Genomic DNA, 288,358 nt, shown 5'->3' with positions numbered 1-288,358 from the left:
GTAAACTGTGGTGCTGTCACTGATCTAGTTGTGCTTGCGTGCAGTAAACTGTGGTGCTGTCACTGATCTAGTTGTGCTTGCATGCAGTAAACTGGTGCTATCACTGATCTAGTTGTGCTTACATGCAGTAAACTGTGGTGCTGTCACTGCCCTCATTGTGCTTGCATGCAGTATACTGTGGCGCTGTCACTGATCTAGTTGTGCTTGCATGCAGTATACTGTGGTTCTGTCACTGATCTAGTTGTGCTTGCATGCAGTATACTGTGGAGCTGTTACTGCTCTAGTTGTGCTTGCATGCAGTAAACTGTGGTGCTGTCACTGATGTAGTTGTGCTTGCATGCAGTAAACTGTGGTGCTGTCACTGATCTAGTTGTTCTTGCATGCAGTAAACTGTAGTGCTGTCACTGCTCTAGTTGTGCTTGCATGCAGTAAACTGTGGTGCTGTCACTGATCTAGTTGTGCTTGCATGCAGTAAACTGTGGTGCTGTCACTGATCTAGTTGTGCTTGCATGCAGTAAACTGTGGTGCTGTCACTGATCTAGTTGTGCTTGCATGCAGTATACTGTGGTGCTGTCACTGATCTAGTTGTGCTTGCATGCAGTAAACTGTGGTGCTGTCACTGATCTAGTTGTGCTTGCATGCAGTAAACTGTGGTGCTGTCACTGCTCTAGTTGTGCTTGCATGCAGTAAACTGTGGTGCTGTCACTGATCTAGTTGTGCTTGCATGCAGTAAACTGTGGTGCTATCACTGCTCTAGTTGTGCTTGCATGCAGTATACTGTGGTGCTGTCACTGCTCTAGTTGTGCTTACATGCAGTAAACTGTGGGGTTGTCACTTATCTAGTTGTGCTTGCATGCAGTAACCTGTGGTGCTGTCACTGATCTAGTTGTGCTTGCATGCAGTAAACGGTGGTGCTGTCACTGCTGTAGTTTTGCTGGCATGCAGTAAACTGTAGTGCTGTCACTGATCTAGTTATGCTTGCATGCAGTAACCTGTGGTGCTGTCACTGCTCTAGTTGTGCTTGCATGCAGTAAACTGTGGTGCTGTCACTGATATAGTTGTGCTTGCATGCAGTAAACTGTGGTGCTGTTACTGTTCTAGTTGTGCTTGCATGCAGTAAACTGTGGTGCTGTTACTGTTCTAGTTGTGCTTGCATGCAGTAAACTGTGGTGCTGTCACTGATCTAGTTGTGCTTGCATGCAGTAAACTGTGGTGCTGTCACTGATCTAGTTGTACTTGCGTGCAGTAAACTGTGATGCTCTCACTGCTCTCGTGCTTGCATGCAGTAAACTGTGGTGCTGTCATTGTTCTAGTTGTGCTTGCGTGCAGTAAACTGTGGTGCTGTCACTGCCCTCGTGCTTGCATGCAGTAAACTGTGGTGCTGTCATTGTTCTAGTTGTGCTTGCATGCAGTAACCTGTAGTTCTGTCACTGCTCTAGTTGTGCTTGCATGCAGTAAACTGTGGTGCTGTCACTGTTCTAGTTGTGCTTGCATGCAGTAAACTGTGGTGCTGTCACTGCTCTAGTTGTGCTTGCATGCAGTAAACTGTGGTGCTGTCACTGCTCTAGTTGTGCTTGCATGCAGTAAACTGTGGTGCTGTCACTGCTCTAGTTGTGCTTGCATGCAGTAAACTTTGGTGCTTTCACTGATCTAGTTGTGCTGGCATGCAGTAAACTGTGGTTCTGTCACTGTTCTAGTTGTGCTTGCATGCAGTATACTCTGGTGCTGTCACTGCTCTAGTTGTGCTTGCATGCAGTAAACTGTGGTGCTGTCACTGCTCTAGTTGTGCTTGCATGCAGTAAACTGTGGTGCTGTCACTGCTCTAGTTGTGCTTGCATGCAGTAAACTGTGGTGCTGTCACTGATCTAGTTGTGCTTGCATGCAGTGTACTGTGGTGCTGTCACTGATCTAGTTGTGCTGGCATGCAGTAAACTGTGGTTCTGTCACTGTTCTAGTTGTGCTTGCATGCAGTATACTGTGGTGCTGTCACTGCTCTAGTTGTGCTTGCATGTAGTAAACTGTGGTTCTGTCACTGTTCTGGTTGTGCTTACATGCAGTAAACTGTGGTGCTGTCACTGCTCTAGTTGTGCTTGCATGCAGTAAACTGTGGTGCTGTTACTGATCTAGTTGTGCTTGCATGCAGTAAACTGTGGTGCTGTTACTGATCTAGTTGTGCTTGCATGCAGTGTACTGTGGTGCTGTCACTGATCTAGTTGTGCTTGCATGCAGTATACTGTGGAGCTGTTACTGATCTAGTTGTGCTTGCATGCAGTATACTGTGGAGCTGTCACTGATCTAGTTGTGCTTGCATGCAGTAAACTGTGGGTGGAGACAGCATAAAACAGGAGATTCCCTGATATTTATCTTCACCTGATATCTCAAGGGAACATTAAATACAGTAGTATTGTATCAACTACAAATGCACAATAAAAATAGCACTTACTCTGTGTGACGGACCGCCTGGTACCACGACTTAGTACCTCCGTCAGAACACTTCCCTTGTCCTGGACATCCCGTTACCCAGACCAATAGCTCCTGGTATCCCCGTTTGACCGCAGTCTAAAGTTAGGGAGGTGAACAGAATTGAGGCAACATTGAACACAAAAATTAATACTTTATTGAACAGCACAAACATATTTATCCACCCTGGCATTCCAGAGTCATAGGGGTCGATTTATCAAAGGCTTCACCAGCCTTTCGCCCCAAACAACTGCAGGTTCTCACGAGAGAACATGCAGTCCATATTTATATTTAAGCAGCGGTCATCAGACTGATGCTTCCTTAATCTCTTTGCCACCTCTAAGGTGGCGAATTTCAATCTTCCCCGTCTCGTCTGACTAGGGAGATTGACAGCTCCTGCCCGCGCGTGATTGGCTGTGCGCAGGTAGGGAGTGGCTTGCACAAGAGAGCAAAATTGCATTCTTGTGCAATGCTGAATTCCGGCAGCGAAATTCAGCACGCCAGAGGCAAGCCGCGGCGGACAGGGGCGCATATGTACGCCACTGTCTGTCGCAGCTTGATAAATCGACCCCATAGAGCTTCAGCATACAGATGGAATTGGTTAAACAGTAAAACAAATCAACGTAATTAACTGGGGGGCAGTTTCCTCAGACAATCTGATTTTGTTAACGTCTCTTGAACATAATCACACAGGAACTCACTTAACAGTAATCAGGTTAACCAAACAAACTCTAGCAATAGAGGAAGTGAGGGCGCTAAACAGCTTAAGATAGCTGAATGTTATTAATGAATAAAATATAATAAGCAATTTATCTGAATGTTATTAAAAATATAATAAACTTTTTAAATAGGGACGTCTCCCTTAAAAACAATGTTACAAATCATGAATTAAAACATTTTTAAAATACTCATTGGCTACAAGTGTCTCATTAGTTCACACAATACTGGAATTATAGATTATTTTCCTCCGTTAAAAGTACCACCTTTGAATATTGGTTATAGATTTCAAATAGTTCATCAAGTTAGGATATACGCACTGTTGCATACAAGTATCATAAGTTAGTGAAGATACCTTAGGGACTCGGCATCCGAGTATTGTATGAGGGAAGCCGCAGACTTGCTGCTGCTTCGATGTTTGGCTCCGACTGCGACCCTACCCCATGTGACCAATGGCGTCTGATGGATTTTGCCTACAGGATTTTACTTACTATACGGATTGCACTTTAAACAAGGATACAAGTGTGGATTTAATTAAACTGCTATTTACAACCGCTATTCCTAACAGAGACGAGAGGCATCCAGGAACGAGGTCTACCCGTGACGTCAGACGCCACCGGTCACATGGGGTAGGATCGCAGTCAGAGCCAAACATTGAAGCAGCAGCAAGTCTGCGGCGTCACTCATACAATACTCGGATGCCGAGTCCCTAAGGTATCTTCACTAACTTATGATACTTGTATGCAACAGTGCGTATATCCTAACTTGATGAATTATTTGAAATTTATAACCAATATTTAAATGTGGTACTTTTAATGGAGGAAAACAATCTATAATTCCAGTTTTGTGTGGACTTATGAGACATTTGTGGCCAATGTGTATTTTAAATGTTTTAGTTCACGATTTGTAACATTGTTTTTAAGGGAGACGTCCCTATTTAAAATGTTTATTATATTTTATATTTTTAATAGCATTCAGATAAATTGCTTATTATATTTTATTCATTAATAACATTCAGATATCTTAAAGGGCCATAATACCCAAATGTTTAAACACTTGAAAGTGATGCAGCATAGCTGTAAAAAGCTGACTAGAAAATATCACCTGAACATCTCTATGTAAAAAAGAAAGATATTTTACCTCAAAAGTTTCTCAGGAGCCACATCCCATTGTAAAGGACTTCTAAGCAGCAAATCATTATGTCTGTCCCGGGACAGCGAAAGGAGCAAGCTTACGTGCACACTCATCTTATTTCCCTATTCAGTTTAAGGAAGTTTACTTTGAAATCTCATGAGAGTTAAGTGAAATCTCATGAGATCACAGTAAAAGAGTTCATGACCTCAGCACTGCTGATGCTGATTGGCTGCTGTTCATTTCTTCATATATTTTTTTTTACCTGCAGCTGAGCAGCAGCGGAGTATAACTTTTTACACAGAACTTACTCTGCTGAGCTGAGGATATTGTGAGGTAAAATATCTTCCTTTTTTACATAGAGCTGCTCAGGTGATATTTTCCTGTCAGCTTTTTACAGCTATGCTGCATCAGTTTCAAGTGATTTAGCATCTGAGTATTATGTCCCTTTAAGCTGTTTAGCACCTCACTTCTTCTTTTGCTAGTGTTTACCTGTTGAAACACTTGAAGGATTGTTTTCTCTTGCAAGGTGTATCCAGTCCACGGATTCATCCTTACTTGTGGGATATTCTCATTCCCTACAGGAAGTGGCAAAGAGAGCACACAGCAGAGCTGTCCATATAGCTCCCCCTCTAGCTCCACCCCCCAGTCATTCTCTTTGCCGGCTCTGGCAGCAGGGCCTCTCTACGGGAGGGTAAAGTGAATGTGGTGTTAGATTTGTAGTTTTATATCTTCAATCAAAAGTTTGTTATTTTTAAATGGTACCGGTTTGTACTATTTACTCTCTGGCAGAAATGTGATGAAGAATTCTGCTGAGAGGAAAATGATTTTAGCATGTTGTAACTAAAATCCATTGCTGTTCCCACACAGGACTGAGGAGTACCAGAAAACTTCAGTTGGGGGGAACAGTTTGCAGGCTTAACTGCATTAAGGTATGTTTCAGTCATCTTTTTTCTAGTCAAGACAAGGTAATGCTAGAAGACTGACAAGAATCCCCATGTGGGAAGGGTAAGCCATGTTCTGAGACTCAGTATAGAACTAAAGGCTTATTTAAGAGGGCTCAATAGGCTGGTTGACACTGTTGCAGGGCAATCGATTATTTTATTTAACAAAATACTCATTATAGACACTTTTAAACACTTTTGGTGTGTTTATTACGATTTTTTTTTCCACATGGCATTATTTTAGTCACCTATTTTGGGATTCTGAAGGCCTCACAACTCCGGAGTGGAGTAGGAGGGGCCTAATTTCGCGCCTCAGTTGCGCAGTTAATTCTGACAGATTGTTCATGCTGCTTCACATGGAGGGTCCAGAGACTGTTTGAGGACTTCAAGAGGCTTGCTTTCCCCAAAACTAATCCCTAAGGGCAGGTAGTGCCACAGCAGGCTGCTGTGGCAAGGTGCTGTAGTTTATTAACCGGTTGTAGGCTTTAGACTGCTCCGGTTTGGGCATTAAAGGGTTAATCAGGCTGAAACTTGTTGTGCAATCATATCGAAGCATTAGGCACATACTGTGAAAATTTCAAGAGATTTGGTTCATTTTTCACCGTTTTGTAAAATTGTGCGCGCTTTTTATTTCTTAAAGGCACAGTACCATTTATTTCAATTTGTGTTTTTTATTTGATTAAAGTGTTTTCCAAGCCTGCTTGTGCATAATACTAATCTGTTAAACATGTCTGACACTAAGGAAAGGCCTTGTTCTATGTGTTCAGAAGCCATGGTGGAACCCCCACTCAAAATGTGTCCCAAGTGCACTAATGTGTCTATACACTTTAAAGATCATATTGTGTCACTTAAAAATATAGCCCTAGATGATTCTTTGACTGAAGGTAATGAGGATAGTCCGCCTTCCTCTCCCCATGTGTCATCACCAGTTACGCCCGCTCAAGCAATACCTAGTACCTCTAGTGCATTGGCACCTATTACATTGCAACAACTAGCGACAGTCATGGATAATTCCCTTGCGGCCTTTCTATCGAAACTGCCAGTTTTCCCTAAAAAGCGCGATAGCTCTGTTTTAAGAACAGATGAGGAGCAGTCGGAAGCTTTGGGAGGTTTATCTGATGTACCCTCACAACACTCTGAAGTAGGGGCGAGGGATGTGATGTCTGAGGGAGAAATTTCTGACTCAGGAAAGGTTTCTCAGCGGGCAGAATCAGAGTCACTAGCGTTTAAATTTTAATTGGAACACCTCCGCGTACTGCTTAGGGAGGTTTTATCAACTCTGGATGATTGTGTCCCTATGGTGGTCCCAGAGAAATTGTGTAAAATGGACAAATATCTAGAAGTCCCTGTATACACTGATGCGTTTCCGATCCCTAAGAGGGTGGCGGATATTGTTGCTAGGGAGTGGGAGAGACCAGGTGTACCTTTTGTTCCCCCCCCAATCTTTAAGAAAATGTTCCCCATAACTGATCCCAGGCGGGACGCGTGGCAGACGGTCCCTAAGGTAGAGGGGGCAGTTTCGACACTAGCCAAGCACACAACCATCCCAATTGAAGACAGTTGTGCTTTTAAAGATCCTATGGATAAGAAGTTAGAAGGTTTACTAAAGAAAATATTTGTTTCCTTCTCCAACCTATTGCCTGCATTATTCCTGTAACTACTGCAGCGGCTTTTTGGTTTGAGGCTCTGGAGGAGTCGCTCCAGAGGGAGACTTCATATGACGAAGTCATGGATAGAATTCATGCTCTAAAACTGGCTAATTATTTTATCACAGATGCCGCTTTGCAATTAGCTAAGTTAGCGGTGAAAAATTCTGGTTTCGCCATTATGGCGCGCAGAGCGCTTTGGCTCAAGTCATGGTCGGCCGACGTTGAAAGAGATTATTTCGGATATCACCGGGTTAAAGGGCCATGCTCTCCCGCAAGATAGTCCTTTTAAGGCTAAAAACAAGGCTAATTTTTCGTTCCTTTCGCAACTTCAGGAGCGGTCCTGCTTCAACCTCTGCAACCGCAAAGCAAGAGGGTAACGCTTCACAGCCCAAGGCAACCTGGAAGCCTTTGCAGGGCTGGAACAAGGGTAAACAGGCCAAGAAGCCTGCAGCTGCTACTAAGACAGCATGAAGGGGTAGCCCCCGATCCGGGACCGGATCTGGTAGGGGGCAGACTCTCTCTCTTCGCTCAGGCTTGGGCGAGAGATGTTCCCGATCCCTGGGCATTAGAGATCGTTACTCAGGGATATCTTCTAGAATTCAAGGACTCCCCTCCAAGGGGAAGGTTCCACATTTCTCGTCTGTCTACAGACCAGACAAAGAAAGAGGCGTTCTTACGCTGTGTAGAAGATCTACTCAAAATGGGAGTGATATATCCAGTCCCAATTACAGAACAAGGACTGGGTTTTTACTCAAACCTGTTTGTGGTTCCCAAAAAGGAAGGAACTTTCAGGCCAATCCTGGATCTAAAATTTCTAAACAAATTCCTCAGAGTTCCATCATTCAAGATGGAGACCATTCGAACAATCTTACCTATGATCCAGGAAGGTCAATATATGACTACCGTGGATCTAAAGGATGCGTACCTACATATTCCTATCCACAAAGATCATCATCAGTTCCTAAGGTTCGCCTTTCTGGACAAGCATTACCAGTTTGTGGCCCTTCCCTTCAGGTTAGCCACTGCTCCCAGAATTTTCACAAAAGTGCTAGGTTCCCTTCTGGCGGTACTAAGACCGCGGGGCATTGCAGTAGCACCTTATCTGGACGACATCTTAATACAGGCGTCGTCTTTTCCCAGAGCCAAGGCTCATACGGAGATTGTTCTGGCCTTTCTAAGGTCTCACGGGTGGAAGGTGAACATCGAAAAAAGTTCTCTGTCCCCGCTCACAAGGGTTCCCTTTCTGGGAACATTAATAGACTCGGTAGAAATGAAAATATTTCTGACGGAGGTCAGAAAGTTAAAGCTTTTAACTACTTGCCGAGTTCTTCATTCCATTCCTCGGCCATCTGTAGCTCAGTGCATGGAAGTAATCGGATTGATGGTAGCGGCAATGGACGTAGTCCCTTTTGCTCGAATACATCTCAGACCACTGCAACTGTGCATGCTCAAACAGTGGAATGGAGATTATGCAGATTTGTCTCCTCAAATACAACTGGACCAGAAGACCAGAGATTCTCTTCTCTGGTGGTTGTCTCAGGATCACCTGTCTCAGGGAATGTGCTTCCGCAGACCGGAGTGGATCATTGTAACGACCGACGCCAGTCTGTTAGGCTGGGGTGCGGTCTGGGACTCCCTGAAAGCTCAGGGCCTATGGTCTCGGGAAGAGTCTCTTCATCCGATAAACATTTTGGAACTGAGAGCAATATTCAACACGCTTCAGGCATGGCCTCAACTAGCGGCGGCCAAATTCATCAGATTTCAGTCGGACATCACGACTGTAGCGTACATCAATCATCAGGGGGGAACAAAGAGTTCCCTAGCGATGAAGGAAGTAACCAAAATAATCAGGTGGGCGGAGGATCACTCCTGCCATCTATCTGCAATTCACATCCCAGGAGCAGACAACTGGGAGGCGGATTTTCTAAGTTGTCAGACTTTTCACCCGGGGGAGTGGGAACTCCACCCGGAGGTTTTTGCTCAGCTGACCCAGCTATGGGGCATTCCAGAATTGGATCTGATGGCGTCCCGTCAGAACACCAAACTTCCTCTCTACGGATCCAGGTCCAGAGACCCCGAGGCGGCATTGATAGATGCTCTAGTAGCGCCTTGGTCCTTCAATCTGGCTTATGTCTTTCCACCGTTTCCCCTTCTCCCTCGTCTGGTAGCCAGAATCAAACAGGAGAAGGCTTCGGTAATTCTGATAGCGCCTGCGTGGGCACGCAGGACTTGGTATGCAGACCTAGTGGACATGTCATCTGTCCCACCATGGACACTGCCAACGAGGCAGGATCTTCTAATACAGGGTCCATTCAAGCATCCAAATCTAGTTTCTCTGCGGCTGACTGCTTGGAGATTGAACGCTTAATTCTATCTAAGCGTGATTTCTCTGAATCAGTTATAGATACTCTGATCCAGGCCAGAAAGCCTGTCACCAGGAAAATTTACCATAAGATATGGCGGAAATATCTTTGTTGGTGTGAATCCAAGGGTTACTCGTGGAGTAAGATTAGGATTCCAAGGATATTGTCTTTTCTCCAAGAAGGATTGGAGAAAGGTTTGTCAGCTAGTTCCTTAAAGGGACAGATATCTGCTCTGTCTATCCTTTTACACAAGCGTCTGGCAGAGGTACCAGACGTTCAAGCGTTTGCTCAGGCTTTAGTCAGAATCAAGCCTGTCTATAAACCTGTGGCTCCGCCATGGAGTCTAAATTTAGTTCTTTCAGTTCTTCAAGGGGTTCCGTTTGAACCTTTACATTCCATAGATATTAAGTTATTATCTTGGAAAGTTTTGTTTTTGGTAGCTATATCTTCTGCTCGAAGAGTTTCAGAATTGTCTGCTTTGCAGTGTAATTCTCCCTATCTGGTGTTCCATGCAGATAAGGTAGTTTTGCGTACCAAACCTGGTTTTCTTCCTAAAGTTGTTTCTAATAGGAATATTAACCAGGAAATCATTGTTCCTTCCTTGTGTCCTAATCCATCTTCAAAGGAACGGCTTTTACACAATCTTGATGTGGTTCGTGCCTTAAAATTCAATTTACAAGCAACTAAAGATTTCAGACAAACATCATCCTTCTTTGTTGTCTATTCTGGTAAGAGGAGAGGTCAGAAAGTGACTGCTACCTCTCTTTCCTTCTGGCTGAAAAGCATCACCCGATTGGCTTATGAGACTGCTGGGCAGCAGCCTCCTGAACGAATTACAGCTCATTCCACCAGAGCTGTGGCTTCCACATGGGCTTTCAAGAAATGAGGCTTCTGTTGAACAGATTTGTAAGGCAGCGACTTGGTCTTCACTGCATACTTTTGCCAAATTTTACAAATTCGATACTTTTGCTTCTTCGGAGGCTATTTTTGGGAAAAAGGTTTTGCAAGCAGTGGTGCCTTCCGTTTAGGTTACCTGTCTTGTTCCCTCCCTTCATCCGTGTCCTAAAGCTTTGGTATTGGTATCCCACAAGTAAGGATGAATCCGTGGACTGGATACACCTTGCAAGAGAAAACAGAATTTATGCTTACCTGATAAATTACTTTCTCTTGCGGTGTATCCAGTCCACGGCCCGCCCTGGCAATTAAGTCAGGTTAAATTTTTTTGTTTAAACTACAGTCACCACTGCACCCTATGGTTTCTCCTTTTTCTTCCTAACCTTTGGTCGAATGACTGGGGGGTGGAGCTAGAGGGGGAGCTATATGGACAGCTCTGCTGTGTGCTCTCTTTGCCACTTCCTGTAGGGAAGGAGAATATCCCACAAGTAAGGATGAATCCGTGGACTGGATACACCGTAAGAGAAAGTAATTTATCAGGTAAGCATAAATTCTGTTTTTTAATGAGGAGTGTGATATCCCTAACCTGAGCGCACTACTATACACTCTAGCTACTATCTATAACCAAACAGACTCCTGAGACACAATCAGATCTGAAGCGTAAATAAAACAGCTCTTATTAAATATTAAAGTGACACTGAACCCAAATGTTTTCTTCTGTGATTCAGATAGAGCAGAAATTTTAAGCAACTTTCTAATTACTCTTTATCTTTATTTGAAAAAGAAAGCTCAGAACCCTGGACAGCACTTGTTTATTGGTGGATGAATTTATCCACCAATCAGCAAGAACAACCCAGGTTGTTCACCAAAAATGGGCCGGCATCTAAACTTACATTCTTGCTTTTCAAATAAAGATACCAAGAGAATGAAGAACATTTGCTATGCTCTATCTGAATCACAAAAGACAAAATTTGGGTTCAGTGTCCCTTTAAGTAATTTATGCCCACTTGGTTTATGGAGTCAGCCTTGCTCCAACAATGTGCACTCACACCCTGTACCCACCCTGTATCTTTGGATACAGGGTGATGTGGGCATAAGACGAGTTATGAAAGTACATGGAGTGTCCGGAATATAAAATTCCACATTTGCATGCAGTCTCTGGGTATCCTTAAAGAGCAAATCAACCCAAAAAATCTTATCTATACGTATAAAGTTTCTACTGATTAAAATTATAAACTGTAGCCCAATTTTGATAAATATATATTGTGCAAGAAAAACACAAGTTGTCCCTCGGTCGTTTGGCAATGTCCACCTGCCCCCTCCTATCGATTTCGTCATGCCCATCTTTAACAACTGCCACTGACTGCATTAACGTTGCGATCCTACGCATTCCTGTGTTTGACGCATGTACAATTCGCCGATTTAGAGGGACATGAAACCCAAAATTTCTTTCATGATTTAGACAGAGCATACAATTTTAAACAACTTTCTAATTTACTGATATTATTTAATCTGCTTCCTTCTCTTATTATCCTTTGCTGAAAGGTTTATCTAGGTAAGCCTAGGTTCTAGCTGCTGATATATAACGATTGCTATTGGCTCACCTATGTGTTCAGTTAGAAAGCAGTAGTGCATTGCTGCTCCTTCAACAAATGATACCAAGATAATGAAACAAATTAGATAATAGAAGTAAATTAGAATGTTGTTTCAAATTGTATTCTCTATCTGAATCCTGAAAGACATTTTTTGGGTTTCATGTCTCTTTAAGTGAAGAGGGACTCAAAATAACCGGTTAGTATCAAAGCAATTTCATATACTGTATGAGGTGTACCAGTGTGCTTGTCTTCATCGCTCGGTCTTCAACCAGCGGTCCCAGAGCAGTTCCCACTTGTAGATTGGATAGTAATCGATATTATAAGGTATCTTTGTAGCTTATACTTCCACAATTTAGTTTGTGGGCAGCATTATACTTGTTTTATACTTAATGAATAGGTGTATGCTGCTGCAAAACAAGTATAATGCTGCCCACAAACTAAATTGTTGAAGTATAAGCTACAAAGATACCTTATAATATCGATTACTATCCAATCCAGAAGTGCACACAATGTTCTTCTGAAGAAGGAAGCTGTTCTATGTGGGTCCCAGAAGAGTGACTGAAAGATAATGCCAAAGCTGACAAGGTTTGGCTTCGGAGATTGTGTGTATGGTAGCTCAGTGTCAGACCTCAGTCCGCTGCTGGCAAACTGACCCATAAAGCACCTGCAGGAGTTACACCAGCAAGTGTTTCACTAAAATGGACAATGCTGACGCAGCATATTTGCTTTGTGCTTTGCATAGAATATTTCTGGATCGCAGCCCCTTGGCATTCTTCAGAGTTTTTGTTTTTTTTTTTTTTTTTTTTTTTTTTTTTTTTTTTTTTTATATTTAAAGTTTTTATTGAGGTTGTGCGAAAACAGTACAACATATATGAAACATCATATCCTTGCAGCATACATAAATGGTACATCTCCGTTTAACAACTTTTGCGCAGTTACAAAGACATAATTCTCCAAGTAAATAATCTTATAGAGAAAAAAACAAACAAACATTGGAACCTCTTTTCTTTTTCATAAGCTAAAATGAGCAATTTAAGTGGTCACATTAGGACCTATAGACTTAGAATAGCTTAGTAGTTGGTTTTTAAATGGTAGCAATAGTGAAAATATCATTTTGCGATATAACTAGCACTGTAAAATACTATATGTTAGTGTATTGAGCTAGATACCCGAGCAGTCTTGTTACGCTAGGCATAGAGGACAAGGTCAACTTTATATTATACTGCAAGGGTTATTAGTAAAAAGCAAAACAACAAACAAACAAAAAAGACTAAAGTTGGGGTGCGGCACAGGGCAGATAGGCCGCGTAGTTAGACCTCCTACAGAAGGAGGTTTATTATGGAGAGTGGGGGGGGGGAGGTGATAGAGTGAGTATAATAAATAAAATATATAGCTTAGGGACTAAGAAGCTCATTGAAGTTTAGGAGAGGGGGCGATTAAAGAAATGCGAGAGATAGGAAATGATAAGTAGACAGACTTTAGTGTTACAGGGCAACCTAGTCATACATAAAGTCTCATGAACATATTGGTTAACAGGGGAAAAATAAGAGCGGACTGGTGACATATTAGATCAGTGGTGTATCTGGCATAACAAAGCTTAGTTCTAAACTTTACAGAGCCGGCATGAAACAGAAACAGAGAGCATATAAAGATACATGACTAAACATCTATAAAAATTAGAAAAGTGAATTATTCCAGGAGTCATAGGTTAAGGGGGTCAAAAACATTAGGATGACTCCCTGTTAAAAGGAACATACAAGCTGACAACTTTAAGGCATGAATAAAATGTCATCAACATGTCCTAGAGCACCGCAATTTCTAACATTCACATGTGGCTCATTAAAACAGTCAAACAAGAAATGAAAAATAAGCATGCTTTTAGCATATTGAACTTCAGGGCAGTAAGACAACCAGTACTCTAGAGATTGAACCATATAACATTACAAGTGTAACTAGTCCAACATAAGCACAAAGGTCAGGAATACATCATTTTCGCATGCTCATGTATCAAGATCTATATCTGTATTGATCTATATAGGCACATCTAGGTATATGAGAGTTCTGACTTGACTATCGTGCTCATAGTAATCTTAAATGCTAGGTACCTGCCATCTTTAAAAAAATAAAGCTATATGGGTCACATGCTGGCAGTACCTCAGTAAGTAGATTGTTGTTCCAATCCCATAACCTGCTGGAATGAATAAAGTTACACTTATATTGCGCACACACATATTGAAACAAATGGGCTTTAAACTATAGCAAACGCTCCATAAAGGGCAATCACATAGAAGTGCATTGTAGTCCATATAGTGAGGAATATAGTTCCCAAACCTGCCGACACACTAAACGTTCAGTATTGTCACATTTGCTGATGTCCACTATGTTTACAGCATCATGGCATGCCCTATTAATTGCAGCTTTATCCGTCAGAAATTGTGTCAAGATGTCAGACCAAAGTATAGAAATTTCTGTTGCAGTGGGAAGACCATGTTAGCAAGACTACTTAACCAATTCCGGCCCTCTCAGTGTAGGAATGAGGGCTCTCCTCAACCGCTTCAAAAGACTTATTCCAGAACAGACGGAGCAAGCACCGCTGTTCCCATGTGCGAAAGAGCTGGATAGGGAGGCAGTTAGTGCTAATGGCGTCAAGGCCTTTTACTTGCCCGGGAGATTCCTGACTCACAGCAGCCATCAAACCGGCTAAGCGGATGGAATCCTCCTCCATGTAGTGCTGCCGGACCGTGCTGGTAAGCAAGAGCTTAACGCTGATCTCCACAGCCTCCCGATATGTCCCGGATCCAGTAAATGTAGGGCTAGAGATATGAGAGGGAAGCTGGGGCCCCGAAGCATCCCCCCACTCAGTGTCTACCTCATTTTGATCCGGAGACTTTATTAGCAAGCTCTCGCGCTGCTCCTCCGATTCCCCAGCTCCATCTAGGGCGGCAGTAAGCTTGTTGTGGTGGTGAGTCAGTAGTTTGTTGATTTCAACAAATATCCCGTGAACAGCAGCCATAGTAACTGCGTGTCTATCGGTGTGAGAAAATGTCTGCCGCCTCTGTAGATACAGAGCAGGATTCCCAGGCGTAGTCCACAAGATTTAGCAGAAAATCAAAATTTTGTAGCTTCCAAGCAGTTATAGGAGTAGACCCACTATGGTATTAGTTCACGCTGTGCCAACAATTCATTTTTAAGTCATATTTAGGTAAAATTATGCAGGAGCTCTAAAGATCTGCGTCCTCTCCTGTGCTCTGTTGGCTCCGCCCCCAGAGTTTTTGTTTAACTAAGCTGGAGGAAGCAGAAGTGCTGGTGTCTGATCAGTACAGGAATGATGTGAAGTTAAATTGATGTATGAAATTAATGACCTGTTTCATTATACATGTGTCAAATCCTGTTAAAGGCTATGTTGTATTTTCTGGCTAAATGCTTACATAGATTTTGGGACAATAACATTGTTTGGGAACGAGCATCGGCACCTACTATTATTCCATAGTGGTCTAATTCAGTGCTATTATTATTGTTTTAGAATTAAAGGGACACACAATTTAATTTGGATGTTGGGGTTGTACTTAAGCAACCCGTGTGCAATGTCTCTGCTTACTATAGTGATGACTGATAAGTTTGCTCTATGGACTATACAGTGCACAAAGTAGCAGCACATATATTTATCACATGGTAGCTTGAAAGAGAAGACATTTGAAGGAGTCACTTCTGTGCCTGATTCTATGGTATTCTGTTTAATTAAAGTGATGTTGGCTGATAGTATCATCAATGCTAAAATTAAATGTGTTTAAAGTGAAATAAAAAGGTCTGTAATATACATGGGATAATGCTGATATATGACTGCCCCATACCTATTTGCTAAAGAATATTTAGAAAATAAAGACAGAGTAAGTTAAACTGCAGGGTTGGAAAGGGTATGATCACAACTAAAGGTTTAAGTACAACCGATCTGGAGGACAGAATACAATGAGATTGCAGGTTTTTGCTACCATAATAGGGTGAAAGGACCAAGGACATTTTTAATGGAAATACCACATGGCTGATTTTATTCACCATCCGTCTAAAATTGAAGTCCCTATTAAGCTAAAATGAACTAATATTAACATTTTCTGTGGAGAACACCGGTAATTTTACGTATGACTAAAATATCGCATGCTGTGGAATAATGCACATTTCTCCTTCAGTTCCGTGTTTCGTGGTGCTGCTGTCTGACAAACAATGGTCAAAGTTTGCTGCAGAAACAAAGGGTTTAATTTAGTGAAGCAACACACACATTAGAGGATGATGGTGTGAAGGGAATTCAGAGAAATGAATCTGTTATCTAGGCAGAATCATTTAATTGACACAGATTGCCTTACACACTAATATTCAAAGAAGGAACTGCTCTCTGTCCCACAGATATTACCTAGAAAAACCATAAGAAAAAGACAAAATATATTATTTTCACTATCCTCTCCCTCCGTTTTCGAGTAAAACTTATGGTAACTTGGATTCCACCAAAACCTTCCCAGATGATGTTCTACAGTTTGCCCAGGGTCTGGTCGGCCTGTTTTCCTTTGCAGTCTGAGAAATTTCAAAGATTGATTAATTTCCCTGTCCACTGTATCATGTGACACCATCAGCCAATGACAGATTCCTATACATATACACTCTGTAGGAGCTAGTGCGTCAGAGAGTGTGCATAGAAAAAAAAAATTGATATTGGAAGTAAATTTGAAAGCTCTATATAAATTATGAGACTTCAATTTTGAGTTTAATTTCCCTTTAAACACTGGCATAAACATATATATAATATATACGTACACATGGCTCAGTACTTTATGTCCTTGTTTAAAATTGTGATTTCATGATTCTAGTTTGCTTCATTCTCGTTATCCTCTGTTGAAAAGCATACCTAAACTCTATAGTAAAAGAAGGGGTTATCATCGTATAAATAAGGGCCTTTGTGTATAGTTATGTAACTTTGATCTGCACATAGGGGCTCCCATGAGCCTCTGCTCAAATAAATGGACATTTAGAACCGATTCTATAAAATTTGCTGGTCTATACGTGGTTTTCCCTGCCAACACTAGCAGGGGCAGCCCTCGTGGAATTCTATAAAAACGGGTCTGTCCCTGAGAGCGGCGAGATGTCCCCCATACAAATAATGAGAGCTCTCTGCAATTTGCAATGTTGGGCGCAGTAGAGAGAGAGAAACCAGCGTGTTTTAAAACTTGAATATTACACCCAATATAAAATTCATTGCGCTGTTTTCAGTGCACTGTACCTTAAATTCACTGTAATTTTCGAATGCATGGGTTTTCCTTTCAGAGTAATTAGTGTTTAGAGTATTTTGGCCAAAACTCTTCACCTTTGGAAAGAAAAATCAGTGAGATCTGTAGTGCAAAAATGTATAGAGAATTATGCTGGGATTTAACACGCCCATGTTCCACCCATTTTACAATAAAACAATTACGCTTTGTATTTTGTACTGATAAATACAAATTTCTTTGTGTTTTTTTGCACATCTAGTATACTTAAATTATGATTTCTTCCTGTGTAATTTAAATACATATTTTACGATAAGATAAAATACAATTTTTGGTGAAAAATTTTGTTATGATTTTTTATTCACTTTTAAAATACAATTTTTTCCTGTATATTTTTGTGTGAATGGTTCAATTAATTGTTTTGTATGATTTTAAAATTAATAATTTTATTGTTCGCTTTTGTAATGTCTGCATCTCCCCCTATACAAAAATGCAGTATACACCCCATACCCGCTTTTTATAATTCCACAACGGAAATAGAAGGGCTGGCGAACAATTCTTATAGAATCTCACCATCCCATAGAAATTTGTAGAATCACATTAGGTGATCTTTATTACCACAGTGATGACCTGGCTATTAAAACTTACAAAGGGGCTTTCTTTTAAAGAAGGGATTCTGGGCTTTAAAATAAGGGGTCTTGAGCAATATGACATGGGCACACTCCTAAGCCTATGTAGGTATGCTTTAAAACAAATTATATGCAGTAAATAAAAAAAAGGTTGAATTTCATGACCTTTTAAATCATAGTAGCTGGTAAAAGATAAAAAAAAAAACTTGTAAAATAGATAAATAACAGAGTGCAAGATGTCAGTCACAAGCTAACAGTAATATTTAGTTACTTTTTGGGTTGGTAGACAGAGTAAAACAAATACATCACCAGCTTAACGGGGCTAACTATATGACTTTTCTGACAGCGCCCAGAGTCCTACTTGTTAGTTGTAGAGAATAGACCTAGGCACATTTGGCTGGGGTGTTTGTCTATGAGGTTTACACAAATAACAGAACCATGTGGGGTCTTACAAGCGGCTGCCTTCTTCTCGTCAGCTCCCACTACTGCTGTTTATACAAAGAGATTTCTGGTAAACTGATATACTTCTGTGTTACAGTCAGAAACACATCTGCAGACTATGGGATAATATAACAAAACCATCTCCACTCCCGGTTAGACTTAACGGGTTTCCTATTCTTTGTTTGCAGGTTTTCCATTGTGTGCGCTGGGAACGTTAGAGGTTAAGACTGAAAAAGAAGATCTAGACATTGATGATCGCGTGACAGCGATAAAGATTGAAAATGTTACAACCACTGTTGATGGTGAGACTCTTATCAGTGCCGTTAAAATGTGTTTTTTATATTAGAAACTAACAAAAATGTGATGCATAATACTTACAAGATCTTTTATTAGACTGCAAAAGCTACATAAAGGTTGCTGGTCTGAAAGTTAATGACAAAGTAAAATGACAAGCTCTGAATACAACAGTAGTGCACTGGTACTCCTCAATTACAAACGTTTTAGGTGAAGCAAGACAACATTCCCCATTCCTTTTCATTTTCTTCATAAATGGAAAGAGTCCACAGCTGCATTCATTTCTTTTGAGAATTCAGAACTTGACCACCAGGAGGAGGCAAAGACACCCCAGCCAAAGGCTCAAATACTCCTCCCACTTCCCTCATCCCCCAGTCATTCTTTGCCTTTCGTCCTAGGAGGTTGGCAGAGAAGTGTCAGAAGTTTTCGATAGTCTGTTATGGAGTGAGGGCACTTTATTTATAAAGAGGGACACTGACTCTCCTATACATGGAGAGGACTTATGAGACAGCCGTTTATGCAGGCACGGGGGCTGAGAAATTTTGGCTCAGGTGGTTTCACTACTCCCGGCAGTTAAACTTTAGGAAAATGCCGACCGGGAGATTTTTGTTTTGGGGACGCCCACGATGGGCGGAGCTAAGAGAGGCAGCAATCTGAGTTGCGCGCCACTTTTACTTCACTTCAGAGTACCGGAGGGAGAGAGACTACAGGGTCTGTCTAGAAACGCATGATTATCTAAAAGCGTGCGTTTCTAGGACCGGATAACGTCTCTCTTTATCTTACACCGAGTTCCGGATCGTTTGCTAGTGGGATTGACAAAGTTCCGGTGCAGCAGGGCAGGTAGGCACCTCAAAAAAGAAGCTGAGGTGTAGAGGCGTTCTGTTATTGTTATTTAGCAAATTTGCTCATTCTGCAGACATAAGTAAAAAAGTTACGATTTAAAATTTAAAAAGACAATAAAAATTTTTCTGTTTTAATTTTTTAGTAAAAAATTAAGGTTTTTATTTGATCCATTGTGAGTCAGAATGGACCAAGAGGCTTTGCAAAATGTCACTTGTTCTTTGTGTTTTGATGCCAATGTGGAACCAACAATCCCTTTCTGTTCCTCATGTATTGAGAGAACTTTAAATTATAGGGATAGACTTTTTTCTGAGCCAACATTTTCCAAGGCGGATGCTGTTCAGGAGTCTAATGACAATGTTCAATATATGCCGCAGCTTTCCCCTCAAGCGTCCCAACTTGTATCGCCCACACATGCAGTGCCCTGCACTTCCTCTCTAACTCCTCATGGAGTTACGTTGCAAGACATCGCTTCTCTCATGTCCTCTGCGGTTTCTGATATGTTGTCTGCTTTTCCCATGCTACAGGAAAAGCGCAAGAGGAAAAGTAAACATTCAGTAAGCAAGGTTACTGACGCAGTTGTTGCTATTTCGAATACCCCCTCCCAGAAGCCGGAGGAGGAGGATACTTCGGTAGCATCTGAGGGTGAAATCTCAGATTCTGACAGTGTAATTCCTCCTGCTGATACTGAAGTTGTATCCTTCAGGTTTAAGCTAGAACACCGCCATCTGTTACTCAAGGAGGTTTTAGCTACATTGGACGACTGCGACACCATGGTCGTAGTTAATCCTAAGAAATCCAGTAAGCTAAACAAATATTTTGATGTACCTTCCTTGGTGGAGGTTTTTCCTGTACCAGACCGAGATTCTGAGATTATTGCTAAGGAATGGAAGAGACCGGGTATCCCTTTTTCCCCATCCCCCTATATTTAAAAAGATGTTTCCCATAGCGGACTCTATCAAGGAGTCTTGGCAAACAGTACCCAAGGTGGAAGGGGCAATTTCCACTCTGGCCAAGAGGACTACCATCCCCATAGAGGATAGTTGTGCCTTTAAGGATCCTATGGACAAAAAATTAGAGGGGTTACTCAAGAAGATGTATGTACACCATGACAACCTGCTGTGTGCATTGCTACCGTCACTAGTGCGGCGGCATATTGGTTTGATGCGTTGTCAGGAAATCAAAGATTTTCGATTTTTGTCTAGTGCTTCAGTCCTCTCCTCGACCATCAGTGGCTCAGTGCATGGAGGTAATTGGTCTTATGGTAGCAGCTATGGACATCATACCGTTCGCCCGGTTCCACCTCGGACCTCTGAAGTTAAACATGCTCAGTCAGTGGAATGGTGATTGCGGACCTGTCTCCGCAAATACAGCTGGAGCAGGAGACAAGGGATTCTCTTCTTTGGTGGTTGTCTCAGGATCATCTCTCCCAGGGAACCTGCTTTCGCAGACCCTCTTGGGTGATTGTGACAACAGACGCCAGCCTTCTGGGATGGGGAGCAGTCTGGGGCTCTCTAAAGGCTCAGGGAACTTGGACTCGGTCGGAGTCTGTTCTGCCCATAAACATTCTGAAGCTGAGAGCAATCCTCAATGCTCTTCTGGCCTGGCCCCATTTGGCCTCGGCCCGGTTCATCAGGTTCCAGTTGGACAACATAACTTCAGTGGCTTACATCAACCATCAGGGAGGATCGTGGAGTTCCTGAGCCATGACAGAGGTAGCCAAGATAATTCGGTGGGCGGAGACCCACAATTGCTGTCTATCAGCTGGGAGGCGGACTTCCTGAGCAGGCAGACCTTTCACCCGGGGGAGTAGGAACTCCATCCGGAAGTGTTTTCCAGCCTGATTTTCAAATGGGGTCAGCCGCAATTGGATCTCATGGTATCTCGGCAGAATGCCAAGCTTCCGAGATACGGGTCAAGGTCATGGGACCCTCAGGCTGTACTGACAGAAACCCTGGCGGTACCTTGGACCTTTAGTCTTGCATACATATTTCCTCCGTTCACACTTCTACCTTGGGTCATTGCTCGAATGAAGCAGGAGAGGGCATCAGTGATCCTCATTGCACCCGCATGGCCTCGCAGGATTTGGTATGCAGACCTGGTGGACATGTCATCTCTTCCACCTTGGAGACTTCCGTTGAGAAAGGACCTTCTACTTCAAGGGCCCTTCCTTCATCCAAATCTAGTTTCTCTGAAGCTAACTGCTTGGAGATTGAACTTTTAATTTTATCCAAGCGGGGATTTTCAGAATCGGTCATAGAGACCATGATTCAGGCTCGTAAACCTATGACTAGAAAGATTTAACACAAGATATGGCGTAAATATCTATATTGGTGTGAATCCAAGGGCTACTCTTGAAATAGAGTTAGGATTCCTAGAATTCTGTCCTTCCTCCAAGAAGGTTTGGAGAAGGGATTATTGGCAAGTTCCCTAAAGGGTCAAATATCTGCCTTGTCTATTTTGTTACACAAACGTCTGGCGGACGTACCAGACGTGCAATCGTTTTGTCAGGCCTTGGTCAGGATCAGGCCTGTGTTCAAACCAGTTACTCCTCCCTGGAGTCTTAATTTAGTTCTTAAGGTTCTTCAAGGGGCTTTGTTTGAGCCAATGCATTCCTTAGATATTAAGTTGTTATCTTGGAAAGTTTTGTTTCTTGTTGCTATTTCATCTGCTCGTAGAGTGTCAGAGCTCTCGGCATTACAGTATGAGTCTCCTTACCTTATTTTTCATTCAGATAAGGTAGTTTTATGTACAAAGTTAGGGTTTCTCCCTAAAGTAGTTTCTGACCGGAACATTAATCAGGAGATTGTTGTTCCTTCCTTGTGTCCTAATCCTTCTTCTCAGAAGGAACGGCTTCTGCACAATTTGGATATGGTACGTGCTCTAAAATTCTATTTGCAGGCGAGTAGGCGACTAAGGATTTTCGACAGTCTTCTGCCTTATTTGTGGTTTTCTCTGGAAAACGTAAGGGACAGAAAGCTACGGCTACTTCTCTTTCTTTGTGGTTGAAGAGTATCATACGTTTTGCCTATGAAACTGCTGGACAGCAACCTCCAGAGAGGGTTACGGCTCATTCCACGAGGGCTGTTTCTTCCTCATGGGAATTCAAAAATGAAGCTTCGGTAGAACAGATTTGCAAGACTGCAACTTGGTCCTCTCTTCACACTTTTTTTCAAAATTCTATACATTTGATACTTTTGCCTCTGCTGAGGCCGCTTTTGGAGAAAGGTTCTTCAAGCAGTGGTGCCTTCTGTTTAGGTTACCTGTCTTGTCTCTCACTTATCATCTGTGTACTCTAGCTTGGGTATTGAATCCCATTAGTAATTAGATGATCCATGGACTCATTGTGTCATTAGAAAGAAAACAAAATTTATGCTTACCTGATAAATTTATTTATTTCTTGACACGATGAGTCAACGGCCCGCCCTGTGTTTTAGACAGGTTGTTAGTATGTTATAAACTTCAGACACCTCTGCACCTTGTTACTTCCTTTCTCTCCTTTACTTCGGTCGAATGACTGGGGTGGGAGGGAAGGGAGGTGATATTTAACAGCTTTGCTGTGGTGCTCTTTGCCGCCTCCTACTGGGCAGGAGTGATATATCCCATTATTAATTAGATTATCCGTGGACTCATCGTGTCAAGAAAGAAATACATTTATCAGGTAAGCATACATTTTGTTTTTCTTCAGATGGAAAAAGTCCACAGCTCCCCACCACTATTTTTCCTGGGGCATGTCTTATTTTTTATTCTTCTGGCACCTTTTCACCTTGGTATTTCTTCTACTGTTCCTTGTTCCTCGGCAGAATGACTGGGGGATGAGGGAAGTGTGAGGAGTATTTAAGCCTTTGGCTGGGGTGTCTTTGCCTCCTCCTGGTGGCCAGGTTCTGAATTCCCAAAAGAAATTAATGCAGCTGTGGATTCTTCCCATATGAAGAAAAGAAAATGATCAGGTAAGCATAATTTAAGTTTTTGTAAATATTGGGCAACAAAAACCACACACAAATAGTGATAATAATACAGAGCAATATGCAGGAATATATCCAAAGTGAAAAGAGTCTTTAATGGAGACAGTACCACAAATACAAATAGTCCATACGATGTTCCTCAGAAGGAAGAGAAAGAAACACATCATAGCATAATACTGTGTAATCTTCACTCCCCAGATGGAAGGCAGACCCAGAATACTCACATTAGTTAGAGCTTCAACAGCTCAAGATAATCAGCTCTATTGTGCAGACCTCAGGCAGACTGGATACAGACAAATGCTTAAAGCCAATGTACAATTTATTAAAAACAAAAGCCAAAGTTCTTGTAGATCCCTAAGGGTAACGCGTACAAACATACACAGATACTATGCGTGTGATAGTCCGTTGTTACAGACAGCATGAAGCTTTACACTGTATCTGTAGTCTTTCTGTACCGGATAGGTGCCCCTCCTTGTGACCAATTTGTACAATGCTTGATGAAAGAGTCATTTAAGCATTGTTCAACTTGGTTACAAGGAGAGGTACCTATCCGTTTGACACAGTAGTGTAGCTCTTCAAGATCTGCAAAATCCAAAAGAAATGGGTTAACTTGTAAGACAACATCTTTTCCCACATTTCAGTATGGGGCATGATGGTCCTGGGGTTTCTGTCTATTACACTATAAAGGGGAGTAGTATTTGACCTAGTTTCTATTGTAGTTGTAAACTGTGTAAACTGGTGGTAATAAGTATCTCCATTACAGTGTGATGAGATTTTTTTGTTACCACCAGTTTACAACGGAAATGAAAACTAGACCTTTGTTGATGAACGCTGCTTGGAGAACCGAGGCAATATGTAGGTATTATGATGATGTGTATAGGTATCGCATACAATGTAACTCCTAGGTGGTGGGGGAGCATGTTTGGAATCTTTTTAATGTCTCCATGAGAAGTTAAACTCTGGCATTAACATACTCTGACTAGTTAGTCTAAAACATTTAGGTACGGTGGTAATAGAATTGCCTTTTCTTACCATTTCAGAAATTGTGCAACGGGAAAAGAAGAAATAAGTTTCATAGCTAATGCTATTAACACAATGATTACTGGAGACGTTAGAGTTGTTCCACATCATTTATGTTTCTTAGTATTACTGTAGTGACATAAACCTGAAGAGTCCTCACTGCCTTCTATGTGTTGTGTATTTGCTTCTCCTTGTTACAGGTTTTCGTGTGGTCATAGTGGAGAATTTACAGGTGAAGGCGGAGCAAGAAGATCCGTATACGGAGGGGGAAACAAATACTTTTCCTGTTGATGGTGAGAATCTCGTGGTTTTTTTTTTACTTTTTGCAAAAACTTTTATATTATATTAAATATATTATTTACTTTTTATTAAATTAAATCAGATACTGAGCATTGTTACTGCTGAATAGTCACAGGACCAAAACGTGGTCATACTTCACCAGTAATCCAGAAGACCATGAAATTAAACTAACATCAGTACGATACTGGGTTGCCAAGTCCAGGGAGGGTCTAATATAATATTAATAATATTAGGTGTAGGGGCAGCTGGTCACTGTAATAAAATGACTGGATTTGATGCATTTTGGATATCTATTAAATAGATATGAAAGTCAAAACTACATTTTCATTATTTAGAATCAAATTTACTTTGTTCTCTTGCTATTCCTTGTTTAAGAGCATTCCTGGATTGGCTCATTAGCTTGCACATTTGTTTTGAACAATGCCAATTCATATACACAAATAATTTTGCAATCACTGCTACCAAACAATGCTTTTGACACATAAAAACTATTGAGCCTACCCAGATGTGCTCATTAAATAAAGGATATCAAGAGAATAGAAGCAAATTGGAAAGTTGTTTATAATTACAATGTACGTGCTATCATATTTTATAAAAGTTTGACTTTCATCTCAATTTAACCCCTTAAAGACCGGGCATTTCATACTAAAACTTCCCCAAAAGACCAGAGCATTTTTAGCTTTTTTACCATCACTTCTATGATACAAAAAGCCAGACAGCTTATTCCATTTAAACAGAAATAGAGCCTTGTTTTTTAATATTTACCTATCTAAACTATACATTTTTTTTAGTAGACAACCCAAAGTATTGATCTAGGCCCATTTTGGTATATTTCTTGCAACCATTTCACCACCAAATGCGATCATATTAATAAAATTGTTAACTTTATCACAAACTTTAGGGTTCCCACTGAAATAATTTACATACCGCTTGTGCAATCATGGCACAAATGGTTGTAAAAGCTTCTCTGGGATCCCCTTTGCTCAGAAATAGCAGACATACATGGCTTTGCCGTTGCTTTTTGGTAATTAGAAGGCCGCTAAATGCAGCTGCGCGCCACACTTGTATTATTTCCGGCTGTGATGGGGTTAATCAGGTAGCTTGGAAGGTTAATTTTATCTTCCGTATAGAGATTACCGTTTTACCTGACACTTACTACCCCCTAATCCCAATCTGATCCCTCTCACATAGCTCTCTTCCCTCCGTCACCCCCCACTGGTTGCCCCCGCCATCTAAGGTACTGACAGACAGTCTGCCAGTATGCAGTTTTAGTCCTTTTTTTTTTTTTTTAGTTATTATTATTTTATACAGGGTAGGATTACCCCCTTACCTTCCCACCTCTCTGATCCCTCCCAAAAAGCTCTCTAACCCTTCCCCCTCTAACAAGTATCCGCCATCTTAGGTACTGGCAGCTGTCTGTCTAATAAAAAAAAAAAATGTTTTTCTGTAGTGTAGGTTCCCCCTCATTTACCCCACCTCCCCCTCCAAGATCTTTTGCCCTACCCTCTATCCCCCCTCTACACTCTAGGAACCCCCTCCCGCTCTCAGGTATATGCAGCATTAAGTAAATGCCGCATACACCTGATGTTTAAGTGCTCTCTCTGCTCCTCACCATCCGGACTGAATAGCCTTAACCTATTGTTACAACTTATTATTATTATTAACAGGTATTTGTAGAGCGCCAACAGATTCCGCAGCGCTAAAAAACAACTAAATGACAATTGACTTCTGTAATCAAATTAGCTTTGTTCCCCATGGTATTCTGTGTTGAAGAGATACCTAGGTAGACATCTGCAGCATTAAATGGCAGGAAATAGTGCTGCCATATAGTGCTCTTGCAAATGGATAACATTCTTGAAAACTGCTGCCATATAGGGCTCCAGACAAGCGCACACCCCTTAGCTTTACCTCCCTGCTTTTCAACAAAAGATTGCGAGAGAACAAAGACCATTGTCAAATAGAAGTAAATGAGTAAGTTGCATAAAATTGCATGATCTATCTGAATCATAAAAGAAAGATATTGAGTTTCATGTCCCTTTAACCCCTTAATGACCACAATGTACCCTGTATGTCACTGGTCGTTAAGGGATTTTTCAGGACATAATAGCACAAGTCTAGCAAGAACACGCTATTAATGCCCTTCCTCCAGCAGGCTTTGTGGAATAGAGCAGTCTCAACGCTGGTGGCAAGACCGCGCTATAAAACAATCAAGTCCCAAAAAAAGGCCAGCGACATACAGGGTACGTCGCTGGTCCTTAAGGGGTTAAAGTGCTGGTAAGTTCACAAAGATGACGTTTCCGAATATAAAAGCGTTACCTAAAATGAATTCATATATATTCAGCCCACAATTTTGATCAAATGTTGTTTCTTTCCAATAATAAATTGTAATTTGATGTTGCTCTGTTACCTGCACTCCAGTCGCCTCCATGTCAGAATTTTACTTTTATAATTAGGGGATGCGCCACACGCCCTATGTAAGATGGCATCCGCACGCTCTCGCACTGGTTATTTAAAGCCACATCGGCAAGTAGTACAACTGTGCAAGTGCAGTTCTACCTCTGATCTGTACACTGAGCGCAATTATGTAACATAAGGATACATTTTATTTCAATTATTTTCTACTAATTTAATTTGCGCCATCCAACTACATGTAACTCACTGCCGCACTAGGTAACGCTGTTGTGTGTTGCACCTAGCGCATGAACACACTACATGTAACACTCTCCTGCACTAGCTAAAGCTGTTGTGTGTTGTACCTAGCGCATGAGCACACTACATGTAACACTCTCCTGCACTAGGTAAAGCTGTTGTGTGTTGTACCTAGCGCATGAGCACACTACATGTAACACTCTCCTGCACTAGGTAACGCTGTTGTGTGTTGTACCTAGCGCATGAGCACACTACATGTAACTCACTGCCGCACTAGGTAACGCTGTTGTGTGTTGTACCTAGCGCATGAGCACACTACATGTAACACTCTCCTGCACTAGGTAACGCTGTTGTGTGTTGTACCTAGCGCATGAGCACACTACATGTAACACTCTCCTGCACTAGGTAAAGCTGTTGTGTGTTGTACCTAGCGCATGAGCACACTACATGTAACACTCTCCTGCACTAGGTAACGCTGTTGTGTGTTGTACCTAGCGCATGAGCACACTACATGTAACGCTCTCCTGCACTAGGTAAAGCTGTTGTGTGTTGTACCTAGTGCATGAGCACACTACATGTAACACTCTCCTGCACTAGGTAAAGCTATTGTGTGTTGTACCTAGCGCATGAGCACACTACATGTAACACTCTCCTGCACTAGGTAAAGCTATTGTGTGTTGTACCTAGCGCATGAGCACACTACATGTAACACTCTCCTGCACTAGGTAACGCTGTTGTGTGTTGTACCTAGCGCATGAGCACACTACATGTAACACTCTCCTGCACTATGTAAAGCTGTTGTGTGTTGTACCTAGCGCATGAGCACACTACATGTAACTCTCTCCTGCACTAGGTAAAAGCTGTTGTGTGCTGTATCTAGCGCATGAGCACACTACATGTAACTCTCTCCTGCACTAGGTAAAGCTGTTGTGTGTTGTACCTAGCGCATGAGCACACTAAATGTAACTCTCCTGCACTAGGTAAAGCTATTGTGTGTTGTACCTAGCGCAGGAGCACACTACATGTAACACTCTCCTGCACTAGGTAAAGCTGTTGTGTGTTGTACCTAGCGCATGAGCACACTACATGTAACACTCTCCTGCACTAGGTAAAGCTGTTGTGTGTTGTACCTAGCGCATGAGCACACTACATGTAACTCTCTCCTGCACTAGGTAAAGCTATTGTGTGTTGTACCTAGCGCATGAGCACACTACATGTAACACTCTCCTGCACTAGGTAAAGCTGTTGTGTGTTGTACCTAGCGCATGAGCACACTACATGTAACACTCTCCTGCACTATGTAAAGCTGTTGTGTGTTGTACCTAGCGCATGAGCACACTACATGTAACTCTCTCCTGCACTAGGTAAAAGCTGTTGTGTGCTGTATCTAGCGCATGAGCACACTACATGTAACTCTCTCCTGCACTAGGTAAAGCTGTTGTGTGTTGTACCTAGCGCATGAGCACACTAAATGTAACTCTCCTGCACTAGGTAAAGCTATTGTGTGTTGTACCTAGCGCATGAGCACACTACATGTAACTCTCTCCTGCACTAGGTAAAGCTGTTGTGTGTTGTACCTAGCGCATGAGCACACTACATGTAACTCTCTCCTGCACTAGGTAAAGCTGTTGTGTGTTGTACCTAGCGCATAAGCACACTACATGTAACACTCTCCTGCACTAGGTAAAGCTGTTGTGTGTTGTACCTAGCACATAAGCACACTACATGTAACACTCTCCTGCACTAGGTAAAGCTGTTGTGTGTTGTACCTAGCGCAGGAGCACACTACATGTAACACTCTCCTACACTAGGTAAAGCTGTTGTGTGTTGTACCTAGCGCATGAGCACACTACATGTAACACTCTCCTGCACTAGGTAAAGCTGTTGTGTGTTGTACCTAGCGCATGAGCACACTACATGTAACACTCTCCTGCACTAGGTAACGCTGTTGTGTGTTGTACCTAGCGCAGGAGCACACTACATGTAACACTCTCCTACACTAGGTAAAGCTGTTGTGTGTTGTACCTAGCGCATGAGCACACTACATGTAACACTCTCCTGCACTAGGTAAAGCTGTTGTGTGTTGTACCTAGCGCATGAGCACACTACATGTAACACTCTCCTGCACTAGGTAAAGCTGTTATGTGTTGTACCTAGAGCATGAGCACACTACATGTAACTCACTGCTGCACTAGGTAAAGCTGTTGTGTGTTGTACCTAGCGCATGAGCACACTACATGTAACACTCTCCTGCACTAGGTAAAGCTGTTGTGTGTTTTACCTAGCGCATGAGCACACTACATGTAACACTCTCCTGCACTAGGTAAAGCTGTTGTGTGTTGTACCTAGCGCATGAGCACACTACATGTAACTCTCTCCTGCACTAGGTAACGCTGTTGTGTGTTGTACCTAGCGCATGAGCACACTACATGTAACACTCTCCTGCACTAGGTAAAGCTGTTGTGTGTTGTACCTAGCGCATGAGCACACTACATGTAACTCTCTCCTGCACTAGGTAACGCTGTTGTGTGTTGTACCTAGCGCATGAGCACACTACATGTAACACTCTCCTGCACTAGGTAAAGCTGTTGTGTGTTGTACCTAGCGCATGAGCACACTACATGTAACACTCTCCTGCACTAGGTAACGCTGTTGTGTGTTGTACCTAGCGCATGAGCACACTACATGTAACACTCTCCTGCACTAGGTAACGCTGTTGTGTGTTGTACCTAGCGCATGAGCACACTACATGTAACACTCTCCTGCACTAGGTAAAGCTGTTGTGTGTTGTACCTAGCGCATGAGCACACTACATGTAACACTCTCCTGCACTAGGTAAAGCTGTTGTGTGTTGTACCTAGCGCATGAGCACACTACATGTAACACTCTCCTGCACTAGGTAACGCTGTTGTGTGTTGTACCTAGCGCATGAGCACACTACATGTAGCACTCTCCTGCACTAGGTAAAGCTGTTGTGTGTTGTACCTAGCGCATGAGCACACTACATGTAACTCTCTCCTGCACTAGGTAAAGCTGTTGTGTGTTGTACCTAGCGCATGAGCACACTACATGTAACACTCTCCTGCACTAGGTAAAGCTGTTGTGTGTTGTACCTAGCGCATGAGCACACTACATGTAACACTCTCCTGCACTAGGTAACGCTGTTGTGTGTTGTACCTAGCGCATGAGCACACTACATGTAACACTCTCCTGCACTAGGTAAAGCTGTTGTGTGTTGTACCTAGCGCATGAGCACACTACATGTAACTCTCTCCTGCACTAGGTAAAGCTGTTGTGTGTTGTACCTAGCGCATAAGCACACTACATGTAACACTCTCCTGCACTAGGTAAAGCTGTTGTGTGTTGTACCTAGCGCATGAGCACACTACATGTAACTCTCTCCTGCACTAGGTAAAGCTGTTGTGTGTTGTACCTAGCGCATGAGCACACTAAATGTAACACTCTCCTGCACTAGGTAAAGCTGTTGTGTGTTGTACCTAGCGCATGAGCACACTACATGTAACACTCTCCTGCACTAGGTAAAGCTGTTGTGTGTTGTACATAGCGCATGAGCACACTATATGTAACACTCTCCTGCACTAGGTAACGCTGTTGTGTGTTGTACCTAGCGCATGAGCACACTATATGTAACACTCTCCTGCACTAGGTAAAGCTGTTGTGTGTTGTACCTAGCGCATGAGCACACTACATGTAACACTCTCCTGTACTATGAGTTTGCTTTGATTAGACAGTATTGTAAGTATAGTTTTAGCTACCAAATTAGTTATTATTCATTTGTTTATAAAACTAAAGGCTATCCTTATATTACATAGCTCTGCACATAGTGAATTATGTAACATGGCGCAAGTTAAATGTCCCTTTAATTGTAATTTATGTGTCACTCATTTGACCAACATTTGTTTTTCATCAATTTACATGGTGATTGAAGAGAGGCGATCACAGCCCATGCTATTTGATTGTACACAAACGCATCATTGGGATTCTATTGCAGATCGAGAAGAAAGCAGCGGTACTAATGCTTCTGTCTTCAGAACGGAAGAAGGTGCCTCTGTAGATGTGGAAGAGAGAGTGGGCAACACAGATTGGTGTGTTTGCGGCAATTGCCAAGCTATGCCAACCACCCGTGAATCAATCTGCTGCCGTGACGTGGAGAATATTTATTCTAAAATCCCTGACGGTTCATCCTGTATTTGTGAGGATCCATATGTGTCTATATCATTAACCAGCAGACAGTATTTAGTGCAAGTTTACCGTCTTTTGGCAAGCTACAAGAAAATACCCAACAATCCAAATGAGAAGTATTTTTTCTTTTTATTAAAATTGACTAATGTGGATTAATAAAATTAAAAGGTCTTAGTATTTTTTATTATAAAATGTTTTATTCATAACTATGTTAGGTAATTTTTAATAAATTCTTTTATTTTTTGTTTTATATTGTGGCTCATGACAATGTACAATTAATTTGTGAATAATATGCTAATATAAAATACAATCTTGTCAAAGGTAAACCAGGAAATTATCTGTTTATCATTTTTGTCATTCTACAGTTAAACAACTAGAGTTCGTATAAAACACAAGATGATTAATGTCTCTTTTTTTAAGGTTCTTGTTCGCTCAATATATTGTACTTTGTTATATGATGCTCACATTTTGTTTTCTATTTTCTTTTAAATAAAATTATAAAAGGGATTTACGGAAGATATCATACAGATCTTTCATGGTTTTTGCTCATGGATACCTTGGACCAAGGCATGGAAAGACGATACCATCATGTGTGGTTTCAACTATAAGGAATGCATTTCCAGCACCAGATCGCATGTATGTTGGATCTTATGCAGCAGAAGAAGAAGGACCTGCCATTAATATGTTACTTAAATAAATTTATAAAGCAGTTATATTCCCTTTCAGTTTTAATAAATAAAAAAGAGAAATAGTACCGGTAATTAAAGTTTTATTGTTCTTAGTTTGGGTTAAAGTCAAATTGTTGTTATATTGATTAATAAAATAAACCATTCTGGATTTATAAAAACATTTGTATTTATTTTTTTAATTTTATTTCAAAAATTACATTTTTATAATATAAGGTAACAATGAAATCAACTTCTGTAATTTCCATTCTCATTGAATATATATAATTATTATTATCATTTCTTTCCTAAGATATGGAGAGTCCATATCCGTATTTCTTGAAAAAAGTTAGTTTAACCTCCTGTTTGCTAGTACAACTGAATTACTGTGTCGCGAAATGATGTAGGTCTAAAAAGTGTGTCACTAACATGAAAAGTTTTAAAAGCTCTGGTCTAGTGAATATCATGGTGAGTTTCACACATGTCTCCTTAACCCCTTAATGACCACAGCACTTTTCCATTTTCTGTCCGTTTGGGACCAAGGCTATTTTTACATTTTTGCGGTGTTTGTGTTTAGCTGTAATTTTCCTCTTACTCATTTACTGTACCCACACATATTATATACCGTTTTTCTCGCCATTAAATGGACTTTCTAAAGATACCATTATTTTCATCATATCTTATAATTTACTATAAAAAAAATTATAAAATATGAGGAAAAATTGAAAAAAAAATACACTTTTTCTAACTTTGACCCCCAAAATCTGTTACATATCTACAACCACCAAAAAACACCTATGCTAAATAGTTTCTACATTTTGTCCTGAATTTAGAAATACCCAATGTTTACATGTTCTTTGCTTTTTTTGCAAGTTATAGGGCAATAAATACAAGTAGCACTTTGCTATTTCCAAACCACTTTTTTTTCAAAATTAGCGCTAGTTACATTAGAACACTAATATCTTTCAGGAATCTCTGAATATCCATTGACATGTATATATTTTTTTTTAGTAGACAACCCAAAGTATTGATCTAGGCCCATTTTGGTATATTTCATGCCACCATTTCACCGCCAAATGCGATCAAATAAAAAAAATTGTTCATTTTTTCACAAACTTTAGGTTTCTCACTGAAATTATTTACAAACAACTTGTGCAATTATGGCATAAATGGTTGTAAATTCTTCTCTGGGATCCCCTTTGTTCAGAAATAGCAGACTTATATGGCTTTGGTGTTGCTTTTTGGTAATTAGAATGCCACTAAATGCCACTGCGCACCACACGTGTATTATGCCCAGCAGTGAAGGGGTTAATTAGGGAGCATGTAGGGAGCTTTTTGGGGTAATTTTAGCTTTAGTGTAGTGTAGTAGACAATCCCAAGTATTGATCTAGGCCCATTTTGGTATATTTCATGCCACCATTTCACCGCCAAATGCGATCAAATTAAAAAAAATGTTAAATTTTTCACAATTTTAGGTTTCTCACTGAAATCATTTACAAACAGCTTGTGCAGTTATGGCACAAATGGTTGTAAATGCTTCTCTGGGATCCCCTTTGTTCAGAAATAGCAGACATATATGGCTTTGGCGTTGCTTTTTGGTATTTAGAAGGCCGCTAAATGCCGCTGCGCATCACACGTGTATTATGGCTAGAAGTGAAGGGGTTAATTAGGTAGCTTGTAGGGAGCTTGCAGGGTTAATATCACATTTAGTGTAGAGCTCAGCCTCCCACCTGAAACATCAGACCCCCTGATCCCTCCCAAACAGCTCTCTTCCCTCCCCCACCCCACAATTGTCCCCGCCATCTTAAGTACTGGCAGAAAGTCTGCCAGTACTAAAATAAAAGCTATATGTTTTTTTTGTTTTTTAAAAAAAAGCATATTTACATATGCTGCTGTGTACTATCCCCCCCTTAGCCCCCAACCTCACTGATCCCCCCCAAACAGCTCTATAACCCTCCCACTCTAACTTAATCTGCGCCATCTTGGGTACTGGCAGCTGTATGCCAGTACCCAGTTTAGAAGAAAAATTGTTTTTTTTTAGTTTTTATTAAACTTTTCTGTAGTGTAGCTTCCCCCCACACAAAACCAACCCCCCACCCCTCCACAGTCTCTTTTTGTGCTTTTGCACAAACAAGATTTGGCAATTTTTTACTTAAAATATTTTCCATAGTGTAGCGGTTCCCACCCGCTCCCGCCCCGTGCACGCGCCCGCCCGCCACTCCCGTGCACGCGCGCGCCCGTGCGCGCCCCCTAACGGCCCGCACCCGATCCCGCCCCCCTTGACGTCACAGGGCACACCGATGGCCGCCCACCCGCCTCCCAAGTCGGCTCCCACCCACCAACGATACCGGCCATCGATGTCCGGTGCAGAGAGGGCCACAGAGTGGCTCTCTCTGCATCGGATGGCCGTGTAAGGTTATTGCAGGATGCCTCCATATCGAGGCATCACTGCAATAACCGGAAAGCAGCTGGAAGCGAGCAAGATCGCTTCCAGCTGCTTTCCACACCGAGGACGTGCAGGGTACGTCCTCAGGCGTTAAATGCCTTTTTTTTGAGGACGTACCCTGCACGTCCTCGGTCATTAAGGGGTTAAAGGGACACTGTACTCAAAAAAAATTTTGTAATTCAGATAGAGCATGCATTTTTAAGCACTTTTCTAATTTACTCCTATTATCAAATTTTCTTCATTCTCTTGGTATGTTTATTTGAAAAGCAAGAATGTAAGTTTAGATGCCGGCCCATTTTTGATGAACAACCTGGGTTGTCCTTGCTGATTGGTCAGCACCAATAAACAAGTGCTGTCCATGGTCCTGAAGCAAACATTTGCTGGCTCCTTAGCTGAGATGCCTTCTTTTTCAAATAAAGATAGCAAGAGAACAAATTAAAATTGATAATAGAAGTAAATTAGAAAGTTGCTTAAAATTACATGCTCTATCTGAATCATGAAAGAAAAAATTTGGGTTCAGTGTCCCTTTAACCTGATCTCTTCCAAAGTTATAAAGATAAACTTTATCATTTATTTCATATTCCTTTTTGGACGTTTTGAGATCATAATAGGTTTTAGCGGCAGTTGCTGACTTTTCTATGTTCCTTTGAGCAAATGCAAAGGCATATTGCAGGTGTTTCCTTAAAGGGATGGCAAACTCCGTATATATTGATTATAATATTTCTATTGTTACATTACATTCAATTTACACACTCAATGTCATGTAATGGTATGTATGTAAAAACACTTACAAATCTTTGTCTAATTGCTCCGTCTAATGCCGTCTTTCTCCTGCCCCCTGTGACATCACGTTGATTGTTTATCTTATATTACCAATCAGTAAGCCTGTCGCCAGACAGGCATACTTCTATGCAACCTGATTTACACAAGCGCAGTATTGCATTCTTCGCAGCATACGGGCAACCATTTAGGAGCGATAAAAAGCGACAATGATTTTGCACGTTCATGTATTTTCAACGCATGCGCTTTGCCTCTTATTTTACACACGGCACGCCAAAATAAAGAGTGAATCGTGTATTATTGTCAAACAATTCATTGTTTATTTGGAACAGTGCCAGTAAGTATGTAGCTGCATTTTATTTCCCCCTTGTTTGTGATATACACAATTTGGCCAATAATGTTTCTTATTGAAATTATATATATTATAATTATATATTTTTGTTTCTGGCAAGTATCGTCGTTTTAGAAGAAACTGATCGCTCGCACTATCTGTCCAGTCAAACTTTTACTTCAGACTGAACCAAGTAAACATTGAATCTCGTGACTCAATGTTTACTTGGTATACGTCATTTGCTCCAATGCGCATGCTTTTGAAATGTCAGAGTCAGGAGCGTGCAAATTGTCTAACGTGTAGAGAAGGTGGAGAATAGGTAAGCCTCAAGTTTATTCAGGACAGTAAGTGAGAGGGGCGGAGCGAGACGGTGCAACAACGGCTTGTGAATAAAGATAATTTTTACTAAAATTACATATAAACATTGGAAATTGATAATGCGGTTTTATATATTTAGTAATAAGTAATAGAATTCTTGAACTTAGCAATAGCGGAGTTTACTATCACTTTAAGTTCTCCACATATTGATGTGTATTGGCGGCATTTATCAAGTTCTGGTCTGATGTATGGTACAATAGACGTTGAGGTGGAACCATTCTTCTACCCGTCATCAATTCAAAAGGTGACATCTTAGTAGCACTATTTGCAGTTGCTCTTAATGCCATTAGGACTAGAGGTAATTTTACATCCCAGTCTTTACCAGTTTCACTCACAAACTTTATGAGGATTTTCACAATGGACTGGTTGTAACGCTCTACGCCACCACTTGAGGCAGCTCTATATGCAAAATGGAGCTTTCTTTTAACCCCTAGCATTTTCCACATCTTAGTCATTACTTCACTGGTGAAGTGGATCCCACGATCGGATTCCATTCGCTGGGGTAAACCAAATCTGGAAAACACGTGGTTGATGAGCAATGCTGCGCATGTTTCAGCACTATTATTAGGTGCACTGATGCACTCTACCCATTTAGTGAATAGGCATGTTACTGTCAACATGTATTTGTTACCTTTTGATGACCTAATTACTGGACCAATAAAATCAATTTGTATATCTGACCATGGCATTACCATCCCCCTTTTCTGCAATGGCGCTCAATGCGTTGGCGCAGTGGGTTGGAACTGTGGACAGATTAGACAACCTTGACAGTAGGTTTGAACATCTTTCAACATATGTGGCACTGATGCACTCTACCCATTTAGTGAATAGGCATGTTACTGTCAACATGTATTTGTTACCTTTTGATGACCTAATTACTGGACCAATAAAATCAATTTGTATATCTGACCATGGCATTACCATCCCCCTTTTCTGCAATGGCGCTCTATGCGTTGGCGCAGTGGGTTGGAAATGTGGACAGATTAGACAACCTTGACAGTAGGTTTGAACATCTTTCAACATATGTGGCCAAATGGCGTAGTCACGCAATATTTCATACGTTAATTTGGCACCGCGATGGCTAGATGTGGGAGCATCATGGGCATGTTGAAGCATGAGACCTCTGAACTGGGTAGGTACCACCCATTGCTGGATGCCAGTTTTGGAGGTTCGAATTAACAAACCATCCTGTAATTTGAATTGTGATCTGGATTTCATTAAGATTCTAAGATCTTCCTTGCCAATACCGTCCTCTTTTGAGATGGGGTTGCTTTCAGGATGTGGATGTGTTTATAGACGATACCTATAATGGGGTCTTCCTTTTGACTAGTGATCAGGTCCTCACTAGGAGAATCCTGGCTCCATTGTACCAGGTTAGGCTTATTTTGTTGTTTAGCCTGGTTTCTGGTAATGGCTTCTACCTGAATTGCACCAATTAAGTGGTTGATATTAAGGAGTTTGCCATGTTTGACTGGTTTGTTGTTAGTTTTCTGCATGCCATTTCTTTTCCAAGTTGGCAGATATTCAACAAAACTGCCACTCACATAATTTGAGTCAGTAATGATCACAAATTCATGAATACCTTGTTCAATAGCCATTTCAATTGTTTTTAGAACAACAGTGAGTTCTGCAACTTGACTGGATCTTGGTCCAATGTTGAAACCTACAGAAATATTTGGGAATCCATTTGCCCAAGTTATACCAATGCCAGCGACTAGTCTGCGCTCATTTTCAATAGTGGCATGGTAAGAAGAACCATCAACATATACCCAAGGTAAGGTTTGACAATGGTCATCGTGTATTTTATACATGGAAAGCAATTGTTCCTCCAGGAAATCATCTTCTAATAACTCTTCTCCATGATCCTTAGCAGTATAGTCGTGGAGCTCAGCAAGCCCCTGTGCGACTGGATTCTTTTTTTTTTGCTTGTAGCGAATTTCTAAAGGCCAGCCTTGTAAGGAAAGAGTACAAGCTGTTATGCGGCTCTTAGACAAGTTCCCATAACTTATTCTCTCACTTTGCAGATATAGCAAAGGCTGGTGGGCCGTTTCTACAATAATTTTCTCGCCATGTATATAGCTGAGGAAATTTTGTAGAGCCCATACAGTAGATAAGAGGGCTTTTTCGCAATCACTAAATTTTATTTCTACTGGGGATAAAGTTTTACTCACATAAACAATGACTTTACTTAAATTATCATTCTTTTGGTAAAAAACAGCACTCATGCTTATATCTGTGTAACCTGTCTCTAAGTAGAAAGGTTTACCCCCTTCAGGGTACGCTAAGCAAGGTGCTTGAGTGAGTTTTCTCTTCAGCTCTCTGATGGCTGTCTCTTGAGTCTCACTCCAGTGCCATTTCACATCTTTCTTTAGAAGTAGCAGTGGTTTAGCTAATTCTGCATAATTATCAATAAATTTGCGAGAATAATTTGTCATACACAGGAATGATCTTAATTCCTTTAAGTTAGTTGGGTTCTTAGAATTTATTATAGCTTCCACCTTTTTCTTCTGAGGATTTAACCCTTCAGAAGTAACTTTTGTAATCATGATCCGGTCTCCGGGCATTGCAGTAGTGCCTTATCTAGACGGCATTCTGGTTCAGGCGCCGTCTTTTCAACAAGCAAACTCTCATACGGAGATCTTGTTGTCTTTTCTTCGCTCCCACTGTTGGAAGGTGAATCTGGGAAAGAGTTCTGTGATTACAGCCACAAGTGTAGTGTTTTTAGGGACCATAATAGACTCCCTACCAATGAAGATATTTCTGACACAGTTCAGGAAAACAAAGATCTTCGGCTGTTGTCTTGTCCTTCAGTCCTCTCCTCGGCCGTCAGTGACTCTATGCATGGAAGTAATTGGTCTGATGGTAGCTTCCATGGACATCATTCCGTTTGCTCGTTTCCATCTCAGACCTCTGCAGTTATGCATGTTAAGGCAATGGAACGGGGACTATGCAGATTTGTCTCCGCAATTAGTTCTGGATTACACGACAAGGGACTCTCTTCTGCGTGGTTGTCTCAGGAACACCTCTCCCAGGGAACTTGCTTTCGCAGACCTTCCTGGGTGATCGTGACCACGGATGCCAGGCTTCTAGGTTGGGGAGCAATTTGGGGGTCATTAAAGACTCAGGGTCTTTGGACTCGGAGGAGTTAGTTCTCCCTATAAACATTCTTGAACTGAGAGCAATTTTCAATGCTCTACTGGCCTGGCCTCAGTTAGCCTTTGTCCAGTTTATCAGGTTCCAGTCGGACAACATAACATCGCTGGTGTACATCAACCACCAGGGGGGAACTCTGAGTTCCTTGGGCATGACAGGTGGCCCAGGTAATCCAGTGGGCGGAGCCTTACAACTGTTGTCTTTCTGCAATCCACATCCCAGAAGTGGACAATTGGGAAGCGGATTTTCTGAGCCGACAGACCTTTCATCCGGGGGAGTGGGAACTCCATCCGGAAGTATTTTCCAGTTTAATCCTCAATTGGGGCAGCCAGAACTGGATCTCATGGCTTCTCGGCAGAATGCCAAGCTTCTGAGGTACGGCTCAAGGTCAAGGGATCCATAGGCTTTCTTGATAGATGTTCTGGCGGTCCCTTAAAATTTCAGTCTAGTATACATTTTTCCTCCGTTCGCTCTCCTGCCAAGAGTCATTGCTCGGATCAAGCAGGAGAGGGCATTGGTGATTCTCATAGCGCCGGCATGACCTCGCAGGACTAGGTATGCAGATCTAGTGGAAATGTAGTCTCTACCTTCGTGGAGGCTCCATCTGAGGAAGGACCTTCTACTTCAGGGTCCTTTTCTTCATCCAAATCTCGTTTCTCTGAAGCTGACTGCTTGTAGATTGAACGCTTGATTTTATCTAAGCATGGGTTTTTTAGAGTCGGTAATTGAGACCGTGATTCAGGCTCGTAAGCCTGTGACAAGAAAGATTTACTATAAGATATGGCGTAAATATCTGTATTGGTGTGAATCCCGAGGCTACTCTTGGAGTAGAGTCAGGATTCCTAGAATTTTGTCTTTTCTCCAGGAGGGTCTGGAGAAAGGTTTGTCAGCTAGTACTCTGAAAGGTCAGATTTCTGCATTGTCTATTTTGTTGCATAAGCGTTTGGCGGATGCGCCAGACTTGCAATCTTTTTGTAAGGCCTTGGTTAGGATCAGGCCTGTGTTTAAGCCCGTTACTCCTCCCTGGAGTCTTAACCTTGTTCTTAAGAGGTTTACAGCAGGCTCTGTTTGAACCTATGCATTCCTTAGATATTAAGATGTTATCTTGGAAGGTTTTGTTTCTTGTTGCCATTTCTTCTGCTCTGAGAGTTTCTGAACTCTCGGCTCTGCAGTTTGATTCTCCTTATCTTATTTTTCATTCTGATAAGGTGGTTTTACGTACTAAATTAGGTTTGCTACCTAAGATTGTTTCAAACAAGATTATTAATCAGGAGATTGTGGTTCCTTCTTTGTGTCCTAATCCTTCTTCTCCTAAGGAGCATTTGTTGCACAACCTATATGTTGTGCATGCATTAAAGTTATATCTTCAGGCGACTAAGGACTTTCGTCAGTCTTCTGCTTTGTTTGTTTTTCAGGAAGCTACGGCTACTTCTCTTTCTCTTTGGCTAAGGAGAATTATTCGTTTGGCCTATGAGACTGCTGGACAGCAACCTCCTGAGAGAACTACTGCTTATTCCACGAGGGCTGTTTCTTCTTCCTGGGCATTTAAAGATGAAGCTTCTGTGGAACAGATTTGCAAGGCTGCAACTTGGTCCTCTTTGCATACTTTTTTAAAGTTTTATAAATTTGATAGTTTTGCCTCGGCTGAGGCTTCTTTTGGTAGAAGGGTTCTTCAGGCAGTGGTGCCTTCTGTTTAGGTCTATCAGTCTTGTCCCTCCCTTATCATCTGTGTCCTCTATCTTGGGTATTGATTCCCACTAGTAATTGATGATTCCGTAGAAAGAAAATATAATTAATGCTTACCTGATAAATTTCTTTCTTTCCGGATATGGTGAGTCCACGGCCCACCCTTTATTTAAGACAGTTATTTTTTCTAAAACCTCAGGCACCTCTACACTTTTGTGTTATCTTCTTTTTCCATTTTTCCTTTGGCCGAATGACTGGGGATTATGGGTAAGGGAAGTGACATATATAGCAGCTTTGCTGTAGTGCTCTTTGCCTCCTCCTGCTGGCCAGGAGTGATATTCCCACTAGTAATTGATTATTCCGTGGACTCACCATATCCGGAAATAAATAAATTTACCAGGTAGGCAAAAATTATGTTTTTATTTTGATAGGGCTATTAGATTAGGTGTAATTCTTTTTATTTTTGATAATTTCGTTTGTTATTTTTCGTAATTTAGTGTTTGTTATTTTTTTTAATTTAGTATTTGTTATTTTTTGTAATTAGATAGTTTGAAATTTTTATAGTAGTGTTAGGATTTTTTTAATGTGTATTTTAGTTTAATTTAATTGGTAGTTAGTTTAATTTTAGTTTAATAGTTATATTAGTTTAATTGTTAGTTTAAACTTAGTTTTTTTAATTTGACAGGAAAGTTTTAATTTAATTTAAGATAGGGAAATTGTAATTTTAATATAAAGTTAGAGGGCGTTAGGTTTAGGGGTTACTAGTTTAAATTAGTTTATTGCGATGTGGGGGGTTTCGGTTTAGAGTTTAATAGTTTAATTTAGTATATTTCATTGTGGGCAGCTTGCGTTTTAGGGGTTAATAGGTTTATTATAGTGGCGGCGTTGTAGGGCTTAATAACTTTAGTATAGTGGGGACGATGTGGGCGGACGGCATATTAGGGATAAATTATATTTAAATAGTGTTTCAGATGCGGGAGGGCGGCGGTTTAGGGGTTAATAACTTTATTATAGTGGTGACGATGTCGGGGAGCGGCGGAATTATTATTATTATTCTTTATAAAGTGCCAACAGATTCCGCAGCGCTGCCCATGGGTAATGGAGAAACAAAACGATAAAAGACAAAATTTTACAGACAAATACAGGGGGGATTGAGGGCCCTATTCCCGTGGGAACTTACAATCTAGATGGGTAGAAGGATGGGAAACAGGAGGTGGGGACTGCAAAGGTGAGAATGATATTAGTGAGGAGATAGAGGGCAACTGTTAGTTAAGTGAAGCTAGTTTGTTAATAAGTCGGGTGATAAGCTTCCCTGAACAGAAAGGTCTTTAGGGAATGTTTAAAGGAGGAGAGGTTAGGGGCAAGTGTGACAGTGACAGCTCGAGGAAGTGCGTTCCAGAGGGTTGGTGCCGCACGAGAGAAGTCCTGTAGTCTAGCATGAGAGGAGGTGATGGTAGAGGACGCAAGAAGCAGGTCATTGTTGGATCTTAGGGGGCGGGCAGGAGTATATTTGTTGATGAGTGAGGACAGGTAGGATGAGGCAGCGTTGGTGAGGGCTTTGTAGGTCAGGGTAAGAATTTTGAATTTAACTCTGCTGTGAATGGGGAGCCAGTGAAGGGATTCACAGAGAGGTGCAGCAGAAACAGAGCGTCGAGAGAGGTGGATTAGCCTGGCAGATGCATTTAGGATTGATTGGAGGGGAGAGAGGCAGGAGAGAAGGAGGCCAGTTAGTAAGTTGTTACAGTAGTCAAGTCGGGAAATTACCAGGGAGTGAATTAGCTGTTTAGTAGTTTCAGCACTCAGAAACGGACGAATTTTGGAGATATTGCGTAGGTGGTTGCGGCAGGATGAAGAGAGCAGTTGTATGTGGGAATGAAGGACAGATTTGAGTCAAGCATGACTCCGAGGCAGCAGACTTGGGGTGATGGGAAGATAGTGGTGCCGCCAACAGTGTTGGAAAAATTAGAAACTGGAGTTAGAGGGGGGAATTAGAAGTAGTTCGGTCTTGGACATGTTTATTTTTAGGTGGTGAGAGGCCATCCAGGAGGAAATGCCAGATAAGCAGTCGCTGATGTGAGAATTGACAGAAGGAGAGAGTGCAGGGGTGGAAAGGTAGATCTGGGTATCATCAGCATAGAGGTGATAGCTGAAGCCATAGCTGTTGATAAGTTTACCCAGTGAAGAAGTGTAAATAGAGAAGAGTAGAGGACCCAGGGCAGAGCCTTGAGGTACTCCAACAGACAGAGGCAATAGAGAGGAGAAGTCACCAGCAAAAGAGACAGAGATTAGAGTGAATCCAGGAGAGGACAGTGTCACAGAGCCCAAGAGAGCTGAGAATCCGTTGGAGAAAGGGATGGTCAACAGTGTCAAAGGCAGCAGAGAGGTCAAGTAAGATGAGTATAGAGTAGTAACCTTTGTTTTAGCAGAAAGGAGATAGTTAGTAACCTTGGAGAGGGCAGTCTCAGTTGAGTGTTGGGTACGGAAGTCAGATTGCAGAAGGTCGAGCAATGAGTTGGAGGACAGGAAGTGGGTTAGGCCTAAGTGGGTTAGGCGATTGAAAACTAGTTTTTCAAGGAATTTTGAAGATAGCGGGAGCAGTGATATGGGGTGGTAGTTTGCAGGGGAGTTAGGGTCAAGGGAGGGTTTTTTGAGGATGGGGGTGACCTTTGCGGAATAGGAATAGGGGTTAATAAATTGTGTTAGTGGCGGCGATGTCAGGAGTGGCAGATTAGTGGTTAATAAATTTAATATAGTATTTCCGATGTGGGAGGGCCTCCGTTTAGGGGTTAATATGTAGTTTATGGGTGTTTAGTGTACTTTGTAACACTTTAGGTATGAGTTTTATGTAACAGTTTTGTTGCGTAAAACTCATAAGTACTGCTTTTAGATTGCGAAGCGGATCTTGTCTGTATAGGCTGGAACGCAAGCTTTTTAGCCTCACCGCAAAACTTGTAATGGCAGCGCTATGGAACTCCCATGAAAAAACGTAATTTTTACGTGTACGGGACTAACGTTGCGTTACAGGCTAAAAGGCTTGCGGTACAGCTATACCGACAAGACTTGTAATGGCTGCGGTGCTGTTTTAACGCTGAAATTACCATTTTTTCAGAGTTAAAACAGGAACGCACAACTCATAATCTAGGTGTGTGTGCTTATACATATATAAGTGCATTGGAGCCCTTTGCAGTTAAGTATACAACGAAAGTATTAAAAAGCATATATATGCAATATTTATTTTTATTAAAGGTTATAACTATGTATTTACTGTAAATATCTGTCATTCCAATGTTCTGCACTAAGCAGAATATGTTTTATGTATTTATAAATAGATATCCCTATATATATCGGATTATATCTATACCTATACATAATCATGTGTATGTATAAATATATATATGTCTGAATAAATAGAACATATTCTGTTATGTGAAGAACATTGGTATGTGGCATATTCATATTTCTTCTACTAGATACGACGAGTCCACGGATTCATCCTTACTTGTGGGATATTATCCTCCTGCTAACAGGAAGTGGGAAAGAGCACCACAGCAGAGCTGTATATATATAGCTCCTCCCTTCTCTCCACCCCCAGTCATTCTCTTTGCCTATACTAAGTAATAGGAAGAGGTAAAGTGAAAGAGGTGTTAAAATGATAGTTTTTATTTCTTCAAGCAAGACTTTTTCATTTTAAATGGTACCGGTGAGTGCTATTTTTTCTCAGGCAGCAGATGGATGAAGATTTCTGCCTGGAGACTGATGATCTTAGCAGTTGTCACTAAGATCCAGAGTAGTTCCCACAGAATGGCTGAGGAGTACTTGAGAAGCTTCAGTGTGAGGAACGTTTTTCATGCTACAAGCATTGAGGTATGTTCAGTCATTTTTTTCTGGAGAGACTGTGTTATTTCAGAATTGGCTGACATTGTTCCCAGAAGGGAAGGGGTAAGCAGTAATCCTACATGTAAAGAGAGTATTACTGGGAGTCTGGGACCTGTATATTTTGGGCTAAAGATTTGGTGGACACTGGTAACATAATGTTTTGTTGGCAAAACGGTTTCATGTTTAGGGGCTACTTAATGTTTTACATGCAAACGTTTTTATGGCTGATGGCACTGTAAGGGTTCACATGGCTTACATTATTAGATGGGTAATATGAAAACCCACATGGCTAGTTTTCTAAACCGCTTTACAGCGGTTTCCATTAGGCAGAGAGACATCGATATGGATGGGCGGGGCCTATTTTCGCGCCTCAGAAGCGCAGTTGAAATGCTTATGAAGACAGCAAGCTCCAGCTCCGGTAGGCCTAGGCTGCAGATTTAGCCTAAACTAAGGAGATAGTGTGAATTACAGACCCCTGAGGGCAGGTAGGCGCCACAGCAGAGCTGTGGCAAGGTGCAGGGGGTTGCTATTTGATTTTTCATAAACGTTTTTGAGTAACGTTTTTTTCCATAAAGGGTTAAGCATTCCTTACTTGTGGTGCAATCTTAGCTAGCAAGATTAAACACATATATGCTAAAATTGTGATATTTACTACATTTTAAGACAGTTTTGGAAAAATTGTATTCTTTTTTACTCTTAAAGGCGCAGTACCGTTTTTTCAGATTGTTGTTTTTTGCACTAAATAAAGTGTTTTAAAGACCTTTTGTGGTTATTACTAGCCTGTTCAACATGTCTGACATTGAGGAAAGTCAATGTTCTATGTGTTTAGAAGCCATTGTGGAACCCCCACTTAAGATGTGTCCCTCATGTACTGAAAGGGCCTTACATTGCAAAGAACATATTTTAGGTGATAAAAAGTATGTCTCAGGATGATTCTCAGTCTGAAGAGAATCAGGTTATGCCATCCAATTCTCCCCAAGTGTCACAACCTTTAACGCCCGCTCAAGCGATGCCTAGTACTTCTAGTGCGTCTAATTCTTTCACCCTGCAAGATATGGCTGCAGTTATGTCTACTACCCTTACAGAGGTATTATCTAAACTGCCAGGTTTACAGGGTAAGCGCAGTAGGTCAGGTATTAGAGTAAATGCTGAGCCTTCTGATGCTTTATTGGCCATCTCCGATGTACCCTCACAGTGTTCTGATTTGGGGGTGGGGGAATTGCTGTCTGAGGGAGAGCTTTCAGACTCAGGAAAGATGTTCCTTCAAACAGACTCAGATGTGACGGCCTTTAAGTTTAAGCTTGAATACCTCCGCTTGTTACTCCGGGAGGTTTTAGCGACTCTGGATGATTGTGACCCTATAGTAATTCCACCAGAGAAATTGTGTAAAATGGATAAATATCTAGAGGTCCCTACTTACACTAATGTTTTTCCAGTCCCTAGAAGAATTTCGGACATTGTTACTAAGGAATGGGATAGACCAGGCATTCCGTTCTCTCCCCCTCTTACTTTTAAGAAACTGTTTCCCATATCTGACACCATTCGGGATTCCTGGCAGACGGTCCCTAAGGTGGAGGGAGCTATTTCTACCCTGGCTAAGCGTACAACTATACCTATTGAGGACAGTTGTGCTTTCAAAGATCCTATGGATAAAAAAATTAGAGGGTCTTTTAAAGAAATTGTTTATTCATCAGGGTTTTCTTCTACAACCTATAGCGTGCATTGTTCCAGTAACTACTGCAGCAGCTTTCTGGTTTGAGGCTCTAGAGGAGTCTCTTAAGGTTGAGGCCCCATTAGATGATATTTTGGATAGAATTAAGGCTCTCAAGCTAGCTAATTCTTTTATTACTGATGCCGCTTTTCAGATGGCTAAATTAGCGGCGAAAAATGCAGGCTTTGCCATTTTAGCGCGTAGAGTGTTATGGCTTAAGTCTTGGTCTGCTGATGTGTCATAAAAATCTAAACTTCTAGCTATTCCTTTTAAAGGTAAGACCCTATTCGGGCCTGAACTAAAGGAAATAATTTCCGACATTACTGGAGGTAAAGGTCATGCCCTTCCTCAGGACAAGACTGCTAAAATGAGGGCTAAACAAAATAATTTTCATTCCTTTCGAAATTTTAAAGGCGGACCCACTACTTCCTCCTCCGCCACAAAGCAGGAGGGGAATTTTGCTCAATCCAAGTCAGTCTGGAGACCTAACCAGACCTGGAATAAAGGTTAACGAGCCAAGAAGCCCGCTACTGCTACCAAGACAGCATGAAGGGGCAGTCCCCGATCCGGGACCGGATCTAGTAGGGGGCAGACTTTCTCTCTTCGCTCAGGCAAGGAACGTTCAGGATCCCTGGGCATTAGAAATTGTGACCCAGGGGTATCGACTAGAATTCAAGGATTTTCTCCCAAGAGGGAGATTTCATCTTTCACGTTTGTCTGTAGACCAGACAAAAAGAGAGGCGTTCTTATGCTGTGTAGAAGACCTCTATACCATGGGGGTAATCTGTCCAGTTCCAAAACTATAACAGGGACAGGGGTTTTATTTAAATCTGTTCGTGGTTCCCAAAAAAGAGGGAACCTTCAGACCGATTTTAGATCTCAAATGTCTAAACAAATTTCTCAGAGTCCCATCGTTCAAGATGGAGACCATACGAACAATTTTACCAATGATCCAGGAGGGTCAATATATGACTACCGTGGACTTGAAGGATGCGTAATCTTCACATTCCTATCCACAAAGATCATCACCAGTTTCTCAGGTTCGCCTTCCTGGACAAACACTACCAGTTTGTGGCCCTCCCTTTCGGGTTGGCCACAGCTCCCAGAATTTTCACAAAAGTGCTAGGGTCTCTTCTGGCAGTTCTAAGGCCGCGGGGCATAGCAGTGGTGCCTTATCTGGATGATATTTTTATTCAGGCGTCAACTTACCATCTAGCCAAATCTCACACGGACATCGTGTTGGCTTTTCTAAGAACTCACGGGTGGAAGGTGAATATAGGAAAGAGTTCACTAGTTTCACTGAAAAGAGTTCCATTCCTGGGAACTCTGATAGACTCTGTGGACATGAAGATTTTTCTGACGGAGGTCAGAAAATTGAAGAACCTAACTACTTTCCGAGTACTTCAGTCCATTCCATGGCGCAGTGTATGGAGGTCATTGGATTAATGGTAGCGGCAATGGACATCATTCCGTTTCCTCGCTTTCATCTCAGACCACTGCAGCTGTGCATGCTCAAACAGTGGAATGGGATTATGCAGATTTATCTCCTTAGATAAATCTGGACCTAGAGACCAGAGACTCTCTTCTTTGGTGGTTGTCACAGGATCATCTGTCACAGGGAATGTGCTTCCGCAGGCCAGCATTGGTCATAGTGACGACGGATGCCAGCCTCTTGGGCTGGGGTGCAGTCTGGAATTCCCTGAAGGCTCAGGGTGTTTGGGACTCAGGAGGAGTCCCTATTACCAATCAATATTCTGGAACTGAGAGCAATATTCAACGTGCTTCAAGCGTGGCCTCAGTTGGATTTGGCCAAATTCATAAGATTCCAGTCGGACAATATCACGAATGTAACATATATCAATCATCAAGGAGGAACAAAGAGTTCTCTAGCGATGATAGAGGTTTCCAAGATAATTCGATGGGCAGAGTCTCACTCTTGCCATCTATCAGCAATCTATATCCCAGGAGTAGAGAACTGGGAAGCGGATTTTCTAAGTCGTCAGACTTTTCATCTGGGGGAGTGGGAGCTCCATCCGGAGGTGTTTGCGGCATTGATCCGTCAATGTGGCACACCGGAATTGGATCTGATGGCATCTCGTCAGAATGCCAAACTTCCTTGTTACAGGTCCAGATCAAGGGATCCCCAAGCAGTACTGATAGATGCTCTAGCAGTACCTTGGTCATTCAACCTGGCTTATGTGTTTCCTCCTTTTCCTCTCCTACCTCGTCTGATTGCCAGAATCAAAGAGGAGAGGGCTTCGGTAATCTTGATAGCGCCTGCGTGGCCACGCAGGACCTGGTATGCAGATCTCGTGGAAATGTCATCTCTGCCAGCGTGGAAACTGCCACTGAGACAAGACCTTCTCATTCAAGGTCCGTTCCAACATCCAAATCTAACTTCTCTGCAGCTGACTGCCTGCAGATTGAACGCTTGATTCTATCTAAGCGGGGATTCTCTGAATCGGTCATTGATACTTTGATTCAGGCTCGAAAGCCTGTCACTAGGAAAATTTACCATAAGATATGGCGTAAATATCTTTATTGGTGCGAATCCAAGGGCTACTCATGGAGTAGGGTTAGGATTCCTAGGATTTTGTCCTTTCTCCAAGAAGGATTGGAGAAGGGATTATCAGCTAGTTCCTTAAAGGGACAAATTTCTGCTTTGTCAATTTTACTACACAAGCGTCTGGCGGATGTCCCAGACGTTCAGTCTTTTTGTCAGGCTTTAGTCAGAATCAAGCCTGTGTTTAAACCTGTTGCTCCGCTATTGAGTTTGAATTTAGTTCTCAAGGGGTTCCGTTTGAACCCATGCATTCCATAGATATTAAGCTTTTATCTTGGAAAGTTTTTTGTTTTTAGTTGCTATCTCTTCTGCTCGAAGAGTTTCTGAGCTTTCTGCGTTACAATGTGACTCGCCTTATCTTATATTCCATTCTGATAAGGTGGTTTTGCGTATTACTAAACCTGGATTCCTTCCTAAGGTTGTTTCAAATAAGAATATTAATCAGGAAATTGTTGTTCCTTCTCTTTGTCCTAATCCTTCTTCTAAGAAGGAGCGTCTGTTACATAACTTGGACGTGGTTCGTGCCTTGAAGTTTTACTTACAATCGATCGATCAAGGTTTTCCGTCAACTATCTTCCCCTATTTGTTGTTTATTCTGGAAAGCGTAGGGGTCAAAAAGCTACGGCTATCTCTTTCTTTTTGGCTGAAAAGCATCATCCGTTTGGCATACGAGACTGCTGGACAGCAGCCTCCTGAAAAAAATTACAGCTCATTCTACTAGAGCGGTGGCTTCCACATGGGCTTTTAAAAACTATGCTTCTGTTGAACAGATTTGTAAGGCTGCGACTTGGTCCTCCCTTCATACTTTTTCCAAATTGTACAAATTTGATACTTTTGCTTCTTCTGAGGCTATTTTTGGGAGAAAAGTTCTTCAAGCAGTGGTGCCTGTTTAGGTATCTGTCTTGTCCCTCCCGTTCATCCGTGTCCTGTGGCTTTGGTATTGTATCCCACAAGTAAGGATGAATCCGTGGACTCGTCGTATCTAGTAAAAGAAAAGAAAATTTATGCTTACCTGATAAATTGATTTCTTCTACGATACGACGAGTCCAAGGCCCTCCCTGTCATATTAGACAGATTATATTTTTGTTTTCAAAACTTCAGTCACCTCTGCAGCTTTTAGCTTTTCTTTTCTCTTCCTATACCTTCAGTCGAATGACTGGGGGTGGAGAGAAGGGAGGAACTATATATACAGCTCTGCTGTGGTGCTCTTTGCCACTTCCTGTTAGCAGGAGGATAATATCCCACAAGTAAGGATGAATCCGTGGACTCGTCGTATCGTAGAAGAAATCAATTTATCAGGTAAGCATAAATTTCCTTTTTCATGTCGGTTTAGCGCAAATAAGAATATGCGATTAGGTTCGCGCAAGAGTGGGATATTAGGTTTTTTCCACTTTTTTTCTCCATTGACTTCTATAAGGGAATACGTGAAAGTGCACACAATATTCTAATTTCAGTTTTTTACACTCATCGGGTTAGCACGCAAGTGAAAACAGTTTGATTAATTGGTTTAAAAGTGTGTTTTGTAATGTAAATCTGGTCACCTTGAGGAAGGGGAGACGGTCGCCAAAACGTTACCATATTAAAAACTTTTAAATTGTTGAATCCAGCGAGTGCGGTCTATTCTGGGATTATGGGTTTCACTTTACCTGCACCCTGGTTGATGTCCTGTCTATGTATATGTGTGTGTATGTGTAAATATTCTGTAGTGTTAAATAAAATTTTTAATGAAAAATGAAGGTGTTAAAGTAGTTTATAAGAAAATTGCGATTTTTAAAAAAAAAATAATTTGATTTTCCCCTCCCCATATCGGCCAGCCCTACTATGCATATATAAAAATGTGTGCAATGTCCTTCTCCGAGGTAATGAAAAGTCTTTTCAATACGTTGTAAAAGTAAAGATGATTTCAAAACATTCTGTAGTATGAGCAAAACAACGGATATCAAATCACTGTAGGTGCCTACTCACCTTGATTAGCCTCAATCATATGAGTGCTGTGCATTATAAGGAGAACCAACCAGCGCCTCTGTGTTAGAACCTCGCTGCTTTCTGCAGCACGGATCTTCCTGTGGAGTAAAGGTTCCTTCTGTACTCTGTATACTATAGCCCGGCAGTAAGAGATAGATGTGCCAGGCTACAGTATACAGTAAGAGCTAGATGTGCCAGGCTACAGTATACACAGCAGCAAGGGAGAGCTATGCCAAACCACAATATACAGCAAGGGAGAGCTATGCCAAACCACAATATACAGTAAGGGAGAGCGGTGCCAGGCTACAGTATACAGTAAGGGAGAGCTGTGCCAGGCTACAGTATACAGTAAGGGAGAGCTGTGCCAGGCTACAGTATACAGTCAGGGAGAGCTATGCCAAACCACAATATACAGTAAGGGAGAGCGGTGCCAGGCTACAGTATACAGTAAGGGAGAGCTGTACCAGGCTACAGTATACAGTAAGGGAGAGCTGTGCCAGGCTACAGTATACAGTAAGGGAGAGCTGTGCCAGGTTACAGTATACAGTAAGGGAGAGCTGTGCCAGGCTACAGTATACAGTAAGGGAGAGCTGTGCCAGGCTACAGTATACAGTAAGGGAGAGCTGTGCCAGGCTACAGTATACAGTAAGGGAGAGCTATGCCAAACCACAATATACAGTAAGGGAGAGCGGTGCCAGGCTACAGTATACAGTAAGGGAGAGCGGTGCCAGGCTACAGTATACAGTAAGGGAGAGCTGTACCAGGCTACAGTATACAGTAAGGGAGAGCTGTGCCAGGCTACAGTATACAGTAAGGGAGAGCTGTGCCAGGCTACAGTATACAGTAAGGGAGAGCTGTGCCAGGCTACCGTATACAGTAAGGGAGGGCTGTGCCAGGCTACAGTATACAGTAAGGGAGAGCTGTGCCAGGCTACAGTATACAGTAAGGCAGAGCGGTGCCAGGCTACAGTATACAGTAAGGCAGAGCGGTGCCAGGCTACAGTATATAGTAAGGGAGAGCTGTACCAGGCTACAGTATACAGTAAGGTAGAGCTGTACCAGGCTACAGTATACAGTAAGGGAGAGCTGTGCCAGGCTACAGTATACAGTAAGGGAGAGCTGTGCCAGGCTACAGTATACAGTCAGGGAGAGCTATGCCAAACCACAATATACAGTAAGGGAGAGCGGTGCCAGGCTACAGTATACAGTAAGGGAGAGCTGTACCAGGCTACAGTATACAGTAAGGGAGAGCTGTGCCAGGCTACAGTATACAGTAAGGGAGAGCTGTGCCAGGCTACAGTATACAGTAAGGGAGAGCTGTGCCAGGCTACAGTATACAGTAAGGGAGAGCTGTGCCAGGCTACAGTATACAGTAAGGGAGAGCTGTGCCAGGCTACAGTCAGTAAGGGAGAGCTGTGCCAGGCTACAGTATACAGTAAGGGAGAGCTGTGCCAGGCTACAGTCAGTAAGGGAGAGCTGTGCCAGGCTACAGTATACAGTAAGGGAGAGCTGTGCCAGGCTACAGTATACAGTCAGGGAGAGCTGTGCCAGGCTACAGTATACAGTCAGGGAGAGCTGTGCCAGGCTACAGTATACAGTCAGGGAGAGCTGTGCCAGGCTACAGTATACAGTCAGGGAGAGCTGTGCCAGGCTACAGTATACAGTCAGGGAGAGCTGTGCCAGGCTACCGTATACAGTCAGGGAGAGCTGTGCCAGGCTACAGTATACAGTAAGGGAGAGCTGTGCCAGGCTACAGTATACAGTAAGGGAGAGCTGTGCCAGGCTACAGTATACAGTAAGGGAGAGCTGTGCCAGGCTACAGTATACAGTAAGGGAGAGCTATGCCAAACCACAATATACAGTAAGGGAGAGCGGTGCCAGGCTACAGTATACAGTAAGGGAGAGCGGTGCCAGGCTACAGTATACAGTAAGGGAGAGCTGTACCAGGCTACAGTATACAGTAAGGTAGAGCTGTGCCAGGCTACAGTATACAGTCAGGGAGAGCTGTGCCAGGCTACAGTATACAGTCAGGGAGAGCTGTGCCAGGCTACCGTTTACAGTAAGGGAGGGCTGTGCCAGGCTACAGTATACAGTAAGGGAGAGCTGTGCCAGGCTACAGTATACAGTAAGGCAGAGCGGTGCCAGGCTACAGTATACAGTAAGGCAGAGCGGTTCCAGGCTACAGTATACAGTAAGGGAGAGCTGTACCAGGCTACAGTATACAGTAAGGGAGAGCTGTACCAGGCTACAGTATACAGTAAGGGAGAGCTGTGCCAGGCTACAGTATACAGTAAGGGAGAGCTGTGCCAGGCTACAGTATACAGTCAGGGAGAGCTATGCCAAACCACAATATACAGTAAGGGAGAGCTGTGCCAGGCTACAGTATACAGTAAGGGAGAGCTGTGCCAGGCTACAGTATACAGTAAGGGAGAGCTGTGCCAGGCTACAGTATACAGTAAGGGAGAGCTGTGCCAGGCTACAGTATACAGTAAGGGAGAGCTGTGCCAGGCTACAGTATACAGTAAGGGAGAGCTGTGCCAGGCTACAGTATACAGTAAGGGAGAGCTGTGCCAGGCTACAGTATACAGTAAGGGAGAGCTGTGCCAGGCTACAGTATACAGTAAGGGAGAGCTGTGCCAGGCTACAGTATACAGTAAGGGAGAGCTGTGCCAGGCTACAGTATACAGTCAGGGAGAGCTGTGCCAGGCTACAGTATACAGTCAGGGAGAGCTGTGCCAGGCTACAGTATACAGTAAGGGAGAGCTGTGCCAGGCTACCGTATACAGTAAGGGAGGGCTGTGCCAGGCTACAGTATACAGTAAGGGAGAGCTGTGCCAGGCTACAGTATACAGTAAGGGAGAGCTGTGCCAGGCTACAGTATACAGTAAGGGAGAGCTGTGCCAGGCAACAGTATACAGTAAGGGAGAGCTGTGCCAGGCTACAGTATGCAGTAAGGGAGAGTTGTGCCAGGCTACAGTATACAGTAAGGGAGAGCTGTGCCAGGCTACAGTATACAGTAAGGGAGAGCTGTGCCAGGCTAAAGTATACAGTAAGGGAGAGCTGTGCCAGGCTACAGTATACAGTAAGGGAGAGCTGTGCCAGGCTACAGTATGCAGTAAGGGAGAGTTGTGCCAGGCTACAGTATACAGTAAGGGAGAGCTGTGCCAGGCTACAGTATACAGTAAGGGAGAGCTGTGCCAGGCTACAGTATACAGTAAGGGAGAGCTGTGCCAGGCTACAGTATACAGTCAGTGAGGGGAGCTGTGCCAGGCTACAATATACAGTAAGGGAGAGCTGTGCCAGGCTACAGTATACAGTAAGGGAGAGCTGTGCCAGGCTACAGTCAGTAAGGGAGAGCTGTGCCAGGCTACAGTATACAGTAAGGGAGAGCGGTGCCAGGCTACAGTAAGGGAGAGCGGTGCCAGGCTGCAGTATACAGTCAGGGAGAGCTGTGCCAGGCTACAGTATACAGTAAGGGAGAGCTGTGCCGGGCTACAATATACAGTAAGGGAGAGCTGTGCCAGGCTATAGTATACAGTAAGGGAGAGCTGTGCCGGGCTACAATATACAGTAAGGGAGAGCTGTGCCAGGCTATAGTATACAGTAAGGGAGAGCTGTGCCAGGCTATAGTATACAGTAAGGGAGAGCTGTGCCAGGCTATAGTATACAGTAAGGGAGAGCTGTGCCAGGCTACAGTCAGTAAGGGAGAGTTGTGCCAGGCTCATATACTGCATATACATCAGTGATTACATTACACATTATTGCTGCTGCTGGTCAGTGCACCTACCTCCTGCTCCTGTACTGTACTCACAGCTCAGCTGTACACGCTGTATCCTGCACATCCCCCTTCTGACTGCACAACATACTCACATGCTGCAGTCCTAAAGGAAGTGACGTCACGTACTAACGATACAACAGTTAGGAAACAAAACCGAAAAACTACATATTCCAGAACTGATGAAAAGAAGTCACGTGTCATACAACAGCCAATAGAAGAGAGAGATGGTGTTTGCATTTGGTTAGCTTTATTTAATCTTGCACAGTGAGCAAATAGAGCTATAACGTTCTATAATAAGCACAGTGCTGCACTTAATGTATTAACCTTTTCAATAGCAAATAGAGCTGCACAGTGTTTATTAACCCCTTCACTTGCACACAAAGCTACACAGTGAATATTTATTTACATTGCATTAGCATTACTTCTGAGCAAAGCTGTAAATAATCCTAAAAAAAGCTGAACATCACATTCCCCTTTCTAATTGGCTGCTACATGACATGTGACTCTTTTCATGGTTTCTGGGAATTGAAGTTCTATAGTTGTCCCCCCTCCTCTGAAAACTTCAGATGTCACTTCCTGATCTGCAGCATCTTGGTGAGTGTATCAGCATCAGTTATTGTCTCTGATTGTCTGTCTATAGGGGAGAGGATAGAGGGACTCAGCTCTCATATAAGTCACAATTACATTTTCATGTGATTGTAAACAGGTTCCTAATCTACTTATATTATTACTAGGCAATAAGCCTGCCCAGCGGGCTATCTATTTAAAAAAAAAAAAAAACTACAAACCCCAAAGCTAAAATTACACAAAATAAAAAATCTAAAATTACAGAAAAAAATAAACATAGCTATCCAAAATATAAAAAATTAAACCTAAACTAATACCCCTATAAAAAATCCCCCCAAAAATAAAAACACCCCTAATCTAATACTAAACTACCAATTGCCCCTAAAAAGGCTTTTGTAGGGCATTGCCCTAAATTAAACAGCTCTTTTACCTAAACAGATTACCAATTGTCCCCTAACAGTAAAACCCCCCATCCACCCCAAAATAAAAAAACCTTACACTAAAAAAAAACTAAACTACCCATTGTCCCTAAAGGGGCATTTGTATGTGCATTGCCCCTAAAAGGGCATTCAGCTCTTTTAATGCCCTTAAAAGGGCAATCAGCTCTTATCCAGCCCAAAAAACCCTAATCTAAATATAAAAAGCCACACCAAAAAATAAAAAAAAGCCTAACACTTAAGCCCCAAATAGGTACTCACCGTTCCTGAAATCTGGCTGAGAAGGTCTTCTTCCAGGCGGCTCCATCATCTTCTATTTTTATCTGGAACGAAGGTGGTGCGGAGCAGAGGTGCAGGGCTGTCTTCCTCGATGCGTGTATCCTCAGAATAGGTCCTCGGCGGTGGCATTCCACGGCAGCGGCGTTCCTCTGCAGCATGGTGGCTCCTCTTCATCTGATGTCCGTACACTGAAGATGGAATGCAAGGTACCGCAATCAATTTGGGGTACCTTGCATTCTTATTGGCTGAAATTTTTAAGTCAGCCAATAGGATTAGAGCTACTGAAATCCTATTGGCTGTTCAAACCAGCCAATAAGATTTCAGTAGCTCTCATCCTATTGACTGATTTAAAAATTTCAATAAATATGGGGTACCTTGCATTCAATCTTCAGTGTACAACGGACGATCACATGAAGAAGACCGCCGCCACTGAGGATCCACGCATCGGGGAAGCCACCTCCGCTCCGTGCCACCTTTGTTCCGGATGAAGATAGAAGTTGATGGAGCCGCCTGGAAGAAGACCTTCTCAGCCGGACTTGAGGAACGGTGAGTACCTATATGGGGCTTAGTGTTAGGATTTTTTTATTTTTTTTTAGGTTAGGGATTTAATGGGCTGGAAAATAGCTGATTGCTCTTTTAAAGGCAGTAAAAGAGCTGAATGCCTTTTTAAGGGCAATGCCCATACAAATGCCCCTTTAAGGGCAATGAGTAGGTTAGTTTTTTCAGTGTTAGTTTTTATTTTATTTTGGGGGGTTTGGTGTGTGGGGGTTTTACTGTTAGGGGGTAATTTAGTAATTTTTAAATATAAAAGAGCTGTTTAACTTAGGGCAATGCCCTAGAAAATGCCCTTTAAAGGGCTATTGGTAGTTTAGTTTAGGGGGTGTTTTTATTTTGGGGGGGCTTTTTATTTTCATAAGGATTAGGTTTAATTTTTGTATTTTTCATAATTTTATTTTTTTCTGTAATTTTAAACTTATTAATTTTTTTTAATTTTAGATTAGTTTTTTATAATTGAATGATAACTTTTTTTATTTAAGTGTAATTTAGTATAGGGGTTAATTTAGGGGGTGTTAGGTTAGGGGGCTTAGTAATAAAATTAGTTATTTGAGTTGTGGGGGGTTGGCGGTTTAGGAGTTAATAGGTTAATTGCGATGTGGGGGTTTGGCGGGATTAGGGGTTAATAGGTTAATTATGTTTTTTGTGATGTGGGGCATTGGCGGTTTAGGGGTTAAAGGTTAATTAGGTTTATTGCGATGGTGGTTTGGCAGTTAAGGGGTTAATATTTTAATTATGTTATTTGCTGATTAGGGGTTAATTACTTATTATTTTGTTATGTGGGGTTTGCGGTTTCAGTGTTTGTTAATACTTTGTGCGGTAGGTTAAGTTGTTTTGTTATACTTGGTGCTGGTGGTTATGTGTTTTTTATTTATTTCTTGTGGGCGGTTACGTGTTATTTTTGTTATTTCGTGCGGTTGCGTGTTTTTTTTAAGGCTTCGGGTTTGCCTACGCTGTATCCAGGTGGTTTCAGAAAATGGCAGGGTGGTGAAAGAATCTACCGCAGCCAACATTCTTTTGGCTGCCTCACGCAGCCAACATTCTTTTGAGGATGCATGTGCAACTGGCGACACCGACAGACGCGTTACAAACGTGATTATAGTAAGAAAGGGACACTCAAGTCAAAATTAAACTTTCATGATTCAGACAGAACACACAATTTTAAACAACTTTGTAATTTACATCCATTATGTATATGTGCATAATCTTTATATTTACACTTTGTGAGCAGATCTAGTAACTCTCAGGGTCAGGCTGTGTGACACAGGATTTGCTGTGTTTTCTCACCTGGGGATCTATATAAATCACACAATGTGTTGGGGTCTGGGGAACAGTGACAAAAGCCAGGTGTCTGCAGGACCAGTCAACACATTAGATTTGCATAATCAACAAATGCAAGATAACAAGACAATGCAATAGCACTTAGTCTGAACTTCAAATGAGTAGCAGATTTTTTTATAACAAATTTGAAAGTTATGTATATTTCCACTCCCCTTGTACCATGTGATGGCAATCAGCCAATAACAAATGCATATACGTATAGTCTGTGAATTCTTGCACATGCTCAGTAGGATCTGGTGACTCAAAAAGTGTAAATATAAAAGACTGTGCACATTTTTTTTAATGGAAGTAAATTGGAAAGTTGTTTAAAAGTACATGCTGTATCTGAATCATGAAAATTTAATTTAACCTGAGTGTCCCTTTCATTGCTGCATATAACTTACAGATCTCTATGCTTCACAGGCAGACCTTATAGTCAGTGAGCTTTTGTTTGCATAGGAAAGGGGGCGGTTACATAGGAAAAGGGGCAGGGCTCCCACCCACCGACTGCTGACATTGCTGCATAGACTTAGTACAGAGACCTGTGAGTCAGTGTTGTCATTAGCTGTTTAATTCAGTCTTTGTCCTTCTCTCTGATGGACCTCAGTGCTACACGGTAAGTAAACTGGCTCTACTTGCCTTGTGGCATACAGTCTATCACTGGATTGATTTAAAGGGACAGTCTACTCCAAAAATATTATTGTTTAAAAAAATAGATAATCCCTTTATTTACCATTCCCCAGTTTTGGTAGCACACATGAACTAGCGCTGTCTAGCTATGAAAAGCTATAAAATGCACTGAGTGGTTAACTCCCCCAGCTTCTGAAATTTAAAAGTGACCTTTATTGTAAAAACATGGGTCCAAAAACCACAGCAACCTTTCAGAAGCTGTAGGACATTTTTTGTTTATACTGAATTTGGGGCTTGGTAAGTCGGCGATATTTGTGTTGTGGCCACACCTGCATTTGAGGCTTAGAGACAGGCAGAAATGTATTGGTTTAAATTTTATAAAGTATATTAATATAACAATGCTGGTTCAGATATTTTATTGACTGTTGTCAAATTAAAAAAGCGACATTTCCTCTTGCTCTTTAGAAAGAAAAAAAAAACCTCTTTATAAGCTCAGAAATACTCGGTTCTCTTTTACTTTTCCAATATTTAAGAATTAGGTGTCTGCTGCATAGAATCGTTGTATTAAAGTGATGGTTAACTTTCACAATCTGCTACGAATGATTAAATATGTAATAAAATAACGTTAACTTTTATTCATCAGTTTTTTAAAAAGCGCTTACTAATCTAGATATATCAGCTGTTCCCTGCTATTCTGTGTCTCCGTTCCTCCCCCCCGTATCAGAAACTCAATTTGTTTTCTTTGTGACGTTTCGTGAGGTAAAGAAAAAAAGAGAGAATCAGCGGCACCTACAGAGTTACAGTAAATCAATCAATAGGAAGAGGAAAGGTTAATACCTCTCAGGTATCAATAAAACGTAACATTTAATAATATAAAAATAAGAATAATGTAAATGTATATGCAATAAGATCTAGATTAAAATACCCTAAGGTAATAAATCACAACAGCCTGGAGAATCAATGAGAAAAGTGAAATTCACAATCAAATCTATTTAAGTGACCACAAAAGCAAGTAGCCCTGATAGCCAAGTCACAAGTAACAGCAAAAATATTTAACTAAAGCTAGACGAGAATCCTCACACATATGACACTAGCTGAGGTGTAATCATGTGAGATCCGGTATTACCAGGGTGGTCACAGAGGCAAATAGCCGATTAAACAATCAAATAAATCTCATATTAACAAGAGGCTTAAGGGAATCAGAGGTGAACACGCTTGATGCGCATTTCTCCTATACGACTTTGTCAAAACCTGAGCCGTAGTACACTACCTCTAGAAATACTGGTAAGTGGCCAATCAAAGGGACGTAATGTAACACGCCTTCTTAAAGGGACACTGGACTCAAAAATTTTCGGATTCGGATAGAGCATGCAATTTTAAGCAACTTTCTAATTTACTCCTATTATCAATTTTTCTTTGTTCTCTTGCTATCTTTATTTGAAAAATAAGGCATCTAAGCCTTTTTATTAGTTCAGAACTCTGGACAGCTTTTTTTATTGGTGGATGAATTTAATCACCAATCAGCAAGAACAACCCAGGTTGTTCACCAAAAATGGGCCGGCATCTAAACTTACATTCTTGCATTTCAAATAAAGATACCAAGAGAATGAAGAAAATTTGATAATAGGAGTAAATTAGAAAGTTGCTTAAAATGTTATGCTCTGGATCACAAAAGAAAAAATTTGGGTTCAGTGTGCCTTTAACAACCTATCATAGAACACAAGAAGGTTATTGGATAATTGCTGGTTGCGTGATGTTGTGACATCACGGAAACCCTGGGAACGGATAAACATTCCATCTTACTTGATACTACCGTTTGCAATGTAAACGTTAATTAATTAAAGTGTCCCTGTTTTTAATAGTATTTTTAAAAACCGGCACTAATTCATGAAAGTTTTCATTCACTTTAAATCAGCATCTAAAAATTGACATCTTGAACACGATACTCTAGAAATTCTATACCATTTATTAATTTTAGCTGGTGTTATATAGATACGATTAATTACCTTAAATGGCATCTCTCTCCAAGTCGCAGACAAAGTAGCTTTTCCTACTTTTTGAATACTTTGGATAATTACGTTGGAATAAATATTACCAAAATCTTGTTGCCATTTTGCAGCAACCCTGTGTAAAAAACATTGTCCCTGCTGCATAAGTAACAACTTATACCAATAACTGACAGAGAACTTGTCAGCTTTACACAACCAAAAGCCCTCTTTAAATCCTATATGTTCCCAAATGAAATACAATTCTTTATTCACCTCATAAAACCAGTGGTAGTGAAGATCGGCATAGAAATCCCTATTTGATCAATTAAAGTCATGTTTTAAACTTTCTAAAGGTACGACCCTTCTAGAATTTTCTTATTTAATTAAGAACCAGATTACAAATGGCACGTTAACAGTTACGCGCAAGTGAAAAGGGGTTTATTGCGGGTGTTTGCACACGCTGGTTTACCGCTCATATTACAAGTTGAAAGTAAACGCGATCGATCGAATGCAATTGTGATTTACGTTAGAAAGATTACTGCATCCTCAGAGCTCTGGTTAACTGTTTTGCAAAACAAAAAAGAGCCACAAAACACATTAAAAATAAAAATATCGCAAAGGGCTTTAACATATATGGTTGTAAAGACCGTTGCTCCTTAACTCATATGCCACCTCTGAGGTGGCGTAAAGCAATCCGCCCGATCCTATACGATCGGGCTGATTGACACCCCCTGCTAGCGGACGATTGGCCGCGATTCTGCAGGGGCGGTATTACACAAGCAGTTCACTAGAACTGCTTGTGCAATGCTGAATACGAACAGTGTATGCTGTCCGCATTCAGCGACTTTAATAAATTGACCCCAAAGATATATATATATATATATATATATATATATATGTGTGTGTGTGTGTGCACATATGTATTTATATGTGTATTTATGTATTTATAAACAAATAAATACATATTTACACACATAGACATATATAACGATTAATCCCACAACTATCTGAAAAAGCAAGATGTTCCAACTTTAACCTCATTGAGGTCGGGAGTTACAACTATAGTGACCCTGCAGAAGTATAGATATTTACAGGGTAACAAAATGGATGACTAATTTTCCATCAAGTTTATCTGTGAAGAATATATGACAAACACTTAACCTCACCAACACCAGTAGCCCCACACCATCCCAACTCCCTTACAAAACATATAACTCCAACATATGTATCCTATCCATGATATGGTTTTTTTCTTCCAATTAGACAGATCCCCAAGAATTTCATCACCAATTTTTTTGTAGTTCAGTTCAACTATTTCTTGGGGGCTAGATGTAACCATGATACCCAGATATTTTATGCTATGCTTAGCTATTTTTACTGGGCAGTTTGCAGATGAGATAGCAAACCGATCCGGGGGTTCAGTGATATTTAAAATTTCGGATTTCAGGGGATTAAGAAGGAAATTTGATACCACTCCGTAATTTTTAAATTCCGTTATTGCCTCCTTTAGTGATGTGGCAGAGTCCGACAATGTAAGAAGGACATCGTCGGCATACATGGAAAGTTTGTGTTCGGCTCCGCCAATTAGGAATCCTCTCACCTCCGGGTTAGATCTGATCTTATTGGCAAGTACCTCAATTGTGAGGGCAAACAGGAGGGGCGACAGAGGGCACCCCTGTCTTGTTCCGTTCCTGATTAAAAATGTGTCTGAGAGAGTACCGTTCACTCTCACTTGCGCATTCGGCGCCGAGTATAAGGACATAACAATATATAAAGCCAGGTCCAAAGCCAAACTTTGCAAGCGTCAATCGAATAAACGTCCAGCTGACCCGATTAAACGCTTTTTCCGCGTCCGTTGTTACTAAAGGGGTAATTTATGTATATGAGCGTAGGTGATCATTTGTTGTACTTTAAGGGTATTATCCCTGGCCTCTCGTGCGGGAATAAAGAATAAATCTTCACATCTGAGTTCAGGAGGGATATCGGCCTAAAGTTTTCTGGCCTATCAGGGGATTTCCCTGGCTTAGGGATAACTGCAATATGAGCCGCCAACATGGAGTTAGGGAGTCTAGGGGTCTCCGATAGGGAGGCAAACAGACTTGTTAGCTCGGGAACGAGGACGTCCGCATATGTCTTGTAATATTTCAGACCGAAGCCATCAGGCCCTGGACTTTTACCCGAAGGTAGATCTTTGATGGCTTTCTTAACTTCGTCTGCCGTGATCGGAAGATCAAAAGTTTTCCTGTCCTCTTCAGATATTTCTGGGAGGTCAGTGGTCCGTAAATATCTGAGAACGTCATCTTCATCCTGTTGGGATGCAGGAGAAGCCCCTCCGTCTCTTTCTGGACTTTTCAGATTGTAAAGGGATTCATAATATCTCCTAAAAATCCCAGCAATGGAGTTGGCGTCTGCCACTACTCTCTCATCTGTATCTATCATGTGACGCACGTAGGCCTTTAGCTTTTTCCTAGCTATTGCTCTTGCAAGGAGCTTACCTGGTTTTTCACCTTGTTCAAGAAACGGCTGCCTAAGTATGAGAGCCTGTTTTTGATAGTCCTCCTGCAGGAACTGCAAGAGGTCTTTCCTAGCCTTATTCAGGCGCTCCAGTCCCGGATCGTCTTGCGGGTGTTTTTTGTGACATTGTTCTGCTTCTTCAACTTGCAGAAGCAGAGTTTTATACCATTCCCTCCACATTTTCCTAAGCCTTGCCTTGCGCTCCATCAAAAGACCTCTTATCGTGCATTTATGTGCTTCCCATATGGTAGGGCCTTCTAACCCGTCATTCGCGTTTAAGCAAAAGAACTCAGTTAGTGACTTTCTGATGTCTGTCCTAAACACTGGATCGTCTAGAAGCGTATCATCAAGTCTCCACACAAAGGGAGTGATCGGCGCATTCGGCCATTGTATGGTACACCCGACCGGGGCGTGATCAGACCAGGTAATCGCAAAGATTCTACTATTCTTAGTGATTATTAACCCTGTGGTGTCGGTAAATATATAATCTATTCTAGAATATTTGCGATGTGGATGTGAGTAGAAAGTATAGTTTTTGTCTGTTGGATGATGCGTGCGCCAGACATCGTGTATCACCAATTCAGCTAGTGAAGTAGACATTATTTTAAGTGTTTTGTGTGGGATGCTGGAGAGGCCATTGGAGGTGTCAAGAGTGGGGCTGAGAGGTGCATTGAAATCCCCTCCAAGAAACAAGATTCCTGTTTGCATCTCAAGGATCTTACGGGTGATCTTCTGGAGAAAGAAGTGCTGGGATGTATTCGGGCAGTATATATTAACAAGTGTGATGGGCCTGTGAGTATTATACATCTACCCTCTGGGTCCCTATAGCTGTCTGAGAGCTGGAAGGGCACTCCTGCGCTAAAGATGATCCCAACTCCGTTTTTCTTTTTTGGGCCAGACGCAAAATAAGCCTCTGGATATTGGCGGTTATACCATTTGGGTTCATGGTCTATAGCAAAATGAGTTTCCTGTAGGAAAACTATGTTCCCACCCATTCGTTGCAAGTCTTTTAATACTATGGAGCGCTTGGAGGGACTGTTAAAACCCTTTGTGTTGATAGTAATAAGCTCTAATGGGTAGGGCCTGTGTCTGGTGCGCTGACCTGCCATGGTCCCCCAGGATACTCAGCAGTGGGAGTAAGGGAGGGAAGCGGAAGGGAAGTATGAGGGAGAAGGAGAGAGAAGAGGAAAAAAAAAAAAAGGGAGGGGGGTAAAAGAGAGAGGCGAGGGAAAGAAGAAGAGTAAGTAGACGAGAGGGTTGAGTAGAATGAGAGGAGAGGAGTCTCCTTTGCAAAGACTAAGATAACAGTATATTAATATCACTTATTGAAAACTAGTCAATATAACCTTAAACAATAATGACAATTAATTATAATTCTGCAACAACAAAAGAAAATAAAAAGAAAGGAAAACTGTTACAACTACTTCAAAAATTCAGTGGTAGTTGTCCCTGTGCGTTTCGCATTAAGCATAAACAGGTAATGTATTCTTTTGGAGAACTGATTGACCCTAAGACTCTGATGAATTGTTCCAGATATCTTATGTGTTTGCCCTGTACCCAAATGGTTAAACATTTATTATAGGAGCTACATCATGCAGCCACACTGCTCTCACGTCCCCCTTCCCCTCTAGATATGCCTGCATCACCTCTGTTTTGGATAGTTGCAACTAATACATTCTGATGCTAGTGAAGTCCAGTCTTATAATACCCTGCGTATACCTCTTATATCCTTTCCCTGTTCTCTGATGAGGTGTCTGGATGAGTTAAAGGTCAATTGTATAGGGGTAAGGTGCTAAAGTAATGTTTAAAATTTTACTGGATAGGTTATCTTCTAGTGCCATTAATCAGTAGGTGTAGTTACATAACTTATGGGGTGAAGGGTGTTGGAGGAGAACTAAGTGTGTTCTGTTGTATACCTATGACCCTTCCTTTCAGTACCGCCTATCTAAGAAAGGAGGTGTTTCATTATATCTCCACCAGAGAACCAGAGTTTGCACGTGTAAAGCCTGACAAATGTAATCTAATATCATGTCCTCTATATGTCTATTGACCCTCCCTTCTCCGCTAGTAAAGCAGTAATACAAGCATTACAATGAGAAAAGACAATAAATATCAACTACCTTGTTCTGGATTCTCACTTGAGCTAAGCGTTCCAGTCTAGGACAGAGTTTACGTTATGGCAAATGCAGGAAAAGACATCAACTTTTAAAGTGAGAGTGGGCATTTTTTTTTTTTTTAATAACTGCATAGAACTATAAACTGTAAATAAAATAGACAACAATAAAGAGGCTCTACAATACATACGACCTGAATGATCTCTGACAGGGCATAGGAGTCAGTTCCAAGCATGAGTCCATTAGGTACAAGGGTCCATACAGATCAGTCACTGGGAACCCAAGAGAGAGAACTAAGGGTTACCGTTCCCACTGTCTCAGTCATGGGGCTGTGGTGCTTCTCCGTGGTCATTGTTAGTGGGGGGACGGCGTATAGCGTCTTCATGGCGCGGGGGCTCAATCTCCAGACCCAGCGCTTGATTGAAATTGTGGAGGTCCTCCGGGCCTCTGAGGGTGTGTGTGGTGTTGTTTCTTGAGGCAATTAAACAGGTAGGGAAGCCCCACCTGTACGGGATCCTTTTTTCCTTTAAAACTGCGGTGATATATCTTAGGTCCCTTCTTTTTTGTAGCGTTGTAGGGCACAGGTCTGAATATACCTGAACCTCTGTGCCCCTAAAAGTGATGGGGTGTTTTGTTCTGGCCATCTTCAAAATTTCTTCTTTGTCCCGGAAAGAAAAAAATTTGATAATTATATCCCTAGGGGGGCCCTGCTTGGTGGTTTAGAGCGTAGCGCCCTGTGGGCCCGTTCTATCTGGATTTCCTGGGCCGATTCGTTATTTTTGAGATGTATAAAGAGATCTTGGATATAGGGTAGCAGGGCTGGGGGGTCAACAGACTCAGGTATACCACGCAGCCGCAGGTTGCTTCTTCTGCTCCTATTCTCCAAGTCTTCTATACGGTCCATAAGGGATTGGACCGTGCCCTCCTGCGCCTGTTGAAGACTGGATTGCTGCTGCATATCGGAGCTGAGTGTCTCTTGCTTTTCTTCAACCTGGGTGACTCTGTGTTTAATGGCTACTATATCTCTTTTGATCTCCCCAAACATATTTTTTAAATCCAACATCGCGTTTTTAATATCCTCTTTGGAGGAAAGATGAGTGATGTAATTTTTAGTGAGATATGTAGAGGTGTGTGAACTACACCTTTGTTCATGAATCTGAGCTACAGTATTTGGGCCCTGCGGGTCCTGTGCTAGCCTATTAGATAATGCAGGGTCTGTGGGGACCAGGTAACTCTCCATACTAGAAGGCTGCGTAGCTCTGGGGGGCTTATGGTTTCTCTTGCTGGACATGTCAACCCAGTGCTTCTAGGATGCTGAGCCTCCCTGCTAGATATTGTGAAAGGCTCTGTTAGTTAACTACCGTGCAACCTGTTGGTGTGGGTTATCTCTTTATGCCTCCCATAAACAGAGTGTCCAAAAGCTTTTCAATCAGTATGGCCTTCTCTTTGGTATAATTAGAGATTTAGGACCAGATGAATTGCCCCTCTATGCTTCCTTATTCAGACGAATATGCCTGGGGACAGGGGTCCCAGTAAGCTATCAGCCTCTAATGTCAGTGTGCTAAGTCCCCCAGATCAAAGCTGCCGCCCAAAATGGTGATGTAGGTGCTCTAAGAGTTTGAACTGTTGCTACCGGACTTCAAACCGGTCATGTGCAGAACTCACCCAAGCACCACAATGCTGTTCTTCGGTAGGGCTCCTCAAGAAAGCAGTCTAAGCAGCAGTCCCATTGAAGAAAGGACTCTCTAAGCCCGTTTGTGTGTTCCGGTCTCCCTAGGAGCCACGTGGTCCCGGCCCGGGTGTCGCAGTAGTAAATGAGGGTATGCGATCACGCCACAAACCCAGCAACTCCGCTTTCCGTGTCTAAGGTGCTGGTGGCTTTTCTCACTAGGGCGGTAACGTGTTAGTGGGGCATTGGTTCGGGGCTCAGGAGCTCTGCAGCAAAGTCTGGTACTCGCTTAGAGCGGCAGACCTCCTCCGTGTAGCGCTCAGCTGGGTTGCGCTGCTTCGCTATAAAAACTTGTATCTCCGGTCCCCAAAAGTTGCCTCAACAGTGGCTAGTCTGGTATTAGCTGAAAATGATGTTGGGTCAATCAGTTTATTTGCGAAATTGCACAAGGGACTACAGAGCTCTTTTAGAATGTAGCCATGTCGGATTGTGGCTAGGCTCCGCCCCGAAAAATATTTTTATTGAGACAAACAAGGGACAATAAGGTGATACAATTCCACATGGGTATGCGCATAGAGATTACAGACATAAAAAGGTGAACAGTAAGTCTTAGACAGTGGTGTAATAAATATTATCTTGAACTTTACACATACATCGTTCTTCATTTGCTGATGAGCATAGAGGTGGAATCGCTCAGGAGTGAATATGGGGTCTCTTTTTAGTGTTATGAGGGGTATTATGAATATAAGTTGGCGAAGTTATATCCCTGTTTCGTGAAGGGATAGGTCAAGAAGACCACTCCCTATAAACTGAAGTGAATACAGAGTAATAACATAGTGAGAGATCAGCTAGTCTACTTGTGGTAGGAGAACGTTTTTAAAATAGATGGCTGGGATTTTTGGGTTATTCAAGAGATCTATGTCGAGGAAGGGATATAACTAACAAGTATATTGTGAGTGAGGGAAAAGATTACAGCGGGCAAGAGCCGCTTGGGTTAAAGAGAAATGGGTATAGGACCCAGTATAGGGGGGGGAGAGGGCGGGGCGGCGGAGCTATAGTGGATTTCTCTACATGAAATGTAGCGGATATAAAGAGGGAGGAGATGAACCTGGAAAGTACTCTGGATATTTGTTTGGCGTATAAGGGTCAGGAGAGGGAAACCTGTTGGTGTATAACTAAATATTTTTTGATCTCAGCTATGGTGGAATTGCAAAGACTGGTAAACAAGTAGTGGCATACATATTCAGCAATAACCGAATCTCTAGGAAGGTACCTATTAAGCATACAAACATTAGTTAAACACAGATAAGACTAACTACTCATAATCTATAATTATCAAGCATGTGCTAGCATTCTTTGAGAAACATGGTTATCAGTCATTCACATGCATAATTCACAAGAGGCCCAAATGCATCAAGATAACCGTAGAAATGATCAAACTGAACGACCTAGGGTTCCCAGAACACAGAGTAGAATTATATAGAGCAGTATTTAGAAGAGTCAAAACAAGCCATAACATATGAATATAAAGTAATATAATGTCTCAGACTAGGGTTCAACTGATAGTAGTAGTAATCCTGGTATAAATATAAGGACACCATGTACTCATTGGCAATACAGATTTTCATATTGTGGTGTCAGTTCAAAGGGACCTCCTGCACTGTAGCAGGAACTAATAGTAGGTACAATATAAATCTTTTAACACAGTCACATAGGTACGGTAGCACAGAGAAATATATGAAGCATGCAAAGATAACGGGTTGTGAGGGAATAATACTAAATATAGTAAATAATGTATGCGAGTATTAGTGAGGTTTAATAGCTAACGAAATGTTCCCCATCTCTCAGAGTCATGACTCGTCATTTAAGGGCTAATCTGCTATAAAATGAAGATCTTGCATTGTCCGATAGTGGGGTAATGTGGCCAGATGATAGCAATAAACATGACACCCACATGGACGAATCGCTGTCGTGCAAACCTTGAAACAAACTTTTCTTTGGGATATTGCATAAGTCCATTGCTGAACGGTAATTCTCAAACTTAAAAGATGTCATCTTGTCAAAGTAGCTGATCTCTTCGCCTACATCACTGCTAGATAACACAGATTTCCTATGTGTGTCGTGTTGGCTTAATATAAGTGTGAAGAGGAGCAAAGTTGTTAAGGCTAGTACATTCACATCATTGCTATCGATCTGGCTGAGATGTATAAAACAGTCTAGCTCCATCAAAGTCCCTCAGCCGTACCGTACAGGGCAAGTAGCAAACATCTTTAGCAACCTCCCGGATCGAAAGTGCCCCACAACATGTTGATGCGACTTATGGAATCCTGCCTGTAGGACCTGAATGACAGCCCTCCCAGGGCAGGCACAGCTGGCATGGAATAACACATCTCATGGCTGCTACTACTTAAAGACAGGTATCCAGGCATACTCCGGTTGCGCGGGGCAGAAATTTCAGAGCCGATGTAGTGATTATAGCTCAGCAGGATCTTAGTGCTATGTAGGAACTCCCTGGAGAGCACTCCAATCGACCCTCTATCAAAGGTACCAAATGCGACACTGTAAACCAGCGGAACATTCTCCTCCCGATTTCCCAGCACAGGAAGAGTGCTCAGCTGTCGGGTCTCAACAAGGGGCTCCCGCAGTGTAGGTGACAGCGTAGCCTTCAGCTCTCCGGTACCGGCTATATCCTCTAGTTTAGATTCGTTGCAGTTTAAGGTGGAGGTCGCAAGATCCCTGGGTAAGTCAGCAGTTAGATCTGCCTGAATTTCTATGGACCGTCCCACACATACTGAAGGTTGTTCTGCACAGGTCGGGAGATTTATGTCGCCCAATCTGTCTTGTATAGAAAACAAGGGTTGCGCCATAGCAGACCATAAACAAACTGAGATGTCATCATAACTAGCTGACAATTTCAGACCTAGCTCCCGCAGGGCCTCACAAATGGTAGATGATACTTCCTCCATATCGGATGTCGTACTTGCAGTAGGCCTCAGAAGCCTGGGTATTTCCTAATCTGCGATGGTAGATAGGGGTATGAGCTGGAAAGCAACTAAAGTGGGGAGATCCACAAACATTGTAGATGTAATCCTGCCTTCTCAGGGCTATTCTCAGGGCCGGATTGGGCAGCCGGGATACCGGGAAAAATCCCGGTGGGCCACCAGCCTGCAGCTCAGATGGGCTGGGCTCAGCTTAGCTGGCTGCTGCAGTACTGCTGCTTTCTGAATCTGCATTGCGATTATAATTTTTGCTTGCGTTGTGATATTGGTTGCCAGTAATACTTACTATAGTCCCACTCCCTGTTACACTGTCTGACATCATGTCATGATCCTGATCTTACACTTAGTAAATAGTAATTTAACCAACCTTACCTAACCGCTAACTAATTTATTACCGCAACTAGTAAGTTAACTTACTAGCTATTCATAATTGCCAAATATAGGAGCTGCTCCTCAGCTGCAGGAGCATGGAGCAAAAACTCATTCATCATCATTCAGTGATTCACTCAGAGACAGTGACGGACTGAGTCTGTGTCTGTTTGTCACTCACAGTCACAGGCTCAGTCTGTCACAGTGTCAATGAGGCGACGGGCCGGATGGGCCACCACTGGGCCAGGGAGAGGGAGGTCAATCAGATCTTAGTTATGCGGCGCAGCGGTAGGCCTGGTCAGGTGGGGCGGGCCGGCGGCTTACGTGACGTCACTGAGTGAGTGAGTAGACTGAATCTGTCTTCTGTTCAACTTCTCACATGTGATATCACATGATAGTGGAGGGAGGGAGCGAGCCTCAGCCTGGCCCTGGGAGCGCTTGCGCATGCGTCAGCGAGCCTTTGACTTGAGGAGTATAAGTTACAGTAGGCCACATGGGGTCACGTGTGGGAGCAGAGACTACTAGATTGACGGCGGGACAGTGCTAGTGGACGGAGAGTGGACACACAAAAAAAACGGCGGTAAGTTTGCAACTTGGCAGCAAGCAGCAGTGACATTCTAGCAGAGGCATCTGAGGCAAGCCAGTCAGACAGATCAGTTCAACTTCAAGTACAGTCTCTGGAATCGATCATCATGGTATGTACTACTAGTATATTTTTTTAATAATTAAATGTGAATGAATGATGTGTGAACATGAACAACAACAAGTCCCTACTAGTATATTTTTAGTAATTATTATTGTGAATGAATGATGTGAACATGATGATGAACAACAACAAGTTGAAGTCCATCTAGTACTGTACTGACCTCACCTGTACCACCAGCCAGCTCAAGTCGCCACTGACTCAACCTCAATTATTACTCAACTTTTGTGTACTGACTTGATTCAGATTTGCTTTGCTGTTATGTTAAAAAAAAGATGTGCCTGTATCATCCATTTTTTTAAAAAAAAATCTTGCAATCTCAGATATTTTGTGTAGCTTGAAAAAGCTAGGTTTGTGTAGGGTCAAAATATGAGGGGGGGGGGGTTGACCACTGGCTTAGTAGGGGGCCAAAAATTTCTAGTGGCGGCCCTGGTTGCGAGAGCATAGTTGGCTGGGCTGGAGGGGCATGGCTAGGCTGGAGGGGGCGTGGCTGGGCCAGTCTATACAAATTTCCAGGGCTGGTCTGATTTCCCAGTCCGGCCCTGGCTATTCTTAGAGAAAGTTACCGAAGTTGAGCTCTAGTTAGTCGTTATATCAAGTAAATTTCTTCAGGAGCTCTTTGAAACACGTCCTCCATGCTTGGTTGATGGCTCCGCCCCTGTATTTATTTTCAATTCAACAAAAATGTCATTTGTTTTCTTCTAATCCTTTGATGAAAAGTAGGAAGGCAAGTTCAGGAGTGTGCACGTGTCTGCAGCACTATATGGCAGCAGTTTTGTAACAATGTTATACATTAGCAGGAGCACTAGATGGCAGCACTGCTTTTTGTCATGTAGTACTTTAGACATGTGCACGCTACCTGTCTAGATATCTTTTCAATATAGAATAACATGAGAACAAAGCAAAATAGATAATAAAAGTAAATTGGAAACTTTTTAAAAATTGTATTCTGAATCATGAAAGAACAATGTTGGGTTTCATGTCCCTTTAAATCATTGTTTCTAAGAGCATTTATAAAGGTGTGACAATATATTTGGTGTAAATCGCTTTTAAAGTTCACTTTCAGTATTTCAAAATGCGAGGTTTCCAATGGAGTGGCCAGTCTGTGTATAATGTTGTCCAAATGGGTTACAGTATTTATTGTATTTTTTAATATAGTGTCTATGCATCTAACCCTTCTGCGTTATTAACCAGTATAGTGATCTTCTGTTATTTACAACACTCTCCTTGATCTCATATTATGTCACCTCTGGTCTCCATAGACCTCCTTATTGTCAGGACATCACAATTTTATCATATTGTTACTATTTCTTCTGACTAGAGGAAGACCGTAAATTCTCGAAAGTATGTCTTTTAACGCGTAATATTAGTCCTATAAAAAAGGTTATTACTGCAATACTGGTTTTATTTTTATGCTGTGATATATATTGTCCTGTATAGGCTGTTGTTAGTTGTACATGATACACTTTGGGCTCGATGATATATTGTTCGCCAGCTCAAACCTTATTTTCTCGCTGACACTCGCCGGGCTGCCCCGGTGCAATGATCGTAAAAAAGGGGCAGTCCCTGCGAGTTGCGAGATGGCTCCTATTAAAAGTAATGGAGCTCGCTGGATAGGGAAACTTCGCTCCTTAGTGCGAAGTTAGCAGAGAGCAGGGGGAGCACTTTAAAATTAAAATCCTGCAGCCAATATAACTCATATTACGCTGCTTTCTGCTTATAGCATCTTACATTCGCCTATATGTTCGTATGCATTTGTTTTTCTATTGGGGTTAAAAGTGTTCGTATTGTTTTGACAAAAGCTCGCCACCTTTTAGTTGGCGAGAAAAAACTGTGATATCTGCAGTGCGAAAATCTTTATAGAATTACGCTGGGATTAGTGAGACATTTTCATATACGCCCATGGAACGCCCATGTTCAGCCCATTTTACAAAAACACAACAATTACGCTTTACATTTTGTATTTATAAATTCAAATTTCTGTTTGATTTTTGCACATTCAGTGTACTACAATTACAATTTACGCTGTGAATATTTAATTTGATTTATTCCTGTGTAAATTAGATACTAATTTTACGTTTTTGTTAACATACGATTTTTGGTGAAGAATTTTGTTACGATTTTTGATGCACCTTAACAATACAATTTTTCCCTGCTTATTTTTGTGTGAATGATTCAAATATTTGTTTTGTATAATGTTTAAAATACGAATTTTGTTGTGCACATTTCATATGAAAATGCAGTATACGCCCCTTAGCGAGACACCCTGTTTTCAGGGTAAAAAATGGCTTTAGATCATTTCACAAGGGAAATAGAAGGACTGGCGAGCATTCTTTAATAATCACGCCAGCCTAGAGAGCTTTCAATCATCGAGCCCTTTGTGTTAGTTCCCCGCTTCCTGCTGCTTCCTGTTAGTTCCCCACTTCCTGTTAAATCCACACTTCCTGCTACTTCCTGTTAGTTCCACACTTCCTGCTACTTCCTGTTAGTTCCACACTTCCTGCTACTTCCTGTTTGTTCCCTGCTTCCTGTTGCTGGGATGTTCCTGAAGTAAAAGACTCTGCTGAAGCAATCGATGTACAATAAGGCAGCAATATGAAAAAACTGTTCAATCTTTATTAACACACACCTAGATGATAATTTCAGCGTTAAAACAGCACCACAGCCATTATAAGTCTTGTCTTTATAGCTGTACCGCAAGCCTATTAGCCTGTAACGCAACGCCAGTCCCGCACACATAAAAATTATGTTTTGTGGTGAGGCTAAAAAACTTGCGTTACACCCTATACCGACAAGATCCGTTTCACAATCTGAGACCAGTAGTTATGAGTTTTTTACGCTACAAAACTGTTACATAAAACTCATAACTAAACTGTCACAAAGTACACTAACACCCATAAACTACCTATTAACCCCTAAACTGAGGCCCTCCTGCATTGGAAACACTATTTTTAAATTATTAACCCCTAATCTGCCGCTCCCGTCATCGCCGCCACTAATAACATTTATTAACCCCTATTCCGCTGCTCTCCGATATTGTCAGCACTATAATAAAGTTATTAACCCCTAAACCACCGCCCTCCCGCATCGCAAACACTATTTAAATATTATTAACCCCTAACCTGCCGTCCGCCCACATCGCCCCCACTATTCTAAAGTTATTAAGCTCTACACTGCCACCACTATAATAAACCTATTAACCCCTAAACCGCAAGCCCCCCACAATGAAATATACTAAATTAAACTATTAACCCCTAAACCGAAAGCCCCCTACATTGCAATAAAGTAATTTAAACTAGTAACCCCTAAACCTAACACCCCCCTAACTTTATATTAAAATTACAATTTCCCTATCTTAAATTAAATTAAAACTTACCTGTCAAATTAAAAAAACTAAGTTTAAACTAACAATTAAACTAATATAACTATTAAACTAAAATTAAACTAACTTCCAATTAAATAAACTATATTACACATTAAAAAAATCCTAACACTAAATTACAAACTATCTAATTACAAAAACTAAAAACTACTAAATTATAAAAACTAACAAACTCTAAATTACGAAAAATAACAAACGATATTATCAAAAATAAAAAAGAATTACACCTAATCTAATAGCACTATAAAAATAAAAAAGCCCCCCAAAATAAAAAAACCCTAGCCTACAATAAACTACCAATAGCCCTTAAAATGACCTTTTGTAGGTGTCAGGAATATAGCCACTTCCTTATTTCAGTTACTGTATCTTTAATTATTGGGATATCCTTCAGCTCCTCTCCAATAAAAGAAGGACTAACCTAGCACACATTGCTTGTTATTGAGTTGTTACCTCCTACTGGTAGCTAACGTACTTGCCATTCTAGGATTTCTATTCCCAGTGTAACTGATCTTTTTGCAACTGCAGTCTGCTGAAACTTACAGCCGGATCTACACCGGATCACTACGCGGTGACGTCACACGCCAACCACGGACCGCAACTGAGCTGCCGCTCTCTCCTGAATCACTCCGGTATCTACCTGCTCTCTGGCTAAAACCATTACCGATTCCTACTCCTATCCAACATTGGGTATTCACCCCATCCAGGTACTTCCAACTTAATTACTCCATATTCCGGACAATTGTATACGTGAGCTATATGATCTGGGACTTTAACATTTCCTAACATGTTTGCTTAAAAGATCGAAACACTGATTTTCTGTTTACCTATAGTTAAAAGTTATGAACCCAGCACTTAGTCTGTTATATTATACTCTACTGTTAATGGTTAATGTGTGAGAACACTGCTACAATTATTTGGTGTATATTTTGCACATGTGGTAGCTATAGTGTTTCCTCACTAACTAACCTAAAATCAACTTAGCTACCTGAGTTATCTATTGCTTGACACTATCCTATTGGATATTCATGTTAAGTAATAATAAGTCACTTGCTACATACCAAATATTTAATTATAAAAACATAGATAAATCTCAGCAGCTGAGGCTCCACTCTCACACTATGATTTCTTCTTTGAATATTTAGTGAACCAAAACAGTTCCTGACAGTAGGGCATTGCCCTAAGTTAAACAGCTCTTTTACCTGTAAAAAAAAATACAAAGACACCCCCAACAGTAAAACCCACCTCCCAAACAACCCCCCAATAAATAAAACGCGCCGCTGGGATAAAGATAGAAGATGCCGCCTGGATGAAGATGGAGCCAAGTTAAAATAAATACAAACTTACCGGTGAAATAAAAATAAAACCTAAGCTAGCTACAATATAACTGTTAGTTATTTTGTAGCTATCTTAGGCCTAGATTTAGAGTTTGGCGTTAGCCGTGAAAACCAGCGTTAGAGGCTCCTAACGCTGGTTTTAGGCTACCGCCGGTATTTGGAGTCAGTGATTAAAGGGTCTAACGCTCACTTTTCAGCCGCGACTTTTCCATACCGCAGATCCCCTTACGTCAATTGCGTATCCTATCTTTTCAATGGGATCTTCCTAACGCCGGTATTTAGAGTCGTTTCTGAAGTGAGCGTTAGAGCTCTAACGACAAAACTCCAGCCGCCGAAAAAAAGCAGGAGTTAAGAGCTTTCTGGGCTAACGCCGGTTCATAAAGCTCTTAACTACTGTACCCTAAAGTACACTAACACCCATAAACTACCTATGTACCCCTAAACTGAGGTCCCCCCACATCGCCGCAACTCAATTAAATTTTTTTAACCCCTAATCTGCCGACCGCCACCTACGTTATACTTATGTACCCCTAATCTGCTGCCCCTAACACCGCCGACCCCTGTATTATATTTATTAACCCCTAACCTGCCCCCCTCAACGTCGCCGCCAGCTACTTACAATAATTAACCCCTAATCTGCCGACCGCAAAGCGCCGCCACCTACGTTATCCTTATGTACCCCTAATCTGCTGCCCCTAACACCGCCGACCCCTATATTATATTTATTAACCCCTAACCTGCCCCCCACAACGTCGCCGACACCTGCCTACACTTATTAACCCCTAATCTGCCGAGCGGACCTGAGCGCTACTATAATAAAGTTATTAACCCCTAATCCGCCTCACTAACCCTATCATAAATAGTATTAACCCCTAATCTGCCCTCCCTAACATCGCCGACACCTAACTTCAATTATTAACCCCTAATCTGACGACCGGAGCTCACCGCTATTCTAATAAATGTATTAACCCCTAAAGCTAAGTCTAACCCTAACACTAACACCCCCCTAAGTTAAATATAATTTAAATCTAACGAAATTAATTAACTCTTATTAAATAAATTATTCCTATTTAAAGCTAAATACTTACCTGTAAAAAAATCCTAATATAGCTACAATATAAATTATAATTACATTATAGCTATTTTAGGATTAATATTTATTTTACAGGCAACTTTGTAATTATTTTAACCAGGTACAATAGCTATTAAATAGTTAAGAACTATTTAATAGTTACCTAGTTAAAATAATAACAAAATTACCTGTAAAATAAGTCCTAACCTAAGTTATAATTAAACCTAACACTACCCTATTAATAAATTAATTAAATAAAATACCTACAATTACCTACAATAAAACCTAACACTACACTATCAATAAATAAATTAAATACAATTTCTACAAATAACTACAATTACATAAACTAACTAAAGTACAAAAAATAAAAAAGAACTGTTACAAAAAATAAAAAAATATTTACAAACATAAGAAAAATATTACAACAATTTTAAACTAATTACACCTACTCTAAGCCCCCTAATAAAATAACAAAGACCCCCAAAATAAAAAATTCCCTACCCTATTCTAAATTAATAAATTTAAAAGCTCTTTTACCTTACCAGCCCTGAACAGGGCCCTTTGCGGGGCATGCCCCAAGAAAATCAGCTCTTTTGCCTGTAAAAAAAAACATACAATACCCCCCCCCCCAACATTACAACCCACCACCCACATACCCCTAATCTAACCCAAACCCCCCCTTAAATAAACCTAACACTAAGCCCATGAAGATCTTCCTACCTTGTCTTCACCTCACCGGGTATCACCGATCGGTCCTGGCTCCGATATCTTCATCCAACCCAAGCGGGGGCTAGACATCCACTGAAGAAGTCCAGAAGAGGGTCCAAAGTCTTCCTCCTATCCCGCAAGAAGAGGACATCCGGACCGGCAAACATCTTCATCCAAGCGGCATCTTTGATCTTATTCCATCCGGTGCGGAGCGGGTCCATGTTGAAGCAGCCGACGCGGATCCATCCTCTTCTTCCGGCGTCTCCCGACGAATGACAGTTCCTTTAAGGGACGTCATCCAAGATGGCGTCCCTCGAATTCCGATTGGCTGATAGGATTCTATCAGCCAATCGGAATTAAGGTAGGAATATTCTGATTGGCTGATGGAATCAGCCAATCAGAATCAAGTTCAATCCGATTGGCTGATCCAATCAGCCAATCAGATTGAGCTCGCATTCTATTGGCTGATCGGAACAGATCAGAACAGATCGGAATTCGAGGGACGCCATCTTGGATGACGTCCCTTAAAGGAACCGTCATTCGTCGGGAGACGCCGGAAGAAGAGGATGGATCCGCGTAGGGCATTTTTTTATTTTGGGGGTCTTTGTTATTTTATTAGGGGGCTTAGAGTAGGTGTAATTAGTTTAAAATTGTTGTAATATTTTTCTTATGTTTGTAAATATTTTTTTATTTTTTGTAACTTAGTTCTTTTTTATTTTTTGTACTTTAGTTAGTTTATGTAATTGTAGTTATTTGTAGAAATTGTATTTAATTTATTTATTGATAGTGTAGTGTTAGGTTTTATTGTAGGTAATTGTAGGTATTTTATTTAATTAATTTATTGATAGGGTAGTGTTAGGTTTAATTATAACTTAGGTTAGGACTTATTTTACAGATAATTTTGTTATTATTTTAACTAGGTAACTATTAAATAGTTCTTAACTATTTAATAGCTATTGTACCTGGTTAAAATAATTACAAAGTTGCCTGTAAAATAAATATTAATCCTAAAATAGCTATAATGTAATTATAATTTATATTGTAGCTATATTAGGATTTTTTTTACAGGTAAGTATTTAGCTTTAAATAGGAATAATTTATTTAATAAGAGTTAATTAATTTCGTTAGATTTAAATTATATTTAACTTAGGGGGGTGTTAGTGTTAGGGTTAGACTTAGCTTTAGGGGTTAATACATTTATTAGAATAGCGGTGAGCTCCGGTCGTCAGATTAGGGGTTAATAATTGAAGTTAGGTGTCGGCGATGTTAGGGAGGGCAGATTAGGGGTTAATACTATTTATGATAGGGTTAGTGAGGCGGATTAGGGGTTAATAACTTTATTATAGTAGCGCTCAGGTCCGCTCAGCAGATTAGGGGTTAATAAGTGTAGGCAGGTGGAGGCGACGTTGAGGGGGGGCAGATTAGGGGTTAATAAATATAATATAGGGGTCGGCGGTGTTAGGGGCAGCAGATTAGGGGTACATAAGGATAACGTAGGTGGCGGCGCTTTGCGGTCGGCAGATTAGGGGTTAATTATTGTAGGTAGCTGGCGGCGACGTTGTGGGGGGCAGGTTAGGGGTTAATAAATATAATACATGGGTCGGCGGTGTTAGGGGCAGCAGATTAGGGGTACATAGGGATAATGTAAGTTGCGGCGGTTTACGGAGCGGAAGATTAGGGGTTAATAATATAATGCAGGGGTCAGCGACAGCGGGGGCGGCAGATTAGGGGTTAATAAGTGTAAGGGTAGGGGTGTTTAGACTCGGGGTACATGTTAGAGTGTTAGGTGCAGACGTAGGAAGTGTTTCCCCATAGGAAACAATGGGGCTGCGTTAGGAGCTGAACGCTGCTTTTTTGCAGGTGTTAGGTTTTTTTTCAGCTCAAACAGCCCCATTGTTTCCTATGGGGGAATCGTGCACGAGCACGTTTTTGAGGCTGGCCGCGTCCGTAAGCAACTCTGGTATCGAGAGTTGCATTTGCGGTAAAAATGCTCTACGCTCCTTTTTTGGAGCCTAACGCAGCATTTTTTGGGACTCTCGATACCAGAGTTAATTTTATGGTGCGGCCAGAAAAAAGCCCGCGTAGCGTTAACAGCCCATCTACCGCCAAACTCCAAATCTAGGCCTTAGGTTTTATTTCACAGGTAAGTTACTTTTGGCTAGATTTAGAGTTTTGTCGGTAAAGATCCGCGTAGCTAACGCTGCTTTTTTTCCAGCGCACCCTTAAGACAACGCTGGTATTTAGAGTTGTCTGAGTGGCTGCGTTAGGCTCAGAAAAGGGAGCGTTGAGCAAAATTTAGCTCCATTTCAACCCTCAATACCAGTGTTGCTTACGGTAGCGGTAAGCTGGAAAAATGTGCTCGTGCACGATATCCCCATAGGAAACAATGGGGCTGAGCTGGCTGCAAAAAAACCTAACACCTGCAAAAAAGCAGCGTTCAGCTCCTAACGCAGCCCCATTGTTTCCTATGGTGAAACACTCTCTAAGTCTGCACCTAACACCCTAACATGAACCCCAAGTCTAAACACCCCTAACCTTACACTTATTAACCCCTAATCTGCCGTCCCCGCTATCGCTGACACCTGCATTATACTATTAACCCCTAATCTGCCGCTCCGGACACCGCCGCAACCTACATTATAGCTATGAACCCCTAATCTGCTGCCCCTAACACCGCCGACACCTATATTATATTTATTAACCCCTAATCTGCCCCCCCCAACATTGCCGCTACCTAACTACAATTATTAACCCCTAATCTGCCGACTGGACCTCGCCGCCACTATAATAAATTTATTAACCCCTAAACCACCGATAAGTGAGTACTTGTTAACACAGAATTAAAGGACCATGATTCCCAAATGTTGAAGCACATGGAAGTGATGCAGTATAGATGTAAAAACTGAATAGAAAATATCACTTGAACATCTCTATGTAAAAAAGGATATTTCACCTCAAAGTATTCACACCCCACTGTAAAGAGACTTTAAATAGCCAATCAGTGTGCTAGGGAGTGTGCATCTGGCATGTGCAGGTACAGTCATGTTATTTTCCTATTCAGTATATGTAAGTTCTATGAAATCTCATGGATCACAGCAAAGACAAAGCATTACCTCAGCACTGCTGATGCTGATTGGCTTTTGTTTGTTTTTTTCAACTTGCAGCTGAAGTATAACTGTTTGCAAAGCACTTACTCTGGTGAGCTGAAGAAAGAGGTAAAATATCCTCCTTTTTACAAAGAGATGCTCAAATACAAATGTTTAGGCATTCTCATGTTTATTTATTTTGTTTGTATTGGTATGACACAAAAAAGGGGGGGAAAAGGCCAAATCTGACACATTCCTTGCAAAACTACAAAAATGGACTAGTCAAAATTATTGGCACCTTCTCAAAATTGTAAGAAATAATTGCATTCCAAGTGTGAGATGCTCATGTAAATTATAATTAAACTCACCTGTATCAATTAACAGGTGCTGACAATATAGAAATCATACCGGCAACCAGTTAAAATGGTAAAAAATTGACTCAACCTTTCTGTTGCGTGTATCTGTGTGCCACACTGAGCACTGAGAAGAGAAAGAGCAGCAAAGAATTGTCTGAGGATTTGAGAACAAAAATGGAGGAAAAGCATGGACAATCTCAAGGTTACAAGTCCATCTCCAGAGATCTTAATGTTCCTGTGTCCACTGTGCGCAACATTGTCAAGAAGTTTACAGCCCATGGCAATGTAGCTAATCTCCCTGGACATGGACGAAAAAAGAGAAAAATGTATCAAAGATTGCAACGAAGGAGTGTTCGAAAGGTGGATAAAGAACCTCAATCAACTTCCAGACAAATTCAAGCTGACCTTCAGGCATGTGTCAGCTCGCACTATACGTCACCATCTGAATGAAAAGGGACGATATGGTAGGAGACCCAGGAGGACCCCGCTGCTGACACAGAAACATAAAAAAGACAGATGCCAAAATTTACCTGAGAAAGCTGAAATCCTTTTGGGATAATGTGTTGTGGACAGCCGAAACAAAATTACAGCTTTTTTTTTTTTCTACTGTTTTCAGAAATTTTTTTTAGACTTTTAATGAAAAGAATACAGTTCCTACAGTCAAACATGGTGGAGGTTCATTGATGTTTTGGGGTTGCTTTGCTGCTTCAGGCATTGGATGTCTTGACTGTGTGAATGGCATTATGAAATCTGAAGACTACCAAATAATTCTGTGGTGGAATGTACGGCCCAGTGTCAGAAAGTTGGGTCTCCATCAGAGGTCATGAGTCTTACAGCAGGACAATGTCCCAAAGCATATGTCAAAAGGCACCCAGAAATGTTTTAAGACAAAGCGCTGGATCTAACACTGATCTAAAAGAGGCTGCTCCTGGGTGGTAAATCGCCATAGAACTAGCTGATGAGCTGTTGTTCGTTCCTGGTAGAGCGCTTCTCTCTTCGTATGCATATATATTTATATATATATATTTATATATATATATATATATATATATATACAAAACAGAAAGAGAAGCAGTCTGCCAGGAACGAACAGCAGCATCAATAGCTTGTTCCATGGCCCGGTTACCAGCTGGAAGTAGCTTTTTTCTGCCCAATAGTGCTTTTCATAGAGGAAAACTTCACTGTAGTTTATCAGTCTGATCCCACCGACATGGTCAGTCCAGCCCCGAAATACCAGGCAATTCTCCTCTGAACAAGTAAAAGGCAAACCCAGATGATCATTTCGGCCTTCTGTGGGCCTCGTCAGTGAGGTGCAGCCATATTCCTCTAAGCACATTGGGCAAGGAGTCCATGTCTGGTTTCCCCCATCACCCTAAGAGAAAAAAGGGGTAACCAGACGTGGCCTCCTTGCACACTTGCCTTAGAGGGATCCAACTGCACCTCACTCACGAGGCCCATAGAGGCCGAAACGTACGTCTGGGGTTTGTTTGTTTTCCCTTGTTCAAAAGAGATTTGCCTGGTATTTCGGTGCTGGACTATCATTTGGCAGGGTCAGACTGATATGCTATAGGAGATTTTACCTTTGTGAAAGGCATAGTGTGCAGAAAGAGTTTGCACCCTTGGAGTAAGGAGGGACTAAGCAAGGAAATATTTAGCTAAATTTTACTTACAAATGACCAGTGAGTGCTGCCTTTTTTGCATAGTATATATATATATATATATATATATATTTAATAATATATATTATATATATAGGGGTGGAAAAATGGTTTACTAGTCAGGGGTTAAAAGCTACTTGCCTAGAGGTAAAAAGTTACACGTCCACTCAATGTTAAACATAGGAAAAAGTCAATATATATATAATAATGTATCCAAAGTAGATATTTATATTTCTTTATTGTAAAAGTTGATTTATTTATCTTTACTTACAGTCAAATATTACTACCACGATGCCGGACTGCTTTGTGAATGGGTGCCCAAGTACTACTAGAAGAGGAAAATCAAATCCTGCCGTTTCTCTTCACGTTTTTCCTAGAAGTGTTGACCGGATTAGACAATGGCTGAAACAAACTAAACAATATGAAGACAAATTAGAAGAGGTGGTTAAATTGGTATTTGAAACCAAAAGATATCGTATGTGTTCTTTGCATTTTACAGAGGATTCTTACTACACCCATGGTGTACGGAAGTATTTGAAAGATGATGCGCTTCCCACAAGATTTATTCACGTTGCAGTATCAACTCCATTTCCTTCTACATTTTCAACCACCAAGAGATCAACTCTATCTCAATTTCATAAACCGTCAACATCAATGAAAGCTCCTGATGTACCGGCTAAAGCTCCTGATGTACCGGCTACATCTGCGACAATTCAGGAAGATGTTCCTATAAAGAAAATTAAACTATCTCCAATACTACCAATTATAAGACCAAAAGTGATGACACCTGCAGAAACAACTAATTTACAAGTACTACAAATGTCTCATATACGCAGTATTCCTATACTAAAAGGCATTGAAAAATGCTATGTGTGCGGACGTTGTTCAAGCAAACAGATGATTGATACAAGTACAATGACAGAGTTGAAGATTACAGAGGACAAGTCTACAGATTTTGACCGATTTTATTCAACACTCACAGCCAAAATACAAACTGGTAAAATGTTAGGTTTAAAAAATAAATCCACAAGTACATCCGACTTTCTAAGAAAATCAGATAAGTATACATGGACTATGGGTGATGTAAGTTTAGATCCTCATCTGAGTATTTCTACAATTGATATAAAATCACTCCATAAACAGAGCACCAACAGTACAGATAGACGCACAACTTCCACATCATCTGTGATAGCAATAGATAAAGAATCTTCAATAGATAAAGGAATCAAGATAGCCGAAGAAAGTGATATTTCATTAATCAAAAATATTGAAAAGGATCCACATGATCCCAGTTTCATTAGAGACACAACAGCAGAATCTGAGGAAGATTTTTCTCAGGTGGAAGAAGCTACCCCGGAAGGTATTTTAATATATTGTCTCTGAATCTTGCCTTGATGAACTGCTAAAATGAATATCTTGCAGGTCACAAACATCTTGTTCAGTACCATTGATGACTTTACAGAAACATTCTATTGGTACAGTGATTATTATATCTGGGGAATGTGAGGACGGCCATTCTAGCTCATTATGGCAAAGTCCGCTAACAATAGGATAGATGCCCACAGGGAACATTCTTTATTGTGCATCTATTATTTTCAGTAGTAACCTATATAATCAAGTAAATGAGCTAACAAAATACCTGGGTTTACAGTCATTAGTAAACATTCTATTTACAACTATCAATTACCTTTATCCAACTATAGATAATCACTGGAAAATAGAAAAAAATTCTACAATTTCCATCACAGTTACGGGTAACGGTCATTGCACAATATAACAAATCTTTCCCCACTGCTGGCTATATGTGATTGGTTACGATTTCTTGTTCTCAGGTTTTCCAGTGGTTGTACCGGAACGATTAGAGATTAAGAAAGAAAAGCCTGACATGGAGTATAATGCGACCACAATAAAGCGTGAAACTGGCACATTTACTGCTGATGGTGAGAAACTTCTAATCTCATTTTTAGATTCAGATGTGACTGGGTTATAGTTTTTTTTTCTTTCTGATAATGTCTTCCAGTTTCTCTACTGGAAACATTAAAAACCATAACAATTGGGGAAAAGGGTGATATTTTGTATGGTATATTGTGCCAGCTTTTTTTATAATGCCTTTGATTTATTAAAATAATAATGTAAATGCAAAAGAGTACTACTTAGCATGTGATATAAAACCATACTGGAAGCTCTGACAAGTTGAGGATAAAAGTGTAAAAGGTTTAGTTTGTATTAAGTATTTTAGGTTCTGTAAAGTAATGGGCACTGCCATGTTTAAATGTAAAGTTTCCCCTTATATTTATCTTCTGCGGAGGATAATTAAGAAAAGATATAAAACAGACAATAACAGATACTGTGCAAGCAAGGCTATAAGCAAGGCTTGTGAGACGAAACGCGTACGACAGGACAAGTGCTTGCAGCAATAGATTAACCCCTTAATGACCGGACCATTTTTCAATTTTCTTACCCTTAATGACAATGGCTATTTTTACATTTCTGCAGTGTTTGCGTTTAGCTGTAATTTTCCTCTTACTCGTTTACTGTACCCACACATATTATATACCGTTTTTCTCGTCATTAAATGGACTTTCTAAAGATACCATTATTTTCATCATATCTTATAATTTACTATAAAAAAATACAAAATATGAGGAAAAAATGGAAAAAAACACACTTTTTCTAACTTTGACCCCCAAAATCTGTTACACATCTACAACCACCAAAAAACACACATGCTAAATAGTTTCTAAATTTTGTCCTGAGTTTAGAAATACCCAATGTTTACATGTTCTTTGCTTTTTTTGCAATTTATGGGGCAATAAATACAAGTAGCACTTTGCTATTTCCAAACCACTTTTTTTCAAAATGAGCGCTAGTTACTTTGGAACCCTGATATCTGTCAGGAATACCTGAATATCCCTTGACATGTATATATTTTGTTTTAGAAGACATCCCAAAGTATTGATCTAGGCCCATTTTAGTATATTTCATGCCACCATTTCACCGCCAAATGCGATAAAAAAAAAAAAAAAAGTTCACTTTTTCACAAATTTTGTCACAAACTTTAGGTTTCCCACTGAAATTATTTACAAACAGCTTGTGCTATTATGGCAGAAATTGTTGTAAAAGCTTCTCTGGGATCCCCTTTGTTCAGAAATAGCAGACTTATATGGCCTTGGCGTTGCTTTTTGGTAATTAGAAGGCCGCTAAATGCTGCTGCGCACCACACGTGAATTATGCCCAGCAGTGAAGGGGTTAAATTAGGTAGCTTGTAGGGAGCTTGCAGGGTTAATTTTAGAGATCAGCCTCCCACCTGACACATCCCACCCCCTGATCCCTCCCAAACAGCTCTCTTCCCTCCCCCACCCCACAATTGTTACCGCCATCTTAAGTACTGGCAGAAAGTCTGCCAGTACTAAATAAAAGAGTTTTTTTGTTTTTTTTTTAAATAAAAATTATAAAATATTTTAGTTGTGATGGACCCCTGCCTTAGCACCAACCTCCCTGATCCCCCCCTCCAGCTCTCTAACCCTCTCCCCTACCTAATTACCGCCATCTTGGGTACTGGCAGCTGTCTGCCAGTACCCAGTTTGGCCCCACTGGCCAAACTATTTAAATTTTATTTATAACTTTTATTTGTATTTTTTATACAAATTTATTTCTGTAGTGTAGCAGCCCCCCCACAATACCCCCACCCCCTCCCCCTCCCAGATCCTTTTATATGTAAAAAAAAATAAAAAATTTAACTTTTTTTTTTTAACTTTTTTTTTTCCCCTTCCTTCATTGGTGTCAGTGTGGTAATGCGTGCACGTGCACGCGCATCCACGTGCACGCGCGCACCCGTGCACGCGCGCGCACACGCTCCCTCCTCCCACTGGGCAAAGGCACCATCGGCACCATCACTACCGGTGCAGAGAGGGCCACAGAGTGGCTCTCTCTGCATCGGAGGCTTGTAAAGGGGTATTGCAGGATGCCTCCATATCGAGGCATCACTGCAATACCCTCAGAGCTGCTGGAAGTGATTGTGATCACTTCCAGCACTCTGTTAGACAACTGACGTTCCAGGTACGTCCATTGTCATTAACTGCTTGTTAATGCATGACGTACCTGGTACGTCAGTTGTCATTAAGGGGTTAAAAAAAAATATTGCCTTTTAGCCACAATAAATTTATATCTTAAATGTCTTTGTTCCTTCTAGGCTGTGTTGAAATCCTGTTAGATTGCTTGATCTATCCTACGTTCCACCCAGCCTTATTTATAAAGTCTCTTTTATATCTGTACATAATTGCCCTCAATAGCAGACATAGATGAGGGGAAAACAAGATCAAGCACAGAGTCACACATTACTTTATAGAACCAACAAGTACAAAGTTATAGTACAGGAGAAAGGGTCACAAAATAAATAATGAAAGTATATTGCAAAGATTTTTATAAGTACACATAATTACATTTTATGTTACAATCTCATACTGTTTGATAACCATTTAATGTACTTTAGATAACACATAGGGGTTATCAAAGCGTCAATCTCAGTGCATTCGACGGCGTCAATATGCTCGCCAGACATCGCTGATGCGGATCTGAATACGATACACTTATTTATAAAAAAAGCTGTCAAAAACACGCGCGTCAAGTACGGTGTGAAGAGCATCGGATGTCGCGGTTATTCGGGTTTTTCCAAACTTTATTTATACCATTTCATTACTGTCCATGAACAAGCACATTTCTCTAAAGCTAATCTTTTATTTTTCAACTGTTAATGTCTAAGAAATAGCTACATTTATGCCTCAACAAACAATAGCTCATAGAAAGTTATTTTTATATTTGTTTGTTATAGCAAAAAATCTGTTACATGATACGTTCACATAAATTAATGTGTATTTGTATTTCCAGAAGTCATGATATGCTTTTATCTCATATTTTTTTATAAATGATTATTAATGCTAGAATTTTTACATATATCTTTGCACATACTTGTGTTTATATATATATATATATATGTGTGTGTGTGCGTGTGTGTGTTTTATGTCAGAGATCTTTTTCAATCATATTTACATGTCCCAAATTCCTTTTTTTGTTCATAACAATGTTGTCTTTCATATCTCTGTGTTTATTTATACCACTATATGTATATAGTGTAAATGTATTATTATTCTGAGCATGAATAATTGCAAATATAACATGTAATCAGGGTATCATATGTATTTATTTGCAGTCAACGGATATTTTAAGAGCTGGGCCAGTTTTCTCTCTGTACCTGTGTGTCATGGATTTGCTTATTGGTGTTCCTCCAACTCTCACTGTGCCTTTAATTATTTGAACTTGTTGTTCCTTCTAGTCTATTTAAGTCTGGACACATCCCCTTCCACCCTGGTTCAGTATTTTTCACCTAATCTAGGAAGAAGGTTGCTCTTCTGACTTCTTAGGAATTCTAGCCTAATTAAGCCTTTTCAAGGTTTCTCAATCTAAACTTCTCTAACTGCTGTTCTGGATTATAAATTCCTCCAATTCCTCCAACCTCCTTGAATTTCGGATTGCAAGAGGTTCAACACACAGCTAACTTTTTCCTTTAGAATCAACTGTTTCCGTAACAAGATGCTGTGTGAGCCGTTACACGATACGGACCGCTGCTCTCAGCCTGTCTGGTTCTCACTAACACACCCATCTCCTCCGCAGCTTGTTGTAATTCTTCTCAGCGTTACCAGCCTGTCAGTTTCCTGCTCCTTCTGGCAAACAATTTCACAGCCTGAAACGGCTAGCGGTTGCTCTCTGCTTGTCAGTCTCCAACTTCACACTGACACTCAACATCGCAGCGTGTATCTGCTTAACCCTTGCATGTTTGCCTGTCAGCTCTGAGTTGTGCTCATCCCGAGAGATCTGCCAAGTAATACATATTAACCAGTCACTTCAGTACTCTTAACCTTTGCACAGCTATCCAGCATAGCCTGCTGATTTAAGAGCCACTAACAAGGTTGAATGCTTAAGTTATGCTGATGAAACAGCAAGGACTCTCTATGCCGTTAACTCCTGTCAGTATATTCTGATTAGGAGATTCATTCTCAATAAGAGATAAGTAAATAAAACATATCCTGCCTAGTACTTGTTACATTGTGTACGACAACATTGTAACTTAATACAGAGGCATACATATACAATTTAACTCATTAAGTGCAGTTGTGATCCAAAAGATACCAAACTACTTCGAGTTCTTACATAATACTGAAGCCTCAAAAATGGATCCAGCACAGTTGCCTCAAGTTGTTTATGCACTTTCACAAAGAGTTGATCAATTGAGCCAAGGGCTCAGAGAACTACAGGTACATAATGAAAGCTTAAGTGGAATAATAAAGGACGCAATGGCTACTAAACCATCAGCTATGGATAACACCCCTGAACCCCAAGTGTCCATGCCTGACAAATTTTCAGGAGACAGGGCTTTATTCACACAATTTAAGAATTCTTGTAACCTATTATTCAGCCTCAAACCCAAGACATACTCCACCGAACGTGTCAAGGTGCTGGGCGTAATCTCCTTCCTCAGAGGAGAACCTAGACTTTGGGCTGACTCCTTCTTTGAAAAAGACCATCCTATTCTCGCATCTTTAGAAGACTTCTTCAATGAGATGGGAGTTCTATATCAAGATGCAAATAAACAGCTTACCGAAGAAACCAAAATAAGGTCACTAAACAGGGTAAAAAACCTTTTGAAGACGATCTCACAGATTTTAAGCAATATTCTAAGGATACAGAGTGGAGTGATATTGCACTGAAAAACCAGTATCGCTTAGGGTTATCAGAGTCAGTCAAAGATGAACTGGCCCGTACTGACCTCCCCAAAACCCTAGAGGGCCTGATTTCTTTAAGCATACAAATTGACAGAAGGTTAAGGGAGAGAAAGAACGAGAGACAAGGCTCAGAACCTATCAGTAGATCATCATCCTCTTACCAGAAACCTTCTACCTCTCAATCTCCTGATCCTATGGATCTAGGATTCACCAAAGGACCCCTACAGCCTGAGGAAAGGAACTGCAGATGCATAAAAAATTTCTGCATGTACTGTGCATCCAGCTTACATGCAGTTAAAGACTGTCCCATCTTGCAAAGACAGAAAAGGTGTAAGTGTACATCAAATACAACCTGCTTAACTACTAAAATTAAACATGTCGCTTACTGTTCCGTATCTCTTTTGTTACAGTGGGATCATCATCAAATCCACAGTGAAGCAATCATAGACTCTGGAGCTCACACCTGTTTCATTGATTCTGTCCTTGTGAAAGAAAATAAAATTCCCACTGTTTTGATAGCAAAACCAGTCTCCATTAGAGTTATTGATGGGTCCTTAATCAATACAGGGCCTATAACCCATCAAACCATACCCCTTAAGGTTACCACTTTATCAGATCATGTAGAATACATTTCCTTTGATGTAATTTCTTCACCTTTATTCCCTTTAGTGCTTGGGTTGCAGTGGTTGCAAACACATCAACCCACCATTCTCTCACCTGGAGGTACAGTTCTCTTCTGACTACTGTAAGAACACCTGCTTCCCACATCCTAGTATATGCCAAACGACGGAAGAACCGTTACCACCTGAATATCAGGATTTTCAAGACGTGTTCAGTAAAAAGGAGGCTGAAAGTCTTCCACCTCATCAACATTATGACTGTCCAATTGAGCTTACGCAAGGGGTTTATACACCCGTCTACTTCTCCAGCAGGAGCAGGTATGTTTTTTGTTAGGAATAAGGATCACTCCCTTAGACCTATAATAGATTTCAGGGAACTCAATAAAAGGACAGTTAAAAATCGTTACCCTCTGCCCATAATTCCGGAACTTATAGAACGACTCAGTCATGCTAAAATCTTCACCAAGTTGGACCTTAGAGGCGCGTACAATCTAATACGAATCCGAAAAAGGGACGAATGGCTCAAGGCGTTCAGAACACGTTATGGCTTGTATGAGTACAACGTGATGCCATTCGGACTCTGTAACGCTCAGGCTACTTTCCAATACCTCATCAACGACATTTTCTGGGATCTATTGGACGTCTGCGTTGTGGTATACTTGGATGATATCCTTGTTTACTCTGACAACCTGGAGGATCACAAAAAACATGTTCGATGGGTACTTACTCGTCTTCGACACCATCACCTCTACGCCAAGCTTGAAAAATGTCTCTTCCATTTGACAGAAATAACCTTCCTAGATTACACAATCAGTCCAAGAGGAATAGAGATGGATAATATGAAGGTAGACACGATAAGGTACTGGCCAGTACCCACCTCGAAAAAGGATCTACAGAGATTCCTAGGTTTCTCAAACTACTACAGGAAATTCATAAAAAACTTCTCTTCCATCACTAAACCTCTAACTTCTCTAACAAGTGTTAATACTCCGTTCGTTTGGACCCCTGAAAAACAAAACATTTTCATATCATTAAAAGAAAAGTTTACTCAAGCCCCTATCTTACATTTTCCAGATCCTGAAAGCCAATACATCCTCGAAGTTGATGCATCTGACTATGCCATTAGCTCTATTCTTTCCCAACGTAAAACACCAAATACTCCAATTCATCCTGTGGCGTACTACTCCAGAGTAATGACCCCCCCCGAATTCAACTATCCCATCGGAGAAAAGGAGTTATTAGTGATTAAGACTTCCCTTGAACACTGGAGACATCATCTAGAAGGGACTAAATATCCCATATTGATCTACACAGATCACAAAAATCTCGAATACTTACAGACCAACAGAACTCTTTTAGCCCGACAATTAAGGTGGAGCCTCTTCCTCTCCAGATTCCAGTTTCATATAACGTACAGACCTGGAAGTAAGAACGGTAAGGCTGATGCCCTCTCAAGGAAGGATAAAAGGCCTTTTACGTATAACCAACCAAGAACAGTCATTCCTTTGAAACAGATTATTGCCCTATCGCCAAGTTATCCAGTACACTTGAAACAAGCTCAAGAAGAAGACTCAGAAATTCCTTCACTAGATCTCGAACTAGGAGATGATGGACTCTACTATCACAAGAAAAGGCTTTATGTACCTCCTTCTTTACATTCTACCATTCTACGAGAACATCACGACTCACCAATGACAAGGCATCATAGAGTTAACAAAACTATTGACTTAATTACTCAGACTTACTGGTAGCCATCCATAAGAAATTCAGTCAAGCAGTATGTTCTTTCATGCTATACCTGTTCGGTCTCCAAGACTGAAAGACAACCTACTTTTGGCCTCCTGTTACCACTTCAGATTCCAGACAGACCTTGGCAAATGAGTGGAATGGACTTTATAGTCGACCTACCGAATTCCAACGACCACAACTAAGATGGCTCACTTCTTGCCCTATCATAAGCTTCCTACCTCCTCAGAAACAGCCATGTTATTCCTTAACAACATCATCAAGCTGCATGGAATGCCACAGATAATAATAACTGACAGAGGGACACAATTCACCTTTCGTATCTGGAGACAGTTATGCAAAACTACGCATGTTACTCCAAATCATTCCATCCACAGACCAACGGTCAAACTGAAAGAGTTAACCAATGGCTGGAACAATACATCAGATGCTACTGCTCACACCAACATCCCTTTGGTATCATAACTTACCCATGGCAGAGTACGCCTACAATAACTCGGTCAGTTCTACAACACATAAGACACCATTCTATTCAAATTATGGATTTTACCCTAATTTCCAACTTCATCCACAAACCGACACCACCTGTCCACAGGTGGATGACGTCACTAATACCTTCCTAGAACTTTTCCATCACTTTAAAGTGAATATTGCCATTGCTCAGGAACGACAAAGAAACTATTACAATACCAGAAGACAGCCACCACCCATTTATTGTAGGAGACAAAGTTTGGTTGTCTACAAAAAATATTAAACTCAAAACTCCTAGTAAAAAGCTCAGCACAGCCTACATCGGACCATTCCAGATATCAAAGGTTGTGAACGATAACGCTATAACCCTCACATTACCTCCAAGCTATCGTTTACATCCCACCTTTCACGTCTCCCTTTTTAAGCCATTCCGTGAAACTAGATAAGCTGGGACTTTTCTACCCCCTGAAAGTCTATCCGACTCTGATCAGGAATATGAGGTTGACTATATCCTAGATTCACTCATCTGTAAAGGGGTACTCCAATACTTGATACATTGGAAGGGCTATGATATTGACGAGGACTCCTAGGAACCCTCCTCGAATATTCAAGCACCTCGACTGATATCTTTATTCCATAGACGTCATCCGGAACGACCAAGGTTTGTAGCTACTGGGCAGCTATCCTGAGGATGGGGGTGTCACAAATATCTCAGGATTCAACTGCTAAGGAGTTAACTTTGTGTAGCTTGCACTCAAAACAGTTATTTGTTTTCAAGAAGAATTGTGTTTGTATTTTCTTTGAAGTGCCAGAACCCCCTAAATAGCCACCAAATGTTAGTGTGTATGCATTGAGTCATAAAGTCACAGAGATACACAGGATAAAGTTTATGGCTTAAGCTGTCAATAGAATGCCTGATGCAAAACAGGCCCTTCATTACAAAAACTGACCAGGTCACTGACAGGACATTGGTATATTATGTACATATGTGGTTAAAACTGTTATAACCTAAAGTAAGGTAAATATGACAACCTATGGCATATTTGATATCAAAAGGATTCTCCCAATAAAACTAAAAGGTTCTAAATATGTAAATATAGAAATTTCTTACCTAGCAGGAATGATAATGGATTGTATAAATTCAGGCAAGAAATTAGTCTATTGAAGGTTGTAAAGACAGGGGGGTTTCTTAGCCCGCCCAGGAGGGTGTGGTTAAGCAGCCTGATCTCTGAAAAGTAGGGTTTAAGAATCTTATTTTTTAACAATAAGATTGTCATTCTTACAAGGGGAGCTGCTGTACAGAAGTAAGGAGCCATCATTTTCATGCCAGCCCCTGGCGCATATCTTGAAGACTAGGAAAGTATTCAATTCTGTTTTTCTCCTTTTTATTTTAAAATACTGTTTGCGTGTGTAATTTTATTTGTAACAACTTTTTATTAATAATGCATTGTGCATAATATTTTTGGCATAATAAATAATTCCTTTATTAAGTTTGGCCTTTGTCTAATAATTGAACCACGTTACTGAAAGAGACTGGAATATTAGAACTGTATAATTTTAGGTTATTTTCTGCTAAATTGTATTTCTAGAGTTAATGTGTAAAGTCTGGGGTTTTCCTTAAGATTTTCCCTTTAATAAATTTTAAGTGGTGGCAGCATTTGAGCTATAGGATTTATAGTTTATTGTGGGTGGCATTGGAAAGGGAGTGTTGGGCATTTCTCTTACGTCTAGTACAGATTAAGGGAGTGCGAATTAACTCTTGCACCCACTAAACTGAATCACAAGCTTGCCTGGTGTGGCTAGATTGTGACCTAAAGGTGACAGAAAAGGGGGCTGAAAACCCTTTCTGTGCCAAATAAGTGACTGGCGCAGGGTTGGATAACCTTGGTTCGTCACAGGGGGTATGTCATGGATTTGCTTATTGGTGTTCCTCCAACTCTCACTGTGCCTTTAATTATTTGAACTTGTTGTTCCTTCTAGTCTATTTAAGTATGGACATGCCCCTTCCACCCTGCTTCAGTATTTTTCACCTAATCTAGGAAGAAGGTTGCTCTTCTGACTTCTTAGGAATTCTAGCCTAATTAAGCCTTTTCAAGGATTCTCAATCTAAACTGCTCTAACTGCCGTTCTGGATTATAAATTCCTCCAATTCCTCCAACCTCCCTAAATTTCGGATTGCAAGAGGTTCAACACACAGCTAACCTTTTCCTTTAGAATCAGCTGTTTCCTTAACAAGGCGCTTTGTGAGCCGTTACACGATACGGACCGCTGCTCTCAGCCTGTCTGGTTCTCACTAACACACCCATCTCCTCCGCAGCTTGTTGTAATTCTTCTGAGTGTTACCAGCCTGTCAGTTTCCTGCTCCCTCTGGCAAACAATCTCACAGCCTGAAACGGCTAGCGGTTGCGCTCTGCTTGTCAGTCTCCAACTTCACACTGACACTCAACATTGCAGCGTGTATCTGCTTAACCCTTGCATGTTTGCCTGTCAGCTCTGAGTTGTGCTCATCCCGAGAGATCTGCCAAGTAATACATATTAACCAGTCACTTCAGTACTCTTAACCTATGCACAGCTATCCAGCATAGCCAGCATAGCCTGCTGATTTAAGAGCCAAGGTTGAATGCTTAAGTTATGCTGATGAAACAGCAAGGACTCTCTATGCCGTTAACTCCTCTCAGTATATTCTGATTAGGAGATTCATTTTCAATAAGAGATTAGTAAATAAAACATATCCTGCCTAGTACTTGTTACATTGTGTACGACAACATTGTAACTTAATACAGAGGCATACCTATACAATTTAACACAATAACTGCAGTTGTGATCCACAAGATACCGAACTACTTCGAGTTCTTACACTGTGTAACCCCTCCGGATTGCAATCTAATTTTAAAAACCACCCCTTCACAGGTGTTATAAAATGGGCTGGCATATAAGATGACATTTCTTACTGAAAAATAAATTCAAGAGAAGGAAGAAATACACTGAAAATAGCATGACAGTAAAGAGGTGATTTTAATTTCTGCTGTATTTGAATCATGACAGTTTAATGTTAGGTGGGCTATTCTTTTGAGCTATCAGTTTAAGATTATATTGAATCAAACATCAATTCGAATGTTAAAATCCTTGTCTAAAATATTACAGTGTGTGCCCTAATGTCAGCATCAATGTTTATCTTTAATACTAATTTCACATATACATACTTTAAAGTATAATACACAATGTAACAAATGGCACTTACAAGTTCTGATTAGTGATCAATGACACGAGTATCGAGCAATTTGATTCGTTAGTGATAGTTTAAAATGTATATTTGAATCAGATTGGCTGATTTCATAAATCATGTGATTATGCAAATTCCAATCAAAGGTGGTTGAAAAATTCACTAGTGTGTGGGTTGTTTAGGAATTTGCGTCATAATTGGTGCGAAAAGTGTTGCGTCAAAATTGGTGCGAAGCGGAGAGTATGACTTGTATTACATGGCTTAAACATGGTGCACATAGATTTCCCCCCCCCCCCAAAAAAAGAAGATAGCTATATTATGTTGTGTATTTATTTCATTTTTATCTCTATATCTATTAGTGCGACACGTTTGGCGCAAAACTTTTCAGCAAATTTGTAGAAATAATATTGTCCCCTTGCTTTGTAATGAGAGACAAATTTGTAGCATAATCTATAAGTAGTAATTTATTTTTCATTTTTATTCCTATATCTACTAGTGCACCAAATGTGGAGCAATACTATTGTTTGATTTAGAAAGGGTATATAATTTTAATAGAGTTTCTAATTTACTTTTATTATGTAATATACTTCATTATCTTGCAGCTTTGAACATAAGCTTTCTGTGTTTTCAGACTCCCATTGACTTCTATGGCATCCTCGACCTCAAGGGTGGCAGATTGAAAACTAGGTACGCTGCGTCAGAATACACGCGAGCATACCTGTTAAATGGTTGATACAATTGGAAAAGGTTCAAATAGAGTCGAATCTGAATTAGAAACATCTGTAATGATTCAACCATCGATCTGAGTCGGATTGAGATCGCGAGATCGTATATTACGTCACAAATTTCAACATTTGCCAATCTTGACGCTTTGATAACTATGGCTGATCAATCTCGCCACAAATACGACGCGGAATTCAAGCGTATTTTCAGTTGACGCTTTGATAAATAGACCCCCATATACTTTTAGTTTTAGTTCGGGTGTCTAACTAAAGACGTTCTTATTTTCCAATGAGAAATCTGCTCCTATTTTAGTTTTTTTTCATACTCATAATGCCCCTTGGTATCTGCATAATATATTTTCTAATCCTTTAAGCCCATATGTAGTATAACAAGTCTTAAAATTACTATTTATGTCACGGATACCGGGCTGCAAGGGTTAAACCCCTACAACCTCACCCTTGTTGTTTCTCAGTGGTTTTGGGCTCCTCAGAGCAACCACCATCTCTGGAAGCTGTTTGTTTGCTTTGTGTTTGCTTGTTTTTGTGTTCAGAGAAGAGTTGGTTTATGACCAGGAAAACCCTCCTAAGCTGGCCGGGCTCCTGGAAATTCCGGTTGGCCGCCTCACAACGGATACCTGCCTAACCCCTCTCAGGTTGGCCATGCTCCTGTAACTCCTTTGGGAACCGGGGGTTTTGGACACCCCTAACCCTATAACTTCAACGGACTGTAACTCCGGTCCCCAGTAACGAATCATGCTGATTTTTGGACTGATTTTTGCATCTGGGGACCGAGAGATTTAAAATGACACCATGGAAGTGCCGCCGCTCCACCGGGATCACCCAGAAACCGCTAACCCTAGGTACTGGGATAATATGGGACTGTGGCTCCTATGGAGGTGCCGGGCTGTCTGGAGGGACGGGAATGGCGGGAAAATTGTGGGATTGTCCTGTGTGTTATCAAGATGAGCTGTGTGTATAAAAGGAGTGTATGTTTGCCAATAAAATCAGTTCTTATTTCACCTGAATGCTAGTCTGTCTAGTCATTTAGGTGGGCTCCTGCTAGAATCACTTTCCTGGGCTACATAGAAATCACTTTCCTGGGCTACATAGCAGCCTGTTCCAGGCAGAGGAAGGACACTCTGGCAGAGCTAGCTAGTCTGGGTAGCTGGAGTCTGCCACAGGGTGGGACCCTGAGTACTGGTGCTGTCGGGCATCAGGGGTGGCTACAGGCTGTGGTCACTTGCCAGCTACATAGCTGCAGTCAGCAGGGAGGAAGCAGGACCCGTTTGGCCGAGCTACCCAGTCGGGGTAGCCGGGGTATCTGTCACATTGGCTGGCAGCAGTGGGATCTGCTTCTTCCACACGATTCCTGCTGACAGAGAAGGGTCACAGTAGCTGGTAACTATGGAAGCCGAGTACCTAAGGAGAGTACAGGAGGCACTGACCCAGCTGGACGATGCTGGTTCTGAACTGGACCAGCTGAGCTGCAGGAGCATTGTCCGCTGGCAACTATGGAGGGAGAGGCTTAAACAAGAAAAGGATTGTGATGGAAAGGTCCTCCCCACAGCTGATGAGAGGTACTGGGTCCGGTGGGACTTGCAAGTGCTTTTCCTGGGAGAGCAGCCCATGGAGGACTGGCTATCGGATCTCGATCAACTGGTCCCGGCAGAGAGGTGGGTGGAGGATGGCTACCGGTACCTCCGATGGCTCGCTATGCAAGCACGGCCATGGCTGGAGGATTGCTCCCCCACAGAGGGCTTTGGCTTTGGCGGCCCTGGGTTACTATTGGAAAAGTTGACACAAGATCCAGAATTTGGGAGCAGGGCGAAACTGAGAGTAACGAACATTTACCTCTCCCGAGAGCAGCTGTTGGATATCTCGGGGGTACCCTGGCTGGTGTCTGATATGGTATCGCTTATTGTCCAAGAATGGGAACTGGAAGAGGCATACAAGAGGCTGCTAGACCGAGTTCTGCAGTATGCCACGGAGTCTGCACAGAGCTGTGGTGCAGCACTCTGGGAATCATGGAGGTCGCCCTCAGATGAGTGGCAACAGAGCATAAGAGACGACAAGCTGCTGGATACAGATCAGCAGCCTGGCCCCGAGCTTATAGACTTGGACAAGGGAGCCACCCCAGCAGAAGCGCTGGCAACAGGGCAGAGAGCCGCTGGCCTCTGCCCAGCACCTGTAACAGCTCCAGGAAACCAGGGAGAGGAGGAAGTCGTCCTCCCTCCCCTTACAGAGAACCCCTTGCAGGGAGAGATGGATGTCAATAACTCTCCCCAGCAGCAGAGCCAAGAGCAGGGTGGGAGTGGAGGTAGTCGTCCTCCCTCCCCGTAAACAGAACCCCTTTCTGGGAGAGGAGACAGTCGGTCTCTCTCCCCAACGGCAGAGCCACCCCCTGGGAGTGGAGGTAGTTGTCCTCCCTCCCCTTACAGAGAACCCCTTGCAGGGAGAGATGGATGTCAATAACTCTCCCCAGGAGCAGAACACCTTCCTGGGAGAGGAGACAGTCGGTCTCTCTCCCCAGCGGCAGAGCCAGGAGCTGGGAGAGGAGACAGTCGGTCTCTCTCCCCAGTGGCAGAGCCATCCCTTGGGAGTGGAGGTAGTCGTCCTCCCTCCCCGTAAACAGAACCCCTTCCTGGGAGAGGAGACAGTCGGTCTCTCTCCCAAGCGGCAGAGCCAGGAGCTGGGAGAGCAGACAGACAGTTTCTCTCCCCAGCGGCAGAGCCATCCCCTGGGAGTGGAGGTAGTCGTCCTCCCTCACCTTACAGAGAACCCCTTGCAGGGAGTGATGGATGTTAATAACTCTCCCCAGCAGCAGAACCCCTTCCTGGGAAAGGAGACAGTCGGTCTCTCTCTCCAGCGGCAAAGCCAGGAGCCGGGAGAGGAGACAGTCGGTCTCTCTCCCCAGCGGCAGAGCCATCCCCTGGGAGCGGAGGTAGTCGTCCTCCCTCCACGTAAGCAGAACCCCTTTCTGGGAGAGTAGATAGTCGGTTTCTCTCCCCAGCGGCAGATCCATCCTTCGGGAGCAGAGGTAGTCATTCTCCCTCCCCTTACAGAGAAGCCCTTGCAGGGAGAGACGGGTATGGATATCTCTCTCCAGCGGCTGAATCCCTTTCTGGGAGAGGAGACAGTTGGTCTCTCTCCCCAGTGACAGCACAGTTTCCCATGGAGTGGAGGGTGCAGTCCTCCCTCCCCAGCGGTAGATATCCTCCTCGGGAGAAGAGACAGACAGTCTCTCCCCTCAGTAGCTTGACAGGGTCTCTACCATTTTCTTGTCCCGGAGTATTTCTCACCGGGGGCAGGCGTTGCATTGGGCAAGGAGGATTTAAGCTTATGCAGTTGGTGCCACATGTTTGGGCACCCGAGCTTTGCCTGCCCACCAAGAAGCAACCTCCCCCTCCAGTTTGGGGTGCGAATACAGCTGGGAAACTGGCACTAGCTTTGTTTGTGGGTGGGTCAGCCGGTACTAAACAGAGTGTCACAGAGAGAGGCAGTGTGACCATGGAACTTAAGGACACTGAAACTTGTGGGACAGCAATTGTTTGGGAGCCGGCCTTAGAAAACTTGTTTTGGACTTTGCCTTATGTGACTATCCCTGCGCCCAGGGTGCAGTGTATAAACTACAGGATGCGCCAAGCTCAGGAGAGATGGAATAACCTCTCCCAGCAACCGAGAAGTGGAGGGCCACCGTCGGACAGCCCCAGGCCTACCCATTAAGGGTCTAGCCGGGTCTGCTGCAAGGGTTAAACCCCTACCCCCTACAACCTCACCCCTGTTGTTTCTCAGTGGTTTTGGGCTCCTCAGAGCAACCACCATCTCTGAAAGCTGTTTGTTTGCTTTGTGTTGGCTTGTTTTTGTGTTCAGAGAAGAGTTGGTTTATGACCAGGAAAACCCTCCTTGGCTGGCCGGGCTCCTGGAACTCCCGGTCGGCCGCCTCACAACGGAAACCTGCCTAACCCTTCTCAGGCTGGCCAGGCTCCTGGAACTCCCGGTCGGCCACAGGATAGCAGAACATCCGCTAAATTTACCCCTGGTCGCTCCAGCAACCCTTTGCCCCAGAGCTCCGCTCTTTTGGGGATTGGTAGCCCCTAGGGGGGACAAGAGCTGGGGGAATTATCAGAGGGGAGATCCTTTGGGAACCGGGGGTTTTGGACAACCCTAACCCTATAATTTCAACGGACTGTAACTCTGGTCCCCAGTAACGAATCATGGACTGTGGCATCTGTGGACCGAGAGCTTTAAAATGACACCATGGAAGTGCCGCTGCTCCACCGGCATCACCCAGAAACCGCCAACCCTAGGTACTGGGATAATGTGGGACTGTGGCTCCTATGGAGGTGCTGGGCTGTCTGGAGGGACGTGAATGGCGGGAAAATTGTGGGATTGTCCTGTGTGTTATCAAGATGAGCTGTGTGTATAAAAGGAGTGTATGTTTGACAATAAAATCAGTTCTTATTTCACCTGAATGCTAGTCTGTCTAGTCATTTAGGTGGGCTCCTGCTAGAATCACTTTCCTGGGCTACATATAAATCACTTTCCTAGTCTACATAGCAGCCTGTTCCAGGCAGAGGAAGGACCCTCTGGCAGAGCTAGCTAGTCTGGGTAGCTGGAGTCTGCCACAGGGTGGGACCCTGAGTACTGGTGCTGTCGGGCATCAGGGGTGACTACAGGCTGTGGTCACTTGCCAGCTACATAGCTGCAGTCAGCAGGGAGGAAGTAGGACCCGTTTGGCGGAGCCACCCAGTCGGGGTAGCCGGGGTATCCGTCACAATTTATATTAAGTGTTTATTCATCTTTCACACCTATAGAAACTATGTGCCCTTGTAATGCTTTGTGGTTTTCTATAGGTGCCAAGCAAGAATACATGTGTTGTATATTTTTATTATACAGTGTGTTTATCCAGTTTGAGTGTAAGACCTATTACCCTCATCTTTGACTGATATAAGCCATCGCTTTTGGGCAGAAAATCTGAACAAGTTGATAAAAAAATATGCACGCTTTTTGAGGCACCAGCTACTACAGAGTATGTGCAAGAGTTCACATTGTATATGTATGTGTCTGTAATTGGATGTTTGCTGTCACATGATGTGCGTGCATGCAGTAAACTGTGGTGCTGTCACTGATCTAGTTGTGCTTGGCTTGAATATAGTAAACTGTGGTGCTTTCACTGATCTAGTTGTGCTTGCATCTAGTAAACTGTGGTGCTGTCACTGATCTAGTTGTGCTTGCATGTAGTAACCTGTGGTGCTTTCACTGATCTAGTTGTGCTTGCATGCAGTAAACTATGGTGCTGTCACTGATCTAGTTGTGCTTGCATGCAGTAAACTGTGGTGCTGTCACTGCTCTAGTTGTGCTTGCATGCAGTAAACTGTGGTGCTGTCACTGATCTAGTTGTGCTTGCATGCAGTATACTGTGGTGCTGTCACTGATCTAGTTGTGCTTGCATGCAGTATACTGTGGTGCTGTCACTGTTCTAAATGTGCTTGCATGCAGTAAACTGTGGTGCTGTCACTGATCTAGTTGTGCTTGCATGCAGTAAACTTTGGCGCTGTCACTGATCTAGTTATGCTTGCATGCAGTAAACTGTGGTGCTGTCACTGATCTAGTTGTGCTTACATGCAGTATACTGTGATGCTGTCACTGATCTAGTTGTGCTTGCATGCAGTAAACTGTGGCACTGTCACTGATCTAGTTGTGCTTGCATGCAGTAAACTGTGGTGCTGTCACTGATCTAGTTGTGCTTGCATGCAGTATACTGTGGTGCTGTCACTGATCTAGTTGTGCTTGCATGCAGTAACATGTAGTGCTGTCATTGATCTAGTTGTGCTTGCATGCAGTATACTGTGGTGCTGTCACTGATCTAGTTGTGCTTGCATGCAGTAAACTGTGGTGCTATCACTGATCTAGTTGTGCTTGCATGCAGTATACTGTGGTGCTGTCACTGATCTAGTTGTGCTTGCATGTAGTAACCTGTGGTGCTGTCACTGATCTAGTTGTGCTTGCATGCAGTATACTGTGGTGCTGTCACTGATCTAGTTGTGCTTGCATGCAGTAAACTGTGGTGCTGTCACTGATCTAGTTGTGCTTGCATGCAGTATACTGTGGTGCTGTCACTGATCTAGTTGTGCTTGCATGCAGTATACTGTGGTGCTGTCACTGTTCTAGTTGTGCTTGCATGCAGTGAACTATGGTGCTGTCACTGCTCTAGTTGTGCTTGCATGCATCCACAACCCCCGACAATCCACTTACAGTTTTAGAAGTCTTGCTTGAACGATCTTCATCCAGGATGCCGCCTGTATGAAGATTGAAGAGGCCGCCTGGATGAAGACTTTTCGCAGCGTGGATGAAGATCGTTCAAGCAGGACTTCAAAAACTGTAAGTGGATTGCCGGTTGTTAGTGATAGGGTTTTTAACCCCTTAATGACCACAGCACTTTTCCATTTTCTGTCCGTTTGGGACCAAGGCTATTTTTACATTTCTGCGGTGTTTGTGTTTAGCTGTAATTTTACTCTTACTCATTTACTGTACCCACACATATTATATACCGTTTTTCTCGCCATTAAATGGACTTTCTAAAGATACCATTATTTTCATCATATCTTATAATTTACTATAAAAAAATTATAAAATATGAGGAAAAAATTGAAAAAACACACTTTTTCTAACTTTGACCCCCAAAATCTGTTACACATCTACAACCACCAAAAAACACCCATGCTAAATAGTTTCTACATTTTGTCCTGAGTTTAGAAATACCCAATGTTTACATGTTCTTTGCTTTTTTTGTAAGTTATAGGGCCATAAATACAAGTAGCACTTTGCTATTTCCAAACCATTATTTTTCAAAATTAGCGCTAGTTACATTAGAACACTAATATCTTTCAGGAATCTCTGAATATCCATTGACATGTATATATTTTTTTTTTAGTAGACATCCCAAAGTATTAATCTAGGCCCATTTTGGTATATTTCATGCCACCATTTCACCGCCAAATGCGATTAAATACAAAAAATCGTTCACTTTTTTACTAATTTTTTCACAAACTTTTGGTTTCTCACTGAAATTATTTACAAACAGCTTGTGCAATTATGGCTTAAATGGTTGTAAATGCTTCTCTGGGATCCCCTTTGTTCAGAAATAGCAGACATATATGGCTTAGGCGTTGCTTTTTAGTAATTAGAAGGCTGCTAATTGCCACTGCGCACTACACGTGTATCATGCCCAGCAGTGAAGGGGTTAATTATGGAGCATGTAGGGAGCTTTTAGGGATACTTTTAGCTTTAGTGTAGTGTAGTAGACAACCCCAAGTATTGATCTAGGCCAATTTTGGTATATTTCATGCCACCATTTCACCGCCAAATGCGATCAAATTAAAAAAAACGTTAAATTTTTCACAATTTTAGGTTTCTCACTGAAATCATTTACAAACAGCTTGTGCAATTATGGCACAAATGGTTGTAAATGCTTCTCTGGGATCCCCTTTGTTCAGAAATAGCAGCCATATATGGCTTTGGCGTTGCTTTTTGGTAATTAGAAGGCCGCCAAATGCCGCTGCATTTCACACGTGTATTATGGCTAGCAGTGAAGGGGTTAATTATGTAGCTTGCAGGGTTAATTTTAGCTTTAGTGTAGAGCTCAGCCTCCCACCTGAAACATGAGACCACCTGATCCCTCCCAAACAGCTCTCTTCCCTCCCCCACCCCACAATTGTCCCCGCCATCTTAAGTACTGGCAGAAACTCTGCCAGTACTAAAATAAAAGCTATACTTGGGCTTTTTTTTTTGTTTTGTTTTTTGGCATATTTACATATGCTGCTGTGTAGGATCCCCCCTTAGTCCCCAACCTCACTGATCCCCCACCAAACAGCTCCCTAACCCTCCCCCTCTGCCTTAATGGGCGCCATCTTGGGTACTGGCAGCTGTCTGCCAGTACCCAGTTTAGTAACAAATGTGCCTTTTTTTTTTAAAAAAAATCCCTTTTCTGTAGTGTAGCTTTCCCCCCCCCCCCCCAAGACCATCCCCCCACCCCTTCCAGATCCCTTAGCTGTTTATTTGTAACATTTTAAGATTTTTTATTTTAACTTTTCACACACAACTTTTCCGTAGTGTAGCGGTTCCCTCCCGCTCCCGCCCCGTGCACGCGCCCCCCCCGCCGCCCCCCGTGCACGCGCGCGCTCCTGTGCGCGCTCCCGATGCTTCCGCCTCCGATCCCGCCCCCCTTCTCTTCATCGATCACATCGATGGCCGCCCACCCGCCTCCCAGACTTGCTCCCACCCACCAACGATACCGGCCACCGATGTCCGGTGCAGAGAGGGCCACAGAGTGGCTCTCTCTGCATCGGATAGCCAAGGGGGGTTATTGCAGGATGCCTCCATATCGAGGCATCACTGCAATAACCGGAAAGCAGCTGGAAGCGAGCAGGATCGCTTCCAGCTGCTTTCCAGACCAAGGACGTACGCCACACGTCCTCGGTCATTAACTGTATTTTTTTTGAGGACGTGTGGCGTACGTCCTTGGTCATTAAGGGGTTAAAGGGTTTTTTGGGTTTTTTTTTTTTTTTTTTAGATTAGGGTTTAGGCAGCAAAAGAGCTAAATGCCCTTTTAAGGGCAATGCCCATACTAATGCCCTTTTCAGGGCATTGGGTAGCTTAGGTTTTTTAGATAGTTTTTTTTTATTTTGTGAGTTTGGGGGGTGGGGGTTTGTAATTTTCTTTTCAGGTTAAAGAGCTTAGGGAAATGCCCTACAAAAGGCCCTTTTAAGGGCTATTGGTAGTTTATTTTAGATTAGGTTTTTTATTTTGGGGTGGATTTTTTTAAATGGGTATTAGAATAGGAATAATTTTTATTATTTTTGATAATTTGTTATTTTGTGTAATGTATTTTTTTCTTTTTGGGTTGGGTTTTTATTTTTAGATTAGGGCTTGGGCAGTTCATAAAATAGCTGAATGCCCTTTTAAGGGCAGGAAAAATAACTAAATGCACTTTTAAGGGCAATGCCCATTCAAATGCCCTTTTCAGGGCAATGGGTAGATTAGGTTTTAGTTTATTTTTTGTTTGTGGGTTTGGGGGGTGGGGGTTTGTATACTGTTAGGGGGTGTTTGTTTTGTTTTGTAGCAAAAGAGCTGTTAACTTTAGGGCAATGCCCTACAAAAGGCCCTTTTATGGGCCCCGAAAAGGCCCTTTTAAGGACCCTTGGTAGTTTATTCTAGATTAGGCTAGAATAGGAATAATTTTTTTGGATAATTTTGTTTGTTATTTTTTGTAATGGTAGTTTTTTTATTTTTTTAATGTTAGGTTTTAGTGTAAGGCAGGTTAGGTTTTATTTCACAGGTAAGTTTGTATTTATTTTAACTAGTAAATAACTATTTACTAACTAGTCTACATAGTTAAAATAAATACAAACTTACCTGTGAAATAAAAATAAAACCTAAGCTAGCTACAATATAACTATTAGTTATATTGTAGCTATCTTAGGTTTTATTTCACAGGTAAGTATTTAGTTTTAAATAGGTATTATTTAGTTAATAATTTTAATTTTAATAAATTTTAATAAATTTAATTTAGCTCTATTTTAACCCTTGAGTGCTAAGCACTTTCCCACCTGGAAAATTTTGTGGAAAAAGAAGTTTTAACTTTTTTTTTATTTTTTCCAGATCCCCGAGACTTATGCCATTGGAAAGGTCTGTAGCTGCTTAGATGCTTGAGATACAGGCTTCTAAGCAGCATGCCCCATTTCCCTATACTTTGTATTGACAAATTGTTAATAAAGTTGCGTGGTGACGTCATCACGTCATTGCGCGTGACGTCACCACGCAAAAAGTGATGCCCTGGCAATTCCTGTCACTCTACAGGCCCGATCGCCGGGGTAGGAGTGGGTGGGAGCCCCCAGATCTCCCTCAAGGTGGGAGAGTGCTAGTGACGGCTCTGACCCGTCATTAGCACCAGAGTGGGAAACTCTGTGACGGCTCAGAGCCGTCATTAGCACTCAAAGGGCTAAGTATGTTAAAATTACGGGTGTTAGGGTTACATTAGGGTTAGGTTTAGGGGCTAATATAGTTTAATTTAGGTTTTTGCGATGTGGGGGCTGGCGGTTTAAGGGTTAATAGGTTTATTTAGTGGTTGTGATGTGGCAGACCAGAGGTTTAGGGGTTAATAACTTTATTTAGTGGCAGCGATGTGGGGGAGAGGCGGAATAGGGGTTAATAACTTTAATATAGTGACTGCGATGTTGGGGTGCGGCGGTATAGGGGTTAATAACTTGAATATAGTGGCGGCAATATCGGGAGCGGCAGATTAGGGATTAATAACATTATGTAGGTGTCGGGGGCAGCAAATTAGGGGTGTTTAGACTCTGGGTTTATGTTAGTGTGTTAGGTTTAAAAATAACTTTTTTTTCCCCATAAACATCAATGGGGTTGCGTTACGGAGCTTTTCATTCCGCGATCGCAGGTGTTTTTTTTTTTTTTATAGCCCGCTCTCCCCAGTGATGTCTATGGGGAAAGCGTGCACGAGCACGTCAAAACAGCGCTTGTGTGCTGTATGGAGCTCAACGCAGCCATATCGCACGCACAAGCCAGCTGTTTGAAAACTTGAAATGGCTGCGCTCCAGAGGGTTAAATAACGCAACTTTTGTTGCTTTCGTTGATTTATCTATAGTGCGCATAACTAGTAATCTATCTGATAAGAAATACATTCCTATTCCCATTACATGTGCAAGGATATGAAAACCAATTGATCAAAATAGAAAAGAATAGAGGCGCCAATGGTGCAGATCAATGATGGTTTCAGTAGAAATATTAACCAAGGTTGCACAGGGTACTCACATGTTTTGGAGGCAATTACTTATGCCCATAGAGACAGGCTGGATTTTACAGCAATCCAGCTAGCTGATCCAAAATGAGATGGTAGGTTCGTGGGTGTTAGAGTATTAACACTCTAAAGTAGCATAGCAGAAAAAGTACCATACATATCACTAGGAGTGGATTTATATAAAAGTAGGTTTATTAAAACATATAAAAAAGTATACCACTCATCTCAGTGTTAAAAATATATGTAATACATAAGGAATACATGCAACGCGTTTCTCAGATATACTGTTTCCTCAGGCATGTTTCTAAACAAATCTTTACCTCCTTATATAGGGCTATGCTACTGATAATACACCCACATCCCACCCCCAACACTTATCAGGTGTCAGACCAATCAAAATCCATCATTTGCGATGGCACCACCCCTGCTGCAATATAATAAATAAATTCTCTGTAGGGGATATAGTTACCTATAATATAAATATATAAACTCAATTATTCTTAAATTGTGTATTTATACATTGGTATTTTACAAAAAATGGCACTTATACAATGAGCATTTGACAGTCTGAAGTGTTCGTAATTTCTATGATCTAATTGGATATCCTAGCCATCAGTCATGATGTATTGGGGCAGTTCATAGTGAGGGCTCGGTGGTACGTCTATTTAGCCATCAATCAAAAGTGTTGGCGCGCTAAATCACCTACAGCCATTCTACCTAGTCCTACGCTGTCACTCAGAATGATAACTTCCAATCAGAGCGCTGACACAGGGCGCGCCTCTATTTCTGCTGTTATAGGCTGTATGCCGTAATTAACGCTCACTAGTGTCTTGGGAATTGTATTGATAGGTCCTGGATAATAGTAAACAAAGCCTCCCATTGGTCTTACCTACGGAAGTCATGTAGAAGAGGATACTACTATTGGTCCATGGTAATAATAATAACAATGGAACTAGCAACCCCATTGGTCCACCCTTGGGTGGTAATCATAACATTGCTGCGCAAATAAAGTGTTTTATGTAAATACGATCGCTATCAAAGTTGACATATTACATAACCAATACTATTGGTGGCATAATAGGAATAAACAGTTATTATTGTATAATGGGAATCGTGATCATTTAGGTAGTTCATGTGAATAAAAATTGCATTAATCAGAACGTGATTTTCTAGGGGATATATGTGTGATAGCCATAATAAAAAAATGGCGAGAATGAAATAAGTATGCTCAAAAGAGGTGCAAACACAACAATATTCTTACTATATAAGAGATATGTTATAAATATACAGTGTATATACACGGAAGGTATATATATAAGAATGGAATATATATACAAATTAAGGACTGGTGAAAAAATGAGGAATGCTATATGTGATGTATATAAAGAATTTTTGGATATGACAATGTGCTAATTTTAAGTGTAATCATTTTAAAAACCTATTACCTTATCCTTCTGTGGATTTAAGTGTGGAATACTAAGGTAATCATTTTAAAAACCTATTACCTTATCCTTCTGTGGATTTAAATTACATAGGCCTAGATTTGGAGTTTGGCGTTAGCCGTGAAAACCAGCGTTAGAGGCTCCTAACGCTGGTTTTAGGCTACCTCCGGTATTTGGAGTCACTCAAAATAGGGTCTAACGCTCACTTTTCAGCCGCGACTTTTCCATACCGCAGATCCCCTTACGTCAATTGCGTATCCTATCTTTTCAATGGGATCTTTCTAACTCCGGTATTTAGAGTCGTGTCTGAAGTGAGCGTTAGACATCTAACGACAAAACTCCAGCCGCAGGAAAAAAGTCAGTAGTTAAGAGCTTTCTGGGCTAACGCCGGTTTATAAAGCTCTTAACTACTGTACTCTAAAGTACACTAACACCCATAAACTACCTATGTACCCCTAAACCGAGGTCCCCCCACATCGCCGACACTCTATTAAATTTTTTTAACCCCTAATCTGCCGACCGCCACCTACGTTATACTTATGTACTCCTAATCTGCTGCCCCTAACACCGCCAACCCCTATATTATATTTATTAACCCCTAACCTGCCCCCCACAACGTCGCCGCCAGCTACCTACACTTATTAACCCCTAATATGCCGACCGCAAAGCGCCGCCACCTACGTTATCCTTATGTACCCCTAATCTGCTGCCCCTAACACCGCCGACCCCTATATTATATTTATTAACCCCTAATCTGCCCCCCACAACGTCGCCTCCACCTGCCTACACTTATTAACCCCTAATCTGCCGACCGGACCTGAGCGCTACTATAATAAAGTTATTAACCCCTAATCCGCCTCACTAACCCTATAATAAATAGTATTAACCCCTAATCTGCCCTCCCTAACATCGCCGACACCTAACTTCAAACATTAACCCCTAATCTGCCGACTGGAGCTCACCGCTATTCTAATAAATGTATTAACCCCTAAAGCTAAGTCTAACCCTAACACTAACACCCCCCTAAGTTAAATATAATTTACATCTAACGAAATTAATTATCTCTTATTAAATAAATTATTCCTATTTAAAGCTAAATACTTACCTGTAAAATAAATCCTAATATAGCTACAATATAAATTATAATTATATTATAGCTATTTTAGGATTAATATTTATTTTACAGGCAACTTTGTAATTATTTTAACCATGTACAATAGCTATTAAATAGTTAAGAACTATTTAATAGTTACCTAGTTAAAATAATTACAAAATTACCTGTAAAATAAATCCTAACCTAAGTTACAATTAAACCTAACACTACACTATCAATAAATTAATTAAATAAGCTACCTACAATTACCTACAATTAACCTAACACTACACTATCAATAAATTAATTAAATACAATTTCTACAAATAAATACAATTAAATAAACTAGCTAAAGTACAAAAAATAAAAAAGAACTAAGTTACAAAAAATAAAAAAATATTTACAAACATAAGAAAAATATTACAACAATTTTAAACTAATTACACCTACTCTAAGCCCCCTAATAAAATAACAAAGCCCCCCAAAATAAAAAAATGCCCTACCCTATTCTAAATAACTAAAGTTCAAAGCTCTTTTACCTTACCAGCCCTGAACAGGGCCCTTTGCGGGGCATGCCCCAAGAAGTTCAGCTCTTTTGCCTGTAAAAAAAAACATACAATACCCAAGCCCCCCAACATTACAACCCACCACCCACATACCCCTAATCTAACCCAAACCCCCCTTAAATAAACCTAACACTAAGCCCCTGAAGATCTTCCTACCTTGTCTTCACCTCACCGGGTTCAACGATCTGTCCAGAAGAGCTCCTCCGATGTCCTGATCCAAGCCCAAGCGGGGGGCTGAAGAGGTCCATGATCCGGCTGAAGTCTTCATCCAAGCGGGGCAGAAGAGGTCTTCCATCCGATTGAAGTCTTCATCCAAGCGGGATCTTCTATGGTCATCCATCCGGAGCGGAGAGGCAGGATCCTGAAGACCTCCGACGCGGAACATCCATACTGGCCGACGACTGAACGACGAATGACGGTTCCTTTAAATGACGTCATCCAAGATGGCGTCCCTCGAATTCCGATTGGCTGATAGGATTCTATCAGCCAATCGGAATTTAGGTAGGAATATTCTGATTGGCTGATGGAGTCAGCCAATCAGAATCAAGTTCAATCCGATTGGCTGATCCAATCAGCCAATCAGATTGAGCTCGCAATCTATTGGCTGTTCCGATCAGCCAATAGAATGCGAGCTCAATCTGATTGGCTGATCGGATCAGCCAATCGGATTGAACTTGATTCTGATTGGCTGACTCCATCAGCCAATCAGAATATTCCTACCTTAATTCCGATTGGCTGATAGAATCCTATCAGCCAATCGGAATTCGAGGGACGCCATCTTGGATGACGTCATTTAAAGGAACCGTCATTCGTCGTTCAGTCGTCGGCCAGGATGGATGTTCCGCGTCGGAGGTCTTCAGGATCCTGCCGCTCCGCTCCGGATGGATGACCATAGAAGATCCCGCTTGGATGAAGACTTCAATCGGATGGAAGACCTCTTCTGCCCCGCTTGGATGAAGACTTCAGCCGGATCATGGACCTCTTCAGCCCCCCGCTTGGGCTTGGATCAGGACATCGGAGGAGCTCTTCTGGACAGATCGTTGAACCCGGTGAGGTGAAGACAAGGTAGGAAGATCTTCAGGGGCTTAGTGTTAGGTTTATTTAAGGGGGGTTTGGGTTAGATTAGGGGTATGTGGGTGGTGGGTTGTAATGTTGGGGGACTTGGGTATTGTATGTTTTTTTTTACAGGCAAAAGAGCTGAACTTCTTGGGGCATGCCCCGCAAAGGGCCCTGTTCAGGGCTGGTAAGGTAAAAGAGCTTTGAACTTTAGTTATTTAGAATAGGGTAGGGCATTTTTTTATTTTGGGGGGCTTTGTTATTTTATTAGGGGGCTTAGAGTAGGTGTAATTAGTTTAAAATTGTTGTAATATTTTTCTTATGTTTGTAAATATTTTTTTATTTTTTGTAACTTAGTTCTTTTTTATTTTTTGTACTTTAGCTAGTTTATTTAATTGTATTTATTTGTAGGAATTGTATTTAATTCATTTATTGATAGTGTAGTGTTAGGTTTAATTGTAACTTAGGTTAGGATTTATTTTACAGGTAATTTTGTAATTATTTTAACTAGGTAACTATTAAATAGTTCTTAACTATTTAATAGCTATTGTACATGGTTAAAATAAATACAAAGTTGCCTGTAAAATAAATATTAATCCTAAAATAGCTATAATATAATTATAATTTATATTGTAGCTATATTAGGATTTATTTTACAGGTAAGTATTTAGCTTTAAATAGGAATAATTTATTTAATAAGAGATAATTAATTTCGTTAGATGTAAATTATATTTTACTTAGGGGGGTGTTAGTGTTAGGGTTAGACTTAGCTTTAGGGGTTAATACATTTATTAGAATAGCGGTGAGCTCCAGTCGGCAGATTAGGGGTTAATGTTTGAAGTTAGGTGTCGGCGATGTTAGGGAGGGCAGATTAGGGGTTAATACTATTTATTATAGGGTTAGTGAGGCGGATTAGGGGTTAATAACTTTATTATAGTAGCGCTCAGGTCCGGTCGGCAGATTAGGGGTTAATAAGTGTAGGCAGGTGGAGGCGACGTTGTGGGGGGCAGATTAGGGGTTAATAAATATAATATATGGGTCGGCGGTGTTAGGGGCAGCAGATTAGGGGTACATAGGGATAATGTAAGTAGCGGCGGTTTACGGAGCGGCAGATTAGGGGTTAATAATAATATGCAGGGGTCAGCGGTTAATAAGTGTAAGGTTAGGTTTGTTTAGACTCGGGGTACATGTTAGGGTGTTAGGTGCAGACGTAGGAAGTGTTTCCGCATAGCAAACAATGGGGCTGCGTTAGGAGCTGAACGCGGCTTTTTTGCAGGTGTTAGGTTTTTTTTCAGCTCAAACAGCTCCATTGTTTCCTATGGGGGAATCGTGCACGAGCACGTTTTTGAGGCTGGCCGCTTGCGTAAGCAACTCTGGTATCGAGAGTTGAAGCTGCGTTAAAAATGCTCTACGCTCCTTTTTTGGAGCCTAACGCAGCCTTTATGTGGACTCTCAATACCAGAGTTATTTTTATGGTGCGGCCAGAAAAAAGCCGGCGTTAGTTTTTCGGGTCGTTACCGACAAAACTCCAAATCTAGCCGATAGTGTGGGACACAAGTAGAATAGTAATTTTATAATAAGTGAACAAATGCCAGTGGATATTTTCTCCTGTTAGGAGATAAATAATCTAACTAAATAGGTGATAGGTAAATACGTTGCAGTGCTGATAAAAGACTCCCTTATCTAAAATATAGGACATAAAGTGATACATATAATAAGAAATATCTAACAAATTTCAATGCAGCTAGTTTGCGAATTTCTAATATCTTAAAGTGTATTGTAATCAAAACTAAATATAGTGTAAGCAGCCGGGGAGGTGTGCCAAAAAAACAGTCTTTAGGTCATTTGACCCATAAGTGTATATTCAGACCCCTAGTAGTTGAGATCCAATATACACCTAAGAGGACCAAACTACTTTAGTCCCTAGTCTGACTAATGCAAGGGGAATAAGCTAGACAGACCACAAAAAGTAAAGCTAAACAAATGCTATGGAGTCTAAGACTTCATTGAGCCCCGTAGGAAAAAGCGTTTGGAATTTGAAGATCCAATACATTTCCCTTTGTCTCAGGCGGGTAAATCTATTGTAATGGTGACTACTGGGAACACTTTCTAAAGGTGTAATACTAAATTGACATCTGCCTTGCATACTTTTGGTACAATTGTGCCTAGAGACACTGTGTTTAGATGAATTTTTGATTACATTCCTTTTATGTTCCCCCCATCTCAGTCGCACCTTCCTAGAGGTGCGTCCAATGTACTGGACCCCACATGCACATGTAAGTGCATAAATGACGTAACTAGAATTACATGTGAGGTGTTCAACAATCTGATGTTCTTCTCCTGTTGCATGGGATATTATAGATTTTTTTCTATATGTAATAAAGTGTTCCCACTCTAACATTTTCAAAAAAACTGGTTCAAATTTTGGAAGATGGTGGTAAGATGGGCATTTTATCCCACTCTAACATTTTCAAAAAAACTGGTTCAAATTTTGGAAGATGGTGGTAAGATGGGCATTTTACCAATTGCCCTTGGACTTTTAACGGTGGACTTTTGTTCAGGTGTTTGGTGTGGTAATATTCCACTGTCTATTAACATCATTGATTTTATATGTCTCTATTGTTATTGATCTATTATATTGTGAACCTGAGCAGCTTATGGAGGAACTTTTTGATTCTGTCATTCACACCTCACTCTCACCAACATCGACATTTAATCCACCTAAAGAGGACGTTTCATATATAGATTTATTCCAGCAGCTAGTATTGGATGATTGGGAGAAAATTCCCAACCATATTATTGGTAATAAGAAAATTTGGCCAAATGAAGAGAGAGCCCTCAGACGCCTGACGGGTGACAAAAATATTGTCATCCCCCAGGCCGATAAAGGTGGGGCCATAGTAATTCAGAATTATTCTGATTACACTGGAGAAGCTGAACGTATCATTTATGATACTAATTATTATAGGAAACTAACTCAAGATCCCACTCTAACATTTTCAAAAAAACTGGTTCAAATTTTGGAAGATGGTGGTAAGATGGGCATTTTAAGCAAGAAAGAAAAAAGATATTTACTTCCGGATCATCCGAATGTACCCTATTACTACCATCTCCCAAAATTGCATAAAGATGCTCTCAAACCGCCAGGGCGACCCATTATAGCGGGTATTAACAGCATAACCGATAGGTTAAGTGAATATGTGGACACTTATTTGCAAAAATATGTTCATTATCTCCCCTCTTTCATTAAAGATAGTACAGACTTGTTGCAAAAATTGACACATATACAGTATAAAAATAATAATATATGGCTGTCCTGCGACGTAGGAGCACTATACTCCAATATCTCACACGAGTCGGGGTTGAAAACCACTTCGATTTTTTTGGATAGGGATATATACATGCCGGACAAACAGAAAGAATACCTAATCACTCTTATAGATTTCATCCTCAAACACAACTATTTTCAATTTTTAGATCAGTTCTATCTACAGATCAAGGGAACGGCCATGGGCACCAGATTTGCCCCCAGCTTTGCCAACCTCTTTATGGGGATTTTCAAAGAAACCTTTATCTATAATACAAAGTGGAGGGGCAATCTGGTGTTCTATGGCCGTTACATAGATGATCTACTGTTCATTTTTGAGGGGTCCACTGAAGAAGCACAAGACTTTGTTGACTTTTTAAATAATAATAATATGGGTATTGATTTTACATCTAACATACAGATACAAACAATCGAATTTTTGGATCTACTGTTGACTTGGGGGACAAATGGAACCATTTGTACCTCCACCTATTTTAAGTCAGTAGACTGTAATAATTTTTTACATTATTCCAGTAATCACTATAACAACTGGAAAACCAATATTCCTTATAGCCAATTCTGCCGCATTAGGCACAACTGCAGTTCTATCAATATGTATGATGAACAGTCCTTCATATTAAAGGATAGGTTTAGGGAAAAAGGCTACCCAGAGAGTCTAATAGAACATGGTTATAATCGAGCAAGACTATTAGACAGAAATGCCTTGTTATCTTGTGGGACTAGATCCAAAAAGGAGACAGAAAATACAGGTTTTCAGGGCCAACCTTTATTTGTCACTCAATATAATTCCAACTTTAGGGCAGTCAATAGAATTATAAAAAAGCATTGGTCTATCTTAAAAAAAAAAGTGTTGACCCCCCAACCTAGGGTAGTGTACAGGAGGGCTCCAACTTTGAAACAAAAGTTGGCACCTAGTAAGGTAGTTATGACAAAAAAATACATCAAATACAATAAAAATGGGTCCAGGAATCAGGATTTTATGATTAGGAGGAATGATAATAACATTGGCACCTATAGATGTGGACACAGACGGTGCCATATGTGCAAATTTATTACACATAGAAAAAAATCTATAATATCCCATGCAACAGGAGAAGAACATCAGATTGTTGAACACCTCACATGTAATTCTAGTTACGTCATTTATGCACTTACATGTGCATGTGGGGTCCAGTACATTGGACGCACCTCTAGGAATGTGCGACTGAGATGGGGGGAACATAAAAGGAATGTAATCAAAAATTCATCTAAACACAGTGTCTCTAGGCACAATTGTACCAAAAGTATGCAAGGCAGATGTCAATTTAGTATTACACCTTTAGAAAGTGTTCCCAGTAGTCACCATTACAATAGATTTACCCGCCTGAGACAAAGGGAAACGTATTGGATCTTCAAATTCCAAACGTTTTTTCCTACGGGGCTCAATGAAGTCTTAGACTCCATAGCATTTGTTTAGCTTTACTTTTTGTGGTCTGTCTAGCTTATTCCCCTTGCATTAGTCAGACTAGGGACTAAAGTAGTTTGGTCCTCTTAGGTGTATATTGGATCTCAACTACTAGGGGTCTGAATATACACTTATGGGTCAAATGACCTAAAGACTGTTTTTTTGGCACACCTCCCCGGCTGCTTACACTATATTTAGTTTTGATTACAATACACTTTAAGATATTAGAAATTCGCAAACTAGCTACATTGAAATTTGTTAGATATTTCTTATTATATGTATCACTTTATGTCCTATATTTTAGATAAGGGAGTCTTTTATCAGCACTGCAACGTATTTACCTATCACCTATTTAGTTAGATTATTTATCTCCTAACAGGAGAAAATATCCACTGGCATTTGTTCACTTATTATAAAATTACTATTCTACTTGTGTCCCACACTATGTAATTTAAATCCACAGAAGGATAAGGTAATAGGTTTTTAAAATGATTACCTTAGTATTCCACACTTAAATCCACAGAAGGATAAGGTAATAGGTTTTTAAAATGATTACACTTAAAATTAGCACATTGTCATATCCAAAAATTCTTTATATACATCACATATAGCATTCCTCATTTTTTCACCAGTCCTTAATTTGTATATATATTCCATTCTTATATATATACCTTCCGTGTATATACACTGTATATTTATAACATATCTCTTACATAGTAAGAATATTGTTGTGTTTGCACCTCTTTTGAGCATACTTATTTCATTCTCGCCATTTTTTTATTATGGCTATCACACATATATCCCCTAGAAAATCACGTTCTGATTAATGCAATTTTTATTCACATGAACTACCTAAATGATCACGATTCCCATTATACAATAATAACTGTTTATTCCTATTATGCCACCAATAGTATTGGTTATGTAATATGTCAACTTTGATAGCGATCGTATTTACATAAAACACTTTATTTGCGCAGCAATGTTATGACTACCACCCGAGGGTGGACCAATGGGGTTGCTAGTTCCATTGTTATTATTATTACCATGGACCAATAGTAGTATCCTCTTCTACATGACTTCCGTAGGTAAGACCAATGGGAGGCTTTGTTTACTATTATCCAGGACCTATCAATACAATTCCCAAGACACTAGTGAGCGTTAATTACGGTGTTCTAAAGTTATGCCTCTACCCGTAGGAATGTGTATACCTCGTCACTTTGTCAGCTGGTGGAGGCTTGTGGCGCTCACCGCGCATGCGCTAGAGGCCCAAACTCCTTACAACAGCTGATGAGGAATTATGTGGCACGCGCACGTTACTGGTTACAAAATCCCAATGAACAAGCGGTGTGTCATTGGATTTTGTAACCAGAAACGGTACTGACATTGTATTGACTAACATTGTGAGATGCGGTAGGAAATATATTGAATACGTCTGCTACGTACTATATCTCACACTATATCTCTGGTGCTTTTCTATTCTCTGATCCTTGTTCATAAACTGTCATAATTTGAAAAAAAGTGCACAGCACGATGTAAAAAAAAAAAAAATCTCACAGGATGTGCAAATAAATAACGCAGTTTCTGAATTCCTCTAACCTAAGGAGCTGCGCTGGGCTCTTGATCCCTTGCTATATTTCTTCTGCTCCTCGTCGCTGTCGGTGTACATATTCTGCGACCCTTTCTGGTTACAAAATCCAATGAACAAACACGTTCATTGGGATTTTGTAACCAGTAACGTGCGCGTGCCACATCATTCTTTGTATCTTCGCATCAGCTGTTGTAAGGAGTTTGGGCCTCTAGCGCATGCGCAGTGAGCGCCACAAACCTCCACCAGCTGATTAAACGTCACCGGAAGTGACGTGGTATAGAAATGCCTATGGTAGAGGGATTACTTTAAGACACCGGCATACAGCCTATAACAGCAGAAATAGAGGCGCGCCCTGTGTCAGCGCTCTGATTGGAAGTTATCATTCTGAGTGACAGCGTAGGACTAGGTAGAATGGCTGTAGGTGATTTAGCGTGCCAACACTTTTGATTGATGGCTAAATAGACGTACCACCGAGCCCTCACTATGAACTGCCCCAATACATCATGACTGATGGCTAGGATATCCAATTAGATCATAGAAATTACAAACACTTCAGACTGTCAAATGCTCATTGTATAAGTGCCATTTTTTGTAAAATACCAATGTATAAATACACAATTTAAGAATAATTGAGTTTATATATTTATATTATAGGTAACTATATCCCCTACAGAGAATTTATTTATTATATTGCAGCAGGGGTGGTGCCATCGCAAATGATGGATTTTGATTGGTCTGACACCTGATAAGTGTTGGGGGTGGGATGTGGGTGTATTATCAGTAGCATAGCCCTATATAAGGAGGTAAAGATTTGTTTAGAAACATGCCTGAGGAAACAGTATATCTGAGAAACGCATCGCATGTATTCCTTATGTATTACATAAATTTTTAACACTGAGATGAGTGGTATACTTTTTTATATGTTTTAATAAACCTACTTTTATATAAATCCACTCCTAGTGATATGTATGGTACTTTTTCTGCTATGCTACTTTAGAGTGTTAATACTCTAACACCCACAAACCTACCATCTCATTTTGGATCAGCTAGCTGGATTGCTGTAAAATCCAGCCTGTCTCTATGGGCATAAGTGATTGCCTCCAAAACATGTGAGTACCCTGTGCAACCTTGGTTAATATTTCTACTGAAACCATCATTGATCTGCACCATTGGCGCCTCTATTCTTTGCTTGCACTTTTAGATTTTCTCCAGTTGGATACCGGTAGAGAGCTGCCTCCATGCTCAGCCAGCTGGATTGCTGTTGAAATCCAGCCTGTCTCTATTGGCATAATTGAATGCCTTTACCGATTGTGAGTACCCTGTGTTTATATACTATTGGTACACCATAAGAATCCCCATTGATCTGCACCATTGGCGCCTCTTCCTTGTTGTTTTTTCTGATCAAAATAGAAGTGTATTCTATGGATAAAGAAAATAGTCAGTAAATCTGGACATCAATTTTTTTTGTTTAAATGAGAAGCAGCGCTAATACCAAGAACCAAAAATTTATGATGTCACGCTCAGAGTTATACCCTGACTGTATCTGTGTCTTGAGCTTAAAAATACAGTAAGTCTCTTGTCTTTTTAGTTGATTTACCCTGTCACCTCCTCTCTGATGTCTTTTTATTACCTCTATAGCATTTCACCTGAACAATCGCACATCCTGGTTTTGCTCATCAATGAAGTGCTTGGCTACAACGGAACAGGGAACATCATTTTAAATATATGAAAGGTGATCTCATACGTGTTCTCACGTCTCGAGTTGTCAGCCCAATATATTGTTTTTTGTGTTCAGAGCATTCTATCAAATTTACCACATATTCTGTGGCACAGTTGATACAGCCCCTAACATCAAACTCTTCACCAGTGACATGTGACTTGAACTTTTTTGTCACTTTAATGAAGCCACACGCACGGCACCTTCTACTGTCGCACCTGAACGTTCCATTTGTCACTAGGCATGCACTTCCTTGATTAGTAGTCTTATTTCTTAGTAAGCTGGAAGATAGCAAATTCCCCAACGTTTTACCCCTTTTGTGCACAAACCTACAGCCTCCTTCTATTGTCTCTATCAAAGCTGTATCCCCATACATCATAGGCAAATATTTTTTTTTTTTATTATGTTACATATATCTGAGTATTGGTTCGAATACTGGGTAACAACAGGTTTCTGGTCTTTGGACACACTCTTTTTTGGACCTAGAAGCTGTCCCCTGTCCATTGTGTCTACATGCTTGCTGATTTCTATGATTACGGTCAATACGACCGAAACCGTTCAGAAGTCTTTTTGTCCTCACTAAACCCCATGTTGTTGTATGCTGTTTCATACAATTTTAAGGAATACAATTTACTACCTTTTTTCAACAAACTCGTTCTGGAATACTTTCGTTTTTGCATGCTTGCTGATAGTCTCAATCTGTATTTTAGGGTATCCCCTATCTACCATTCTGTCTATTAGTTCTTCCTTAGCCTTTTTATATACCCCAGCATGGGAACAGTTTCTTTTCACTCTCATCAACTGTCCTTTGATGATGCCTCTCACTACATGCCTTGGGTGTTCACATAATGGAAACACAGTCACAAAAATACTTTTACTCACTCCATACCACAGATGACTGGAATATTGACAGCTTGGATTTAGAGGAACTGTTTAAAATGGGCACTGGCAACATAAAACTTACGAATTTGTCTCAACCAACCAAGACCGAGAACTAAGGAGCAGCGACTGCGTCTAGATAAATAGTTATTCAATAAATATATTGAGAGAGGAATGATACCAAGAGTCCTAAGACTGCAAAAATATCCAAATGTGTTCATAGCAGAGTGGAATGAAGTACTGACGGAGTGCTCTATACGTTTAATGGACTGTTGGTCAAATATAAGATTGAGCAACTGGTTAAACTAAAGGAGGAGATTGTAAAAATCCAATATGAAATTAATAAGTTTAAGGAAGTACCTGAGTATGCCACTTATGATACCCTACTCAAAGAAGCAGTTGAAGAAGCTAGGCAGACAACAATAAACCCTAAACATTCTAAGTTCTTAAGAGACAGTCAAGATTATGCCAATGAGAAGGTCTATTTATGGACCAAGGGTTCTAGAAGACCCCATAAGAAGGGTCAGATGGGTGTATCTAATGAATTATCTGAGGCTGATAAATCAGATAATACCAAGCACGTACTGGACCTCTTTAAAAATTTCAAGTAAATAAAAATAATAAAAAATGGCACAGACTTAGAAAAAACAAAAAGGGTATTTTCAGTGATGTAGAGCAGACGGATGAGGATGATTCCGCATCAGGGATAGAAATACTAACTTTAGATGAATTTTCCCAGTCAGAAGTAGATGAAGCAGTTGGTCAACCTGTCACATGTCCCCCTGTAGAAAACCCCAGGCAAGTTGGACAAAAATGGTTATATATACAGAACAGGGAAAAGAGGCCAAAAGAACTGGCAAATAAAAATAATGAAGTTCAAAAGAAGACCTGTCAACCTAAACAACAGTTTTTTCAGAAGGTTCAGGATGCTACCAAAGGCGGAGGACAGAGAACAGGTATAGAGAGCCAGAAACCACAACAGAACAGATACCAACTGAGACAACAGAATCTGAGAGATAAATAACCCAAGATGGTGCAGTTTTAAATCTGTCTTCCCATCCCCTAACTAAAAGGGAAACTAAAGTGTTAAATTATGGTTTGGGGTTTTGCCCTAGTGCGGATTTCAATCTTTTCCAAACCATATTAGATGTAAATAAATGTATTACATCGTTAACGCTCAGGAAATATTTTTCCAATTCAGGTGTTGCATCTGATGGTTTGGATACAGATAGTCAAAGTGCAATCAGTACCACACAAAACTTTTAGTTTCCCTAATGTAACCAAACAAGGGTCTAGATTTTATCCCACACAGGCTAGAGGTAAGCAACTGGAATTATTCCAGAAGAGGGTTATGGATGAGCTAATCCTCTTGAATCGACACAAAAATACTGAATAACCAAAAAAGAAAAGGAATCTGTTGTAGCGCTGGAAGAAAATGATAACATTTTAATTAAGAAATCAGACAAAGGGAATAGCATAGTTGTATGTGATAGATCCTGGTATGTCTCAGAGTCCTTAAGACAATTAAGTGATGAAACTGTTTATTTGAAGTTATCCGTGAATCCCACAAAATCGATACAAAGAAAGCTCTGCTCTATTCTTGACAAGGGACTTGAAAATGGCCATATAGACAGGATTATATTTGACAGCCTGTTTGTAGAATATCCTAGAGTACCCATTTTCTATCATCTGCCTAAGACGCACAAGGGGTTGAATGATTTGAAAGGGAGATCGATTGTCTCTGGGTTGGGGTCAGTTCTCGAACCTCTTTCTAACTAGGTAGATGAGATTTTACAACCTTTGGTCCAGAATCTAGATAGCCATCTGAGAGATACCAAGCACGTACTGGACCTCTTTAAAAATGGGAAGACACATTTAGCTGGCTAACGGTTGATGTGGTCTCTTTATATTCCAGCATCCCACATGACCTAGGTTTAAGAGCCATAGATTATTTTTTAGATCTGGAAGGCAATTTTTTTTTTTTTTAAATTTTTTTATTGAAGTTGTGAAGATATGAAACATAAACATTTCGTCCATAAACAATATATGCATTAAAGCAAGTAAAACATTGAGATAAACAAGCGGTGAGGAAGACACGTGTTATGCCTTAATATGGTGTGAAAAGAGGGTTTGGACTAACTAAAATGGAACTTCTGTTTTTATTATATCATGTGACTAATGTTCCCCACATTGACACAAGGGGTGCACTTTAATCTAGTGATGGTAAAATGTGGGGAGTTGGCATTTTCCTTGGTCACTCTTAGGCCAAAGTATGTAGAGGGGGGAGGGGAAGTTCAGCGGGCAAAAGCCGCTCAGTGTAGAGGAGGAGAATGGAGGGGCAGAGCCTTTTAAGGTAACTATAAAAAAATATAGAAGTGTCATGAGACTTTAGGTTTTAAATTAGTGACCTAAATTGTTTAGGAAATTATCTAGGTGGATAATATCTGATATAAAGTGATATAAAATGATATATAATGTGGGGGGTGGGGTTATTATCTGAGACAAGGGAGTTTAGAACAGGCTGCAGAGTTTAATAGTGTACTGTGTTGAATTACATAGCTTTAACTGTAACAAGAATTTCCTCAGTAAAATGTACCGACTATCCAATAGCTTTCACAACTAATATACATAGTAGGAACCAGATACTGTAAACATATGACTCAACAGTAGGGATATATATATATATATATATATATATATATATATATATATATATATATATATATATATATGCTCCATGCAAACGGCAATAAAACATATCTGCTGAGATACATAAAGCATAAAATATTGTTCAGGCTATGAGTTTAAAATGTTACTCTATATATTAACTAATAACAAACATGAGTAAGGCATGTACCAACAGCAATAAACCAAACCTTTAAGTAGAGCAGAGTAAATGCTGGACAACGTGTTAAAGGGAATAATATTATATGGATTATAAAGAAAGAAAGGGCTGGCTTGAATCTGTGAGGTGCTATGCCATCCTAAAATATGTGCCGTACCCAGGTGACACATTGTATAAAATATGAATTATGGGGGGGGGGGGAAGAGTGGAAGGCAATTTTGATGGTGTATTTAAAGAGTTCACACTGGATGTGATTAAATTCCTCCTTGAACATAACTACCTTATGCTTGAGGGGGGAATACTTCCTACAGAAACAAGGCACTGCCATGGGTGCACGTTTTGTGCCCTCATACGCCAACTTATTTATAGGGTGGCTAGAGCACTGACTTGTTCTGGGAGGTGGTAACCCATTCAGGGACTCTACGATCCATTACAGAAGGTTTATAGACGACCTGATTGTGGTATGGGACGGTGACAAAGAAGGATCTGAACTATTTGTCTCCTTTTTGAACAGAAACACGATGGGTATAAGGGTTAAACTACAAATGGAATAAGGAAAAGATTAGCTATCTTGATTTAGTGCTCATTGCTGATTATGCCAGAAATAGAGTTAAAACTGATCTTTATCATGCTACCAGTAATCACCCAAGGCATGTAGTGAGAGGCATCATCAAGGGACAGTTGATGAGGGTTAAAAGAAACTGTTCCCATCCCAGGGGATATAAAAAAGCTAAGGAAGACCTAATAGACAGAATGGTAGATAGGGGATACCCTAAGATACAGATTTAGACTATCAGCAAGCATGTAGACACGATGGACAGGGGACAGCTTCTTGGTCCAAAAAAGAGTGTATCAAAAGACCAGAAACCTATATTTGTTACCCAGTATTCAAACCAATACTCAGATATATATAACATCATTAAAAAAAATTTGCCTATGATGTATGGGGATACAGCTTTGAAAGAGACAATAGAAGGAGGCTGTAGGTTTGTGTGCAAAAGGGGTAAAACGTTGGGGAATTTGCTATCTCCCAGCTTACTAAGAAATAAGACTACTAATCAAGGAAGTGCATGGCTAGTGACAAATGGAACTTTCAGGTGCGGAAGTAGAAGGTGCCGTGCGTGTGGCTTCATTAAAGTGACAAAAAAGTTCAAGTCACATGTCACTGGTGAAGAGTTTGATGTTAGGGGCTGTATCAACTGTGCCACAGAATATGTGGTAAATTTGATAGAATTCTCTGAACACAAAAACAATATATTGGGATGCCAACTCGTGACGTGAGAACACGTATAAGAGATCACCTTTCATATATTTAAAATGATGTTCCCTGTTCCGCCCTAGCCAAGCACTTCATTGATGAGCAAAACCAGGATGTGCGATTGTTCAGGTGGAATGCTATAGAGGTAATAAAAAGACATCAGAGAGGAGGTGACAGGTTAAATCAACTAAAAAGACAAATTGTTGGTTCTAGGTATTAGCGCTGCTTGTCATTTAAACAAAAAAAAATTGATGTCCAGATTTACTGACTATTTGTCAGGGTTTTTTCCCTGCTTTGTTTGCCATGTGCTGCTGGCAGCCATTTTACTCACCTCTCTTGCTGCATAGTGTGTGATGTTGCTCATTTCCTGCACGCCCTTTTATGGTCAGACAACTGTACATCATCCGTGTGAGACAGGTTGCAGTCTCAGAATTGTGATGTCATCACTTATTATTTAAAGGGCCTCTGTTCAGTATGCTTTGCCCTTGCGTTTTCTCAGACCTGTTTGTGAGTGCCTATGTTCCAGTTCCTGTGTATTGGCTGTCTGACGTCCCTCCTGGTTCCTGATCCCTGGCTTGTTGCTGACTCTGCTGTTCTCCTTGTTCCTGATTCCGACTCGTCTGACTACTCGCTTTGGCTCCTGACTCGGCTCGTCTGACTATCAGCTCTGGTTTTGACTCCTGGCTTGTTATTTGACTTGTGGACTATTTATTATCTTTTGTTATTAATAAAGGTGTGATTATTTTTGCACTTTTCGTCTCAGTCTGATTCCTGGCATCCTGACACTATTTTCTTTATCCATAGCATACACTTCTATTTTGATCAATTGGTTTTCATATCCTTGCACATGTAATGGGAATAGGAATGTATTGTCTATGTTTTTTGAATAGGAGTGTACTGAAAGTTCTGTGACTGTCCATATCTATTCAGAAAGAGAGCACATTCATATATTAGAATTGCATATGCTGTGTATAATTGGTTTTGGTATTGAATGTCCTGTTTCCCGTAAGTAAGTGGTTAGATACCCCATCAGACTGTCAGGTTCAACCTTATATTCTGTATGTTTATTTTCATAGAAGGATGTGTGCTCCATAGGAGGATATACGTAGAGATTTTAGCACAAAGGTTTTAGAGAATACTATAAATGTTTATGGGTTTATGATCAGATAGGCATTAATCTGTCAAATGGGTTTGGTGTGGAAAGAGTTAAGTGGGAGTGATGTTGTTACTTACCTGGGTTTTTAAGCCCCAGGTGTTAGACTGTCAAGCAGGGTCTATGATTACTGCACAGTTGTAAGCCGAAACGTGTAAAACCGACCTGGTTTTTCATCACTTTATATTTTTTAAGCCTAATAAATAAAGTGTATTTTTAATCAAGACGCCTGGATCCATCACTTACATTTTTTACTTTCATGTCCTTTTAAATATTGGCATAAACATACAGTATATATAATACATAACGATGGCTCAGTACTTTATGTCCTTGTTTAAAATTGTGATTTTATTATTCTCACAGAGCATGTCATTTTAAACAACTTTTCAGTTTACTTCTGTTATCTAGTTTGCTTCATTCTCTAGTTATCCGTCTTTGAAAAGCATACTTAGGTAGAATTATGTAGTAAAAACATTCAATTTGCAGAATATAAATTCACTTTAAAAGATACAAAAGCCAGGGATTCCTGAGATGCCTCTTCACTTGATGTTCATAATGAGAACAGTAAACAAACATTACATGTAGTGTAGTAACAATACACACCTTAGGGAGGGAACAAACATTACATGTAGTGTAGTAACAATACACACCTTAGGGAGGGAACAAACATTACATGTAGTATAGTAACAATACACACCTTAGGGAGGGAACAAACATTAAATGTAGTATAGTAACAATACACACCTTAGGGAGAGAACAAACATTACATGTAGTATAGTAACAATACACACCTTAGGGAGGGAACAAACATTACATGTAGTGTAGTAACAATACACACCTGAGGGAGGGAACAAACATTACATGTAGTATAGTAACAATACACACCTTAGGGAGAGAACAAACATTACATGTAGTATAGTAACAATACGCACCTTAGGGAGGGAACAAACATTACATGTAGTATAGTAACAATACACACCTTAGGGAGGGAACAAACATTACATGTAGTATAGTAACAATACACACCTGAGGGAGGGAACAAACATTACATGTAGTATAGTAACAATACACACCTTAGGGAGAGAACAAACAATACATGTAGTGTAGTAACAATACGCATCTTAGGGAGAGAGCAAACATTACATGTAGTGTAGTAACAATACGCACCTTAAGGAGGGAACAAACATTACATGTAGTGTAGTAACAATACACACCTTAGGGAGGGAACAAACATTATATTTAGTGTAATAACAATACGCACCTGAGGGAGGGAACAAACATTATATGTAGTGTAGTAACAATACACACCTTAGTGAGGGAACAAATATTACATGTAGTGTAGTAACAATACACACCTTAGGGAGGGAACAAACATTACATATAGTGTAGTAACAATACGCACCTTAGGGAGGGAACAAACATTACATGTAGTATAGTAACAATACGCACCTTAGTGAGGGAACAAACATTACATGTAGCATAGTAACAATACACACCTTAGGAAGGGAACAAACATTACATGTAGTGTAGTAAAAATACACACCTTAGGGAGGGAACAAACATTAGATGTAGTGTAATAACAATACACACCTTAGGGAGGGAACAAACATTACATGTAGTGTAGTAACAATACACACCTTAGGGAGTGAAAACACATTACATGTAGTGTAGTAACAATACACACCTTAGGGAGGGAACAAACATTACATGGAGTGTAGTAACAATACACACCTTAGGGAGGTAACAAACATTACATGTAGTATAGTAACAATACGCACCTTAGGGAGGGAACAAACATTACATGTAGTGTAGTAAAAATACACACCTTAGGGAGGGAACAAACATTAGATGTAGTGTAATAACAATACACACCTTAGGGAGGGAACAAACATTACATGTAGTGTAGTAACAATACACACCTTAGGGAGTGAAAACACATTACATGTAGTGTAGTAACAATACACACCTTAGGGAGGGAACAAACATTACATGGAGTGTAGTAACAATACACACCTTAGGGAGGTAACAAACATTACATGTAGTATAGTAACAATACGCACCTTAGGGAGGGAACAAACATTACATGTAGTGTAGTAACAATACGCACCTTAGGGAGCGAACAAACATTACATGTAGTATAGTAACAATACGCACCTTAGGGAGGGAACAAACATTACATGTAGTGTAGTAACAATACACACCTTAGGAAGGGAACAAACATTACATGTAGTGTAGTAACAATACACACCTTAGGGAGGGAACAAACATTACATGTAGTGTAGTAACAATACACACCTTAGGGAGGGAACAAACATTACATGTAGTGTAGTAACAATACACACCTTAGGGAGGGAGGGAACATTGCATGTAGTGTAGTAACAATACACACCTGAGGGAAGGAACTAACATTACATGTAGTGTAGTAACAAAACACACCTGAGGGAGGGAACAAACATTACATGTAGTGTAGTAACAATGCACACCTTAGGGAGGGAACAAACATTACATATAGTGTAGTAACAATGCATACCTTAGGGAGGGAACAAACATTACATGTAGTGTAGTAACAATACACACCTGAGGGAGGGAACAAACATTACATGTAGTGTAGTAACAATACACACCTTAGGGAGGGAACAAACATTACATGTAGTGTAGTAACAATACACACCTTAGGGAGGGAACAAACATTACATGTAGTGTAGTAACAATACACACCCGAGGGAGGGAACAAACATTACATGTAGTATAGTAACAATACACACCTTAGGGAGGGAACAAACATTACATGTAGTGTAGTAACAATACATACCTTAGGGAGGGAACAAACATTACATGTAGTGTAGTAACAATACACACCTTAGGGAGGGAACACATATTACATGTAGTGTAGTAACAATACACACCTTAGGGAGGGAACAAACATTACATGTAGTGTAGTAACAATACACACCTTAGTGAAGGAACAAACATTACATGTAGTGTAGTAACAATACACACCTGAGGGAGGGAACAAACATTACATGTAGTGTAGTAACAATACACACCTGAGGGAAGGAACAAACATTACATGTAGTGTAAGTAACAATACACACCTTAGGGAGGGAGCTCTTCACTTCGTCTCAGATAGTGCTGGGTGGCCATTGAATTATACAACTTTACGAAGTTGAGATAATACAAACTTCTCTTATTGACATAATGAGGTTTAATCCCTTGTTTACAGGTTTTGTAGTGTTTGCAATATATAAAAAAAAAATAATAAAAAAAGTAAGCTCAACTATGTAACAATAATAATAATAATAAAGATAATGTCCTTACCCAATCAAAATATATGGTCAAGGAGGTGCAATCTGATAAGCAAATTTACACACAAAATAGATAGAGAGAAAAGGAGATTACCGGTATAAGGTAAATCCTAAAAAGACCAGGGTTACTGCATACTCCTTAAATAAATACTAATAACAATAAACAGATTATACCAAAATGTGATTTAATTGTGCAAATAAATAGACATAAATTCATCACCAAAATATACACAATGACACACATAAAAGACAACACATGGGCCCCACATACACCTTATATGGTAACTAAGCCGGCTAGCAATGAAAAAGCACAAACTCAGTACTAATAGCTAAATTTAAAGGTATATTGCAAATGTAACAGCTGAGTGATATAAGCGATAGCTGTAGTATGTTCAAAATGCCATATCATATTCCATAACGTGTGATGGTAATAGCAGCCTCAAAGCGGACAGCATATGAAATGACAGTCAATTTTGCAAAAATGGTTAGTCAGCAAGCAACGTTGATGTAAATGTTATGAAAGTTCATTAGTAAAGTGACCTGTACATGCAAGGTTAACAAGCGGACATATAAGTCATCCCTCCTGATTATAAGGACCCTGTGTGGGGTATCCACATGAGTAATAGTGCGTGTAATCGAGGTACGTGTTATGCATCCATCCGTAGACAGGTAGTTACTTTAAGACCCATATGAGGGAGGGAACAAACATTACATGTAGTGTAGTAACAATACACACCTTAGGGAGGGAACAAACATAACATGTAGTGTAGTAACAATACACACCTTAGTAAAGGAACAAACGTTACATGTAGTGTAGTAACAATACACACCTGAGGGAGGGAACAAACATTACATGTAGTGTAGTTACAATAGACACCTGAGGGAGGAAACAAACATTACATGTAGTATAGTAACAATACACACCTGAGGGAGGAAACAAACATTACATGTAGTATAGTAACAATACACACCTGAGGGAGGGAACAAACATTACATGTAGTGTAGTAACAATACACACCTTAGTGAAGGAACAAACATTACATGTAGTGTAGTAACAATACACACCTGAGGGAGGGAACAAACATTACATGTAGTCTAGTAACAATGCACACCTGAGGGAGGGAACAAACATTACATGTAGTGTAGTAACAATACACACCTTAGGAAGGGAGCTCTTCACTTCGTCTCAGATAGTGCTGGGAGGCCATTGAATTATACAACTTTACGAAGTCATGATAATAGGAACTTCTCTTATTGACATAATGATGTGTAATCCCTTGTTTACAGGTTTTGCAGTGTTTGCAATATAAAAAAAAAAAAAAAAAGTAAGTAAAAAAAAAAGTAAGCTCAACTATGTAACAATAATAATAATAATAAAGATAGTGTCCTTACCCAATCAAAATATATGGTCAAGGAGGTGCAATCTGGTAAGCAAATTTACACACAAAATAGATAGAGAGAAAAGGAGATTACCGGTATAAGGTAAATCCTAAAAAGACTAGGGTTACTGCATACTCCTTAAATACATTCTAATAACAATAAACAGATTATACCAAAATGTGATTTAATTGTGCAAATAAATAGACATAAATTCATCACCAAAATATACACAACACACATAAAAGATAACACATGGGCCCCACATACACCTTATATGGTAACTAAGCCGGCTAGCAATGAAAAAGCACAAACACAGTACTAATAGCTAAGTTCAAAGGTATATTGCAAATGTAACAGCTGAGTGATATAAGCGATAGCTGTAGTATGTTCAAAATGCCATATGATATTCCATAACGTGTGATGGTAATAGCAGCCTCAAAGCGGACAGCATATGAAATGACAGTCAATTTTGCAAAAATGGTTAGTCAGCAAGCAACGTTGATGTAAATGTTATGAAAGTTCATTAGTAAAGTGACCTGTACATGCAAGGTTAACAAGCGGACATATAAGTCATCCCTCCTGATTATAAGGACCCTGTGTGGGGTATCCACATGAGTAATAGTGCGTGTAATCGAGGTACGTGTTATGCATCCATCCGTAGACAGGTAGTTACTTTAAGACCCATATGAGGGAGGGAACAAACATTACATGTAGTGTAGTAACAATACACACCTTAGGGAGGGAATAAACATTACATGTAGTGTAGTAACAATACACACCTTAGTGAAGGAAAAAACGTTACATGTAGTGTAGTAACAATACACACCTTAGGGAGGGAACAAACATTACATGTAGTGTAGTAACAATACACACCTTAGTGAGAGAACAAACATTACATGTAGTATAGTAACAATACACACCTGAGGGAGGTAACAAACATTACATGTAGTGTAGTAACAATACACACCTGAGGGAGGAAACAAACATTACATGTAGTGTAGTAACAATACACACCTGAGGGAGGGAACAAACATTACATGTAGTGTAGTAACAATACACACCTGAGGGAGGGAACAAACGTTACATGTAGTGTAGTAACAATACACACCTGAGGGAGGGAACAAACATCACATGTAGTGTAGTAACAATACACACCTTAGGGAGGGAACAAACATTACATGTAGTGTAGTAACAATACACACATGAGGAAGGGAACAAACATTACATGTAGTGTAGTAACAATACACACCTTAGGGAGGGAACTCTTCACTTTGTCTCAGATAGTGCTGGGAGGCCATTGAATTATACAACTTTACTAAATGGAGATACTATGAGTCTCTTCTATTAACATAATGAGTTTTTATCCCTTGTTTACAGGTTTTGCAGTGTTTGCACCAGAGATCATAAAGGTGAAGTCAGAGACAGAGGAGCCAGATACCAGGGATCATTTACCCACAATAAAAACTGAAAATGTTACACCCACAGGTATTGGTGAGAATCATTTTAATCTTTTGTTTGACTTAAATGTTGCTGAGAGTTAGACACAACCCATTAATCCACTCTCAAGTGTCCTGGGGTATTTGTTATGACCACTTGCAGTCTCACATGTGCAGATACTGCTAGTGGTTGGGGTGGGTGGTACCTTGAAGTATTAGACATGCCGTCTGAGAGGAGTCTATATTACCTTTATCATATAGACAAAATAATAAACATTTGATCTTGGACAGAGCATCAGCTTAGCATGCCTGACTCTATATAGGGAGATGCTGAACTGCCTGACGCAAGAAGGGTAGAGGTTCCCAACCCTGTCAGAAGTCTAGAGGTTAGAGTCCATTTAGCCATCAGTACTGATGTGGTTCTACAATAGTGGCAAATAATTTTATCTTATAAATAAACAAAACACATGTGTAGCCCTAGAAGCCTGGCAGATGCAGGACCTCACTTATTTCTGTAAGGTTCTTGGTTTAATTCCTGCTAGTCTCTTATACATGGTATTCGCCTTCTTGAAACATGGAAACATCTTTTGTTAATTCCAGTTAACTTCAGTTATCTTTCAGATGTACAAAGCAGGATATTTTTGGAGTATGTCATTATTTTAATAAATTGTATAAAAACCGCGCTTGACAGGTGACATGATTACTTTATATAAATATATTCAAGGACCATATACAGAAATGGCAGAAGCTCTGTTTATTCCAAGAAAATTGTTTGTGACAAGAGGTGACAATTTAAGACTGGAGGAAAGGAGATTTAATCTCCAGTAATGTAAATGTTTTTTCACTGTAAGAGCAATCACATTGTGAAACTCATTACCTAAGGAGGCAGTAAATGCCAATACATTAGATACATTTAAAAATGGTTTAGGGGGGAACTTCCGGGGCGGCGGCCATGACAGGTCGCATAATTGCTAGCTGCTGACGGCTTCTTCATTAATCTAACCACAATCAGATTTTATATCCACCATCGCTTGGTTATACACAGCACATGAAATTCAGCTGAAGGAGCCCTTTATTTTGAGCTAATAATATCTCTGAACAACGCCAGCTACAGTTAACAGAGACTTTCTGAGGTTGAGGCCTCCTAACTAACCCCCCGGGGGAGCGCCGTTGGGCCTCTGCCATTAAGGAGTACCTTGAGAGTACTGATCCTGTCCACCTTTCAGAGTAAAGCTGTAAAATCTTTCTCTAACTTGCCTGCATATATCCTAAATCAAATTGGCTATTGAGACTGCAACCTTTTATCTTAGAAGAGCTGTGCCGTTTACTGGATGGTTATTTTATTTCCTTTGAGGAGACGCTTAGTAAGGAGCCGGTTTGTGTGCACGGCTATACCCCAAAGAAACCCACTTTGCCGGAACCTACTCCTGTACAGCAGGAGAGTGGTGGTGCTTTGGGGCCCCAGCGCTTGCAGCTTACCTATGCTGGATACTTAAATGATCAAGAGTCCGGTTCAGTGCGGCCCGCAGTAAGGAAGGAGGGAGCAGAGGCTGGGAGTCCACTGGAAGCTATGGGATCCGTCATGCCTTCGGCGGCTCTTGAAGGCCCTAGTGCCATGTGTCATGCCGCCTTTGAGCTGATGCAGAAAGGTATGAAGCTCAGACCTACAGAGATTCCCGGAGGAGTGCTAATCAAGAAACGGGGAAGTGTGTCGCATCGGATACTAACCTTAATGGGATTCATCACAGCGCAACATAGGCATCGCCTAATAATATTATCAGCCCGGTTACATGCTAACATCACTTTCTACCCTAGCGTGCTACATCGCGTGAAGGGGATCCTAACAGGAGACTATGTCCAGATTAATGGATCCCTACAGCTAAGAGCGGCGCAAATCCCGCGATCATCTTACTTACCAGTTACCCACTTCCATGTGGTCTAGCTACACTCGGGCTGGGATCCTGGCGGACCGCATCAGACTCCTGGCGGACCGTATCAGACATACAGATCAGTGAGCTTAATATAGAATGCCATTTAAGTGACACTTTCTCTTCCTAAAGTCCGCAAAGACTCTGATTATACCCGTTTAGGAATATTTTGACAAGTTAGGGGACCTCACAGATTATTATTGAGATTTTCACAGAACTCTCATGTTTATTGTGTGATATTTTGCTTGGAGTGCCCCTTCATTTTATGTTAGTAGGTTGCATTATTCCCTGTTTACCCTCGCAGCTGAAATTATCAAATATCATAGGTTTATCCTAAGACAAGTTTAGAGGAACCAGGACACTATGGGCTGCTATTATGAGTTATAACTGTTTTTTACTGTTCATTTAAGGTTGTTAAGCTAAAGATCATAGTTAGATCTCATTACATTAGAGTTATATCCTAGAGCCTTATTGTTCTGTATTTTGTGAATGTTGTTGATATAATTTCAGGGTTGAAAAGTGCTTATATGTAAACTATGAACATATGCTCAAAGATCTATGGTATATCATTTAAGGCCCAATCAGTGAGGATATCCTATCTGTTTTCCATCTACAGGTCCCTTGACCTATTTTTTCTCTCTTCACGTAAATATGTCAAACTAAAGATCATAGTTAGGTATCACTAGGTACAAGTTATACCCTGTAACCATTTTGCTATATATTTTGTGAATGCCATTTACATAGCTGCAGGTTAGAAAAAGTGTCTATGTAATTTATGAATAACAAATTAAGTAATCCATACCTCACTCCCTATTACCTAATCTATGAGAACACTCTATTCGATATATATTTGCATGTCTCTTTCCCTACTCTTGAATGTTTAATGGTTTATTAACATCAAATGCGGTATGCTCATACATTTAACAGTGCCCAACTTCTATATTTCCTCAAAACTTGTAACAAACATATGCAGCCACCTCCGCATTTATATCCCAAACATAAATGATAGCCTTTGAGCTTTATTTTTCAGCATACTCATAAAGGCTATCCATTTCTTTCTCTAAATGTTTTTGGAGTAATATTATTGTCTTATCTATGGCTGATATTGTGCTGCAACATAATCATAGAAGAAGCATAATTAGTGATCTCCCCCTGGGTTGATAATAGTTGAGTCTCCCTCTTACCTTAAATCAGTGGCCTACACCCCACCTAATCAGTGGCCTACACCCCGCCTAATCAGTGGCCTACACCCCGCCTAATCAGTGGCCTACACCCATACTGCCTATAACTTTTCCTTACTTGCAAGCCCCTACATCCTATATAGATATGTTTATTCATTTTAAGCACAACTCCACCTTAAATTATACATTATAAAGCTTTATTATAAAGAGTGGCCTTGTGAGTCTACTAGGAGGTATACCGTTTGTCAGGCAAATATTGTGTACATCAAGAGTGTATAATGTTAGATGAGCATGTAATGTATATTTTTCTTGTCTTATACTGGTTATATGCTGTGTAAATGTTTATTTCTGTTCCATGTACCAGTAGTTGACTTCCAAAGTCTGTATGCCTTGAATTGAACCACAATAAAAATTATTTAAAAAAAAACATTTCTGGCTGGAAACAGAATTCAGGGATATGATTGCTTGTGTTAACTGGGTCACCTTTTTATTTCATTAATTCAAGGTCAACTGGAGCTTTTTTGTAAGTATATTAGATGTCTTTTCTCAACCTCAGCTACTATGTTTGGTGTGGTTACACAGATTATAAATTCATTATTTCCTGTGCGTGAAAATATAATCTAAGAAATTTTGCTAATTTACCTTGGCATAAACAACATTTTGCCTTTTGAGTTATAACAATGGGTATATAATATAATGACTTTCAGATGGCACCAAAAGAAAACATACAAAAGCGCAAGCTGGTACTCTCAGTCTTTAGCTGACTGATCACCCAGTTGTTGCTTAGAGCAGTGTTTTTCAACCAGTGTGCCGTGGCACACCAGTGTGCCATGAGAGATCCTCAGATGTGCCACGGCAGACTGACAACAGTGTGACATATTTTTTAAACTTTGCTTGTTTTTTACTCCCAGTGCAGGGGTAGTTTGTAGGAGGCATGGCATAACAGCACAATACATACAGTATGTGTGTGTTTGTGTGTATGTGTATATATATATATGCTGTATTAGGCTACAATGTATGATTTTTTTTTTAATTTTGGGATGGTGGTGTGCCACAGGATTTTTTAATGTAAAAAAGTGTGCCACGGCAAAAAAAAGGTTAAAAATCACTGGCTTAGAGTATCTAGTCCGGATCTCGCCACGATGATAGCAGAGCGGGGGAGATTATTAAAGGTGGGTAATACAAAACCCCACATCACCCATAAAGAGTACAAAGTCGCCAACTCTGTGACAATCTCCTTATTAGGTGACACGTTTCTCGGTCAGCTCACCGTTTCCTCAGGCGGTCTTTCATGTCTTTTAGGACAGTGATGGTTAACCTTGGCACCCCAGTTGTTTCGGGAACTACATTTCCCATAATGTCGTTCCAAAACATCTGAGGTTCCAAGGGTTAGCCATCACTGTTCTAGGAGCTATAGTTACCTAATACGATGAGAAGTAGAACGACTTGAGCGGATCATCTTTATAGAGTCTTTACTGGATTCTTTAACAATTGTTTATTAACTTACGGTATTGTGAACTTGTCATTTTATTTTCATTTGCATTGTTTTTATTTTGTGGCGCCCCCTTTTAGATCTCCCTCTGTGGGATATTGCATTTTATATCATATAATGAGCCTCTTTCCCTGTTTATGCCAGTGACCTCACCAGAGAGTATAACGATGAAGTCGGAAACAGAGGAGCCGGAGTCTGAGGATCATGTGACCACAATGCAGACTGAAAACGCTACACCCGCAGCTGGCGGTGAGAATAATCTGATCTTATTATGTTCCTCTAATGCTGAGATTCTCAGGGCTGTTTGTAAAATCATTGTGTGTCTATAGTCTCTATTAGAGAAGTAAAATATTATTTTCTGTACTATAAAACATAATGCTCTTTTTTTCTACCTTCAGTCAATTTCTTTCAATTTACCTCTATTATCATATTTACTTTGTTCTCTTGTTATTCTTTGTTGGAAAGCACACTAGACTCAAGAGTAGCAATGCACTACCAGGAGCTAGCTGGTGATAGGTGACTGCACACATATATGTCTCCTGTCATTGGCTCACCAGATGTGTTCAACCAGCTCCCAGTAGTGCAATGCTGGTCTGTAGTTGATTTCAACTATGGGTTTAACCCATCTGCATGGATTAAATTCAACAACTTTCACTTTGTGTTTTGTTTTTGTTTTTTTCTTCAGGCAAAAAAATTAAAATCTTTAAATGTTGCTGAATCATACGAATGACAGAAGATGTTTGAGTAGCACATCCCTTTAACCCTTTAACTGCTGGGTCATTTACTCCCCTGTGCTGAGCTGTTTTGCAGTGTTTAGATGCTGCTCATATTTAGGCCCTACTATAGGTCATTTGTCAGTGAGAAACCCACACATATTATATATATTTTGTTCTCAGGATACACAGCAGATTCTATCTATACCATTATTTTCTGTATATATCATTGTTATTATCATTATATCATGATGTGTAAGAAACTTGCAACAAAAAGTGTGAAAAATGATTTTTTTTAGATTAGTTATAATTTTTTTACAAGTTATATACAATAGTGTGTATGTGCTTCCCCTAATCTGTATAGTATATACAATAGTGTGTATGTGCTTCCCCTAATCTGTATAGTATATACAATAGTGTGTATGTGCTTCCCCTAATCTGTATAGTATATACAATAGTGTGTATGTGCTTCCCCTAATCTGTATAGTATATACAATAGTGTGTATGTGCTTCCCCTAATCTGTATAGTATATACAATAGTGTGTATGTGCTTCCCCTAATCTGTATAGTATATACAATAGTGTGTATGTGCTTCCCCTAATCTGTATAGTATATACAATAGTGTGTATGTGCTTCCCCTAATCTGTATAGTATATACAATAGTGTGTATGTGCTTCCCCTAATCTGTATAGTATATACAATAGTGTGTATGTGCTTCCCCTAATCTGTATAGTATATACAATAGTGTGTATGTGTTTCCCCTAATCTGTATAGTATATACAATAGTGTGTATGTGCTTCCCCTAATCTGTATAGTATATACAATAGTGTGTATGTGCTTCCCCTAATCTGTATAGTATATACAATAGTGTGTATGTGCTTCCCCTAATCTGTATAGTATATACAATAGTGTGTATGTGTTTCCCCTAATCTGTATAGTATATACAATAGTGTGTATGTGCTTCCCCTAATCTGTATAGTATATACAATAGTGTGTATGTGTTTCCCCTAATCTGTATAGTATATACAATAGTGTGTATGTGCTTCCCCTAATCTGTATAGTATATACAATAGTGTGTATGTGTTTCCCCTAATCTGTATAGTATATACAATAGTGTGTATGTGCTTCCCCTAATCTGTATAGTATATACAATACTGTGTATGTGCTTCCCCTAATCTGTATAGTATATACAATAGTGTGTATGTGCTTCCCCTAATCTGTATAGTATATACAATAGTGTGTATGTGCTTCCCCTAATCTGTATAATATATACAATAGTGTGTATGTGCTTCCCCTAATCTGTATAGTATATACAATAGTGTGTATGTGCTTCCCCTAATCTGTATAATATATACAATAGTGTGTATGTGCTTCCCCTAATCTGTATAGTATATACAATAGTGTGTATGTGCTTCCCCTAATCTGTATAGTATATACAATAGTGTGTATGTGCTTCCCCTAATCTGTATAGTATATACAATAGTGTGTATGTGCTTCCCCTAATCTGTATAATATATACAATAGTGTGTATGTGTTTCCCCTAATCTGTATAGTATATACAATAGTGTGTATGTGTTTCCCCTAATCTGTATAGTATATACAATAGTGTGTATGTGTTTCCCTTAATCTGTATAGTATATACAATAGTGTGTATGTGCTTCCCCTAATCTGTATAGTATATACAATAGTGTGTATGTGCTTCCCCTAATCTGTATAGTATATACAATAGTGTGTATGTGCTTCCCCTAATCTGTATAGTATATACAATAGTGTTTATGTGTTTCCCCTAATCTGTATAGTATATACAATAGTGTGTATGTGTTTCCCCTAATCTGTATAGTATATACAATAGTGTGTATGTGTTTCCCCTAATCTGTATAGTATATACAATAGTGTGTATGTGCTTCCCCTAATCTGTATAGTATATACAATAGTGTGTATGTGCTTCCCCTAATCTGTATAGTATATACAATAGTGTGTATGTGCTTCCCCTAATCTGTATAGTATATACAATAGTGTGTATGTGTTTCCCCTAATCTGTATAGTATATACAATAGTGTGTATGTGCTTCCCCTAATCTGTATAGTAAAAAGAAGGGGATATCCTCATATAAATAAGGGCCTCTGGGTATAGTTATGTAACTTTGATCTGCACATAGGGGCTCCCATGAGCCTCTGCTCAGATAAATGGACATTTAGGGGCCGATTTATCAACCCTCTGTTGGACATGATCCGATCAGCAGATCGTGTCCGACAGACATCGCTGAATGCGCAGAGCAATACGCTCTCCGCATTCAGCATTGCACCAGCAGCTCTTGTTAACTGCTGGTGCAACGCCGCTCCCCTGCAGATTCGCATGCCAATCGGCTACTTGCAGGGGGTGTCAATCAACCCGATCGTATTTGATCTGGTTGATTTCCTGCAATGTCTGTCCGCCTCCTCAGAGCAGGCGGACAGGTTATGGAGCAGTGGTCTTTAGACCAGTGCTTCATAACTGGTGTTACTGACGAGCCTGGAGGCTCGCCAGAAACACGGCCCTTTAAGCTCCATACGGAGCTTGATAAATAGGCCCCTTAGGACTTGATTCTATAAAATGTCTTCGTCTTTGCTTAGTTTTCCTCGGCAACACTAGCAGAGGCAGCCCTCATGGAATTCTATAAAAAAAAAGGGGCTGCGAGTGGTGAGGTGTCCCCTAAACAAATAATAAGAGGTCTTTGCTAAGTAGAAGTTTGCAATGGAGGATGAAGTACAGAGGGAGAAACCGGCATGTTTATAAACTTGAATATTACGCCTAATACAAATCAAATTATGCTAGGTTTTCCTTTCAGAATAATTGGTGTTTTGAGTCTATGGCCTCTATTTACCAAGGTCTGGCGGACCTGATCCGACAGTGCGGATCAGGTCCGCCAGACCTTGCTGAATACGGCGAGCAATACGCTCGCCGTATTCAGCATTGCACCAGCAGCTCGCATGAACTGCTGGTGCAACGCCACCCCCTGCAGACTCGTGGCCAATAGGCCGCCAGCAGGGGGTTTCAATCAACCCGATCGTACTTGATCAGGTTGATTCCTGGCGATGTCTGTCCGCCTGCTCAGAGCAGGCGGACAGGTTATGGAGCAGTGGTCTATGTGACCGCTGCTTCATAACTGCTGTTTCTGGTGAGCCTGCAGGCTCGCCAGAAACACGAGGCATCAAGCTCCATTCGGAGCTTGATAGATAGGCCCCTATTGGCCAAAACGTCCCACCATTCAATTTGCAAAAAAAAAAAAAACAGTGACATGTGTAGTGCGAAAATGTTTATAGCATTACACTGGGATTTGACAGAAAATTTCATACACGCCCACGGAACGCCAATGTTCAGTCCTTTTTACAGTAATCACACTTTTTTGTACTTATAACTATGAATTTCTTTGCATATTTTTACACATCCAATGTACTTAAATTCAGATTATTCTAACCTTGGTGCCTAAATAATGAAGATTTTGTTAAAGACAGGAGGCGAATATTTTGCATTAATCTTTATTGACTTCCAAACAGCAGCAAAGAAAACAGTAACATAGTAGCAAAAAACATCCAATCAGTAGAGAGCGGATCATATAACCACATAAGCACAGCAATTCACTTCCTCTTTTCGCTGCCGTAACAGAAGAAGGAAAGTCCATCAACTCGAAAACTTCACACAGGACGACCATAGAGATTCCATTGAAGAAAGAATATAGACATCCCAGGTCCAAGCCAGCAAAGCTCCCTTAAGATGAAAGCAAACAAATAGAAAAAGGGGGAGAAGTAATACTGCAACATAACAGTAGACACACCTACGGAGAACAAAAGTTAACAAGGTTAAGATAACAGATCACAAAAAAACATAATAATATATATATGAATTATTATTTATAAAATTTTAGTTATTTATTTATACTTCCAGGGAGGGAAGAGGTGAGAAAATATTCGTCTCCGGTCTTTAACAAAATCTAGATTATTTAGGCACCAAGGTTAGAATAATCTGAATTTCATGGCAAGACAGGAGGCTTCATATTTTGCATATTTTAAAGCCCAAAAGGACAGAGAGGAGTGCATGTACAGAGTGGAACGTATGATGAGTAGGTTAAGAAAAATACCACGCTGAAAGACCCAATGGTCATAGCCAAGAAACCTGAAGGCAACAGCCCACCAAAGAAGGATGATAGTCCTCAGACCCTGAACAGAAAGAGCTCCAAAAGGAGAAGTATAATTGTGCCAGGCATGAACCCTCTGATGCATGAAAGGGGATCTGACGAAGAGTCACTAAGGTCTTCAGTCTAGAGAGAAAAACAGGAAGAGGGCGAAGATAATCGGAGAAAAGGAGAAGACGTCTGCTGAGAAAGAATGGAGAATAAATATCAGGGCCCCCGGGACCAAAATTTGTGAAACCAGGCATAGGGCATGGCCAGGGACACTGAAAGGCTAGATCCTGAAGAAAGAAAGAAAGAAAGAAAGAAAGAAAGAAAGAAAGAAAGAAAGAAAGAAAGAAAGAAAGAAAGAAAGAAAGAATGGCATAGCCAGAGACTTGAATAACAAGGTAAGAGGGTTCTGAAACTTAAAAGGTCCGCAAGGATGGAAAACTAAACAATGTCTAGAGAGGGGTGGGGAAAACACACCATCATGGAAAGGGGAGGCAGAAAAGGGCATCCATATACTTTCCCAAATACCAATGAACCCAGACAGATCAGAGAAGGATAGCAGAACCCTTCTAGAACCTGGAGCTCAGGGTCCACACAGTGGGAGTGACACCCCACTCGAAGGTCTTCGGGGCGACCAGGGACCCATAAAATCTGTTAGACTAGGTGATTTAGGTGCCCTAGGCCTAGGGAACAAATGTCTGAGTCCTGGGACTACAAGACAATGCTGCCTCAGGATGTTGGAAACTCTCCACTGACGAGAAACCATCCACTGAGTGGATGGACATTCTCTGGATGAAATTATTCAGAACAATCTGATAGCACGTGAAAGAGGCCAATAAAGGTGGAGAAGGCCAGAAAATGGCTTTGGACGAAGAGGACAAGAGGCCAAAGATTCAATCAAGATAGGGAGGAGTCCCCGACCAAAGGAGAGCCTGCCTCTTCAGTTGCTTAAACTGTAGTAAGGGATAAGTGTGTAATATCGCAGTTCTACGCCTTACCCTGGAGATAGTAATATTAGCGTTGCCTAGCAGATAAAAGGCTCAGGGAGCCCAGATTTCAACCATGGAATGATCTAAGGAGGAGTCTGAAAGAGGAGCCTTGTCTGAAATAGAAAATTAGTCAAATTTAGCCCAAAAGTATCCAGGCATTTATCCTAGACACCACAAAAGAATCACTCCAGACCAAAGGATTGAGAAAGGCATCTCTGGAGAAACCTAGGCTGATGAGGAGGAAGAGACCACTCAGAAGAATGAGGGTGCCTAATGTTAGGGACTGAAAAAAAGATTGTGAGCAGGCTCCAGGAGATCCTCATCTTTCTACTCATCTACTCAGGTCCTCTCAGGTGGGCCTCTTAAGGGGCTTTTGGGAGATCTCCATCATCAGGGTCGCCCAAATCCCAAAACATGGTCAGGGTATAAGTCCCGATCGAGATCCTCCAGATTAAAAATGTCGGAGTCTGTGCACAGACGTCCCTGTTTTGTATCCTCAGGGCCAAGGGTTCTCTGCCCCACATTACCTCCGGGGGTGAGGTTATTTCGCCCCTATTAATCCTGCCCGGCGGAAGGGCCTTCATTTACGTGCTGTTTCTTGCCCTTAGAAGGCTAAGGAGTATTTAGAAAGAGCAAGTGCTAAGTGTGAGTTCCTGACTCACTTTCTTTAAATTATGAGACTGATGCACAACTTACTGTGCTAACAAATTTAATTAGAAAATATAAGTATTAACGGCCAAACCCTAACTCTTACCCTGCGTAAAGCTACGCTATAGCAAAAACATATATGTATATATAAGTCAATACACGCAAATTGGTCACCTGCAAAAGGTAAAGCATGTTACTTAAAGTGAAGGTCAATTTTGATGAATTAGTGCCCGGTTTTTAATAATCCTATTAAAAACAAGGGCACTTTAATTAATCAAAATTGACATTTCACTTCTTTTCTTCAAAAACCTACCTTTTAATCCTGGCAGCCGTTCCAGCACATCCCACCAATCGCAAGCCGTCTTCGCGGGTCCAATATGACGAATACGGCTTCCTTCAATCACAGCGTTGCATCAGGCCAAGATTCCCCGGGGGGGGGAAGCATGATTGGAGGAAGCCGGGTTCGTCATTTCTGACGTCTGCAGAGGCTCCGACGGCCGTGGGAATCGCTGGAGCGGCTGCCAGGATTAAAAGGTAAGTTTTTGAAGAAAAGAAGTGAAATGTCAATTTTGATTAATTAAAGTGCCCTTGTTTTTAATAGGATTATTAAAAATTGGGCACTAATTCATCAAAATTGACCTTCACTTTAAAGAAATATTTGTGTATCCACACATATACACATATAAACTAATAGCTGTGATTATAAAGAATAATATACTAACAAATAAATATTTACCTATAGTATAATATATAATATAGTCTTAATACAGGCTCAAAATACTAAAATAATATAGCCTTAATACAGACTACTTGTATCAGGAAAAACCTTGATATAGGCTAATATACTATATAAATGATAAAGGTTATACCTGCTAATATACTACAGTTGGTATAACCTTAATACTGGCTTGTCCTAATAGGTATAGCTTTAATACAGACTCAAAATACTTACAAATGGTGTAGCCTTAAGAGGCTTAAAATACTACAATAGATATAACCTAAAATAGTCTTAATATACTATATCTGACTGGCACATTCTACAATTACAGTATAATATATTAACAGAAAAAAACTATACCTTTAATATTTATGATCTAGCCTTAATACAGGCGCAATATATTTAATATAGCCAAAAAACAGGCTTAAATTACTTATATAGATATAGTCTAATACGGCTAATATATTTATATTTGACTATCCAGGTTTAAAATACCATTGACATAGTCAGTTATAATAAACCAGGCTAGATTTAAACCCATGACTCTAAGGTCTAAAGCAGATGTTGCCCAGTTAGATCAACCAAAGCCCTTAAAATTGGTAAAGCCTTAATACAGGCTTAATATAGATATGTTTAAAATAGCCGTAATACAGGCTTATACTTAATATAGCTTAAATACAGGCTAAAATACTTATTTCTTTCCTAAGATATGGTGAGTCCACGGCTTCATCAATACTGTTGGGAATACCACTCCTGGCCAGCAGGAGGAGGCAAAGAGCACCACAGTCAAACTGTTAAGTATCACTCTCCTTCCCACAACCCCTAGTCATTCTCTTTGCCTTGATGCATGGAGGAGGTGAAGTTTTGGGGGCCTATCTATCAAGCTCCGAACGGAGCTTGATGCCCCGTGTTTCAGGCTCGCCAGAAACAGCAGATATGAAGCAGCGGTCTAAAGAGCAGAGCTTTGAGCAGGCGGACAGACATTGCTGCAATTCAACCCGATCGAGAACGATCGGGTTGATTGACACCTCCCTGCTGGCGTATTGCTGTCCGCATTTAGCGAGGTCTTGCAGACCGGATCCGCACTGTCGGATCAGGTCCACAAGACCTTTGATAAATAGAGGCCTTGGTGTCTGAAGAAAATTGGATTTCTTTTACTTCAAGCAAGATTTTAACTAGTTTGAAAGCCGGAGTAAGTTTATTCTGATCTTTCCTTTCAAGATTCGATCTAGCTGTACTCCATGTTAGCCTCTTCAGTAGGGCAGTGGTGGCTTTAAAGCAGTTAGGAACTTGTGAGGTGGACCTTGCTGCGTTTTCCTAGCATAATTGCTGCCCAGGGTATAGAAAGCCAGAGTAGGTTTACTCTGTTCTTTCTTATTTCTTCTGTGAGGAGTGGCGTCCTCTCATACCGTGTATGCTGTCCTCCTGCCGGACGGCTAGATTGCAGGTAAGTGCCTTTTTGTCTGCTAGGTGGGGAGATGGGCACTTAAGTAATAAAAGATAATTAGTTGCAACTTTATGGGACATATATATTCTTTATACAGGATATTTATAGGCAGGACACAGGCACGCTTGTGATTTAGAGATTAAGGGTTAATTATTTTCTGAGGAATTTAATGATAGCCCCTTTTAATTTATTGTGGCTCAGTTTTCTGTATTTTACTGTGTGCAACCTGGATTGGACTTAATTCACTTTGCTATGGAGCTGTTATGGCTATTGTTGTAATAGACACAAAGAAAGCACAAGAGTCCCAACAAGATATACTCATATATATTTGTATACTGCCTTGAACGATATCACCAGATCAGCTGTGAACCCAAATCCTTGTATAAAAAAAAAATGTAATACTTCAGCTTAAAAGTCTTTGGGGGGATACCATAAAATATATGTGCCACTCATGAAAAATTGTATAATCTTCTTTATAACACTGGTAATTTTTGTTACCCTAAGTACCCAGTATGCCTAATTAATGTCCAATAGTAATAACTGTAAATACAGAGAGATATGAGGCATGCAGCTATCACACACCATGGATATATTATTCACTCATGCTCTCTCCTTGTATTACTACGTAAAAAGTTCCTTAATTGTTTTTTCAAATGCTCAGAGATATCCCATTTATCTGTACCTTGGGAGTACTGTAACACATTCAAGGCTCCTCAGCTTAACCCACAAACACTCAACGGCTAGCGTGCTCTCCCGGGCAACGGCCCGTCCACCATCCACGGAGCGAGCGTCCTCGCTAGATGCTGGGCGTCGTCTGGAAGTTGGGCGTGACTCGATCCTCCTTGTCGATTGGTCCGCGTAGGGTAACGTACTTCCTACGTCAGTCTTCTTGGTTCCATAAGTATAACGGTGGGATCCAATGGCTTGAGTAGAATAGCGAATACTCCTTTCAGCTATACCGAGTACAAATAAAGTAGCATAGAGAAGCAAACAGATCCTTCCTTCTCTAATAAAAGGTATCCCCTTCTCGAGACGGCTCCGGTGGGCAGTGCAGCCAAGGTGCTAGCAAATGGCAAACATTAGAACCACAAAAAAGAGAGAAAGTTTGCGAGCACCTTAAAAGTAAAAACTCAAATTTTATTAAACATTCAATTAAAAGTTCAGTTACATAGAGAGAAGGGATAAACCCCTTAGACAGACTAACGTGTTTCGGCTGGGAGAGCCGTACTCATAGTCCTTAAAATTCTAAAAACTGACTGACTTAAAAACCCAGTGTTCCAATCCTATTGGTGGATCCACTAATTAGAATTTAAAGGTACAGGGGTTTAACATGAGAATTAGAAATTGTATGCTGCATTGCTGTTGATATATATACATATATACACATAAAAATATATCAACTTGCATCCACTTCTGGTAATTCAAAATCGTCTCAAAAAATATTGCACATATATGAATCATGAATTAATACATATCAGGTATTACATATTTACGCATGAATTATTTGCATTATCTGCTTTTTCAAAGTTAATGGAAGATGCAAGAGAAACTTAAAAGATTCAGATGGTGAGGTTTCTGTCCCATCTAATGCTACACAGGTTGGCCTTCCTCATAAGTCTGATGAAGAGAATATACCGGTAGCCTCTGAGGGTGAGATCCCAGATTCCTTCATCTGATGCTGAAGTAGTAACCTTCAGATTTAAGCTTGAACACCTTTGTGTATTGTTAAAGGAGGTTTTGGCTACTTTGGAGCAACTCCTATACGCTTGTCGTTGTCACCCCTAAATAATCTAGTCATTTTTATAAATACTAGGATTCCTCTGTGGAAGTTTTTCCTGTTCCAGACTGTGCTAGGAGTTTTTTCACAGGAATGTGAAAAGTCAGGGATTCCTTATTCTCTGTCTCCTGTTTTTAAAAAGATGTTTCTTGTCGCTGTCTCCATTAAATATCATGGTGCACAGTGCCTAAAATACTAGGGACCATTTCTACTCTGGCTAAGAGAACTACAATCTCTAGAGCGAATAGATGCTCTTTTCAGGATCAATGGACTAAGCTGGACGCTTACCTGGAACAAGTGCAGCATCTTATTGCCTTGCCTTGTCTTATTCCATTTTGGTAGGGACTCCTTTGTAGGAGATCCAGAACAGAATTAAAGCTTTTAAGCTAGCCAATTCTTCTATTGCTGATGCTAACATGCCTTTCAGCCGGGAGCTAAGATATCTGGCTTTGCAGTGCTAGCCCGTGGGACATTGTGTAACGTTACTGTTCCTTTAAATGGTGTTTCCCTGCAGCCTCATTTTCACATTCAATCCTCCTTTTAAGGCCCCGTTTTACTTACTTTCAATGCTTGGTATTGTGTGTATGACATCCTGTCATATAACCTAGCCTTGGAAACAATGTTCTGGATCTATACTTTAAATAGTTGTTGATCTCCTGGATTCACTTATTCCTATCATCTCATCCTGATGATATCTCCTTTGTTCTCCTAACATAATTTTATATTTATTTTCCTTATTTATTTTCCTAACGGAAGGATTTCTAACAGCAACCTCTTACCAGGTTGCTCAGCTGAATGCGCTGACGTCACAGGCGGCCACTCCGACTACTTCTGCTCAACACACGCTGCCAGGAACAGCTGTTACTCCGGACTGTCGTTTGCAGCACGCTCTCTGCCTGAAGGAGCCATTCTTACTACCTGCCACAGCTGTACAGACCTCTGGCCTCTGTGACTGTATCTTCCATCCTGTGCCTCCTCCATTATAACTTTGGGTAAGCGCTAATCAAGTTACACTCTATTAACCCTAATTCACTTTCCATAATACATATGTATACAAGGTAAAGGGTCTCAGCATCACCACTCGCTGTATGTTGATTAGAGACCTATTACCTATATCAATATTCCATCTTCCCAACTATTATTGTCTGAAGGAGTAAGACTTTAATAAGAGGAAAAGGAACACCTATTATAAATTCTTAACCGCCGGTTAATTAAAGATGCAACAACAAATGTTATACTCAATATTTATATTTAAAGTGATATTTCACATTTGGGTTATTACACGTTGTGACTATATTCTTGGTCAGTGGATTTTTCCCCTGAATCCAAGCTTCTGGTGCTTTCTTACAAGGGTAAGACCTTGTTTGGTCCTAATCTGACAAGAATATTTCTGATTTTACGGGTGGAAAAGGTTTTTTTCTACCACAAGACAGGATGAATAGACCCAAAGGAGTTTGCCCCCAATCCAGGACTGGATCAAGTGGGGGCTGAATTTTTCTGTTTTTTTCCAAACATGGATACGAGATGTTCCAGATAGGCTACGGACATAGTATCTCAGGATTACTAAACAGAATTCATACCTTTCCTTCCAGATAATTTTTCGTCCTATTCTAGACCTAAAGTGTCTCAACAAATTTCTCAGGGTACCGTCCTTCATAATGAAAACCATTGGTTCCATTTTTTCCTTTGGTCCAAGAGGGTCAGTTCATGGTGACCATAGACCTGGAGGACGGGTATTTTCAAGTTCCTGAGTTTTGCCTTTCTGTCAAACATTTTCAGTTTGTTGCTCTTCCCTTTGGCCTTGCCACGGCTCCCAGAGGGGGCTATCTTGGCAGGGTTTAGGTTTCGGGGTATTGCTGTGGTACCCTTCCTGGACGACATAATGGTTCAGGTGCCATCTTTTCAGCAAGCAAACTCTCATATATAGATCTTGTTGTCTTTTCTTCATTCCCATGGATGGGAAGTGAATCTGAAAATGGGTTCCGTTGTTCCAGCTATGGGGATAGTTTGCTTAGGGACCATATTAGTTCCTATCTCTGACAATATTTTTGTCAGAGACCAGAAAAATCAAGGATTCTTTCCTCTTACCTCTCTCTGCACTCTACTGTTTGGCCCTTCAGTGGCTCAATGTATGGAGTTAATTGGTCTAATGGTTGCTTCATTGGGCATCATCCTTTGTTCGATTCCATCAGAGAGTTTGCTGTTATGCATGCTCAGATAGTAGAACGGGGATCATATGGTTCTGTATCGGATGATCTGTCAACATGAGATTCTTTCCTGTGGTGTTTTTCGCAGGAGCATCTCTCTCAGGACACATGCTTCAGGAGTCCTTCCTGAGTAATGATGACCATGGACACCAGCCTGTTGGGTTGGTGACTATGGACTTGGGAGGAGTCTGCTATTCCATAACCATCTTGGAGTTGAGAGCATTCTACAATGTTCTGATGGCATGGCCTCAGTTGTTCAAGACAATTTTATCTTGGTGGTTTACATCAACCACCTGGGTGGAACCTAGAGTTCCTTAGCCATGATTGGCATGGATTGTTCGGTGGGTGGACGTTCACATTTGTTGTCTCTCCACTATTCGCATTTCAGGAGTGGATACCGGCAGCGGACTTCTTGAGAGTCAGTTCATTCCAGGGAGTGAATGCTTCTCCCGGAGATGTTTTCCAGGTTAACCCTCAAATGGGGGGTGCTGGAGTTGGAGATTGCAGTACGCCAAACTTTCTCGTTTAGGTTTAAGGGTCTAGAGATCAGCAGGCTTCTCTGTTAAAATCCCTGGCGGTTCTTTGGGATTTCAGTCTAACATCCCTGTTCCTCAGTTTACTATCCTTTCACAAGTCTTTGCTCATATCACATAGGAGTGGGCATATGTATTTTTAATAGTTCCTGCATAGTCTTGCAGGATCTGGATACAGACCTTGCGGGGATGTATCTCTTCCATCTTAGTGGTTGTTCCTGAGGAGGGACCTTCTTATCAGGGTCCATTCTTTAGTTTCTCTGAAGCTTTCTGCTTGGAGATTGAACACTTTGTTATGTCTAAGCGTGGTGACAAGAGTATTCAGGCTTGCAAGCCTGTTACTAGACAGATTAGCCAAAAATCCTATTGGCATCAGCCAATAGGATTTTTCCTACCTTAATTCCGATTGGCTGATAGGATTCTATCAGCCAATCGGAATTCAAGGGACGTCATCTTGGATGACGTCACTTAAAGGACCAGTCATTCGGCCGTCGGATGAAGAGGATGCTCCGCGTCGGATGTCTTGAAGATGGACCCGCTCCGCTCCGGAAGGATGAAGATAGAAGATGCCACTTGGATGAAGCCTTCTGCCGGTCTGGAGGTCCTCTTCTGGCCGGATAGGATGAAGACTTTGGACCCTCTGGAGGACCACTTGTGCCCGGCTGGGTGAAGACGTCTCAAGGTAGGGTGATCTTCAATGGGTTAGTGTTAGGTTCTTTTAAGGGGGGATTGGGTTGGTTTTAGAGTAGGGTTGGGTGTGTGGGTGGTGGTTTGGGGGGGGTATTGTATTTTTTTTTACAGGGGAAAGAGCTGATTACTTTGGGGCAATACCCCGCAAAAGGCCCTTTTAAGGGCTATTTGTAATTTAGTATAGGGTAGGGAATTATTATTTTGGGGGGCTTTTTTATTTCATTAGGGGGATTAGATTAGGTGTAATTAGTTTAAAATTCTTGTAATTCTTTTTTTATTTTCTGTAATTTAGTGTTTGTTTTTTTCGTAATTTAGTTTATTTAATTAAATTGTAATTAATTGTAGGTAGTTTAGGTAATTAGTTTAATTATAGTGTAGTGTTAGGTGTAATTGTAACTTAGGTTAGGGTTTATTTTACAGATACTTTTGTAGTTATTTTAACTAGCAAGTTATTAAATAGTTAATAACTATTTAATAACTATTGTACCTAGTTAAAATAAATACAAACTTGCCTGTAAAATAAAAATAAACCCTAAGCTAGCTACAATGTAACTATTAGTTATATTGTAGCTAGCTTAGGGTTTATTTTATAGGTAAGTATTTAGTTTTAAATAGGAATAATTTATTTAATTGTAGTAAATTTATTTAGATGTATTTAAATTATATTTAAGTTAGGGGGTGTTAGGGTTAGGGTTAGACTTAGGTTTAGGGGTTAATAAATTTATTATAGTGGCAGCGACGTTGGCGGCGGCAGATTAGGGGTTCATGAATTTAATATAGTTGCGGCGACGTTGGGGGCCAGATTAGGGGATAATAACTATAATGTAGGTGTTGGCGATGTTGGGGGCAGTAGATTAGGGGTTCATAGCTATAATGTAGGTGGCGGCGGTGTCCGGAGTGGCAGATTAGGGGTTAATAATATAATGCAGGTGTGAGCGATAGCGGGGGCGGCAGATTAGGGGTTAATAAGTGTAAGATTAGGGGTGTTTAGACTCGGGGTTCATGTTAGGGTGTTAGGTGCAGACAAAAAATTAATTTCCCCATAGGAAACAATGGGGCTGCGTTAGGAGCTGAACGCTGCTTTTTTGCAGGTGTTAGGTTTTTTTCAGCCAGCTCAGCTCCATTGTTTCCTATGGGGAAATCGTGCAAAAGCACATTTTGCCAGCTTACCGCTACCGTAAGCAACGCTGGTATTACAGTGAGATGTGGAGCTAAATTTTGCTCAACGCTCACTTTTCTGTGGCTAACGCCGGCTTGAAGAAAACTTGTAATACCAGCGTTGGCTTAAGTGAGCGGTAAGAAAAAAAAGGCTTGTTAGCCCCGCACAGCCTTACCGACAAAAACTTGTAATCTAGGCGTAAGAAAAGTATTTACTTAGCAAGGGGTCAGAATACAATAAAGCTCAGGCTGTTATCTCGATCTAAAGGCAGGCTGTTACGATATTAGATTGAGATATTGAATAAAATTAAATTTGAAAAAATGTAACCCCAAAAAGGGGTAAAAGAGAAAGATAGGAATATAATGTTAAAAATACCTTTTAAGAAACTAATTATTATGAAGTAAAGACAAATAGAATTGCACGAGCAAAATATGAATCCTTCTGTCTTGCCATAAAATTAAGATTTACGCTATGCATATTCAATACAATTTATTCCTGTTTAACTTACATACATATTTTACGTTTTTGATAAAATACGATTTTTGCTGAACAATTTTGTTTAGGATTTTTTATGCACCTTAAATGGATATGAAACCCAATATTTTTCTCTCATGATTCAGATAAAGAGGCCTACTTATCAAGCCATCAACTTTCTTGCATTCGACGGCACCAATACGCTCGCCTGACATTGCCTAACATCGCAGCCGCGGACCTTAATACGCTCTCCATATTTATATAAAAAGCTGTCAAAAAGCCGCGCACCAAGTACGGGGCGATGAGCAGCAGACTGTTGTTAACTAATAGTCATCGATCTCGCTGCTATTCGGCTTTTTCCCAGCTTTATTTATATACTGTCACTAAACACCGCCACTATACTAAAATGTTTAACCCCTATCCCACTGCTCCCGGACCCCGCCACAACTAACTAAATGTATTAACCCCTATCCCTCCGCTCCCGGAGCCCACCAATTAGCCAATAGGATTGAGCTTGCATTCTATTGGCTGATTGGAATAGCTAATAGAATGCGATCTCAATCATATTAGCTGATTGGATCAGCCAATAGGATGAAAGCTCAATCCTTTTGGCTGATTGCAACAGCCAATAGGATTTTTTCAACCTTAATTCCGATTGGCTGATAGAATTCTATCAGCCAATCGGAATCTAAGGGATGCCATCTTGGATGACGTCATTTAAAGGGAAACTTAATTGTTCAAGAAGACTTTGAAAGAAGAGGATGCTCTGCGCCGGATGTCTTGAAGATGGAGCCTCTCCGTGCCTGATGGATGAAGATAGAAGATGCCGTTTGGATGAAGACTTCTGCCGGCTTCGATGAGGACTTCTGCCGCTTCGTTGAGGATGGATGTCGGGTATTCAAGAACTGTAAGTGGATCTTCGGGGGTTAGTTAGTTTTTTTAAGGGTTTATTGGGTGGGTTTTAATTTTAGATTAGGGACTTTGGGCTGAAAAAGAGCTAAATGCCCTTTTAAAGGCAATGCCCATACAAATGCCCTTTTCAGGGCAATGGGTAGCTTAGGTTTTTTAGATAGAATTTTATTAGGGGGGTTGGTTGTGTGGGTTGTGGGTTTTACTGTTGGGGGGGGGTATTTGTATTTTTATTTACAGGTAAAAGAGCTGATTTCTTTGGGGCAATGCCCAGCAAAAGGCCCTTTTAAGGGCCATTGGTAGTTTATTGTAGGCTAGGGTTTTTTTATTTTGGGGGGGCTTTTTTATTTTCATAGGGCTTTTGGATTAGGTGTAATTAGTTTAAATATTTGATAAAAAAAAAATATTTTGTGTAACTTAGTGTTTATTTGTTTTTGTAACTTAGTTGTTAGTTTTTTGTAACTTTGTAATTTTTAATAGTAGATTTAAATTATATGAGTAGGGTTAGGTTTTTAACTATATAATATATTTAATTTAATTTGTAGTTTAATGTAATTTTAGTATAATAGTTAGGGTAGATTAATTAATAGTTTAATAAAGTTTAATGTAATTTTAGTATAATAGTTAGGGTAGGTTAATTAATAGTTTAATATAGTTTAATTTAATTCTACAGTTAAGTTTAAATTTATTATAAGATAGGGATGATGTAATTTTAATGTACAGTTAGCGGGTTGTTAGGTTTAGGGGTTAATAGGTTAATTTAGTTTATGGCGATGTGGGGGCTGGCGGTTTAGGGGTTTACAGGTTTAGTAAGTGGTAGTGATGTGGGAGGTATCTTTATTTCAAAAACAGGAAAGAAAAGCTTAGCAGCTGGCCCATTTTTTCAGCACCTGGATAGCGCTTGCTGATTGCTGGCTAAATAACAGAGTGCAAGATGTCAGTCACAAGCTAACAGTAATATTTAGTTACTTTTTGGGTTAGTAGACAGAGTAAAACAAATACAGCACCAGCTTAACTTTCTGACAGCGCCCAGAGTCCTTCTTGTTAGTTGTAGAGAATAGACCTAGGCACATTTGGTTGGGGTGTTTGTCTATGAGGTTTACACAAATAACAGAACCATGTGGGGTCTTACAAGCGGCTGCCTTCTTCTCGTCAGCTCCCACTACTGCTGTTTATACAAAGAGATTTCTGGTAAACTGATATACTTCTGTGTTACAGTCAGAAACACATCTGCAGACCATGGAGTGATATAACAAAACCATCTCCACTCCCGGTTATACTTAACGGGTTTCCTATTCTTTGTTTGCAGGTTTTCCATTGTGTGCGCTGGGAACGTTAGAGGTTAAGACTGAAAAAGAAGATCTAGACATTGATGATCGCGTGACAGCGATAAAGATTGAAAATGTTACAACCACTGTTGATGGTGAGACTCTTATCAGTGCCGTTAAAATGTGTTTTATATTAGAAGCTAAATAAATGTGATGCATAATACTTACAAGATCTTTTATTAGACTGCAAAAGCTACATAAAGGTTGCTGGTATACTGTATATATATATAAAACATATTCTGCTATGTAAAGAACATTGGAATGTGAAATATTTTCATGTTGGTTTACTGCACTTGAGAAAAGGCAATCAGTTTTGCACGTGAGTAGGGTGTTTTTTCCCCTCTATTGATTTCTATGGGGGAATACGTTAACGCGATCGCAATATCCTAACTTCAGTTTTGTGTGTGTGTTGGTTAGCGTGTATGACGGACCGCCTGGTACCCCGTCTGGGTACCTCCGCCAAAAGCTACCTTCTGCCCTCCAAACCCCTCCAGCTGATAGATAGCTGACACCAGCCTTTTACCTCAAACAAGAGATAGGACTCAAGTTCAGGTAAAACCAAAAGAATAACTGTTTATTACAAGGTTCACACACATTTTATACACTTCCAGGGACAATACCCCTTCATGAATAGACATTAATTAGATTAGCAGGTCAAACATTAGATCAAACAATAGAAATGTCTGCAAACTGTTGAAAAAGACATACGACCCCAACCCTGCACTTGGGCACGTAGACTACCTCTTATCAGTAATCAGATTAAGTTTATTGGAGTCTGCATGTTTGGGGACATGATTTACTTAATCAGATAAGCCAGCCGGTGGGGGTATACAGGTGACCAAAACCAGTTCCACAAGCCTGGCTATGGGTGGGGCAAACTTCTGCCCTGAACAAATGATGTCTCCATAGAAACCCGACACCCTGGGGTTCCTACTAGTCCTATTGCCGGGGCCAATGAGTCACTTGTGGTACAAAAAGCGTTTCTTTCCCGAGAACCGCTATCACAGTAAAAAGATACCTGAAAACAGTTCCAGGAGCCCGGCTGCCTAAAGTGTGCCTCAGCTGCTCCTGCAGAACCTATGTTCTGTGTAATGCCTGGCCGCATCTCCCCGATAGTCACTTCCGGCCAGTAACAAGGTTTCCAGTCTCGATGCCCTGACCCGGCAAATAGGGTAAAATCCCATGTCTTTTCTGTGGGCCATAAACAGTGGGCAGGAGGCTGGCCCACAGCCCCCTCCAAAAGCCCCAGTGATGGTAGGGTTCGCGTCAGCAAAATTTTTTACTTTCAACTTATAATAGGCGCGCTACCTGATGTGCTCAAAAAAGTTATTTCTAGCGGGTTTATCGCGATTTATAAATATCAATCTGCTTGTAATGTAACCTAAATGTCTTCCTCATCAAGTAATAGGCAATATCTATGATTACAGATCAGGGGAATACTTATTCCTTCTATGGTACAAAAAGCCAGACAGCTTATGCAGTCATCTTCTTTTCCTCACATCAGTCCATCTACTGAATAGAAGCAATAATGAGGCATAGTAATAGGCAAGCGATTCTGCCTGGAGAATGACGTCTCAACATAAAATGAGCCAGTATTAGACGACTCTGGTGAGAGATCTGATGACCTTGAATTGCAGTTATTAGGTGGAGCAGTTTGTCAGTTGGATTCCTCTCCCAGGAGTGTAATGCTGTAGATGGCGTCACCAGGTATAGGGGGCAAAGTAAATAATGAACGTACAGTATGTTACAAAGTTGTTTTACTGCATACGATTAAACTTTTTATTCCGTTATTATGCAAATGTAATTTATGGTCATTGGTTTTGCAATGGCATTTTAATGAGCTCTCGTTGTTGGGTAGGGTTGCCATGGTTAAGATGACCGTCTTATGAAAATATACCTACTTGTTTTGTTACTTACCAGTATTGGTATTGAGCCTCTTTTTAACAAGTTGCAGGTTCTTATAAATTGATACATTTGAAATAGTAAATTGTAACGCTCTTCAGGTTCTGCAAAAATCAGAGGAGATGGGTGGAGTAACTGTCCCAAATATTAAATTATAAGACACCGTCTTTTCCCACATTTCAGTATGGGGCATGACGGTCTTGTGGTTTCTGTCTATTACACTATAAAGGGGAGTAGTATTTGACCTAGTTTCTATTGCAGTTGTAAACTGGTGGTAATAAGTATCTCCATTACAGTGTGATGAGATTTTTTTCTTACCACCAGTTTACAACGGAAAGGAAAACTAGGCCTTTGTTGATGAACGCTGCTTGGAGAACCGAGGCAATATGTAGGTATTATGATGATGTGTATAGGTGTCACATACAATATAACTCCTAGGTGGTGGGGGAGTATGTTTGGAATCTTTTTAATGTCTCCATGAGAAGTTAAACTCTGGCATTAACATACTCTGACTAGTTAGTCTAAAACATTTAGGTACGGTGGTAATAGAATTGCCTTTTCTTACCGTTTCAGAAATTGTGCAACGGGAAAAGAAGAAATAAGTTTCATAGCTAATGCTATTAACACAATGATTACTGGAGACGTTAGAGTTGTTCCACATCATTTATGTCTATATTACTGTAGTGACATAAACCTGAAGAGTCCTCACTGCCTTCTAATCTATATTATTATTATTATTATACTTTATTTATAAAGCGCCAACATATTCCGCAGCGCTGTACATGGATACAATTCATTTTAATAAAACAATACAAGACTTGTTAGATACAGGACAAAATTTACAAACACATACAGTAGGGATTGAGGGCCCTATTCCCGTGGGAACTTACAATTTAGAAGGGTAGGAGGTTGAGAAACAGGAGGTGAGGACTGCAAGATTTTGAAAGATGTTAATACAGAGTTAGATGAGGAAAATGTTAGGTAAGTGAAATTAATTTATTATTGAGTTGGGTGGTAGGCTTCCCTGAACAGAAAAGTCTTCAGGGAGCATTTAAAGGTAGAAAGATTAGGGCAAAGCCTTACAGCACGAGGGAGAGTGTTCCAGAGGGTAGGTGCTGCACCACAGAAGTCCTGCAGTCTAGCATGAGAGGAGGTGATAGTTGCGGATGCAAGGAGCAGGTCATTGTTGGATTGTAGTGGACGAGCTGGAGTATACTTGTGTATTAGAGAGGATAGGTAGAGGGGAGCGGCGTTGGTGAGAGTTTTGTATGTAAGGGTGAGAATTTTGAATTTGATTCTTCTGTGAATGGGGAGCCAATGAAGGGACTTTCAGAGAGGTGCAGCAGATACAGATCGACGGGAAAGGTGGATCAGCCTGGCAGAGGCATTTAGGATGGATTGAAGGGGGGAGAGGCAGGAAAGAGGAAGGCCAGCGAGTAGGTTATTGCAGTAGTCAAGTCGGGAGATAACAGGGGAGTGGATTATTTGCTTTGTGGTGTCAGCGCTCAGAAAAGGGTGAATTTTGGAAATATTGCGTAGATGATTGCGGCAGGATGTAGAAAGCGATTGGATATGGGGGACGAAGGATAGGTTTGAGTCAAGTGTGACTCCAAGGCAGCGGACTTGGGGAGATGGTGATGCCATCAACAGGGATAGAGAAGTCAGAAGTCGGGGTAGAGCTTGAGGGGGGGATAAGAAGGATCTCAGTCTTGGACATGTTAATCTTTAGGTGGTGAGAGGCCATCCAGGAAGAAATACCAGATAAGCAGTCACTGACATGAGAGAGGACAGAGGGAGAGAGAGCAGGGGTGGAGAGGTAGATCTGGGTGTCATCAGCATAGAGGTGATATTTGAAGCCATAACTGTTGATAAGTTTACCCAGCGAAGAAGTATAGATGGAGAAGATAGAGGACCCAGAACAGATCCTTGAGGTACTCCAACAGACAGAGGCATAGGAGAGGAGTAGTCGCCGGCAAATGACACAGAAAAAGACCTGTGAGAAAGATAGGAGTGAATCCAGGAAAGAGCAGTGTCATAGAGGCCAAAAGAGCTAAGGGTCTGTAGGAGGAGGTGGTGGTCAACTGTGTCGAAGGCAACTGAGAGGTCAAGTAAGATGAGTATAGAGTAGTGGCCAATATTTTTAGCAAAGAGAAGATCGTTTGTGACCTTGGTAAGGTCAGTCTCAGTTGAGTGTTTTGGGCGTAATCCGGATTGCAGTGGGTCAAGCAAGGAGTTGGCGGACAGGAAGTGGGTTAGGCGATTGTAAACTAGTTTTTCAAGGAGTTTTGATGTTAGTGGAAGCAGTGATATGGGGAGGTAGCTTTCAGGAGAATTAGGGTCGAGGGAGGGTTTTTTGAGTATGGGAGTGACTTTTGCGTGTTTGAAAGAAGATGGGAATGAGCCGGTAGAGAGAGATAGGTTGAAGATGTGGGTAAGAGCAGGAGTGAGGGTGGAAGATAGGGAGGGTATTAGATGGGAAGGGATAGGGTCGAGTGGGCATGTAGTGAGGCGTGAGGAAGATAGTAAGGAAGAAACTTAATTCTCAGTGGTTGGATGGAAGATACAGAGGGTGGCAGAAGGAGTAATTGGGCCTGTTGTTGGAATATTGCAGGTTGGTGTTGGGATGTTGCTTCGGATAGTATGTGTTTTGTTTAAAAAGTAGTCTGCCAGGTCTTGAGAACTAAAGACAGGTGGGGGTGGTGGAGCAGGTGGGTAGAGGAGAGAGTTAAAGGTAGAGAAGAGTCATTTAGGGTTTGAGGAAAGAGTAGATATGTGAGAAGAGAAGTAAGTTTGCTTGGCTAAGTGAAGGGCGGAAGTGTATGAACGAAGAATAAACTTATAGTGTATGAAATCAGGTTCAGAGTGAGTTTTCCTCCAGACACGCTCAGCAGTACGGGAGCATTTTTGCAAATAGCGTGTTTGCTGAGCATGCCAGGGCTGTAACTGGTGGTGTGGTGTTTTGCGCAGCTGGGGAGGGGCAAGTGTGTCTAATGCAGAGGAGAGAGTTTTGTTATAGTGGGCTGTAGCGAGATCAGGGCAGGTTATAGTGGAGGTGTGAGGGAGGAGATTTTGAATGATTTTTGAAAGTTGGAGCGGATCCACAGCATGTGTATTTCTACAGGTGCGGGGGCGGGATGGAGAAGTGGGTTTAGCTGTTGCATTAATATTATAGGTTACCAGGTGATGGTCTGAAATGGGAAAAGGGCAACAGGTGGTGTCAGATATAGAGCAGAGGTAGGAAAATACCAGGTCGATGGAGTGTCCATCACGGTGAGTCGGGAATAGGGTGGATTGTGAGAGACCGAAGGAGGATGTGAGTGAGAGAAGTTTAGAGGCAGCAGGGGCAGATGGGTTGTCAATGGGAATGTTGGAGTCCCCAAGAATTAGGGTTGGTATATTTGAAGAGAGAAAGTGTGGAAGCCAGGCAGCGGAGTTGTCAAAGAATTGGAAGGTTGGTCCAGGAGGGCGATAGATGACTGCCACTTTGAGCGAGAGGGGGAGAACAGGCGAATACAGTGGACTTCAAAGGAGGAGAAGGAAAGAGATGGGATTGGAGGTAGGTATTGATATGTGCAGGAGGGGGAGAGCAGGATGCCAACCCCACCGCCACGTTTCTCACCTGCCCTAGGGGTATGGCTAAAGTGAAGACCACCGTGTGTGAGAGCAGCAATGGAAACAGTGTCAGAAGGAGATAGCCAGGTTTCTGTAATTGCTAAAAGGGTGAAAGCATTTGATATAAACAGGTCATGAATGGCTGTAAGTTTGTTGCAGACAGAGCGAGAGTTCCATAGTGCGCAGGTGAAAGGAGTGTATGCGTGTGGGATGCATTGGATGGAAATTAGGTTATGTGTGTTGCTATATGGAGTGCGTGATTGGGTAATGGCGGGAATGAGGGTGGGTCCAGGATTTGGAGAGATGTTGCCTGATGCTAATCAAGATGGAAAGTAAGAGTAGGTGAGAATGAGATTTATAGCAGAGGAGGCATTTCTGTGAGGTGGTGCAGTTTAGTGACATAGATTTTAAAATAGAAAGTAGTTCGTGAGAGCTAAGGTATGGTGAAGAAAGGAGAGAGGGGCCTATATAAACTGTGAGTGGAGAAGGGTAAGGTACGAGCATTTGAGCCTGCTTGTGGAATAGACATGAGACTGATAAAAGAAAAAGCAGTCCTGAAAACATAGCAGAATGTTAAGTGCAAAAGATTTTTTGAATAAAAATATATGTTGTGTATTTGCTTCTCCTTGTTACAGGTTTTCGTGTGGTCATAGTGGAGAATTTACAGGTGAAGGCGGAGCAAGAAGATCCGTATACGGAGGGGGAAACAAATACTTTTCCTGTTGATGGTGAGAATCTCGTGATTTTTTTTACTTTTTGCAAAAACTTTTAAATTATATTAAATATATTATTTACTTTTTATTAAATTAAATCAGATACTGAGCATTCTTACTGCTGAATAGTCACAGGACCAAAACGTGGTCACACTTCACCAGTAATCCAGAAGACCATGAAATTAAAGTAACATCAGTACGGTACTGGGTTGCCAAGTCCAGGGAAGTTCTAATATAATATTTATAATATTAGGTGTAGGGGCAGCTGGTCACTAATAAAATGACTGGGTTTGATGCATTTTTGGAATCTATTAAATTGATATATAAAAGTAAAAACTACAGTTTTATTATTTAGATAGAGCAGCAATTTTAAACAACTTCATAATCTACTACCATGATTTTTCATTTACTTTGTTCTCTTGCTATTCTTTGTTGAAGTGCATTCCTGGATTGGCTCATGAAAATGCATATTTTTTTGAGCAATGTTAATTCATAACTTTGTTACAAACATTGTTGCAATCCCTGCTACCAAATAACGCTTCTGACACATATATACACTATTGAGCCTACCTATATGTGCTCTTCAACAAATGATACCAAGAGAACAAAGTAATTGTGCTAATAGAAGTAAATTGGAAATTGTTTACAATTACATTGTACGTGCTGCCAGATTTTATAAAAATGTAATATCGACTTTCATGTCCCTTTAATGAAAAGGCAGATATTAAATCAGGGGCATTGCCCTCCCAAGCATATTGTATTTTACTATAAAAAGTGACCTATACTACAGGTTGGTATACTATGGTACAGCCTCCAGTCTGAAAATGGCCAGCAGTAATGACGGGTAATATGGTTGTACACTGCGGCAGTTATAGTATTGGTTCTTGTAAAGCGTTCTGTGTTTACTATTATTTTTAGAAGTTTATAACTATTGAATGGATTTACAAATGAGCTAAAATGTGGTTATTGATCAAACCAATGAACTCACATTACTTATAGGCAAAATGTTTTTTACTGCAACCTCCCATTAGCCAGACAATTATATATGATGTCATCCGTTCCTTGTTGACAGCACCAGGAAACGGAAATGTGAAGACAGACGAGGAAGAGAGGGATACTGAGGATCACGTTACCACCATAAATAACGTAAATAATGGGAATTTTGCATACACAGTTTATGGTGAGACTTTATAATGTGATGTGTGGGCTCTAATCGTGTTTTGGTAGCAGTTATTTTCACCTACATTTGTTAAACTGTTCTGTAATGCCACTATGATATATCTGTAGACATAAAAGTAGTGGTAAAAGCTCTTCACACTGCTCAAACCAAATCCACCAACTAGTTGCTCCTGGAGACCATGGGGTCAATTTATCAAGCTCCGTACGGAGCCTGTTGCCCCATAACCTGTCCGCTCTGAGGCGGCGGACAGAAATCAACACGATCGAATACGATTGGGTTGATTGACACCCCCTGCTAGCAGCCGATTGGCCGAGAATCTACAGGGGGCGGCATTGCACCAGCAGTTCACAAGAACTGCTAGCGCAATTGTTAAATGCCGACAGTGTATGCTGCCGGCATTTATCGATGTGCAGCGGACATGATACGCTACTTTGCACATTAATAAATTGTCCCCCCCATGTCTGGCTCTTCAGTCATCACCTTCATCTATTTACACCTCTCTGCTTTTCAACAAAAGATACCAAGAGAATGATAAAAAATGTGATAATAGAAGTAAATTGAAAAGATTATTAAATTTGCATTCTGTATGATAAAAGAAAAATTTGGCAAGTATTACAACTGTGCAAGTGCAGTTCTACCTCCAATCTGTACACTGAGCATAATTATGTAACACTAGTTGGTAAGCCTGCCCGGAGGGCAGTCTATGTGTTGTAAATACAAAAAATAAAAAATAGAACTACAGAAAAAATAAACAAATGATCAAAAATAAAAAACCTAATTCCTATGAAAATAAAGTCCCCCCAAAATAAAAACACCCCCTAATCTAATGCTAAACTACCAATAGCCCTTAAAAGGGCTTTTTGTAGGGCATTGCCCTAAGTTAAAGAGCTCTTTTGCAGTTACAAACAATTCTAAGTCCCCCCTTTACAGTAAAACCCACCACCCACCAAACCCCCCAAAATAAAAAGAAATAACACTAAAAAAAAACTAAACTACCCATTGCCCTGAAAAGTGCATTTGTATGGGCATTTAGCTCTTTTAAGAAGTGCCCATCCCTAATCTAAAAAAAAAAAAAGTCTATCCTAAGTTAGACCTAGGTCTAACCCCCAGGTTGGTACTCACGGTTGCTAAAGTCCGGGGGGGGGGGAAGGTCCTCTTCTAGGCGTTGAAGTCTTCTTCCAAGCAGCCAACATCTTCTTCCAAGAGGGGACCTCTTCTTTCTTCATCCAGGACAGCGGAACTGAAGACTGGCGACCGCGGAACTGAAGATCGGCGACCGCGGAGCCATGGAGCATGGAGGATCCTCTTCTTCCTATAGCTGCCGTACACTGAGTAGTGAATTGAAGGTATGCGATTAAAGATTAAAGATTTCTTCAAAATCCTATTGGCTGTTCAGCCAATAGGATGAGAGCTACTGAAATTCTATTGACTATTCAAATCAGACAATAGAATTTCAGTAGTTCTCATCCTATTGGCTGATATGATCAGCCAATAGGATTTCAGTAGCTCTCATCCTATTGGCTGATTTGAATTTGAAGAATCAAATCAGCCAATAGGAATTCAAGGGACCCCAACTTTAATCGCATATCTTGAATTCACTATTGAGTGTACGGCGGAGATCATATGAAGAGGATCCTCCACACTCCATGGCTCTGCGGCTGCCGGTCTTCAGTTCCAGGGTTGCCGGCCTTCAGTTCCAAGGTCGCCGGTCTTCAGTTCCAGGGTCGTCGGTCTTCAGCTCCAGGGTCACCAGTTCCAAGGTCGCCGGTCTTCAGTTCCAGCGTCGCCGGTCTTCAGCTCCAGTGTCGCCGGTCTTCAGCTCCGCGGTCATCAGTGTTCCACTCCGCGCCGGCTAATTCCTGGAAGAAGAAAGAAGGGGTCGCCGCTTGGAAGACTTCACTGCCTGGAACAGGACCTTCTCCGCTGGACTTCAGGAACCGTGAGTACCAACCTGGGGGTTCGACTTAGGTTTTTTTAATTTTTTTTTTGGGGGGGGTTGTTTTATTTAGATTAGGGATGGGCAATACTTAAAAAATGCCCTTTTAAGGGCCGCAAAAAATAAAAAATAGAACTACAGAAAAAATAAACAAATGATCAAAAATAAAAAAAATTAAACCTAATTCCTATAAAAATAAAGTCCCCCCCAAAATAAAAACCACCCCCTAATCTAATGCTAAACTACCAATAGCCCTTAAAAGGGCTTTTTGTAGGGCATTGCCCTAAGTTAAACAGCTCTTTTGCAGTTACAAACAATTCTAAGTCCCCCCCTTTACAGTAAAAACCCACCACCCACCAAACCCCCCAAAATAAAAAAAACTAACACTAAAAAAAAACTAAACTACCCATTGCCCTGAAAAGTGCATTTGTATGGGCATTTAGCTCTTTTAAGAAGTGCCCATCCCTAATCTAAAAAAAAAAGTCTATCCTAAGTTAGACCTAGGTCTAACCCCCAGGTTGGTACTCACGGTTGCTAAAGTCCGGGGGGGAAGGTCCTCTTCTAGGCGTTGAAGTCTTCTTCCAAGCAGCCGACATCTTCTTCCAAGCGGAGACCTCTTCTTTCTTCATCCAGGACAGCGGAACTGAAGACCAGCGACCGCGGAGCCATGGAGCATGGAGGATCCTCTTCTTCCAATAGCTGCCGTACACTGAATAGTGAATTCAAGGTATGCGATTAAAGATTAAAGATTTTTTCAAAATCCTATTGGCTGTTCAGGCAATAGGATGAGAGCTACTGAAATTCTATTGACTATTCAAATCAGACAATAGAATTTCAGTAGTTCTCATCCTATTGGCTGATATGATCAGCCAATAGGATTTCTGTAGCTCTCATACTATTGGCTGATTTGAATTTGAAGAAGGGACCCCAACTTTAATCGCGTACCTTGAATTCACTATTGAGTTACGGCGGAGATCATATGAAGAGGATCCTCCACGCTCCATGGCTCCGCGGCTGCCGGTCTTCAGTTCCAGGGTTGCCGGCCTTCAGTTCCAAGGTCGCCGGTCTTCAGTTCCAGGGTCGCCGGTCTTCAGCTCCAGGGTCGCCGGTCTTCAGCTCCGCGGTCATCGGTGTTCCACTCCGCGCCGGCTTGTTCCTGGAAGAAGAAATAAGGGGTCGCCGCTTGGAAGACTTCACCGCCTGGAACAGGACCTTCTCCGCTGGACTTCAGGAACCGTGAGTACCAACCTGGGGGTTAGACTTAGGTTTTTTTTAAAAAAAAATTTGGGGGGGGTTGTTTTATTTAGATTAGGGATGGGCAATTCTTAAAAAATGCCATTTTAAGGGCAGCAAAAGAGCTAAATACCCTTTTAAGGGCAATGCCCATACAAATGCTCTTTTCAGGGCAATGGGCAGTTTAGGTTTTTTAGTGTTAGGTTTATTTATTTGGGGGGCTTTGGTGGGTGGTGGGTTTTACTGTTAGGGGGGACTTAGAATTGTTTGTAACTGCAAAAGAGCTGTTTAACTTAGGGCAATGCCCTGCAAAAAGCCATTTTAAGGGCTATTGGTAGTTTAGCATTAGATTAGGGGTGTTTCTATTTTGGGGGGGCTTTTTTATTTTCATAGGGATTAGGTGTAATTTTTTTTATTTTTGATAATTTGTTTATTATTTTTTGTAATGTTAGACTTTTTTATTTTAATTGTAATTTTGTATTTTTAATTTAGTTAATTTGGTTTAATTTAGGGGGTGTTAGGTTAGGGGGCTTAGTAATTTAATTAGTTATTTGCATTGTGGGTTTTGGCGGTTTAAGGGGTTAATAGGGTAATTAGGTTTATTGCAATGTGGGGGTTTTGCGGTTTAGGGGTTAATATGGTAATTAGGTTTATTGCAATATGGGTTTTTTGCGGTTTAGGGGTTAATAGTGTAATTAGGTTTATTGCGATGTGGGTGGTTGACGGTTAAGGGAATAATATGTTAGGTTATTTGCGGATTAGGGGTTAATTATTTTATTATTTTGCGATGTGTGGGTTTGCGGTTTAGGTGTTAATACTTCGTGTGGGAGGTTAGGTTTTTATTTTGTTATACTTCGTGCGGGCTGTGTTTTTCTTTTTTTTTGTAATGCTCCGTTTGCCTTCGCTGCATCCCGGTGGATTCCGAAAATGCCAGGGTGGCACCGCCCTGCCATTTTCTGAATTATTTTGGCTGCCTCGCGCTGCCAACATTCCTTTGAGGATGCGTGCGCAACTGCCGACGGCGACGGACATTACAAACACAATTATAGTATAGATAAGGATAGATTTTATTTGAATTATTATTTTCTATTAATTTGCCCTACTCGCTCCCGCACTAGGTAAAGCTGTTGTGTGTTGTACCTAGAGCATGAGCACACTATATGTAGTTGAATGGCGCATTAGAGTTTGCTTTGATTCAATGGCGACTCTATGACGCACTAATTTTAAAAAATTCTATGGCGAAGATGATTACTTTGCTTATGTTGTAATTATAGTTTTAGCTACGAAATTAACTTTTTAAAACTAAAGGCTATCCTTTTACTCTGCACATAGTGAATTATGTAACATGGTGCATGTTTACTGTCCCGTATTTTATGTGTGACACATTTGACCAAAAATGTTTTTATCGGGGGGCGTGTCTGGGCAGCGGCCATGATAGGGCGCAATATCTATGGCTCTCAGTAAGATCTCTTTAATCCGCCGGTTATCGAACCTATTCTGCAACATCCACTACAGTTGGCCTCAGCTTTGATCAGATCATGAAATACTGATTTGAATGATACCACACTTGTAGAATTTATGACTACTGGGCCTAGATCCGGACCGTTGAGGCCTCTGGCAGCTGCCTATCCACGAGGATTCAACCCCCCCCCGTGCATCAGGTAATGCAGTCATACTTAGACTGCCTTCTATATCTATAAGGGGGAACCATCAACTGTCCTACGGTGCTATATTAGTGCATATACCTGACTTTTTGAGCACAAATGGAGGCTCTGACGAAATGGAAGGCGCGAGTGGACCGGCTTCTGCATGATCATTTTTGGGAGTTGGAGAGGGAGCTGAGTGAGGTGATCCTTAATGTGAGGCCTCAGAGTGGGTCCCAGCGGGTTTCCGCCGACAGTGATCGCAGCCTTGATCCCTATGTGGCTATGGGGGTAAGTTGGAGGGCTGCCCCCTTGGCTACGGCACAAATTTCAGTGAGCCCCAACCCTGACAAACGTATACTCACCCTTGAGTCATTATTGGAGGGTCCCGAGATCTCTGCAGACTCGTTCTACAAAAAGAAGCCCTCTACTCCCAGAACACAGTTCAGACCAGGTCTGGGAAACAATGCGGCAGCTACCACTAGTGAAACTGAGGAGCGTGTTCCTGCACGCAATACCTGTGAAAGAGATGGTTACATCGCAGGGAAACTGCACCGGGCTTTTCTTGCCCACGACTATCGATGGTGACCCTGAGAGTAATACAAGTGAAAAACGTGTCATATTAACTGTGTCCCCAACGGAATGGCAATGTAGAGGCAGATCAACAGTTCATTGATATTATGAGGACTTTCAGTCTGAGGCTTATTCAGTGACTTAATACAACAATTTTGAATGCCTTACATGTGGGGGGTTTTTTTTTTTGGTTTTTTTTTATACTAACCAGCTAAAACTCCTCTGTGTCTTATTTCCATGACTTAGTCCTCTTCCTAATTTAATTCTGTGAGGGCTTTCATGGTATTCTACCCTCAAGTATGGTTTTTAAATAATGCAACACCTATATTGTCTTAGATGGGTAGGAACTCTATTATTAGGGCTGACTAATACGTACAGCTCATTATAGTTGTAAGGTCACCTACCAACATTATCCCTGCATATTTAAGTCACTCCAAAGCAAGCAGAACCCTAAATTGGTATCCCAGAGGAATGGTTTACCCTCTACCACTGCAGTTTAGATCCCAGAAGGAGGCAGATATTTGTTTTTTCTGCCAAAGGACCTTATATGCAACATATATGTTGAGTGCAGTGTTTACTAACTGTTAAGTATTTATTCTGTTTATTATATTTGCCATACCCTACCATATGTTTTTACTTTTATTAGAAGCTGATGGTAACTACTCTGTACATATTATCAATGATGCGCTGTCGGCAGTCGAGATAGCGCATTTTAGAACTGGCCTATAGTCCATCACCATAACTAACTGAGACTAATTACTTACTAATCAGAATATATACCACATACAAATACCCAACACTTTAGCTCCCTAGACTTTAAGTCTGACAGTATAGACACATGTTAGAAGCATATTCTTACTTATCTCGGTAAGCTACAATCACTGAATCCTGGCCCTGCATTTACCGCTCTACATTATTACACCCTAGAGAGGTACTTTTGTTTAACACCTTCTATGCCTAACTAATCTACTGATGTTAGTCATGACGGTTCCCCCGTCAAAACACTTTATCAAAACACTTTATCTAAATCCGCTATCTAATTGAGAGACCAACCATGTTTATATATTCTGTAACTCCCCTTACTTTGGAATCACTTTTCTAGACCGGTCCAAGAGTGACCTTTGAGCATTTGGGGTATAATTACTAAAATATAAAATGAAGTTCCACCTTTACAAGTTCTGGGTTTTATATGTTCTTCATCAGTTTTACATTAGAGTCTTATATACCAGATATTGTCCATGCAATTTTTTCCTTTTTGAGCTCATTGTTCACTCATACAGGTGTAGTACACTTCAATAATGTGAGAATGATGCGTATAGTTACGATTCCTGAGACCTGCGGTAATTACTCACATATACGCCACCTGTGTTGTTTGTATGTACTCTAAATGGCGTATTATCACTACAAATGGACATATCTAGTCTGTTCTATTTCTTTATCACATTTACAAGTTCTATGTTTTATATTCGAGCCATATGTACAAGATACTGTCAATGCAACAAGTGTTCCTCTCTTTTGAGCCTATTGTTCACTCATATAGGTGTGGTTCATTGCAGCAATATGTAAACTATGTGTATAGCTATAACTTCTGAGATCTACGGTTATCACTTTCATGTATACCACCTGTGATGTTTGTGTGTTCTCTGAGTTGGTATTGTTATTGTAAATGGATGTATCTTACTTATTTGTTATATTTATTTGAAACCTCAATAAAAATAAAATTAATGTTTTTATCAATTAGATTGCGATTTCGATTGAAGAGAAGCGATCACAAACCATGCTGTTTGATCTTTGGGATCCTATTGCAGGTTGTGAAGAAAGCAGCGGTATTAATGCTTCTGTCTTCAGAATGGAAGGTGTATCTGTAGATGTGGAAGAGAGAGTGGGCAACACAGATTGGTGTGTTTGCGGCAATTGCCAAGCTATGCCAACCACCCATGAATCAATCTGCTGCCGTGACGTGGAGAATGTTTATTCTAAAATCCCTGACGGTTCATCCTGTATTTGTGAGGATCCATATGTGTCTATATCATTAACCAGTAGACAGTATTTAGTACAAGTTTACCGTCTTTTGGCAAGCTACAAGAAAATACCCAACAATCCAAATGAGAGGTATTTTTTTCTTTTTTTTAAATTGACTGTTGTGGATTAATAAAATTAAAAGGTCTTATTCATAACTATGTTACGTCATTTTTAATAATTTTTTTTATATTTTGGTTCATGAAAATGTACAATTAATTTGTGAATAATATGCTAATATAAAATACAAACAAGGCAAGGGTAAGCCAGAAAATTATCTGTTTATCATTTTTGTCATTCTACAGTTAAACAACTACAGTTCCTAAAAACACAAGATGATAAATGTCTCTTTTTTTAAGGTTCTTGTTCTCACAATATATTGTACTTTGTTATATGATGCTCATATTTTGTTTTCTATTTTCTTTTAAATAAAATAAAAAAGGGATTTACAGAAGATATCGTACAGATGTTTCATGGTGTTTGCTCATGGATACCTTGGACTAAGGCATAGAAAGACGATACCATCATGTGTGGTTTCAACTATAAGGAAATCATTTCCAGCACCAGATCGCATTTATGTTGGATCTTATGCAGCAGAAGAAGATGGACCTGCCATTAATATGTTACTTGATTAAATTTATAAAGCAGTTGTATTCCCTTTCAGTTTGAATAAATAAAAAAGAGAAATAGTACCGGTAATTAAAGTTCTATTTGTATTGTTCTTAGTTTGGGTTAAAGCCAACTTGTTAAGTTATATTGATTAATAAAAACATTCAGATTTATTAAAACATTTGTATTTATTTTTATGTTATTTCAAACATTACATTCTTATAAAGTAAAGATGAAATCAACTTCTGTAATTTCCATTTTCAATGAATAACAGAATTTAAACTTACCAATACATTTCTTACTTTTGGGAATATTGAGAGTCCATAGGTGTCCATAACATGTGGGATACTATACCCAAACTGAAAGTCCATATTAAGTATGGGTGGGACAAAATGATGACAGTTTCTATTTGCCAGACACTATGGCCTGAAGGACTTTCCTGCCAAAAGCAGCTTCAGAAGAAGCATAAATATCAAAATGGTAAACTTTAGAAAAGATATGGAGAGAAGACTAAGTTGCTGCAGTGCAAATCTGTTCCAAGGAGGAGTAATTTTTGAAGGCCAAATAGGCCTTACGAAAAGTCTGCTTTAGCCATGATGCTAAGACCACCGCTGTAGCCTTTGACACTTTCTGGGACCTGAAAAGTGGTCAAACAAAATAGAAATCTGTCTAAAATCTTTAGTAGTCTGAAGATAAAAATGTAAGGGTCTGACTACATCACAGTTGTGTAGTAGGGGTTCCTTAGAGTTAGAAGGAAGGAAGAACAATTTCCTAATTAATATTTTATGAAGACACTACCTTCAGGAGAAAATCATATTTAGTCCAGAGGGCCACTTTATCCTAATGGAAAAAAAGGGGTGGTCAAATAATTCAGAAACTCTTCTGGCAGAAGAAATGGCTATAATAAAGGGAACCTTCCATGACAATTTATACCAATGACGTTTTTTCATAGGACTTCCATAGCGCAGCCATTACGAGTTTTGCGTTGAGGCTAAAAAGCTTGTGTTGCAGCCTATACCGACAAGATCCATTTCGCCATATGAGAGCAGTAATTATGAGTTTTACGCAACAAAATTGTTACATAAAACTTATAACTAAAGTGTTACAAAGTACACTAACACCTATAAACTACATAGTAACCCCTAAACCGAGGCCCTCCTGCATCGCAAATACTATATTAGTTATTAACCCCTAATCTGCCGCTCCCAACATCGCCGCCACTAATAAAATGTATTAACCCCTATTCCGCCGCTCCCCAACATCGTCGCCACTATACTAAAGTTATTAACTCCTAAACCTCCGCCCTCCCGCATCACAAACACTATTTAAATATTATTATCCCTTAATCTGCCATCCACCCACATCGCCCCCACTATACTAAAGTTATTAAGCCCTAAACGGCCGCCACTATAATAAACAAACCGCAAGTCCCCCACAACGAAATATACTAAATTAAACTATTAACCCCTAAACCGAAAGCCCCACACATCGCAATAAACTAATTTAAACTAGTAACCCCTAAACCTAATGCCCCCCTGACTTTATATTAAAATTAACAATTTCCCTATCTTAAATTGAATTAAAACTTACCTGTCAAATTTAAAAAACTAAGTTAAAACTAACAATTAAACTAATATAACTATTAAACTAACTACCAATTAAAGAAAACTAAAATACAAATTAAAAAAATCCTAACACTACTCTAAAAATTACAAACTAATTACAAAAAATAAGAAACCCAAAATTGCGAAAAATAACAAACAAAATAATAAAAAATAAAAAAAGAATTACACCTAATCTAATAGCCCACCCAAAATAAAAAAACCTAGCCTACAATAAACTACAAATAGCCCATAGTTAAACAGCTGTAAAAAAATAATACAAAGACCCCCCCAACAGTAAAACCCACCACCCAACCAACCTCCCAAAATAAAAAAAAACCTATCTCTAACAAAAACCTAAGCTACCCATTGCCCTAAAAAGGGCTTTTGTATGGGCATTGCCCTTAAAAGGGGATTTAGCTCTTTTGCATTGCCCTGAAAAGGACATTTAGCTCTTTTACGAAAAGCCCAAACCCTAAACTAAAAAAAAAAACACCCAAAAAATCTTAAAAAATCCTAACACTAACCTTCCGAAGATCCACTTTTCCACAGTTGCTGAAGTCCCGCTTGAAGGACCTTCATCCCGGGTGGCTCCATCTTCATCCAGGCAGCTCCATCTTCATTCAGGCGGCAGGTGGCTCCATCTTCATCCAGACGGCATCTTCTATCTTCATCCCGGCGGCGTCTTCTATCTTTATCCCGGCGGAGCGGGTTCCATTCTGAAGACATCCGGCGCGGAGCATCCTCTTCATAGGGTCACCGCCGTATACTGAATCTTCAATGCAAGGTACGTGATTCAAAATGGTGTCCCTTGCATTCCTATTGGCTGATTTGATTTTGGAAATTCAAATCTGCCAATAGGATGAGAGCTACTGAAATTCTATTGGCTGATTTGAACAATTCAATAGGATTTCAGTAGCTCTCATCCGATTGAAATGCAAGGGATGCCATTTTGAATCACGTAACAGACTTCTTACCAAACGACCGGTGTCATCTTCACCTATAATGGGTCAAAGTATGGTGCTGCTCTTACTGTTGTTACGGTTGCTGCTTCTGCTGACTTTCTGTGTCTGGGACTCCAGCGCTCTCCCCCGCATCTATGTTCCTTCTGTTGTATTTCCTGCTTCTCGTCGGGTTCCTTTTCGTCACTGACCTCGTGACCGGAGGTGCTCCAATCAGCGCTCAGCTGAATCGTGGATCAACGGAAGGTGCCAGGTTGTATAGGGGGAATCCAAAGTGAAAAACATCAAAGAAAACCGGCACTTCTTAATTAAAAAGTCCAAATTTTATTGCAACATCATAAAACAGCAAAAGCCAATAAAAAAAATAAGTAAGTAAGAGATTCCCTAACACTTATTAATAGTCTAACAAACGTGGCACTATGTATGCAAACATTAAATAACACATTTCTATTATTTATTTTTAGAGTAACCAAAGAATATGTCTTAGAAATGAAATATATCCTACAACTGAAATAACAGGTTCCATTTATATTGAGACAGTTGTAGATATTACAATAATTGTATATTATAAGGAATATTCTTTGACTTATTGCAAGTTTTTAACATTAAAGAAAAACTAGCGTTTTCTAGAATAAGCTTTTTTCTGACCCACTCTCCCCATTGATGTCTATGGGGGAAGCGTGCACGAGCACGTCAAAACAGTGATTGGATTGTGTGCGGTAGGGAGCTTAACCCAACCATATCGCACGCACAAGCCGGCTGTTTGAAAACTTGTAATGGCTGCGCTATGGAGGGTTAAATAACGCAACTTTTGTTGTGTTCGTTAATTTTCCTATAGCGCTCATAACTCGTAATCTAAGTGTTTGTTTTTGAGAACTAGGCATTGTGAGACAGTGTTATAGTGTGATGTTACTAACCATAGCGTGTGTGTGACAGTGTAAGTGTGATGTTACTAACCATAGTGAGTGTGTGACAATGTTATAGTGTGTGTGAGACAGTGTTATAGTGTGATGTTACTAACCATAGTGTGTGTGAGACAGTGTTATAGTGTGATGTTACTAACCATAGTGAGTGTGTGACAGTGTTATAGTGTGATGTTACTAACCATATTGTGAGTGTGACAGTGTTATAGTGTGATGTTACTAACCATAGTGAGTGTGTGACAATGTTATAGTGTGTGTGAGACAGTGTTATAGTGTGATGTTACTAACCATAGTGAGTGTGTGACAGTGTTATAGTGTGATGTTACTAACGATAGTGAGTGTGTGACAGTGTTATAGTGTGATGTTACTAACCATATTGTGAGTGTGACAGTGTAAGTGTGATGTTACTAACCATAGTGAGTGTGTGACAATGTTATAGTGTGTGTGAGACAGTGTTATAGTGTGATGTTACTAACCATAGTGAGTGTGTGACAGTGTTATAGTGTGATGTTACTAACGATAGTGAGTGTGTGACAGTGTTATAGTGTGATGTTACTAACCATAGTGAGTGTGTGACAGTGTTATAGTGTGATGTTACTAACCATAGTGTGTGTGTGACAGTGTTATAGTGTGATGTTACTATCCATAGTGTGTGTGTGACAGTGTTATAGTGTGATGTAACTAACCATAGTGTGAGTGTGACAGTGTTATAGCGTGATGTTACTAACCATAGTGTGTGTGTAAGTGGTATAGTGTGATGTTACTAACCATAGTGTTTGTGTAAGTGTTATAGTGTGATGTTACTAACCATAGTGTTTGTGCAAGTGTTATAGTGTGATGTTACTAACCATAGTGAGTGTGTGACAGTGTTATAGTGTGATGTTACTAACCATAGTGTGTGTGAGACCGTGTTATAGTGTGATGTTACTAACCATAGTGTGTGTGTGACAGTGTTATAGTGTGATGTAACTAACCATAGTGTGTGTGTGACAGTGTTATAGTGTGATGATACTAACCATAGTGTGTGTGACAATGTTATAGTGTGATGTTACTATTCATTGTGTGTGTGTGTGACAGTGTTATAGTGTGATGTTACTAACCATAGTGAGTGTGTAACAGTGTTATAGTGTGATGTTACTAACCATAGTGTGTGTGTGACAGTGTTATAGTGTGATGTTACTAACCATAGTGTGTGTGTGACAGTGTTATAGTGTGATGTAACTAACCATAGTGTAATGTCCTTACATAGCAAACATTAACTCTTTATATGAATGATGCACTTGCAACTTCTAAATGTAAACTGGCACTTTATTTTCTGGATTACATAACAGGGTGCTCCTGTAGATTTGCACACAGTAATATGGATAGATACACATATATAGTCCCTTATAATGAATGGCTGCTGCACTCCTAATATTAGCAGTCTTGTACACTGTGTATTCAGCACTATAGTAATCCAGGGTAACTAATAACTGTATAACTGTTAACTGTATAACTGCAATATAACTTATAATGTGTAACTGTCAGTTCTTACTCTTCCTGACTGGCTGATGCTGTATCCTCTGCAGTGATCTGTAGCTGACATTACATGTATTAATATTAGCACTTGTCAGAGCCTGAGGTTCAGTCCTTGTACTTTATAATTGCATCACAAACTGTCACAAGATGGCTTCTCTGAACTGTTCTGATTCTAAGCACAGCCCACTTGATGATATCATCTTTGTATGGAAGCCTCAATGTGCCATCTAACCAAACCAGGAAGTAAGCACAACACTACATCTCCTTTCCTACTTATTTTTTTTTTCTTTTTAATAAGCTTAACTGCACAACAACAACTGTAAGATAAATCAGTCTTCTCCAGCATCCTCTTGTATTGTGGACTTGAAAGCTGCTTCTTGTTTCATCCGTTGACGAAAGTTTCTCTGATATGTTGCATGTTGTCTCCGGCGAGTGTCTCTGAGATTCACTTCAGGAGACCAACGAACAACAGGTGTTCGTTGCCTGGGAGTACGAGTTTGACTATTGTGGTCCTGGATAGAATTTCCTGACTCATCATTACAAGGTTCTTCTATTGAGGCTGGTATTTCTGAGTCATCTTCTGTAGTTGAGTCAGAGCCTGTGTTTGGATCATGCCAAACACCACCCCAGATATCAAAGTCATTGTCTGATTGCATTTTTATGTGATGGTCCTTACCAGCCTGTTCTCTCCTCTCTAGCGTGGTCGTAGTTGGTTCACATGGCGGTGACACACACCTGATTGAGTGGTTATCACATACATCTTTGGGCCCTCAACCTGGGCAACAACACCTGGTGCCCATTTTTCCTCTGTATGGTACACCCTATACCAAACCAAGTCTCCTTCTGTGTAGGTCCGTGAAGGTTTTCCCACTCTCATTTTATCTTGCATGATGCGGACTGTTTCTGCTACATCTGGTGTGATTAAATCCAGCTTTGTACGGATCTTCCTGCCAAACAATAGTTGAGCTGGGGCAACTCCCGTGGTGGGGTGTTGAGTAACCATATATTGTTGCAAAAATTGTAAAATGTTTTTAGTATTAACCTGCTTCTCTGCTTTTAGAGCTTTCAGTGCCCTTTTAAAGGTTTGGACAAATCTCTCTGCTTGCCCGTTGGTGGCTGGGTGATATGGTGCCGTCTGATGATGGTGCATTCCATTCGTATGTAAAAAATTCTGGAAGTCTTGTGACACAAACTGGGGACCATTGTCTGTGACCAGTTTTCTTGGCAACCCAAATACTGAAAACAGTCTTTCTAATGCTGATATGACTTCAGTAGTTGTAGTCCTTGTCATTGGAATTACTTCTGGCCACTTAGAGTGTGCATCAATTATGATTAAGTATGAGATTTCATCAATAGGACCGGCAAAGTCCAAATGTAGTCTCTCCCAAGGAGTAGTAGGCCAGTCCCATGGTTGTACAGCTCCTCGTGGAAGCTGTCCTTGAGCCTGAACACACCCTTTGCATGCCATAATATAGTTCTCAATGTCCTTATCAATGGCCGGCCACCAAACATGACCCCTAGCCTTCTGTTTCATTCTGACAATGCCTGGGTGTCCTTCACGGAGTTTTAACGTAGCTTGCCGTAGCCCGTTAGGAACCAGAACTCTCTCACCCCATAAAATACATCCATTTTTGAGTGTGAGTTCTTTCGCTCGTAGTATGTATGCTCGCTACACATCACAGCCAGTTCTTGGCCAGCCATCTCTCAAATACTTTGCCAGAAGTTGTAATTCAGTATCACAAGCTGATTCCTTTGCAATTTGTTTGGCATGTACTATACCCATAAAACACACACTTGGAAGGCTTTCTTGAACAACTGGTGAGGAATTCCTTAGTGGAAGCCTGGACATGGCATCAGCATTGCCATGGGAATCATGGGCCCGGTATTTGATGGAGTAATGATATGCTCCCAAAGTTAGAGCATACCTTTGCAATCTAGCCGCTGTAGTGGTTGAAATTCCTTTCCTTGGATTAAAGATGGTCAGCAGTGGCTTATGGTCAGTTAAAAGAGTAAATTGTCTACCATAAATATAGTTATGGAACTTCTTAACAGCCCATACAATTGCCAATGCTTCCTTGTCTAATTGGGAATAGTTCTTCTCTGCCGTCGTTAGAGAACGGGAAGCAAAGGCTACCGGTCGGTCTGTCCCATCTGGCATTGTGTGTGACAAGACAGCCCCTAAACCATAAGGCGAAGCATCACATGCTATCATGAGTGGTTTCTGAAGATCATAGTGCATTAACATGCGGGAACACAGGAGTAGGTTCTTGGATTCCTGGAAGGCTTGATTGAATTCACTGCTCCACAACCAGGGTTGATTTGTCTCAAGAAGCTGATGTAGTGGGTGTAACGTATGGGCTAGCTGGGGAAGAAAACGGTGGTAATAGTTAAGGAGACCAAGGTATGATCATAGTTGTGATGCATTCTGTGATATAGGAGCTTCTTGCAAGGCCTTGACTTCGTCATCAGCATTGTGTAGACCATGACAATCTATAACATGTTCACAAAATTCTAATTTGTCCCGCATGAAAGCACACTTCTCCAACCCGTAGGTCATTAGCCGCTGCAGTACCCTCTCTACATTGTGTCGATGTTCTTTCTCCGTCCTGCCCATGATTAACATGTCATCTAAAAGGCATTGGACATGAGGTAGTCCATTTAACAGTTCTTCCATGGTGTGTTGCCAGGTGGCTGGTGCAGGAGCAATGCCAAAGACCATACGATTATATTGAAATAAACCACGGTGAGTATTGATGGTGAGTAGCTTGCGGGAATCTGGATGTACTTCAAGTTGAAGGTAAGCATTTTTTAAATCAATCTTTGTGAAATGTTGTCCCCCAGCTAAGTTAGCAAAAATCTCTTCTGTCCTGGGTAATGAAAACTTATCCACTGCTAATTGTTCATTCAACACCATGCTAAAGTCTCCACATATTCGGATCTGTCCATCTTTCTTTCTTACCGGTACAATAGGAGAAGCCCACTCACTACGATGCACTGGGGTTATAATCTTAAACTCTTCTAACCTCCTCAGTTCAGCATCAACTCCTGCCCTTAAATCAAATGGCACAGTTCGTGCTTTGAAAAACTTTGGCCTTGCTCCAGGTTTTAACTGTAACCGCACTTTTTTGTTCTTAACTTTTCCAAGAACATTTTCAAAGACCGGGGCATATTTGGTCTTAATGTTCTGAATCCACTGGGCACGATCAACTCCAATATGATGAACTTCACTGTTTTGGAGGGTCTCAGGCATGCCAAGGGCCCGTATCCAGTCCCTTCCATAAAGAGGTGGGCCACCTGATTTTAGTATATATAGTGTAAGATTGGCAGTTTTACTGTTTGTACACACAGATACAGATGCACACCCCAGTGGCGTCAAGACTTCTCTGGAGTATGTTTGCAGCTTCAAGGTAGTGGGCTGCAGTAATACTGGAATTTTCAGCTGTTTCCAATCTTTAATTGTCATAACTGAAACTGCAGCCCCAGTATCTAAGTCCATGGTCAAATCTTTTCCTTCAATATTAACATGAACAGTCAAAGGCTCAGACCCTGCTGCCATGGTGTATACCAGTGACGTGCAGTCATACACTTTTAAATTATATTTAAAAAAAAAATAAAAAAATGTAAGTTTATATTTATATAATAAAAAAATATGTACCCCAAAATGTACCCCCCTTACCCCCCCACCCCTGACTCTGCCACAGTGCTACCATATTATTGTAATTATTAAAGGCTGCCTACTGCATCCATATCCATATTGCGCAAAGAAGAGGCTGTGAGCTGTTAAGCTGCCCTCCCATTGCGCAATATGGATATCTTGCTCATTAAGGGTATGAGCCATGAGAGCTAGCGCCACCCAGGGGTGCTGCTTAAGCTCTTCATGGCCCATACGCTACCAATAGAGGCTTTTGTTCAAACAGCCTCCAGCCAATCAGGTCTCTCACAGTCAGTGACATCACGCTTGTGGAGAGCCTGGAGGAGGAGGCAATGGCATGTCATATGCTGGCGCAGGAACAGTAAAGTGAAGATGTTAGCACACATGTGAATGAGTGTGTGGTGTGCCTGACTTCACTTCAACATACTTGTCCTGCCCTGGAGGACCTGTTGCCGTTTTGCAACTGAACTGACTGCAGTGACTGGTGGTGTGGAAGACAAGACCCGGTAAGACAGTACACGACCAGTAACCACACAGTGTCACATAAGCCGGCCGGTGACTGATCTGAGTGTTATCCAACAACTCATATGCAGATGCGTGATGTGTATTATAATTACTACAATATTTTTTCTCTTATGAATCATGTCTGTTTTTATTTATTGCAGGTAAAAGAGTTTTGTTGCAAAACTTTTCCTTTACCTGCAATAAATAAAAACAGACACAATTCAGAAGAGAAAAGAATATTGTAATAATTGTAATACCCATCACGCATCTGCATATGGAGGGGTCATTTATTATTGTGCCCCAGAGACAGTGGTGGGTGTGTAACTGTAAACTTTAACTCTGATTGCAGCAGGCAGCAGTAGTTTGATAACTTTGCAGAGAGCAGGACTAAGGACTTCACTACTAATCTATTTAGCAATGCGGGGATAAGCTCCTCCCCTTTCTTAATATGGCCTTTGTAAACCGGTTTTTCTCTCTGGCAGTGGCTAGCAGTATAGAGATCCGGTTAGAAGAACTTCCAGACCTGCACCCTGTTCCCCAGGGAGATTCTTTAGTGCTGGGATAGGCTCCACCTCCTCCATCCTAACCTGGCTTGTTGCCCCGCTCCTCAGTCTGGACTGCTCTGTAAGTACTAAGTACTGGGTTGAAGGGGAGCAGCACATAGTGACTGTCAGTAAATACTCTGGGACTACACCACACATATTCAGGGGGGAGGTTTACAAGCCATTTCCTTTGAAGTGTGGGAATTTAGAGCAGGTTGTGCATTGCTTACATTCAGCACACATGGCTTTTGCAGTACTGACAGCTGTGGTTGTGAAAGGCAGGTAAGGAAACCACATTTTGTCCTGCATGAAAGCACACTTCTCCAAGTTGACCTTCAACCTGTAGGTCATTAGCCGCTGCAGTATCCTCTCTACATTGTGTTGATGTTCTTCCTCCGTCCTGCCCGTGATTAACATGTCATCTAAAAGGCATTGGACATGAGGTAGTCCATTTAACAGTTCTTCAATGGTGCGTTGCCAGATGGCTGGTGCAGGAGCAATGCCAAAGACCATACGATTATATTGAAATAAACCACGGTGAGTATTGATGGTGAGTAGCCTGCGGGAATCTGGATGTACTTCAAGTTGAAGGTAAGCATTTTTTAAATCAATCTTTGTGAAATGTTGTCCCCCAGCTAAGTTAGCAAAAATCTCTCCTGTCCTGGGTAATGGATACTTATCCACTGCTAACTGTTCATTCAACACCATCCTAAAGTCTCCACATATTCGGATCTGTCCATCTTTCTTTCTTACCGGTACAATAGGAGAAGCCCACTCACTACGGTGCACTGGGTTTATAATCTTTAACTCTTCTAACCTCCTCAGTTCAGCATCAACTCCTGCCCTTAAAGCAAATGGCACAGTTCGTGCTTTGAAAAACTTTGGCCTTGCTCCAGGTTTTAACTGTAACCGCACCCTTTTGTTCTTAACTTTTCCCAGAATATTTTCAAAGACCGGGGCATATTTGGTCTTAATGTTCTGAATCCACTGGGCACGATCAACTCCAATATGATGAACTTCACTGTTTTTGAGGCTCTCAGGCATGCCAAGGGCCCGTATCCAGTCCCTTCCATAAAGAGGTGGGCCACCTGATTTTAGTATATATAGTGTAAGATTGGCAGCTTTACTATTTGTACACTCAGATGCAGATGCACACCCCAGTGGCGTCAAGACTTCTCTGGAGTATCTTTGTAGCTTCAAGGCAGTGGGCTGCAGTAATACTGGAATTTTCAGCTGTTTCCAATCTTTAATTGTCATAACTGAAACTGCAGCCCCAGTATCTAAGTCCATGGTCAAATCTTTTCCTTCAATATTAACATGAACAGTCAAAGGCTCAGACCCTGCTGCCATGGTGTATCTGAACAGTCATTTCCTCTTCTGAATCTGATGTGGCTCCCTTATAAGCCATGTGGTAATTTCCCTTCTTATGTGTTTTGCTTGAGACAATCTGCTGAGATCCTCTGCAAGCCTTCTTTAAGTGTCCTATTTTACCACAGCCATGACAACGAGCATTTTTAAATCTGCATTCAGAAGCTACATGATTCTGTGCTCCACATCTGTAACAGTTAATAGGCGATGCTGCTTTTGCTGAATATTTACTGGCTGGTTTAGTCTGTTGTTTCACATTGGAGAAAAATACCTGTTCTTCCTTAGTGTGGGAATGCGTCTGCAGTAAACTAGTGTCTCGTGTGGCCTGTTCCAAAACAGAAGCAATCTCTAGTGCTTTATGGAAGGTCAGACTCTCCTCTGTCAAAAGTCGCCTTTGAATAGATTCTGTACTGATACCCATAACAAACTGATCTCTAAGGGCAATATTCAGATACTCCCCAAAAGCACAGGTGCTAGCCAATTTCTTTAAACTGATTGCAAATGTAGATACAGTCTCTTGTACCCCTTGGTGCCTGCTATAAAACTTGAACCGCTCAGCAATCTCTAATGGCCGTGGTTGGAAATGTTGTGTTAAGATCTGTATTATTTCAGACAAAGACTTGGTGTCTGGCTTTTCTGGATGCAGCAGATCTTTTAGAATCTCATATGTTTTAGCACCAATAGTTGTCAGACAGACAGCAACAGACTTAATATCTCCAATGTCATTGGCAAGTAAATACTGCTGTAGCCTTTCAGTCCAGGAAACCCAGTTATCTGTGTCAGGGTCAAATTCTTTCAATGCTCCAAATACAGCCATTATAGCGTGAGTTTGTGGTAGTATACTCGTCGCCAGATGTAATGTCCTTACATAGCAAACATTAACTCTTTATATGAATGATGCACTTGCAACTTCTAAATGTAAACTGGCACTTTATTTTCTGGATTACATAACAAGGTTCTCCTGTAGATTTGCACACAGTAATATGGATAGATACACATATATAGTCCTTTATAATGAATGGCTGCTGCACTCCTAATATTAGCAGTCTTGTACACTGTGTATTCAGCACTATAGTAGTCCAGGGTAACTGATAACTGTATAACTGTAATATAACTTATAATGTGTAACTGTCAGTTCTTACTCTTCCTGACTGGCTGATGCTGTATCATCTGCAGTGATCTGTAGCTGACATTACATTTATTAATATTAGCACTTGTCAGAGCTGAGGTTCAGTCCTTGTACTTTATAACTGCATCACAAACTGTCACAAGATGGCGTCTCTGAACTGTTCTGATTCTAAGCACAGCCCACTTGATGACATCATCTTTGTATGGAAGCCTCAATGTGCCATCTAACCAAACCAGGAAGTAAGCACAACACTACACATAGTAAGAGTGTGACAGTGTTATAGTGTGATGTTACTAACCATAGTGTGTGTGTAAGTGGTATAGTGTGATTTTACTAACTATAATGTTTGTGTGAGTGTTATACTGTGATGTTACTAACCATAGTGTGTGTGAGACAATGTTATAGTGTGATGTTACTAACCATAGTGTGTGTGTGACAGTGTTATAGTGTGATGTAACTAACCATAGTGTGTGTGTGACAGTGTTATAGTGTGATGATACTAACCATAGTGTGTGTGACAATGTTATAGTGTGATGTTACTATTCATAGTGTGTGTGTGTGACAGTGTTATAGTGTGATGTTATTAACCATAGTGAGTGTGTAACAGTGTTATAGTGTGATGTTACTAACCATAGTGTGTGTGTGACAGTGTTATAGTGTGATGTTGCTAACCATAGTGTGTGTGTGTGACAGTGTTATAGTGTGATGTTACTAACCATAGTGTGTGTGTGACAGTGTTATAGTGTGATGTTACTAAACATAGTGTGTGTGACAGTGTTATAGTGTGATGTTACTAAGCATACTGTGTGTGACAGTGTTATAGTGTGATGTTACTAACGTATAGTGTGAGTGTGACAGTGTTATAGTGTGATGTTACTAACCATAGTGTGTGTGTGACAGTGTTATAGTGTGATGTTACTAACCATAGTGTGTGTGTGACAGTGTTATATTGTGATGTTACTAACCATAGTGTATGTAACAGTGTTATAGTATGATGTTACTAACCATAGTGTGTGTGTGACAGTGTTATAGTGTGATGTTACTAACCATAGTGAGTGTGTGACAGTGTTATAGTGTGATGTTACTAACCATAGTGAGTGTGTGACAGTGTTATAGTGTGATGTTACTAACCATAGTGTGTGTGTGTGTGACAGTGTTATAGTATGATGTTACTAACCATAGTGTGTGTGTGACAGGGTTATAGTGTGATGTTACTAACCATAGTGTGTGTGTGTGTGTGACAGTGTTATAGTATGATGTTACTAACCATAGTGTGTGTGTGACAGTGTTATAGTGTGATGTTAATAAACATAGTGTGTGTGACAGTGTTATAGTGTGATGTAACTAATCATAGTTAGTGTGTGACAGTGCTATAGTGTGATGTTACTAACCATAGTGTGTGTGTGACAGTGTTATAGTATGATGTTACTAACCATAGTGTGTGTGTGACAGTGTTATAGTGTGATGTTACTAACCATATTGTGAGTGTGACAGTGTTATAGTGTTATGTTACCAACCATAGTGTGTGTGTGACAGTGTTATAGTGTGATGTCACTAACCATAGTGTGTGTGTGACAGTGTTATAGTGTTATGTTACTAACCATAGTGTGTGTGACAGTATTATAGCGTGATGTTACTAACCATATTGTGAGTGTGACAGTGTTATAGTGTGATGTTACTAACCATAGTGTGTGTGTGTGACAGTGTTATAGTGTGATGTTACTAACCATAGTGTGTGTGTGTGTGACAGTGTTATAGTGTGATGTCATTAACCATAGTGTGTGTGTGTGACAGTGTTATAGTGTGATGTAACTAACCATAGTGAGTGTGTGACAGTGTTATAGTGTGATGTTACTAACCATAGTGTGTGTGTGACAGTGTTATAGTGTGATGTAACTAACCATAGTGTGTGTGTGACAGTGTTATAGTGTGATGTTACTAACCATAGTGTGTGTGTGTGTGACAGTGTTATAGTGTGATGTTACTAACCATAGTGAGTGTGTAACAGTGTTATAATGTGATGTTACTAACCATAGTGTGTGTGTGACAGTGTTATAGTGTGATGTTACTAACCATAGTGTGTGTGTGACAGTGTTATAGTGTGATGTTACTAAACATAGTGTGTGTGACAGTGTTATAGTGTGATGTTACTAACCATACTGTGTGTGACAGTGTTATAGTGTGATGTTACTAATGTATAGTGTGAGTGTGACAGTGTTATAGTGTGATGTTACTAACCATAGTGTGTGTGTGACAGTGTTATAGTGTGATGTTAAGGAAAAAATAGATCTTACAGCGCTATAAGGAGAAATGCGACCTGTGGCTCCTATCTAAAGTGGGTCCTCAGCTACCCACAAGGATGGGAATCTTGAAGTAGGGGGGTTAGAGTGGAGCGCCAAAAAAGGCAAGGTCTAATAAGGATATACACTATAGTAATAGGTTTATATTAATCTAAACCATAGATGTGAGTATGACAATGTATTAATAAGTACACATAAACCAAGATATAAGTGCACCATATAGGTATAAGTGCAAATTGCAAATGCCAATTACAGTCCAAGTTACAGTACTTAAAACTCAAATACTTAAAATTCAATAGTGGTTCAGATATTTAAAATTTATTTTACATAAATACGCATGGATCCATGATTACATTAAAAAGGGATTAAAACAAATGACAAATGTATGCATTTGGCAAATAAAACAAGTAACAAAATATGTGAGATTCTCAGGTTGAAATAGAAAGCGTGTTAGCACTGACAGTGTTAGACGCAAAATCAAATGGCTAGTATAAAAGGTGATCAAAAAATAATAATAGGTGTATTAAAAAAGAAATCAGTCCAACTTAAATTGATGTTCTGATGCTGTGACAGTTCTCCTCATCTGCTATCCATATTAAAAGTGTAGATTGAAGGTGAAAAACACAAAGTGAAAAAATGTATAAAAAATGATAATAAAAACAATCCAATAAATAATCCAAAAAATAAAACAACAACTAGTGTGTACACAAACTATTGCAGTATCAACACGGGGGTGTTGGTGATCACATAAAAAACAGATTGAGAATATCAATAATGTGAAAAAATAGGATTATATGAAGCAAAAAGAATTTATAAAGTGTTCCTTAATTGTAGATCCAATCAATGAAAAGTGTGATGCAAAAAATAAAACTGGAAAGTCCTCAAAACCTGTGGACAAAGAACAGTAACATAGTATAATATTGTTAAAATCCTTGACAAATAAAAGGAATGTAGCTCACCATATATTGCCAACGCGTTTCGGCCCACTGATAGGGCCTTTCTCAAGACTCTATCAGTGTGTGTGTGACAGTGTTATAGTATGATGTTACTAACCATAGTGTGTGTGTGACAGTGTTATAGTGTGATGTTACTAACCATAGTGTGTGTGTGTGTGTGACAGTGTTATAGTATGATGTTACTAACCACAGTGTGTGTGTGACAGTGTTATAGTGTGATGTTAATAAATATAGTGTGTGTGTGACAGTGTTATAGTGTGATGTTACTAACCATATTGTGAGTGTGACAGTGTTATAGTGTTATGTTACTAACCATAGTGTGTGTGTGACAGTGTTAAAGTGTGATGTAACTAATCATAGTTAGTGTGTGACAGTGTTATAGTGTGATGTTACTAACCATAGTGTCTGTGTGACAGTGTTATAGTATGATGTTACTAACCATAGTGTGTGTGTGACAGTGTTATAGTGTGATGTTACTAACAATATTGTGAGTGTGACAGTGTTATAGTGTTATGTTACTAACCATAGTGAGTGTGACAGTGTTATAGTGTTATGTTACTAACCATAGTGTGTGTGTGACAGTGTTATAGTGTGATGTCACTAACCATAGTGTGTGTGACAGTGTTATAGTGTGATGTTACTAACCATATTGTGAGTGTGACAGTGTTATAGTGTGATGTTACTAACCATAGTGTGTGTGTGTGACAGTGTTAGAGTGTTATGTCACTAACCATAGTGTGTGTGTGACAGTGTTATAGTGTGATGTAACTAACCATAGTGAGTGTGTGACAGTGTTATAGTGTGATGTTACTAACCATAGTGTGTGTTACAGTGTTATATTGTGATGTTACTAACCATAGTGTGTGTGTGTGACAGTGTTATATTGTGATGTTACTAACCATAGTGTGTGTGTGACAGTGTTATAGTGTGATGTTACTAACCATAGTGTGAGTGTGACAGTGTTATAGTATGATGTTACTAACCATAGTGTGTGTGTGTGACAGTGTTATAGTGTGATGTTACTAACCATAGTGTGTGTGTGACAGTGTTATATTGTGATGTTACTAACCATAGTGTGTGTGTGACAGTGTTATATTGTGATGTTACTAACCATAGTGTGTGGGTGACAGTGTTATAGTGTTATGTTACTAACCATATTGTGAGTGTGACAGTGTTATTGTGTGATGTTACTAACCATAGTGTGTGTTACAGTGTTATAGTGTGATGTTACTAACCATAGTGTGTGTTACAATGTTATAGTGTGATGTTACTAACCATAGTGAGTGTGTGACAGTGTTATAGTGTGATGTTACTAACCATAGTGTGTGTGTGACAGTGTTATAGTATGATGTTACTAACCATAGTGTGTGTGTGACAGTGTTATATTGTGATGTTACTAACCATAGTGTGTGTTACAGTGTTATATTGTGATGTTACTAACCATAGTGTGTGTGTGACAGTGTTATAGTGTGATGTTACTAACCATAGTGTGAGTGTGACAGTGTTATATTGTGATGTTACTAACCATAGTGTGTGTTACAGTGTTATAGTGTGATGTTACTAACCATAGTGTGTGTGTGACAGTGTTATAGTGTGATGTTACTAACCATAGTGTGTGTGTGACAGGGTTATAGTGTGATGTTACTAACCATACTGTCTGTGTGACAGTGTTATAGTGTGATGTTACTAACCATAGTGTGTGTTACAGTGTTATAGTGTGATGTTACTAACCATAGTGTGTGTGACAGTGTTATAGTGTGATGTTACTAACCATAGTGTGTGTGTGACAGTGTTATAGTGTGATGTTACTAACCATAGTGTGTGTGTGACAGTGTTATAGTGTGATGTTACTAACCATAGTGTGTGTGTGTGACAGTGTTATAGTTTGATGTTACTAACCATAGTGTGTGTGTGTGACAGTGTTATAGTTTGATGTTACTAACCATAGTGAGTGTGTGACAGTGTTATAGTGTGATGTTACTAACCATATTGTGAGTGTGACAGTGTTATAGTGTGATGTTACTAACCATAGTTTGTGTGTGACAGTGTTATAGTTTGATGTTACTAACCATAGTGTGTGTGTGACAGTTTTATAGTTTGATGTTACTAACCCTATTGTGAGTGTGACAGTGTTATAGTGTGATGTTACTAACCATAGTGTGTGTGTGACAGTGTTATAGTGTAATGTTACTAACCCTATTGTGAGTGTGACAGTGTTATAGTGTGATGTTAATAACCATAGTGTGTGTGTGACAGTGTTATAGTGTGATGTTACTAATCATAGTGTTTGTGTGAGTATTATAGTGTGATGTTACTAACCATAGTGTGTGTGTGACAGTGTTATAGTGTGATGTTACTAACCATACTGTGTGTGTGACAGTGTTATAGTGTGATGTTACTAACCATAGTGTGTGTTACAGTGTTATAGTGTGATGTTACTAACCATAGTGTGTGTGACAGTGTTATAGTGTGATGTTACTAACCATAGTGTGTGTGTGTGACAGTGTTATAGTGTGATGTTACTAACCATAGTGTGTGTGTGACAGTGTTATAGTGTGATGTTACTAACCATAGTGTGTGTGTGACAGTGTTATAGTTTGATGTTACTAACCATAGTGCGTGTGTGACAGTGTTATAGTTTGATGTTACTAACCATAGTGCGTGTGTGACAGTGTTATAGTTTGATGTTACTAACCATAGTGCGTGTGTGACAGTGTTATAGTGTGATGTTACTAACCATATTGTGAGTGTGACAGTGTTATAGTGTGATGTTACTAACCATAGTGTGTGTGTGACAGTGTTATAGTGTGACGTTACTAACCATAGTGTGTGTGTGACAGTGTTATAGTGTGATGTTACTAACCATAGTGTGTGACAGTTATAGTGTGATGTTTCTAACCATAGTGTGTGTGTGTGTGACAGTGTTATAGTGTGATGTTACTAATCATAGTGTTTGTGTGAGTGTTATAGTGTGATGTTACTAACCATAGTGTGTGTGTGTGACAGTTATAGTGTGATGTTACTAACCAGTGTGTGTGTGTGTGATAGGGTTATAGTGTGATGTTACTAACCTTAGTGTGTGTGCTTAGTGTGTGTGTGACAGTGTTATAGTGTGATCTTACTAACCATAGTGTGTGTGTGACTGTGTTATAGTGTGATGTTACTAACCATAGTGTGTGTGCGTGTTATAGTGTGATGTTACTAACCATAGTGTGTGTGTGACAGTGTTATAGTGTGATGTTACTAACCATAGTGTGTGTGACAGTGTTAAGGTGTAATGTTACTAACCATAGTGTGTGTGTGAAAGTGTTATAGTGTGATGTTACTAACTATAGTGTTTGTGTGAGTGTTATACTGTGATGTTACTAACCATAGTGTGTGTGTGACAGGGTTATAGTGTGATGTTACTAACCATAGTGTGTGTGTGACAGTTATAGTGTCATGTTACTAACCATAGTGTGTGTGTGATAGTGCAATGTTACTAACCATAGTGTGTGTGACAGTGTTATAGTGTGATGTTACTAACCATAGTGTTTGTGACAGTGTTATAGTGTGATTTTACTAACCATAGTGTGTGCGTGACAGTGTTATAGTGTGATGTTACTAACCATAATGTGTGTGTGACAATGTTATAGTGTGATGTAACTAACCATAGTGTGTGTGTGACAGTGTTATAGTGTGATGTTAGTAACCATACTGTGTGTGTGACAGTGTTATGTTACTAACCATAGTGTGTGTGTGTGACAGTGTTATAGTGTGACGTTACTAACCATAGTGTGTGTGTGACAGTGTTATAGTGTGACGTTACTAACCATAGTGTGTGTGTGACAGTGTTATAGTGTGACGTTACTAACCATAGTGTGTGTGTGACAGTGTTATAGTGTGACGTTACTAACCATAGTGTGTGTGTGACAGTGTTATAGTGTGATATTACTAACCATAGTGTGTGTGACAGTGTTATAGTGTGATGTTACTAACCATAGTGTGTGTGTGGGACAGTGTTATAGTGTGATGTTACTAACCATAGTGTGTGTGTGTGACAGTGTAATAGTGTGATGTTACTAACCATAGTGAGTGTGTGTGTGACAATGTTATAGTGTGATGTTACTAACCATAGTGTGTGTGTGTGACAGTGTTATAGTGTGATGTTACTAACCATAGTGTGTGTGTGTGACAGTGTTATAGTGTGATGTTACTAACCATAGTGTGTGTGTGTGACAGTGTTCTAGTGTGATGTTACTAACCATAGTGTGTGTGTGACAGTGTTATAGTGTGATGTTACTAACCATAGTGTGTGTGTGACAGTGTTATAGTGTGATGTTACTAACCATAGTGTGTGTGTGTGACAGTGTTATAGTGTGATGTAACTAACCATAGTGTTTGTGTGAGTGTTATAGTGTGATGTTACTAACTATAGTGTGTGTGTGACAGTGTTACAGTGTTATGTTACTAACCATAGTGTGAGTGTGACAGTGTTATAGTGTGATGTTACTAACCATAGTGTGTGAGTGTTTAATTATAGTGTGATGTTACTAACCATAGTTTGTGAGTGTGACAGTGTTATAGTGTGATGTTACTAACCATAGTGTGTGTGTGACAGTGTTATAGTGTGATGTAACTAATCATAGTTAGTGTGTGACAGTGTTATAGTGTGATGTTACTAACCATAGTGTGTGTGTGACAGTGTTATAGTGTGATGTTACTAACCATAGTGTGTGTGTGACAGTGTTATAGTGTGATGTTACTAACCATAGTGTGTGTGTGTGACAGTGTTATAGTGTGATGTTACTAACCATAGTGTGTGTGTGTGACAGTGTTATAGTGTGATGTTACTAACCATAGTGAATGTGTGAAAGTGTTATAGTGTGATTTTACTAACCATAGTGAGTGTGTGTGTGACAGTGTTATAGTGTGATGTTACTAACCATAGTGAGTGTGTGTGTGACAGTGTTATAGTGTGATGTTACTAACCATAGTGTGTGTGTGTGTGTGTGATAGGGTTATAGTGTGATGTTACTAACCATAGTGTGTGTGTGTGTGTGTGTGTGATAGGGTTATAGTGTGATGTTACTAACCATAGTGTGTGTGTGTGACAGTGTTATAGTGTGATGTTACTAACCATAGTGTGTGTGTGACAGTGTTATAGTGTGATGTTACTAACCATAGTGAGTGTGTGCCAGGATTCCTGTTGTTACTCTGGTTACTGTACCTTTAAGTCTTACTAGCACCTATCCGACATCACAGCCCTACCTACACTTCCTTTAAATTTATCCCGCTCCCTAAAGCTGATGCTTAGTATTGTGTTGTAGTGGCAAGAAGCAACTGCTTTACTTCTGAGCTCTCCAAATTGGATTATAAAACTAACTGGAAGTGTTACATTTCATTCAAGATCTTTTGGAACTTATGAACAACAGTCTGAACGGAACCTGCAATTTGTATTGGGTCTTACAGCACAGTATATCTGATGCAGCTTGCTCTTATGCTGCTATTCAGCTTACCTTCCAAACTGGTTACACAGATTCACGGAAAGTAACCGAAGACACCACTTCTTTCACTAAAGGTAACCGGACTTACCGGATTTAGCCGTTACATATTTCCCTATTGTTTATTTCAGACATTTGATTATCATAGAGGCAAGACCTCTCTCCTCCCCGTTCCTGACGTCACCAAGCAGGGTATTGCAATGGAATGACCACACAACTAGGCAATATTAGTATAAATAAAAACACAAGACAAAACTTTGGGGGAAAAAGGCCGCAGCCCGCGTTTATTATTTTAAATAATAGATAAACTTTATTAAACCACAATAACATTCAAAAGGTGCTTGCTCCATAAAATTACGTGCCTTCCACTGGCGCTCGGCCAGGCACGCCCACATACTTAACCTCTCCCCATACCTGAGGAGGTACCCATAATAATTAAATATAACTTAGCGGCTAGCACCCCGCTTTAGCTGCGACAACCACTTACCAAATCCAGGGAGGGAGGGAGGGCGCTTCTCTTCGCAGGTCTTCACTCCTGCTCGGCTAACAGACAAGTGAGCGACGGCTCACGTGACCACGCCCCTAATGCCTAGTGTGAGGTCATTAGCCCCTCCTCACATAGGCATTGCTCCGGGGCCTCATTGACCACACAACTAGGCAATATTAGTATAAATAAAAACACAAGACAAAACTTTGGGGGAAAAAGGCCGCAGCCCGCGTTTATTATTTTAAATAATAGATAAACTTTATTAAACCACAATAACATTCAAAAGGTGCTTGCTCCATAAAATTACGTGCCTTCCACTGGCGCTCGGCCAGGCACGCCCACATACTTAACCTCTCCCCATACCTGAGGAGGTACCCATAATAATTAAATATAACTTAGCGGCTAGCACCCCGCCACTGCTCGAAAAGACCTTCGAGCACCAACCCACAGGGCTAAGGCCTTTTTAACCCCTTCGCTCAAGTTAAAATTAAAAAGATGTAGGCCAATTTTGTTAAGGTGAACACCATCTTTTAAGAAGAAGCAGCTTCCAGACTCACCTTCAAACTCCACATGCCTTAAACCGAAGCCACCCAATTTTGCCACAAAGCTTGTGATAGTTCTATTAATCTTTTTGCGGGATGAGTCCAATCTTTTCACATCCCAAGCAGATCTCCACGCTAATCTGCACTCAATGTCGGACCAAATGATCATTATCTCAGGTAACAATTCTTTTAACCTACCAATATCTCTTTTGATCATGTCAATAAAGTCTTTTTGTGCCATAAACCCTAAATCATTGCCCCCTACGTGAATAATTAAAATCTCAGGTGGGTGAAACAATCTAGCCCAACTAATCACTTTAAATAATAACTGGTCCCACTTCATACCCCTAATCCCAAACCACTTAATCAATACTTTTTCAGATGAACAGCTAAGCTGCAGCCCTGCATCTCTTAATGCAGCCTCTTTTCTCGCCCAGTATATGTAGGAATGTCCCACGATCCAACAATGAATGGGACCTGCTGGAATAAAAAACTAAAGCTATAACTTATTAACAAGCTCCGGTCTCACATATAACCTGAAACATTCAGACTTCCATCTCCCAATCTTCTTAACTGAACTGACATTCAAACCAGAAATACTAGCTTCCGTCGCTGCCCCAATTCTAAATGAGTGGCAACCAAATTCACTACTATTCAAACCTATCCTTTCTAACCCCTTTTTCAATACTGCTTCAAATTGAAAACAGGATAAAAATGTGCCGTCCTCGTGCACCAATAAAGGAATGCCATCAACAACTCTTCTAACTTTAAAAAATTCCCTAACTGCCGTAACTGGGCAGCACAATCCCCCAATCTCTTTCAAACAAACCCAGCAACCCTTACCTATTTGATCTGTTTTAGACTTCTTTAGCCAAATTAAAACTTCATGCGGGTTCAAAACTACATCCCTATAGCACAAGCCCCCGCAGTTCCACCTGTTTGCAGATACCAGCTCTGAAATCCTAAAAGCACCAAAGAAAGCCAACAAAAATGCCACCCTGAATAACAATACTTCAAATTGGGAAAAACAAACAAAGGGTAACACTTTAACCAATTTGACAACAATGGCGAAGACCAAAGGTTTTCTATTATCAACTGATACTTTACCCCTAATTAAACTCCTTATAGCCATTCTCACAGAAAAATTTTTGGACAGATCAACCCAACCCAACAAATTAAACAAAAAAGACAAAGCCGCCATATTCCTCTGCACCACCGATTTAGATGTACCCTTCACTCTCCATTCTTCAATCCAGTCTAATAAAAGGAAATCCTCTTTTTCCCCTTCAAAATCAGATAATTTGTTCAACCATTGAAACCAGACAGGTAGGTAGGCTTTCCAAGTACTAGGAGCTAAGGCTCCCCTCACCGATCTTAGCAATCTAGGAAGTTCAAATGCCACATCTCTTCCGGGCAAGGAAAACCGATTTCTTCCGCCTCCGGCACAGCCTCCCGGAATCTCCGCCACTGAAAACGAGAAAGAGCGTCAGCCCCAACATTCTCCTTTCCAGGAACATGAATAGCTCTAAAAAAGACATTATGCTTCATACACTCAAAAACGAACATCCTCAGCAATCCAATCACTGGTTTCGAACTAGATGATAGGCGATTGATTGCAAAAACAACCCCCATATTATCGGAATGAAATACCACCTTTCTGTTCTCGAATTCGAAACCCCAAATTTTTAAAGCTACCACTAACGGAAATAATTCCAGAAAAACCAAATTTTTTGTTAGACCTACCACAGCCCAATATTCCGGCCACACACCAGCACACCATTTGCTTCCAAATATGGCTCCAAAACCATGAGCCCCTGAAGCGTCAGTGAATAAATGAAGTTCACTACACAAAATTTCCATAGTCTGAATTAAAGATTTGCCGTTAAATTCCTTTAAAAAGGCTTTCCAAACTCTCAAATCTTCTTTCACCTGATAAGATAAACGAATCCGGAAATGGGGAATTTTAACTCCCACAGTGGCTAAAGATAACCTTCTGCAAAAAATCCTACCAACTGGGATGATCTTACATGCAAAATTCAGTTTACCCACTAAGGACTGAATCTCTCTCAACGAAAGCTTCTTTCTCGCGAGAGCTAGGTTAATGGAAGACACAAGATCACTAATCTTGTCCTTAGGAAGTCTGCATTCCATAGAAACAGTGTCAATACAAATTCCCAGGAAATTTATCACATGAGAAGGGCCCTCAGTTTTTTCATCAGCAACCGGGATCCCAAAATCCCTAGCTATCAGCATAAAAGAATCCATCAGAAATTGGCATGATTGGGTTCCTTCCGGACCCACAAACAAAAAATCATCCAGATAGTGAGAAACGGATGACAAACCAGAAATTTGCTTTACAACCCATTCTAGAAAACAACTAAATTTCTCAAAATAAGAACAGGAAATAGAACAGCCCATTGGCAAGCATAGATCCACAAAATAGGAACCACCCACAAAGCAGCCCAACAGATGATGACAAGATGGATGGACCGGTAACAGCCTAAATGCTGATTCAATGTCCACTTTCGCCAACAAGGCGTTTGGACCCGCCTCCCGAATCAAATCTAAAGCCTTATCAAAGGATGCGTATCTGACTGCAGATAATTCAGGATCAATCCCATCATTCACTGAAAAACCTTTCGGGAAAGACAAATGATGAATCAATCTGAATTGATTCGGCATTTTTTTGGGAACCACTCCTAAGGGAGAGACACGCAAATTCTTAAAAGGAGGGGTCCTAAAGGGACCGGCCATCCTACCCAGAGAAATTTCTTTCTGAATCTTAGCCATCACTACTTCCGGCAAATCCGATGCTGACTTTAAGTTACCTGCAAAAACCGATTCAATCCCTTCAAAAAAGGGGATATAAAACCCAACTGAAAACCCCCCCAATAGAGTGTTCGCATCTGATCTTTTAGCTTTTTTCTTACCGTACAATTCTAACCACGGCGCCATCCTTTCGACCTTCACTGGCGTCCTGGCTTTGAATAGTACTTTCTCCTTTTGAGAGGGATTTACCTTTTTTAAAGCATTTTGCGCTAGAATGGACTCCTCCACAAAAGGAGCACTCATGCTTGTATTTACAAGCTGTTCCAAATTTACATGTTCCTTCATTGAATTGGAAGCAAAGCCCTTTTCTGAGGGCCACTGCTGATGATGATGCTGAGGAAGCATTACTTCCTCCTCCCGTAACACGAAAGGACTGAGACCTTAGCGGAGTCATAAGCTCCAACCATATCCCCATGTCCCTATCGTCCCATCTCATTTCAGGACGAACTGCAAGACGTTGACGAAACTGTTCGTCATACTTCCACCACGCAAGACCGCCATACGTGCGACAAGCACTAGCTATTTCATTGAGGTAACAAAATAGGGAAGAGAAAAGCTCAGGGTTCTTTTCACCAACTACACTTGCAAAAATGCAAAAGGCAGTTGACCAATTAGATAAAGTTTTTGGCAATTTTCTAAATTTCTTTTTACGCTCGTCATCTTCTTTTTTAGAAGACTCACCCCTTACATCATCCTTGATGTCAAAAACTTGATCCACCGGAAGCAATGAGAAAATTTCAATAAACTCTCTACGCCAAATCTTTTCTTTTATCTCTAAAGATAAATGAATACCCAAAGGCCCAACCGAACATAAGCAAGGGCGTCTCAAAGCCTGATCAGATACCTTAGGAAGCCCTACCATACTTGCACTACTTAAAATTACCGAGGGTGCCTGCTCCGGAGGACCACCTCCTGAGGGCGCAATTTGCTGAACCCAAACACCAACCGGGCCTGGAGTGCCCTCAGCACTCACCGGACCACAACCTTCCAATCTAGCTATTAAATCTTTCAATCCTTTCAACATCAACTCACACCTTACCTCAGAAGCATTCGAAGCATTCACATTAACACTTGAACTCTCACCTGCATCATTGGACATTACAGGATTCTCCCTTGTAATGACCGTCTCCCTCCTTGCTTCCTGGCATGTTGATTCACTACCTTTTCTCTGTTTATCTCTTTCATTTTCTCTCCTTCTAACCGGAGTCCTAGACCTTCTGGGTCTCCCTCTTTCCCTTGACTGTTTATCCAATGATCCCCAAAGAGAAGAATCGCCTAAATCTTTGTTTTGTCTGGACGTAATAGGCGAACGGGATCTCTCCCGTCGCCGTGAAACTGAACTCCTGGAACTTTTCTCCTGTCTCTTTCTTTCACTGTGGACTACCTGAGGCTGAGAGGATGCGTATTCCCTGTTAGCTAACCTTCTATCAAAAATACTACCACCCCTATCACTATCATTACTAACCATAGTGTTAACCCTCGCTGAATTACTAGCCCTATTACCTTCAGAATTAACATTACCTGGAACTAAAGCTCTAATTAACTGTGATACAATATCTAAACTGTTTACCTGCTCAGACGCTGCCGGTCCTGGTAAAGCTGATTGCTCTTCCTCCTCCCCGAAATCACTGTACTGTTCATCGATCCATAAAGAGTCTGCTTCCTCCTGTATCTTCGAAGGAAACGTATCACAGCTCCGGCCAGGTGTTATAAACTCAGGATGAATAGAATCTGAAGAAAAGGAAACGTTAACCTGCCTAGAATTAGCCTCCTTATTTACAATCCTACTTGTTCTATCACTAACATTATGTTCCTTTAAAAACATCTCTCTAGCACTATCATCTAAACTGGCATTCTCCCAATTTCTAAAACTCTCTGGCCTAACATCCCTCTCAGCATTTTTTCCTCCCGGACCTGTAAAACAATGCTTTCTTTTTTCCAAAGCCTTTCTACCTGTTGGGGCGGAAGCTCCTACAGTAACTGGCTTATTCAATGTAGTATTCCTTGAGCTAAACTTGTTTGAAGAGTCTGCAGTTGCTGTTCTAGGCTCACTAGCCGTTTTACAATGCCTGCCTACCTGACTGAAATGCTCCTCACAATATTGCTGCTGCATTAGAAAAGGCTCGTTAGCCGTAAACTGATCCTGGCCCCTGACTCTTAAAACTTCCTCATATACCATCTTTGCTGTGTTATCCCGGCCTATATTTACCTCAGGCCTAATTGCTGTGCCAATTTCTACTTGCCCAATGTTATTTGGGCCTTCACTGATTAAAGGCCTCAATGCCGTGTTCGTGTCCTGATGCTGTAATAATTGATAGCCCACATGCTGCCCAACATTATCTTTATTAATGATACCCCCAGGCCTAAAGGCCGTACATTTCTCCTGGTTTTTTGGGCCTGTAGCCGTTGTCCCCTGATTTGGCGCCAAAATACTTACGTTCGCCGCCTCACAAGATTCTTCCTCACCAGCCGCCATCTCCGCTTCTTCCGACATCTCTTCATCCCAACGGACGAAAACAGCTCCTGAAAAAGAAGAAGAAGTACCTGGTGCAGCTTCTCCCTGGAGAAACCGTGTTGCGTCCGTTCTGCTGGTGTCTCCCGGTCCTGACCGATTTCTTGCAGCTCCTCTCCTTCTCACCGATGACGACCGCTGACCCGCTGCAGCTCTCACCGCTTTTCCTCTACGGCTCCCGGACTCCTGACGTCTTCCGGTCGATGGACTCAGCCTTTCTGGCGGACGGGATCTCCGCGTCGGCCTGGATGGCTCACCGCCCGCCGTGACGACTCCTCCGGTTCCTGAATCCTCTCCGATCGCTAACCGCTTTCGGACCCAGTCTTCGCCCTTCGATGACAACAGCTCCTGGACCGTCGACAGGATCTTCTGCAGCTCCGACATGGTGAGTAGAAAATAACCGCTTCTCTTCGCAGGTCTTCACTCCTGCTCGGCTAACAGACAAGTGAGCGACGGCTCACGTGACCACGCCCCTAATGCCTAGTGTGAGGTCATTAGCCCCTCCTCACATAGGCATTGCTCCGGGGCCTCATCTCCCCATGCCAGTAAATCTTTCCAGCCCCAATCTACTACGTTAATTACCACAACGCTTTCATTCTGTTTTGCAGATCAGTCGGACAGAAGTCTCTCAACTTGTTCTGATCTCCAAAGTGATCTTAAGGTACTTTCTAAAACATTGTGTGTGCAACTTCTGATTTGACAAAGAGAGCATTTACCTTAATTACAACAGGTGTATAACGATACTACAGTCTGATGAGAGAGATTGCAGTGAAATTTACTTATAATTATCTCTGCAACACATTTTATTGTAAATTCTACAGTTTACTGCCATTTAATAACTTAATTTCACTATTAACCTGATATTCACTTAGAATATAGTGTATATCCTATATTTAGTGATACAAACAAACTATTATTCGGGAAATCTGCAGCTGAGATCCATAATATCTATTCATTACAGTGTGTGACAGTGTTATAGTGTGCTGTTACTAACCATAGTGTGTGTGTGACAGTGTTATAGTGTGATGTTACTAACCATAGTGTGTGACAGTGTTATAGTGTGATGTTACTAACCATAGTGTGTGTGTGTGACAGTGTTATAGTGTGATGTTACTAACCATAGTGTGTGTGTGACAGTGTTATAGTGTGATGTTACTAACCATAGTGTGTGTGTGTGACAGTGTTATAGTGTGATGTTACTAACCATAGTGTGTGTGTGACAGTGTTATAGTGTGATATTACTAACCATAGTGTGTGTGTGTGACAGTGTTATAGTGTGATATTACTAACCATAGTGTGTGTGTGACAGTGTTATAGTGTGATGTTACTAACCATAGTGTGTGTGTGACAGTGTTATAGTGTGATATTACTAACCATAGTGTGTGTGTGACAGTGTTATAGTGTGATATTACTAACCATAGTGTGTGTGTGACAGTGTTATAGTGTGATGTTACTAACCATAGTGTGTGTGTGACAGTGTTATAGTGTGATATTACTAACCATAGTGTGTGTGTGTGACAGTGTTATAGTGTGATGTTACTAACCATACTGTGTGTGTGACAGTGTTACAGTGTTATGTTACTAACCATAGTGTGTGAGTGTGAGAGTGTTATAGTGTGATGTTACTAACCATAGTGTGTGTGTGACAGTGTTATAGTGTGATGTTACTAACCATAGTGTGTGTGTGACAGTGTTATAGTGTGATGTTACTAACCATAGTGTGAGTGTGACAGTGTTATAGTTTGATGTTACTAACCATAGTGAGTGTGTGACAGTGTTATAGTGTTATGTTACTAACCATAGTGTGTGAGTGTGAGAGTGTTATAGTGTGATGTTACTAACCATAGTGTGTGTGTGACAGTGTTATAGTGTGATATTACTAACCATAGTGTGTGTGTGACAGTGTTATAGTGTGATGTTACTAACCATAGTGTGTGTGTGACAGTGTTATAGTGTGATATTACTAACCATAGTGTGTGTGTGACAGTGTTATAGTGTGATGTTACTAACTATAGTGTGTGTGTGTGACAGTGTTATAGTGTGATGTTACTAACCATAGTGTGTGTGTGTGTGACAGTGTTATAGTGTGATGTTACTAACCATACTGTGTGTGTGACAGTGTTATAGTGTGATGTTACTAACCATAGTGTGTGTGTGTGTGTGACAGTGTTATAGTGTGATGTTACTAACCATAGTGAGTGTGTGACAGTGTTATAGTGTGACGTTACTAACCATAGTGAGTGTGTGACAATGTTATAGTGTGATGTTACTAACCATAGTGTGTGTGTGACAGTGTTATAGTGTGATGTTACTAACCATAGTGAGTGTGTGACAATGTTATAGTGTGATGTTACTAACCATACTGTGTGTGTGACAGTGTTATAGTGTGACGTTACTAACCATAGTGTGTGTGTGACAGTGTTATAGTGTGACGTTACTAACCATAGTGTGTGTGTGACAGTGTTATAGTGTGACGTTACTAACCATAGTGTGTGTGTGACAGTGTTATAGTGTGATATTACTAACCATAGTGTGTGTGACAGTGTTATAGTGTGATGTTACTAACCATACTGTGTGTGTGACAGTGTTATAGTGTGACGTTACTAACCATACTGTGTGTGTGACAGTGTTATAGTGTGACGTTACTAACCATAGTGTGTGTGTGACAGTGTTATAGTGTGACGTTACTAACCATAGTGTGTGTGTGACAGTGTTATAGTGTGATGTTACTAAACATAGTGTGTGTGTGACGTTACTAACCATAGTGTGTGTGTGACAGTGTTATAGTGTGATATCACATTTTATTGTAAATTCTACAATTTAATATCATTTAATAACTTAATTTCACTATTAACCTGATATTCACTTAGAATATTGTGTATATCCTATAAGTAGTGATACAAACAAACTATTATTCGGGAAATCTGCAGCTGAGATCCATAATATCTACTCATTACAGTGTGTGACAGTGTTATAGTGTGACGTTACTAACCATAGTGTGTGTGTGACAGTGTTATAGTGTGATATTACTAACCATAGTGTGTGTGACAGTGTTATAGTGTGATGTTACTAACCATAGTGTGTGTGTGACAGTGTTATAGTGTGATGTTACTAACCATAGTGTGTGTGTGACAGTGTTATAGTGTGATGTTACTAACCATAGTGTGTGTGTGAGACAGTGTTATAGTGTGCTGTTACTAACCATAGTGTGTGTGACAGTGTTATAGTGTGATGTTACTAACCATAGTGTGAGTGTGACAGTGTTATAGTGTGAGTGTGACAGTGTTATAGTGTGAGTGTGACAGTGTTATAGTGTGATGTTACTAACCATAGTGTGTGTGTGACAGTGTTATAGTGTGATGTTACTAACCATAGTGTGTGTGTGACAGTGTTATAGTGTGATGTCACTAACCATAGTGTGTGTGTGAGTGTTATAGTGTGCTGTTACTAACCATAGTGTGAGTGTGACAGTGTTATAGTGTGAGTGTGACAGTGTTATAGTGTGATGTCACTAAACATAGTGTGTGTGTGACAGTGTTATAGTGTGATGTTACTAACCATAGTGTGTGTGTGTGACAGTGTTATAGTGTGATGTTGCTAACCATAGTGTGTGACAGTGTGATAGTGTGTGTGTGACAGTGTTATAGTGTGCTGTTACTAACCATAGTGTGTGTGTGTGTGTGTGTGTGACTGTATTATAGTGTGCTGTTACTAACCATAGTGTGTGTGACAGTGTTATAGTGTGATGTTACTAACCATAGTGTGAGTGTGATGTTACTAACCATAGTGTGAGTGTGACAGTGTTATAGTGTGATGTTACTAACCATAGTGTGTGTGTGTGACAGTGTTATAGTGTGATGTTACTAACCATAGTGTGTGTGTGTGACAGTGTTATAGTGTGATGTTACTAACCATAGTGTGTGTGTGTGACAGTGTTATAGTGTGATGTTACTAACCATAGTGTGTGTGTGTGACAGTGTTATAGTGTGATGTTACTAACCATAGTGTGTGTGTGACTGTATTATAGATTGCTGTTACTAACCATAGTGTGTGTGTGACAGTGTTATAGTGTGATGTTACTAACCATAGTGTGAGTGTGATGTTACTAACCATAGTGTGAGTGTGATGTTACTAACCATAGTGTGAGTGTGATGTTACTAACCATAGTGTGAGTGTGATGTTACTAACCATAGTGTGAGTGCGATGTTATTACCATAGTGTGAGTGTGACAGTGTTATAGTGTGATGTTACTAACCATAGTGTGTGTGTGACAGTGTTATAGTGTGATGTTACTAACCATAGTGTGAGTGTGACAGTGTTATAGTGTGCTGTTACTAACCATAGTGTGTGTGTGTGACAGTGTTATAGTGTGATGTTACTAACCATAGTGTGAGTGCGATGTTATTAACCATAGTGTGAGTGTGACAGTGTTATAGTGTGATGTTACTAACCATAGTGTGTGTGTGACAGTGTTATAGTGTGATGTTACTAACCATAGTGTGAGTGTGACAGTGTTATAGTGTGATGTTACTAACCATAGTGTGTGTGTGACAGTGTTATAGTGTGATGTTACTAACCATAGTGTGAGTGTGATGTTATTAACCATAGTGTGAGTGTGACAGTGTTATAGTGTGATGTTACTAACCATAGTGTGAGTGTGACAGTGTTATAGTGTGATGTTACTAACCATAGTGTGTGTGTGTGACAGTGTTATAGTGTGATGTTACTAACCATAGTGTGTGTGTGTGACAGTGTTATAGTGTGCTGTTACTAACCATAGTGTGTGTGTGACTGTATTATAGTGTGCTGTTACTAACCATAGTGTGTGTGTGACAGTGTTATAGTGTGATGTTACTAACCATAGTGTGAGTGTGATGTTACTAACCATAGTGTGACAGTGTTATAGTGTGATGTTACTAACCATAGTGTGTGTGTGACAGTGTTATAGTGTGATGTTACTAACCATAGTGTGTGTGTGACAGTATTATACAGGGAGTGCAGAATTATTAGGCAAATTAGTATTTTGACCACATCATCCTCTTTATGCATGTTGTCTTACTCCAAGCTGTATAGGCTCGAAAGCCTACTACCAATTAAGCATATTAGGTGATGTGCATCTCTGTAATGAGAAGGGGTGTGGTCTAATGACATCAACACCCTATATCAGGTGTGCATAATTATTAGGCAACTTCCTTTCCTTTTGCAAAATGGGTTAAAAGAAGGACTTGACAGGCTCAGAAAAGTCAGAAATAGTGAGATATCTTGCAGAGGGATGCAGCACTCTTAAAATTGCACAGCTTCTGAAGCGTGATCATCGAACAATCAAGCGTTTCATTCAAAATAGTCAACAGGGTCGCAGGAAGCGTGTGGAAAAACCAAGGCGCAAAATAACTGCCCATGAACTGAGAAAAGTCAAGCGTGCAGCTGCCAAGATGCCACTTGCCACCAGTTTGGCCATATTTCAGAGCTGCAACATCACTGGAGTGCCCAAAAGCACAAGGTGTGCAATACTCAGAGACATGGCCAAGGTAAGAAAGGCTGAAAGACGACCACCACTGAACAAGACACACAAGCTGAAACGTCAAGACTGGGCCAAGAAATATCTCAAGACTGATTTTTCTAAGGTTTTATGGACTGATGAAATGAGAGTGAGTCTTGATGGGCCAGATGGATGGGCCCGTGGCTGGATTGGTAAAGGGCAGAGAGCTCCAGTCCGACTTAGACGCCAGCAAGGTGGAGGTGGAGTACTGGTTTGGGCTGGTATCATCAAAGATGAGCTTGTGGGGCCTTTTCGGGTTGAGGATGGAGTGAAGCTCAACTCCCAGTCCTACTGCCAGTTTCTGGAAGACACCTTCTTCAAGCAGTGGTACAGGAAGAAGTCTGCATCCTTCAAGAAAAACATGATTTTCATGCAGGACAATGCTCCATCACACGCGTCCAAGTACTCCACAACCTGGCTGGCAAGAAAGGGTATAAAAGAAGAAAATCTAATGACATGGCCTCCTTGTTCACCTGATCTGAACCCCATTGAGAACCTGTGGTCCATCATCAAATGTGATATTTACAAGGAGGGAAAACAGTACACCTCTCTGAACCAGTGTCTGGGAGGCTGTGGTTGCTGCTGCACGCAATGTTGATGGTGAAGAGATCAAAACACTGACAGAATCCATGGATGGCAGGCTTTTGAGTGTCCTTGCAAAGAAAGGTGGCTATATTGGTCACTGATTTGTTTTTGTTTTGTTTTTGAATGTCAGAAATGTATATTTGTGAATGTTGAGATGTTATATTGGTTTCACTGGTAAAAATAAATAATTGAAATGGGTATATATTTGTTTTTTGTTAAGTTGCCTAATAATTATGCACAGTAATAGTCACCTGCACACACAGATATCCCCCTAAAATAGCTATAACTAAAAACTACTTCCAAAACTATTCAGCTTTGATATTAATGAGTTTTTTGGGTTCATTGAGAACATGGTTGTTGTTCAATAATAAAATGAATCCTCAAAAATACAACTTGCCTAATAATTCTGCACTCCCTGTAGTGTGCTGTTACTAACCATAGTGTGTGTGATGTTACTAACCATAGTGGGAGTGTGACAGTGTTATAGTGTGATGTTACTAACCATAGTGTGAGTGTGACAGTGTTATAGTGTGATGTTACTAACCATAGTGTGAGTGTGACAGTGTTATAGTGTGATGTTACTAACTATAGTGTGTGTGTGTGAGTGTTATAGTGTGATGTTACTAACCATAGTGTGTGTGACAGTGTTATAGTGTGATGTTACTAACCATAGTGTGTGTGTGTGACAGTGTTATAGTGTGATGTTACTAACAATAGTGTGAGTGTGACAGTGTTATAGTGTGATGTTACTAACCATAGTGTGAGTGTGACAGTGTTATAGTGTGATGTTACTAACTATAGTGTGTGTGTGAGTGTTATAGTGTGATGTTACTAACCATAGTGTGTGTGTGTGTGTGACAGTGTTATAGTGTGCTGTTACTAACCATAGTGTGTGTGTGTGTGTGTGCGACAGTGTTATAGTGTGATGTTATTAACCATAGTGTGTGTGTGACAGTGTTATAGTGTGATGTTACTAACCATAGTGTGTGTGACAGTATTATAGTGTGATGTTACTAACCATAGTGTGTGTGTGTGACAGTGTTATAGTGTGATGTTACTAACCATAGTGTGAGTGTGACAGTGTTATAGTGTGATGTTACTAACCATAGTGTGTGTGTGACAGTGTTATAGTGTGATGTTACTAACCATAGTGTGTGTGTGTTATAGTGTGCTGTTACTAACCATAGTGTGTGTGTGACTGTATTATAGTGTGCTGTTACTAACCATAGTGTGTGTGTGACAGTGTTATAGTGTGATGTTACTAACCATAGTGTGTGTGTGACAGTGTTATAGTGTGCTGTTACTAACCATAGTGTGTGTGTGTGACAGTGTTATAGTGTGATGTTACTAACAATAGTGTGAGTGTGACAGTGTTATAGTGTGATGTTACTAACCATAGTGTGTGTTTGACAGTGTTATAATGTGCTGTTACTAACCATAGTGTGTGTGTGACAGTATTATAGTGTGCTGTTACTAACCATAGTGTGAGTGTGACAGTGTTATAGTGTGATGTTACTAACCATAGTGTGTGTGTGTGTGAGTTTTATAGTGTGCTGTTACTAACCATAGTGTGTGTGTGACAGTGTTAGTGTGCTGTTACTAACCATAGTGTGTGTGTGTGACAGTGTTATAGTGTGATGTTACTAACCATACTGTGTGTGTGACAGTGTTATATTGTGATGTTACTAACCATAGTGTGTGTGACAGTGTTATAGTGTGCTGTTACTAACCATAGTGTGTGTGTGTGTGTGACAGTGTTATAGTGTGCTGTTACTAACCATAGTGTGTGTGACAGTGTTATAGTGTGATGTTACTAACCATAGTGTGTGTGTGACAGTGTTATAGTGTGATGTTACTAACCATAGTGTGTGTGTGACAGTGTTATAGTGTGATGTTACTAACCATAGTGTGTGTGTGACAGTGTTATAGTGTGATGTTACTAACCATAGTGTGTGTGTGACAGTGTTATAGTGTGCTGTTACTAACCATAGTGTGTGTGACAGTGTTATAGTGTGATGTTACTAACCATAGTGTGTGTGTGACAGTGTTATAGTGTGCTGTTATTAACCATAGTGTGTGTGTGACAGTGTTATAGTGTGATGTTACTAACCATTGTGTGTGTGACAGTGTTATAGTGTGATGTTACTAACCATAGTGTGTGTGTGTGTGACAGTGTTATAGTGTGATGTTACTAACCATAGTGTGTGTGTGTGACAGTGTTATAGTGTGATGTTACTAACCATAGTGTGTGTGTGTGTGACAGTGTTATAGTGTGATGTTACTAACCATAGTGTGTGTGTGACAGTGTTATAGTGTGATGTTACTAACCATAGTGTGTGTGTGACAGTGTTATAGTGTGATGTTACTAACCATAGTGTGTGTGACAGTGTTATAGTGTGATGTTACTAACCATAGTGTGTGTGACAGTGTTATAGTGTGATGTTACTAACCATAGTGAGTGTGTGACAGTGTTATAGTGTGATGTTACTAACCATAGTGTGTTTGTGACAGTGTTATAGTGTGATGTTACTAGCCATAGTGTGTGTGACAGTGTTATAGTATGATGTTACTAACCATAGTGTGTGTGTGACAGTGTTATATTGTGATGTTACTAGCCATAGTGTGTGTGTGTGACAGTGTTATAGTGTGATGTTACTAACCATAGTGTGTGTGATGTTACTAACCATAGTGTGTGTGACAGTGTTATAGTGTGATGTTACTAACCATAGTGTGTGTGTGACAGTGTTATATTGTGATGTTACTAGCCATAGTGTGTGTGTGACAGTGTTATAGTGTGATGTTACTAACCATAGTGTGTGTGATGTTACTAACCATAGTGTGTGTGATGTTACTAACCATAGTGTGTGTGATGTTACTAACCATAGTGTGTGTGACAGTGTTATAGTGTGATGTTACTAACCATAGTGTGTGACAGTGTTATAGTGTGATGTTACTAACCATAGTGTGTGTGATGTTACTAACCATAGTGTGTGTGATGTTACTAACCATAGTGTGTGTGATGTTACTAACCATAGTGTGTGTGATGTTACTAACCATAGTGTGTGTGACAGTGTTATAGTGTGATGTTACTAACCATAGTGTGCTGTTACTGTATACAGGGCTGGTGTCACTGCTGTTACTGTATACAGGGCTGGTGTCACTGCTGTTACTGTATACAGGGCTGGTGTCACTGCTGCTCATGTATACAGGGCTGGTGTCACTGCTGCTCATGTATACAGGGCTGGTGTCACTGCTGCTCATGTATACAGGGCTGGTGTCACTGCTGCTCGTGTATACAGGGCTGGTGTCACTGCTGCTCGTGTATACAGGGCTGGTGTCACTGCTGTTCGTGTATACAGGGCTGGTGTCACTGCTGTTCGTGTATACAGGGCTGGTGTCACTGCTGTTCGTGTATACAGGGCTGGTGTCACTGCTGTTCGTGTATACAGGGCTGGTGTCACTGCTGTTCGTGTATACAGGGCTGGTGTCACTGCTGTTACTGTATACAGGGCTGGTGTCACTGCTATTACTGTATACAGGGCTGGTGTCACCGCTGTTCGTGTATACAGGGCTGGTGTCACTGCTGTTACTGTATACAGGGCTGGGGTCACTGCTGTTACTGTATACAGGGCTGGGGTCACTGCTGTTACTATATACACTGTACAGGGCTGGTTTCACTGCTGTTACTGTATACAGGGCTGAGGACACTGCTCTTAATATATATACTGTACAGGGCTGGTGTCACTGCTATTACTGTATACAGGGCTGGTGTCACCGCTGTTCGTGTATACAGGGCTGGTGTCACTGCTGTTACTGTATACAGGGCTGGTGTCACTGCTGTTACTGTATACAGGGCTGGGGTCACTGCTGTTACTATATACACTGTACAGGGCTGGTTTCACTGCTGTTACTGTATACAGGGCTGAGGTCACTGCTCTTAATATATATACTGTACAGGGCTGGTTTCACTGCTGTTACTGTATACAGGGCTGGGGTCACTGCTGTTACTATATACACTGTATACAGGGCTGGTTTCACTGCTGTTACTGTATACAGGGCTGGGGTCACTGCTGTTACTATATACACTGTACAGGGCTGGTTTCACTGCTGTTACTGTATACAGGGCTGGGGTCACTGCTGTTACTATATACACTGTACAGGGCTGGTTTCACTGCTGTTACTGTATACAGGGCTGGGGTCACTGCTGTTACTATATACACTGTACAGGGCTGGTTTCACTGCTGTTACTGTATACAGGGCTGGGGTCACTGCTGTTACTATATACACTGTACAGGGCTGGTTTCACTGCTGTTACTGTATACAGGGCTGGGGTCACTGCTGTTACTATATACACTGTACAGGGCTGGTTTCACTGCTGTTCGTGTATACAGGGCTGGGGTCACTGCTGTTACTATATACACTGTACAGGGCTGGTTTCACTGCTGTTCGTGTATACAGGGCTGGGGTCACTGCTGTTACTATATACACTGTACAGGGCTGGTGTCACTGCTGTTACTGTATACAGGGCTGGTGCCACTGCTGTTACTGTATACAGGGCTGGTGTCTCTGCTGTTACTATACACAGGGCTGGTGTCACTGCTGCTCTTGTATACAGGGCTGGTGTCTCTGCTGTTACTATATGCAGGGCTGGTGTCACTGCTGTTACTGTATACAGGGCTGGTGTCACTGCTGTTACTGTATACAGGGCTGGTGTCACTGCGGTTACTGTATACAGGGCTGGTGTCACTGCTGCTCTTGTATACAGGGCTGGTGTTGTTCCTTGTTGTCACTGCAGATGGTCCCTCCCTCTCACTACAGGGGAGGGGCTGTGTAGAGCACAATGCTCTCGGCCTGGTGCGTGCAGCCTCACACAGTCACACACACACACAGGGCTGACGTCTGACTGAGCAGGAGTGAAACCTTTGTTCTGACCCTCTGGAATGGATCCTGTTTGCAGTAAGACTTTACTAACTGAGTTATTACATGAGAACCCGCGTACAGACTTATGTAAAGCAGCACACTAGTGTGAGATCAGGCCTAGTGAGGATTTGTTTGTGGCATCACATATTGTGATCATATACTGCTAGTAATGTATGTCTAATGTGATCATATACTGCTAGTAATGTATGTCTAATGTGATATACTGCCAGTAATGTATGTCTAATGTGATCATATACTGCCAGTAATGTATGTCTAATGTGATCATATACTGCCAGTAATGTATGTCTAATGTGATCATATACTGCTAGTAATGTATGTCTAATGTGATCATATACTGCCAGTAATGTATGTCTAATGAGATCATGTCTAATGTGATCATATACTGCTAGTAATGTATGTCTAATGAGATCATGTCTAATGTGATCATATACTGCCAGTAATGTATGTCTAATGTGATCATATACTGCCAGTAATGTATGTCTAATGTGATCATATACTGCCAGTAATGTATGTCTAATGTGATCATTTACTGCCAGTAATGTATGTCTAATGTGATCATATACTGCCAGTAATGTATGTCTAATGTGATCATATACTGCCAGTAATGTATGTCTAATGTGATCATATACTGCTAGTAATGTATGTCTAATGAGATCATGTCTAATGTGATCATATACTGCTAGTAATGTATGTCTAATGTGATCATATACTGCCGGTAATGTATGTCTAATGAGATCATGTCTAATGTGATCATATACTGCTAGTAATGTATGTCTAATGTGATCATATACTGCTAGTAATGTATGTCTAATGTGATCATATACTGCCGTTAATGTATGTCTAATGTGATCATATACTGCCGTTAATGTATGTCTAATGTGATCATATACTGCCGGTAATGTATGTCTAATGAGATCATGTCTAATGTGATCATATACTGCTAGTAATGTATGTCTAATGTGATCATATACTGCTAGTAATGTATGTCTAATGTGATCATATACTGCCGGTAATGTATGTCTAATGTGATCATATACTGCCGGTAATGTATGTCTAATGTGATCATATACTGCTAGTAATGTATGTCTAATGTGATCATATACTGCCGGTAATGTATGTCTAATGTGATCATATACTGCCGGTAATGTATGTCTAATGTGATCATATACTGCTGGTAATGTATGTCTAATGTGATCATATACTGCTAGTAATGTATGTCTAATGTGATCATATACTGCTAGTAATGTATGTCTAATGTGATCATATACTGCTAGTAATGTATGTCTAATGTGATCATATACTGCCGGTAATGTATGTCTAATGTGACTGCGCAAAACCACCTGCTGTGTTTGTCTCTTGTCACACGATCCCTAGAGAGACCAACTAGCACATTTGCAGGACACATAATTCGCCTTGTTAGGGAGTGTGGGACAAGCAGAATATTACAGAAAAGTGTTTTAATGTAATTCTGTGCAATGAGAGGATTTCTTGCTTTAGATATATATTTCTTTATGTATGTATTCTGCCCTACGCCCTACATAAGCTTAATCACAACAGCTGAGTCTATTCAAAAAATACCCTTTGCTGCCATGTTGCCTTGATTTTAAAAGTGCCTTATATACTCTGCTGACCCTAAGCCGATAAAGTAATAATCTGACAGGGGTAAATGTCCCTTTTTAATGGGATATTAAATATTATAAGATTGTCTCCTAGGATTGGTCATAAAATCATGCAGAGAGAATATGCTAGGGGCGGTGTATCTTTCCCTAATATATTTTTATATTACGAGGCAACGCGACTATCTCACATAACGGCCTGGGGCCCATGTGAAGAACAACCTGGTTGGTATGGCTTAGAAGAATTGTCAATACCGAGAGGTTTGAATCTATCGGATACCATTTGGGCTCCAAGTTATAAATCCCTGACTAAATATATTGAAAACCCTATAGTCAAACAAATCATTAGTTCATGGCCTTCAACATCATCCAGAGATTGCCCTGCATCCCTCCCCTATACACCAATTGAGAGGCTTGACATGGGACTTACCCAATATACATATAGAGTTTTGGGCTGCTAAACAAATTACGTTAGCTGAACATTTCTACTTAATTTGCAAACTGATGTCTGTTTCACAGATTACTGACTCAATCAGTGATCCTCCGTTGTCAGTTAGATGCGAAAGCTACAGGCTATTAAGCCTGATAAAATCATGGGACTTCCCAAAACAGAATTTCAGACAATACTCTAAGTGCGAGGAGAGATGGCGAGGGGGCTTGGGGACTTACAGGCCCCTCACGTTTCATTACGGGGCTCTCCTTAAAGATCACTCTCAGGGACTTCCCTGGCAGATTAAATCCTGGTGTAGAGATTTAAATTTAACACTTACAGAATTGGATATTGGCAAAGCAGTGACTCTTACGAAGAAGACGATTCATTGTGTGACAGTTTTTGAAGGTTATATTAAAATATTGCTGAAATGGTACAGGGTCCCTGCTAGATTGTCCAAGATGTTTAAGGGGTTACCTTCATTATGCTGGCGACAGTGCGGGGGGGAGGGCTCTGACCTTCACATATGGTGGGCATGCCCAAAATTAACCTCTTTGGAGAGATGTTGAGATTCTGCTGAACTCAATAAATTAAGACGTGATACTAACCCCCCAATGCATTATCTTCCATGTTTTTGATGTCGGGCTACCGGAACACTCCAAACAATTGTTAATATATATCGTCTCTGCCACCAAGCTGTGTATCGCTAGAGCATGGAAGCAGACTGATCCACCCTCGTTGGCGGATGTCTGCGAGGTTGTACACGTTTTAGTAAAAATGGAAAAATTTGTGTATAGCTCTCTAGACCGCATAGACGATTACTGGGAGATCTGGGTTGACTGGATCCAGAACCAATGAACGTAATTGGAACCACATGTGGAAACTGATCCCCTCTTTTTGGATATTAAGACTACACTGAAGATCGGGTCTGTTATGACCTAGATCAGTCGTCCTCCCTTTTTTTTTCTTTTTTTTTTCTCATCCCTTCTTTCTTATTCTTCCCTTTTTATCCTTTCTATCAAAATCTAATCTAACTCTGTTACATATATATGTCTTATAGGTCTCATTAGTGATTATCAGTAACTATGTGTTCACTGCAGACATTACTAATCTAACTCTGTTACATATATATGTCTTATAGGTCTCATTAGTGATTATCAGTAACTATGTGCTCACTGCAGACATTACTAATCTAACCCTGTTACATATATATGTCTTATAGGTCTCATTAGTGATTATCAGTAACTATGTGTTCACTGCAGACATTACTAATCTAACCCTGTTACATATATGTCTTATAGGTCTCATTAGTGATTAGCAGGTAACTGTGTGCTCTCTACAGACATTACTAATCTAACCAAGTTACATATATATGTCTTGAAGGTCTCAGCAGTGATTAGCAGTAACTATGTGCTCACTGCAGACATTACTAATCTAACCCTGTTACATATATATGTCTTATAGGTCTCATTAGTGATTATCAGTAACTATGTGTTCACTGCAGACATTACTAATCTAACCCTGTTACATATATATGTCTTATAGGTCTCATTAGTGATTAGCAGGTAACTGTGTGCTCTCTGCAGACATTACTAATCTAACCAAGTTACATATATATGTCTTGAAGGTCTCGGCAGTGATTATCGGTAACTAAGTGCTCACAGTCACTGCAGACATTACTAATCTAACCCTGTTACATATATATGTCTTATAGGTCTTATTAGTGATTATCAGTAACTAAGTGCTCACAGTCACTGCAGACATTACTAATCTAACCCTGTTACATATATGTCTTAGGTCTCAGCAGTGATTAGCAGTAACTAAGTGCTCACTGCAGACATTACTAATCTAACCCTGTTACATATATATGTCTTATAGGTCTCAGCTAGGGTTGCCACCTGTCCCTTAAAATACATAACACTTATAAGTTACACATGCTGCAGGGTGTGCAGGGAGGAATATGAATAGTGCTGTGCAGAAAAACAATACATGTTCCTCCCTGCACACCCTGCAGCATGTGTAACTCATAAGTGTCCAGGAAAACATGGCTGAGGTGGCAACCCTAGTCTCAGCAGTGATTATCATTCTCACCTCTGCAGTCCCCACCTCCTGTTTCCCATCCTCCTACCCATCTAGATTGTAAGTTCCCACGGGAATAGTGCCCTCAATTTCCCCTGTATTTGTCTGTTATTGTATTGTTTCTCCATTGTACTGTTATCCTTGTACCCATGGACAGCGCTGCAGAATCTGTCGGCGCTTTACTAATAATAATAATAATAATAATAATCAGTAACTGTGTGCTTACTGCAGACATCCCAACTCTCCCTGAAGTTTAGGGAGTCTCCCTGATTGTAATAGCGGCTCCCTGATGCCAGCAAATGGAATGCAATCTCCCTGAAACTCCAAGTACTATGATCCAATGTGGTCCAAATCCGGAAAAGTGTTTCTTTAAGGAATGCCTTTAGTTGCTGGGACATTAAAGAACCCTCAAAGCATCAGTAACCAAAATGCCCCCACTGATTCTAATAAAATAAAACACAACTACTACCTTATTTACTGCACGTAATTAAACTTCATATTCTAAAATATTTAAGTATTCAACAAGCGTACGATCCCTGCAAAATAGGTTTGTTGTATGTGGTTGTGCAATAAATCTACTTTTTTTTTTTTTTTTTTTGTGACTTCAGTGGGAAGCTACTTTAACCCAAAATTTTTCTTTCATGATTCAGATAGAGAATATAATTTTTTTTATTTTTTTTTATTTTAATATTTTTATTGAGGATTTGCATATTACAGTGGTTGGAGACACCAAAAAAAAAATAGGATATAAGAAATATACATTCAGCGATATACAACACACATTCTGGTGGTTCTTAATTAATTTTCCTCATTTTGGTCCCTATTAAACCTATTATGGACCACTCTTGGATCCTTATTTGCAATATATAGAAAACATGTAGGGATAATGCTAGAATAAACATAAACAAGACATACACATAACTAGTCAAACTAACTAGTGTCCATCACCAGACCTGCCAAATCCAAAGATATAGAGTTAATTTATGTTAGAACTTATAGAGAGGGGAAATGTAGCAGTCTAGAGGTCAAAAAAGCTACCCTTTGAAAAAACATAATCCCATGTAATGTAGTTTCAGAAACTAAGTATTAACTGTGATATTTTCACGGTGCTCCCAAGCTGTTGTTAGGGTGTGTCGCAAAATGTGGTCCGCAAAGCCCCTCTATTATTGATATTTATGTGTTTTTTGTTTTGTTTCACCCTCTTTTTTTTTTTTTTTTTTGTTTTTCCTTCCTCTCTTTTTATTCCTCCCGTGGCCACGGCCGCTGACCACAAAAGGGAGACTAGTGTTCAATTAACATGATATACAGGCCCAGTATGCTAATAAGAGTGCCACCTTCACTGTTAGTGTGAATAAGTATCGCTCTGGGGGGGCCCCCCCACAAACCCCCCCCATAGAGCATATGCATCAAAAGTATTGGCAGCGGAACCACACCGGCACCTGTATCATAAATATTTTGGAATCTGAAGCAATGGGGACCAGCTAGTGCCTTGTTTCTGTATAACATATAAAAAACAAAATTGACCCCCTGGGGGCCCCTCAAACCCCCACATAGGACATCTGTACAGAAACATTAGCAGCAGAACAAGTTATAATATCTGTATCCAAAAACACTATAAGGGCTATGGATTTGGGGGCAGCCTACCATAAACAGTATAGCATAAGAATATTATAGGGATTAGTGCATTAGAACTATGGCTAACAATACATCATGCAAATAAACATAGGGTAATATCAAACCAGCAAACAGCATAACACCAACTGGGGTGTGATAACCTATATAACTGTGTAAGGAACCATGCTGTGTCCCAGATCGTTTACTAGCGTCTTTAACCTGTAAACAACTCAAAGATTGTAGAATAAATGCTCAATCAGCCTCCAAGCTTAATGAGCAGGAAAGAAAGCGTCTCTATGTTAGGAGCCCCAATCTCTTTGCAGTGGTCTCTTTGGGTCCATGTCTGAAGTAAATTGAAGCAAGTGTCTCTGAAAGTCCCTAGTGGATTTAAGGGCCACATGTTATCATACCCTTCATGAGGAGTCACTTTTTGGGGAATGGTATCGCTTGCAGTGTCATCCGGAGTAAATATATCAAGCAAGAAGCATACCTGGTTCATACTTGCAGAGTCCCAAGAGTCTGTCACAAATTCCCTTCCATCCTCATGTGTACTTAAGTTTCCTCTTATCTGTGGGAAGTCGCTCCATATTTCGGAAGGTGCCTGGTCTTCTTTGTGTGTCCCTCCTCCGGCATTTCTGCAAGATCGCTGTTTGAAGACTCTGGCGGTGCATCCGTTTGTGCTGGCTTGTACGTTGATACCGGAAAGGCCTCTAGGTGTAAGTTTTTTCCCCTGCTGAGTGTCTATGGCAGATGTAGTTATCTTCAGCCTACCCTCTGCAATAACCAACACTTTATCCGCATCAGAGATCCGATCTAGCAAATAGTCCAGAGGAGCGCTGTCCATAAGGTGTCGGCATAGATCCTCAAATCTAGCCATGTGGTCACTTAGGTTTTCTAGCGGCTCTGTTTTCCTTGCGGTCGCCATTTTTAATACAGGGATAATAAAGGTTTTCGTGGCTGATTGTTTGTGTCCCTCTTTAAGCAAAAGTTGAGTGATTCAATATTGGACAGGTCCGATGATGGCAAGTTACCCCAGGATTCCGGGGGGGAAGCGCTGCCTGTGAGAAAGCCGCCGCTACAGGCCTCTACTGTCCTATTCTGCCTCTGGGTTCATGAACACAGCAAAATGTGCTATATCTGTGATGAATGATGAAAAGCTATACGATACCAGTCGTATTACTGCTAGGTGCTGTAAGATAATATCAATAACCGGCGGGTTATATCATTTTCACCCGGAGCACAAGAAGAGTGCGACTACTCAGAGCCGTTGCTAGGACACGCCCCAGAGAATATAATTTTAAACAACTTTCTAATTTACTTCTATAATCAAATCTGTTTCATTCGCTTGGTATCATTTGTTGAAGGTGCAGCAATGCACTAATGGTTTCTAACTGAACTCATGGGTAAGCCAATTACATTCAATATATATATATGCAGCCACCAATCAATAGCTAGGACCTAGGTTCTCTGCTGCTCATGAACTTGCCTAGATAAACCTTTCAGCAAATAACAAGAGAAGTAAGCAAATTAAATAATAGAAGTAAATTGGAAAGTTGTTTAAAATTGTATTCTCTAACTGAATCATGAAAGAAAAAAAAAAATGTGGGTTTCATGTCCCTTTAACCCCTTAATGACCACAGCACTTTTCCATTTTCTGTCCGTTTGGGACCAAGGCTATTTTTACATTTCTGCGGTGTTTGTGTTTAGCTGTCATTTTCCTCTTACTCATTTACTGTACCCACACATATTATATACTGTTTTTCTCGCCATTAAATGGACTTTCTAAAGATACCATTATTTTCATCATATCTTATAATTTACTATAAAATAATTTATAAAATATGAGGAAAAAATTGAAAAAAACACACTTTTTCTAACTATGACCCCCAAAATCTGTTAGACATCTACAACCACCAAAAAACACCCATGCTAAATAGTTTCTAAATTTTGTCCTGAGTTTAGAAATACCCAATGTTTACATGTTCTTTGCTTTTTTTGCAAGTTATAGGGCCATAAATACAAGTAGCACTTTGCTATTTCCAAACCATTTTTTTTCACAAGTAGCGCTAGTTACATTGGGACACTGATATCTTTCAGGAATCTCTGAATATCCATTGACATGTATATATTTTTTTTTTAGTAGACATCCCAAAGTATTCATCTAGGCCCATTTTGGTATATTTCATGCCACCATTTCACCGCCAAATGCGATTAAATACAAAAAATCGTTCACTTTTTTACAAATTTTTTCACAAACTTTTGGTTTCTCACTGAAATTATTTACAAACAGCTTGTGTAATTATGGCATAAATGGTTGTAAATTCTTCTCTGGGATCCCCTTTGTTCAGAAATAGCAGACATATATGGCTTTGGCGTTGCTTTTTAGTAATTAGAAGGCTGCTAAATGCCACTGCGCACTACACGTGTATTATGCCCAGCAGTGAAGGGGTTAATTATGGAGCATGTAGGGAGCTTTTAGGGATAATTTTAGCTTTAGTGTAGTAGACAACCCCAAGTATTGATCTAGGCACATTTTGGTATACTTCATGCCACCATTTCACCGCCAAATGCGATCAAATAAAAAAAAACTTTACATTTTTCTCAATTTTAGGTTTCTCACTGAAATTATTTACAAACAGCTTATGCAATTATGGCACAAATGGTTGTAAATGCTTCTCTGGGATCCCCTTTGTTCAGAAATAGCAGACATATATGGCTTTGGCGTTGCTTTTTGGTAATTAGAAGGCCGCCAAATGCCGCTGCATTTCACACGTGTATTATGGCTAGCAGTGAAGGGGTTAATTATGTAGCTTGTAGGGAGCTTGCAGGGTTAATTTTAGCTTTAGTGTAGAGCTCAGCCTCCCACCTGAAACATGAGACCCCCTGATCCCTCCCAAACAGCTCTCTTCCCTCCCCCACCCCACAATTGTCCCCGCCATCTTAAGTACTGGAAGAAACTCTGCCAGTACTAAAATAAAAGCTATATTTGGGCTTTTTTTGTGTGTTTTTTAGCATATTTACATATGCTGCTGTGTAGGATCCCCCTTAGCTCCCAGCCTCACTGATCCCCCACCAAACAGCTCTCTAACCCTCCCCCTCTGCCTTAATGGGCGCCATCTTGGGTACTGGCAGCTGTCTGCCAGTACCCAGTTTAGTAAAAAAATGTTCCTTTTTATTAAAAAAAATTACCTTTTTCTGTAGTGTAGCTTCCCCCCCCCCCAAGATCAACCCCCCACCCCTTCCAGGTCCCTTAGTTGTTTATTTACAGCTTTTAAAAAAAAATTTTTTTAACTTTTCCCAGTTTATTTTTCTGTAGTGCAGCGGTTCCCTCCCTCTCCCGCCCCGTGCACGCGCGCGCTCCCATGCGCGCTCCCGCCCCTCCCGATCCCACCCCCCTCCACTCCATTCAGCACATCGATGGCCGCCCACCCGCCTCCCAGACTTGCTCCCACCCACCAACGTTACCGGCCACCGATGTCCGGTGCAGAGAGGGCCACAGAGTGGCTCTCTCTGCATCGGATGGCCAAGGGGGGTTATTGCAGGATGCCTCGATATCGAGGCATCACTGCAATAACCGGAAAGCAGCTGGAAGCATGCAGGATCGCTTCCAGCTGCTTTCCAGACCAAGGACGTACGCCACACGTCCTCGGTCATTAACTGTATTTTTTTTGAGGACGTGTGGCGTAAGTCCTTGGTCATTAAGGGGTTAATGATAAGTCTCTATCTTATTTAGGGTTTCAAGGTGTCCAATATATAACTGGGAGGGGGGGTGGCACTGTAACGGGAGAAGCCACCTTCCTGAAATGAGTTTTTGCAGGTTGGGATGTCTGCTAATCTAACCCTGTTACATATATATGCCTTATAGGTCTCATTAGTGATTAGCAGTAACTATGTGCTCACTGCAGACATTACTAATCTAACCCTGTTACATATGTCTTATAGGTCTCATTAGTGATTAGCAGGTAACTGTGTGCTTATTGCAGATATTACTAATCTAACCCTGTTACATATATATGTCTTATAGGTCTCATAAGTGATTGTCAGTAACTATGTGCACACTGCAGACATTACTAATCTAACCCTGTTACATATATATGTCTTATAGGTCTCATTAGTGATTATCAGTAACTATGTGCTCACTGCAGACATTACTAATCTAGCCCTGTTACATATATATGCCTTATAGGTCTCATTAGTGATTATCAGTAACTATGTGCACACTGCAGACATTACTAATCTAACCCTGTTACATATATATGTCTTATAGGCCTCATTAGTGATTATCAGTAACTATGTGCACACTGCAGACATTACTAATCTAGCCCTGTTACATATATATGCCTTATAGGTCTCATTAGTGATTATCAGTAACTATGTGCTCACTGCAGACATTACTAATCTAGCCCTGTTACATATATATGCCTTATAGGCCTCATTAGTGATTATCAGTAACTATGTGCTCACTGCAGACATTACTAATCTAGCCCTGTTACATATATATGCCTTATAGGTCTCATTAGTGATTATCAGTAACTATGTGCACACTGCAGACATTACTAATCTAACCCTGTTACATATATATGTCTTATAGGTCTCATTAGTGATTATCAGTAACTATGTGCACACTGCAGACATTACTAATCTAACCCTGTTACATATATATGTCTTATAGGTCTCATTAGTGATTATCAGTAACTATGTGCACACTGCAGACATTACTAATCTAACCCTGTTACATATATATGTCTTATAGGCCTCATTAGTGATTATCAGTAACTATGTGCTCACTGCAGACATTACTAATCTAGGTGAATTGACAGTTAGAAGAGGGGATATATATCCTGCGCAAAAAACAGATGGGGAAAGGGGATAGGGAATACCTCTAGCTCTCCTCAGCGGGTACCCTAGTGTACCCAATGTAAAGATAAAACGATAGGGAGTGGAGGTGAGCGCCAAATAGGCTGAGGATGGGGAAGGGAGCACCTAATAGGCTGATAGTTGAAGAATAGTGCCCACAATGTGGGTTCTAAATTGTAGTACCCTTAATGTGAATGTGCAGAGATGTTTAAAATAGCGTTTATAAAATGGTGGTTAATGTACCAAGGTGTACCTTCCTAAATAGGACACTTGGCCTATTAGGTCACCCTTTATCATCCGTTCTTAAGTGTATCAGCTTATTTTTATTGTGTATTTTTATGTTTATTTTTATGTGTATTTTCATCTTCTTGTTATTGTAACATGGATCCATGATTTTTTAGTACTGTATATGTTTTATAAGAAGTTCACCGATATTTTAATCAACTGTGTGGAATAAACATTTTAAATTTTAACCACCATTTTATAAACGCTATTTTAAACATCTCTGCACATTCACATTACCGGTACTACAATTTAGAACCCACATTGTGGGCACTATTCTTCAACTATCAGCCTATTAGGTGCTCCCTTCCCCATCCTCAGCCTATTTGGCGCTCACCTCCACTCCCTATAGACATTACTAATCTAACCCTGTTACATATATATGTCTTATAGGTCTCATTAGTGATTATCAGTAACTATGTGTTCACTGCAGACATTACTAATCTAACCCTGTTGCATATATATGTCTTATATGTCTCATTAGTGATTAGCAGTAACTATGTGCTCACTGCAGACATTACTAATCTAACCCTGTTACATACAATATCTCACAAAAGTGAGTACACCCCTAACCCTGTTACATATATATGTCTTATAGGTCTCATTAGTGATTATCAGTAACTATGTGTTCACTGCAGACATTACTAATCTAACCCTGTTACATATATATGTCTTATAGGTCTCATTAGTGATTAGCAGTAACTATGTGCTTATTGCAGATATTACTAATCTAACCCTGTTACATATATGTCTTATAGGTCTCATACGTGATTGTCAGTAACTATGTGCACACTGCAGACATTACTAATCGAACCCTGTTACATATATATGTCTTATAGGTCTCATTAGTGATTGTCAGTAACTATGTGCTCACTGCAGACATTACTAATCTAACCCTGTTACATACAATATCTCACAAAAGTGAGTACACCCCTAACATTTTTGTAAATATTTTATATCTTTTCATGTGACAACACTGAAGAAATGACACTTTGCTATAATGTAAATAGTGAGTGCACAGCCTGTATAACGTAAATTTGCTGTCCTCTCAAAATAACTCAACACACAGCCATTAATGTCTAAACTGTTGGCAACAAAAGTGAGTACAATTGCAGCAAACAAGGTGTAAACTCTTTTGAAAATGCTTGCACTTGGCCGATATATTCTTTTAGCAAGATGACATATGTTCTGTAATTCGGTTCTTCATTTTCTCAGGTGCCATGCTCAAACTAAATAGATTAAGCATGCCTCCCAACATTTCAAAATCCACCCCCCCCCCCTTCCCACTGAGCAAAAGTGTGATATGTGGTGGACAGGAGCAGGGATGGGGTCTAGGTAGGGTTGCCACCCGCCCCGGTTTCACCGGGACAGTCCCGGTCTGAGGCTCTGTTTCCCGTGTCCCGGAACTACCCTCAAATGCCCCGGGCTAAGCGCTCCCCTGGCGCAGCAGTGAGCAGACTTTACAAAACATTATCTGGCCAGAGGAGCACTTAGCCCGGGGTTACAAAAAAAAAAAGGGGTAGGTGGAGTCTGCTTAAGAGATGAGACGGAGATTGGTGTGGGAGGGGGGAAGAGGGTCGAGGAGGGGAGTCGTCACATCTGGCTGCAGCTGAGAGCGGCAGAGAGAGGCAGGTGTTGGTGCGGTGGCCGCGCGGCGGCTGTCTGCCTGCCGAAACATGGCCAGTTGTTACCTTCATCGCTCCACCACCTCCCGTCGACTGTAGGTCCTGTGCAGCAGCAGCAGCCTTCCTGGAGCCCTTGCCCCGGCCGGCCCTAAGCAGAGCAGTGCAGCCACAGAGAAACTGTGAGTAATACTTGGCTCTGTCTAATGTTTTTTCAAATTGGTATGGTCATTTTTTTTTGTGGGGGCTGAATTATGTGTAAATATAATATAATATATATATTATATAATTTATATATATATTATATTATATATATATATATATATATATATATATATAATATACAGTATATATATAATATACAGTATACATATAATATACAGTATACATATAATATACAGTATACATATAATATACAGTATATATTTTATTATATATATATATATATATATATATATATATAAATAAATTGATTTCATAATAAATTTGAGGCCGCAAGAAGCCACGCCTCAAGCCACACCCTCTCCACGCCCACTTAAAATGTGTCCAGGAATTTTCTGGGCAAAAGGTGGCAACCCTAGGTCTAGGTAGTGGGCTTAACAAGTGGCAGAACATAACACAAATTTAAGTTTTAAAAGTAAGTGTAAGCACTCTGATAACTGACTTTTGTTACTAGGGGAATGCTTTCTGGTTGCCTAGGTAACCACACCAAGCCTCCTTCCCCAGTCTGCAACCGGTAATGTGTGCAGACTTCGCTTGAAGCAAACGTTTTATTTGACAGCAGAATAAATATTCCTAACAAATTAAAGCAGCTACTTTTTTTTTTTGTACGTTGTTTTTCTTATGTTAGTACATGATACTCCCGAGGTTTGGCGGGTATTAAGTGTTCTGTGTAAAAAAAAAAAAAAAAAAAAAAGGTATTTGGAGCAGTATATAAAACCCACAAAAACTTTAGCCCTGTATACAACTTTCAAATAATTTACTTATGCTGCCGAACGGTTCAGAGACCACTACAGATCACTCTGCACAAAATTAAACTATTCAGCTGAGACTCCCCCCCCCCCCACCACCACACACACACACCGTATTGGTGGAATGTGGTCACATGATTACTATGTATGAGCCCATGAATTTATCCACCAATCAAGAGCAACCCTGGTTGTTCACCAGAAATGGGCCAGCATCTAAACTTAGTCTTGCATTTCAAATAAAGATACCAAGAGAATGAAGAAAATTTGATACTAGGACTAAATTAGAAAGTTGCTTAAAATTTCATGCTCTATCTGAATCACAAAATAATTTTTTTGGGTTCAGTGTCCCTTTAAGTAAAATTTTGTCTAATGTATGTGCCATCGGCTTTGCAACAAACACGATATTAGTATAAATCTCTGCGGCCATTCTTCGCAATCAATTAGTGAATTAAATAGTACTGAAAACATGAATTGTGTGTATATATAGTAATATGTAAATGAAGTACTTACACAAGATAAATCTCGGGTTTAGTTAAAGCATACTGTAAACCTTAAATATTGAGATACAATCAAATGTAAAATAGGTGCTCAGTATTCTCACCTTAAAGGAGAATCGTACATATGGGACTTCTATACATAAAATAGCCCACTCAATATGTAGACGGAATATGAGTATATAAATACTTCTCCCATTACCAAAGGCGAAACCTAATACTGAGTATATAGAGTAAAACATAACTTCACTCACATCCCCTAGGGAATGACTGCATTGACGAATAAATATGTACAGTGATCTTACATATACATACCAAATACATTCAAATACATACCAAATGTATTAAAAAAAAAATACCTGCAAGTACCCTCTAACAACACAAAAAACTAGATACAAAAATGTAATGGGTTGGAATAAACAGAACAGTTATCCAGAGTGATCTAACACTGACATAGAAACTATGGCCAATTATTCATGACATCATAGCGGGAATTGAGACCCAGTGGGTATCTAGTGCCCAGTGTAAAGATCCAATATGCTTCTCTTTTGGATAACATTTGTTCAAGATCTCCCCCTCTCTTTGGTTTAAATACTTTTTCATTGTGTTCAATTAAAAAGCTTGCAAATTACCATGGTGTTTTATACCAAAATGTTGAACAAGGGGTGTAACTGATTTATTAGTTTTAAAAGATGAGAAATGTTCTCGGATTCTAGTATTTATATCACGTGTCGTGAGTCCGACATATTGGACCTTACACTGGGCACACCCTACTAAATATACCACATAATTAGAGGTGCAGTTGAGGCAAGATCCTATGTCATATGTCTTGTGTGTCTTGTATGAGGTAACGTTTTTGGTAACCTGGACATAATCACAGGGTTTGCATTGTCCACACCTATACATCCCTAGATGTTTTAACCAGGAGCTTGCACTTTCCTTAAGAGGCTTCAGTTGAGTGGGGGAAATGATGACTCCTAGAGTAGGACATTTCCTATACAAGTATCTTAGTCCTTGTTTGACTACCTCAACCAAATTATCCTCCGCAGCTAGCATGGAAAAATGTTTACGGACAATACTGCATATTTCTGGGTACTGGACACTGTGTTCTGTGACAAAAGTCACACCTCCAAAACCCTGTTGGTCTTTGGATTTCTTATGGCTCAACAATTCTTCTCTGGATCTAGCATGAACTGATAATTTGGCCCTTTTGATTGCTTGTGGGGGATATCTTCGATCCCTCAATCTAAATTTGATTATCAGCTACTCTAATGTAAATCATCATTGTCTCAACAGTTTCTTTTTAAGAGTACAAATTCACCCTTCATGATAGCAAAGGGTACATATCTGGGATGACAAATTGTGCCATACAACAAGGAGTTACCTGCTATACACCGTAGATTGTATATTGCCATTAGTCTGGCCCACTAAAGTAAGGTCTAAAAAGTTGATTTGTTTTTTGTTAATTTCAAAGTAAAAGTGAAGACCCAATTCATTCTGATTAAGCCAATTCATGAATGACTCTATAACCTCCTCTGGGAGGTGATGGAACAGGGGAATTTTAGGCTATTCAACATAAAGGTAATCAACCGTGTCAGTGTCTAAAATACCCTGTTCCAGACCATCACTCAAAAGTTGTTTTAATTCCTGTTGAAAGAGAGGTGCTGGATTCCTCTCCAAAATCAGATACAGTACTCATTTTCATTACACAATTGGCGTTTCGCCTCCTGTACATAGTGGTTACTGTCTAATACCACTGCCATTCCTCCTTTGTCTGCTTTTCTTATCACTATATTGCGATTCTCCTGTAGTAATTTTTTTTTTTTTTTAAATATTTTTTTATTTAGGCAACGGACAATAATAACAGTAAGAACAGGTATGTAAGTAACATCTGTAAACCTTTTCAATGTGCGACATTTTAATAAGTATACACATCCATTGTAGAGTTTGCTGAGCAGCACAGTCCATTGTCCATGGTTATCTGAGACCATCCGGTGCTACCCGGATGAAAATATCAAAGACCCACCATAAAGAGAAGGATAACCTTTATTTTTGTTTTCTGTTTGTCTAAATGGATTTAAAGTTTACATATATTACATAGAAACACAAAAGAACTGTTCTTACCAGAATTGTTTTTTAACCATTGTTTGCTGAAATGTAGGGTATTAAATTGACCTTTAGGTCCGTGCTGAGCGATAAAAGACAAGAAGAGGAGAGAAGAAGAAAAAAAAGGGGGGAGGGGAGGAAGGGGGGTTTCAGGCTAGGAGGAGGGAGGGGAGGGGGATAATTAAAGGGACAGTCTAGGCCAAAATAAACTTTCATGATTCAGATAGAGCATGTCATTTTAAACATTTTTCCAATTTACTTTTATCACCAATTTTGCTTTGTTCTCTTGGTATTCTTAGTTGAAAGCTTAACCTAGAAGGTTCATATGCTAATTTATTAAACCTTGAAGGCCACCTCTTTTCAGAATTCATTTTAACAGTTTTTCACCACTAGAGGGTTTTAGTTCACGTATTCCATATAGATAACTTCACGTGCATGAGACCAGTGTTATCTGGGAGCAGGCACTGATTGGCTAAACTGCAAGTCTGTCAAAAGAACTGAAATAAAGGGGCAGTTTGCAGAGGCTTAGATGCAAGATAATCAGAGGTTAAAAGTATATTATTATAACTGTGTTGGTTATGCAAAACTGGGGAATGGGTAATAAAGGGATTATCTATCTTTTAAAACAATAACAATTCTGGTGTAGACTGTCCCTTTAAGGCTACTCACAGTGTCATAGGGTATTACAGTGTGGAATCAAGGTGTGTAAAATTATGAATATATAAATAGTTTGCAGCTGGGTTTTACTCTGGACCGTTCGCCCAGATCATAAACTGGAGGTCTTCCGAACCATGTATGTAGGAGACATATGATTCCATCGACTTTATATATCTCAAGATATCAACAACCTGTTCCCAGGAAGGTGAAGCCTGTTGGAACCACATTCGGGCTATAGCCAATTTTATTGCTAAAAATGGGTAAATACAAAACAGCTTTTGTGGTAGAGTCAGGTAGTATGTGGAACAAGCCAATGCTCGGTGAGGGCGGTATTTGAATGCCCTTCATGGTACAGTACTGAGTTGCTTTTTGCCAGAGGGGTTGAATCTGCTGGCAAGTCCACCAAATATGTAGCTCCTGTAGTAATTTAAGTACTTCATTCTCAGAGTTCCTCAGATTTTGTGAATGATATTTGGTACTGTCTTTTATTATTATTATTATTATTATTATTATTATTATTATTATTATTTATTAAGCTCCAACATATTCCGCAGCGCAGTCCATGGATACAATTAATTTAAATAAAACAATACAAGACTTGTAAGATACAGGACAAAATTTACCAACACATACAGGAGGGATTGAGGGCCCTATTCCCGTGGGAACTTACAATCTAGAAGGGGTACTGTCTTTAAGCTTTATTAAGTCCTTTTCTACCCTATTATAAAAAGTTTCAATAACATTTCCCCTATTTTGCATAGGATAAAACTGAGATTTTCTTTTGATAGTAAGGCCTCTGCTGATAGTTTCAAACTGTAGTTGTTGCCGTGAGACAATGTCGCAGGTATCATCAAAAGCAACAGACTCTGCCACCACAGAGATCTAGAATTATCAATCATAGCTTTCTTGTCATTGAAAAATTTCTTAAAGGGACAGTCAACACAAGTAGTTTTAACATGTATCAATAAAGTTACCCTAGATCGTTTTTTCTAAATATATGCCAGTTTTTAAAGATAATCCGTTTTCCAGTTAAATCACTTTTTTCCCCTGCTGCCGTTTTTAAAATGTCCGTGTAGCTCCGCCCCTTTTTCATCATCCATGACATCCTGAAAATCCTGTGTTCACTCTAATTGTTCTAAGTTACTCGTAACCCGTTTTTCACGCATGCGCAATGCGCCTATTGTACTCTGGACACTTTCTTTCCATTGCTTTTGTGTCAGTGTTTAGTAGGGGCCACATTTGAGCTAGCATTGTTAATGTTTTTTCTTTATTGTAAATTAGGTTGCAAAATTTTGGGGACAGGACACAAGGCACGGTCCTTATATTGAACTATATAGGGGCACATATTACCTTCATTAGTTTGTGCTATATTTGTGAAGGAGCACATCGGTATTTAGGGGTCAGCATCATTGACTAGATCTCAGTAGTTGGGGCACTCAGTCTAATGCAACATTATTGGCTAAAGGAAATCCTCTAGTTGGCATTATTGGAGAGGTGGCAGGCTGGGATGGGCATTATGCTTTGTTAGTAATTGGGAGATAAAAAGTGGCTTTTATTGGGCGTGGGAAACCATAAAGACAGCAATATTTGTAATCTCTTATTATCTATATCAGCAATTTGTGCTGTTTAAATTCAGATGCCGGTGATCTGGGCTATAGACAGCTGTAAATGTTGTCATTGCTCTGATACACAGATGGTACCAGGCTAGTACGCTGTCCTGTAATCTGTCAGCTTCACAGCTAGTACCTGAAAGTGAAACCAATGAGTCCATTATTCTTATAAAAAAAGACTAGAATAATGGACTTATTGGTTTATATGATGATCAAAAATTCTACATTTAAAAAGATGTCCAAAGTGAAAGACCTGTTTCCCTGTGAATCAGAGTAGAAGAAAACAGAACGGAAGCAGATTTTAGAGATAACTTTCAGGTTCCCAGCCTGCCACCTCTCCAATAATGCCAACTGGAGGATTTCCTTTAGCCAATAATGTTGCATTAGACTGAGTGCCCCAACTACTGAGATCTAGTCAATGATGCTGACCCCTAAATACCAATGTGCTCCTTCATAAATATAGCACAAACTAATGAAGTTAATGTGCCCCTATATAGTTCAATCTAAGGATACCGTGCCTTGTGTCCTGTCCCCAAAATATTGCAACCTGATTTACAATAAACAAAAAACATTAACAATGCTAGCTCTATTGTGGCTCTTACACAACACTGACACCAAAGCAATGGAAAGAAAGTGTCCAGAGTACAATAGGCGCATTGCGCATGCGTGAAAAACGGGTTACGAGTAACTTAGAGCAATTAGAGTGAACATAGGATTTTCATGATGTCACGGATGACGAAAAAGGGGAGGCGCTACACAGACATTTTAAAACAGCAGCAGGGGGGGAAAGTAAGTGATTTAACTGGAAAACGGATTATCTTTAAAAAACTGGCATATATTTTGAAAAAACTAGGGCAATTTATTGATACATGTTAAAACTACTTTTGTGTTCCACCACCAACCACCACCACCCAGAAAAGAAAAAAAAAAAAGAAAAACTACTTTTGTGTTGACTGTCCCTTTAAAGGATTACTTTCTGTTATAATTTTTAAGCTAAACAGCTAACATATTAAAGATAATAAACATTTAATGAAAACCTACTGACCTATATTTTCTCCAAAACGAAGTTTCATAATGTTCTAAAAGTTATATCTTTTATTCGCCGATGATGTCACGTTATCCTGCCCACTATTTTCAGCACTGAGTGTTCAAAATACTTAAAGCGCCATTTTGAAACCTAGGTATTGTAAACGGATTGGTACAGAGCAAAGGATACCCACAGAGTGGGTTTGGAAAACAATTAAATTTGCAGACAAGATTTCTGATATACGGTAGAGATATGTTAATGAAATGCTATTGATAAAAAGCGTATTTGGGGTAGTTAGTTAGTAACAGGCATAGAAAATATTTACTTACAGTGGCCCTTTAAGGGTAATATTCCTTACCAATATATTTAGGTCAACAATAGTTTGAAAAACCATTAAAATTGTTGGTAGGGGAAAAACTTAAACCCAGTCCCAGTGCTCCACCGTCTCCTACCTAACAGACAGGGGAGGGGCTCTTACACACACCATCATGTGATCACTGCTCCACCCCCTCTTACCTCACAGACAGGGGAGGGGCTCTTACACATACCACACAGCGAAATGGTACCTTATTGTCGGCTCGTCGCTTAGGTCTCGCCACGCTCGTTTGATTCACCTTAGCTTGTATCACCGTTACCTGGAAGCTGTAAGTTACGCCGGTGTGTTGGATAGTCGTTGGTGAACGCTCACACAGGAAGGCGATACAAGCTAAGGTGAATCAAACGAGCGTTGCAAGACCTAAGTGACGAGCCAAAAATTAGGTACCATTGTTGTCAGTTTGGCTGTGTGGTCTGGGAGACTGAAAGCAGCGAGTTGTGGGCACTCCTTTCTAAGACTTTGAAAGTTTGAATATTTATACAGGATTATCTCTCATTGTTTGTGTTTTGATCTATGTGTATACACACATACTATCACATAAATATATATCTATATCAGCATATACATATAAAAATGCTGCTATTGCTGCGCTACTTACCCCATTCGCTGCACGAGGTTCTGATGCTGTCTGAGGGCATCAGAATGAGGCTCCCATAGCAGCCTATGAAAGCGCGATCTTGTGAGCGCAATGCAACGCATGCAAGCGAAATTTAGTGCACCATTTGTAATCTAGCCCATGATTAAACATTTTATATTACAAACCCAAAATGTTTCTTCAGAGCAGTGATTTAAACCCTAGACGCGGTTAGGATGGCATGGAACGTCCTACCTTAGATGGCGTCCTGCAGGCTCCTCCTTTAAGGGAATGAAAAAATGGACTGGGGGCGTGGCCTAGCAATGTAGGCGGTCCCCAATGATCCAATCCTGGCCTTAAAATCATGTGATCACGACTATTGGCTCGTTTCATTTTTCCAGCAAGTGTTTACATCAGAACTTCTGATGTTAAGCACTTGATACCGACATGAAGGGGTTAAACAACTTTCCAATTTTATTTTTATTATCAAATTTTCTTCATTCCCTTGGTATCATTTGTTGAAAAGCAGGGATGTAAGCTCAGGAGTGTGCATGTGTTTGGAGCACTATATGGCAGGAGTTTTGCAAGAATGTTATCCATTTGAAAGCGCACTAGATGGCAGCACTATTTCCTGTCATGTAGGGCTCCAGATGCTTAACTAGGTGTCTCTTCAACAAAGAATAGCATGGGAACAAAGCAAATTGGATAAGTGAAGGGAATTGGAAACATTTTTAAAATTATTATATGTTCTGTCTGAATCACAAAAGAACATTTTTAGGTTTCATGTCCCTTTTTTATAATTAAAAGGACAGTAAAATCAAAACTAAATATTCATGGTCCTAATTGCTATATATGGTTTGTTGTCTTGGTATCATTTGTTCAAAGCATATCTAGGTAGGCTTAGGAGCAGGGATGCACTACTGGAAACTAGCTGCTGATTGGTGGCTGCACAAATATACCTCATCATTGGCTCACCCAATGTGTACAGCTAGCACCCCCTCTTACCTCACAGACAGGGGCTCTTACACACACCATCATGTGATCACTGCTCCACCCCCTATTACCTCACAGACAGGGGAGGGGCTCTTACACCATCATGTGATCACTGCTCCACCCCCTCTTACCTCACAGACAGGGAAGGGGTTCTTACATACACACACACACACACACCATCATGTGATCACTGCTCCACCCCCTCTTACCTCACAGACAGGGGAGGGGCTCTTACACCATCATGTGATCACTGCTCCACCCCCTCTTACCTCACAGACATGGAAGGGGCTCTTACATACACACACACACACACGCACACACACCATCATGTGATCACTGCTCCACCCCCTCTTACCTCACAGACAGGGGAGGGGCTCTTACACCATCATGTGATCACTGCTCCACCCCCTCTTACCTCACAGACAGGGGAGGGGCTCTTACACCATCATGTGATCACTGCTCCACCACCTCTTACCTCACAGACAGGGAAGGGGCTCTTACATACACACACACACACACACACACACACACACACCATCATGTGATCACTGCTCCACCACCTCTTACCTCAGACAGGGGAGGGGCTCCAACACACACCATCATGTGATCACTTCCACATGCCCTCCTACTTCACAAACAGGGGAGGGGCTCCTACACACACCATCATGTGATCACTTCCACACGCCCTCCTACCTCACAGACAGGGGAGGAGCTCCTACACACACCAACATATGATCACTGCTCCACCCCTCTTAAACAGGGGAGGGGGCTCTTGCACACACACCATCATGTGATCTCTGCTCCACCACCTCTTACCTCAGACAGGGGAGGGGCTCCAACACACACCATCATGTGATCACTTCCACATGCCCTCCTACTTCACAAACAGGGGAGGGGCTCCTACACACACCATCATGTGATCACTTCCACACGCCCTCCTACCTCACAGACAGGGGAGGAGCTCCTACACACACCAACATATGATCACTGCTCCACCCCTCAAACAGGGGAGGGGGCTCTTGCACACACACCATCATGTGATCTCTGCTCCTCCCCTATGTCTCTAAAATGGAGGTTAAACGCACATTAGTCACAGCCACCCATGAGGAGCAGTAGCCATATTTACATATGTGGTGAGATACCTGAAGACATTAGTTAGAGGGAGGCTGAGTATATATACACACACACACACAGTATGTTGCACATCAGGACCATATCATGTATAGAGCTCAGTATTCAGTCTCATGAAGTTTGTCAGCCCTCTGCTGTGAGTTGTAACTTCTCTAAAGTAAAAATGTGCCTCTTATTTAGCTATTCATTTTGGCTTTTCCTTTGGTCTGCATCATTGATATGTTTTTAAATTAGAGAGTAATGTAAAGGTTGCCGTTTATTCAGCCATATTAAATGTTTCCTTAGCTATTATTTGTATAACAGGATTAATTAATTATGATGTTTAGACTAAATATTTTACAGACATTTCTTTAGTATGTGTTTGTTTAAAGGGCCATATACACTGTGTTCCAGTACAACCAGAGCATTTTTGAATTGTCATTTTATAAAAATGCTTCTATGATGAAATCACTTCTAGATTGTTAAAGGGACAGTAAAGTCAAAATTAAACGTGCATGCATGGTTAAGATATGGTATGTAGTTTTAAACAACTTTCCAATTTACTTTTCTCATTACATTTTGCTTTATTCTCTTGGTATTATTTGTTGAAGGCTAAACCTATGTAAGCTCATAGGCTGATTTCTAAGCCCTTGAAGACTGACTCTTTTTTTTTTTTTTTTTTTTTTTTTTTATAATATCTTTATTGAAAACACACATCTTATTCAACTCTTAAACAGAATATCAGAGAATTGGGTACAACCACCTCTCAAATTATCCTATAACAATCAGCGTGTAACTTATTACATTACAAAGAAAAAGGCTTTCATTGCAATATAAATACAAAACATAAATTAAATAGCATCCACGCTCTTAAATCAACCCCTTTCATTTCTTAATCTCTTCTTATACCTACTAACTACTAATCGGCAGTATGAATAAATATTTACCTTACCCTAAATTATCATGTCTGTGTCATAGCTAAGCTATGCTCCAATATTTCCCCTCCCTCATATCAATTCACCTCAGCAATATATTTGCACCTCATTTCATTGGCTTATATAGGTCTTACTTATTTTAAACGGGGGGGGGGGGGGGGGGGGGAGAAACCCAGCGAGATCCCCGCCCCATCTCCCGGTTCTCTCAAAATTGGGGGAGATTCCCCCTTAAAATTTCTTCTTGCACATATATCGAGTGGTAAAAAGGTCGGATTATGAAATGTTGTATATCCTGAGAATAAGATTTAATCAAATCTCCCCGTTTCTTAAAAAAGATTTTTATGTTGTTTTCCTTTGCTGGATCTATTGCGCATTGTTCCAAAATTAATAAATTGGACATTTGTTTAACAAACTCTGCAATAGTGGGACTGTTTCTTTTTTTTTTTTTATCCATTTTTTAGTAATTAAATTCCTTCCTATTAGAATTGCTATATTTATAAAATCTCTATTCCTATATCTATTTTGTTTTGGTAAGAGAAAAAGTATTGCTTCCAATTGCATATTATAATTCTCTTGAAGAATATTCATTAACCAATAGTTAACCCTCTTCCAAAATTGATTAATCTTAGGGCACTCCCAAATATAGTGTATCAAGTCAGCTGAACTCTTTTGACATTTAATACATTTATCGCTATAATCTTTGCTCCATCTATGAAGGAGAGAGGGCGTTGGTTCTGATGAATCATGTTTTATATGCGCTTCCCTGAAATTAGTTGCTTGTGAAGCCTTCCATGAATTAATTAAACTTCTTCATCTACTGTTTTTAAGCCTTTCAGGTGCCATTTCATAATCACGTTTTTAATACCTCCTTCATCCTCTTCCTTCCTTAAACCCTTATACCATTTATTTATTGAATAGTTCCCTATTCCACAGATCTTAAGACATGAGTCTGTATATTCCCAATTCCCCTTTTCTTTATATCCCCTTTTTATTTCATTCAGCCAATGTCTAAGTTGGAGATATGCAAAAAAGCTTTCTGCAGTAAATTAAATGCTTGTCTTAATTCTTCAAAAAGTTTTATTATCTGATTTCCATTAACTTTAGTCAATATTTGTGAAACAAATATCAATCCTGCTCTCCTCCACCTTAAAAAAACTTCAGACCTTACTGCCTCCAGGAATAGTGGATTTCCCGTAATTTCGAGTTAGTCAGATTTCCTATATTCTAGATCCATTTCTTTTACAAGATATGACGAGTCCACGGATTTCATCCTTACTTATGGGATATCGCCTCCTGGTCAGCAGGAGGAGGCAAAGAGCACCACAGCAGAGCTCTATATATAGCTCCTCCCTTCCCTCCCACTCCAGTCATTCTCTTTGCCTGTGTTAGTGATAGGAAGAGGTAAAGTGAGGTGTTAGTTTAGATTCTTCAATCAAGATTTTATTATTTTTAAAGTGGTGCTACAGTGTACTACTTTTGTTCTGGGGTGTAGCCTTGACCAGATCAATCTCTTCCAAATAAAAAGAGAAGCATTTAGTGGCTATAGAGCAATGGGAACTTGTGGGACATAATTCTCACTGTGCCTCCCATATACTGATGTTGCCCCCGCTTGAAAACCTGAGACATTCTAACTCAGGATTTTCGTTTATTTCCAGGCCCATAGGAGGGAGAGGACCTCTTACGCCTGCAAACTGCCTTACTGCCAGGAAGATGAGGTAAGTGCTAACTTTATTCTGGGGTAAGAAGACACAGGATAAGTTTGGGCACTTTATTTTTCCAGAGTGCTCTGTGAGAGGTTCAGTTTTCACATTCATAAGACGATGTCCTGTCATGTGAACTCGATGTGAGGGATTCACTGTCAAACAGATCTACACTAAATTACTTCAGAGACTGTTCTGTTATTTATCCCGGTGACCCACATGATTTATAAGGCGACCGGGTGATGACTATAGACGGCTCTTGGTGTGTTGTACTGCGTGCTTCATGATAGAGGGCTCTCAGTTAATTCTGTAAAAACTCTGCACAGTATGTGGCGAATAAGTTTAAAAAAAAAAAAAATCTCTGCAATTCTCCCGCTGGCTCAATTTACAAAATAAAGATTGCGACCGGGAGATGTTTTTCTGTTTCGCCCATGGGGGTTCTGGGTGTGTTAAACGTCTCTGCGCAGCTTGTTTTCTCCCGGTCACTTTGACAAGATAAAGATGGCGACCGGGAGATGTTGTCTGTTACGCCCACGGGGCTTATATGTGTGAGGCAAAACTGTTGATCGTGACCATTCTTCACAGTTTTTTATTTCTCCCGGTGGCTCTATTTGAGAAAGATGGTGACCGGGAGATGTTTTAGGACTCACTCTCTTATGTTAGGTAAGGTAGTTCTTACACGTTTGCTAATTTCTCCTGACTCCATTAACATAATTCTGATGGCGGCAAGGAGATGTTTTCAACACGCCCACGGGGCTTGTGTGTAATACACTTCATGTGTGCGGCACGTTTACAGTAATGGGTACATTTTGATAATTGCCTAATCTGAGGGACTGCACAGTTTATTTCTCCGGTGACTCAATTTAACTAATGTACTGAGGGGACCGGGAGTTGTTGTTTTGATGCAATCACATGTCTTATGTGGATACTATGATACAGGCTATATACTCTGTGTAACTGTGCTTCAAGTTTTCAATGTAAATTTGGTTCAGAGGTCCCTTTATCTACGAATGTGTGCTTCTGGTGTGCCTGTCATTTTGGGTTTGAAATTATGCACTTATCCGCTGCCATTTGCAGAAATTAAATAATCTGTTTCTTGTTCATTTCAAAGAATTGGGATGGAACAGTAGCACATAAGAGTTAAAGTTACTTTACAAATTAAATAGACAGTAACTTCCTTCCTATGTTAATTTTTATTATAACCACCCCTTCTAAACAATGAGTGTCTAGGAGTAAGTTGACCATACAGGTCCCAATTTTCTCATTCTGTGTTCAGAATTTTTTTCCTGGTCCACATGCTGTGCTCTGCGGTTCCAGAGCATGGCAAAGACGGGTATCCCGTTCTCCCCATCCCCTATGGAGGGAGCTATCTCTGCCCTGGCTAAGTGTACGACTGTCCCTTGCGAGGACAGTTGTGCTTTCAAACACCCCATGGATAAGAAATTGGAGGGTCTTATAAAAAAACAAAAAACTCTGTTCATCAAGGGTTCTTATTGCAACCGGCGGCCTACATTGTAACAGTCATGACTGCGGCTGCTTTTTGGTTTGACGCTCTAGAAGAGTCTCTTAGAACTGAGACCTCTTTAGAGGAATTACAGGACGGAATTAGGGCGCTGAAGCTGGCTAATTCTTTTATTACAGATGCTTCCTTTCAGATAACCAAGTTAGCTGCTAAGAGTTTGGGATTCTCCATCTTAGCACGAAGAGCTTTATGGTTACAATCTTGGTCTGCGGATGTGTCCTCTAAATCCAAGCTTTTGGCTATTCCTTTCAAGGGAAAGATCCTATTCGGGCCTGATTTGAAAGAAATCATTTCTGATATTACGGGAGGTAAGGGTCATCTCCTCCCTCAAGAAAAGGGGACGACAGAGTAATTTTTGTTCCTTTCGTAATTTCAAAGGAGTCCTCCCTTCCTCCGCCGCTAAACAGGAAGGGAATTATTCTCAAGCCAAAGCCACCTGGAGACCCAACCAGGCTGGGAACAAGGGTAAACAACCCAAGAAGCCCCCTGCTGCTCCCAAGACAGCATGAAGGGGCAGCCCCCGATCCGGGACCGGATCTAGTAGGGGGCAGACTTTCTTTCTTTGTCCAGGCTTGGATAAGAGATGTTCAGGATCCCTGGACACTTGAAATTGTATCTCAAGGGTATCAGTTGGAGTTTACAAGTTTCACGATTGTCTGTAGACCAGATAAAAAGAGAGGCGTTCTTACGTTGTGTAAGACTTCTCCACTAAAGGAGTAATTTGTCCCGTTCCAATACAGGAACAGGGGCAGGGGTTTTACTCAAATCTTTTTGTGGTTTCAAAAAAAGAGAGAACGTTCCGACCCATTTTAGATCTCAAGAGTCTAAACAAGTTTCTCAGAGTTCCATCCTTCGAGATGGAGACTGGTCGGACAATTCTTCTGTTGATCCAGGAGGATCGATATATGACTACCGTGGACTTAAAGGATGCATATCTACATATTCCTATCCACAGAGATCACCAGTTCCTGAGGTTTGCCTTTCTGGACAAACATTTTCAGTTTGTGGCCCTTCCTTTTGGGCTGGCCACGGCACCCAGGATCTTCACAAAGTTTCTAGGGTCTCTGCTGGCGGTTCTCAGGCCGCGGGGCATTGCAGTGGCACCTTATCTGGATGATATTCTGATCCAGGCGTCGTCTTATCAGCTGACAGTCTCATACCGACATTGTTCTATCCTTTCTAAGGACTCACGGGTGGAAGGTGAATCTAGAAAAGAGATCACTACTTCCACAGACAAGGGTTCCTTTCCTGGGAACTCTAATAGACTCTATATCCATGAAAATTTTCTTGATGGAAGTTAGAAAGTTAAAGATTCTGAATACATGCCGATCCCTTCAGTCCAATCCTCGGCCATCAATGGCTCAGTGCATGGAGGTAATTGGATTGATGGTGGCTGCAATGGACATCATTCTGTTTGCTTGTTTTCATCTCAGACCTCTACAACTGAGCATGCTCAGACAATGGAATGGAGATTATGCAAATTTGTCTCCTCAAATAGATCTGGATCAGGAGACGAGGGTCTCTCTTCTTTGGTGGTTGTCGCCGGATCATCTGTCCCAAGGGACGTGCTTCCGCAGACCCTCATGGGTGATAGTGACAACGGACGCCAGCCTTCTAGGATGGGGTGCAGTTTGGAATTCCCTGAAGGCTCAGGGTGTGTGGACTCGGTCGGAGTCTCTACTTCCCATCAATATTCTGGAGTTGAGAGCAATATTCAATGCGCTTCAGGCTTGGTCTCAGTTGGCTTCGGCCAAATTCATCCGTTTTCAGTCAGACAACATCACAACTGTGGCTTACATCAATCATCAGGGAGGAACAAGGAGTTCCTTAGCGATGACAGAAGTATCCAAGATAATTTGGTGGGCGGAAACTCACCCTTGTTATCTGTCAGCAATCTATATCCTAGGAGTGGACAACTGGGAAGCAGATTTTTTGAGCAGACAGACGTTTCATCCGGGGGAATGGGAACTCCATCCGGAGGTCTTTGCCAACCTGATTCTCAGATGGGGCAGACCGAAGCTGGATCTTATGGCATCTCGTCAGAATGCCAAGCTCCCAAGATACGGATCCAGGTCCAGGGATACTCAGGCTGAACTGATGCCTTGGCAGTGCCTTGTTCGTTCAACCTAGTTTATGTGTTTCCGCCGTTTGCTCTCCTTCCCCGGGTGATTGCTCGAGTCAAACAGGAGAGGGCTTCGGTGATTATCATCACTCCTGTGTGGACTCGCAGGACTTGGTATGCCGATCTGGTGGACATGTCCTCTCTGCCGCCGTGGAAGCTTCCATTGAAGCAGGACCTTCTCATTCAGGGATCCTTCCATCATCCGAATCTAATTTCTCTGCAGCTGACTGCTTGAAGATTGAACGCTTGATTTTATCTAAGCGAGTGTTCTCTGATTCGGTCATTGATACCTTGATTTAGGCACGTAAGCCTGTTACTAGAAAGATTTTCCATAAGATATGGCGTAAATATCTTTATTGGTGCAAATCTAAGGGCTACTCATGGAGTAAGATTAGGATTCCTAGGATTTTATCTTTTCTCCAAAAAGGATTGGAGAAAAGGTTATCAGCAAGTTCCTTAAAGGGACAGATTTCTGTTTTATCTATTTTGCTACACAAACGTCTGGCAGATATTCCGGATGTTCAATCTTTTTGTCAGGTTCTGACTAGAATCAGGCCTGTGTTTAGACCTATTGCTCCTCCTTGGAGTTTGAATTTAGTTCTTAAGGTTCTTCAAGGGGTTTCGTTTGAACCTATTCATTCCATAGATATTAAATTGTTATCTTGTAAAGTTTTTTTCTTTTTGGTTGCTATTTCTTCTGCTCGCAGAGTTTGAGTTTTCAGCATTACAATGTGATTCTCCTTACCTTGTTTTTCATTCCGGTAAGGTAGTGTTACGTACCAAACCAGGTTTTCTTCCTAAGGTTGTTCCAACAAAAATATTAATCAGGAAATTATTGTTCCTTCATTGTGTCCTAATCCTTCTAAGAAGGAGCGTCTGTTACATAACTTGGACGTGGTCCGTGCCCTGAAGTTTTTCTTGCAGGCGACTAAAGAATTTCGTCAATCATCTTCATTGTTTGTTGTTTTTTCTGGAAAATGTAGGGGTCAGAAAGCTACGGCTACCTCTTTCTTTTTGGCTGAAGAGTATCATCTGTTTTGCACATGAGATTGCTGGACAGCAGCCTCCGGAAAGAATTACGGTTCATTCTACTAGGGCTGTGGCTTCCTCATGGGCATTTAAAAATGATGCTTCTGTTGAACAGATTTGCAAAACTGCAACTTGGTCGTCTTCACGCTTTTTTCCAAATTTGATACTTTTGCCTCGTCTGAGGCTGTTTTTTGGGAGAAATGTTCTTCAAGCAGTGGTGCCTTCCATTTAGGTTCCTGTCTTGTCCCTCCCTTTCATCCGTGTCCTATAGCTTTGGTATTGTATCCCATAAGTAAGGATGAAATCCGTGGACTCGTCATATCTTGTAAAAGAAAAGGAAATTTATACTTACCTGATAAATTTATTTCTTTCACAATATGACGAGTCCACGGCCCACCCTGTCATTTTCTAAGGTCTTTATTTTTGTTAAACTTCAGTCACCTCTGCACCTTGGCTTCTCCTTTCTCTTCTTATCTTCGGTCGAATGACTGGAGTGGGAGGGAAGGGAGGAGCTATATATATATACAACTCTGCTGTGGTGCTCTTTGCCTCCTCCTGCTGACCAGGAGGCGATATCCCATAAGTAAGGATGAAATCCGTGGACTCGTCATATCGTAAAAGAAATAAATGTATCCGGTAAGCATAAATTTCCTTTTTTTTTTTTTTTTTTTTTACAATATATCTGCCATGCTCTTATTATAGGATATATCACTTTTTTCATTCTTACACTCTTTTGGTATTAATTTCAAATCTAAATGTAATAGTGCTTTGAGAGAGAATGGACTCACTAGGGTCAGCTCCAGCTGTTTTGAAGTAAAATGATTTTCTCCTAGGAGCCATTCAGCTGCTATTTTGATTAAGCAAGCTGTATTATAATCTTGCACTGACGGTAAGGAGAACCCCCCAACATTTTTATGTTGGCAGAGTCTACTTATAGAGTATCTAATTTTCTTTTTCCCCCAAAAAAGGTAGTGAGACCTTTTAGTAAACAGTTTAATATCTTTTTTTTTTTTTTTTTTTGAGTAATAGGGGCAGATTTTGTAGTTTATATAAAAGTTTTGGAAACAAAACCATTTTTACTAAATTAATTTTTCCGGAAAGGGACAGAGGAAACTTTCTCCATAGTTCCAGAGAGCTGATTTTCGAAAATGGGGTTATAATTTTCCTCATACCATTTATTTGGGTTCTTGTTTAACCAGATACCTAAATATAGTATTGTCTCTACTTCTCTAAATGGACTATTTTGTACTGAGTTTTTTGTTTTCCTAATCCACAAAAGTTCCGACTTAGTCATATTTACTTTATATCCTGTAAAGGACCCGAATTTATTAAGAAAATCCATGAGAATAGGGAGATTTGTTTTTGTGTTTCTCAGAAAGATGATAACATCATCTGCATATAATAAAATCTTTGTTTCTACTGATTTGCATATAATTCCTTGTAAAATTTGATTTAATTTTCTAGCTAGTGGTTCAGTTACTAAATTGAATAATAATGGAGACAGCGGACATCTCTGGCGTGTACCTCTTCCCAGGCTAATTTCAGGCGTAGACATCCCATTTATTGAAATAGCAGATATGGGGCTATCATAAATAGATTTAATATAATTAACAATTTCCCCCAAAACCAAAATTATTCAGGGTATAGAATAGATGATCCCACTGTACTGGGTCAAAAGCTTTTTCAGCATCAATTGTTATTAGTGCCAGATCATCCATTCTACTTTCATTTCCTCGTTCTCCAATATTCCACCAATAATCCAAAATTGCACGTTTTTCTAATATTTAGTGTTGAAGATCTATTCCTCATAAAACCTGTTTGATTTGCTGAAATAAGGCTGTCCGTCACTTCTTTAAGTCTATTAGCTACTATTGTAGCCAATATTTTATAGTCTGCATTTAGCAGCGAAATTGGCCTATAAGAATCTGTCGGATGGGGATTTTTCCCTTTTTTAAGAATCAAGGTAGTAGTTGCTCTTGTAAAAATTTTGGATATTGGATCTTTACCTGAGTAATACAGATTAAATTAATCCGTCAATAAAGAAGTAATCTCTTTACTTAAAATTTTATAGATTTCAGAAGGTAATTGGTCAGGCCCGGGGGATTTATTGTATGCCATATTCTTAATTCCTATCTCTATTTCCTCCTTTGATATTGGAGCGTTCAATTTCTCTAACATTTCGTTCTCCAATTTAGGTAACATCAGATTCTCCCAAAATTCTCTCTTATTGTCCTGATGAATCTCCTCTGCCTCATAAAACTTTTGGAAAAAAATTAAACATAAATCTTTAGTATTTGTCACTATTTTTCCTTGTTTTTTAATAGCACCTATTAAATTAGATTTTTTCGTTAATCTGGTAATTTTTGCCAGGTAAGTCCCTGTTTTGTTACCATATTTCACAAATCTCGCTCTACTTTTAAGATCATCTCTATGCGCTTTTTGCATTAAAAAGGCATCTTTCTTGTTTTGCACTAAGATATTCTGACCAATTAGCTTTAGATAACACCATTAAATATTTGTTATATTTATTTGACAATTGTTTTGTTAGCTGAATCTCTCTAGCCTTAACCTTTTTCTTAAATTGAATCATGTAGCTTATAATTTCTCCTCTTGATACCGCCTTTGCATTCTCCCATAATATCTTTTTTTCTGGCTATATTCCTTATTATTTTTTAAAAATTAATTCCATGATTTTTTGAGAAATTCTATAAATGCTGCATTATCTTTCATGTAATTAGGGAAACAATAATTATTTTCCTTTCGCTTCTTAATCCTATACAAGGGACTTTCAGTATAATTGGCGCATGATCTGATATCGTAAAGTCTTTAATTTCTGCTGTAACATCTTGTGTCACAAAAAATTCAGCTACCAAAAAGATATCTATCCTAGAAAAAGACAAATAACTTTTAGACATACACGTGTAGGCTTTTTCATCTGGATTTTGCAACCGCCAGATGTCCTGCAATTTTAATATATTACGAAAAGTTAAAAACTTTTGCTTATTTTTTAAGTCTAGAATCCAATCTTCTTGTATTGGGAGTATACCTATCAATAGGGAATTTTGGGGTTAAATTAAAATCACCAGCTATTATTATATTGGCATTTATATATTCAATCAGTTTCGCTTGTAAATTATACCAAAATTTTAAATCTAGCTCATTCGGGTCATAGACATTGCATATAGTCATAAGTAAAACCATTAATTTGTATTTGTAAGATTATAAAACGTGATTCAGGGTCTAAAATACATTTTACTACTTTATATTCCAACTTCTTATTTATTAATATAGCTACCCCTCTCTTCCTATTTGCACATGATGTAGCGTAAACATCTCCCACCCATTTAGTTTTTAGTTTATCTATTTTTTTCCTTTAACCCCTTAATGACCACAGCACTTTTCCATTTTCTGTCTGTTTGGGACCAAGGCTATTTTTACATTTTTGCTGTGTTTGTGTTTAGCTGTAATTTTCCTCTTACTCATTTACTGTACCCACACATATTATATACCGTTTTTCTTGCCATTAAATGGACTTTCTAAAGATACCATTATTTTCATCATATCTTATAATTTACTATAAAAAAAAGATAAAATATGAGAAAAAAATGGAAAAAAACACACCTTTTCTAACTTTGACCCCCAAAATCTGTTACACATCTACAACCACCAAAAAACACCCATGCTAAATAGTTTCTAAATTTTGTCCTGAGTTTAGAAATACCCAATGTTTACATGTTCTTTGCTTTTTTTGCAAGTTATAGGGCCATAAATACAAGTAGCACTTTGCTATTTCCAAACCATTTTTTTTTTCAAAATAAGCGCTAGTTACATTGGAACACTGATATCTTTCAGGAATCCCTGAACATCCATTGACATGTATATATTTTTTTTTAGTAGACATCCCAAAGTATTGATCTAGGCCAATTTTGGTATATTTCATGCCACCATTTCACCACCAAATGCGATCAAATACAAAAGATAGTTAACTTTTTTCACAAATTTTTTCATAAACTTTCGGTTTCTCATTGAAATTATTTACAAACAGCTTGTGCAATTATGGCATAAATGGTTGTAAATGTTTCTCTGGGATCCCCTTTGTTCAGAAACAGCAGACATATATGGCTTTGGCGTTGCTTTTTGGTAATTAGAAGGCCGCTAAATGCCACTGTGCACCACACGTGTATTATGCCCAGCAGTGAAGTGGTTAATTAGGGAGCTTGTAGGGAGCTTTTTGGGGTAATTTTAGCTTTACTGTAGTGTAGTAGACAACCCTAAGTATTGATCTAGGCCCATTTTGGTATATTTCATGCCACCATTTCACCGCCAAATGCGATCAAATGAAAAAAAACGTGAAATTTTTCACAATTTTAGGTTTCTCACTGAAATGATTTACAAACAGCTAGTGCAATTATGGCACAAATGGTTGTAAATGCTTCTCTGGGATCCCCTTTGTTCAGAAATAGCAGACATATATGGCTTTGGCGTTGCTTTTTGGTACTTAGAAGGCCGCTAAATGCTGCTGCACATCACACGTGTATTATGGCTAGCGGTGAAGGGGTTCATTAGGTAGCTTGTAGGGAGCTTGCAGGGTTAATTTTAGCTTTAGTGTAGAGCTCAGCCTCCCACCTGAAACATCAGACCCCCTGATCCCTCCCAAACAGTTCTCTTCCCTCCCCCACCCCACAATTGTCCCCGCCATCTTAAGTACTGGCAGCAACTCTGCAAGTACTAAAATAAAAGGTATATTTAGGCTTTTTTTTTTTTTTTTTTTTTTTTAAAGCATATTTATATATGCTGCTGTGTAGGAACCCCCTTAGCCCCCAACCTGAATGATCCCCCACCAAACAGCTCTCTAACCCTCCCTCTCCTCCTTAATGGGTGCCATCAGACAGCTGCCAGTACCCAGTTTAGAAGAATTTTTTTCCCCCTTTTCTGTAGTGTAGCTCCCCCCCACCAAAGACCAACCCCCCACCCCCTCCTAGATACCTTCGATTGTTTTTTTTAAAGCTTAAAATACCCCTTTCTCTTTGATAACCAAAACTTTTCTGTAGTGTAGCAGTTCCCACCTGTGCATGCCCCCATCGGCCCCGCCCTCCTCTACATTACCCGGCCCATCGATGGCCACCCACCCGCCTACCAAGTGGGCTCCCACCCACCAACGATACCGGCCATCGATGTCCGGTGCAGAGAGGGCCATAGAGTGGCTCTCTCTGCATCGGATGGCCAAGGGGTGTTATTGCAGGATGCCTCGATATCGAGGCATCCTGCAATAACCGGAAAGCATCTGGAAGCGAGCAGGATCACTTCCAGCCGCTTTAAACCCCTAATGTCGTACAGGGTGCGTCGCTGGTCTTTTAAGACCAGGTTGTGTGCGACGTACCCTGTACGACATGCGTCGTTAAGGGGTTAATATTATCTCTTGTAATAATGCAATGTCTGAATTTAAATTTCTCAAATTTTTAAGAATTGCGTTTCTTTTAATTGGTGATGAGATGCCCGCTACATTCCATGATGTAATAGTTAGTGATTTAATACTTTAGGGTATATACGGCTATACTCTTTTACCAGAGGGATGTGGCCCGTGGGATAAGAGGGAAGACCGGGGTAGGATGGGGGCAAAAAAAAGGCCAGACTTTACTTGTTTCATAGCAAATCTCTTAAAAAAAAAAAAAATAAATAATAATATATAAAGCTCATTTATTAAAATTAACATAACATATGAACTTTTTACATCTTAGTATACCACAAAAAAAAAACGCCTTAGCCATTCTACTTATATTTAACAACCTTCGTTTAGTAATCCGTCTACATAACTTTACACTCAGAGGAAATAACATTATTACCCACATTTTTTATAATTTTATTAAAGTTTCTTTGACAAATCTAGTCTTTCTTAAAATATTCATAGCAGAATTGTTTTGCCTGTGCTAAATTATCTGGGTAAACTATATAGGCTTTCAGCCCATTTTGATTGACCTGGTTGCAGACTTGTATCATAGCTTTTCTTTTTGCCGCTGTTTCCAGGGAAAAATCCTGGAACGGTAAAATCCTAGAGCCATCTCTTATCATTGGTTCTTTCATTTTTTTTTTATAATATTTCATTAACTCAACCTTATCCTGATAGTCATTTGTATCCATTTTGGAAGCTCTTGGGACACTATTTTTTTCTAACTCTTCAAGTTTGTATTTTTCAGGAATACCGAATATTCTAATATTACTCCGTCTGGATCTGTCTTCTAAGGAGTCTAGTCTATCTTGTAATTTCGAAACTTGTTTACCCATCTCATTAATAACTGAATCCTTTGATGCTACTTGATTTTCAAGATAGAATATTCTATCTTCTGCCTCTGTTAGTCTAGCATTATATTGTTTTAGCTCGTTCGCTATTTCAGAAATGTCTTTTCTTATATTTTCAAATTGGGGAAGGAATAAATTAGACATTTGGCTTAATAATGTATGTGTCTCTAAATTAGTGGTCAGTGGTTCTCCTACCTCTACCAGAGCACTTTCAGTCTGATTTTTGTTTTTATTTTTCTCTCTGTTTCTAGAGGTCATCATTGGAGATTTATCTTTAATATTGTGAATATATTTCTCCATAGGAGAACTTAAGAAAGAGAAAAAAAAATTGAATAACTACTTGAATCTAAAAAGTGAAATGTGAAAAAAAAGTGTAAAAATTAGTGTGAGAAAAAAATAAAAAATAAAACAAAAAACAAAACCCACTCAAAAAAAAAAAGGATGAGTATTAATTAGATGCTGACTCAATCAGCAATGGCTCTTATAAAGTCACTAATACTAGTGTATCGTGTATGTGAAAACACACTGGATCAAAGTTCTCCATTATAAATACTATACCTTATACACAAACATGAAATCAATTCTAAACACTAATCTTATAATCTATGCACCTTAATAAATCTTCTAGCAGACCACTAATAACCAGTGTCTACAATCAGCCTTTCCTTTTTTCCTTTCACCTTCTTTTCTTTCTTTCCCTTCCCCCCACCCCTTTTTCCTTCCTTTTTTCTTCCTTTCTCTTAACCAATAACCATCCTATAAATACTTAAATAAACTTTTACTCTAGCTTAGGATACAATAGAACCAGAAATACACAGAAATAATAAATTTCTTCTTTTAGCAAAATGCAGATTTCTTCACTTGTCTCTGCTTTGTATAATTTCCCTTATCCTTATACCGTCCACTATAAACCAGATAGCGTCTCTCAAACAGGGGAACCCTGTATTTTTGTCTTCGCAGCTATTCTATGTCTTGTTCCAGTTATTATAGAAAAAAGCTCCCAAATCTTATATCACTTCAAATCGGCAAATACCGGCTCTTCACTGGGCTATATGGAGAAACTTAAAATCAGACATATGTCCTATTCATATACCCAGACTTCACTGCCTTGTATTCCTTCACATCAGTTCATATATAACAATATGTTCTCAGAGAAATAGTTTTAACAGTCCGCAAAAGTTCCCACTTTCCTTTTTTCTTCCCTTCCCCCCCCCCCTCTTTCCCTTTTGGCTTCACCTTATTAACTCTCTGCAGGTATCTTCACTGGGCTTTGTTTTTAAGATGTTATTACCTTACATTAACGCAGGTATTGCATCAACCCCCAGACTTTCATACCATACAGGAAAGGCAGTAAACCTGGGAGGGATATAGCATATATCACTTTACACCTATTTTAAAGTTCTTTGCCAGCTATTTAGCAGCACAATATCTCCAAATTCACTTAAGGTCTCCTTATCTTTAGCATCTTCACTGGGATACTCTTTAGGCACAGTTCTCACTCATTCCATTATCTAGCAAGCCCTTTTTTCAGCCTGTCCTCCTTATCCCAGCCTTATTTGCTCTTAAACATGTGATATACTTTTTCAAAACAGGCTATTCTCAGCCATACATCAGTGTAAGAAAAAGCTTATAGATTACAGTACTTATCAAGAAAACTACAGAATGCAGAGGAGCTAAAATATATCTCCCTCTTGCTGATTTCACTTAGTCCTCAGAAGACCTTAAAGTCTGAGCGTCGGGAGAGGAAATAGAAACAAAAAAATGTGTGTCCTCGCTACTGGGCAATAAGATAGCAAAAAAACTGGCTTCCGGAGAGAGCTCTTCTGCTCTTTCATCCAATTGTTGGTTTCTTACTGCTCCATAGCCGTAACCTCAGTTGTGGCTCGGCTTCTCATAATCCAAACCGAATAGCAAGCGTGTTGGAGGGGAAAAGATAACCCGACTTGCGTAAGCCTAGGGTCTGTGATTGCAGTCCGGGCTTCGGCGTTCTGAGAGCTCACTCTCGCGCCTTCACTCTTGGACCGCCCACCGGAAGCCGAAGACTGACTCTAATCTCAGTGCATTTTATTAGCTTTTCACACCCAGACAGTGTTAGTTCATGTATGCCATATATATTACATTGTACTTATTCCTCTGGGATTATGCTTTAGTCAGCACTGATTGGCTAAAATGCAAGTATGTAAAAAGCACTGAGATAAGAGGACAGTCTACAGAAGCTTTGCCCCTTGTAATGTGCAAGTGAATGTAAGGATTGCAGAACTGCGACTGTGATTGCTGATTGGCTCAGCCACTGTATCTGCTCTGTGGCTCCTGAGCCGAGCAATTGGGCCCTGGTGTCACCACACTTGCTGCATCAATGGTAGTTCCACACCTGCTTTAATGGGTCAGACAGAGCATCCAATTTACTTTTATTAATACACTACTATGAGTTTGCTCCAGATTGGTGGCTACACCCATATGCCTCTTGTCATTGACTCATTAGATGTGTTCAGCTAGCACCCAGCAGGGCATTGCAGCTCCTTCAACAAAAGATAATGAGGAAAGCTGTCTAAACAGTATTCTTTATCTTAATCATAAACGAAAAGTTGTTGTTTTTTCATGTCCCTTTTAACTTCTACATGTTACTGTACGCAAGTAATTTGCATAATCCTAATTTGCTTTTCTTTCTCTACACAGTTACTTGAATGGGTGACATCCTATCAGGAACATATGATGAATTACTTTGAGATTGTAAAACCTGAACATATTGAAACTGCCAAACAATAGTTTATATCACAGAAACCATTATAAGATAATTTAGAATTTGTGGATCTTGAATAACATATAGTATGTGCAAAAAGTAAGAGCCTTTAAACAAAAAGACCTAAGTATACATTATCTTATGATCCAAAATGAATCCTGCGGGAGGAAACAAAATCACACTAATAAAGAGGAATAAAAATGTTATTTCCAAAAAAGATCTAAACCAACACAGGATTCACAGAGGGCTAAAACCAATCTCATGTGGAGTATGTGGGAAATGTTTTAAAACCAAGGCATATCTCCCAATCCACAACAGGATTCACACAGGGGAGAAACCTTACACATGCTCAGAATGTGGAAAAATGTTTACACAAAAAGGCAAACTCCTAGCCCACCAACGCATTCACACAGGTGTGAAACCTTTTACATGTAAAGAATGTGGAAAAAGCTTTTCAGTAAAAGGAACTCTCAAAAACCACATGAAGATTCACACAGGGGAGAAACCCTTCAAATGCTTAATTTGTGAAAAACGCTTTGCAGGAAAAATGAATCTTGTACTCCACAATAGGATTCACACAGGGGAGAAACCTTATACATGCACAGAATGTGGAAGAAGCTTTGCACAAAAGGGGAAACTCCTAAACCACCAACTAATTCACACAGGGGAGAAACCTTTTACATGTAAAGATTGTGATAAAAGCTTCATACAAAAAGGAGATCTTGTAATGCACAGTAGGATTCACACAGGGGAGAAACCTTTCAGCTGTTCAGAATGTGAAAAATGCTTTAGAAGAAAAAAAGACCTTCAAATCCACCAACATTTTCATATGGGGGTGAAACCTTATACTTGTAAAGAATGTTTGAAAAGCTTTACAACAAAAGGAAATCTTTTAACCCACCAGAGGATTCACACAGGCGAGAGACCCTTCACATGTTCAGAATGTGGAAAAAGCTTTATGAAAAAAGAGCATCTTACAAAACACCAAAAGATTCACACTGGAGAGAAACCTTTCATATGTTCAGAATGTGGAAAAGGTTTTACCACAAAAGGATATCTCAGAAGTCACCTACGTATTCATACAGGAGAGAAACCATTTAAATGTATAGATTGTGGTGAAAGCTTTACGCATCATGGACATTTCATAATCCACCAGAGGATTCACACAGGGAAGAAACCTTATTGTTGTACAGATTGTGGGAAAAGCTTTAGAAGAAAGGAACATCTCTCAGTCCACCAGATGATTCACACAGGGGAAAAACATTTTAGTTGTACAGAATGTGGTAAAAGCTTTTTAAGAAAACACCATCTCTCATCCCACCTGAAGATTCACACAGGGGAACAACCATTCACCTGCTCAGTGTGTGAAAAAAGATTTTCACATAGAGCAAATTTAGTAAAACACCAGAAGACTCACATAAGAAATCTTTGACATGTAGTTTTAAAAAAAGTATTATTTTAAAGGGCCAATATACACCAATTTTTTCTTTGCATAAATGTTTTATAGATGATCAATTTATATAGCCCATCTGGTAGTGTTTTTGTAACAATGTTTATTTTTGCTTATTTTTTAATAACATTGAGCTGATTTTCAGACTCCTACCCAAGCCCCTCAGTGTGTATAATCTGTCTTTTCATATGCAGGGCTGGGGGGGGATGTCTGCTATAAAACTCTTTCCCTGGGTGTTCCTGCTATCCTAATTAACAGTGCCAAACTTGGAACTTCTAAGTAAGTTTTTAGATGAGTGTCTGTGCATATTATTCTTTATAGTAGTATGTATAACATGCAGTTATATGAAAGTTGGTGTATACTGTCCCTTTAAAGAATCTGGGATATATTTAACACATGATTGTTTCCGTTTAAATGATTTAGGAAAGTAGAAACCAATTCAGAAATCTGAAAACATGAATTATATTTTAGATCTAATAACCATCAGATTACCATCACTTTAAAGATTGCAATCTGAACTAAAGTTTCTTTATATTAAAAGCTGCATTGGAAAGATTGTTATAAATAACTGAGATTAATTTAATCTTTTTTTTTTTTTTTAAATATTAATCAAGTTATTAATAAATCAAACCTTATATCCTATTGTCCTGCATTATGCCCGGCTCCATGTCAAATTTATTTTTGTGACGTATTCTTCTGCATCCAGTAGAAATCCTTGGTGTTAGGTGAACACGAGTTTAACCTAACTGCCCCCTCTCTCTAGAGCGCATGCGCACATCTTATTGTATCGGGAACAAGCCTTGTTGCTTACATAGAAAGCATTTTTTTTTTATCAAGCAATTTTTATTTTTGAAACTTAGCAATTTAAAGGATAGGCTACCTGTGTGAACTTTAACATCACTTTAACATAAATAATTTGACAGAAGCTTCGTAGGAAAGGCTGACCCTAAAAATCACAGGTGAAAACACAAGCTCTGTAGTTTCTTCTCATTTTTAGAGGTCTACCCTCGAAAACTATTTTTTTCACAGAGTTCCTCTGCTGAACTTTGGCTCCTACTAGTTACCTTGTAGCTATGAGTGGGAGAACCCAATCAGTAGTCCATAAAATGTTATCAGGTGAAACTAAATGCACCTTTACTCCCACTTATAGTAATTAACGTGCGTTGCTTTTTCCGTGCGTTTAGCTTGTAAAGCCGGAAGGGCAAGTATGACTTACCACAAATATTGTGAAATATTCTTAGAAATGTTCAACCTCAATCTGAAAGGAATCACACAAGAGGAACCATATTTGTTTAGTCATTATGGAGATCATTATACATACCAGCACATGGTCTAAACGTTACAGGAAGACAATTGTAAATGTTACAAGAAATTGAAGAATTTAAACCTTTACTAGTAGTGAATGCAGTAAAATTACATGAACATGGTTTTCAGACATGTAAGGTGTTTTATCTAAAAGAGCACACACAGACGATACCATCATGTACTTGTATGTCACAGTCTAAACTACATGTAGCGTGTTTTATGTAAAGAGCACACACAGACAATACCATCATGTACCTCTGTCACAAGAGGCTAGGGATGTGAGCTATCAAGACCGGTGTATTCTGTTCCAGATTAACACAAACTGTCAATGCATTTTTTTTCTACAAAATTCATCATTAAATTGTTAAAATATCTCAACCATTAAACTTTAAAAATACTTTTTTTCTTCTTAAATGGAAAGAGTCCACAACTGCATTCATTACTTTTGGGAATTAAGAACCTGGCCACCAGGAGGAGTCAAAACACCCCAGCCAAAGGCTTAAATACCTCTCCCACTCCCCTCATCCCCCAGTCATTCTTGGCCTTTCGTCCCAGGAGGTTGGCAGAGAAGTGTCAGAATTTTTGTTTCTTATGGAGGGTAGTACTCTTTGGCATGGGACAGGAGTTTTAAGTAGTCCTGTCAGTCTCTCAGTGAGGGCTTGGATGAAAGTTAGAGTCCAGAGATGCAGGGAGAGTCTTTCTGTGAAACCATCCGACTCATATTAACTGCTCCTCAAGCAATCAGCGTTGCCGAATTAAACTCCGCTGCCTGCTTTCTTCTCTCAAGTCCATGGCGGATGTGATGCCACTATTCGTCACACTTGAAAGGCAGTGTTCCTGTTCCACTGCGTAGATTCCGGTAAGATCTTTTCATTTTACTTTATCGTCTATGTACTGTAATGTGAATGTTTTTCCCGAGAGGCTACAACACCTGCGGGTCTAACTATATGACATATAGGTCTCAGTGAGTCTCCGTTAGTATCTTGGAATCGAGGGTTAATATCTCCTGAGGGGGGTTATTGAACAGGGGGGTTTATCATCATGTTTGTTATGTGATTCAACCTGCTTATGTGTGATGTTTATGGGCCTGTGGTTGGAACTTTGAGGCCTTTGGAAGTGACGCGGCCTTTTGGTTGGGCACGCTTTTTTGGACTGTACGGTTCACCTTGTGTTCGGGCGTGGTTACATTCCATTTCCCATTTCCGCATTCCTGACCGTGTAGCGAAGGGAATATTCTAGTCCGCAGGGGTCTGGTCATAGGAGGTGGTGAGTGCCCCAGCCATTGTGGGTGTCAGGTGCAGTTTTTGTTTAATACTTTAGTCCATATTGATATTTCCTCTATCCAGTTATGGAGGATTCTGATGCTGAGATTTTGCTCATTTCAGATTCAGTTATAGAGGATTCTGATACTGAGGCTATTTTGATTTCAGATTCTGTGTCCGGTGATGACTCTGGACTGGCCTTGACTCATGTCGACCAGTTTTGTTCAGTATGCCATATTAGAGCACCTGGTTCCTCAGGCTTGGGAATTAAGGGGCTATCCGGCTCTGCGGGCTCGTCCCAGTTTATTGTTTCTCCATGCGGGGTGGCGTGTTCCCTCCCAGAGGTTGCGGCACGTTTTCGCTTCAAAATTTAGCGATGGTCCGTCTGCAGAGTCCAGACGTTTATTTGAGATTGTGCTTGGCCCTATTGTCCCGGGTCTTGGGGTGAGCCTCTACAGATTCCTGCGGGTGTAACTGTTCCGGAGTGCTTTGCCTTTTCATTACAGGATTGCACGCCTTAGCGTGTTGCTTAGACATCTTTTTCAGATATTGAATGACCCTATCATTAACAGATATGGGGAATTTCAGTCTGATAATTCGAATGGTGCACCTCATTAGACATGGGGGTTTATCTCCTGTCATTTGTTTGAGATCTTTCCCAGCCTTTTTTGAAAGATAGGGCTCCGTTTGGCTGGTCCTGCGGGTAGGCCTGTGTCTTTTGGGCGTTAACCTTCGGGTTGCCTTATATTTTATTTTGTATCCAATGGGATGTCTTTTATTTGTGTTTGTTTCCTTCGGTAACCATCTGGGATGGATACTCTTTGTTACTTCTCTGGAAGTTGTTTGGACACGTTAGTCCTATGTTTAATAATGTCTGTTTTCTGTTTTTCCCCTATGTGGGAGAATTTATGCAGCTTGCAGGTTAGAACCCTGAGTACAGTCAGGTCCTGTCGGGTTAGTTCGGTTTTGTTTCTTTTCAGACACGTGGCACTGTTTTCTGCTGGACTGGTTCGGTAGGAACGGTGAGTGCTCAAGTTATCATTGTTTTTATGTTCAACTAAGCATTCAAGAGGACCTGTGGATTTGCAAGGCGGGAAAGGATTGTTTCAGTCCTTATAGCCTTTATAGATGACCGGGCAAGGGAGAGTTCCGCTGCATCACTCTGACATCTGATTTCATCAGGACCTAGAGTTTTCTCCTCCATGTGGGTGTGAAGTATGTATGTGATGTATGAGTAGATGTTTGGAACCCTCTAGCACTAATTACTGGAATATGAGAAATCAGGATTATACCCAGAACCACCCAGTCTCACACCAAACCTCGGACTCTAAAGAAATCTTCAGAGTCCTGTTATGCTCACAGACTGGGGGATGACTATACAGTCATAAAAGGCTTAAATAGGGAGATATGAGATTTACCCAAATCAGGATCCCTATATTCATAGATGATAAAAAATAGCTGAATGTGGAGAACTAATTGAAGCTAGTAGTTAGAATAAAGCTCCTTGAATTGCTAACAAGCTCTTGAGTGAAGTATATATGAACATGCAGCAATGAACACAATATAACTGAGATTCACTATAGCTTAAATTACTTCCATGTAATCAAAGCAGGCAGTCTTTGAAGCACATATGATGATTTGAAGTAGGATATAATATAAACAGTCATAGAAGCAGATGCATTATTTGAGCTTGCATAATGTATAAACAATCACAGAAGCAGATACGTTAATTAGGATTGGATTAGTGAAAAGCAGACAAACACAAAAGTTCTCCTGAAAGCAGCGAAGCAGTTGAGAAATTTGGCTTGGATGAAATGTGAACAGTCACAGATGCACATGCAAAGTTTGGCTTGCCTTAACGTTAATCAAACAAACACATGAAGGTTCTCCATAGATGCAGCAAGAGGTATAAATGAAATGCTGACATGCAAACAATGAATGCTTAAATGTATATCCTACGAATACCGTAATGTTGAGAGGAGAGGAAAACACTCCGGATGAATCCGCCCCTGCAAACAGTAGACGGCGTCTGATGACGGGCAGTGTGGAGGATCAGCGTGGCTGCTTGAGGGGTGTGAGCTGTAGAGAGCTGCGCAGCTGACAGGGAGAGAGCGAGAAGGCTCCGGTTACCTGAGGAGTTACGTTTAAGAGCTGCAGGCTGACACAGGAAGCAAAGTAATAAAGGAGTAAGTTGTTAATCATGCAGTCACATAGGTTAGAGCTGGAGATGACAGAAGCACAGATTAATTGAATTCAAAGCCAGTCATAGTCCTTTTAAATAAACTATGAAAGATGCACAAGGCTGGTAGTATCACTGAAGAGACATAAGTCTTTACTGGAACAAATTACCTAGCAAAGAGTCTCTGGAGGAGGAGCCTTATATAGGGGCTGTTAAAGGACTTAAAGGCATACACCTGTAATCATGACAGTGGGGGAGGGCTGGCGGGTGTAGAGCCCTGTTACCACTGGTTGAGTGATTTGGCATTCTGTTTTAGGCTTCTGGATGGTCCTATTGGGGCTTGATCCAAAAGCTTGTAGGGTAGCTGTACAGCAGGTGGATGGTTTTCTATTTTAAAGCCTGTTGTACATTTTGGCACCTTAAGGGGGTGCGTGTAAGCTGTTTCTAGTGTATCTAGATACGACTCTTACTCTGGGCCGTCTAAGGTCTGTCTGAGTTATGAGACCTTTGGGTCTTCTTCCATTGTCTCCGGGTGGTTAGATCTCCTTTTGGGGATCTGTGTTCCGAAAGTTGGTTGATCCCTGTAGGGACTTACTTAGCTCCCGGTTTCCCGGAGCTGGGAAGGTTTAGCCCCTTTCTCTCCCCTGTGTCCTCTGCCTGTATGGAGCCCTGCTAGTAGGGTTTTGGGAACTTGAGGTATCCCTTTGTTGTCCTGAAGCCTGGTGAAGTCCCTTCATTTGACTTCTAGTCTTGCTCCTTGGAGAGTTGAACTTTATCTAGGGGTAGTTCCTTCCTTTGGTTGGGGCTTTCAAGTTCTCTTCGCTGTCCGGATTCTCTGGATATGCTCCATTCCCTTTGTCTGTTTTTTGGCCAGTCGGGGGGTATTAGTTCCAGGGTATAGTTGCCTGAACTATTAGGTACCCAGACCTGTTTTTCTCCTGACTCTTTCTGAGGCTTTGCTCCTGTCCCAGTTTTGGGTTGTTTTGGATCTCAGAGCCAGCTGCTCGCACTGGATTCCAGTTTCTGGTGCACCTTAGGGTTGCATTCCCCTGTTAGTTTGCCAGTGTACCTGTGGATTCTCTGCTCTGTAGGTGAATGGGTTGGCTGTGCCTCTGTTGGGCGAGCTACTTGTGAAGGGGTCCTCTCTAGGATATTTGCAGGATTATTTCTTCCTGTTTAGCTGGTGGCTTCAGCCCTTGAAGACGGTTATTGCCCTTCCGGCCTCTTCCCTTTTTCTATAGGGGATATTCTCTTCTTAGGGAAACGGAGTCCTTACTTGGGGCTTCTCCTGGTCAGGAAGTGGAAGGTGGACTTGGTTCCACCTGAAACCTTGCTGGTTCCATGTCATACTGTGGGGCCTGTTTGATAGATCCTTAGGTCTAAGGCCTTGTCTGGTTTCAGAGTAGGGTTGTACCTGTACTCTGGGGGGATGGCTCTGCCATCTTTATGTTTGTTCCTGTACCAGTTTCAGGATTTTTGTTCCCTTTATATTGGTGGCCCAGCTGGGTCTGCAGGTCAGGATGCCCAAGCGGTTTATGGGTCACAGTTTTCTTTGGGATGTGTGAGCTTGCTGAGTCTGCTCTAATAGCTCAGTCTGCTAGGAGATGGGTTTTTTCTTGCTCCTTTGACAGGAGACGGTTTCCTCTTCCTTTGGGTTCTGAGGGTGTTCTCTCCTTCTTGGGGGGCCTCGATGGAGGCTTTGTGTTCCCCTTTTTAGGGACCTGTGAGTAGGTCCGGCTTAGGTTGCCTGGACGTGCCCTCTTTTGGGAGCTGTTTTGTGCGATCTGTTTTTTTATTTCTTCTTCTTCCTTGCAAGCTTCCTCTGTGTCGTCCTGTTAGCGCTGGGAGGTTTTTGCCTCTTTAGTTGTGTTCCTTGCTTGCAGGATGTTGGGGAGACGTCTTTTGGTCTCCGTGCCAGGTTTTATTCCGGGTTTCACCTGGTATAGGCGTGGTCTCCTTCCCTGTTTGGGTTCATTTGGGTCTCTGTGTGCTAGACCCACTCTTGGAGGTGGTGTTTTTGTATAAAGGGGCCTTTCGGTTTTCTTGGTCCTCCTTTGCCTTGTTCCCCTTGGGGATTTCGGCTGCTTTACCCTTCATTTGGGAGGGGACCATCTTTTGGGCGACAGTGACTTTTGGAGGACTGTTGACTCAGTCAAGTCCATTTTGCGGTCTCTAGTTTGGCTCTGGACTGGCTGAGAGTCAGTGTCACTGGGTCTTATCCTTTAAAAAAATTTCTCGGCTTTGGACGAAGCGGGAATTTTTATTTGGGTAGAGGTTCAGGCCTGGTGCTCTCAGTATGGGCCGCCTATTGTACCCTCCCGTCTTGGCATTCATTGTCCTCTCTAGCTTGGGTATTGTTTCCCATAAGTAATGAATGCAGCTGTGGACTCTTTCCATTTAAGAAGAAAAACATAAATTATGCTTACCTGATAATTTCCTTTTCTTCTGATGGAAAGAATCCACAGCTCCCCACCCGTAATTTTATGTGGGGCATCCTTATATTCTTCTGGCACCCTTTTTCACCCTGCTATTTCTCCTACTGTTCCTTGTTCCCTCGGCAGAATGATTGGGGGATGAGGGAAGTGGGGGAGGTATTTAAGCCTTTGGCTGAGGTGTCTTTGCCTCCTCCTGATGGCCAGGTTCTTAATTCCCAAAAGTAATGAATGAAGCTGTGGACTCTTTCCATCAGAAGAAAATTAATGAAATTATCAGGTAAGCATAATTTGTTTTCATTTACTTTTATCTTCAAATTGATTTTGTTCTATTGGTTTCCTTAGCTGAAGAGCATACCTAGGAAGGCTTAGTAGCAGAAAAAATAATACTTTGTTTTGTTCTTTGCATTGTGCCCACATAATACCTTTAGGTTGTATATGGCTAACATGAAAGTTTTTTTAGATGTAATAAAGTCAATTTTAAACCTGTTAATATTTGTAAAGCTTCAATACCAGTGCAGGGCTTATCGCTTTATGTGCACTCTACTTCTCACAAGGGGCCCCATAACCTGACGCTAGCCTCTTAGATTATCAAATATGTAAAATACTGTTCTTTGTGTATACTAACAGATAAGATAACTCCCTGCAAGTTCAGACCAATTAATGGGTTGTGGTTTCAAAAAGCAAAAATGGCTATTTCATTAAAAAAAAAAAAAAACTACAGAAGCAATTTCAGTTATAACGGTAACACATTAAGGAGAAAATATTTATACAGTACACTGTCCCTTTAAAGGGACACTGTACCCAAAAACTTAATTTCGTGATTCAGATTGAGCATGAAATTTTAAGCAAATTTCGAATTTACTCCTATTATCAAATTTACTTCATTCTCTTGGTATCTTTATTTGAAATGCAAGAATATAAGTTTAGATGCCGGACCATTTTTGGTGAACAACCTGGGTTGTCCTTGCTGATTGGTGGATAAATTCATCCACCAATAAAAAAGTGCTGTCCAGAGTACTAAAACGAAAAAAAAGCTTAGATGCCTTCTTTTTCAAATAATGATAGCAAGAGAACGAAGAAAAATTGATAATAGGAGTAAATTAGAAAGTTGCTTAAAATTGCATGCTCTTTCTGAATTACAAATGAACAAATTTGGGTTCAGTGTCCCTTTAAGGTACCTTTATGGATATAATCTACAAATACATTATCTGTTTTTTATTAACCAACATGTTTTTGTAAATATGTTAAAAACATTAATAAAGTATAAAAATAAATCTGAATAGAGATTAGTAACCTAATAAAATGGATTATATGACCTGTTCTGCGATACCATTCCCTGTACTATTTTAAAATAGCTTACAGCTTAACCCCTTAAGAGCCAATGTAACCTGTATGTCAGCTGTCTGTTGTGCATCTAGGGGCAGCAGCGAGGCTTGCAGAAATAGCACAATCTCGCCATTATCGAACCCTTGCAACGTACAGAGTATACCACTGTTGTTAAGGGGTTAAATATCTGGTTACCAAATATTTTATCTAGCCTAGATGGGTGATGTTCTAGAAATGTTTGACACGTCAAAACTTTTGAGGACTATTTACTTGTATGAACTTTTTATTTATTTATTTGGCTCCAACACAAAAGAAAAACAAATCCCAGTGTATGCAGGCTGCATGAAATCAAGATGCGATATCCCAAACAAAAGAAACGCGCTACGCAGGGCTGCATATAATCAAATATTATATAGTCTGTACGCTCAAACTTTCAAATTCTTTCAATTATCTTAAATTCTTATTCACAGCTGTATTGGAATTTTCACATTTTCTAATCGTAAAAAAAACAAATAAATGGTTTCACTAATGCGGACAAAACAACAATTTTTTTTTACTTTTATGAACTTCTAGAAGGTTTCAGAATTTCTGTGTATCTCAGTTTCAGGAGAATTGAGATACATGTATAGGAAGCCAGCTGCCTTAAAGGGACATTAAACACTTTGAGATGGTAATATAAAATGATAAATACACATATCTACAATGTTTTCATTGTTTATTTTGTCCCCTTTTCCTATAATTCCATTATGAAATTGTGAGCTTTTCAGTTCCTGTTAGAAATGGAAGTGCAGAACTCTGTAATATTCCTCACAGCGATTGGCTGCACACTCTAGTGACCTATTTATAGCTGTCCCTAATTGGCCACAGAAGAGAAGGTAATCTAAGCTACAAACATGGCAGCAACAATTATTTTATAGACACTAAAACTTTACACTTATTTTGTCAATGTTGAAACAGCTAATGAAAAATCCATCTACATGTTATTCTCCGACTAATCTTTTCTTTGAATGCAGCATTTTTTTTTAATTTTTTTTTTGGTTTTCAAAGAGCTTTATTGAAAAAAAAAAGAACTGTAAGAATACATATCGTGCAAAGAAAAAAGAGAACAATATACATATAGGGTTTTTTGACACAGAAAAATCAAGTCCAAGCTTTGCAATAAACCCATGTTGTCCACAGATAGGGCAAGTTGGATAAGATAGTTGATATAAATGTCTGAGTTCGTCAGTTGGAGCCATATAGTCCGTGGTAACCAACTCCTGGCACTGCAAATCTTTCATCTCTCTGGTGTTCAAGTCAGATATCTAGAGTATCATGAAATGTTATCATATATGCAAGTAGTGCAATTCCCATCTGCCGGTCAACCTTAATCTAAATAGTACTGTGTTAATTATCTCTAAGTCTGTCCTTTGTTTGACATTCTTCCCATTGGAGTAACATGATCTCGTGTCTACGGTACCATTTTGTAGGTGGTGGTACCTTTCTAAATGTAACAAAGAGTCTACCTGTTGTTTCCATTCCTTCAATGTTGGGATTACTTTGCTTTTCCAGTGTTTGGGGATTAGCATTTTCGCCCCGTTCAGCATGACTAGTCTCAGAGCATTGGAGGCTTTGCTCTCCAGATGGGGCAATGAGAGGAACAGTAAGGTTTTGGGACTATTCTGTAAGGGTTTCCCTGTCGCTATCCTAATGTGATTAAGTATTTCAGTCCAGAACTGGTCAAGTCCTGGGCGATCCCACCATATATGAGCCATTGTACCCTCCCCACCACATTCCCTCCAGCATCTGCCCGTGGTTGTTTTATAGATTTGTTTTAGTCTATGGGGTGTGAGGTACCATCTTGATATGAATTTGTAGCTGGACTCTTGTACTCCAGTCGAGATTGAGGTTTTCTTTGTGGTCTGAAATGCTGTCAGCCAGTCCTGTAACTCAATGTTTGTGTTTAATTCATTTTCCCATGCCTTTGTATATGTGGGTAAGGTTTGCGCATCCTCTATTAATAGTAATTTGTATAAGATGGAGATTGCGTGTGCAGTTGGTGTATCCCGTAGACACAATGTTTCATACGGGGTGGGTGACCTAAGTAAGTTGTGCTTTTGTCTGTGCGTTGTTAGGTAGTGGTGTAATTGAGAGTGCCCAAGCCAAGTCAGATTGTCTCCTATCTCTGTCTCTTATGTTCTCAAGCGTCCTCAGCTTCCCTTTCTCCACTATGGTCGAAATTGACCTCACCCCTAGGGGTGTTCTGCTCATTATATTAGGTTCCCTACTCGTCCAAGGTATCTCTGGGTTATGGCATAAGGGTACAACTAATAAATAATTGTAAATAGGCTTACAAGTAGAGGTAGGTAACTTAAATCTGTGAAGGAAATATCCACTATTGCCCTAACTGAATCAAAGCTAAGTAATTTTATTTTAGAAAAAAATGTTCCATCATTCACACACTAAAGTTTATTAAATCAAAGTTAAACCACACATACACTTAGCAGAAGCTAAAGATTAAAAACACTGCACCTAAGTTGAACTAAGATTTTTAAATTTTAATCTGAAATCAGTATCACTGGTATCAAGCAGCAAAGGATTATAGTAGTAAGCTAAGCCCTTACAATCCGAGGGCTGATTTAAATTTTAACTTTAACAATTTATTAAAGCTGCATTTTTACCAGATCAACTCAGGTGAGCAAGTTAAAAGAAAGGGGAAAGACAAAGCTTATCCCCAGGGTCCATGGCTGGCTTAAATTTTGCTTAGAAACAGTTTCCTCAGGCTTTCCACTGTTGTAATATGAGTGGGAGGGGCCTATTTTAGCGCTTTTTTGCGCAGTTAAAATTACAAAATGAATCATCCAGCTTCCCTCAGCAGTCCCATGAATAATACAGGACATCTCTAAAGGGCTAAAAAGGCTTCCAAAATCGTTTATAGGGAAGGTAATCCACAGCACAGCTGTGGCAGTTTTGTTGTGTCTGTTAAAAAATGTCTGTCGTTTTTTGCATTAAAGGGTTAATCATCCATTTGCAAGTGGGTGCAATGCTCTGTTAACTTATTACATATACTGTAAAAATTTCGTTTGGTTTACTGCCTTTTTTCACTGTTTTTCAAATTTTGACAAAATTTGTTTCTCTTAAAGGCACAGTAACGGTTTTTATATTTGCTTGTTAACTTGATTTAAAGTGTTTTCCAAGCTTACTAGTCTCATTTCTAGTCTGTACTAACATGTCTGACATAGAGGAAGCTCTTTGTTCATTATGTTTAAAAGCCATGGTGGAACCCCATCTTAGAATGTGTACCAGATGTACTGATTTCATGTTAAGCAATAAAGATCATTTTTTGTCTTTAAAAACATTATCACCAGAGGATTCTGTCGAGGGGGAAGTTATGCCGACTAACTCTCCCCACGTGTCAGACCCTTTGACTCCCGCTTCAGGGACTCACGCTCAAATGGCGCCAAGTACATCAAGGGCGCCCATAGTGTTTATTTTACCAGAGGATTCTGTCAAGGGGGAAGTTATGCCGACTAACTCTCCCCACGTGTCAGACTCTTCGACTCCCGCTTCAGGGACTCACGCTCAAATGACGCCAAGTACATCAAGGGCGCTCATAGCGTTTATTTTACAAGACATGGCGAAAGTTATGAATAATACTCTGGCAGCGGTATTAGTCAGACTACCTGAAATTAAAGGAAAACAAGATAGCTCTGGGGGTAGATACAGAGCATACAGATGCGTCAAGAACCATGTCTGATACTGCCTCACAATATGCAGAAGCTGAGGGGAGCTTCAGTCTGTGGGTGATATTTTTGACTCAGGGAAGATGATTTAACCTGATTCCGATATTTCTACATTTAAAATTTATGCTTGAGATCCTCCACTTGTTGCTCAGGGAGGTTTTAGCAGCTCTGAATGACTGTGTTACAATCACAGTGCCAGAGAAATTGTGTAGACTGAATAAATACTATGCAGTGCCGGTGTGTACTGATGTTTTTCCAATACCTAAAGAGGTTTACAGAAATTATTAATAAGGAATGGGATAGACCAGGTGTGCCGTTCTCTTCCCCTCCTATTTTTAGAAAAATGTTTCTCACAGATGCCACCACACGGGACTTATGGCAGACAGTCCCTAAGGTGGAGAGAAGAGTTTCTACTCTAGCTAAGCGTACCACTATCCCTGTCGAGGACAGTTGTGCTTTTTTAGATCCAATGGATAAAAAAATTAGAGGGTTACCTTAGGAAAATGTTTATTCAACAAGGTTTTATCCTGCAGCCCTTACATGCATTGCTCCTGTCACTGCTGCTGCGGCGTTCTGGTTGGAGTCTCTGGATGAGGCTTTACAGGTAGCGGCTCCATTGGATGAATATACTTGTCAAGCTTAGAGCACTTAAGCTAGCCAATTCCTTTGTTTCTGATGCCTTTGTTCATTTGACTAAACTAACGGCTAAGAATTCTGTTTTTACTATACTGGCGCGCAGATCGCTATGGCTTATATCATGGTCAGCTGTCGTGACTTTAATAAATAAGCTACTTAACTTCCCTTCAAGGGGCAGACCCTATTAGGGCCTGGTTTGAAGGAGATCATTGCTAATATCACTGGAGGAAAAGGTCATGCCCTTCCTCAGGACAGGTCCAAAAAAGTCTAATTTTCGTGCCTTTCGAAACTTCAAGGCAGGTGTGGCATCAACTTCCTCTAAGGCAAATCAAGAGGGTACTTTTGCTCAGTCCATGACGGTCTGGAGACAACCGGACCTGGAACAAAGATAAGCAGGCCAAGGAGCCTGCTGCTGCCTCTTAGACAGCATGAAGGAACGGTCCCCTATCCGGTAACGGATCCTGTAGGGGGCAGACTTTCATTTTTCGCCCAGGCATGGGCAAGAGATGCCCAGGATCCCTGGGCATTGGAAATTATATCCCAGAGATATCTTCTGGATTTTAAAGCTTCCCCTCCGAAAAAGGGGAGATTTTACCTTTCACAATTATCTGCACACCAGATAAAGAAAGAGGCATTCTTACATTGTGTACGAGACCCATCCAGTTCCAAGACAGGAACAGGGACAGAGTTTTTCTCAAATCTGTTTGTGGTTCCCAAGGAGAGGGAACCTTCAGACCTATTTTGGATTTAAAGATCTTAAACAAATTCCTTAGAATTCCATCATTTAAGATGGAAACTATTCGTACCATCTTAACTATGATCCAGGACAGTCAATAGAGGACTACAATGGATTTGAAGGATACTTATCCTCACATAACGATGCATAAAGATCACCATCGTTTTTCAGGTTTGCCTTTCTAGACAGGCATTACCAGTTTGTTGCTCTTTCCTTTGGGTTAACTACAGCCCCAAGAATCTTTATGGAGGTTCTGGGGTCGCTTTGGTGGTCCTTAGGCCGCGGGGCATAGAAGTGGCCCCTTATTTAGGCGTCGAACATCCAAATTGCCAAGTCTCATACGGATGTAGTACTGGCATTTCTGAGATGGCAGGGGTGGAAAGTGAACAAGGAAAGAGTTCTCTATCCCCAATCTCAAGGGTTTCCTTCCTAGGGACTCTGATAGATTCTGCAGAAATGAAAATTTACCTGACGGAGTCCAGGTTGTCAAAGTTTCTAACCTACTGCCGTGTTCTTCATTCCATCCGCGCCCTTCGGTGGCTCGGTACATGAATGTAATCGGCCAAATGGTAGCGGCAAGGGACATAGTACCGTTTGCACGCCTACATTTCAGACCGCTGTAACTATGCATGCTCAGTCAATGGAACGGGGATTACACAGATTTGTCCCCTTCTTAAATCTGGACCAAGAGTCCAGAGATTCTCTTCTCTGGTGGCTATCTCGGGTCCATCTGTCCAAGGGTATGACCTTCCGCAGGTCAGATGGGACAGTTGTTACAACAGATGCCAACCTTTTAGGTTGGGCTACAGTCTGGGACTCCCTGAAGACTCAGGGATAGTGGACTCAGGAGGAGACCCTCCTTCTAATAAATATTCTGGAACTGGGAGCGATATTCCATGCTCTTCAGGCTTGGCCTCAGTTAGCAACTCTGAGGTACATCAGATTCAGTCGGACAATATCACGACTGTGGCTTACATCAACCATCAAGGGGGAACAGAAGTTCCCTAGCGATGTTAGAAGTCTTAAAATAATTCACTGGACAGAGACTCTCTCTTGTCTATCAACTCTCCATATCCCAGGTGTTGAGAACTGGGAGGTGGATTTTCTAAGTCGTCAGACTTTTCTCCCGGGGAAGTGGGAATTCCCTCCGGAGGTCTTTGCACAAGATCAAGCAGGAGTGTGCTTTGGTGTTTTTAACAGCGCCTGCGTGGCCACGCAGGACCTGGTATGCAGATCTGGTGGACATGTCATTCTTTCCATCATGGTCTCTGCTTCTGAGACTGGACCCTCTACCTCAGGGTCCTTTCAACCATCTAAATTAAATTTCTCTGAGATGGACTGCCTGGAGACTGAACGCTTGATGTTATCAAAGCATGGCTTCTCCGAGTCAGTCATTGTTTCCTTAATACAAGCATGAAAGCCTGTCACTAGGAAAATTTAACATAGATATAGCATAAATATCTTATTGATATGAATCCAAGGGTTACTCATGGAGTAAAGTCAGGATTCCCAGGATACTATCTTTTCTCCAAGATGATTTTGAGAAAAGGGTTGTCAGATAGTTCCTTAAAAGGACAGATTCCTACTCTGTCTCTTCTTTTGCACAAGCGTCTGGCAGATACTCCAGACGTTCAGGCATTTTGTCAGGCTTTGGTTAGAACCAAGCCTGTGTCTAAACCTGTTGCTCCGCCATGGAGCTTAACCCTGGTTATTAAGGTTCTTCAAGGAGTTCCGTTTGAACCTCTTCATTCTATAGATGTCAAACTTTTTATCTTAGAAAGTTCCTTTTTGGTAGATATTTCCTTGGCTTGTAGAGTCTCCGAGTTATCTGCTTTACAATGTGATTCTCCTTATCTGGTCCTCCGTACGGATAAGGTAGTCCTGCGTATCAAAACTGGGTTTTTTACCTAAGGTGGTATCCAACAAGAATATCACTCAAGAGAGTGTTGTTCCATTCTTGTATCCTAATCCTTCTTCAAAGAAGGAACGTCTATTACACAATTTGGACGTGGTTCGTGCTTTAAAGTTTTACTTACAAGCTACTACAGATTTTCATCAAACATTTACTTTGTTTGTTGTCTACTCTGGACAGAGGAGAGGTCAAAAGACTTCAGCAACCTCTCTTTTTGGTTAAAAGCATAATTTGTTTAGCTTATGAGACTGCTGGACAGCAGCCTCCTGAAGGGATTACAGCTCATTCTACTAGAGCTGTGGCTTTCACTTGGGCCTTTTTAAAATGAGGTTTCTGTTGAACAGATTTACAAGATGGCGTCTTGGTCTGCGCTTCATACTTTGCTTCTTCGGAGGCTATTTTTGGGAGAAAGGGTTTTTTTCAGGCAGTGATACCTTCCGTTTAAGTTCCTGCCTTGTCCCTCCCTTCATCCGTGTACTTTAGCTTTGGTATTGGTATTCCATAAGTAATGGATGATCCGTGGACTGGATACACTTAACAAGAGAAAACATAATTTATGCTTACCTGATAAATTTATTTCTCTTGTAGTGTATCCAGTCCACGGCCCGCCCTGTCATTTTAAGGCAGGTAATTTTTTCATTTAAACTACAGTCACCACTGCAATTTATGTTTTTTCCTTTCTCTGCATGTTTTCGGTCGAATGACTGGATATGGCAGTTAGGGGAGGAGCTATATAGCAGCTCTGCTGTGGGTGAACTCTTGCAACTTCCTGTTGGGAAGGAGAATATCCCATAAGTAATGGATGATCCGTGGACTGGATACACTACAAGAGAAATAAATTTATCAGGTAAGCATAAATTATGTTTTTATGACGTTGATCCTGCCTAGCCAAGATATTGTTTTATTTTTCCAATTTGACAGGTCGGCTACTAAAGTGCTTTCTAGGTGTTTGTAGTTAGCTTGAAAGACCTCTTGTTGGTCGGGTGAGATGTATATGCCTAAGTATTTCATTTTAGATTCCTGTTTTCTGAGTGGGCATACTCTTAATGTTTTGTCAAGTGTCTCCGCGTCGCAGGTTATGTTTAAGAGTTCCGATTTTGAGAGGTTCAATTGAAAATTTGATATTTTCCTGTATTCTTTAAAGATCTCTAGTACCCTGGGCAATGAGTGGTCAATATTGGTTAATGTGAGTAGTATATTGTCCGCGTACAACGCCAACTTATAATTATTGTTCGCTATGGCGATTCCCTGCACTGTGTTATCTTCTTTCAGTTTTTGGGCTAAAGCCTCTATGGTGATTGCGAACAATATAGGGGAGAGGGGGCATCCCTGTCTTGTTCCATTTCGTATTTCAAATCTCTTTGATAGTATGCCGTTTACTTTTACTCGCGCTGTGGGGTTCTGATATAGTGTGAAGATGAATTGAATAAAGGTATCACTGAATTTCGTTTTGTAGAGGACAGATTTGAGAAAAAGCCAATTTACTCTGTCGAATGCCTTTTCCGCGTCTGTAGAAATAAGGGCCATCAGCAAGTTATGTGTTTGGGCGTAGTGTGTCAATTGGAATGTCCTGAGGGTGTTGTCCCGGGCCTCTCGACCCAGGACAAATCCCACCTGATCCGGGTGTATCAGGCTAGGGAGGAATTTGTTTATTTTGGTAGCTAAAATTTTAGCGAATATTTTAATGTCCACGTTTAGGAGTGAAATGGGTCTGTAATTTTCTGGTTTGTCCAGGGTTTTCCCTGGTTTTGGGAGGACCGTGATATGTGCTTCTAGCATGTTGTCTGTGAATCCCCCTTCCTTGAGCAGTGAATTAAATAATGCTGTCAGTGGGGGCAATATATGGTGTATATAGGTCTTATAATATTTTATACTGAAGCCATCTGGTCCTGGACTCTTGCCATTTGGCATGCTTGTGATAGCAGTTTTAATTTCTGTTGGTGTTATTTGTGCTTCTAGCGTGTCTGAATCTTCTCTGCTTACTTCGTTGAGTTGTATACCTGTTAGGAAGCTGTCTATTTTTTCCTGTTTGCTTTCTGACTGAATATTGTATAGTGTTTCGTAATATTTTCTGAATGTGTCGGCTATTTGTATGCTATCTTTATGTATGGTTCCTGTTGGGTCCGTCATCATATGGACATGAGTATCTAGTTGTTTCCTCCTAAGGGCCTTTGCCAGAGAGGTACTCATTTTATTATTGACATCAAAATACTTTTGCCGTAGTCTGTCTGCCTTCTTTTGATATTCTTTTATCATGTGGGTGTTTAATTCTGTTTTAGCTGCTGTCAATTTACTCAGTATATCAGTAGTCTAGTTGTTTTTTAAGTTCCGTCTCCCAGTATCTAATTTGTGATGTAGTAGAGTTTACAAACTGCCTGTTATTTTTGTTCTCTCTGGCTTTATATCTTATCAACTCTCCCCTTACTACACATTTATGTGCCTCTCAAAGCACAGAAGGTGCGGTGTCACCATTTGCATTTTCCTCAAAATAGTGTTGTATGACTGTGTCTATCTCAGTGATCAGCATTGGGTTGCTCATCATGTGATCGTCTAACCTCCACAGGAATGGTTTAATAGGTATATTTGGCCATTTAATCGTGCATTGCACTGGTGCATGGTCAGACCATGTAGTCGGTAGGATGGTGGATTCTTCCACCAGGGCTAGACCTATTTGATCTGTGATTATGTAATCTATTCTGGTGTATAAATTGTGTGGGTATGAATAGAATGTGTAGTCTCTTGTACCGGAATGCTTCGTCCTCCACACATCATGTAGTTTGAGTTGAAGTAACTGTGCTTGTATGGCTTTTATCACTTTTTGGGGTGTGCTAGTTTTACCTAGTGAGGTGTTGAGTGTCGGGTCCAGTGGTAAGTTAAAATCACCCCCCATTAGTATGATGCCTTTTGCATGTTCTAAAAGCAATTGGGATACCTGTTTGAAAGTCTGTTGCTGCCCTGTGTTTGGTAAATATATGTTCACAAGTGTAATTGGGGTGTTGTAGAGCAGTCCAATTACTATGATGTATGCTCCGTTCGGTTCCTTAAGTACAGTGGTCGGGCTGAAGTGAATGTTATTTTTCAAAAAAATACCTACCCCCCCTTTTTTGGATGTACCTGACGCCAAAAAGGCGGTTTTATACTTGTTGTTAATAAATCTAGGTTCTCTGCCTTTCCTGAAGTGCGTCTCTTGTACATATAAGATGTCCCCCAAGGTTTTGTGTACTTGATTAAAGGCAATTGAGCGTTTTTCTGGGCTATTAAGTCCTTTTGCATTGATAGTTATCAATTTTATTGATCTTGGTTGCATGATTCAGGTCCTGCTTTAAGTATTATAGGTTTGGCAATGGGTTACTATTCTGTCTCTGTGGGGCCTGTGTCACAGTAGTTCAGTTTTCACTAGGTGTTGGTAGGATAGTGTTTCGGAGTCTCCTATGTTGCAGTCTATGTATTTGTTACAAGTTTGTATGCTGCCGGTATAATGTGTGTGAGTTAAGCGGCAGTGGTTTGCACGTATTCTGTGGTGATATAAAGTTTTAACTATGGTAGTTAGTTTCCCGGCAGTTAGGTCTCAATTGCACTCAATCAAACCTGACAATTTTCAACAATTAGCTCTAAAATAAACTAATGCTAACGAACTTTTTTGCATAAATTGAACAAATCAATACAATACAATACAAGATAATACTATACAATTGGGGCAGTATCCCTGTCCCCAGACCTAACCTGTGAAAAAGAAAAAGTTTTAACATACACATGGTATTAGCATAAGACCTGTTATCATCTATTTGCGATCAGAGTCCCTGTTGCAAATGTCCCTGGGTTATAGGTTATTGTGTCCTTCAACCTGTCCATGGTCTTCATCTTCCGGGATTTCTTTCTGCGGCACAATGGTTGTTGCTGCTGCTGACCCTTTTGCCGGTTGTTGTAAGTTGCGGCTATGAGGTAGTGGGTCACCTCCTGTGTGGTCTTCAAATTCTGATTCTGGGATGTTAAGTTGCAATGTCTCGCAGAAGCGTGGGAGGTCCTCTTTCCTTCTGAAGATTGTTGTTGTGTTCCCTTTGCTGGCTATTATACTGACTGGAAAACCCCATTTGTATGCGATTTTCTGTTCCCTCAAGGCACTGGTGATATAATTAAGATCTCTCCTCTTTTGAAGGGTTGTCGAGCTTATGTCCTGGAATATTTGGATCCTGTTTCCTGCATGTGTGATGTTTTGTCTCATTCTAGCATGCCTCAGGATCTCTTCTTTGTCTTTAAAGTGAAGTACTTTAATTATAACGTCTCTCGGGGGGGGCTTTGGGCGGTGGCTTTGCCCTAAGGGCTCTGTGGGCTCTCTCGAGCATTATTTCTGGTGCAGCATTGTCGCCCTTTAGTGTTCAGAATAAATCCTGTAGACATCCCTCCAGCGCCGCAGGCTGGATAGACTCCGGTATACCCCTTATTCTGAGGTTGTTTCTTCTGCCCCTATTGTCTAGGTCTTCAACTTTCTCTAATAAGTGTTGTATGGTGTCTTCCTGATCGTATGCCAGTCTGGACATATGTTGGATGTCTGAGTCCATTGTATTGTGGCTTTCTTCTAATATGGTAACTCTTTGTGTCATCCGCGTTAAGTCTTTCTTCAGATCCCCGTACCAATTCTTCACCTCTGACATTATTTCTTTGAGATCATTTTTGGTACATAGTGGTAGTATGTCTTCTTTTGTGAGAACTGCATTGCTCTGGCAGCGAGTTGATGTGTCAGTGTGTGTATTTTGGGTCTTCTCAATATCAGAGGGTGCTGACATGTTGTCTGGTGGTGTTTCTATTGGCTTTAGGTATTGTTGTAGCATTCTAGAGCGCGGGGTGTTGTCAGTTTTATTAGGCCTGCGGCCTGGCATATTTTGCAGAGCGTTTAAGGGGTAGTTATGACGTGCTGTAGAGTAAGCTCAAAAAATAAAAGTGATAATAAAGGAAAAATTATGCTCTTCTTTCGAATAACACTCAGGGGGGTTATACATGTAGTACTTTTTGATAGAAGGCGTCTGCTGCTGGAGACGTATTTCACAAATGTATTAGCAAAGTTTAAGCTATGGCGAGTGATTTCAGACAGGTTGTGTGTTTGTATACTTGTTATAACACAGTCTCTCCTTTATTCTTTGCCTGTGTCCTGAGTGCGTGTGCCCACTCTTTGGTTGTTTATTTTTTTTTTCCTTTCCAGCCCCCCTTAGTGTGTATGTGGCTTATTCTAGTTTTATTTTCCTTCTCCAGAGTTCTTTATGTCCCCTTTTTGTGGCCCCTCTTTTGTTTGCCCCACAGCGTTTTGAATAATTTTGTGTGCTCTTGTTGAGAGGGTATTTGTACTTGCTGAGATATGGTGCTTTCTTACCCCTCCCTTTATAGTGCGGTAGAGCTGTAGTACCTTGCAGCGATCCTGGTCAGCTTAGCGCCTGACCATTTATCTGCGGTTCTTTTTCCAGCGCCACGTGGGCTAGCAATGTCTCGGCTGCTTGTATCTATATCCCAGGTTGTTCACCCCGATGGCTGGCCTGGGTTCAACTTTATATCAGGGCACTCGGTACCTGTTCCCTATGATGTTGCTCCGCTGCGTAGGCTACTTGTCTTGCGCGGGTGTCAGGTCCCCGCGTCTTATGTTAACGGGTCTGCTGCGGCAGTTAGATGGGGTATGGCCACTTGCTGGACTTCTCTTTGTTGTCACCGTCGCTAGGGCAATTAGGGACTCTGGGGTTAAATGTATTGGAGGTCGTTGCTGGTTGTATGGTTAGGTCTTGGGGTACATGGGCCTAGGAGCTACTCGATCACACAGCCATTTCCCTTGCTGGCCAAGCTCCGCCCCCCCTGAATGCAGCATTTTATCTAGCATTTGTTCAATGTCCCATTAATGCCTTGCTGTACACCACAGATAGAGTATGCAGTTTTAACCACTTAAAGGGACATGAAACCCAAAAAATTTTCTTTCATGATTTAGGAGCATGCAATTTAAAACAACTTTCTAATTTACTTCTATTATCTAACTTGCTTTGTTCAATTTATATACTTTGCTGAAAAGCATATCTAGATAGGCTCAGTAGCTGCTGATTGGTTGCTGCACATAGATGCCTCATGTGATTGGTTCACCCATGTGCATTGCAATTTCTTCAACAAAGGATATCTAAAGACTGAAGCAAATGAGCTAATAGAAGTAAATTGGAATGTTGTTTATAATTATATTCTCTACTTCAATCATGAAAGAACTTTTGGGGTTTTAGTGTCCCTTTAAAGGGATACTGAACCCAAATTTGTTTCTTTCATGATTTAGAGTAGCAATTTTAAGCAACTTTCTAATTTACTCAGTTATCTTTTTTTCTTTGTTCTTTTGGTATCTTTATTTGAAAAAAGCTCACAAGCCGGCCCATCTTTGGTTCAACACCTGGGTTGTTTGCTGGCTAAATGCAGCAACCAATCAGCAAGCGCTATCCAGGCTGCTGAACCAAAAATGGGCTGGCTCGTGAGCCTACATTTCTGCTTTTTCAAATAAAGATACCAAGAGAACGAAGAAAAATTGATAATAGGAGTAAATTAGAAAGTTGTTCAAAATTGCTGCTCTATCTAAATCATGAAAGAAAACAATTGTGCTCAGCAGTTCTTTAACCCCTTAACGACCGAGGACGTGCAGGGTACGTCCTCCAAAAAAATACCCTTAACAACCGAGGATGTACCCTGCACGTCCTCAGTCTCTGAAAGCGGTGGAAGCAGTCCTGCTCGCTTCCAGCTGCTTTCCGGTTATTGCAGTGATGCCTTGATATCGAGGCATCCTGCAATAACCCTGCATGGCCATCCGATGCAGAGAGAGCCACTCTGTGGCCCTCTCTGCACCGGACATCCATGGCCAGTATCATTGGTGGGTGGCCATCGATGAGCCGTGTGATGTGGAGGGGGGCGGGACAGACGGGGGCGCGTGCACCGGGTGGGAGCTGCTACACTACAGAAAATTTTAATGTTAAGTTGAAATAAAACGGGGGTATTAATAATTAAAAAACAATCTAATGGATCTGGAAGGGGTGGGGGGGTTGGTCTTTGAGGGGGGGAGCTACACTACAGAAAAGGGCAAATATTTTTTTTAAAAAAGCATAATTTTTTTCTAAACTGGGTACTGGCAGACAGCTGCCAGTACCCAAGATTGCGCCCATTAAGGTAGAGGGGGAGGGTTAGAGGGCTGTTTGGTGGGGGATCAGTGAGGTTGGGGGCTAATAGGGGATCCTACACCGCAGCATATGTAAATATGCTTAAAAAACACAAAAAAGCCCAAATATACCTTTTATTTTAGTACTGGCAGACTTTCTGCCAGTACTTAAGATGGAGGGGACAATTGTGGGATGGGGGAGGGAAGAGAGCTGTTTGGGAGGGATCAGGGGGTGTAATGTGTCAGGTGGGAGGATGATCTCTACACTAAAGCTAAAATTAACCCTGCAAGCTACCTACAAGCTACCTAATTAACCCCTTCACTGCTAGCCATACTACATGTGTGGTGCGCAGCAGCATTTAGCGGCTTTCTAATTACCAAAAAGCAATGCCAAAGCCATATATGTCTGCTATTTCTGAACAAAGGGGATCCCAGAGACGCATTTACAACCATTAGTGCCGTAATTGCACAAACTGTTTGTAAATAATTTCAGTGAGAAACCTAAAGTTTGTGAAAAAATTTGTGAAAAAGTGAATAAATGTATGTATTTGATCGCATTTGGCGGTGAAATGGTGGCATGAAATATACCAGAATGGGCCTAGATCAATAAGGTCTAAACCCCCTATTCCGTCCTCCAAACTGTCATAGCTTATCTAAATAAATAAGACAACACACACCATTGTTGGAAGAAAAGGACCGGTCACGGTCCACGTTTATTAAATAAACGCTTTAACTAGTGCCTAAGCGTTACTCTAATTACGCTTAGGCACTTGATCAACCTATCATCAAAACTTGGCAACAAGTTCGTAATAAATCATCGTTGGCGGCATCTCTCCCTATCCTAGCCCCTACTAGCAGATGGTCAAAGCCCCTTCCGATACCTGCAGCGTGCCACCCGGCTGACACGCCCAATGGCACTCAGAGAGAGTTGTGATGTTGAGAGATCTTCGGCCCACATTCGCGAGGGAGGGGACCCCCAGACCGGCGCCTGGCGGGCAGAACCCCTCCCTTATTTCTGGACCGTTTTTCTTCTCTCTTTGTGCCCGCCTGCTGAGGCATATCCAACCAACCCGGTAAGGCGACCCCTGTCAACAGAATCGTACAACCCAACAGCCAGGGGTGGATGGCTATATTAAAGACTCGGTCTTACTGCAGGCTAGCTCAATTAAACCTACCCCTGCCGAGTCGGCTTACCCTACTCAGCCGCTTATTTGCCGCCAGACTCTTCTTCCATGGGACGGTTGGGCGGGAAAACCTTCTCCTTGAAGTCTGGAAACCGAAAGAGGCTGGAATCACTGCTGCAGGACCCTATAAAGGTAAGAACAGACACCGCCTCTCCAAATGCAACATTGTAACAAACATGGCTTTAGCATTTCTCCAGACTTCAAGTTGGTAATCCCTTAATGTTGTTACTGGCCCACTAGAGGGCCCTCCACTATCATAAGGTCTAAACCCCCTATTCCGTCCTCCAAACTGTAATAGCTTATCTAAATAAATAAGACAACACACACCATTGTTGGGAGAAAAGGACCGGTCACGGTCCACGTTTATTAAATAAACGCTTTAACTAGTGCCTAAGCGTTACTCTAATTACGCTTAGGCACTTAATCAACCTATCATCAAAACTTGGCAACAAGTTCGTAATAAATCATCGTTGGCGGCATCTCTCCCTATCCTTGCCCCTACTAGCAGATGGTCAAGGCCCCTTCCGATACCTGCAGCGTGCCACCCGGCTGACATGCACAATGGCACTTTGCCAAAAACAAAACCAACAGGCACCTATTCATTAACCACAACCATAAACAGTAACGATATTAACTTAACAGTAACGATAATAACAGCAATAACATAACCACATTTTTTAACTTTACGAAATAACCCTCAAAAGGGCTCCCCTGATGTCCTTTAGAAAAATGTCCAGCCCAACGTCCGTCAGGTGGACCCCATCTGGCCTAAATAGGTCCTTTTTGTTGGCCGTGATAGTTTCGTGCCTTACCACGAAACCCCCCAAGCCCGTGACCGTCCTTCCCATCTCCCTATTGACCTTTTTGCGCACGTTATACGCGGCCTTCTGGGTGACAATGTGTCTCCAATGCAGTCTTGCAACCACATTCGACCACCCCACAGTCACCTCCTTCAACCAAGTGTGCACCCAATGCACATCCGCTGACATTCTTTTTATCAGGTCCAATGCGGGCAGTGCCCCCAAATCATTTCCCCCGAGGTGCAGCACTAAAATATTAGGCCGCCCCCACCTCCTGTGCGCCTCCTGCAAGAGCGCCGGCAAATCAGCCCACAACAATCCCCTGCGCCCTAACCACCGGAAGCTTGCCTTGGACGTTGGGAATCCAAGTTGCTGTCCCTCCGGCGACCGCTGTGCCCTGATGTGAGCCCAGTGGACGTATGAATGCCCAACAATCCACACGCGAACTGGCGGGGCTTTCTCAATTACAACACCTGGCAAAACAGAGTACACCGTCATGAATTACCCGCCAAATTGGACCACAATTCAACCCCAGCCACCAGCAATTCCCAGCCCCCAAACTGCTACTCAATTCTGCCCCTTAGTCGGTCTAATGTATGTTTTATATTGCGTAGACTTCCATCTACCGAGACGTTTAATCTCAGCTGCTGGGAGGCACTTCTGTGCCGCGCTAGTCGCTGCGCCTATTCTAAATGAATGCGGGGCAATCCTTTTAGGGTCCAACCCAGCTTTCTCGGCCACCTTGGTGAGCACCCTACGGAATTGGAACGCAGACAATGCTGACCCGTCCTCATGTATGAAGAACAGCTCACCTCCCGCCGGTCGTGCAGACAGGTACTGTTCAACGCAACTGACCGGACAACTGTCAACAAAATCCTGCTTAGTAAGTGGCAACCACGTCCCTCTACCCTCTTGGTCAGTTTTGGACCTTGGCACGAATAATAGAAGACCCCCGTCTGTCACCCGTATGTGTTCCAACCGAACTCCTCCTGAGCCTTTCACCTTAGCAGATGCCACAAGCTCACCCACTCTGAGAGCTCCTGCAAATGCCACTGCGAAGGCAGCCCTAAACAGCAGCCTTTCATATTCCGACTTGCAAACCAAAGCCACGCTCGAGGCTAACCGCCTAAGCCTGTCCTGTGTTATTGGCTCCCTCCGGTCCTTCGGCCGGGGTGCCACCCTTCCCCACCCTTTCAACACCTTCCTGACCAGGAAGGCTCCCGAGTGGTCCGCGTGACCCAGCGCTTTGTTAAAAAATGCAACAGCCGACAGTCTTCCTGCCGCACCTGCTCTACTGACCCCGTCACGCCTCAGCTGCGCCAACCAGTCTAAAATATGCACCCTATTGGCCTTTTGTACCTGCACGCCCCTTTGTAGACAGAAAGCTTCCCAGCTGTTCCAGTGGCTCCTGTATGCCGACCACGTCCTGGGCGCCAAAGATGCCTTAATTAACGGTAAGATGGTTGCCCAATCTTCAAAAACTGCCAAAGAAAAATTGGGCATGTTAGACCCTCAGCCGCTGCCATGGGAGCTGCTTCCCTAAACTGCCCCCATTTAAATCGAGAGAGTGCATCAGCTATAACGTTATGCACTCCCGGGACGTGTTTGGCGGTGAAGTGTATGTTACGCTGCAAGCAGAGCAACACCAAGTGCCTCAAGTAGCACGCGACTGCTGGTGAGGACGCCGACAACCTGTTAATGGCGTACACCACACTCATGTTGTCTGTCCAGAACACCACCGAACGATTGGCTAACCTGTCTCCCCAAATTTCAATAGCTACAACGATGGGGAATAGCTCTAACAAAGTCAGATTTTTAACGTAACCTGACGTCACCCACTCCTGTGGCCATGGAGCCGCGCTCCACTCCCCATCCAAATATGCCCCATAACCAAAGCCGCCCGCTGCATCCGTGAACAGGTTCAGCAAACGGTTAGGTACCGGTGGGCGTCTCCATAAGCACACCCGTTAAAGCTCTGAAGGAAATGATCCCAAACCGCCAGATCTTCCCTCACCTCAGATGTGACGCATACCCATTTGGAGTGGCCAGTCAGACTCCTCAATAGGCCCTCCAACCGCCAGTTAAAAACTCGTCCCATAGGTATAACCCGCCCGTCGAAATTCATCAAACCCAGTAAGGACTGGACATCCCTGACGGTGACCTTGTCCCTACTACTGACTGCCCGTACCGCCGCCAACATACGCGTCACCTTCTCCAATGGTAACCTGCATATCCGCATCACCGTGTCAATTTCAATTCCCAAGAATGTGAGACATGTGCACAGGCCCTGCGTTTTATCGTCCGCAAGCGGGACGCCAAAATGCCTCATCATATCCTGCATAATGCCCATGAGCTGTTCGCACTCTGTTGAACCTGCTCTCCCTACCAATAAGAAATCATCAAGGTAGTGGGCCAATGCTCCCCCCATGAAGCCTTGAATACCACCCAGTGGAGGAAAGAGCTGAAGCATTCAGACAACGAGCAGGACAGGGAGCACCCCATCGGCAAGCAATGGTCCACATAATATGCCCCCTCAAACTTCATGCCCATCAGTCTGAAAGCCGAGGGGTGCAAGGGCAGCAATCGGAATGCTGACTCTATGTCCAGCTTAGCTAACAGTGCCCCCGGACCGCATGCCCTAACCACGTCCAGCGCCTTATCAAATGACTAATGTACCAAACTAATCTCTGGGTCAATGGCGTCATTGACCGAACTCCCTTTAGGGAAGGACAGGTGATGTATCAACCTGAACTTTCCCTCCTCCTTTTTTGGTACGACCCCCAATGGCGAGATCACCAGATCTCTCAATGGGCAATCCGCGAATGGGCCAGATATCCTGCCCAATGCTACCTCCTTAGCCAACTTTTCCCTCACAACATGTGGGAACTCGTAGGCTGTTTTCAGGTTCCTGTGCACCGCAGAACCCCTAACCGCCCCTGTAATTGGAATGTGAAAACCCCCCTCCAACCCAGACCTAAGCAATTCTGCTGCTTCCCGGTCAGGGTAGTTATCCAGCCATATTTGCATGGCCGGTAACTTAAGCGGGGTTGGTGCCCTTAACCGCAATTCCCGGCTTAGGGGCTGGTTTGATCTGTCCCTGCTCTCTCCTCTTTCCACACTCAAGTCCTGGGTGTGGTCCTGCGCAGAATTTACAGATGTGCCGAAAGGAGCAATTACTCCCCCTGTCACACTGCTTGTCTTGGAATTTCCAACATTCCCTACCTCGTCTGCCGGGCCGTACCCCCTGACGTTGCTGCGTCTGCCGTGCCACCACCGGGGAGGGGGAACCTCCCTCCAACCCCAGTTTAGACCACAGGTGCATATCCTGGGTGCCAAAATGCAGCAAGGGGTTACCAACCATCTTCCTCCTGAAGGCCATGTCATACTCCCGCCATGTGCCTTCCTTAAATCTCGTGTGTATATCCTCCACTGTTTCCTGGTATTTAAACAGGTTGTGTCCCTGTAAGGGCCACCTGTCTACATAGCACGCGGCTAAGACACGGAAGCATTTAAGCCATTCCTCATATGTCTCCGCCCTACGCACCCTCTTAGGGCTAGACCCATCGGCCGCCCTCTCTTTTGCCCTATAAGCATCCAGGGAGAGGTCAAATACATTAATGTATTTACCCTCCTGAATCTTCTTTACGACCTTCTGTTTCAGATGTCCGTAAAGTGAGTGAACTAAAAAGGGGTAAGTGTCCCCTTGCGCCGCCACCTTGCGGGGCACAGGGCCCACGGGGGGCATAGTGCCCCCTGGTCCCTGTGCCCCTTGAGCCTCCATTGCATGGCCTTTGGCCTCAGCCCTGTCCTTAGCCTGCGCAGACGCCATCTTTTTTATCCATCGGAACATTCTGCGCTGCCCCTTCCCCACTAGGCCTTTATCCTCCCCGCTGTCAGACCCAGACCCACTTGTGGAAGACCCTGTGTCAGTGTGCATCATGTCAGGTACATTGCACTCACCGTCTCCTGGCATCTCAGCTCCTGTTGGCCCCTGCAGCGGTGCTCTCAGTTGGCTGTTGCTGGGCCCTGCCACCACCAAGGCACTGTTTGTTCCTGACTCCATTCGTGCTGACGACTGTTCCGGCACCTGCGGGGACAAAATAACTTGGGGAGTACTCCGTTCAACAGGAGGTGCATCAACAGAATCACCCCTCCTTTCCCCCCCTTGACTCTCACCCCCGTGCATGCCCAAAGCTCTAGCCACAGCACTCCTAACAGTCTGCTCCTGCACCGCCCCCTCCTGGGCGTGAACACTGAACCCAGGCAGGGGCCTAGCGCCGTGAACCGCCCGCAGCGCTGCTTCAACTGCTCTCCTAATGGTGTCCTCACTCACCCCTCCTTGCATTTGCGCCATATCATACTGCCTGTCATGCTTCCTGCCAACCTCTCTCATACGCTCGACAGCCGCAACCTGGCTTGCCTGCTGATAACCATGCGTTATCCCTGCATGGGCCCACCCCCCATGCTGGCCATACCCGTCTTAGGAACCATGCAGCAGATCTAACCTGTAAGTTTGTCTACCCACTCTCTCACTAGGCCCCGTGTGCCCACTCATCACACCTTCATTTCTCTTGGCCCCCATTTGTCCCTCATCTGCAAACATTCCCCTATGTTCTCTGTATGTGCTCCCTTGCTGCCCCTCCCGCGACCGGTAGTCTCCCCAAGTTACCTGTGGAGCTCCGGTCGCGTGAGGGTGTCTCCTCCGGCTCCTTCCTGCTCCCAAGATGGCGGCCGCTACTCTCCTCCTCCTCCTCAGATGAAATCTCGGAGGAGGAGTTCTCGCGTGAGCCGCCATCAGAGGGAGCCATTACCGCTGCGCACTCTGCCCTGACTGTGTTAGGCCTCACGGTCCCTACCTCACCACCGGCTGCCACAGAGGCCCCCGAGCCCTGCGCTTGGCCAGATAAGGATTGCGCTAGGGCTAGGAATGCCACCATGGCCTCCGGCGACAAGGCCGCAAACTGCGCCCCAATGCCGGGCCCTAAGAGGCCCTGCCTACACTGCGAGGCCTCGTGGCCACTGCTGGGCCCACCCGGAACCTCCCTGTCTGCTTCCCCTGACCTCTGGGCCTGCGATCCCCCAACGGGTGCTCCCTCTAGGGTCCCCTCACCCTGGGACTGACAACTAGGGCCTCCCTCCCCCAACCCCATCCCATTCTTCCCCTTCCCCTTATTGAAACGCCTGGCTGGTGGGGACTTTTGGGGTGTGGGGGGTACCAGATCCTCAGTCTCAGGTTCTTGTCTTTGCTTTGCAGGTCCCTTCTTCCTGGCAGATAGCTCCACCACCTCCCTGTAATGCTTGGGAGGCACAGTTTTCCTCCTAGATCTCTCCATGCTCCACTCCTTTGCAGCAAACTTCAGAAAAACCTTCTCCTTGAAGTCTGGAAACCGAAAGAGGCTGGAATCACTGCTGCAGGACCCTATAAAGGTAAGAACAGACACCACCTCTCCAAATGCAACATTGTAACAAACATGGCTTTAGCATTTCTCCAGACTTCAAGTTGGTAATCCCTTAATGTTGTTACTGGCCCACTAGAGGGGCCTCCACTATCATACTTTGGGTTGTCTTCTAAAAAAAATATATACTGTATACACGTAGAGGGATATTCAGGGATTCCTGACAGATATTAGTGTTCCAATGTAACTAGCACTAATTTTGAAAAGTGGTTTGGAAATAGCAAAGTGCTACTTGTATTTATTGCCCTATAACTTGCAAAAAAACCAAAGAACATGTAAACATTGTGTATTTCTAAACTCAGGACAAAATTTAGAAACTATTTAGCATGGGTGTTTTTTGGTGGTTGTAGATGTGTAACAGATTTTGGGGGTCAAAGTTAGAAAAAGTGTGTTTTTTCAAATTTTCCTCATATTTTATAAAAAAAATTTATAGTAACTTATAGGATATGATGAAAATAATGGTATCTTTAGGAAGTCCATTTAGTGGCGAGAAAAACGGTATATAATATGTGTGCGTACAGTAAATGAGTAAGAGTAAAATTACAGCTAAACACACACTGCAAAAATTTAAAAATAGCCCTGGTCCGAAACGGACAGAAAATGGAAAAGTGTTGTGGTCATTAAGGGGTTAAAGGGACATGCAACCCAAAAAAAATATTTAATTTCTAATTTACTTCTATTATCTAATTTGTTTCATTCTCTTGTTATCATTTGTTGAAGGAGCAACAGTACACTAATGGTTTCTAACTGAACACATGGGTGAGCCAATGACAATATATATATCTGCAGGCAATCAGCAGCTAGAACCTAGGTTCTCTGCTGCTCCCGAGCTTACCGAGATAAACCTTTCAGCAAAGGATAACAAGAGAAGGAAGCAAATTAAATAATAGAAGTACATTGGAAAGTTGTTTAAAATTTTATTTCTGGGGGCGGAGCCTGACTGTGAATAGCAATGGTCGCATAGCTGTAACGCTCTGTGCAAGCAACATGGCAAAGGAGACATAAACAGGCTACAGCCAGACATACTAGCTTTCAATAGCCTAGACAGACTCTCCGGAGGACAGAAGGGCACAGTAGAGGGAACTCTGCACCAGCGGTGTATGAATATCAATGCTGCAGTTGGAAGGGAGCTCCGGATGTAAATGGAGGAAGCGCCATCTTATCTCCCCACGTGGAGCTGCGGAGTCGCAGTGTAAGTAGCTAAGCAGACATCAAGATGTGACAAGTGGGAGTTGGAACATTTTCAATAATTGTCTGCAGTGTAAATCATTTTAGCAGATTGGAAAGGAAATCTGGAAGCTCCGGTCCAGCTATTTAACCCCATAACATAACACTCTTACCAATTATCTGGCATCTCTGTGCAGCTTTGCTAGAAAGGCCGGTCATGACAATTTTTTCAAAAAAATATAAAACCTGCTAGGTATATAGCTACAAGTTAGCGGTCTTTAAGATATGAAAGGCTGATGGTTTCCTATGCTATTTCTATAAGAAGGTAGTCATTGCTGCATGGAAAGTGCTCCTTACAGGCCTCACTATAACCTAGGAGGGAATGTGGTCTATATGTTTTGAAGATACAGCATAACCATATTTAATATGTCACAGGAGCATTGGTAAATGCTGTTTGGATCCTGTGATGAGACCAATCTCACCACTGTGCATTGGAGGAGCCTGGTTGCCCGCCTGCTGCCTTTAGACTATGACCCCATGTTGAAATGCTTACTTTTCCCCTGCAAAGAAACGAAAGCCGGGTCATTCAGTACTTGCCCTATTTGAACAGTGATACCCCAGATAGCTATGCCATGTAGCCCATTTGTATAACGAAAGACTATGTGAAACACTTTGGCTCCATGGCAATTGAACTGTATTTCTCTGCCTGTGATAATTACATCAACCATTGTGTAAGGTAATTGTATCAACCATTGTGTAAGGTAATTGCATCAACCATTGTGTAAGGTAATTGTATCCCAGGCAGAGGGGAGGATTTTGTAACCCATTGTGTAGGGTAATTGTATCACAGGCAGAGGGGAGGATTTTGTAACCCATTGTGTAAGGTAATTGTATCACAGGCAGAGGGGAGGATTTTGTGTGGGAGTGTCTGAGAGTATTGTATGTGTTTATTGGTTGTTTTACAAAACCCTGTGGGTGGTACTAATGTGTATATAAGAACAATAAACCCACAGCTCTTGCTGATTCTGTTTTACCCTCAAGACGAAGCTTGGTTTCGTGTTTGGGGGGAATTAACTGGCTTTGTGTGTTGCTGATCCCGTATTCAGGGCATCTTTCATCTGGTATTAACCCTCGATATCCAGGGCTATACCGTAACAATTGGTGGCAAGCTACGGGATGATCCTCATTGCCCAGAAGAGCAACTAAACATCCGGGGATTTACAAGTTGGGGGCAACGCATGTCCCAGTACAGCGACCCTAAAAGCAACAGAATGGAACCAGCAGTGTTATACGAGGAGGAAGACCTGGATGGCCGGGATGCATTAAGGAAAGGCATCTGGTACCAGGCCCTGGATAATGTACAATACCAGCGAGAGTCTCCCCAGTGAAGAGCAGCGGTTGCAGAAGCAAGTGGCCCTGCGGATGCCCTTCCTGGGAGAGCAGCCCCTGGAGGAATGGGTGAAGGAACTAGAGCACCGGGTATGGCAGGAGCTATGGCTGGAGGATGCCTACCAGGCGCTCTGGTGGTATATGGCACAGTATATACCCTGGACAGCCGAGCATGACAAACCAGAGGGAGAGGAGTTTGATGGTCCTGGCTTGTTATGGGAATCCTTTGCAGAGCCTGACTTTGGGAGCCCTGCGCAGACCAGACTTCAGGACATTTTCTATGAGAGGGAGGCTAGGCATGACTGGGATGACCCCCGTGAGGTAGAGCAAGACCTGGCTCACCTAGCAACCCTGGAGTGCGAACTGGAGCAGGACTACCGAGATCTCTTCCACTCCATTGGGAAGGCTCAGCAGGACAGCAAGGTGACAGACCCAGATCCAGACCCGTTCAGCTTTGAAGATATTGTGGAGATTTACTGGGAAGGACCCCAGGTGGCCGGTGGAGATGGGACCAAGGTCTCTCCACCGGTCCTGCAGGGAATTGGGAGCCCAGTCTCCATTCCCCAGCGGCAGGCTGAGTTACAGGGGGCAGAGACAGTCGGTTCTGCCCCCCATCAGCAGAGTGAGATGCAGGGGATTGGGAGCCCAGTCTCCATTCCCCAGCGGCTGGAAGTATGTATGGGAGAGGAGCTTGTTACCCCCTCTCCCCAGCGGCAGCTTAACGCACCAGGGGGAGACAGTAAGCGCCACAACCGTGCAAATGGGACCGTGGTCTCTGCACTTACAGCACAGGGGGTAGGGACAGTCGGTCCTGTTTCCCAGCAACAGGGCTGTTTAGCCAAAGTGGAGACAGTCGGTCTCCCCACACAGCAGCATGGTGCTTTGTCCAAAGGGGAGATGATCGGTCTCCCCCTCCAGCAGCACAGCTATGTATCCAAAGGGGAGACAGTTGGTCTCCCCCTCCAGCAACCAGGCTCCCACCAGTCTACTTCCGTGGTAGTGCTGGCACCCGGGCAGAGTACAGCTGGTCTCTGCCCACCTCGCAACCCACCAATTCAGCGTACCAGTCCCCCACACAGCCGTGATGAGGCACCTGGACATGGACAAGTTTCTCCTCTACCCAGGTGTAGTGACCATTTATTGTGGGTGGGCTGTACTGCTGATTGTGTTTTGTGGGTGTGTTGCTGGACTAACCAGGGCACTGACCGGCAGGAAGTCAGACACCCTGTTAGTCTGCTTGGAAAAAGGGAGACCAATCTCGCCACTGTGCATTGGAGGAGCCTGGTTGCCCACCTGCTGCCTTTAGACTATGGCCCCATGTTGAAACACTTACTTTGTGTAAGGTAATTGTATCACAGGCAGAGGGGAGGATTTTGTGTGGGAGTGTCTGAGAGTATTGTATGTGTTTATTGGTTGTTTTACAAAACCCTGTGGGTGGTACTAATGTGTAAGAATGTGTATATAAGAACAATATACCCACAGCTCCTGCTGATTCTGTTTTACCCTCAAGACGGAGCTTGGTCTCGTGTTTGGGGGGAATTAACTGTGTTTGTTTGTTGCTGATCCCGTATTCAGGGCATCTTTCATCTGGTATTAACCCTCGATATCCGGGGCTATACCGTAACAGATCCGGTTCCAGATACTAATCTACTAGACAACTCTAAACAATCCCCTTTTGATATAAAGAGACTAACTTGCAAATACTGGGGTAATGATGGCTGCTAGGAAGCTGAACAAAACATCCTCAACTGGAAGATCAGCAACAGCTTGTCTGTTTTTCAGACCCTCTAAAGGAGATAAATCAGCAGAATTACAAGAGGTAGATCAGGAAGCAGATATAGAAGTAGACCCAGATCCACAGACAAGTGCTGCAGATTTAACTCTAGTAACAAGAGAAGATATTAAGGCCCTTGTCTCAAAGCAGGATATTAACAAGAATTTTGAAAAAATGTGGGACAAAATGGACTCTTTCCAAACCACAATCACTAATAGCCTTGCGGAAATCAAACATGATATACTAGATCTCGGTACAAGGGTGTCAGCCCTAGAAGATAATGAAAATGCTGTAGAGGAAAATGTTTCAGCTTTATCTCAGAAATGCCAAGACCACCAACAAGAAATAGATATCCTCCATGACAAAATGGAGGATCTGGAAAATTGTACGCATAGAAGCAATATACGCATTAAAGGAGTTCCGGAGACCATAACACAACCAGATCTGCAAAACTACCTCAGAATGCTATTTCAAGCAATCACTGGCAACGTCACAGAAGATAACTTCCAAATGGAAAGGGCACAAAGGGCCCTTAAAGCTAAACCTAAAGGAGACTACCCACCTAGGGATGTAATAGTTAAAATGTTCAGGTTCCCAAAAAAAGAGGCCATCCTCCAAGCAGCAAGTAAGAACCCCACCTTCAAGTTCCAAGGAGTGGTGGTTCAATTTTATCAAGACCTGCGTGTTCACACCTTACAAAGGAGAGGCTCTTTAAGACCACTCACCCAGCTGCTCCGCAAAAACCAAATAAACTATCGATGGGGATTCCCTTTTGTCTTACACATTCTTCATGAGGGCAAAACCCTAACGATAAGAGACAGGCAAGATATCCCGGAAATTTGTGCTTACCTCAAACTGGAAGTCCCAGAGTTGCAGTCAAGCCATAAGGCCTCTGAAAATTAAGGTAACATGCAAAAAGTGGAGGCTAACAGGAGGGCCAAATGGACAAGAGTTTCCAAGAGGAAGCCGAAATGAAATTGAAGAAACAGAGAAATCGTGGAAACGTTTTTGGCTTTTCTATCTGGAACATTGCGGAAGCAAGCAGCAGATGAGTATATAAAAAAGTTATTTATGGACTCTTTCTTTTCCCTTATGCAGAGACTATTAACTTTTTCAAGCTCAGGGACTATTCATTAGGGACCTCACTAATAACATTGTAATAGATCATTCCTCACACTACGGAACTAGACTGTTATTTACAAGTTAAATGCAAATGTGAAGGAAGGAACGAGGTCCCTACATAACCAAGGAGCCACAGGGTAGTGATCCTTCCACATACTGAGAAGTTAAAATAATAAATGTTATAGTTGAACAGCTTGGTACAACATTAGTTGTCTTAGAAAAGGCTATCTTTTGTTACTAAAGCAAATACTAAAATATGAGATCAAACTTGCACTACTATTTTATTTAGGAAATTTATGCAAAGTTTAACTTTTATGTTCAGGAGTTTTTCCTGCAATTTTATTTTTGTCTTCCTATTTTGATGTTTGATGTTTATTGTTATTTATGTGTGGTCATTAGGGTCTCTGGAAGCTATAAGGTAGGCAGAGTCAGCCCAATAATGGTAAGTCCAATACCAATACTTACATAGTTACAATGCTTCACAACTACAATTAATGTCGACAACACTTACAATCCTCTCACATAATATGAGAGGTTTAAACACAAATGTAAAGCGTAAATTGGCTCTCAACCAATATATCAAACTAAAAGCAAAAAATATATTTCTGCAAGAGACCCACTTCACGCAAACACTAATTCCTAAATTCTGGCACAAACACTTCCCTATTCACTATCACTCAACTACAGATAAAAAAAAAGAGGGGTGTCTATCCTTATTCATTCTTCTCTGCAGTTTGCAACTGAAGAGGTTATAAAAGATCCAGAGGGCAGATACCTTATGTAATGTTTACCCTCCAAATGAGCAACAACACACATTCTTCCACCAGATCTCACATCACCTTACCCAATGGTCACAGACCAGAACTATCTTAGCTGCAGAATTTAATATTACGTTGACACCTAATATAGGAGATGAGAAAATTAAATCCACTACTAAACAACATAGAAAAAAAATCCATAGTCAAATCAATAAAAGAAGTAATGGTTACACACAATTTAGTCGACACCTGGGAGACCTTATATGGTAATACGACAGACCACACCTACTACTCACACGCACATAATAAATATATCAGACTGGACTATGTTTTGATGAGCCAAACCCTAATCCCAAACAATACAAACTCTCATATACACCCTTGTGTATGGTCGGATCACTCTGTGGTCCAGGTAGAGATGAGTGGCCTAATTAACTTCCAACAACAGAGATCCTGGACTTACGACCCAAACATATTAAACAAAGAATTTATTCATAACGAGACTCTTAAGAATATGACAGAATACTGGCAGAACAATGAGAACTCTACTGACAATCCAATTTCTTCTTGGGTAGCACATAAACCTTTTCTTAGAGGGATTCTAATTAAAGAAAAATCAAAGTTTACTAAACTAGCTAATAAAACTATAGATCAGCTCCAGGCTGAGATTCAGTTACTAAAAACACAACCCAAGCAAACCCAATCCGCCACCACATTCAAACTACTTCAAGCAAAGAGAAAAGTTCAGGCGAAAGTCTTAAATGACTCAGCTACAAGAGCCATTCAAAGACTAAAGACCAATTATTTTATGTACTCAAATAAACCAGATAAATATTTAGCCAACAAATTAAAGGAATGTACAAAAACACACTCCATCCCCGCCATACAACACCCAGATGGGCTTAAGACATCCAACCCACAGGAGATTTCGGATATTTTTGCAACATATTATGAAAAACTATAAGACGGTCAGAAAGTTCAACACTCTACTCAAACACAAGACTTATTGACATCATTCCTACAGCAAGCCAAGCTTAGAGTCATTAGCCCTTCAGATAGGGACACTCTGAATGAAGAAATTACCACTAAGGAAATAATTAATGTGATAAAAGACCTTAAAATAGGTAAAGCAGCAGGTCCAGATGGACTACCCAGCGAATATTACAAACTTTTCTGAAACACATTAATCCACATCTCAAAAAACTCTGCAATAATGTAATGCAGGTGGTAGAGTTGCCAGTTGACATACTCAGAGCAAAAATAGTAGTGATCCCCAAACCAGGGAAAGACCCAACATTGTGTCAGAACTACAGACCAATCTCCCTTATCAATCAAGACAAAAATACTCACAAAAATGATGGCCAATAGACTTAAGAAGATACTTCCAGACATAATACATCCAGATCAAGTGGGTTTCATACAGGAGAGGGAGGCCCCGGATAACATACGGAGGACAATAGATCTGATAGAATTCTTGACAACCACTGAAACGCCTTCTCTGCTCCTATCGTTGGACGCAGAGAAGGCGTTTGATCGAGTAGATTGGAAGTATATGTTAGAGGTCCTCTCTAAAATGGGCTTTGAGGGAGCTTTTATGCAAGCGGTTAGGGGAATACATTCTACACCTACAGCTACGATTAGTGCAGCAGGGTATCAGTCGAGATCTATAAAAATTTTGAACGGCACCAGACAGCTGCCCCTTGTCCCCACTCCTGTTTGCATTATGTATTGAGCTGTTGGCCTCTCGTATTAGATGCTCAGGAGATATTAGAGGAGTTAGTATAGGAAAATCTGAATACAAGTTGTCGCTATTCGCGGACGATATATTACTGACACTAACTAGGCCTCTAGACTCGTTAACACATCTACAGGGAGTGCAGAATTATTAGGCAAATTAGTATTTTGACCACATCATCCTCTTTAGGCATGTTGTCTTACTCCAAGCTGTATAGGCTCGAAAGCCTACTACCAATTAAGCATATTAGGTGATGTGCATCTCTGTAATGAGAAGGGGTGTGGTCTAATGACATCAACACCCTATATCAGGTGTGCATAATTATTAGGCAACTTCCTTTCCTATGGCAAAATGGGTCAAAAGAAGGACTTGACAGGCTCAGAAAAGTCAAAAATAGTGAGATATCTTGCAGAGGGATGCAGCACGCTTAAAATTGCAAAGCTTCTGAAGCGTGATCATCGAACAATCAAGCGTTTCATTCAAAATAGTCAACAGGGTCGCAAGAAGTGTGTGGAAAAACCAAGGCGCAAAATAACTGCCCATGAACTGAGAAAAGTCAAGCGTGCAGCTGCCAAGATGCCACTTGCCACCAGTTTGGCCATATTTCAGAGCTGCATCATCACTGGAGTGCCCAAAAGCACAAGGTGTGCAATACTCAGAGACATGGCCAAGGTAAGAAAGGCTGAAAGACGACCACCACTGAACAAGACACACAAGCTGAAACGTCAAGACTGGGCCAAGAAATATCTCAATACTGATTTTTCTAAGGTTTTATGGACTGATGAAATGAGAGTGAGTCTTGATGGGCCAGATGGATGGGCCCGTGGCTGGATTGGTAAAGGGCAGAGAGCTCCAGTCCGACTCAGATGCCAGCAAGGTGGAGGTGGAGTACTGGTTTGGGCTGGTATCATCAAAGATGAGCTTGTGGGGCCTTTTCGGGTTGAGGATGGAGTCAAGCTCAACTCCCAGTCCTACTGCCAGTTTCTGGAAGACACCTTCTTCAAGCAGTGGTACAGGAAGAAGTCTGCATCCTTCAAGAAAAACATGATTTTCATGCAGGACAATGCTCCATCACACGCGTCCAAGTACTCCACAGCGTGGCTGGCAAGAAAGGGTATAAAAGAAGAAAATCTAATGACATGGCCTCAATTGTTTACCTGATCTGAACCCCATTGAGAACCTGTGGTCCATCATCAAATGTGAGATTTACAAGGAGGGAAAACAGTACACCTCTCTGAACAGTGTCTGGGAGGCTGTGGTTGCTGCTGCACGCAATGTTGATGGTGAACAGATCAAAACACTGACAGAATCCATGGATGGCAGGCTTTTGAGTGTCCTTGCAAAGAAAGGTGGCTATATTGGTCACTGATTTGTTTTTGTTTTGTTTTTGAATGTCAGAAATGTATATTTGTGAATGTTGAGATGTTATATTGGTTTCACTGGTAAAAATAAATAATTGAAATGGGTATATATTTGTTTTTTGTTAAGTTGCCTAATAATTATGCACAGTAATAGTCACCTGCACACACAGATATCCCCCTAAAATAGCTAAAACTAAAAACAAACTAAAAACTACTTCCAAAAATATTCAGCTTTGATATTAATGAGTTTTTTGGGTTCATTGAGAACATGGTTGTTGTTCAATAATAAAATTAATCCTCAAAAATACAACTTGCCTAATAATTCTGCACTCCCTGTATATCAGATCCTGCAAGAGTTTTCAAAAATATCAGGATATAAGGTCAATTTAGATAAATGCGAAGCTTTACCACTATCACTCCCCCCCCATACAAAAAAACTGATAGGAGAATTTTTCACCCATGTAATAATAAAATTAATCTCTATCTGGGAACCAAAATATCAGATTCATATGATAAGCTATACAAGTTAAATTATATCCCATTATATAAGACTATAAGAAAAAATATCAGGAAATGGAGGGGAGGAGGATTCTCCTGGTACAGCCGTCAATTATTAAAATGAATATATTTCCCAAGATATTGTATTTATTTCGAGCCTTGCCGATTAAAATACCCCCTCTGGAACTCCAGAAACTACAATCTGACTTCCACTCCTTCCTAAGAGGAGATAGAAAAGCAAGAATAGCTTCACAGATCCTTGCACAACACAGACAGCTAGGAGGTGTTGGCCTCCCTAACCTGGCTGATTACTATCAAGCATCACGACTCGCTCAAGCTGCCCTTTTAAGTAAACAACCATGCAGTGTGATCTGGACAAAGATAGAGAAAGATATAAATGGACAGGAACACTCGGATGAGATTCTATGGGAGTCGGGTAGGCAGACAAACAGTATAGTCAGAACAACTACCATTCTAGACGCTACCTATATATGGAAAATAGCTACCAAAAACCTGAATCTTATGCCAACAAACACATGGGTTAAACATCTAAGGCTCCTTTTACCCAAAGAGACTCAGGGACCATTAGGGAAATGGACAAATAAGGGATTCTACAGAGTAGCGGACTTTATGCCGAATGGACACATAATACTGTTCAATCAACTACAGGGAAAATCTTCAACCATATAAATTACACTGGTACATGTACTTACAAATATCATCAGCACTAAATAGATATATTGCACATCATAAAGCACAACCTAGAACTAACCTAGAGAGAATATGCCTGTCACCGG

The 288,358-nt window shown here is 40.9% G+C and overlaps 3 protein-coding genes and 1 long non-coding RNA gene across 4 annotated transcripts in view; 3 read left to right on the top strand and 1 right to left on the bottom strand.

Moving 5' to 3' along the window:
- LOC128659925 (uncharacterized) overlaps positions 1–2,510 on the bottom strand; it is a 59,947-nt gene extending 57,437 nt beyond the window's left edge. Inside the window, exon 1 of the long non-coding RNA XR_008402487.1 lies at positions 2,444–2,510. This is a non-coding gene — a long non-coding RNA (uncharacterized LOC128659925). The remainder of the gene's footprint in view (positions 1–2,443) is intronic.
- LOC128661335 (uncharacterized) overlaps positions 1–32,190 on the top strand; it is a 183,204-nt gene extending 151,014 nt beyond the window's left edge. The window contains exons 5-8 of the mRNA XM_053715599.1: positions 18,261–18,374; positions 24,392–24,484; positions 31,153–31,459; positions 31,848–32,190. Coding sequence (XP_053571574.1) covers positions 18,261–18,374; positions 24,392–24,484; positions 31,153–31,459; positions 31,848–32,040 — 707 coding nt within the window. The 3' untranslated portion in view covers positions 32,041–32,190. The remainder of the gene's footprint in view (positions 1–18,260; positions 18,375–24,391; positions 24,485–31,152; positions 31,460–31,847) is intronic.
- Positions 32,191–74,822: 42,632 nt separating this feature from the next.
- Positions 74,823–169,092, top strand: LOC128659218 (uncharacterized). Its single transcript, XM_053712896.1, has 10 exons — positions 74,823–74,904; positions 82,691–83,777; positions 84,250–84,357; positions 131,229–131,336; positions 136,033–136,137; positions 153,621–153,734; positions 159,789–159,881; positions 160,939–161,012; positions 168,173–168,543; positions 168,893–169,092. The coding sequence occupies exons 2-10, from the start codon at positions 82,709–82,711 to the stop codon at positions 169,083–169,085; spliced, it is 2,235 nt and encodes a 744-aa protein (XP_053568871.1). The 5' UTR covers positions 74,823–74,904; positions 82,691–82,708; the 3' UTR covers positions 169,086–169,092.
- A 38,237-nt stretch (positions 169,093–207,329) lies between these two features.
- Positions 207,330–248,286, top strand: LOC128659924 (gastrula zinc finger protein XlCGF57.1-like). Its single transcript, XM_053713511.1, has 2 exons — positions 207,330–207,447; positions 246,132–248,286. The coding sequence occupies exon 2, from the start codon at positions 246,347–246,349 to the stop codon at positions 247,625–247,627; it is 1,281 nt and encodes a 426-aa protein (XP_053569486.1). The 5' UTR covers positions 207,330–207,447; positions 246,132–246,346; the 3' UTR covers positions 247,628–248,286.
- Positions 248,287–288,358: the final 40,072 nt, after the last annotated feature.

Source organism: Bombina bombina, chromosome 5 (assembly GCF_027579735.1).
Source record: "Bombina bombina isolate aBomBom1 chromosome 5, aBomBom1.pri, whole genome shotgun sequence".
Taxonomy (NCBI): domain Eukaryota; kingdom Metazoa; phylum Chordata; class Amphibia; order Anura; family Bombinatoridae; genus Bombina; species Bombina bombina.
Note: the sequence above shows the minus strand (reverse complement) of the source record. Positions and strands in the feature narration are given on the sequence as shown.

Coding starts and splice junctions, on each gene's coding strand:
- LOC128659218 (XM_053712896.1), top strand. CDS start 82,709: ATGCCGGACTGCTTTGTGAATGGGTGCCCAAGTACTACTAGAAGAGGA. Junction 136,138..153,620: donor CGCTACACCCGCAGCTGGCG/GTGAGAATAATC, acceptor CTTTGTTTGCAG/GTTTTCCATTGTGTGCGCTG. Junction 159,882..160,938: donor AAATACTTTTCCTGTTGATG/GTGAGAATCTCG, acceptor CCTTGTTGACAG/CACCAGGAAACGGAAATGTG.
- LOC128659924 (XM_053713511.1), top strand. CDS start 246,347: ATGAATCCTGCGGGAGGAAACAAAATCACACTAATAAAGAGGAATAAA.